This window comes from Tauraco erythrolophus, chromosome 7 (genome assembly GCF_009769465.1).
Source record: "Tauraco erythrolophus isolate bTauEry1 chromosome 7, bTauEry1.pri, whole genome shotgun sequence".
Lineage (NCBI taxonomy): Eukaryota > Metazoa > Chordata > Aves > Musophagiformes > Musophagidae > Tauraco > Tauraco erythrolophus.
The window spans coordinates 4495679-4784036 of NC_141471.1; the positions used below are offsets into that span (position 1 = coordinate 4495679).

At 43.6% G+C, this 288358-nt stretch overlaps 1 protein-coding gene and 1 pseudogene across 1 annotated transcript; both read left to right on the forward strand.

The window, feature by feature from the left end:
- The first annotated feature begins 11749 nt into the window (after positions 1 to 11749).
- LOC147528418 (U2 spliceosomal RNA) lies at positions 11750 to 11867 on the forward strand (annotated as a pseudogene).
- A 90230-nt stretch (positions 11868 to 102097) lies between these two features.
- On the forward strand, positions 102098 to 218227 carry CRHR2 (corticotropin releasing hormone receptor 2). The gene is made up of 12 exons (XM_086614597.1): positions 102098 to 102215; positions 102361 to 102480; positions 143642 to 143727; positions 150090 to 150196; positions 166194 to 166311; positions 170583 to 170736; positions 174155 to 174215; positions 181065 to 181137; positions 195904 to 195989; positions 201486 to 201621; positions 203326 to 203367; positions 218087 to 218227. Exons 1-12 carry the CDS (start codon positions 102098 to 102100, stop codon positions 218225 to 218227), a joined length of 1242 nt encoding a protein of 413 aa, XP_086470723.1.
- The last annotated feature ends 70131 nt before the right edge of the window (positions 218228 to 288358 follow it).

Genomic DNA, 288358 nt, shown 5'->3' on the forward strand with positions numbered 1-288358 from the left:
CGGTTACTTGAGAGGAGAAAGAGAAAACAAGGCCCGATCTTAAAACAACACCTCCCCACCCCCTATTTTCCTTTCGTTCCTGGCTCTGTCTTCCCCCCAGCGGCGCAGGGAGACAGGGAATGGGGGAGTACAGGTCAGTTCATCCATGTTGTTCACTGCCGCTCCTTTCTTAAAGGAGGAGGAGTCTTTACACCATTTTTCCCTTGCTTCGGTGGATCCCCTACTCACAAAGAAAAAGTCCCCAAACTTTTCCAAAGTAAGTCCTGCCCGCAGGATTGCAATCCTCCCCATGGATCGCACCAGTTCGGGCTTTACCAGTCTCGGCCTCTTAGGGAGCTGCTGCCGCTCGCGTCGGCGTGGGTCGTCCCACGGTCTCCAGATGCCTCCACGACCTCGTCGTGCATTCCATGCCCCATTATCAACAGTACCTGGTCGCGCATCCCCTGCTCCACGACCTCTCCTGGGCTCAGGCATCTCCTTCCCGACGTGGGTTTCTCCACAGGCCACGAGTGGGCCGCTGCTCCGCCGAGTACACCCTGGCTGCAGGGGGGCCGCCTGCCATCTCACACCGATTGCAAGGGAAGCCTCAGCTCCAGTACACCTCCTCCTGCTCCATCTTTGCTGACCCGGTCGTTGTGGTTGTCTTCTCTTAGATATTAATCCTCTCTGGGGGAGCTCGGCCCGGCGGGCACCCCGGGAGTGGGGCGCTTACCGAGTCCCCCATGCGGCTCCCCGGCGCCATCTTGAGCACATGGCGCCGGCCCGGGCCCGGGCCCGAGCGGCCGCTCGGCCGGGAGCCGGGAGCGAGGGGCCGCGCCCTCCTGCTCTCTCCTCGCTCCTGAGCAAAAAGCCCTTTCCCGCCCCTTTGTCCCAACTTAAATAGGGCAATTCGCAGAGGCGCCGCCTTGGCTCAACCTCCCCCGGGGGGGGATGGGACTCAGATCTGGTGGCACAGGGAGCAAATCCCCTCCCCTGCCACCAGAACACCCCCCCACACATCAAACTATCACAGAAAGCAAAGCAATAACGCCCAGGAAACAAAGTAAAATTTCTTTCTTGAAACTATATGAACAATTATTTGAGTGGTCATAAGCAGATTCAACCTCTCCTCTGTTGAAGAGCCTCAGAACCGGAGGAGGTTCCTACTGCTGTGCCTGAATGGGGAAACTGCAAATCCTGAAACTCAGCTCTTCGGATGCACGCTTCTCATGCAGGCCAGCTAAGCTTAGGTTGAAACAGTTATATAGGTTAAGCTTAGGTTGTTATCAGTTATCTGACGTTGTAGCATGGTATGTTGGTGATTTATCTGGGAAACAACTTGGGCTTTTTTCATTCAGCCAGCATTGAGCACATTGTATTGCTGTGAAAATAGCAATGGGTGAGTGAAAGTTAGTAGGTCAGTAACAGAGAAGAAGCCCATCCATGTAGGAGATGCTGCTCAAGAAGCCCCCTGGGAAGCCCTCCAGGCTCAGAGTCATCCTAGAGCCATGCCCACCTCATCTAACCAAACCAGGGATGCCAGAGCTGCCCTGACATCTCGTCTATGTCAGCAAGTTCTCTGTAACAGCAGGTGCACGGGGTCTGATACAATTCAGTAAATACCACCAAAACACCAGATAGTAACTTGTGCCTTAATTTTACCACATTGTACCTGCTTTTTGACCAAATGATGAAAGCCCTGTGACCATGAATACAAAATGGCCAGTGATGTGTCATGAATATCCCCACTCTAGCTAACTTTGTTTTTCTTCCCCCACAGCTCCGCAGCTGCACCCCTGAAGAACAGAGGTGCCTACATTTCTGTCTGACACTCAATATGAGGAACGGTAAAGGATCTAATCAGACACCTGATGCTCTCATTACAGCCTGTAAATTCTGTTTAGTATGTGCTGAATCCAAACAACTAGTGTTCTTCAGCTCCATCTACATAAGAAATAACCAGGAAGAGACTGTGCTATTCCTGTTAGGAATAACAAGAGTGGAATGTAGTCCCAACGAGAAGACCATCCTGGATGACCTTGGAGTTTTTTTTCAAGATCATCCTGGAGTTTTCAAGTTGCTATAATTTCTTTCTTCTTTCCCCCCCCCCATAATTACTGAGAAACTATTTGTACTCTGGCCTCAGAGACAGGGAGGACTGGGAAAGCTTGGCAACTTATTATTCAGTCAAAGAGATTTTCAAAGGAAGTTTGAATGTATAATGAACTGCAAACATGCACAGGGATTTCTCCTTCTCACTCTTTCTGTGAATTCCCAGCACTGTGTGGATTAAGTGCAAAATATAAGGTCAAGGCAAATGTGGCTGTTAAACTGTGCAAGTAATAACTGTGATTCCTTATAATAAGGCCATATTCCTAAACTGCATCTTCTTAGCACAAAATTATTTCTGCGGTAGGGTGTCCTTTCATGCAAGCTCTGGAATATGGTATTCTCTTAAAGCACTATTTTCTTGCTTGCATTGTCTTCTCAGGTCAATATGTGTCCTGAAACTTAAAGATAGGAGAACAAGCATGTTAAAAAAATACAGGGGCAACAGCAAGTCTAAATACAAGGGAACTTCAGGGTAGTGACCTGAATGGTAACTTCTGCACCAAGAGCGTAAGGCATATGCCTGCCTCACACCAGATCAGAGGTGGATTAGTTTGAAAAATTGAAATTCATCTTTTATAGCCCCCTGATGTCAAGTTCCCATCAATACTGAAAGAGGATTATTAACTGTTGGAGAAGAAAGCAGGGAAGATTTAGAACAAATCTGTTAATCCCCAGCAGCTCTCTACAGGAGGAAATGTACACATCCCTGAAAAAATGCTTACTCAGCCTGCTGGAGTCACAGCAAACAGCTGACCTGTGTGTAGGATCAGGCATCATATGCACTCATGTAAAGGGGAAAGGGTTTGTCTTCGGTGATCTCAGTGCCACCCCTAAAAAGCAGTCTCTGGAATAAGCATGGTCAGGTCTGCCTCACCCTGACTTGATTCAGGCATTGCCTTGTAGAGCATCCTGTATGGAGCTTGTCTGGGTGGTCCTCACGATGGACCTCTCTCCTCCTGTGTCCAGGCACACAGGACATCTTGAGTTACGGAAAATTTCCTTTGGCTGGGATGGCTTTAAACTCAAAGCCTCACCATTCTGTTCTTAACAAACACAGGAGCTTAGCTAATTAGGCAAACGAGTATTGAGGCTAAAGTCTGCTTTAAAAGCCACGTCTCCAGATATTAGTTGAGGTGATTTATAAAGTACAAGTAGCTTGGTGATTAGCCAACATTCTATGATCCGGAAGTAAATTTTAATAAAAATGTCAGACTGCAACTAATCATGCAAATTAAGGAATGAGGAATGTACATCTGATTATAATGCTTGCAAAATAATACAGCTGAAAAATACAAATCTACCAAAGTAATATATATCTGTATGCATAGACACACTCGACACGCAGTGTTCCCGTAGATCTTGGATGTGCAGTGGTGAATGTAACGTAGAAAGGTAAAGGAAATGCTAATTTGACTTTGTAGCAATGAGAGGAAGGCAAAATAGAGAAATAGAAAGTACAGGGCTTTGCTAAAGGATATGAAGTACAGAATTGATATTTTAATGCAGAAAAGCAGCTCACCTCAGGCTAGTGTCCATCTGCAGCTCAGTGAAGCTGTAGAAATGTGCATACTTGATAAGATCTGTAATTTTGTATTGCCTCATTATTTGTACATTATGATTTATCTTCGGCTTCATTGCATCTATAGTGAAAGAAGCATGGGTATTTCCTAGATCGCACTCTTTTCTGCTTCATGACTTCTCCCAGTCTCCATCCTCAGGTTTCGTGTGTCACTAATTGAAAGAGACAAACCTCATAAATTACGGAACCTAAAATCAGGTTTTAATTAAACTCAGTGGTCTAGCCAACAAAAACTAAAGACAACTAGAAGGTATGCAGTCTTGAGGGGGGGAAGTTGATGTCCTCCCTTGAGAAGAGTGTCAACTCTCACTTTCAAACCAAGGTCTTTCAAACATGATTGAGTCACTGCCCGAGCATCAAAAGGGCTAATAATACCGGAAATTCAGTAAGCGCATAACTCCTATAGGCTCTCTTGACAATCCTAATCTCAGAGCATCTATGGTCCCATGGATAATGGACAGCCCTCATATTTTACTCGGAGAAAGTGTTAGGACAAAGGTCCAACGTTCTTTCCAAATTCTCCTCTATGTCCGAGGAAATACACAATGACTTTTCACTTCCTGACCTGTGTAATGTTATCTCTGAGAAAGATAAATGACCCAAGGAAAATGGCTTGAGTAATTCTACCTGAGGAGACCATCTGCACCCTTAGGCTACCAGCCACCAGCTCTCACCGGTGTAGAAAATTTATTTTGTGCACTACTGGAGTCGGTCAAGATTCTTATCAGGGTCCATGGCCACATGTGCTGCTGAAAAGCAGTGAGAGATGGCTCCTGTCTCACAGGGCTTGTAATCGCAGCCAGCAGAGCTGATAAAGTGTCACAGGAAAGCTGAGAGATCTGCCAAGATTGCCCAGCAAGTCTGGAGTGGAGCCATGAGCTGAGCCCAGATGGGTTTCGGTGCCAGGTCAGGCTGATCTGGTACTTTTTAGTAATGCAAACCAAATTTGCATTAGCCTAGTTCAGAGTCAAGAGCAGAGAGCACAAGGAGAAATCCAGACAGGAGGGCAAAGCAAAGGCAATGGGGATCTGCAGGCTACATGATGCAAACACAGTAAATCCCGGCTGTTGGCATCCTCTGGAATCAGACATTTGGGTTTTGGTTGCATTTGATGTGGTGGTAAGTAGCTGGTTTTACTCCAGTCTTGAAAAGAGCAAAACCAGAACACTCTGTCAGCATTTCATCCTGCTGCACGTTCTGGTAGGGTGGATGACTCTGAGAAGGAGGTGGCAGCTCTGTCCATCAATTAGCCTGGTGCTGTTGGACCTCCGCTGGGCCGTTCCAGTTCAAAACAGACCCAGTTCTTGTTCACCAGCAAGCAGACTAAGAGGGGACACATTCCCTCCTCTTTCCCTGCCTCACTCTACTTTAGCTTCCCTTCAGCTACAATAAGGACTTTGGTGGCAGGTGCTGAGTCTCAATTTTTAACAAAGAATTTGTCAGGAACCAGATGAGAAAATGTTCAAAAGCTTGAGTAAAACCATTGTAACTCCTAGCAGTCAGTTTATTTTTATTTATAACTCTCCTTAACAGTCCGGCTGTTTGACACAAAGACAGCCCGGAGACTACACTGGGTTGCCCCAAGTTCATCTCTTTGGTAGGTGGTGGGACTATGGGGCTGTGAGCAGCATGAGGAAGGGTTGTATATCAAACTTTGTCAAGCCACTTCAAACCACCTGAGATGTCTCATTTCAATTTTCAATTTAAAAATAGAATTGGTTTTCATTCCCTGATCCACTGATTCCTGCTTGAGTTATTTTAGAATCGTTTTGAGGCTCAGGGACAGAAAGCATCTAATGAGGGTTGAGCTAAATGGATGCTTATCTGGCTGTGTCTCTTCTGTTCCTGAAATGCCATAAGCTGTCCTACACTGGCTGAACTTTTAAAAATGTGTCACTAGGTTGCTAGTCAATAGGTAAAGGGTTAAAAAAAAAAAAAAGCCAGAATTTATGATAGTGCTTAAAGCTTGGTCAGGAGTTACTTTACCCAAAGCTTATACTCAGTCCCAAATTCTGCAAGTTGTAGATGCTCTGTCTTTTTTTTTTTTTTTTCAAGAGCTACTTTCTTTCAGGAAGAAAGGATCAAGGATTTCCTGGGAAGTTTGGATTTGATGGTATCTGACCCGCACAGCTCAGGTACTGCTATGTCATGGTCACCCCCAGCCACTTCTGCACTTCATTTGCTTGTTCCCATAGTCCTGGACTCTACCAGAGAGGAATGTAGGAAGCAAAAACACCATCTTGGCTTTCTATGTAGGAAGTGAGATGGCTGCATTAATCATACATTTCCCAGCCTCTTCCCACTGGCAGCAGCACGTGCAAGAACAAGTGGTTACTTAGGGCCAAGGGGGACATGAATTTGGGGCTGTTGTAACCTGAGAAGGAATTGCTGCAATGATGGCCAGGAGATGACTGTTCCTCCACAGAGTGATCAGGAGGATTTCTGATGCGTGTAAAGGACAAGTCAACAAACAGGCACGTGCTGAAGAATAAAGTCATGTAAAGCCTCATCAGAAATGAAGCTTTCTGTAAACATGGTGGACAACATGAAGGAATTTAATAGCTGTGTGGTGTTTATTTGCAGGCCAAGGAGAATATGTGGGAAATAATATCATTTCTGAGAGCAGGAAGTCTGAGGTGTTTGGTAGTTGGGGTCTGGGTTTTTTTTGTTGGGTTTTTTTTTTTGTTTGTTTGTTTGTTTGAAGCAGTTTTCAGGCAATTTATTCAAAGCAGTCTGCAAGACAGATATCTCAAGAGCGTAAGTCTTCGCATGAAATTGAACTGTGTTTAATGTGTTTCTCTGGCAGCTGAAAAAATGAGAGGGAGAGACACAGAGAAATGGTGATGTTGAAAAACCTCACAAAGCTGAAGAGCCAGGACTGTCCTTTTAAGTGACTGAGGACAGGCAAAGAGACCATCGATTTGAAGGAATTTGTTAGGTTATGTGATTAATGGCTTTTTCCCTGCACACACGGAGCACAGAGACACGTTGTGGGGTGGCATACACAGAGAAACAATCTCTGGAGCCTGCTGGTCCCAGGGCTGTCCCAGGAGAGCCTCAGCCCCTTGGGCCAGAGGTGACACCCTCCCCATGAGCTGATGAGAACCAGAGGCTCCTTCCTTATGGGATGTTTAGGGGACAAATTAAGGGAGATGAAAGTGAGGGATTTGGCTGGTTTGGGGAGGAAATAGTGGGATAAAGGGGTAAGTCTCATGTTAACAGTTTGCTGGTCTGGTCATGCTTGTCTGGCCATACCCTGCTCCTCAGTGCAGACTGTTCTGTCTCTTCACTAAATCCCATTTCTAACTACTGCTCTGGGTGAGGGGCTCCCTATTCTGCATGTATATGTGTGCACGGGGGTCTGGAGTCACTGGAGTCACACCACAGGTTGGAGGACCCATGGGTCTGTGGTGGCAGCAACTAGAGAGACCAGAGCATGTGCGTGTTGTGTGAGTGTGCATGTCGGCGTGCGATCGCTTGTGAACACAAGTCAGAATAGGTGGTGAGAGGGACATGGGGCTTGGGAGACGTATTGGAGTGGCTCTAAGTCTAGGCCAGATACTGGAGAAACACAAGACTGGTGAGTTGTCTGCTGGAGGGACAAAGAGGTCCAAGCCAGCTACTGGAGGCATCCTGAGGTCTGGGGGTCTGCTGAGAGAAGCAACTGGAGATGAGAGGATCCAAAGGCCAGCTACTGGGTGGGCAGCATCTAAGGCCAGTTGCAAGAAGAATCTGTGCTGTATATATGTATTGCTATAGGAGTCATCTTGCTTTTGGAAGTCTGTTTCATGTACTGGAGGAACTGCTTTTTTCCTGAATTTCTTGTCCAATCTCACATTCTCCAATTGCCATCATCTGATGGTCTCCTTTCACACTAAAATCCACCATCTTTCAATTTCCTAGATCTGTCTTAGCAACTAATTCCTGGTCTTCTGCTGCTGGCCCTCACCATAGCAGTGAGAGTCCATTCAGAAATATCACACTGCTGACAACAGGTATCACTGGATTATTTCCTAGTTGTTGGCTCACCCTGATCTTCCAAAAACTGTTTGCCACAGCTTGTTTGATCCAAGTAAGATTATAAACAATAAACTTGAAGTAAGTCCCCAGAACTATCCATTAAAAGCAAAATTACCGTTTCTGAACTGTGAATATTCATTTGCAATTTTAAGTATCATTTTGAGATTTAGAGGCAGGAAAAGTTTAAGATGGAATTAGACAGGCAGATATTTATCTGGCTGTCTCTGTTTAATTTCATTCCTGAAAACTAATGCTCTCTGCTGCCTGAGTACGGGCCTTTTAAATGAAGAATTTAATATCGCTATGGTTTGCTCTTATTTTTTCTTTTTTTTTTTTTATTAAGTCAAACCAGTTATTATTTCGTAGTGCATTACTGAGTTTTTCTGTCATATTTTTCAGTTTCTTACCATAAATTAAGCTTAACTGACTGGTGGGTAAGTCCAAATTCCATACAATGAGGTAGGATCCATTTCTTTACTACACCAGTGTAGGCAGAATATTGTATGCATAGTTATAATTTCTGATTCAACAAAGGTTTTGAGCACTTCTTTAAGTGCTTTATTATATTGGATTTATGATGGTTATGCATCTTTTATAAGCCAAACACTGTCTGGAGCTTGGGACAGCAACCCAAGAGTCAAAACTGCCAGATGGGTCATCTAAGGTACAGGGCAACTTCTGGTAAATTGCTGCCAATGACTTCTGTCTTCCTTTCTTCTGATTCTTGCTATGGAAACAGGGAAGATAATGGAAGCGCTTTCCAAGGAAAGCTGTGGCTGGTTAGACAGCTGTCTGTAGAGTCTACATATTAGTTGAGTGCCTGGAGATCTTTGGTGAAGAGCATGTAACACAAGTTCAATGACATATTCAGGGTGTGTGGACTGTTCCTGTTCTGAGACAAAGGTTTGTCTACACCTGAGTGCTCAATGTTTCTATCTCCTATTCAAACAAGACATTGATAAATTCATAGCTTGGAAGCCAGAAGTATCAGGCATCTGCTGGGGAGAAAGAGCCGACTTGAAATGATCACTAATCAGGCCTGAAATATGAAAATCACCATCCTTGGAGATATTCAAAACTCAGCTAGATAATGTTCTGGGCATCTGGACCTAACTTTGAAATTAGCTCTGCTTTCAGCAGGAGGTCACACTTGAGACCTCCAGAGGTCCTTTCCAACCTAAATTATTGTCAGTCTCTGGTCAATTTATCTTTTATATTTTACTACGTTTTGTGACATTTCTGATATTTTTCTTAAATCTTATAATGAACTTTAGGAAATTGTATAACTTTAATAATCCATTAAACTTGAATACACCCACAATATCAATCCATGTTTGTGATGGGTAAGCTCTGTAATTTAATGCCTATAGCCCTGGGTGTAAAACGATCTAGATGAAGAAGAGCTTCTAAGACATGTCTCTTGGGCAGTAAAGTCTGCATATGATCTTGAAAATCGTGCTACCTTCTCAGGGAGGAACAAACCTGAGGAACAGGAATGCCTTCTAGGGCTGAAGAGTGAAGACACTGATATTGCTGGGTCAAACAAAATTTGGATGAATCTTATCTGCTGGTTGTAAGAGATAATGAAAGCCCAAAACTTGATACAAAAAATTCTGAGTGTTATGGTACAACAGAAGAGATGAAACAGATATCTGTTCCCATCCAGAAATCAAGAAGCAGGCTTGCAAATTGTGATAAAAGTACTTTGGTGTGGTGGGTCAGCCTTGGCTGGCTACCAGGTGACCATCAAGCTGCTCTCTCACTCCACCTCCTCAGAAGGACAGGGGGAGAAAATAAGATGAAAAACTCATGGGTCAAGATAAAACCAGTTTAATGAAAAAAAAAACCACCAAAAACAAACAGCAAAGATTGCACACAGAAGCAAAGCAAAAGGAAAGAAGATTTATTCTTTTCTTCCCAGTAGCAGGTGATGTCCAGCCACTTTCTGGGAAGCAAGTCCTCAGTATGCATAGCAGTTGCTTCAGAAGACAAACACCTTAATAACAAATGCCCTGCTCCCTTCTTTTCTCTTAGCTTTGATCACTGAGCATGACACCATATGGTATGGAATATCCTTTTGGTCAATTTGGGTCAGCTACGTCCTCTCCCAACCTGTTGCCCATCCCCAGCCTCCTGGCCTTTGGGAGGGTGCGTGGAGATACAATCTTGATGCTGTGGGAGCACTGCTTGGCAATAGTCAAAAGATTGATGTGTAACCAAAACTGATTTAGCTACAAATACAAATCGCAGAACTATGTGGGCTGTTACGGAGAAAGTTAACTCCATCCCAGCCAGACTCAATACATTTGGAAATGGGAGACATGTTTCATTTAATTTATTTTGTCTCCCCCTCCTCATTTTCTTTTCTTCCTTCATAAAGTATTATTTTATGAAGCCATATAATAAGTGCTTTAATAAACAAGTAGGTGTCAATCACTGGGCAACATCCTGGCAGCTAACATAATTTTTCCCAGGTTTCTCAATGGGAACATAGGTTGGTGCTTTAAAATGATCTCTATAAGTTGGATTTAAAAAAAAAAACAACTATATAGGTGAGAATGTAAATAAATATAAACCAAAATTAGCAAAACATTTCGTTCGAAATTGCTAGAACAGAATGTTTCCACAGTGTTAAATCACCTTTTCTTCTCTCTGTTTTATTATGGAAAAGGAAGATTTTTGGTACATCTGTCCAGCTTCTCAGGAAGTTTCAGTGTTGTTCTAACAGCATATTTTCATGGAACACGTGTCAGTTTAAAAAAGAGCTGATGTACTCAATGAGCATGACGGGCCCAGCTGCCTTCCAACAACCCAAATAAAGCAGAGTAAGTTGTTCCCATGCCACAAACTTCTGTGATCCTCACCCCAGTTCTCTGGTAAACCATGTGAAGGTGACGACTCAGATTCAAAGGCAAAGTGTGTTTTTCCTCCACATATATTTGAAACCAAGATCACCTGTCAGCAAATCCTGTGATCTTTCAGAGCTCAGAGCAGATAGGAGTTTTCCTTAAAAAATGATTGCTGTTTCATGCAGTTTCTTCCATGTCAGTGTCACGACGAGGAGAAATCTAAGTTGGCCTTGCGCTTGGGGAGAAGTTTGAGCTCAGTCCTAGACATGGGAACATCGAGCCTGTTCTAGATCCCCAGCTCCAAGCACAGAGTGTGCCGCTAAAATGCTCTCACACTGCGCTGCAAAAGTCTGTGACAAAGTATACACCTCTCCAGGAATTGTTTCTTTTTTTTTCCTCTTCCCTTCATAAATATCTGCTTCTCCTTAAAGATAAACATGAAAGCACTAGGAATGAGGAGAGGGCCACAGGTCCGTGTGAAGTAGCACTGCTGGAGGAAAACTCCTTTAGGAACTTAAGAGACTCAGGCACTCCAGCCCTATGTGCAGGAGCTGAAGAAAATCCCTTATTCACTAGGAATGTTTCCTTACCCCTTGCATGCCTACTTTGCTGTAGGCTTTGCCCATCTTTGATCAGAACTGTCAGCACATGCTGGCTCTGTCTAAAAATTCATGCTGTGTTCTTGAGAAAGGCTCCAGTCCCTCATCACAGCCCTTCAGCCCTTCTGAAGTACAAATAGCAATGAGGTAAGGAATGCCAGACTCCAGAAAGCAAGTCTTCACTATAATGCACTTTTTATCCTTGGATTTTGTTTTTAATGCTGTGGAAGAATCTGCTGTGGGTTTAAAGGTTTGAGAGGATTTTGTTCAAACACTACAAGTAGGTATTTAAGGGCTTGGGCCAGGTAATATTCAAGCAAACTCTTGCAACTGATGAGTTCTGGGCTGGTAGAGATGAATGTTGTGTATGTTGGTGATGCTTTTTTGGATATAGAAGAGTTAAAAACAGACTAGATTTCCTGGTGTCTTAACTTACCAGAAGAAAACATCCATGAAGCCCAACCAAGACGCAGATGCAAAAAAGCAACAAGAGGATTTTTTTTTTCGTTCTTTCCTATTACTCCTTTAACTGGTATTAGTGTATTTCTGTCACAAGCAAGGATCTGGGATTTTAAAGGGCTACTCTTCTTTCACTGAAGTTCAGCGTCAAGTTCTCTTCTCAGCCTTTTGGCTAAGATCAAGTGCAGCATCTGTTCTTATCAGTTTAATATCTGGTACATCCTCAATGAGAAGACTTTATATTAAATGGATTTTTGAGTCTCAGCCAATCAGTCTCACCTCTGTTCCTGGCAAGATCATGAAGCAGATCCTCCTGGCAACCATGCTAAGGCACATGGAAAAAAAAAGGAGGTGATTGGTGACAGCCAACATGGCTTCACTAAGAGCAAATCGTGCCTGACTAATTTGGTGACCTTCTATGATGGGGTTACAGCGTTGGTGGATAAGGGAAGAGCAACTGATGTCATCTACCTGGGCTTGCACAAAGCATTTGACACTGTCCCGCACAATATCCTTCTCTCTAAATTGGAGAGACATGGATTTGACAGCTGGACTACTCAGTGGATGAGGAATTGGCAGCAGTATTTATGTTACATAGATGCCAAAATCTTCCAACTGACTCCCTTGTCTTCGTCAGCCTCTCTTTATCACTCAGCTCCAGAGAACACTTTGTGCTTCTTGGTCATTCCTGGAGTATCTGTTGAGGGCAGATGATTCCTCTCCAGCCCTGCATCAAACCAGTCCGTTATGTTCTCAGGTTGCCCTGACTTCGGGGACTAAATGGAGAACTTCTCTGAAATGCTCTGTTATGCATCAAAGGTGACTGACCAGCTGGTTTTTACAAGGTGTAGAAATCTGGAGAAGAGTGATGCAATGTGTCAGGGAATAAGACTTGGCAAAGTTCTTCATTGAGAGACTGACTGGTGCTCATGGAGAGCAAAGCTGCGTGGTCTAGGTGAGACTGATGGCTTTCACTCCTACAGCAGAAAGGACAGTCTACCAGAGGATGAAAAATTTAGCAAATAGAGGTTTAGGCACAGCAACCCTGAGGAAAAATAAAATATTTCATCTTGCTTGCTTGAAGCAAGTGCTTGATTTTCTTCCCCAGGTCTCAAAGGGCATTCCTGTCCCTGAAGATGGTTAATCAGGACCGAATCTCAGCACGCTGTTCAGTCCATACCATCTCCAGGCCCTGATCTGGATACATGTCATGGTTAGAAGTGGGGGGGGGGGAGGTCCGGGTGGCAGAAGCTGCCCATCACACCGGACTCCCGTCCCCCTCGGGGCTTGAGCCAATCGGCGCCTCTGCGAATTGCCCTATTTACGTCGGACAAAGGAACCGGAAAGGTGTGCCTGTGCCCAGGGGCGAGGAGACGGCAGGGGGGCACGGCCCCCGCTCCCGGCCCCGGCCGGGCCGGTGCCCGCCCCGTCGAGGATGGCGGCGGCGGAGCAGCGTGGGGAACTCGGGGAGAGCCCCGCTGCCGGGGTGCCCACCGGGCCGAGTTCACCCAGAGAGGGCTGAGATCTGGGAGAAACGGCCACACAGATAAGAGGTCAGAGAAGATGGGACGGAACAACGTGTGCCGCGGCTGAGTCCCCCTTGCGAGCAGCCCCTTGTAACAGCCCTCGGTGGAGCAAGCAGAGACCCACTCGCAGCCCGTGGAGGATCCACGTCGAGAAGAGATGCCAGAGCCTGAGCACGGTGCGCATCTAGAGTCCGTGGGATGACCCCCGCCGATGGGGAGCTGTTTCGTTAAAGGAGATGCCTGAGCTTGAGACTATTGTGAATCATGGGCACGGGTCGAGGCGCATTTATGCATCTCAGTCTGTGCGGAGACGCATTTCAGGTCGATGTGACGCCCCACGCCGGAGCGCAGTTAAAGTCTGTGTGATGACCCAAGCCAGAGCGAGTGGCTACAGCTCCTTAAAGGTCCAGGACTGGTAAAGCCCGCACTTGGGCAAATCCGATGGGGTAAGGATTTGCCCCCCAGCGGGCAGGATTCACGCTTTCGCCGTGAGTAGGGGATCCACTGGAGCAAGGGACAATGGTGTAAGGACTCCTTCTCCTTTAAGAGAAGCGGCAGTAACAACTTGGAATGAACTGACCTGCACTCCCCCATTCCCTGCCCCCCTGCGCCGCTGGGGGGAGGAGGTAGAGCCGGGAAGAAGAGGCAAAGGGGGGGAGTGGTGTTGGTTTTAAGACCTGGCCTTGTTTTCTCGTTATCCTCTCAAGTAACCGTTTTTGTGTGCTTTTCTCTTTGTAGGTAGCTGTTAATAAATAGTTTTGCTTTAAGAAAACAGCCTCTTTTGCCCAGGACCGTGGTTGGTGGGTGCTCCTCTGTTCCTGTCTCGACCCTCAGCTCTTTTATTACATTTTTCTCCTCTCCATGTTACTGGGGTGGGAGAGCTGCGTGGGGTTTAGTTGCCGGATCGGCCTAACCCACGACAATACAGAAGTAGGAGCCAAGTAGGCTGCTGCTGGCTGCAGAGTGTAATCTGAATGGCTCCGAGGAAACCACGCCAAAGCCAGCAGCTGCCTCTGATCATTTTTTCCCACCTATAGGTCTTAGAAAAAACACACTTTGTTCCTGATCGGGGAAGTTGCCCTTCCTAGCTTTTGCTGAGACAGATGGAGCACGCTTTGCATAGAAACGTCGTTGTGAAAGTCTGCAGGCTGGAAGTAGTTTGTGTGAGTGGGTTCTGTTTCCCACTCCTGAGCTTAATGTTTGCTGTGCTGGAAAATCTGATTTGTCAGGAAAGTTTCTGTGTTTGTATTGGTATAGCGGGGAGAGGGGGAAACCCTACAAAAAATCTCTCAAGTATCCATGTGGCTTTGTGGAAATTTCAGCTACAGTATTTACTGAGTAACCTATTTTATCAGCAGAGGGCATTTTGGGAGTCTAATGGCATATCACCTCCTTGTTCCTGGCAAGTATCCCTGTCTTAAAAATAAATCAAATTATAAGAAACAGAGGACACAAATCCTGCAAAGTAGAACAGCAGGGACTTCAACTAGGGGGATGTGATCAGCACACGGAGTTCGATTATCTTCAGACCCATTGGACTTCATTTTAATAGAATAAATTCGGAGAGGAGGATGTACAAAAGCAGAAATTCCATCAGGAAACTGAAAAATATAGTAGATATCCTCTAATCTGAGACAGAAACTGAACCCAAGACATGTAGACAGAGATAATTTTTTGTTGATGGAATGTACAGTAGATATGGTGCAAGTACAGGGAAATTAAGTCTTAGCTGGGATATTCCTGCAAGAACAGGGTAGAATCTGGAGATAAAATTATATTAGCTCTCACACCTGACTTGACTTTCAGTAAAGGTTATTTACTTTATTTGCAAGAATACAGAGAGAACAGCACCAACATATTTTTTTAAAAGGTGTGGTATTTAAATTAATCCCGTGGGAATGGGTTTCATCTCATAAACTTCAATTTAGAACTTGATCGTGGTCTCTTGCTGAAGGGTTATTCCAGCTCCTGTACAGCATGTCCAAGTCACCTTCGCAATGCAAAGTTTCTCAGACAACAGGGTTTTGTCAAGCTGAATGGCAACTTAATTATTTTTCATTGTTTACATATTTATTATTCTCCAGAACCTGAAACTAAAACAAAACTGGGGCACCGAATGGGTATGCGTTGCTCAAACTTGAGGAATATCTGTTTGCACTTGTACCTGCTAAGAAGCAGATAAAACTACCTACCCAGGACCTCAAACCACTGCAGAAAGACTCTTTCTGGGTCCCAGATTATCATATTTTAAGATAACTCAGGCAACTCTGACACCATTGCAAGTATAACCTAAGGTTAACACAAGAGAGAGAAAAAAAAGTATTTAAAACTATTTCTACATGTCTTTAATTTACTAAGAAATTATTAGCAGAAAAATAGTATATGAAAACAGTGGTTTTGGCTCTGTCATCCCATTTGACCAAGTTAAGAGTATTTTTTAAAAAAAGGTTATTTTCTCTTTGATGCATTTTCATTGCATTTTTAAGTATTCCTACCCGTACTTTTTCTCTAAAGAGAGCAAAAAAAACACCATCAAAAGCACTTCGAATTCTCCTTTTTCATATTTCTATAACAAAACAGAAACTGGAAAAAGCAACCTTTTACAACTCCATTGTATGCTTTCGGTGGTATCTGTCACTCAGGCTATTTCTCTGTCAGCATTTCTGGGTTGCACCAAGAAGTCCTGACATTTCCAAGACCTGACTATGTGTCTGCTCCCAGCTCTTCCCAGTCACACTCCGGTTGCATGCAACGGACTTTCTGGGTTCTCCCTATTTCTGTCTATCGCAATTAACCCTCCAAGAATTAGCTGGGAATATTTGGTTGTTCTCAGGGACTGAGCAGTCTCCTCTCCAGGAAATTTGACCTGGCCCAGAGAGCTGCACAGAAGGAAACAATAATTGTCTAGTCCAAGTTTAGGGAATCTTGTTTTATTCAATTAATTTTTATTTTGCCTTTAGCAGTTGGCTCTTAACTGCCCATCTGTGTAAATCTCTGTAACAGTAAGGAATGGTTCCGGTCTGTTCCTTTCTTTCTTGCAGATCATTTTCCTTCAATATTCATTTATCTTCCGTTTTTATTTCTTCTATATGTAAGATGTATGGAGATTGTCCTGTCTGGTCATATCTGATGAAAGGCTGAACCTTTGAAGGACCTGCTAATATGGATTTCAGTGGCTGGAGGTGAAGTATATGTGAATTCCCTGGTCTCTATTTAGCTTTTCTGTTTTGTAAGGAAAGGAACAAGCAGGTTACAAAATCTTCCAGGCGAAACAAAGCAATGACGTACATGTACTGCAGATGCCATAAGGGCACCAGATTACGTCTGGTGTCTGGAACAGAAGTGGTTCTTGATCAAGAATAAAATTTACGGAGCACACCAGGATACTGCCATGGTTGTACGTGTGGGAATCTTGACTCCCAGAGGTCACTGGTTACACTAGGCATAGTAGAGAGACTTCCACACAAGATGCAAAGTGGAGAACAGCCACCAAAAGTCTGAAAGAGAACTAAGTAATGAGCAAAGGCTGATACAAGATATATCTGTCTAAATATATATTTCTGAAGATGTTGTGCTTTGCAAGAATTGTTGACATTTGAGTGGCAGACACATTATACATAAGGATGAACCCAGTTTTCAGGTGAGTATGACATTTCCAGTAGCAGGAAAGGGTAGCAGTGGAATAGGTTGCTCAGAAAAGTTGTTGGATCTCCATCCTTGACTTACCATCCAAGACTTGCCTAGACAAAACTACATCTGAGTTAATCTAGTGTTTGTGATAGTCCTGCTTCAAGCAGGTGGTCAGACTGGAGGCATTACAGAAGCCTCTTCTGACCAAAGGGGAGAGACTTAAGGCGACAGATTTTCACGAAATTTGATAAATTTCTTTGACCATAGTTCCATCTTCACAATCTACAATCATTACAAAGTTCTCCAAATCTCTGCTTCTCTTGTTTATTGCTTATCTTTTTGTTTGTAGATTATACATGTTAAGACACTCTTGAAAAAGCAGTGCTCAGCACATTGAGATTTGTTGCAAGGAACTCCTGCAAAGCCTTGCAAACATAGTGTCCTGACAACCTGGAGGGCCGAACAGAGACATTAACAAATTCCTCGCTGCCTGCCATGCGCTTCCTGTAGAACCAACAACTTCAGCAACGGAGCCCAGCTCTGAGCTCATGAAATCTCACATGGCACCATTACAGTCCACAGAGCTGTTGCTGTGACTACTTTTTATCTCCAGTCCACATTAACATATCTCCTTAGTCATTAATTATTGGGGAGAAAGGCTGAATATGTTCGTCAGTTGGTGTGATTTTGGACAAGAAAAATCAGCTGTAAATGTGTTGTTTCATCTGGCTGGCTGACACTGTACTTTTGTTGTTCCACACAGCTTGTAGAGAGGTGTGAGTCTTGTTGAAGAAAATATAGAACACATCATCTCTGTTTGTATTCCTTTCCTATGACTATCCTGAGGACTTACAAGTGCCATGAAGTTACCAAGGCCTAAGAGGTTATCAAGCTCAGCAGAGTTGTCCATGCACTTGTTCTTATCCCAAGGCAAATGGCAGGCAATACGTATTATTCCAGACTCCCTTCATTGACAGCTGTGCACCAAAATAAATTACTTCCTATTTCCCAAGGGCTGTAAGCATTCACCTTTGCCACACATATAAAATGGATAAGGTTGTAGATATCTACAGCTGAACATGTTACTCATGCTTCATTTGTCAAATCAGAGAAATGGGAAATTCTAGGGCACAAGTCACCTGTCATGTTTTAAAAGTCTGTTTAGGGTAAGATGAATAATACCCAGCAAACACCTAGTCCTTCCCATTATCTGCACGGAGAATCCAGGCAAAAGCTCAAATGTGCCACTATGGTTGTCTGTGTCTGGCTTCATGAATCCCACTCACTGTCACTTTTTAAGTCATCTTAATTGTGTCTGACATCTAAGCTTGGGAAGAAAGAAGAGAAAAAGAAGTAACATCTATAGTAAGCTGCCTGTGCTAAGGGTTAATACCCCAGCAAGGACCAGGTAGACAACCTCAACGATTTCATTATCAAGTTACTGTTCCAAGTTTGGTTCATAAATGCAGCTTTATGGTATAATCGACATATATCTCAAGGTGCTGAGCTGATACTACATGACATTCTGATTGAACGGAATGGCACTGTACAGTAGTCACAGGACACATCTCACAAACGAAGAACAAGTTAAATGTCAGAACTTGGAAGTGTCTGTCAGGATATTTGTAGAGTTTTTCAGGAATTTGTGTTGGTCCTGATGCTGTTGAAGATTTCCTGTCATTTTCTGGGTACAGATAAAATTATGTCTGACAATAAGGAAAGATGAAGACCAGACAACAGTGCTCAGACTTGTCCTTCCAATGCTTGTTATGGAAAGTCATCTTCCTTTCCATCCCAAGGCCTGTGCTCTACCACCAAATCTCAGGCACATTGGCCATGTACCACAGCTCTATCCATCTGAGGTGGGGACATGGAAAGGAGATTTGGCTCATTTCCTTCAGTCTTTCACAAAAGTGGATCCCATGAATGCAGTCCAAGCAAAGTAGGACCCCTTCTAGAGTGGCATGGAGTGCAGGCTGGCCTCCCTGATAGGAACAGCCAATATCTGGTCTAGCAGTGCTGGTTTCTTGACAGGGCTGTAACAGGAGACAATTTTGCATCATGGACAGAAAATATATTTGAGGCTTTTTCCTCCACTCTTCCACTCAAGGAAAGATGATGGTCAGTTCAGTGTTCCATTAAACTGTTTCCTTGGTAATAAATGTTGACAATTAAATCTTAACACCCGAAATATGTTGTGTTCTGGCATCTAGTTGAGGGACCCTCTTACCTAGTCCATCCTATTGCCTGATGTCTACAAACCTTAGATTTACATCAGTTCTTCAAACTTGCTCCTGTGCCTGCCCTAGTACACTTAGAAAATGGAAATCTTCAAAAGGATCTTGCTGATCATTCTGCCAGTGAGTAGAGAAGTCTCCTAATGCCTTCTAGAATGCTTTTTTTTTTTCCAGTCCAGTTCTAGTTATTTTTGCCAAGTGAAGCTGATTTAAAGATCTAATTGACCATAGTGACAGTGGTGTACAGAGGGAAGAAGCAGCTGTGATGAGGCCTTGTCTGAAGCATGGAGTGCCTGGGGAGCAGGAGACCTAGATTTCACTGAAGTTTGTGGCAAGTTTTCCTTGTGGGATAAATTGAAATTTGATTGACCTTGAGCTGAACAGTCTGAATTACTGACATGAAATATTTTGTTTAGTGTGTCTCTTAGGGAAGATGCCAGGTAACAAACTATTTCTTGCTTCTGTAACTAGCTCCTGCAAGAAGGTGATGAAGCAACGTAATGTAGCTGTGAAGAAGGAAGGGCTAATTGGGCAGGCCAATGTCAAAGAGGAAGGTAAAATCATCTGCTCTACTTGTGGGAACAAAACAATTTAGGTTAGTACTCAAGTGTATTTGCAGAGAGCATATTTGAAATTTGTAAACATAATTATTCCCTGAGGAAATGCAATTGTAATAGCTCTGTTCTCTACGCAAGGAACCAAAACACACAGCAGCTGCCCAACACACACCAAACTTCGAATCCCTGTGTTCAAACCTACGTAATGAATGCTTGTAAAGAAAGCACAGACCAAGGATCACTCACAGATGCGATCAGAAAAAGAAATTCCTTCTCTGGACTGTTGCGCAAAGCAAACGTGGTAGGAATATCAGGATAAACCAGCGTTTATTTAAAACCAGGAGCAAATATTTGCTGAAATCTCTTGAATATTCCTAGTTTAAATGATCAAACAGAAAAAGTATACATACTCAGTCTCCTCTGCTGTTCAAATATTCTTCCTATTAGCAGATCTACTGTATTTTTAGTATGGCTTAAAAAACCTCATTTACATTACAGTCAGTCACATCCATAGCTATATGCACCCTGAAATAAAATAGTTCTAACCTTTGGCTTATGCATCACTCCTGCAGGAGAATAAAGGTTTTCTCAGCATAGCGGGCTCAACTTTTTCACTATTCCTGTAACACTTCACAATTTAGGCTTGTCAACTGTTGACACTGAGGCAGCAAAATGCTACTGTTGTGGGTGGGTGTGGAATGTGAGCCAGCTGTCTCCCACATCCACTTTTTAAAATGATGAACAGGGAGGAAAACAACCCTGAGAGGGCTGGAGAACCTACAGATCCATACAGCTACTCCCACTCAGCATGAGATGGAGCACGTGAGGTGGACCCTTTCTGCAGCTCTGCACCTGGTGAATGAGCACACAGGATGTCGGGCTGTATTGATACAGGGGTCTGTTTCAGGCCTTGTTTCCAGATGTCAGCACTGGATTATGGAAAAGAATTATGAATATCCTCATCTTTGAGCATTGCCAGAAACGCTGTAATTCAATAAACATAAGAACCCCTAGATTTAAGTACAAGACTATATTCTTTCATGCTATAGGCCATTGGCTGTACACACAGTCAGATGACCAGGAACTTCTATTGGATTAATTATTTTCCATATAGCCTCTTGTGTATTTTTGTTATGGGTGAGAAAACGCCGTTGGGTTCTTTGGTAGTGCCCAGTGCCCTGACATCACACCATCAGCCTCATGGATACACATTGCTGTCTTCACCCTAGATTTCCTGGTGTCCCAAAAGGTTCCTTAACCTGTCAGTAGAAAGTCCAGTGAGGAGAGAGTGATGGATTGCATATGTAAATTACCTTTTCACTGCAGGAAGCAAGCAATTTCTGGTACATTTACATATCTATTTGCAGAACTCTGTGCTGCAGCTTTGCTAATGCTTACAAATGGGATCAAATCATATCAGAATCCTTCTTATTTGTTAACTAACACCACCAAATAAATTAGACCAAGAAAAAACCTGCAGAAGAGATTACTCTGATAGAGGAAGATGGGATCTTAAGAAGATCTGGTCAAGAAATTGCTGACCTTTTTTTTTTTTACTTTCCCTGCAGAAGTGCCATTTTTTTATGGAAATAAGCATAGAGAGCTGTAATGTCTGGTCAAGGAAGGGTCTGACTAACAGTTTACAGTTTATTCCAGGAGCTGTGGGACTGCAATTCAAATCTCTCTCCTGTCAGATTTAGACTAGGGACTTGCACTCAGACTCCTGTATCACTGAGGGGTGCTGGTGCTGAGTGTAAGATTTAGTCTTTAATCAGTCAGTACCATCTAAAAGCAATTTAGTATAATAATTATCTTTTCTCCCATCCATTCACTGTCCTCTAGACATTATCTGCTTTAGTTTTCTGTTTATTTTCAACCACGCAGTTTTCATGTTAGCTGAATAACAATAATAAAACAATTATCAGGAATAAAAGAACAGCTGTACCATTGCCCAGGAGAGAGCATTGTGTAGGTATATGTGTGTCTGAACAGGCTTGCAGTAATAGAGAAATGACAGCTTTTCTCCCAGTCAGTCACAGTTCTTAGAAATATAAAGACTCAATACACAGAAAACAACATCCTGGTTCCATAAACACGTACACACAATATAAGAAAGCTCTCTGGGAGGAAGCAGAACCAGACTGCCACAGGCAGTTACATAGGAACTGGCTGCTGTTGTTAGTATTATCACTGTAGGACCCTGTCGGTACCTGAAAAAGCCTGAAGGGAAATCTGTCAGGAGATACACTGCTTCAATAATGGTCAGGTTTGATTGCCAGTCACTCTGGCCTGTCCAACAAGGCCAAAAATTGCATTATTGTTTAGGGTTTCTGTCTTTCTGAATGTAAGGAAAGCCACAGCAGGAGGGCAGCTGCACCTGCTCAGGGGAATGCCATGAGTAAGCATCTGCCCTCCAGGAAAGCATGTGGGCAGATGAAGGATTAGCTATAGCAAAGCAAAATCCCATATCTGGTGCTGACAGCTTACGGTCACTGCTGTTCCAAATCCTTCACCCAGCACAGCTCAGCACTCATGGGGTCCCCCCAGGAGCTGCTGGTTACCCTCTGGATGCTACAGCAAGCGTGGAGGCCACCTTAGTCACATCACGCCCTCTCTGTGGACCTTGTAACCCAGTGCTGTAGTGAAGAGAAGAATTATATATAGGTGCCTGAACAGGTCTATTTTTTTTGTCTGCTGATGTCTATAGCAGTGTTACTAACTATACGAAGGGCTGGAACAGCTCATTTTTTAATGAATATTGCAAAACAATCCCAACTGAAAAAGAAAATAAAAATAATTCATGACTGGTATTAGCCAAGTAAACACAGCTGACAGGAGACCTTACACAAAAAGTGACATAAAACATCACACAACAATACTCCTCCCTCTTCAGCAGGCTCCAGTGGCTTGAAGGACAAAATAACTGCTTGTTCTTCAATTAAGCCTAGTTCTTAGAAGCATAAAAGCTCATTACCCAGAAGAGACTATTTACTGCTAATTGCTCCTTTCCGATATGTAAACAAGGCTCTTTGCAACACAAGGATAACTTATCTGAGGAGTTATTCTCTTCCAAGGAGGACACAGAAACCTATTGCAACCTGTCCAAACAAGCTGATGCTTCAATTTCATGTATTGCATTCTGGCAGTAAACAGCTTGTGAGCGGTCTAGAAAGCATGGGTTATGTCCTGAAGTGTTCTGACAGGAATTTCACCTGGGGAGGTGGATCAGAGAAAGGAAAGGGAAAGGAGTAATAACTGTCAGGCAAGGGCAATTTACAAACAGAAACCAGAGAATAAATCACCCATTTAAGGTTATTTGTTCGTTCTTGATGAATGTGTTACAATTCCCTTTGTGCTCTCTTTCCCTGAATTGCCCTGATTGAGTTATGGTTGACCTTCTTTGTCTTTTTAAACACGACATTGACTTTGTTTCTATTTTTATTGAACTATATAATCCCTTTATGGACTTGGTGACATTAATATCCTCAGGGGACTGTCTCGATGCCAAGTCAGTGAGCTGTTTTGCTTTCCTTTTCCCATCTATACAGAGCAATGGCATTACTAGTGACAATTAATTCAATAATCCACTGGACTGAGGAGCACTTTTCCAAGAATCTTGTGTGGAGTGTCTTGTGAAAATATCAGGCTTGATTAGACTTTTAAACTGAGCATTCAGAACTGACAGTAAGACGCGTGGTTTAGTAAGTATAAACAAATATACAGATTAAATCTGCCCTAATTTAGAGTCGAAGGATTGTTATGAAACTGTGAAAGAAACCAGAAAGTTATCACATGTTTTTTAATCCATAGGACTGGTAAGGTTATTTAATTAAAAAATTCATTCTACTGGTACACAGCATAATTTAGCGACACAGGGACAGATCCAAGGTTGGGACAAGTGTTGGGACATTGAGATTATTCAAACTTCCCATGCTGATTTGGATACTAGCTGCTGACCAGCAGGAAATGCTGAAGAGAAGAACACATCAGAAACACTTTTTCCTCTTGATTCAAGCGCTTCTGTCTGTAGTTAAGCACTGCCACAAGAACAGGGTTCAGAGACCAGAGGATCCCTCTGGATAGATGTCTGAATCTCGCATGGCAAGGGGAAGCGGAGGACTATTTCCTTGAATTGTTTCTAGGGTTCGCATTAAATATTGAGGGGAAAAAATCCCACTGACTTCAAGGTCTGTCAATGTTTCCACTCCAAGCACTGTACAGTGCTCATAAGGCAACTTAAGCAATAGCTGGGGCAGGGCTGCATGCTTGAATCATCCCGATTGTTCCCTGCTTTGCTTCAGTTTCTTGAAGAACTCATCTCTTATCTTTGGGCTTTTTCCCGATGCTCAGATGAAAACAACCTGACTTTACTCCTGGTGAAGCCAACGCGAAAGGTCTGACCTTCAGAGCTGCATCCTTAAACCCTTTAGTTTCTCCTACACTGAGAAATTAGAGCATGCCAGGAACAGTTTCTGAAATACAACGATCTCTCCTGTCAACGGAGAGTGTGCTGATGGGCACAGCCAACAAGCATCTCCTGGACAGGTCCGCAATTAACAGGCCAGTATATATTCCCAACAGGCTCTCTCTCCAGGTGTTCCAGGGCCAGGGAAGGCATTTAACTTACAGATGCCTGCTTGGAATCTGTTGTACTAATGCAATGCAGTTTAAAAACCATGACCAGAGGTATCTCAAAACAAAAGACACCAGAGGAGTGGCAGAGAGCTGCTTGCTCACCCGCCATACCACACTCAACTAGCCAACAGTCTTGTTTAGCAGTCCCTGGAGGTTATTACACACAATCATTGTCTCAGACTACGCTATCGTGTTAGACAAATTGCTTTTGAGCATCTGCACAATTACAGGAATTATGTATATCCAATCCTTCTCTTTTCCTCAAATCTCCTGTCCAAGTGACATCCATTTTCAATGGGGTGTAATTTGTCTGGTTAGTTTTATTGTGTGCTACTGTCTGTCATCACAGTGGCCAAATGTCCTCTGTATAAAATAAACAGCAATGGTAAAATCTGACTTTGACTTGAGCTGGAAAGAAATTATGATGCCTGGATCTGCTGTTGCACAGGGTAGTTTAGTATCTTCAGCTTCCTTTACTTAGCAGAATTTACCTAGAGTTACTCCTGGGAAAAGGGGGACAGACTTAGACTCTTTAAAGCAGTCTTTCTAAAAATAAATCCACTAAAGCGCTCACCACGAGGGTCGCGCAGCTGCTGGGATTTCAGTGAAGACTTTGAAAGTCTGGCTCCATCTCCAGGGTCAAAAACCTCATGCTGACACAATAGGGAAATGAAGTGGTGAGTGAGTATCCTATGGCAGGAACAGGCAGGCAGTGTTCCCAAACACACACTGCTATTTTTAAAGGAGAGTTGTCTTACGAAACATAGGAGTTTGTGCTGCAGTTTTAAACAGGAGGCGTACACATGTGTTCTGTTAACTAAGTAGGAAGATTGCATTAATTAATGTATTTGTGAATATTTGAAATGGAGAGGCAGTGGAGTGGTGGCACAGTACACCAGGCTAGAAAGGGTTGTTGAGATAGAAGAGCAGCATCAAGTCAATGTACAAATATCCTGGATGAAAAACATCCCTAGGTCTCCACAAATTTTCATGACTATGTTTCTACTACAGGCTCTGAAAACCTGATCAAATAAGCTTTCTGACTCTCCCTGACTGGTACACTGTAGAAAGCCATCAGTGACTCTCAATTTGTTACATAAATTCCTTGATAACTCTGTGCTACCCACCAACACGTAAGAGCACATTAATTTCATGTCACACCACAATTCAGTGCTTCCATCTCACACCCTTCACTGTGAGTGTCCTACTAGTTCACGCTTCACTTATTTCTCCAGGTTCTGCAGTGAATCCATTGGAATGGAACTTAGTGAAGAAAACCCATAGAGCACTTCAAATTTTTTCCACTCTGATTGCCTGTGGAGAAGGTCCTGAATGCTTGATGCAAAGAAGCCAGAGAATCCCTATAAATATAGGGAGAAGCTTGTAAATAAGCATCTTCAAACCTGCCCTTTCGGAAGACTTTTTAGGATTTCTAAAAATATAGCACTGGCAACACCAATTTTAAAAATCATATCTGATATGTGTACTTACCAGAAACTGCTCAAGAAGCAAGTCAGATGAGAATGTGCTAAAGCACAGTGCTTGCTTAGCTTGCTGTTTCTAACAATAATAATTCTTGGACAACTTTTCATCAGATCTTAGTATTACAGTCAAGATTAGATAACCCTAATAATTAAGATTTAGCAGTGGGGTGTTTGGTTTGGTTGTGGGGTGTTTTTTTTGTATTTTTGAAAAAAATAAAAAAGTCTTTCCAAGGCTCTTCAGCAATGAATGCAAACCCTGATTTATGATGCACAATGAAAGAAGGAGGAAAAAACCCAACCTATCTTTTCTTTTTTGGAGTTGATTCATTACCTGCTGGGTATCCAGTAACCTTCACTGTGAAGTGTGATAGTTATATTTAAGCAGAAATCATGGTTCCATATGGCGTTTTCTGCAGCAGCAAAGATGGTCCATGCTCCCTCACCATTCACTTCCATCTTTATGTCAGTTCGTTTGCACCCTCATGGAGCTGTTGTAACTCTTTGTGAGGCAAACTGCAAGCCACATCACTAATCAACCGGGGTGAACAAAAAGCACCAAGCACAGGTAAACCCTTTTACTGACTTATTTCTCACACTTTGCATTTCAAAAATATCACCTAAAAGCTCCTCAGGTGCACAGCCTTTCAAGAGGCTTGTATAAATGTCTTTTTTTTGACCATAAACTGTAAGTGCTTTGGGATTTATTCTGGAAAATACTATTGCCATGTTTCAGGCTGGTTTGGCAAACATTCTCCAGCTCCATCATCAGCTCAGCCTTTGAAGGAAAAACCCATGAAGTTAACTAGTTAGAGACTATAAGCTCTTCTTCCACAAAGTGTTAAGGAATCCAAGCTTCATTCATCTCGTTACAGAAATAAACAACTGCTTATTGAAAAAAAAGGAATTACAGTCTCCTGTCAAGCACACTTCTGGCATTTGCTGGATATATCATAACATCCAAACGTGATCAGCTCGAGTTCATCCTGCTAATGTCTCCTGGCTGAAGTAGGAGAGGGGAAAAAATACCTGTTAATGAATAGCTTCACATTAAACTTTCATTTTAACCCACTGGTAGAGTAATGCTTGGCTTAAACATCAAAACCTAAGTCTTCAATGTCGCTTACTGGTATAAAGGCATAAGTACTTCAGAGGGGATGTTCTAATTACTTATTTGAATATATGCTCCTTTTCAATCTTTTCCACAATTTTGTTCTCACAGCTGTCCAGTAGCACAGGAGAATTTTGTTTCCTTCATTTTTAAAGGTATCTTTCCACCCTCAGATGAGGTTTTGTCTGTGGTGGGATTGGTCATCTTAGGGTTTAGGTGCTATGAGCTGTGTTCAACATGGCTGCTGATTAAGCCACATCTCAAGTACTGAAAAATTGCTCATCACCTTGTGTGGGTTTGGCAGTCTTTGTAAAGAGTTGGTGCTGCTCCATGTTGTCGTAGATAGCTGTCATGCAACAGCACGAGCTATAAAATGCCTTTGTCAGGGAGCAGCGAATCAGGAACTAAGAGTGATAAAACAGTCAGCAGGGCTAGGGCCTCACTCGCCAAGATCCTGACCCACAATGCCCCAAACATGAGGCGGATCCAGAGATGGCACCCACGTTCAGCCAAGAGTCCAACTCATCAGGCAAGTTCATGGTAAAGAGGCAAGTCCAAGGTCAAGCTAGGAAGTCAATGTGCAGGTCAGGATGAGGTCTAGCAATAATAACCAGTCAGACACAGTCCTGTGATTGCCACACAGGTCCACGGCAACAAGGGAGGTCCAAGGTCAAGCTGAGAAGTCAGCCTGTGGGTCAGTCTTGATCAATGGTGTGCATGTCCAGACATAGCTATGACTGAGCACAAGACAAATATTCCTACAATGTAACTCAGGCCAAGGCTGAAGGACCAGGACTGAATGTAAATGAAGCCCATGAGCAGAAGATGTGCATAGAGACCTCAAGAGAGCTTAGTCAGGGCTGATAAGGCCCATTAGTGCTCTCAGGACCCTGGCAGCCTGCTTCTGTCCACTGGTTATAAAAGAGACAGAAATAACAAGCTCAAAAGCTCAGATGAATCTCACATCAGATCTAACATCAGTGTCTTCCTGAGTCTGTCTTGACTTCTGGTAGAGCATAGCCTAAAATCAGGTCCTGCTACAGAGGAAACTTTCCATCGCAGTTAGAAGCAGGGCATTTTTGAAAACTGGAATTTAAGTTATTGAGTAGCATTTAGTTTCCATAGGACGAGTATACTGGCTTCTGTATGCAGAAGAGAGTAACTGAATTAGGTAATGCCTCCTTAAGATCTTTTGAGATCACTTTGCTCCTGCCCGAAGTGCAGGAAGCAAGTTGAGGCCCAAGAAACCCAACCTGATGCTGCTGAAATGCTAGAACCAAAGAGTCAAACAAGAAATTGTCTCCCTGAAAAGCATAACAGGCCTTACTTGTGAAAGTGGTGTGAAGCCTTCCATCATAGGTTGACTCCTTAGTCTCAGATGATCCAGATTTCCTTATGGTGGTACTTCATTCTTAATGAGGACCACCATCTTTTCTTCTGACAAGCCTCTGTAATCTATGTATTTATCAGCTTCAGGTTATGCTACAGTGACTCACCCACTGTTACCTGGACACCAGCTAGTACAGAAGATGACTACTTGTATCTCCACGGGGCTGTCAATTCAGTGGTCACACAAGGTGTGTAAAAGCCTAGGACAAAGCCTAAGAGTGATATCTCTCTATGGGACAATCTGCTCAAGAAGTTCAAGCAGCTCTACTTCCCGGTTTTCCTCAGGAAAGATTTCAACATCTCAGTCTTGGAAAAGATCTCTTCCATTTTGAAATTCTCCTACACTTTCTCTCACCACCACAAAGCAAAATAACTGAGTCAAAAAACATTGTAGCCTCAAATATATTCTGAATCTAAGAAGCAGAAATGCCAGAAAATCTGTGCAGTACTGCTGTTGCTCTTCATCGTATATGGAAAGCAAGAACATATCATTGTGATAGCTGACAGCATCTGTCTCCAAAGCAGATAGATTATGGATATGTCTCCTGGGAAATGTCTACGTTCTGCAATGTGCTGCCAAGGCTGAGATATTCAGTCTAGTCCCAACTAAGCTAATTCTGGACATGGAAACAATACAGTTGTGTCAGTAGGATGTTCCACTCAGATAAATTAGCCTTGCTAATTGACCTATCATAGCTCCATTTTGAGAGCGATATGGCCTGTGACACAACGAGTTTCCATGACTGTCATCCAAAGCTTCCCACAGAAGGGAGAGCACACGTTACTTTAGAAGACAACAGTGGCAGACCATGGGTACAACAAACCAGTCTCAGAAGAAGTAAAATATGCCAAATTACACAGAGATTTGTCATGGTTTCTTGCTTCACTGCTAGAATCAATCTAAATTTATGCTGATTATTGCGCTGGAGTGAGACCTGATAGCAGTCCACACCTGCCAAGATTAAGGTGTGCATGTCCATGAAGATTTTTGTGCAGATTCCCAAGGTCAGATGGTATGTCTTTGTATTTAAAAACCCTTAAGAGCTTTTTCTTTTATGAATTTGCCCCTTTTATTTCCACACATATTCCAATACTCATTACTAATTATATATATTTCTGTGTTTTCTACCTTTTCCTTTCTCTTCCTGGAAATGTATAATTAAAGAGAAAATATATTTCTCTCTGTTCTCCCCACTTTAAGGGGGAAGGAGAATCTGATTTGTCCACCCCTTTCCTCAGCAAAGAATCCGTTGCCACAGTTACATACCGAGTCCTCAACACCTCCCTGAGTGGGAGCAGGAAAAGATCTGGAATTTTAGGCCATGGTAGTGGCATGTGGTTCCTAAGAAAAAACATGCTGCTTCTAAATGAGTCTCATTTTTGACCTTAACTGTAGCTATTGAGTTGCAGGTAAGGAGTTGTCTCGTTCAGGGAACTCAGCATGGCATAAGCAGTTCCTGCCTTCAGTAAACTACACAGCCTGGCATAGAGATGCACAGGAAATGTGAAAATCCATGACAATTACACAGTGGTGCACTTATGGATAAAACCCAAGTGGGAAAATGATATGGAGGGATGTGGACCTAATGGCACAGTTTATGGAGGGAATGCTGTCACTCTCGTTTAGGCTATATTTTTTATTATTCTTTTTTTTTTTTTTTCCTCCTCCTTTCTGGTCATATATTCCTACCACAGCTTTATAGTATCTGTTTCTACCCAATTTTTAAGAATGCTTGCAGGACTTTACCATTCTACTTCTGATTAAATCTTTGGGAAACACATGGCTTAAGTAAAACTGGAGAAGGCAAAAGATTTTCTTTTTCGCTTGAAATTCTGAGAAGTGAAAGAAAATTCAATTTTAAATGGATAATAGAAAAATTTCCCCATGAAATGAAATCAACAAGAATATTGAATGCTGTTTGTTTGGAAGCATTGGAAATGTTTCATTATGATTTCTGCTTTCTTTGTTTCATGGGAAATAAGCTAAACCAAAAAGCAGGTTTAAAATTGAAAACAAACCCCGCTGCTCCTGAAAGACTGACAGGAGAATATTTCAATGGATGTGTTCTATTCTGATTTTTCAATACAGTGTTTTATCAAACTTGATGTATTTCCATAATACATTTTTCTTTTGACAGGTTGACATTTCCCAGCAGGAAAACATTCCCTAGGAATGTTTCTGATGGGTTGTATCAGACGATCTGCAGTTCTGAAAGTAAAGGCACAACTCGTGGGAAGCTGAAAAGAGTTATAGTAATTCCATGGAGGGTTTCGGAAGCAGACAGATCACTGCATTTTGTGTTCTGCCTTAATGAATCACATAAACAAGTCCTAGGGCTTAATGAAGCAGGTGATCTGATGCCTCTTTATCATGAGAACATAGCCGCTGTAGAAAATCCGTAATGTGAGACTTAATGCCTTGACTCTTAATAAGCATTCCCTTACTAATCATCTCTTAAGTCTCCAGATTTAAATAGCTGCTCAGAAGCTCGGCAGACTGAATTTACTATTAGTGAAAAGTACACTTACCGAAAGGCATTTATTTCTTGAAAACAAATGAGCAGGATTGGGACTCAGCTTTAAGCAGAGATCCCCACTGAGACTGATGAGAATTATTGCTTTTTGCATGCGATGATGGCAAGATCTGGCTCAGTAGTTGGACCATTTTAAAACTACGGAGCCATATTCTCACTGGCATTAGTATGAAACCAGAATAATTCCAGCAAAGCTGACTTGCTCACAAATAACACGTTATTTCTTTTCTGCTTCAGATGATGTTCTCTCAACGGCCTGTATTCTTTCATTATTTTTAAAACAAAACAAAACAAACTCATGTGCATTTTTCTGTCCTCTACAAAATGACTGCTTGTTTGCGCTGTTGCTCGTACTGACAACCTGTCTTTAGACATTCAACTTTTTACTTAAATGCATGAACCAGGGAATCATTATGTCCTCAATTTTGAGACTAGTATAATTATTTATCTTAGACCTTGAACTATCACAGAAGGACAGAAGAGATTGTTAGCCAGTGGACAACAAATGTGCAAGGCAAATATATATTAAAAAAAGTGGTTATTTGCTATGTTACCCTATTTTCATTTCACAGTAGTATTCTTTGAATTTACAATGGGCTATATTGCAAACAACATGGTGTCTGAAAGATTTGGAGCCTGCAGAAGGTGGTCAGAGATGATTGTTTACTGTTTCTTTCAATTCAAGAACTAAGAGTTGAAAAGCAAAACTACCAATAATGAGTTTTAATACCAGTGGTAGAAAATGATCCTTTACACTGCACGCACTGTGAAACTCCTTGACACAGCATGTTGTGAAAAGTAGGAGTTTACATGAGTGCAAAATAATGGGTGCGTATAGAAATAAATACGGAATATGGAATGTTTGTGGAACAGACAAATTCATAGAAAAGCTATTTTTAAAAATAGTTTTTAAATGCAAAGATGGACCCCCTGACCTAGGCAATTGGTGTCCCAGAGGCTGGATAAATACTCCAGGAAAGTTCTATCTGCCTATCCCATTTTGATGGTAGTCATACAGTCCTAGCCCATGAAAGGGATCTGGACAGTCCCTTGTTTTGACTAGGCACAGCCCTCATTGTGCAGTTATATAGCCCATGGTGCTTTGAAAACATTGCCATTTCAACCAGGCTAATCCTGCTTTCACCTGGGGGCCACTGCTGTGCTTACACAGACCTGTCCAGGAGTCAGAGCCATCTGCACTTTCTCATCATTGCAGTTAATTTATTTTTTTTTAATAATCATTTATGTCTTCTCACAGTTGAGGATCCAGGTACATAATTTCAGACTTCAGTTCTGGAAAGAGAGTGTGTGTTTACTTGCAGAGGTTTGTGAAATTGAGGTGAGTGGACCAGGTGTGCTTGAAGGATGAATTTGAGATACAAATGTTTATTCGACGCATTTATCCTTTTCCATTGCTGTGTTTCCTCAAGCTCTCGGAAAGTTTATCAGCATGTTTGTCACTGAAGTTTCCACTTACTGAAAACACCACTGCCTGTTGCTACATGAAATTAATCCAAAGACTGCGGACCTACTCACCTGACTGCAGACCTATTAATAACATTCTTTGCATGCTTCAGTAATCACAGACAAGCCATACATCTAAATAAGTGCTTTTGAACTACTGTCAAGCTCCTTTTTAAATCTCATTAAGATTGGATTACTTGGTTATGTTAATCCTAGTGGTCTTATGCCAGTGGTCCTGACTTGTACTGGTTATTGTAACATATTGGCCACAAGAATACAGGAAATGGCAAATGCAAAACTGAGGCTGAAAGAAAGAAGAATGCAAGAAGGGTTGGAACTAGATGAGTGAGTCCAAAGAAGGGCGACTAAACTGGTCAAGGGGCTGGAAAATAAAACTTATGAGGAGCAGCTAAGGGAGTTGGGGCTGTTTAGCCTGGAGAAGAGGAGGCTGAGGGGAGACCTGATTACAGCCTACAAATACTTGAGAAGGGATGGTGGGGAGGTGGGGGAAGGGCTCTTTACATTAGTGATGGGTGATAGAACAAGAGGAAATGGGTATAAGCTTAGTCAGGGCAGATTCAGGTTGGATGTTAGGAAGTATTTCTTCTCTGAAAGGGTTGTCAGCCACTGGAATAGGCTGCCCAGGGAGGTGGTTGAGTCCCCATCCCTGGATGTGTTTAAGAATAGGGTGAATGATCTACTTAGCAATATGGTTTAATGGGGATTAGGGACGGTTGGACTCGATCTCTAAGGTCTTTTCCAACCTAGAAATCTATGAATCTTTGAGGTCCCTTACAACCCTAACCATTCTATGATTCAAGAAGCTGCCCCCATGACACTTCTTGGTTTGTAGTACTGTCTACAGGTCAGATGAAGTTAGGAGCCAGCATCTTATGCTCTCAGCATTAAATTATTGCTTAATTGAGACACATACAGACCTGCCTTTAGTTCACCTTCAATAAGCTCAGTAATCAGTGCACCCACCACACAGTGGAGGGGAGCTTTCTGCCTGCCACCCAAGCACAAAAATATTTCATGTTGATATAAACACCACATGCTCCACACTTTGCATATTGATGCTGCATTTTATGGTAACCACAAAAACATTCCAGGTCTTTCCAGCTTTACGAGTAGGTAAAGCAAAGAAGAGAAGATTTGAATCAAAACACAACATGTCAGCAGTGGAACATGAGATTTGAATTCCTGGCTCACACACCCTTGCCCAAGCCAGTAGACCAAGACAATCTTTCCTCCATTTTTATGCTTTGAGCTTTTTTCTAAATCCAAGAATCCAGATATCTGATACTTGGTTAGTCTCTGATTATCATTGGAACTACACAACCTGGAAAGCTTCACAGTGTAAGTCTTGCTGTAAGGAAAGAGAAAGGTTAAAGGATGCTGAAAATCATTGGGCTTACCACACAGAAAGAATGACATAGCCTGAGAATAACACAGTATTACATCCTAATGTAATATACAGTATTACATCCTTGGCAAATTTGAGATAATCTCCCATTTGCATTCTGACTGTGACTCACCAGAAGAAGGCTTCAGACTATAGCTCTAAAACAGGCCATCACCTCTCCCACAGCCAGGAGGAAATGGCCTACCTTTTGTAGGAAGAGCCTCAACTTCAAGGTAATTGATTAATTGATTACAAATTCCACAATTCCTAGCAGCTGGATCCACATTCTGACAATCACCTGTCACAGGCTTAGCACAGTGAGTCTCCTTTACTGAACAGAGGAAGGAGAAATGGGCATTCCCAAATATCGCTCCGCGTCCACTCGGATGTCACTGAGGAGACACGCTGTCAAAAACGAGCCCTTCTTGAAGGCAGCACCACAGGGGAGAGGCACAGCTGAGATGGCTTTGCTGCACTCACCACCTCAGTGGCAGATGAACAAGAGGCAGATGTCAGGTGTATTTGAGGTTGCCTTTCCTTGTTTTTAAACTATACTTCTGTAACCTAGAGTCTCATTCTGTAAAGGACTTCCCCGCTGGGCTCACTCAGCTAAAGCCTGCTGGCTTTGTTTTAATCCTGATTGCTGCTTAAAGTAGATAAATGTGATTCAGAACTCTGCTACGGAGTTATTTAGATGGCAGGTATGGTCTCATGCCAGAAAAGGAGATAAATCCTCTAAAGCAGGCAGTGCTCTGGGGAAGAGTCACTCAGTTGTGGGAAACTCCCTGTGCCATAAATGCCTTTTCCTTTTTTTTTCAGTAAAAGTATTTCTGTCTGCGTTTCGCTCTGTGGCCCTGTGAACTCTGTTTATCTTCTTCACAATTTTATTTGTGAGCCAGATGAGACTATCAACTCACTCAGCTTTCTTCTAATTCCATTTGGTTGATACCACCCTTGGAAGGGAGGTATGTGGAAAGGAAGTCCAGGCATTTGAGGCAGCAGGATGTGAAGCACGTCTATGCAACATCTGGCTCCTAGTGTAAATCACATAGGCAGAGCATAACCCAACAATGACCACGATCTACTGATGATAACTAAGCCCCAGCGTTTTCCTCCTCAGGAGTGCTGCAAAGATTTTTCCCAAATGAAAAATGTTGCCTCTATACATAAATTAAATGGCAATGAAATACAGAATCCTAGAAAAAATTTAGGTTGCAAGAAACCTCTGGAGATGTCTAGTTTAACTGCTGCTCAAAGCAGGGCTGACTTCAAAGTCAAGCTCAGGGAGTTGTCCAGTGAGGTATGGAAAATCCCCAAGCTTATTTTTTAAATAGATTAGTTCCTTGTGGCCCTGATAGAAACTCTTTGAATATTTTTTCCTTAAATAATGTAGAATATGTTGGAGTTCTTTCCAATTTGGATCAGACGAGATGTGCTAGCATGGTACTAGACAATGTTGGTTTCATTCATTGCTGCTGGTTTTGCCTTCTGCCTCCATATAGGGAAATTTCTAAATTTTTAATTTTTATGAAGTAGTTTGGCATTCGGTAGGTCACTGCAAAACTTAGAATTCTTGTGGAGCACCTGCACTCATACCTAAATTTTAATTCAAGCCTTATAAGGATGATGTGATTTTGCAGTCCAGCTGCAATTTATCATCATACCTGTCACTGATTCACAGGCTGGTATGCAAGAACCACTATTTTCAGGACATGTTCGTATCTGCACGTTTCAACGGCATCCTGAATTTTTTCATGTTGATTGAAAGAAAGGTCTGTGGGGTCTGTCTGTCATTCAGCCAATATAACTGACAGCTGCAGGTACTTGGGGAATAGTATTCTGTCCATCCTTACATGCTTCACCCAGCTGTTTCAAAGATTTCAAATGAGAATGAATAAAGCCTTTGTTAAGTCTGTCAAACACTTTCCGTATCTGCTATTGGAGTTGAAGAGAAGTTGAACCATTTTAAACATAAAATTTCAGTCTTTCACAGACTAGAAAGTGCAAGATTCAGTCAATTGCTCTCATCAGCTTATCTGCAAAAAGAGTGTCTTGCTTGCCATCTAAAAAAGAAGACAAATAAGACAGAAATTACATACCCTTAAGCATTTCAACTGCAGGTGCCTTTAGCTCAATCTCTCTGCCTCTGTTTTCATTACAGTGTAAATTGCATTAGCCCTAACAATAATATTTTCCTTTCCTTCTCATATCTCAGTGTGTAACGCAGCATTTATTGACAAACAGCCGATACCCAGGGAACTCAATTTCTGAGCAAAAAGAAATTCTTTATTACCAGTTCTCTGATAAATGAGCATGAAATGATGCATCCCTTTTCCGCTATCATAACTCATTCTTTCATATCTTCATAGTAGAATTAGCTGCTTTCACTGATACTTCAGCATGACTTTAAATGAAAACCTTCTTTTCCTGAAGGTTTTGCCAGTAAAGCTGTTTTTTCACCTTCAGGCTTTATGGTGGGAAGATGAAAAACTGAATATACATTAATTCTCCACTTAGAATAAACAAGGCCAGGGTTCTCCTTCCATTGCCAGATACTGTAGTACATTATGTTCTTCAAAAAAGGGATGGAGAAAGTAATTGATAGGAACATGTTACAACTCAGTAGTCTGCTTTGAGAAGATCACTGTCTTTCTTATAGTGTAGTCTTTGTGGTAGAGAATGACAGTTCTGGAAAAGGTGAAAGTAGAGGCAGTGCAAAGGAAAATGGACGGATCTCTAAGCAAGCAACAAGTTCTGCTGAAAGATTTCCAGTACCAACCAGCGTGGCGGTGTGCTCTGATGTATCATTTTCCTGTAATCATTGAATGCTGTACCCTTTTTCACACAGGCAACACATTTTCCAGCTGTGTTTGTAACCCCAGTTTCAGGCATCTGGTGAGACAACTGCTTTTTGTTATTATTTACCAACATGGCTGCTCCTTTAGTTCCTGTGATGGAAGTCTGCGATGTGGTGCTGAAAGCCCAACGATCCGAATCTGAGTCCATTGGCAACTTTGCAGAGGATAGGTAAGAGGATCAGAGAAGGTAAAAAGTGGTTGGAGAGGGAATGATCACTGTTTGCTTATGTCCTACAGCTTTTCAGCTCGAGATCTGCAGAGCCCAGACATGCTAGAGGAAGATAGGGCTTGGATGGCTCAGTTTCTCCCTACAAATTGCCCAGAATAAAAATGCTGTTGTGCAAGTGTCATGGTTTGATGTGGAGCAGGTGGGGGTTCTGGTGGCAGGAGAGGGGCTTTGCTCCCTGTGACCTCCCTGGTTTTGGAACCGGGTCAGACCTGGTTCTGGCCACCAGATCAGACTTCCAACCCCCTCAGGCTTGAGCCAATCAGTGCCTCTGCGAATTGCCCTATTTAAGTCGGGACAAAGGAACCGGAAAAGGTGCTTCGCCCAGGATCGAGCAGAGAAGGGAGGAGGGCACTGCCCCCCGCTCCCTGGCTCCCGGCCGGGCAGCTGCCTGTGTCGGGCCGGCACCACCCACGGAGGATGGCAGTGGTGGAGCCAGCTGGGGAACTCGGGGGCACCCCACTCCCGGGGTGCCCACTGGGCTGAGTTCACCTGGAGAGGACTGAGATCTGAGAGAAACAGCCGCATCGACAGCAGGTCAGTGAGGATGGAGCGGGAGGAGATGCCGGAGCCGAGTTTCCCCTGCGGCTGGTGGTGAGATGGCAGGCGGCCCCCCTGCAACCAGGACGGCCTCGGTGGAGCAGAGACCCACTCGCAGCCCGTGGAGAGGAGATGCCTGAGCCTGAGGATGGTCGTGTTGGGGTGCACGACAAGGCAGAGAGGCATCTGGAGTCTGCGTGACGACCCACGCTGGAGCGAGTGGCTACAGCTCCCTAAGTACCCGAGACTGTGGTAAAGCCCACACCGGAGCAATCTGTGGGGAAGGATTGTTTCCAGTGGGCTGGACTCACGCTGGAGAAGTTTGTGGATTTTTCCTCGTGGGTAGGGGATCCATTGGAGCAGGGGAAAAGGGTGTAAGGACTCCTTCTCCTTTAAGAGAGAAGCAGCAGTAACAGCACGGAATGAACTGACCTGCACTCCCCCAGTCCCTGCCCCCTGTGCCGCTGGGGGGGGGGGGTGGGGGGGAGGAAGGTGTCGTTTTTTAAGATCTGGCTTTGTTTCTTTTTATCCTCTCATGTAACCGGTTTTGTTTCCCTTTGTCCTTTTAAGTAATCGTCAATAAATTGTTTTGCTTTTAAGAAAGCCAAGTCTGTTTTGCCCGGGACCATGGTTGGTGGGTGCTCCCTCTGTTCTTGTCTCATCCCTCAGTCCCTTTATTATATTTTTCTCCTCTCCACTTTACTGGAGAAGGAGAGACTGTGTGAGTTTTAGTTGCTGGATCAGCCTAAAACCACGACAGCAAGGGGTAGTTTTCAGCTTGGATGCAGATCAGAGATTAGATTACAGAACAGGGAGACCAGATAAATGGAAAGATGGTTAAGAAATGCAGAGCGGTGAGCAACCACTATAAACATTTTTTATCTGCCTTAAAGAGCTGGAAGGAAATTTCTGTAAGTGCTTGGATAGCTTCATCTCTGCTAAGATGAATAAAGTGTTGGAATTTTACAGAATGCCTTTACTTTTTATGAGATGTTTCCCGTGTTAATCTACAGGCTGAGTTCACCCACTTTGCCATCTTTTCTGCAATGTCCATGGAAATATCAGGGTAGAGCTAGTAACAAAGTATGTGGGCCCCCAAAGCCAAATCTTTTATATTGATGATGTCCACAGCCTTATCCTTTGGAGGATCCACTGCTAACTTCACCTGACTCTTCAAGTGAAAGGTTTCAATACTGACGTATGATATCTAGCCTGGAAAAGGTTGAACCATCCTAATCTAAGGTAGCATAAGTAAGGCCATTATTTCTTTGTAAAACAAGTTGTGAGCCCCCCAAAATGACTCTTAGTGAAAATGGAGACTGTTAGATCTACAGACATCTGATGCAAAGAACTCCTGTGGAAAGGGATTATGACTGATTGTCGGAAGGGCTAAAGGAAATGAACACAAGCAATCTTGGCTGAGCCACAGTAAGCCCTCCAGCATATATTTTAATTAGATACTGACTGAGTGCATGAAACATTACTCTTGTAAAATTTCATACCCAAAGCTATCAAGTTGGAAGCTGCTGTAGCTGATTGCTGAAATATTTAGGAGCAAATTAACATGACTGACTAAAAGGTCCTACAGCTCTCCTGCCTGTAAGAGCGCTCATAAAAAATAAGGCAACACATGCAGCTTTGATTCAGATTCTGAGAGACAGATGTTCATCACAGGGAAGTATTGCCAAAGAGGGCACTAATTAATTGCTCTGAACAAGATGGGTGTCAGAAATCAAATACTCTCATGCCTAAGGATGATGCCTCTCAGTAAGGATTTAAGCAGGTTGGACCAGATCTTCAGTCACTGTAAATTGACATCATACTGTGGCAATGAAAAACAGCTAAGTATATGGCAAGTAATAAAACTTGCAGTGTAATTTCTTCTCTCGTGAATGACTGGATGGGATTCATCTCATCTAGCTCCAGTTATCTACAATGCAGCTGTTGCCATCTGAACTCAGTGCTCTCAGCTCATTTCATAGGCAAGGGAAGAAACAGACAGAACTGGGATGTGAGTAAACAAACTGACTGTAGACATAGAATTCAGGATGTTGAGAAGCAAAGCTGGACTTCTCTGACTGTGTTGATTAGATGCCCACTGGCTATAAAGGGAGGTTGGAGAGACCAGATCATCTGTAGGTATATTATAAATAACGACTTTTGTTCCGCACAGTCCTACCTATAATTGCAGTTTGTCAAGCCAGAAGATGTCCTAGGAACCAATGTCTCATTTCCTATGTCTTTTTTTTAAAAGTTCAGTGTCCTGTACTGAACATGTTATGAATGTCCTATGCAGAGACTGAAATGTTAATATGAACCTCTGCTTAGTACGCAGTCTGTCTGCGTGCATTTATTCCTATTTATCAGCACAGTTTCTAGACCTGTTATTTACCAAGTGGAGTATCGTACTGCTGCTGACTATAGTAACTAGCAAGACTGAGGTGACTGAAGGGCAAAAAATAAAACGAAAAAACCATTAGAAACAAGTTCCTTGTTTTTCTTTCCTAACAGAAAATAAGTCATGTGTTTGAATATCAGTTTCTTGGCAGTAAGATTTTTGCAAGCAATTTATAGATCAATGTAAATGCTACAAAGCAAACTCTACAGTCACATCCAGTAATTTCAGGCTAAGTTTTATAACTATGCATCCAGTCTGACAGTCCTGACTCACAGGGATACCTAATTCTAATTTATTTTGCGTGGATGCTTAGCTCACTGAAGTAAGGCTGGTACTTACACACAAATGCATACACTTCCATGCCCAATATGGCTTCAAATGGCTAACTTTAGGCACCCAGAATGGAAAAATGCAGCAAGCACAATCCAAAATAGAAGGCAGTTATTCCTGGGAAAAGACTGACGCTTTTCTGTAGGGATGACACAGCACAATTAGGCTATGGAGATGAAAAGAGATAAATTATGTTGACAGCTGAATTCTAGGCAAGTGGCTGTAGAAAATCCCCATTTTAGGCATTCTTCCACTCTCTAAGCCTGGTTCTCCCATGTGTATCTCCAGAATTACTTCAGTGAAATCCACATGGCTACAAAGTGTAAAATTGGAGTATTATTGCTGTGACTGACAAACCAATATTTGTAAAACTGCTTCTGATCCAATTACCTGCCAACTGCTGAGTCAAATTTTAGAGGCTCCTGCACTAAAGCTGACAATGTCAGGCAACTATGTGCAGAAATATCACAAACGTTTTTTGCTTGTTTGTTTGTTTGCTGTGCTACGGGCTCCCAGCGAGCTTGCAAACAGTTCTTGGGGGAAAAAGAAAAAAAAAAAAAAGTTGTTATTTTAAAAATATTTCACTACAAAAGCTAAATGAGCAGTGTTGTCAGATGATGGCAAGAAATAAAACAAATATCGCATTGGTAAAAAGTTTTTCTAAGGAAATTCCTGACATGCTGAGTGTGGTGCTGTGATAACCCCTCACAAGGAAATCCTAAAGTGACTTGGCAGTTCTGGGAACAGAAATTGCTGACAATTCAGCTACTAAAATAATTGAGACCTCAAAAGAATTCAGAGCAGCCTGCTGAAGAGAAGGATCCTCTCAAAACTTCATCTGGTGCAACTGCATTTCAGCAAGGAAGCTTTCAAAGGGAATGATGAAGCTTGTCAGAAATGACAGGCTGAAACACAGGGAAATCAGTGAAGATCTAATTGAATTACCATGTTCTGGCTGCAGTCACCTGCTGTGTGCGTACACTCAATCCACAGCAATCGGAGGCTAAGCACCATGACTTGTCTGTTTCTCGGAGACTTGTGATGGGCTGGGAATAGGCAAACTGTGAAAACATGGTTCAGCTGACATGGAGTGTGGGATTTGGTACAAATACTAGGACATATTATACTTAGATGTCTCCATGTGAGCTAGGTGCCTCACTCGAGTGAAAGGAGATCCACACCGTACAGCCAGCGGAACATCGAGAGTGAGCCTCAAAGAGATAACTCTATTAGACAGAAAAGTACTTCTTAGGTTTTATTGGGTTTGCTGGATCTCTACTGACTATGATATGAGCTCAGCGTTAAAATATGGAGACATCTTCATTTATTTCTCGCAGACCATGAGAGAAGTGCTGTCCATAGTAACTCATTTAAACTGTAGAACTTGATTGCCTAAGCCTCAGTTCAGAATGGAAACTACTATAGCATGAAAGGTGACATTGAAAGCTAGAGATGAACAAGTTATTTGAGCCAAACACATATCTTGCAGAAAACAAAAATCCAGACAGATTAATTGAATCAGAAAGATCCAAACAGAAAGGAAAAACAGAAGAGGAGAGGAATGAGTTATATGAATCTCTGCAAACCAGTAAGTCTCTCATTTGTATGCTGTATGTTCCCAAAAGAATTGTAATAAGAGTTCTTCCTACTGAGGTCTTAACAGTAACCTATAAGATTATTTCAAGTTAAAGGAAGGGTTTGGCCCTCAAGCTTTGTTATTTGTTTTTCTTTAAGACTGCTGATATAAAAAAATCACCGCTTGCAGAATGAGCATTGTTGGAAGGCATTGACTGTTAAGTGAGGAAACAAACATAAAATTTAGGAAACTGCCCTGAAAGCTACATGCTGCAGAAAGCACTATAACAGAAAAAAGATGAGCCAGATTTAAATGTAATCAATGGATTAAAGTTGGATGCAGAAAGTGTAGGTCTCAGTCTTCACTTGATTGTCTGGTGCCAGATCCCTTTCGGCCTCAGTGTGGTAAAATGCAGGTTAACACTGAAATCTAAAAGCAAAATGCAGAATATATTTCTGATAAAAGAGTGAAAGAGAGAGGCTAAATCAGGCATTCCTTTCTGCTATGTGAAAATCCAAGATTTACTTCCACAGAAGTAACTTGAAAGTTATTTGGAAATAATCAAGTCGTAGTGAGGATCCATCAAAACATCAGATCTACTTAGCGGGTATCAGACTGGCTTGATCTTCTGAAGCCAAATTAAGCAGTTGCTTTCATGACACTTTTTCCTCCTACCTCATTTGTAAAGTGAAATGTTTCCTGATAATACATTTAACTGTATTTTAAAGTTCCACTGAAGTAATTGCAACCGTGGCACAGGTTTATAGAGGTTTCAGCACTTAATCTAAGTACGGATGGGCCAAAGCAAACGCAACTACCGATTTCCTAAATTGGGATCTGTGTCATCATTTGCATGATCAGTAGTTCCTCCTTCTCCTTCATGTGATCCACGTAAAAAGAAGTAACTTATCCTTCTAGTGGGGCACAGGAATAATTTCTTGGATAGCAAAGGAAACAATGGGAGGAAGACACCTTGAGACCTTAAATACAAAGATAGCTGTATTAATAAGTATGTGCCACAGATTTCTGGATGATGGAAGCATCACTCCACGTTTGCCCTGTCCTTGTAATCATCTCTTTGCAGTAGATACTGATCCGACTATCTTTTTTTGCCTCTTCCTGACAAGTCCAGCTACCCTCCCATCACATATGATATGGATCTCCTGAAAGTGCATTGACCTAGGTACTTTTTCACCTGGAGAAAGGTGAAGGAAAAAGTGTTGTCCTGCAGTTAAAACACCTAGATTTTTGGATGAGATGTCTGCCAGGCACTGATGTCTACAGTCTCTTCCACAGGACGAGGACACAACAGCACTCAGTGATGATTTAATGACAACTGTGGTCTGTGATAAGATCTTCTCCCTTCCCTTGCCCCAGGGTGGGATATCTGATCTTAAAACCTTGCTGAGATGTATTACCTTTGTTTTTCCTCCAGGAAGGTCTTGAACTGAAAGGAGGTTCCATGCCTGCTTGTTCGGACATGAAATTTGTTTCTAAAACTGCTTTGCCAGGGAACTTCAGGATCCCCTCAGAGCAATGGCGTACAGGCTGCCAGTTGTCCTTCACAGCCTGCCTGTCGGCTGGAGCAAGGCACCTGAAAGTCTGACTGCAAGGCACCTGGATCAGCATTCCCTGACGTGGCAGCTTTGCTGTCCCCCAGCCTGCTAGGGACAGAGGAGCATCTGGCAGGGTCTGCAGCCACCAGAACAACTGGCCCATCCCATACGGGCTTGGTGCTAGCTGAGGTTTGTGGGGCTCTAGGGAAGCGATGAGCTGATTGCATTGCCTTGGCGATATGATGTGCAAAACTGTAAGCTGGGGATACTGTCGCAAGGAGAAGCCCCATGTTATTCCATGAGAATACTGTGTCCACATGAGTTCCACGGTAAAGCCAGCCAGAAAATCTATTTTATGCCTAAGGGGTGATGTTTCCACCTCATTTTCCTCCACTCTCCCCAATCCCAAGGTTTATACTACACCCCAGAGACTCACTATTACGAACCATTTCAAACAATGGAACTTTCTTTAAATATCACCCTTTTCTCCTCCATCCCACTTACATTCCTCGTTCAAGTGTAATTGCAAGTACTAGCTTGCTGAAGAGGAAGGAACTGTGTGCCTTTACTTTGTCAGAGTGAATTCTGTTATCCTGAGCCGTGCTCGTTACCAACTCTGCCCACCATTATTTCAGGAAACCATTCATTCATTATTTATAAGAGCCCTCCAGCTAACTTTCCAGCTTTGCAGACATTATTCTGGTTTCAAATGTCATCATGTGCTCTTTTCTCTATGGCATTCACTCACTCTGCAAGAAGCAGGGGGGAACTCCTCCCATTCCCTTTCCCAGCTTGACCTTTTTCATATCTGGCATACCTAGATCAATTCACCTGCCTCTTTGAAACAGAGCTGAAATTGACGTAGTGAAAAGGGGATAGGGCTGTACACTTTCAGGGATTTGTAGCGGTTCTGAGCTGTCACAATATCTCTGGAAGGAGTTAAAAGTTATTAGCTTATGGAATGAATAAAACATCCGATACATGCTTAAAATTGGATCCACTCAGATCCTGCACAAAAGACCTAAAACCTATCTGAGGTCCTGAATGGGGACGCAGTCTGTCCACCTTCGCCAAAAGCCTGCATCATTTGATTGCTGACAATAGGAGCAAAACCTGCATTTTGCACTGAGTATAGAGAGAGCCTAGGTAGAGATTGAGACCAGGATCAGAAACTGGACCCAGGCTCTTTGGGTGTTTCGATCCACTAAAGTTTCAGCAAAAAGTGTAAGCACCACTCTGCGTTCAACCATATGTCTGTGATCGCCACATACTCATCTCTTCCTGATATCAGAGCTTTTTCAGTCCAGGCTCAACTTCAAGAGGAGATGGAAAGTGTGCTCATTCAAGATACTCACAGGACAGATGCAGCAGCTGGAGCTCAGCCCCAGTAAACTGACCTATTGCTTAAGACCCATGGTGTCCCACTTCGCAGAGGAGCAGTCCTGGCATCGCTTTGCCAGTAACACATCCACAGAAGAGGGCTCTGGATCTCACCTGGAGGGACGTATTTGATATTTTCTGTTGGTTCCCTTTACTCTAACTGAAAGACATCTCATCTGTTCCACCCTTTGGGTACTTACATCTTGTGTGATGTTTGTGGTTATTAATAAAACTGTTTATCAAGTTGCTTAGCTGTATTGTAGAAACTCCACAGAGTTCCGACACAGCAAGGACCTTACTGTGTTAGATGTTACACCAAGAGCTGGCCATGCCCTTCCTCCACTGAGGAGGCTTTCTGTACAGTTTCACCACTGAGAGCAGTGGCAATACTTTCAGGCTTAGAGTTGAAGATATGTCCAAGTCCTTTCAGGAGCTTTAAAAAAAAATACAAACCAAACAAAAAAGCAAAGAGAAGTTATCCTTGTATGGGCATGGTTGCAAGGAATATCTTGCACCATGACTGAAGGAAAAGCTGCAACATGAGCTCAGCCCTTAAAGAATACAAGGGGATCTGAAGGGGAGTGACCTTACAAGCAACCCAGTCAACGAAAAGCCTTGGTTGGACTTTGCAATTGGCTGTAAGGGGAAAAGCCCTAGAAATGAGACTGAGGGAATGATTTGTTTAATCCTTAGATAGTCACAATTTGGGGTTGTTTTGTTCTGTTCCAATACAGCTTTTAACTTTATGAGGCTCCAGTTCTGGACAGTGCAATAAACACAGATAAATCATAACAGAAAGCCATGGAGCAGCATGCTGGAAAACCTTCCTGGTTTCAGGGCAGTCTATGCACATGCAGCTTCAGGCTTCCTTTACCAAGTCTCATGAGTTCACGTAATCCTGTTGCGTGTGAGTTTCCAGTCCTGGAGGTGGATGTTTAAATGCAATAAAAAATTGTGCTGGATTCATTCCTCCTTTTGCATTTTCATGAAAGCATTCACATTAATTGGAAGCATGCAACTTTGGGTTATGGTTTTGTTTTCTTTTAATAATGAAAGGAAACAAATGTTGATGTGCAACTGACAGGGGAGGAAAAACTAGGCAAGGTTAAATATTTAAATGTATTCAGACTGTTGAATAACCAGAGGAAAAGAGAAAATAATGCTGCTTTGTGAAAACTTTTGCTGGTGTGCTAGGAAGATTCCAGGTCCTCTAGTGTATGTAAGTGCTCATCTCCTTGCTGTGATATTCATATTGTATCAAGTGGGATTCCTGCATGGGATTAGGGATGTAAGCCTCCTTATAGGTGTTTTAGAGAAGGTGAGAAGCTGGTGGTTTATATTTTCCAAGCAAATGACAAAAAGCAAAATAATTCATTAAGGCCTCAAAGATGTCCAAGTACTTCTGCTTCTATGTAAGGCTTGCTAAGCTTTTCCAAACCCTGAGAATTTGTTGGAACTCTTTCCTCTGGGCCACTACGACCTTTATGCCAACCCATTTTGACTGAAAAAAAAAAAAACCAGGAGGGTGGTGGAAAGGCAGTGTCCCAGGGAGGAAAGGGCACCACCTCCCTGAAAGGAAACTGTTGGCAACAGGTGACTAGGGCAGGCTTTGCCCATCAGATGTAATGAGCAGTGTATGACACTGCTCCTTGTGGAAATCCAGCAGCTGGGCTGGGAAGGAGCACGTCATTGTCACTGCGATTTGTGTGCCTCAGGACACGGCTGGGCTTTTGGGGACAGTCCCAGCTGCAGCTGTGGGCAGGTACTGACTGTGATTCACAACACAGCTGGCTGTCCTCAGAGCAGATGGGATGGAGCAGAAGAGAAAAAAATCTTATTAAGCTCATTGCTGGCACTGGGAAGACCAGGGCTTGGCCTGATGCCCAGTCTGACAATACCATAAACGCGCCCATTGTATGGAGAGGCCTAGCTGCATGCAGAAGGCGGGGAGTAATCAGTCTTTGTTAGGCTCAGAAGCTTATGGGTCTATAGGGTCGGGCATCCAAACCTGTAAGACTCCAATTCCCTTAGCACCAACAGCCATCATAGGGCAAGTGAGCAGAAGGCCAGAAGCCCCTTGGGCAAGTGTGTCAGTGTGCACATGGCATGAAGATATGGGGTGCTCTTCTTTAGCCTTTGCTTGCATAGGGGTCTGGTCTGGCAAGTATCCATAGACAAGAAGCGCAGGACAAGCATCTCTCATTTCAGAAACCAAGTGCAAAAGAAACAGCCACACAGGCTGCTTTTGGTTTTCCTGGCTAGGAGGGTGTACGTTCCCAGCTGAGACATGTTGTTGGTGACTCTTGCAAGGCTTGGTGCTGGGGAATTGCAGCATCTCCCGTGGCAGCTGGGGAATAGTAAAGGCAGTGCCCCACAGGCTTGGAGATCTGAGGCAAGGTGTGCTGATGAATTTGATGACCAACAGGTGGAATGCTTTTGCCCCTGTGGTACCCAGGAAGCCTGAAGATTTGCTTATTATCTTAGAGGAGGAGGTCCTCATTGCACCTAGTAACACTGCATCAAGGGCTGGGTGTCCCCTTACTCCTGGAGGATTGGCAGGTGGTTCACACTGCACCTAGTGTCAGGAAGGATTCATTCTTCATTCCTGAGGCTTGTAGGGGTCCACAATGTACTTTTTGGGCCGTGAGGGAAACTCGTTGCTCTTGAAAGTTTATGGCAATGGAGTTAACATTGCACCTAATCCCTGGTGGGAAAGGGTGGCGGTGAAGGGATTCTTACTGCTCCTGGAGGACTGTGGAGGTGTCTGCATTGCACCTAGAGCCTGGGCAGGAGGAATCCTCTTGTTCCTGGAAACTCTGAGGCAAAGGAATCCCCGATATAGGGGGGGTGGAATAGAATCCCCGTTATTTCTGGAGGATGTGTGGAAGGCGTCCCCACTGCACCCAGCGCTTGGGCAAAGGAACCTCCATTGCAAGTAGTGCTTGGGAAGGGGTTACCCCATGGTTTATGGAGGATTGTGGGCAGTGAAGTTCCTGTTGCGCCCAGCGCCTGGAGGGGGGAATCCCTTTTGCCTTCAGTGCAGGGGGAAGGAAGGTCCCCCTCGATTCTCGAGGCTCGGAGGGTCCCGCTCCCCCGGGGCGCTCCCAGCCGCCTCCATCCCCGAGGCGTCCCGGGCGGAGGGCGGGCTCGGCTCCCGCGCCCGGCTCCCTCCCGCCCTCCCTCCCTCCCTTCCTCCCGGGGGTTTGCCCTGGGACGCGCCGGCGGCGCTGGGGCTGGCTCCTGGACGGCGGGCAGGGGTCAAGGGAAGCAACGCCGGGGGAGATGCCAGCGCCGGGGCGGCGTGGAGGCTCCGGCTGAGCGGGCAGCGACAGCCCTGGGGAGAACCCCCGCAGCCCCGCCGGCCCCATGGCGGGGCGGGCGCCGCGGCGCAGCCTCCCGGCGGCGGCGGCCGCCGTGCTCCTGCTCTTGCCCGTAAGTGCCGAGGCCGGGGAGAGGGGTGGCGCGGGGGCACGGAGGGAGGGCGGGCGGGGGACGCCGCAGGACCGCGGGGATCCCACTCGGTACGTGCGGGAGCGGCGGCTGCGCGCCGTCCCTCGCGGGTCCCCCCGCCCGCGGGTGCGGAGGGAGCCGTCCCGGCGGCCGTTCCCGCTCCCTCTTAGATCCCGCCCGTTCCCGCGCTCCGAGAGTCCCCGTCCCGGCGGCCGTTCCCGCTCCCTCGCAGGTCTCGCCCGTCTCCATGCGCTGAAACGCCCCGTGTCTGCGCACCTCTGGGTTGCCTCAGAGCCCCTGGGCTGAGCCGTGGCCCTTCTTGGTGGCCCCTTCTTTGTGAAGCAGCCGCTCCCCGTCCCCTTTCCTGGCCAGAAAAGGTTCTCCTCGGGGACTCCACTGGGGTGGCAGCTTCCTGCCCAGAGGAAGAGGGTTTCCCTGCCACCATGAGTTCAGTGGGGCAGCGGGTGGTTGTCTGGTGCCCGTTGTGCCCATCCCCTCGCCCTGCTCTCTCTCCTCCATGTGGTCAGCATCCATCACTCTTCCACCGCGGGGATCAGCGAACAGCGGTGGCGAAGGACAGGGGCTCCGTCCGGGCGTTTGCCCTGAGTTGCTCTTGAACGAAATGTAAGAGAGGCTTTTCCTCGTGGTCCTCCTTCATCACAGGCTTCTCCCTGGGTGATGCTGGGATGAGGTGGGATAGGACTGGCCTGTGTCAGACTGGACTTAAAACAGCTTTCCCAGCCCACGCTCCCAAGTCAGACCAGCTTCTCTGGTGACTTGTTTTAAGTGGTAGTTTTTAAGTGGGGTAAGTGATGCTTGCGAAACAAATGTGAGAGATTGAGCAGGAGGTGCACGGATCTTGCACAGAGTTTTTAAAGGCTGTTCCCACAGCATTAAAAAAGTAGCAGTGGTCCTTCTGGACTGTGGCGTAATTGGCCCATCTTTAACGTTGCCTTAGATAAAGAAAGAAAATCTGTTCCATTTCCTTAAGCTCTGTCTTTTTTTTTCTCTCTCTGCCTAATTTACAACAAAAGACAGAAGGAAGCCAGGTCTAGGTAAGCAAAAGGCTCCAAAGGCAAGCAACAATTTAGTCTTAAAAGCTTTGTGGTAGCTTTCTGAGAAGACAGAGAATATCTTCTTAGCTCTGCCAATGTCTTTTTTTCCCCAGGCAGAGATCAGTGCACATGGGGTCAGAGTGGCATGGGTCTACACACTTGCTGTTTTCAATCCCAAACCAGTTCTTCCTAATCTCTGTCTCTTGGTCCCTCTTCTCTTTCAGGCTGCGTTTTCCCTTATTGATTTCTTTTGGTCCTTAAAAATATTTCAGGCTATGTTTAGAGAGGGGGTTAGCTCTTGCCAGTGAGGTGATCAAAAGAACCCAGGTACTGAGAGCTGCCAGACTAATTCTTTTTCAATGAATCAAAAATGTCACGCGCTTCCACTGTAGATGTAACCTATGGACAGTCTTTCAGTTCCCCTGTAACTTCGCGTTTGAATTATTTCTGTAAATTTTGGTAGTCACGTTACTGCTTTAAAGACAAAACAATGGCCTTGAAAGAAATAAAAGAAAAAAAGCGCAGATTAATCAAAATATCAAGTTTCCATAAAGCGCATTTATTCTGAGAGAAATGTGTGCTTTGAGTGTATTCCGAGTGTGCTTATTATGGAGGAGCTTCTTCAGATGGAGCGTAATTGTGTCTACGTTGTAATTTAACTCCGGCCAGCAACTAAGTCCCACACAATTGCTCACTCACTCCCCCCTTGTGGAATGAGGGAGAGAATCAGAAAAGTAACAGTGAGAAAACTTGTGGGTTGAGATAAAGACAATTTAAAAGGTAAAGCAGAAGCTACACAAATAAGCAAAGCAAAACAAGGAGTTCATTCAGCACCCTCAGCACGTTTGCTGATGACACCACCAAGCTGTGTGGTGTGGTCAATACACTGGAGGGAAGGGATGCCATCCAGAGGGACCTTGACAGGCTGGAGAGGTGGGCCTGTGAGAACCTCATGAAGTTCAACAAGGCCAAGTGCAAGGTCCTGCACATGAGTCAAGGCAATCCCGAGTGCAAATACAGGCTGGGCAGAGAATGGATTGAGAGCAGCACTGAGGAAAAGGGCTTGGGGGTGCTGTTTGATGAGAAGCTCAACATGAGCCGGCAACGTGCGCTGGCAGCCCAGAAAGCCAACCGTATCTTGGGCTGCATCCAAACCAGCGTGGCCAGCAGGTCAAGGGAGGGGATTCTGCCCCTCTGCTCTTATGAGACCCCACCTGCAGGGCTGTGTTCAGCTCTGGGGATCTCAACAAAAGAAAGACATGGAGCTGCTGGAGCAAGTCCAGAGGAGGCCATGAAGATGATCCGAGGGCTGGAGCACCTCTCCTATGAAGACAGGCTGAGAGAGTTGGGGCTGTTCAGCCTGGAGAAGAGAAGGCTCCGAGGAGATCTTATTGCAGCCTTCCAGTACCTAAAGGGGCCTACAGGAAAGCTGGAGAGGGACTTTTGACAAGGGTGTGTAGTGATAGGACAAGGGGTAATGGATTTAAACTGAAAGAGGCAAGATTTAGATTAGATCTAGGGAGGAAATTCTTCCCTGTGGGTGGTGAGGCATGGGCTTAGGTTGCCCAGAGAAGTTGTGGATGCCCCATCCCTGGAGGTGTTCAAGGCTGGGCTGGATGGGGCTTTGAGCAACCTGGTGTAGTGGAAGGTGTCCCTGCCCATGACAGGGGGGTTGGAACTAGATGATCATTAAGGTCCCTTCCAACCCAAACCATTCTAGGATTCTATGGTTCCCTACTCCCCATCAGCAGGCAGGTGTTCAGCCATATTCAAAAAAGCAGGGCTCCATCACGCGTAACGGTTAGCCGGGAAGATAAATGTCATCACTCCAAACGTCTCCTGCTTCCTTCTTCTTCCCCTCTATTTATATGCTGAGCATGATATCATATGATGTGGAACATCCCTTTGGTCAGTTGGAGTCAACCGTCTCAGCTGTGTTCCTTCCCAACTTCTGGTGCATCCCAGCCCACTTGCCAGTGGAGTGGTACGAGAAGCAGAAGAGGCCTTGACTCTGTGTAATCACTGCTCAGCAGTAGCGAAAACATCCCTGTGTTATCAACACTGTTCTCATCACAAATCCAAAACACGGCCCCATAGTAGCTACTATAAAGAAAATGAACTCCATCCCAGCCAAAACCAGCACGGTCTGAAGCAGACTCGTCTATGCTGGTGCGGTATGTGGAACTAATGTATTGGAAGACTATCTTCATCCTCATGTATAGAACAGCTCTTGTTGCTCCAGTTGCAGCAAAAGCAGAGGTTTTTCTGTTCTTTTGGGATGTGTTTTCATCTGCGAGTGTTGGTGGTAAATCTGCGTCTCTGCTTTACAGCTGGACGAATCTTTGCACAGAGCAGCTGAAGAGAAGTGGTTTAAAACTTTGGTGCAAATCCAGAGCTCTTAAGTTCCCGTTTAGCTTGAAAACACCTGAAAGTTGACTCGAAGTTGATGGCTTTGGTCATGTCTGTGGGTTTAAGAAAAGGCATAGCTGCTTGTGAGAGCCGGCCCTCACGCGATTAAGGAAGCTTCAGTTTTCACAGCAGCTGAGCAGTTGGCGTTTTATGGGAATGGCGGGTTTGCAACACTTATGAAATGAGGCAACTTTCTCGTACAGAATTAGATCTGCCGCATGCAAATCCTGGTGCAAATGACCTGTCGGATTACACAGGGCGGGTCGGCAAAAGGGTGAAGATTTGCACGGCGGGCTCCGAGGTTTGCGTTCTCTTAAAGGGTTTCTGTACATGTGATACACTGGGAAGTGCGTTCACTTGAATGTGAAAAACAAACAAACAAGCCATAAAACAAAGGCAAACGAGCCTTTCGACATTTTGATGTAGAGTCCTCGCTGAGTTCACACGATTTGGAGGAGGGGGGATGATTGATCAAAACCAAAAGCAAAGCTTGGTATAATTCGTATGCTCTCCTGAAGCTGTTAAAACAGCCGGAGCAGTTTGAGTGTATCAGCCAGTGGTGATGAGTTAAATAATATTCCTGGTCCGAGCCTGCCAAAATTCCGTCCTACTGTGAATTAATGCAGCATAAACATCTCATCATGAGAAGCCTTGCCTGGTGTAGAACTGTGGTAGGGTTTAAACCTGTGGCTGTCTTGTGGTAATTACTGGGTGTTTGTAGTAGGTAGCTGTACGCAAGGAAGAACAGCTGGTGTTGGCTGACTGGTGGTTTTGTCGTGGAGCGTTTCAGTGATTTTCGTAGCTGCCCTTAACTAGAAAGAAAGCAGCCTTTAGCTTTTGTTCATGTAAGGCATCTGCTTACATGTTATACTATGGCATGTGTGGATGAGAAATAATGAGTTGCCATGGCAGGGGGGTTGTAACTAGGTGATCTTTGAGGTCTCTTCCAACCCAAACCATTCTATGATCCTGTAATTCAATGATTAAGTCCTCTAAACTCTCTGGCCTTCATGTTGCAAACCAGAGTGGAGTTGCGCCTTCCCTGCTTCTCGCGTGCCTCTGCTGAAGCTGGTGGAGGAAGACAGTGCAGGGATCTCGTTTTAGAGGGTGCACTATCAGGTGCATGCTTGTTTAGTTTCCCTCTCATGGGTTGTATCTCTACTAGTACCTTAAGATTGCTAGGACAGCTCTTCAGCCTTCAGGCCAACTGCCAGAGAGTGGCTTGTACCCACACTATTAAGCTCCTCCAGCTTCTAAAATGGGGAGACTGTGTGCAAACTGTCCGTTGAGAATGGTCCATGATGCAGCCTAAGTCCCAGATCATTCCCGGCAACTGTTTGAGATACCGCTAGATTGCTTGGGGCAAAAACGTGGCCAGGAACCATTCTAAAAATGTAACAGTCTAAATGATTAAGTACTTAAAGCAGACCTTTGCACTGTTTGATTTATTAGCTTAGATGGAGTATGCCATACTGCCACTGTCAGGGCTCCCAGTGGTGCCTGAGGGAGGCCATGAATTGAGCGATCCGCTTTCTTTGTGTTAGAGATTCCTGTGAGATCCTGCTGGTGCTCTCATCATCTGAGAGCGTCGCAAGGGGGAAAACAGGGGAGTGGGTAATATCAACTTGTGAAGGAAGTGTGTTTCTTTTTTCGTTTTCATTTTTTTTCTCCATATTAGTAAACCACATATATAAAAATACTATATTAGAAGAAGCATTTGCACATTTCTGTATTTTTTTAATACTTCTGCAGGTTCTATTCTTTGTGGAGGGGGGGAAGTGAGAAAATGTAGGTGGTAAAAATAGGCTACACACATTGCTGAATTTGATCCTTTTTAGTTTATGTCACTTTCAGGTTTGCAGCTCTGCAAACCCAAGAAGGAGGCTTTGGGGAAAAGATCGTTTACTTTACATTAAATTTTTATCCAGTAAATGACATTCCTGCAGGAATTTACTTTTCTACTCGGTGTCTATAAATCGAAACAGATAGATCAAATCTCGATCATGTACACATCCTGCTTTCTTTTAACCTACACCAGTTTTAATCCTAAATGTAGTCTGTTCTCCCTTAAAGTCCTTTCCAATCTAAATGATTCTGTGATTCTATGGAAGTGCAAACATTAATTCTTGGATGTAAAGCTGGAGCTGTCCAGCGAGCCACATGGCACCTCCTTGCCTCCTGGAGATATGCGATGACATGTATCAAAGCACTGCATAAACATTGTCTTTGCCTCCTTATCTTCTTAGTCATAACAACCAGCCTTGGAAACGAAACGCTTCCTGCTGGTTTGCTTTATCAAACTATTTCTGTATACAGAATTACTTTATTTTACTGCCTTTTTTTTTTTTTTTATCTTAATAGCTTTGAAAATAGCTGTTTTTTATTTGAGCTGGCAAGTGTTGGGTAAAGAGCTTTATATGTTTTATCTTTTTTCTCTGAAGAGTTGGATAAATTTTGCTATGGCCCTTATTATAAGAGAAGACAAATAGAAACTAGTCATTTACCATTGCAATCAAGTCAACTAACAAGTCCTATCCTTCAGATGAACAACTGCTTGAATTTCATCAATCATGTCCAAATGTATGGAAATTTCGTTTCCAGTTTCTGGTGCCAGTGTGGGGGCAGTTGTTAGATGCTTCCTGCAGTGCTCTTTGACATGTACAGACCCCTGTACTCGGCACTGGTGAGGCCACACCTCAAATCCTGTGTTCAGTTTTGGGCCCCTCACTGCAAGAAAGACACTGAGGTGCTGGAGCGTGTCCAGAGAAGGGCAGCGAAGATGGTGAAGGGTCTGGAGAACAAGTGTTATGAGGAGCAGATGGGGGAATTGGGGTTGTTTAGCCTGGAGAAAAGGAGGCTGAGGGGAGACCTTATTGCTCTACAACTACCTGAAAGGAGGTTGTAGCAAGGTGGGTGTTGGTCTGTTCTCCTGAGTAACAAGCAGCAGCACAAGAGGAAACAGCCTGAAGTTGCCCAAGGGGAAGTTTAGATTGGGTATGAGGATAAATGTCTTCACTGAAAGGATTGTCAAGCATAGGAAGAGGCTGCCCAGGGAAGTGGTTGAGTCACCATCTCTGGGGATGTTTAGAAGATGTGTAGATGTGGGACATGGTTTAGTGATGGACTTGGCAGTGCTAGGTTAACTGTTGGACTCAAGGATTTAAAAGTCTCTTCCAACCTGAATAATTCTATGATTCTATGACTTTATGATATAATATGTCATGCTTTCATAAGTCCTGATCAGTTCTTTGTGTCTGAGATGACGTGGATTGATTCTTACAAGCGGAAGTTCTGCAGGCTCTGTGTGATCTTGACAAAGGCTGTGCCGTCTGGGAAGTGCTGTGACAGCGGCAGTGGCGTTCTGAGAAAGCCAGTTCATGGAGATGGGTTTTGATGTCCTGTCCTGACCTCTGGCTCACCAGTGCCTTGTTGCTGTGCAAGTGAGCCCACGTTGAGAGGCAGGTGCTGGGAGCGTGCTGCTCCTGCCCATGCACATCTCGTTCCCCAGGTTGACAGCTTTATTGTGGAGCTAAATGGGTGGAGAACTTGGAAGCTGTCCTTCTCTGGGAATGATCAATTAAATGGCATGTGTTTGTACAGAAACGCAGCTTATTTTCGCTAAATAAGAATTAAAATCCGTTTGGTATTTCAAGAACTGAAAAGTACTTCTTCAACAGAGCTGTAAGAAAGTGAAACTAATTAAAGCTCCGTAAACTTTTGCGTAATCCTGGCTGAGTAACTATCCACTCCGGGTTGTGTGTCCCGGGAAAGTAAATAGTGAGCAATGCAGATGGAGATTAAAATACATTAGCTGTCCTCGCTGCAATGCTAAACCCCTGCCCTGGTAATAGTAGCCGAAGTGCCAGAGAGCTGGAAGGGAGCCACCGGCCTCTGAGGGCTGTGGGATTCTCTCTCTTGCTCTTACCCAGGTTCCTGGGATGCGGGAGGCTTTCCGAGTGCTGTTATCTCTGCGCTGCCTTACTTTGGGGAGTGCTGTCCTCTAGCAGGGGTGGCTTTTCCAGTGGAAAGGAAGGAGGGAAGAGGGCAAAAGTGAATAAAAGGAAGTGTGCTGATGAGCCCGAACAGGTTGCCTGCGGGTCTGCCAGCCAGGGTCTGCTAGCAGCACGGACTAAAGTATCAGTTCCCTTTGAGTGGCAGTGGCAGACTCCTACAGCCCAGACGTAGCTTGGGTTTCAGGAGGCTCATGCCAGCAGAAGCAGAGAGATGGCCTGTGAGCCAGAACCAGTGGCTGCACTTTGTTGTGTACCTTGCTTCCCTTCCAGGTTCTGAATAGAATATCCATAAATACAGGGAATGAAGAACAAAACTCTTCAAAGGCCATCACGGGCGTAACCTTTCTGCTTTCTCACTTCCGATCCCCAGGGCTACTTAGAGGAAGAGGCTTCCTTGTCTTGGAGTTGGGGACATCCAGGGACCTGTCTGCTCCTTCTGTTGTCGATTGACTCTTTCAAAGCAGAGAGGAAGGCCAGGGTTATCCCTCTGGCTGACAAGAATAATGTCTCAGAGCACATGGCAGGATTTTGACTAGGCAAGCTCCAAGTCAGACAGAGTGAGGATCTTTCCTCACCCTACTTCATGTCCTGTCTGCTGGGGGATCAGCTATTTAGATCATTTTGAACTTGAGAGACCTTCCTAGGTGTAACAAACCCCTGCTTTCTCAGAAAAAGTGTCTTTTTATGAATATTTTCAAGCCTTGTCAGACTTCCAGTATTTATTTCTTTTGGACAGAAAAAAAGGGTTAAAAGAAAATTCTCTCTTTAAATAGAAAAATAATTTTAAAATATCTTTTCATAGTATTTGGCATAATATTTTAACTATTATTATGTGAACAGAGCCAAAAATATTAGAAACATGAGTGTAGAAGACCTCAAATCCTCTAGATTGCTGATTATTATTCAAGATACAGTCTGTAAACAGTTAATTACAGCATTGGCAATAAAAAGGGTTTGGGAGTAACTGTTATATATTATTCTTTTTACTGTAGGGGCTATACGTTCTAGAATCAAGGAATGAAAAAATAGGGACTGCTAGAGGTCTCTTGTCCAGCATCCTTCTCAAACCAAGGCCAATTCCAAAACCATAATCATGTTACTCAGGGCCTCTTGAGCTCAGTTGTGAAAATCTGCAAAGATGGAGCTTTCACAACGTCTCCGAACCTCTTTTCCAATGCTCAGCCATTGTCATGGTGCATAATTTTTTCTTCATGTCCTGTGAGATTTTCCCTTGCTGCAACTTGTGAATGATGCCTGCCTCCTGTCCTTTTTCTGTCATCTTCTGGGAAGAGTCTGACTCCTCTGTAATTCCCCTTCAGATAGTGAAAGACTGTTGTTAGACCTCCTCTTGTTCCAGTTTTGGAGTTAAATTTCACTGTGATATGTGCTTTTCAAATACTAAAGGTGGGCTTTGGCCCAACAGTTAGCAGCTTAAGGAAGAAGCCATGGATGGAGAGAAAAAGAATTAAGAACAAGCCAGTGAGGTGATACTGATCATCAGCAGTGAACTATCATGAAGTCTTGGGGCAAAGGAACGTTTTATGGAGGATATAGAGGTGCTGTTGTTGACATTCCATGGACAGTGAGAGCAGATATCACTAGCTGATTAAAGGCTTGATCCAGAATGAGAGAGGGGTTTTTATCTTTTTTTAGATGGGAGCATGCTGGCAGAGACCTGAAAAAAACAAGATTAGGAGCTTACATTTGATGATCTAGAATTGGGAGAGCCTGTGAAAGGAAAGTCTTGAAGCATAGTGGCAGTGTGATAATGATGGATGGGTGAAAAATCTTTGCAGAGACTGTTCAGGGAGATGGGAGTTGGCTTGGGAGAGCTGGCTGAGATACTGGCATTCATTGGGTAAATGAGGCTTCTAAACTTGAGCTACTCTGGATGCCCTGTGTGTTTTGTCTCCAGTGCATAAGTGTTCTCATCCTAAAGTACATGTTTAAAGCCAAGTGATGGATCAATTGTTCCTTGATAGTGCTTCCTTCTTCCACTGAATATTAGGGAGCCTAAAGCAATCCCTTCTGAAACAGGTGAGTGAGGCGAGTCAGATTTGAGCTGCTGAGAGGATTCGTGGTAATGTGGATTAAGTGGAAAGAGTAAGGAAGAATTAGTCATGAGTTTGGTGTGACGACCTAGGAAAAGGACAGATATGAGGGCATGACTGCTGTGAAGGGCTTTCTTCCCTTCCAGGTTCCGAGTATGATATCCATAAATACGGGAAATGAAGAACAAAACTCTTCAAGGGTGTGAAATTGAAAAGTTTTTCCATTAAACAATTTTATTGGAAGACGGCTGTAGCCTGTGATCCAAATGCTATTTTGCTCCATGAAAGCATATCTCATGTTGCTTTCAGAGGGCATGGAGATGCGGTGGGACAGGTCCAGCTCATGAGTGGCCTTAAACAGTTTTGCTTTGTATGCTGTGACTCAGAAAGGCACGCAGCACGTGCTTGGTTTTCAGTGGATGAAGAACATCCCCTCTACATCCTTAGTCAGCAGAGCACGTAGGCAGATGCTTAACGAAGGCAGATCTCCAAGTTTCAAAGACAACAGTGAAGTTCAGTGGTGTGCTCAGTGCAGCAGATGCTTGAGTTTTTTAAATATATTTCTGAATAAAGATGAATTTAATTTCGTGCTTAGAACTGAGCATGTGTTTAGTTGCTTTATTGAACTGGGGTCCTACTTCTCATTGCATTCTGACTTATATTCTCTTTCTCCAGACTTCCTGGAAGAGCTGCAGAATACATGCTGGCCTCTAAGATCATAGAGCAATGTCTCCTGGATGATTTGGGGCTCACTAGCTAGTAGCACTGTTTTATCTAGCCGCTTGGATTAACTTAGAGACAAGGAATGACAGGGAGTTGAAAGAGCTGAAGGATGGCTCGAAAAGGAGATTGTTTTTCTTGAACTGTTCTAGCAGGCTTTCCTTTTACTGTAACCTTAGCTGGCTCAGGTTTCAGGTTGCAGGTTCCTGTGAAAACTTGTATTTAGACCTTCTCTCACAAATGGAAATTATTTTTCTGGTGAAGCAGAGCCAAACGATTGTATACTGCCAAGTGCCACTGCACTAGCGAAGTGAAGTTACTGAGTTGAGAAAGGACGAAGATATCTTGAAGCAGAGGACTGACCTTTTTTGGTTCTTCAACAAGCAAACTATTTCCACCGTGCTGGCTCTCGTAGCACTGTCCTTTAATAAACATCTCTTTTGCATACATCTTGTGTATGAAGTAACCACGTGACAGTGAATATAAATCCATCCTGGCCTCGGGAAAGACTGCCTTCCTTCCTCTCCTAGGCTGTTCTAGCATTCGTCACTCTCCTGGTTGTCCACATTCCTTCAGGTGATTAGTAGTCAGTAAATATTCTGGCTCTTCTCCCATGTGTTGCCATCTGTTGTTAGAGAAAAGGAGCTTCTCAGGTGAATATTGGCATTTGTTAGAAGTGCATTCCACTGAATACCTGGTGTTTCTCCCAGTACACAAGTACTGGTGATGGCAGGAACCTTTCACACACAAGTACTGGTGGTGGCAGGAACCCCTGTAAAACTTCCAAGGTGCCCACCCGCTCTGGAAACAGAGCTCAAACAGAGGATGGGTTTTGTCAAGAGAGTGCAGGATTTGCTTTGATTTTGTTGCATCAGGCTCTTTCACTAATTATATTTTCATGGCGAAGTTAAATGTATCTGTTTGCTCAAACCGAGCTTCTGTGGACACAAACTGACAGTTTTGGCATTTAATTGGACTGCTGCTCTGAGACAGCCCTTCCCAAACATTCAGGTGAACACTCGATCTCATGGTAGGAATGGTGCATTTGGAGAGCTTAACTTAATAAGGTTACCTTTGAGTCAGGAGTATTTCTCAAATTAATTTATTTGAATTGTCTAATTGAAGAACTAAAAATAAAATACAGGTTTTCGTTTTCTTTTTCTCTTTTTTTTTTTTTTTTTTTTTAGTTCTGGGGCAAAACTGCAAAGTAGCAGCTTTCTGTGTGCTGAAAGTGCAATTTCACTGCACTGTTGATGTTGAAGCAAGGTAGAATTTAAGGCCTCAGCACTCCCAGATGTTTTACAGAAACCCCTGGGAGGAGGTGCAGCAGGCGTCTTAGCAGTGCTGCTTCACAGGAATGAAAGGTAGGAATAAGCATCCTCCTAACACGATCCGTGCCATCACCATAGATGTCTGCTCAAGAGCAGAAAGCACATTGACTTTATAAGGAGCGCAGATGGCTAGTTTAGTCTGAGACTTCATTTTCATGTGGCAACGGAAGCATGAGATGGATCCTTCTCTTGTCAGCTGTGGGCTCAGCACGAGTTTTGTGGTTGATAACTAGAAAATTGTTTGATGTTGGAAGGTCACTTCATCTTGCTCAGTAAAAGAAAGGAAACAGTAGGGCTCCAGATAATTTTATAAGATGGGGATGTGTTCCTGTCTTCTGTAGCCATCACCTCTAAGAATGGTTTTATGTATCCTTTTGTATAGTGTCTAAAGAACATATGGAAAGGATTCATCTAAGTTACTCTGTCCTTATAGTGAGTGAGACTCAGCTAATGCAGTCAGTGGTGGTCAGGGACTGATTCATTCCAAGTTAAAGATTTAAAATACGGCAGATGAACTACACCTGAAAAATTCCTACTTCTCTTCCTGAATGCCAAGGAATCCCGGAGTGATCAGCTCAGCTCTGTTACTCTGTTTTGAAGTCGGAGCTGGTTGAGGTAAATCCCACTGCTTTTCTGCAGGTGGCTGTCTGATGAGACACTGTTGTAGTTCCATGGGATAGATTTCTCTAGGACTTCGTAAGTGCTAGATAATAGATTTTTTTTGAAAGGCAGAATTTTTGCTCTGTTACTTTGAGACTACGTCTCAGATGTCAGCGCCTTTGCTTTTGTTTGGCATGGCACCAGCAGATGTTTTAAAGGGACGCACAACAGCTATGTCTAAAAAGCTGACTTTTTTATTAGACAGCTAGAATATATTACCTGGGAATTCTTATGCGGAAATGTGAAAGCAGAGTTTATGTGTCTGTCCATGTTTGGCCTCCCGAGCTTCCCTCCCTCATCTTGGCAACGAACGTTGCACTGTCGTGTGTCATCCTGTCCCACTTCAGCTCTTTCCTTCAGTTTCCAGCCATGCTGACTTCATCTGCTCTGCTGCTTCTTACTGCTACGTGTTTAAACTCAGAAGGTGCTTCCATTTTACCTCTGTGGGAGCACCATGCCTATTTTGACAGTTTGGGATCCTATCCTTAGCTTTGGGGACTTGTTTGTGTTACTGTAGCCATTTCTGATGTGTCTGAGAGAAGAAAACAACCTCTCCAATGCAGGTGAATTAGTACCAGTGTTCATTTGTTTTATCTATCTATCTATCTATCTCTCTGTCTCACTACTTAGTGGAACAGAATAATCTTTCAAACCAGGACTCTACATTAGTTGTTTTTAAAATTAAGTTACAAGTCTTCTCTAATCTGCATGAAATAACCACAAAATCTGGTAGGAACTGAGAGGAGGCAACACTGTGATGGATCTGATATTTATCTATGCTCAGACCTCTCCATATGGATCCATTGAGACATGTTACATATCTCATATAATGTTGCATAGGTGTTTTTATGACTTCATGTTAACCATTTATGAGAGTACTTGTGTGACAAAGAACGAGTTCTGTATAAGTAAATGTGTGCAAGATTGGAGCCCTTCTATTTTCAGAGGAGCCTTACAACTTCCAAGAATGTAACGTAGCAATACGTTACTGTCTCTAAGATTACTGCCCTTTTCATCTGCTCTTATCATATCTAGAGGTGATCTAGTGATCTAGGGAGTTCCTCTGGCTGTGTCTCATAGTTGCATGCCCTCTGACAGGTGAAGACCTTTCGTGGGTTAATGAAGAGCAGTGACCGTGGCCAAGGGGAAAGGTCTAATGACATGACCATGAGAGATGGAGCCAGTGATGCCCTAGAACAATTCATCCACTCCTTTTCTGAAAGCCTCTCAGACGAGAACAGGAGGTTGACCAAAGACTCCATATGTTGTTCCAAAGAGTCAGAAGTGGCCTGCAGACTGTTAGTTGGTGCCCCTGCTTTACAAAGTAAATGACTTCTTTTCACCTTAATCTCTGGCTCAGGGCATTATTTTTATTTGGTTGTAAGTGTCCGCAGTGGCTCAGAGAAATTAAGACAGACGTTCCTGTGCATGTTTCAGGTAAATGTGCAAGACAACACTTGTGGTTTAACCCCAGCCAGCAGCTCAGCCCCACACAGCCGCTTGCTCGCTCCCCACAGTGGGATGGGGGAGAGAATCCGAAGAGTAAAAATGAAAAAACTCATGAGTTGAGATAAAGACAGTTTAACAGGTAAAGCAAAAGCTGCGCATGCAAGCAAAGCAAAACAAGGAATTAATTTCCTGCTCCCCATCAGCAGGCAGGTGTTGAGCCATCTTCAGGAAAGCAGAGCTCCATCATGTGTAACAGTGACTTGGGAAGACAAATGTCATCTCTCCAAAAGTCCCCCTTCCTCCTTCTTCTCACAGCTTTATATGCTGAGCATGATGTCTTATGGTGTGGAACATCCCTTTGGTCATTTGGGGTCAGCTGTCCCAGCTTTGTCCCCTCCCAACTTCTTGTGCCCCCCCAGCCTCCTTGCTGGTGGGGTGGGGTGAGAGGCAGAAAAAGCCTTGACTCGTTGTAAGCACTGCCCAGCAATAATGAAAACATCCCTGTGTTATCAGCACTGTTCTCATCACAAATCAAAAACGTCACCCCATACCACCTGCTGTGGAGAAAATTAACTCTATCCCAGCCAAAACCAGCACAACAATGTAGAACTGATTTGGTGGGAAGAGGTCATGGAACAGTAGCTGTCTTAAGAGAAATGTGATTTGAATGAAGTAGTGCACTAGTTACTCAAGGCAACTAATATTTCAAAGTATATGCACAGTCATGGACTCAGTTATTTTAATATTCTACATTACTTAAATGTTTCTTTTTTTTTTTTGCTGTTCTTTATTTTTTTAAGAGGGTTTGATTAGGCTTTGGGATTGTTTGCTTTAAATACAATTTTTAAAAAGTGTCACACGCAAGAAAGCTGCTCACTGCGGTTAGTGCAGAGAAAATGAAAGCAAAAGTAACATAATCTGTGGAAGGTGCTTTTCCCTCTGGCCAAACGAACCTAAGTTGACCCTAACGGAAATGTGACATTTAACCTTTCTTGTTCCTACACATGCTGTGCTAAGTTTGACCTCTGTCTGTTCTTTCCCATCATCTTAGGAAGCGGACAGCTGAACATGCAGTGTATTTACAGTACATGGAGATGTCTCAAGTTTCTTCTTTGAAGTGAGACAGTGCTTTGGCCTGTGAGGTAGCAGAGGGGTGGAGGGACAGAAGAGGAGAAATGCCCCTGCTATGTCAACTCACGTGACTGAGTCTGACATGAGGCATGACCACTACAGAGTCTGCTTTCTGGCAGGCTCAGCTGGAGTTCTTTGCCTTGTGAGATGGCATCTGCCCTGGCTGCTGAATGGAGTCATTGCCTTTCTCTGTCTCCTTGACCTGACCATGCATGGTCAGTATCCTGGAAGGCTTTGCTATGGGAGGCATGAGTTTGAGTCTCCCTAGAGGAGAAACAGCAGTTTCATGGTGTTTGTTTGAAAAGAATAAAGTCTGAGAAAGGCTTTTTGTTTGTATTTCAAGATTTCCTGTTCTGTAAAATAACTACAAAGTGAGAAATGGATAGAAATGGTATTGTACAAAGAACAGTTGTTCTTTGGAGACCAACATTGCTGATGAATTCTATTGTCATGGTCGTTTGCTCCACTTCTTATTAAGTGACACAGAATTCGGTAACATAAAAAGGGTTCTGCAATCACTTACCACATCTTAAAGCACTGAAATGTAACATCAACATTCAAGGAGTATGGTCCTTTCCCTGAGTAAAAGCTGCCTGTATTATGTTAGAGTCATTTTGCGTAAATAGAAAAACAAAAGGCATTTTGTGTGTTGCCACAGCTTTATATCCCCTCAGAAATAGTCAGGAAGATTTTGTTTCATAGTTGGAAAATGGAAGTTTCTGTCATTGATGTGACACTCCTGAATTTTCTCACCAAGATCAGTTCTGCCTTTCTTAAAGGGCTTTTCAAGGACTTCTCTTGCTCCAAGCAGCATCCCACCTCAGCTATGTGTTGGGTTGTACAGTTCTGTGGGCTTCTCTTCTCTGTCCACAGGGGGCACTTCGGTAATTTCATTTCAGAGTGTGAAAACAACAACATATTCCTTGAATTCAACTCTAAATATACATTTCCTAAAATTTTCCTGGGGATGTACTATTATGCTGTACGGAACCTGCAGCTCTCTTGAAGTGCCCATGCTGATCCTACACTTTCCTCAAGCCTTCTGAGTTGCCCTTTGCTGATTGCTGTCTCTCTTGAATGCATAAGGATCTTTAACACCTGTGTAACCATTAAAAGTGGGTTGAAAAAATTCCACACGTGATCTTTAATGGGATGTGATTCATCTTCTCTATTGTAGGCATCTACTTATAGATGAGATAAATTGTGTCCTGAGCTTTGTTAATGCTGTTGACTAGCTCCCACGAGAAGAGGTCCAGAATAGGTGGTTCATTTGTAGATGCCTGCATTTAGTCAGATGAATGCCACCTGATGTCGTGGAGCTAAGCAAGTATAACTGTACATCTTCTCTGTCATAAGAGGATGTCTGTACCTGAACCAATTATGAATGGGAACTGCTATGAAAGTGCTGGGGATTATTGTACTCATGAATGAGAAAATCTATTTTGTGCTGCTGCTTTACCCTTTGGTTTGTTTCGTTTCTGTCTGTTCATCCAGATAGTTCTCCACTGTGAATCTGCTGTGAACCTGCCCTTGTCTGTTCTGCTGGAAAAGTACTGTGAAGCTTTGTCAGCCCGCACCAATGTCACAGGTATTTATTTCTTCGCTTCTTGTTACTGTAGGATCTGTTTTCCAAGTGTCCTTGCTCCAGGAACATCTTTTCCTGCTGAGATAAACATAGTGCCTCCAGCCTTGGGTTTTCATTGGCAACAATGTGCAGTGGAGTGACATAGAAAGAAAACTGAATTTTGCACACCTGGAAAGAGCTTCAGCCCTTTTTCGTAATTTAATTTGTTAAACTGACTGTGTTGACCTACTGATATGATAGTTGAAGGTTAGTACAGTTAAAGTGTCTGTGTCCAGACTGGTCCAGACCCATTGCCAAAGGCTCTCTGCGTTTCTCAGAACGCAGCATGGGACATCCAGGCTGGGAAGGTGAAGACAGGTGGATGTGCTAGTAAAATCCAGCCCTTGTGTGGCATTAACTGTAGAAACTGGAGTGCTCTGAGCAGGCTGACAGCTCCCATAAGCTAGGGATGAACCTTGGATCGTTTCAGCCAGATCAGTGGAGTATTTACTGTGAAAAAGACCAGTTGTTCAAATCAGAACACAGTACATATGTTTAACCGCAAAACTTTACAATTTCTGTTTCCTGATCCACTTGATCCCACCATCAAGTCTCCAAAACCTGACTCTAGCTTTTTAGGTTAGAACAGAAGGATAGGGCAGGGGCAGTGAGGGGCACTGGCAGTGGAGGAAAGGGAATACCACGTGCTCTCTAGAAGGGTAAAGGCAGACAGCAGGAAGGAGTGAGAGGAACATGGTGCCTTTGCTTTCCTCATACCGGTTTTTGGAAGCAGGGCAAAGCACTGATTCTTGTGCTCGATTCTTGGCTAAAATGCACCAGCACAAAAATGATACTGTGAAAGATGTGGAACTGGATGCAGCTTTGCTTCAGAAGTGGGAGAAGCACACTCAGAGCCACTCCTCTGCAGCGTGACTGGGGGCTGTGTGCTGCAAAGAGCGATGCTACGTGGGGAAAAAGTAAGTTTATTTCTTTCCCCTTCACTTCTCTTTCCCCCTGGTAAATCTTCACGGGGGGAGGAGTTTAAAATATCTGGTAATAATGTAGATATTATCATTCAGCCAATTCTCCAGCCCTGAGAAATGAAAAAGGAAATGAGGCTCAAGGAAGAAAAAATCTTTCTGTAAAATATATCTGATCAATTGTGTTTTACTCTGACTGTATTAACTCCGTAAGGACAATAAGCTGATCTGGATAAGCTGATCTGGAGACTGAAGTCTGAAAGTCGTGTTGCCTTAACTGCCTCTTAATTTGCATATAAATGGTTGTGTTGACCTGTATTACAAATCTAGCCTGAGCTCTGTAACTTGTGCCATTGTGTTCCAGGGAGCAACTCTGCCTCCTGGCATATTTGCTTGTATAAATTTTAATGACCATCTATTTCATTCTGTAGCTGGGAACAAAGGAAAGATAGATGAAGTTCTATGAAACTTTCCATAATTTTGTAACTTTCTTTCAGGTGTTCTTTGCCTTTTGAATATTTTTGTAAATATTATTGTAAAACTTGCCACTAATTCGTAATATATTTTTCCTTGTCCAGAGCTTCTATTGCAAAAAAAACAAATTTCACACTAGGCTGTCTTAGAAGTTGGCAAACAATTTACCTCTCAATTGTTGACAAAAAATAATTTTCTGGGCTATGTGCATGATGCACGAACACAGACTGGGCTGAGTATCTTCTCGGGCTGAGTGCAACTACTATAATAGCATTTTAATATGAAAGGGAGGAGAGAAGTCACAGAACCTTCTCTTCTATTGCACTATCTTTGTAAGGTGTCACTGATCAGAGAGGTAAAGCACTGCTCTGAAATTCCTGAAACTTGACTGTTATACAGAGACAGTTCAACATGCAGCTTTTCTGGAACATACCTCCCCATGATGCTTGTGACCATAGCCCTTTCTGCAACTTGCTTCAAAATCCTGTGGACCTGAACCCTGCCTTAAGCCTGGGCTTATACATGTAGTAAAACCCTAAGCTGCTTCATGTTCAGATCAGTTGGACATAAGCCCAAGAGTCAGGCATAAGCATGAAGGTGAACTTTAGGTCATACTAGGGGCAAAAGTTCACTTCTTTGCTTAGCAGGGGCCAATGTACTTTTCTCAATGTGATGGGTCATCAACAAGGTGCTTCTAACCACTACATACTCCTTTTGTCTTCCATGACAGTTGTAGGATCTTCAAAACAGCCTGGACTATTCAGCTATGAGGCTTCTCATTAAAAATGGAGGTCTGCAATATAGTGATCTCCTCTTCATAGTCAGTAAAGTTCTAGTTGGTACAGTTAAAGTCCAAAGCATGATTTCACCCTAAACTAGGACCTAAAATGGAGCAGAAATGAAATACTTTTTCTTTAAAGGGATCCAAGGATGACAAGCTCCTGGGACTAAGTCCACTCTAATTTTTGATGTCCAAAATTAGGTGATCTCTGTGCATCCTTCCTTTTGAACCCTCACAACAATGAGGATGTACAACCTTGAAAGGTTGGTGTGCTCCATTCAGCAGCATGGATGTACAGAATCAGACCATAAAGTCTGCAACGTCTGAGTCTTTTCCCTGGCTCACATTCTTTGACAGAGTGCAGATAACATCTTTTAGAGGGGAAAAAAAATCAATAAAAAACCCCCAAGGAGAGCCATATTGAACAATCTTTATTTATAGCTGGGAGAACAGTAAACATTAAAGTTTTGTAATTGGTTATCATCTTTGTCTCTTTTCCAGAAGATGCTGTTAATTAGTCCAATATGTTAATTTCCTCCCCCTATAATTACTAACTTCACCCCTCAAATATGTTCACACTAAGTATCCCAAACAGATGGCATAAAATGCTTTTGAGAATTTTATATGTGTGTAATTTCAGTGAATTGCTGAGTAAATGACATTGTAAATTCAGTTTGAAATGATTTAAACCAAGCAATACTTTTTCAGAGGTGGAAAGCAATATAACTCACTCTCTCTTTTGGGTGTTGTTTCCTTGAAAAATCCATGGATGACACCTTCGTAATTGCTTGGGTACAGCTTTTGAGCTTGATGGGAATGTTTTTATTTGTGAACCGGAAGAAGAATTGTATTTAATTATTACTTTGCTTTCATAGGTAAGATTAATAGGTTGAAATGGCAGGATTTTTCTACAGTGACTCAGCTGAAGATGTTCCTGATGTTGCAATCTCCTGATATGATTTGGCTTGAATTACAGTAATATCCAGGGTGACTGGATGACTGTAATTCTGTATATCTGTAGGATATGTGCGCTGAGTTAGAGCTTGAATTTTATAGGGACTCAGAGGAAGTGGGTCCTCAGTTCACATTGATATTCCATGGGTTTTGTTATGCTTCCCTTTACACCCTTCGACTTTCCCATCTTATATGTTTCCATTAGATACTACTAGTCTTGACTTATGTCTAATCCTACTCACTTTTGATCTCCATGGAAACCTTTTGATCCCACTTTTTGATCCATTGCCAGGTTTGGCCACACAATCTTTAAGAGCTTGTCAAAAGATCGTTCCTCTGAAAACAGGAATTTTACCCAAAAATAAACCAGAAGGTGGATGTCCAGTTCTACTGTGCTGATTATATCAGTATAAGAATTGCATTCTCTGTTTTCCTTCTCTTTCTGACTCTTCAGTCACTTAGAAGGTTGTAATTTGTGTTTATGGTGTTTAAGGCTATTCAGAAAACCCACTGAAGGAGAGGCAGTAGATTAGATGTCATGCCTTTCATTTCATGAAGTCCTGGGATATATTGAAAGGAAAAATGATTTGTTCCCCCCGGTGACTGGATCCTCTTGAGGTAAAGGTTGGTTCTCTACCCTCATTCTGGTCACTTACTTTGTAGTATGGTGGAAGACTGTTGTCTCACAGAAATGGTGTAAACCTCCTGATTGTGAGTGGTGCAGGCCCACCTGTACAAATTCTGGCTTATACTGCTCTGATGTTGTTTTCTCAAATGTCTGAGGAAGCTCCGGTTTAAGGAACATTTTGATTGGTGTGGGAAGAATGTGTCCAGGGATGGATCCCAACATAAAACTCCTCAAAGATGCTAGTCAAGTCTCCTGTCACCTGGAGATTGCCATAATCTCCACTGTTGCTGGGACAGTGTCTTATACTAGAGGCTTCTCCAGCACTTTCAATAGCAGAAAACTAGGAAGGTATGAGAAGTGGTCTTCTTTTTTTATTCTTTGTTGAATCCCTTTGTCATGGTATAACCCTGGTAGGCAGCTAAACACCACACAGCCGCTCACCCACTCCCCCCGAGTAGGGTGGGGAAGAGAATCAGAAGGGTAAAAGTGAGAAAACTCATGGGTTGAGATGAGGACAGTTCAATATGCAAAGCAAAAGCTGGACACACAAGCAAAGGAAAATAAGGAATTAATTCCCTACTCCCCATCAGCAGGCAGGTGTTCAGCCATCTCCAGGAAAGCAGGGCTCCATCACACCACCAGTTACTTGGAAAGACAAAATGCCATCACTCCAAACATCCCCCCTTCCTCCTTCTTCCCCAGCTTTTATTGCTGAGTGTGACGTCATATAGTATGAAATATCTCTTTGGTCAGTTGGAGTCAGCTGTTCCAGCTGTGTCTCTGTCTGTGAAGATAATAAACTCTATCCCAGCCAAACCCACTACACTCTTACGGGCCTCACACTGAATCTTATCCAACACATCTGACGTAAGTTTGCACTACTTCTCCTGGACAAGCATTGATTGGTGTCAGAGTCCAATACTTTCTGACCAGGTTCTTGTAGATATTCCACGTGTGGAGGCTATGATGTTTAATGACAAATTTACTTATTTCAAGATATCCGATGTTGTCATTTGGAAGAGTGATACAAAATATACAGAAAAGACAACAGAAATGTAAGTTGCTCTTAGGAAAATACACAGTTCATTCACAATACTAATGTGATCCTTATTACTGGTCTTTATAATATGCTCCCCATCATGACACTGGGCATACCCAGTCATTGGGGAGGAATATGTAGGTTGAAGCCAGCTCAAGCTCGTTGCACTCTTCAAAATTATTTTGTTAGTTATTTATGTTTTATACTCTCTGTTGAGCTGAGAGATGTATCCACTCCCCCCATGCCGGTCTGGTTAACTCAGGGAGACATTCACACTCTTTTAAAGAACTCAGGAAGAAACATTTACATCACCAGTTGATCCACTCAAATGTTGATAGACGTCCAGTCACACCAGTTATTCCCTGAGCTTCATGGGCACATCACCCCTGCCTGTCTCCTCCAAGCTTTCTTTCTCTGTAGGGATTTATTGGTCAGTCACAACTGGCCAAAGCAAGGTTCATTTGAGAAAAGGATTTATGAAGTCTCATGACATTCTGAAACACGAACCAAACTTCCTCTGTGGTGACTGTCACACTTCAGATAACTTCTTAATATGGGCATCAGTGTTGAGCTACCAAAGACATCATCTGGCCTAGAGGTCTCGTTTAAACCAACTACAGATAGCCTTATGCTCAACTGCTGTGGAATAAGTTATTACCACTTTTCAGAGGAAACTGCTCAGAGGTGTGGTAGACAACAGTAAAAGCAACTTAGGAGAGGGAGAGAGAGCATGTGTACTCACATGGTTTTGTGGGTTAGTTTTAAGTGTATATTGAATGATAGTAGCTGATAGCTATGTGTTTGCTGCATGATCTTTGTCATTCAAGCCTAAATTAATGAGATTAAGATGCAAAAGTGACATAACTGCACTTTATCACTATTTTATATATTACATTGATCTTAACTTTAATTTGAAATACTCGTGCAAAAAAAAAAAGGAAAAGATTTTAAAGCTTCCTTTCAAATGTTAAAAGCTGTCAGGTTCATTTTTCAGAAAATTATTCCCTATCATTTTGTTAAGAAAGAGTTTGAAGGCTTAATGCTATGTTTGTGCAGTGTTTCTGCCACCTTAAAGCTGACCATCCATTACAATGCTTTTATTTCCATCATTTTTTGTTTGGATGTTGTCCCCATACAGATCTGCCTCTGTGAACATAGCACAAGTGCAAGTGTCTCAAAAACAAGGTTTTCTAATTATTGTGAGATAATGGGCCTTGCAGACCCTGTGAACAATTTCATTTTTAAATGATTCCTGTCTTCTTGGAGCTTTATTCAAACAAAATGTGAGCTTTCCGGGTTTGTTTGTGGAGGATTTATCTGTGCTACTTTACTGGAATGGGTTCTCTTGTCTGTGGCTAGAAGACTTTCTTTTTCATCCCAACTATTTGTACGGTGTTCATTGCTAATTCAGAAGCAACACGGGCCTTTTCTCAAGGCAATCACCATGCCTATTGTAAGGGGAATCATAGAATCATAGAATGGCGTAGGCTGGAAGGGACCTTAGAGATCATCTAATCCAACCTCCCTGTCATGGGCAAGGACGCCTGTCAACTAGATCAGGCTACTAATGATCCTGTGTATGGCCTCTTTGTCTGTGGGAAAGACATTCAGTGTTAAGTTGTTCCATTCAAAACTTGGTAGCAGGAGTTAACTTTACTACCTGGTTAAATCTGTCCCTTGGTTCACCCTTTGTATCTGATTGGGACTTCTACTGATCATGAATCTCTGCAGATCAGACAAGTGTGACCATCTTGGACTTGCAGATGTTTCATTATGGCTTTGTGTGCTGGTCATAATACCACCGTCCTGATTTGCTGTTAATACAGTCTTGGTTGGGTCATTTCTGCTTAATGTGTGTGTGGAGGTCACCTCTGTGAACCAGGCAGGTGGGGCTGAACCTGGAGTTTCAGAGCAAAAGCTAATAGCTGAAATAAGAAGTGCTTAGGAGCCTATACACTTGGAGATCCCAAGGATTCATAGGGTGGGACTCGAAGACCACATACCTGAATATTTGTGTGTACTTGTAAGTCTGAGCTCCTATTACTGTTAGTGGAATGGGATTTAGTTGCCATTGCATCAGTGCTCAGTGCTCTTTGTCATGCGCCGCACATAACCACTACTCTGGAGATGAGTCCACTGGAGATGAGTCCGGGTGGTAAGTGTTCCGTGACAGTTCATTACAAATTGCCAATCTTGACCACAATTTTCAGTCACACACACACACACACTACAAAGGGTGATTACAAAGGAGATTTACAACCTGTTGCTGGTATCTCAGGGGCCGTCGCTGCGAGTACGGGCATCTCGGTCTGGCTGAGAGGCAACTCCAAAAAGTTTCTCAGTCATGCGTCTTTTAATAGGATGCGTGGGTGTCTGTCTTGTTGAGGCAAGTTGGGCATTGGAATCGTATCTGCAACTACAGGCCTCGTCTTCCTTTCTGGTTTTATTTTTCCTGATAAATGGGGAAGTATAGACGTTCAGTAGCCAGTCACTGTGGTTGTTTGCCTCTTACAGCACTTTCACTTCGTTTCTTGGGTGGGTGCGAGAGGAGTGACCGAGGCATTTTATCAGGTTTGGCCTGGTGCAAGGATGGCTGCACCTGAAGAGGCGGGAGCTGTGAGGCCTCTGCCTCACCCTGTACCCTGTTCTCCCATGGCCACTGCTCCCTTGTGTCCAGCCATAAGGGGTGTCACATCCTTTAAGATGCTTTAATGTAACCAAAACCTACAGGGCTGACAGATACGACACAGGATCTACAAGAGACTTGTGCCCTTTAAAACAGCTGATGATGGCTAGAAGAATATCTCAGGGCACTAGTGGCACTAGGTGCCTATGTGTAGCCATCGAAATCATAGAATCATGGAATGGTTTGGGTTGGAAGATGACCTTAAAGATCATCTAGTTCCAACCCCCCTGCCATGGCCAAGAACATCTTCCACTAGATCAGGTTGCTTAAAGCCCCATCCAACTTGGCCTTGAACACCTCCAGGGATGGGACATCCACAACTCCTCTGGGCAACCTGTTCCAGTGTCTAATTTCCCTCAGAGTGAAGAATTTCTTCCTTCTATGTAATTGACATTGACCATCTTTCAGTTTAAATCCATTACTCCTTGTCCTGTCACTACATACGCTTTTAAAAAGTCCCTCTCCAGCTTTCTTGTAGCCCCCTTAGGTACTGGAAGGCTGCTAGAAGGTCTGCCCAGAGGGTTCTCTTCTCTAGACTGAACAGCCCCAACTCTCTCAGCCTGTCTTCATAGCAGAGGTGCTCCAGCCCTTGGATCATCTTCGTGGCCCTCCTCTGGACCCGCTCCAACAGCCCCATGTCCTTCTTATGTTGGGTGCCCCAGAGCTGAACGCAGTACTGCAGGTGAGGTCTCACGAGAGCAGAGTAGAGGAGCAGAACCACCTCCCTCAACCTGCTGGCCACACTTCTTTTGATGCAGCCCAGGACATGGTTGGCTTTCTGGGCTGTCAGCGCACGTTGCCGGCTCATGTTGAGCTTCTCATCAACCAGCATTCCCAAGTCCTTTTCCTCAGTGCTGCTCTCAATCCATTCTCCGCCCAGCCTGTATTTGTGCTTGGGATTGCCCCAACCCATGTGCAGGACCTTGCACTTGGCCGGGTTGTCCTTCCTTAGGTCTCCAATGACTGCACTAGATGAACTAGTTGAGTTGAACTAGATGTTCATCTCAATTTAGACATCCCTATATAGGTACTTCCACATAGGAGTTTCATAGAAATTGAATGCCATGTAGCATGGAGTCTGCAAGGCTGGAGTTAAATCCACATTTATAGCTCAAACGCATTTATGAAATCTTCTCTGACAAGGTGATTTAATCAGAGATACTTTGGCCACCAAAAATAAAGTTCCCGTTTTGCCTTGCTTCCCCTGCTGCTGAGCACACACAGGCTGTAGATTTCGCTTGGCTGACTGTTGTTAATTTTTAGTAGTCAATTTCAATCAATCATTCTTTTAGTAGATGAAAGGTTCATGACAGATGAGTGTGTTTGATAACTTGCTTTCTATCCAGAACTGCAAAGGTGAGGCACTCACGACTCTCGGCGTTATTTATTTCTGCACATTGCGCTATTCTGTTTCTTGGAAACAGAAGATTGGGCCTCATTACCTCTCTAAATATCCCTCCACAGTAATGGCATGGCAGCGATTCTCACTGTATCCCTTCTGCTTTTCCCAGCAGGTCACATCAGTGAGCACTTCCATTTATTAGGATACTTGGATGAGCTATTCATTTTAAAATGCGCTTTGCGCTGTCTTGGCGTCAGCCTGCTGGCTGAAGACGTACGCTGCTCCTGCAGCGGCCCGTGGGGCACTTAGGAATGTGCTTTCATCACTTCCACACAACCCAGCTACTGCTCACCAGCATAAAGTTAACCTTGACCATCAGTGTTTGCATGATCAAAGCTCGAGCTGGACACAAGCAATCTTCCCAGCGCTTCCTATTTTCAGCTGTTGCAATAACACTATTTAAATAGAGGTGATGATGTTGGTTTACTTTCCCACTGCCTCAGATGACATACCAGGCAGTCTAGCACTGCTTGCTCGTACTTCCCAAAATAAAGCTGACTGTGCTGTATGTTGTTGCCCAATTTGTATTACTGCCACTCGTCCTTATAATTGAAAAAGTTGCGTTTCTGAAGTCTGGTGCAGTTCCAAGTTGAGGATATGGAAAAACTCTCACATATTAAGAAACCGCGTAGACAGTACAACAAGTTCTGGGGTCCACTAGAGAGGATTTTTTAGAGTCATAGAATCATTTAGTTTTGAAAAGACCCTTAAGATCTTCAAGTCCAATCATTAACCTGATTACTAAGTCCACCACTGAACTGTGTCCCTAAGTACCGTGTCTACTTTGTACGTTTGCTGTACAAAGAAAACATTTGTTTGATAGTTTTGGGTTCTTTTTTGGTTTTAGGGTTGGTTTATTATTATTTTTTCTTGTAAATGGTTTATAGATGAGATATGTAAACATATCTAAAGGTTCCCATATTTACCCTAGGTGTCCAGAGGCTGACAAGTTCTTCCAAAATATACAGAAAAACATCTCTAAGCTGTGTAAATGAGGCTGTAAAGTGTTCAGCTATTATGATGAGAGCCACACAGTTTTTGGGGGTTTTTGGAGGGGGATGGTGGTGAGTTTTTTCCACATGTATAGCTATTTTTTGTGGTCTGGCTTTGTGTTGTGATTCTGCATGTGAAGTATGTTCCGGTAAGAAGTTGCTCCAGTGCCTTGATCCCATGAATGGGTGCTTTTGCAGAACATCAGGAAACTACTAAATGATGTAACCTTGGCTTAGAAGAGGGACCAACTACACCAGAAGCGGTGCTAGTGATTTAGAATGAAATATCAGCTCCCCTGATTGCAGTAATTACTTTCCTCAGACTTTACATTATACAGGAAGGTAACAATCCTCTGAACATCTTCATCAAAAAGTCTCTCAATGGCATCAGCTCTGGACTCACCGAAAAGAAAATCTGCAGCCCCTCTCCTTGGAGTCACTAAGATGTTGAGTATGTGGGTCTGAGGGAGGACCGTATAACAGGTTTGCTGATGGTATGAAGTCAGGACAGATCTCATGATCCTGTTAGATATTGGAAGCGTTTACACTGATAAACCTGAAGGCATTGCCATGGTGATCCCATGCTGCCCGCCTGGGATGCTGTGAAGAGTGAGGAAGGGCAAAAGTGAACAGTGTAAAATTTTAGAGGAATGCAAGTAAGACAGGCATAGCTCATAACCAAAAACGTGCTACAGTGGGAACATGCGATTGAGGTTTTTTTCATATTTCATAAGAGTGGCACTCCTCAGTCCTGGATCTGTCACTTTTGCATGATATGTTCTCAGCAGACTTTCAGTAATGACTATTACAATGCCACACTTCATCAAATATACTTAAATCTTTGAATTTATACAGTTGGTACAAGAAATACCATTTGCTGAATGTGCTTTCTAAATTAGATATATTGTTTTGTATACTTGGCAGATAAAAATATACTCTGTAGAACCTCTTTTTTTTCAAGTTCTACTAAACAGATGGAGTGATTTTTCTGTTCACATGGAATCCCATTAGTGAATCCAGTCTTAAATGAAAACACCTCCTGTCCTTTAAATCGACATTTCTCTCTAGGTTTGTGGGTTGATGAGCCCTTCAAGCCCTGAAATAACACTGTGGTCAGTCTGGAGAGTAAACCCACATAACAATATTGATGCTACAAACTGCGCTATTTGGAAAGATGGGTGGTTCAAGAGGATGTCTAAAATATATAGTGCTGGAGAATAACTGTTATTAGGAAATGGGAGAGATGGGCTAGAATTGGAATTTTTTTTTGCTGTTTCTGATTTCAAATGCTCCAGAACTTGTGACCTTATGACTGAGCTGGCTCTTCAGTTTAGGAGTGAGCCTCTCGATGTGCTCCTGTTGACATGCAGTAGTTGTCTTGCCTTTGTCTCCCTGCTTTTGATAAAATGGATGTTTCCGTGCTTGTTTTGGAGGAGCATCCATGAGCCACACTCAGAACCAGATTCCCCATGTGGACAGACCAAGGTGACACTAGGCTCCATCCATTTCTTTGTGAAGATACAATCATAAACTCTGTGTGTCTTAGGCCCCTGTGTATAAGCTCATACCTGCCAGCACTGCCTTAATTCACTAGTGTCTACTGAAAAAAAAAGAGGGTGACCTTCTACTGTCTGTTATTAGTAAGTTGCAAGATGTGCTCAAAGCTGTTTGAGAATCCAGTGGATGGGCTGAGGAAGAGAAAGTGGTAGGATGCTTCATACTTACAGATGCTGTCATGGCCTACTGTGGACTAGAATGTGAACATAGACAATGGATGAGAGGTTCAGCTGGCATAAGTCACCGATTGTAAAGTTGCATCTGGCAGCTCATCCCTCCTTGTTTAGCTCTCAACTGCATCACTTAGTCGACCTTTTCTGAAGAAACACTGTTATGCATGGAATTGATTTGCCTTGGCCTCCAGCCCTGAGGTGGGGGCATCTTATTGTATAGTCCCATGTATGAAAAAATAGTTAAGCACTAAAGCTAGTCAAAGTGCAAAGCTGACCTGTAAAGCTCTGGCTCTATATTGTTCAGCTTTCTTATTCCATTACAAAATAAGAACTGTGTGGGGTTTTTTTTTTCCTCCAGGCATTCATCTTACTCATTAAACTGCCAAAGTGTGGAAGCTGGCTGTGTAAGAAAAAAATAATGGAAAATGTTAACACGGTTTATATAAGCCACTAGGACCTGACCTGTTCAGCCACTTCACCCTGTGTATTTCTTTACTTGTACGAGAAGACTCATTCACTACAGTGCTGCTCTCCACTGAGTGGTGTTACTCATGTGCATAAACACGTTAGACAAAAAGTTTGTTTATGGATGCAAATATTTCAAGTGCACATACCCCTAACTAAGAGAAAGAGACGAAAGAGAAACAGATTCCTAAAGGTGTAAATGCTACGTGGTGTCTCAAGTCCATTAATGTGCTACAGGAATTGGATTTCGCAGAAACCTTGTCTTGTTCAGGAAATCCTCTGAGATGAATGGAGGCTGGGAGGGTGCTTGTGTGTCTCCTGTTTCTGCGTTCTTCCCTAAGCATCCACTTGTGGGTACTGTTGGAGACAGGGAGATGTAGTAGGTGGACCTTTAGTCAGAACCAACAGGGCTGTTTTTAAACAAACCTGTTTTTTATTGTGTATAGAGGCAGCCTAAGGCCCACTCAGCTGCAGGTGTCTACTTTGCAATATCTACAGTTACAGCAAATTAATCATACTCCTAAGAACCTTCTCTTTCTTTGAAAGCATCCCTGAGGTAACTTAGTAGCATGTGGAAGAGTATTACTTTCTGCCTTCCGTGTAAATAAAGGGGAAAGAGTTAATATCAGCAGGGAGATACAGTTGCAGTTTCATTATTAATCTCCTTAAGGAGGCTGCTTGTGGGTTCCTCACTGTGAAGGTGTGTATGAAATCTTTAGATGAATCCTCAATATGGAGCCACACTTCAGTGGGCATCAGGTCTTCAAAATTTGTATTAGTGAGCTAAACCCAAGATTTCTGGCTAAGATGATAAAACATATACATATATATGTAAAAATATATAGAAGCATTTGATTAATTTAAGAACAAAAAGTGTCATTATGCTGAAATCATCCTTCCAGTAGCCACTGGGTGAACTTTGAAAGCTTTGAGTTCTAGGATTTTGGAGTATGATGGGTACTTTTTGCTGTCATCTCTCCAGAAAAATGTATCCTGTTCTCTTGCTTGAGTTAATTTAAAACTTTGCACACATCTCCATTTTCTTCATGGATAAATAAAGTCAATGATTTATGCAGGAAGCTCACCAATTGTTTTGCCCTTGTTTCTCCTAGAGATTTTGAAAGTTTGGAGTTTCAGAGGGGGGAAATGCTATTTCAAATGCCGCAGTTGCCACCTAATGTGCTTTTCGTTCAGGAACGAAACATCGGGAACATCTGAGGAACTTGAAGGTGCACAAGTCCATGGGACCTGATGAGATCCATCCGCGGGTCCTGAAGGAACTGGCGGATGAAGTTGCCAAGCCAGTTGTATTTGAGAAGTCGTGGCGGTCTGGCGAGGTCCCCGATGACTGGAAGAGAGGGAACATAACCCCCATTTTTAAAAAGGGGAACAAGGAGGACCCGGGCAACTACAGGCCGGTCAGCCTCACCTCTGTGCCTGGCAAGGTCATGGAGCAGATTCTCCTGGGAACCATGCTAGGCACATGGAGAGCAAGGAGGTGGTGGGTGACAGCCAACATGGCTTCACCAAAGGCAGATCGTGCCTGACCAACTTGGTGACCTTTTATGATGGGGTGACAGCATCGGTGGACAAGGGTCGACCAACGGATGTCATCTACCTGGACTTGTGCAAAGCTTTTGACACTGTCCCGCACGACATTCTTCTCTCTAAACTAGAGAGGCATGGGTTTGATGGATGGACCACTCGGTGGATAAGGAATTGGCTCAATGGCTGTACTCAGAGAGTAGTGGTCAACGGCTCGATGTCCATGTGGAGACCGGTCACGAGTGGCGTCCCTCAGGGGTCCATGTTGGGCCCGGCCCTCTTCAACATCTTTGTCGGTGACGTGGACAGTGGCATGGAGTGCACCCTCAGCAAGTTCGCCGATGACACCAAGCTGTGTGGTGCCGTCGACACGCTGGAAGGGAGGGATGCCATCCAGAGGGACCTCGACAGGCTGGAGAGGTGGGCCCCTACCAACCTCATGAAGTTTAACCAGGCCAAGTGCAAGGTCCTACATCTGGGTCATGGCAATCCCAGGCACAATTACAGACTGGGTGGAGAATGGATCGTGAGCAGCCCTGAGGAGAAGGACTTGGGAGTACTGGTGGACGAGAAGCTCAATATGAGCCGGCAATGTGCTCTTGCGGCCCAGAAGGCCAACCGCGTCCTGGGCTGTATCAAGAGGAGCGTGGCCAGCAGGTCGAGGGAGGTGATTCTCCCCCTCTACTCTGCCCTCGTAAGACCTCACTTGGAGTATTGCGTCCAGTTCTGGAGCCCCCAACATAAGAAGGACATGGACCAGTTGGAGAGGGTCCAGAGGAGGGCCACGAAGATGATAAGAGGGCTGGAGCACCTTTCCTATGAGGACAGGCTGAAAGAGTTGGGGCTGTTCAGCCTGGAGAAGAGGAGGCTCCGGGGTGACCTTATAGCGGTCTTCCAGTACCTCAAGGGGGCCTACAAGAAAGATGGGGAGAGGCTGTTCAGGAGGGCCTGTTGTGATAGGACAAGGGGTAATGGTTTTAAAATAGAGGGAGGTAGATTCAGGTTGGATATTAGGAAAAAATTTTTTACCATGAGAGTTGTAGAACACTGGAACAGGTTGCCCAGAGAGGTGGTGGATGCTCCATCCCTGGAGACGTTCAAGGCCCGGTTGGATGAGGCCCTGAGCAACCTGATCTAGTTGGAGATATCCCTGTTCCTTGCAGGGGGGTTGGACTAGATGACCTTTGAAGGTCCCTTCCAGCCCTAACGATTCTATGATTCTATGATTCTATGATTTTCCTTTCTGATTGGGAGACACTGCCCAATTCATTCAGGCAAGGCTGGTGTTTGCTCATGTTGTTTTGATTGATTACTGTTCTTCTTTTACTTCATTTCTTACGAAACCTTCTGAGATCCAAATGTAAAACTCTCATGAGCTGAAAAGATGCAGTTTTCCCGTGTGCAAGCCAGCACAGGCAGGATGCAGGAGCAACCACAAAACCACAGATGAAATGCAAAGAATAAATTTATTTTCATTACCTCGCCAACCAGGGAATCCCCGAAGCAGCACGCAGGCAGCGGCACACAAGCAGGGACGCAGGCACCGCAGAGCTCGGTCCGTGCTCGAGGATCACCCAACCTGCTGTTTTCACCTGTATTTCAAGGATTCACGCAGGTGTGGTTTATATATTCCACTTGTCCAACACACAGGCTAAACAACAACTAGTATGATAGATGTGTTTTTCCACACCCCGGCTGCAAGTCGCTTGAGTGCGTTTTTACAATCCTCCTGACCAATTTTCCCTTATTTTCCCACATCGGGGTTGCTATAAAATAGTTTGTTATGCTAGTTAGGATACAAATCCGTGAGATAAGTGATGCAGAAATTCACCCAATGTATGTACTTTTAAAAAAAAAGCAATGTTTTATGAGATGACAATCAAAATTAATGTAGCTATAGATGTTATTAAACTTTCGGCTACTATTTCCCTTACCTGGAGGATAAGATTATGTGACAACAAGGAGAGACAGAGAGCTCAGGGGCGTCAGTGGAAACATACACAGTGGAAGTGATTATGCCTTCTATTTTTGTTTTATAATCATTAAGATTTCATCAACATCCACAAGAAAATGAAATAAATGTGTCCATTTTATTTGAGAAAAAACACAGTTGAGGGAAAATTTATGCAGCATTACACAGTATCTATTACCTTGTTTCTCTGCAGTCCTATAGTCCAAGGATGAAACAAGCAAAGAACACTTGAATTTTGATCTGCATTGCAGATTTCGGAGCACTTTCTAACTCTTCATTGCATTTCAGGAGGCCTGACTGTTATGGATTATTTTACTTTCAGTCCACCATTTTCAGTTTCTTCTTGTTTCCCATGTTACAACAAATAGAGTATTTTGTGCTAGTTAGCTTTCCATAGTTTAAAATTTAAAATATTAATAGCAAAAAAATTCTTGCAGAATCCATGGAAATGAAGGAGTGGATATTTTTATCTCTGTTTTATATATGGCAAAAAGTTAAATGATTTGCCAAGGCTTCCAAGGCAGTCACTGGAGGAATATTAGAACTTGAGATGTTCCTGCTCTGCAGCCTGCCTGCAGTACTTGGTTGGTACTAAAAACATAGCGATTAAAAGCAAGCAGCTGACATTTTTGCATTGCAAAAGTTTTAAATATTCCATGGTAGCCTTGCAAGCCCGCATCCAACATGAGAACTTTCTAATCCGTGGATGTAACTGCTCTTCCTTTTAGCTGGAGCTCTTATGTGTTGATATTTTCATTTTATCTTCTTCAAAAATCTCGGAGGCCCAAAGGTGAAACTCACGGTTATAACTCCGTGGAAAAAATAAGGGATTAAATTTGGATTTCAGTGGCTGATGTGAAGTTCCAGGGAACAGAAGTAATGATTTTGGGAAAGGGAGTGCTGAGGTGTTAAGTGGCCATAGGAAACACAAATAAAGGCAAGGGAGATAAGTGGCCCAAGATCCCAGCACTAGCTAGAAGTGAATTTGAAATTCCTCTCTCTCTACCTCATGCTCTAATAACTGCTCTCTTCCCTTATGAAATGTGGCACTTGCATGCTTTGCTGTATAGAAAACAGGGCAGATAGATCCATATTAGCACGACAGTGACCGTGGCTGGCATGTTATAAGCTGTGGAAACATAGAATCATAGAATCATAGAATCATAGAATCATAGAACGGTTAGGGCTGGAAGGGACCTTCAAAGGTCATCTAGTCCAACCCCCCTGCAAGGAACAGGGATATCTCCAACTAGATCAGGTTGCTCAGGGCCTTGTCCAACCTGGCCTTGAACGTCTCCAGGGATGGAGCATCCACCACCTCTCTGGGCAACCTGTTCCAGTGTTCTACCACTCTCATAGTAAAAAATTTTTTCCTAATATCCAACCTGAACCTACCTCCCTCTATTTTAAAACCATTACCCCTTGTCCTATCATAACTGGCCCTCCTGAACAGCCTCTCCCCATCTTTCTTGTAGGCCCCCTTGAGGTACTGGAAGACCGCTATAAGGTCACCCCGGAGCCTCCTCTTCTCCAGGCTGAACAGCCCCAACTCTTTCAGCCTGTCCTCATAGGAAAGGTGCTCCAGCCCTCTTATCATCTTCGTGGCCCTCCTCTGGACCCTCTCCAACTGGTCCATGTCCTTATGTTGGGGGCTCCAGAACTGGACGCAGTACTCCAAGTGAGGTCTCACAAGGGCAGAGTAGAGGGGGAGAATCACCTCCCTCGACCTGCTGGCCACACTCCTCTTGATGCAGCCCAGGACGCGGTTGGCCTTCTGGGCCGCAAGAGCACATTGCCGGCTCATATACATCTTCTTGCCGTGTGAGCTTGCAGAAGACCTGATGGCAGCTAAAAAGTTTGCATTTGTATGTAGCGAGGGTGGAGTGATCAGCATAATAAAAATGTCTGTCCTCTTTTATCTGTTACCTGTATACAGCTCTTGAGGGATATATGGATGCTGCTTAGGGATGCTCTCAATTGTCGTGGTTATGGTATGTTTATTGGATAAACACATTCGCTTCACTAAATAATGGTCAGTGTAGACAAGACTGTCACAAAGAGAATAATGATGTGGGCAACCCAGCAACTACAGAAGTCTTTCCTGACTGTGTCCAGCCTTTATCTGGTCAACAGAGTTAGCTTTGAAGCTAGAAATTCTCAAATATGTGAAAATACCTGACAGGAAAAACCTGAAACATAGGCCAAGTGACCCGAGTTAAAGCGAGCTGCTGAGTCTGGTGCTGAAGGAACCTCAGCGAACTGTTGCGGGATCTTCTGGCACAAAGCCTAGGAAAGGGTCAGCTGTGGGATTTGCCTCAGGGAGATACGTGGCCAAACATCTCAGCACAACCAATTATAGAGTTTAATATGAGACAAAAATGCTGCTACCCTTGTTACCATGACAGCCCTTGGTATGTGCAGCACTTTTCTTCCTGGAATCTCTCAGGGTGTCTGTTTATAAGCATCAGAAGTGCTACATTCTTCAGCTCTTTTTTTATTTCTCTTCATGCCAGTGCAGCGTGAATCAGTGGCTTCCTTCACCTTCTACACTCGCTTCTTGGCAGCTCATTTGTTGTTGGGCCAAGTGTGCTGTGCAAACATAGGGGCTCAATTCTGCTTCTCGTAAGCAACAGTGTGGGCCAAACACTCTTCTCATGAGTGCTTCTCGTACTTCTGGGGCTTCCAGCAGACTCCATCCTGGAGTGCCATCACCTCTGGCCTCAGGTAGCTCAATACCTCTCCACATGCTTTTTTTCTCCTATGCTTTCTTTATTATTTTCAAGGCCAAACTTAAAACATTTCTTGTTTTCAGTTGTTATCTTTTTATTTTGGCCTTTGGCCCGTGATTGTGTTACACCTTGCAAATAACAGTTCTGCTTTGTAATTACTACCCTTTGCCTTCTCCAGCTGAGTTACCGGGGAGTGGAGGAGACATGGCCCCATTAGCTAAGTTCTACCAAAGACTTTTTGTGGGGAAGCAATTTTTTCCCTTCCCAGGCTGTATTATCATGTGTAATTTCAAGTCAGTGTTGTTTCGATTCCTTCTTCCCAGTGCTTTCTTCTTCGTTTATTTTTTGAAATCAGGAGCAGTTGTGAGACAATGTCTGCTTGCAGATAGATGTCCTTGTCCCTTTCAACTCTGCAGCGGTCGCATGTATTGCGTAACCGTACTTTATTACTCTAGATTGTGTGATTATGATTGCCGGTGGTGAAATAAACTTGTGGCTTCTTGCAAATAAAGATAGTTGGCTGAGCTAGCTCCTGATAGCAGGTAAAGAGTCAGTGCGAATTTGGAAATTTCGCTGCATAGGAAGGGGCTGAGAAGTTGGGAGGTGGATGGACTATGTATCTTTTCCCTCTTCTCCAGGCTTTTCCTCTACTCTCTGCTTTCTTTCTGCTCCTTCACAGACTCCTGAGATGTAAGACATCCTATCTCTGACTCCATCCTCCTCTTTGGACCTACAGATCGTCCTTTACATCTTCCTTGTTGCAGATGTGTGGAAGTCCCCACCAGTTCTTATTCATCGTACTGAGCCTGCCAAGTTGTTAGAAAGATGGGGGCGATGGAGATGAGATAGAGCAGGATCTAGAGCTGGGCTTTGCTCTTCAGATCAGGGATGGGGTGGATATCTGGAAGATGTTACGGTTTTCTTCTCCTGCTGCCATTTCTGCACAAGCTCATTGGTTTAAGACTTAATGGAGAAGCAATTGCCATGGGATATTACAACTAAGATTTTTTTTAAAAAGTGCTTTTAAAACTTATATTTGTGGTTATTGGATCCTACGTCAAGGTCACAGTTTAAATCTGAAATCTTTTGGTACATCTAAAAAAGCAATATTTTCAGTAATTGTTAGCATGGCAGAGTATTTAGCAACAGACACTCTTTAAAAGTGTCAGGAAGCACTTAAACATGGTCTTGTTATTAAATTAATTGCTAAATATGACCTAACAACACATAGTAGCAGAAAAGAAATATAAAGCTAGTAGTGTGAGCATGCACCTAGATTCAGTGCCTTTTCTTTCAGTTCCCCTAGTGTACTGAAGGATTCCCAAACACTAAATATAATTATAGTCGGAGTGTTTGCTATTCCTGCCTGTTGAGGAATTATCAACACAAATTCTTAAGGCAATGATAATGTAAGAATTCCCATAGGCAAAAGGAAATGTTTTTTAAAAAAATAAATATTTAAATCTTATTACTTGTGATTGCTAGTAGATGGGTAGGTGAAAATAAAACAAATTCTACCTTTAGGAAGATTTTTAGTTTATAAGATTTTGAAAATATTTTTTAAACTACTTTCAAGTATGTTAAAACCTTCAGAAAAGATAAACCAGATCTCACTAAACTAACTAATTTTTTATTAAATAAAAAAGAGATCATTAGCCTGGAAGAAAAGCAGCAGGATGTTTTCCTTAGCATACAGTCAGATACGTACTAGTTATCACAGCCCATTTCGAAGAAGACATTTCTTCCCTCTCCTCCTTTCTTACATGCTGAAACTTATTTTGGCAAAGACAGCTTGCTTTTCATTCTATATGATGGTCCTTTGTTAGGTATCAGAAGAGATGGAAACTTCTCAGTCTGTGGTAATCATACCATGACTGACCACATATATTTTTCAGTAGTTGACTCATCTGTTGACAGCCAAGTCCAGAGCGAGTGTAAAATATATGAAGTGAAGACCAAATAACCCTCAGGGGGCATCAGTAATAATCTGATGGGCTCTTCATTTCCAGGCATCCATTGGGCATTGATAGTTGGTAGAATTCCCTCTGGAGCTCACCAGTTCTGTCCTAGACACATCCCAGAGGAGAAGTCTGCTGATTCCCAATACCATTATAGAACAGGGTGAATGTTTTCCTTCAGTATTCCTTTTAACTCCAAAACATACAAGTTTGGAATTTAGGAATGTGTTTAATTTTCACCAATTACTGCCAGAGGGGAAAAAAAAAAAACAAATATGGATTTACATAAATGTATATGTTTTGTTTTGACAAGGCAAAAAAATCCCACTTTGACATGTCTGGAAAGCCCATGTATTAAAAAAATTACATTAAATCCATAAATGAAACAAACCTCTTTCAAGTTAGTTTCTTTAAGTTATGCCTAATCAGAAAATGAAAGGAGAGGCTTGTCTGAGTAAATTCAGACATTTCCACACTTTAAAATAAGTAGGCTAAAACTCACCCTCCACTGTGGATGCCTGAAATTAGGTGAGATTAATTCTATCCCACTTGTTTGTACAATCAGGCCTTTTCTCTGCTTACATTGATTTCAGTGCTATTCTGGTATCATAAATGGTTTCTTTCTGTAGCATTTTTTTTGTATTTCTCTCATAAGCTGAATAGTAATTATCCAAGGAAAATGCTGTTTTGAAGAACTACGGAGTTCAGTTAGGCAAAGCAGCAAATTTAATTCTAAGAACGGTCATAGAATCACAGAATCATTCAGGTTGGAAAAGACCTTTAAGATCATCGAGTCCAACCGTGAACTCCACACTGCCAAGGCCACCACTAAATCGTGTCCCTAAGCGCCACATCTACACATCTTATAAATATTTCCAGGGATGGTGACATCTTTTAAATATTTCCAGGAGGGTGACTTCCCTGGGCAGCCTGTTCCAATGTTTGACAACCCTTTCGGTGAAGACATTTTTCCTAATAGCCAATCTAAACCTCCGTTGGCGCATCTTGAGGCTGTTTCCTCTCGTCCTGTCACTTTGTACTTGGTATGTAACATTTCTTTTCCATTGCTATGGGCTTCTGTCCTGCTTCCACAATTTGTGTACCACTGAAGATCATTTTCAATGATTTGTAATGAAGGAATCTACTTTAATGCTGAAAAGATACCATTTTTTCCATCAGCAGCACACTGTAGCGTAGATTGCATGGTTCAGAAATATTTACTTCCTCTTGGGGTCATGAAAGTAGGGGATATTCGTACTTTTGGCTTCTGAGAAGCGAAATAGTTGTTGAAGTGCAGATAGGATTCTTCGAAAACATTACAAAGTTCTTCTTATCAGTAGAGAAAAGGACAATTTGAGTCACATTATAAGCACAAGGAGGGCCAGTTATGTTGCTGCAGCTGGAAGAGGAGGATGTGTGATACCTGAAGGCAAGAGCAGGGCCCGTATGTCATTGAACAAGGAGAGGAAAGATGCAGGGTATGTTTCTGGTCTGTTGGGGCCTTGCTCAAAACACGTTGCCTTCCCGGAGAGGTAGCATTCACCGGAATGGCTGTCTACATCTGAACTAGTCACTAGTCTTCTCGGGCCAGTGGTACAGTCGGTCTACAACAGCCACCTCCAAAGGGATAGTTGCCGTTAGGAGCAAATCCCAGGATAAAATGAATTGACCTGTGGAGGCATTTGTATTCCTCTCCTGGTCAGAAATGGAGGGTTACCAGCTTGTCTTGGAAACCTGGATTTTCTGTACTTCGCTCTCTGCAAATCCATGTACACGTACGTATGTAGATTCCCAGCTGCTTTCTAGAATAATTGTTTTTCCTTTATTTTTGCTGTTTCAGCCCATTAATGAAAGCTTTTAGGAGACCAATGGGTTCTTATTTTACGAGGCACTTCTAATCTCAGAAATGAAAACTCAAAAGTCTGTCTTGTGGTTATAAATCATATTGTTGTTGTTATTATTCATTTTCTTATTATGATAGTATCTAGAAGCTAAAGCAGATCAGCATGTCTCTTGGGATAAACACCGCACAGACCTCAACATGCTCAGAAAGGAAGAGTTTTTTATCCTTTAAACAGTAAGAGTTTATAACTGCTTGTTTACCTCCTTCCTTCCATTTGTGTTTATTCTGAAAAGCATGGGCTTCAATGAGATTTTCTGCTCTTAACTAATGCTCTTAAAATTACATCCGTCCCGAACTGATGGGCTGTATTAGCAGTAGAAGTGTAAACTCTGAGAAATCAAAATCTATTTTCTATGCAAATAGCATCTATTCAACAGAAAATCCCCAAACTCAGCGCTTTGCAGTAGCTGGATATTTTCTAAGTGCTTTGTAGGAATCTCGTATTTTCTTCAGTGATGCTGAGTTCTTAGTCCTGAGCAGTTTTACTCCTACTTGGTCCAGATAATGGGGCAAAATGAGTTGTTTTGGTGCCGTTGTTTAGCTGGTTAATGTGTTACAGCCTCCCACATGCTCGATCACAGACCATGAATTTGTGAAGTCAGCAAACGCAGTTATGGCAATTTAGCTCACAGCATAGAGGCCCAGCTGCCTCAGGTTTAGCCCTATGTGTTAGGATGGCTGTTGCTTCAGCTTCCGAATCATAGAATCATAGAATCACAGAATGGTTTGGGTTGGAAGGGAGCTCAAAGATCATCCAGTTCCAAACCCCCTGCCATGGGCAGGGACACCTTCCACCACGCCAGGCTGCTCAAAGCCTCATCCACCCTGGCCTTGAACACTTCCAGGGATGGGGCATCTACAACTTTTCTGGGCAACCTGTTCCAGTGTCTCACCACCCTCAGAGTGAAAAATTTCTTCTTTATCTCTAATCTAAATCTCCCCTCTTTCAGTTTAAATCCATTGCCCCTTGTCCTGTCACTACATGCCCTTGTAAAAAGTCCCTCTCCAGCTTTCCTGTAGGCCCCCTTTAGGTACTGGAAGGCTGCAATAAGATCTCCCCGGAGCCTTCTCTTCTCCAGGCCGAATGACACAGTGTTTTACTGGGCTGGGCTGTAGCATGAGACAGCTTTTTCTTTTGCAAATTCAATTAATCTCAGGCTTAAAGCTACTCACAGAAAGGTCAGTCTCCCATGAAAGGTGTACAGCCTGCTCGAACTCATTAAACACATTAAAGGTGCATTCAAAACACCGTTCTCTCTGCCTGTGCCCAGAGTTGGATGTGAACAGATGTCAGCTGGGTTAAATCATTTTAGTATGGTCTCTGCAAATTCCTATCAAGAACACTGATTCTTCTGCAATATTGGTAATTATCTGCATGAGTACTTCCTACTTCAAAGACCCTGATAGTTATTTTGGGGAGCAGAACACAGCTACACATATCAATGAAATGAAAAACTGCACTTGATCTCTTGGAGCATTGCTCGTTCTGTTGGCTGGTTTGTCAAGGCCTAGCCATCAGGAGACCCCAAATTTAACGATGGCCAGTGTTAGAGATTAAGAAGCCAAAGTCAAGCTGTTTGAATTATGTGGAAGTAAAACTGTGGAAGTTATTTCTAATTCATTGTTCACTTTTCTCTTATGTGGTGCTATTTTTTGATGAAAAAACAATCATTCATTAAGGAAAGATGCTGTGATTAGGAACAGGATTCCTGTGTAGCCATAATAAATATAATCATGTAAAATTTTACAAAAATGAAAGCAAAAGCAAAGACCCAGTGGAAGTGTTCAGCTCTCCACAAATTGAGGCTATTTTTATAGGAAGGATTTTCTAGGCCTGATTCTTCTTTTATTTTCCCTAGAGATGGGATTCCTGTCCCTAAGTTTAGACATTTATAGTACAGACATGTCCCAGGGAGCAGGTCAGCCCAGGTTGCCTTTATAGTTAATGGTAAGAAAGAGAGACTTTTAGAAGACAATCTATCTGACCCAATTTAAGTATCTTCTTTATGATGACAGAAATCATCCTGTAGACAGCTAAACAACTGACTGCGCTGACTAGATCTCGGCTGACTTTTAAGGGAGCCTAGAGATTTTTCTGCCACTGACAGCTACTCTGTAGACTATTAAACTAAGACAAACGATCCCATCCTCATCATATACCACTCAGAGGAGAACTGACCTGAGCAATGGCCATCTATCAATTCTTTTATGGACTACTTGGTTTATATTTTCTACAGATTTTGCCTCCAGCAAAAACTTTTGGAGAACATAATCCATAAAAACCTTACAATTTTTCTGAAGAGAGGTAGTGTTTTCTTCTAAAAAATACAAATTGCTTCGTATTCTCAGAAGTTTCGCATAAGGAGGTTATTAGTTTTTATCTGAAGAGGGTAAAATGGGCTGTTCTTTCATCTCCATTAAATAATCAGTTATTTCAAATGAAATCATGGCTTTCTTGGTGTGGAGGAACACTCAACTATTGATTTCAGCGGAGGCTGGAATTTTAACGTTAAAGTGACAGGACTGTACTGGAGGAATACCCCTTGCTTATAACCAGAGGTGGAAAAATAGCTCACCTAACGTTAGATATGTGTAATGTGGACAACTCCAGTTAAGTCAGACACCTCAAGGCTCCTCTTCTAGCCAATTGCTGGTGTCGTAGCATTTATACATTCACCTGATTTAAATATGCACTTTATAACAAGCTGTGCCTATTTTTTTTTTATCAGCTGTGAAGGGAGTCCGGGTGGTTATCCTGCAGGCAGAGACTGCTGCACATCCACATGGTCAGAGCGTTCTCACTCGGAGCTTCCAGTCTGTGTTAGCAGATGACCTACTGCAGATCCAAGCACAGAAATATTCTTAACTGGAATACACCAATGATGTCATAAGCACCTTTAGGATAAGCTAATCAACATGTAAAATTCAAGGACAATAAAATCATAGAATCATAGAATCATAGAATCGTTAGGGCTGGAAGGGACCTTCAAAGGCCATCTAGTCCAACCCCCCTGCAAGGAACAGGGACATCTCCGACTAGATCAGGTTGCTCAGGGCCTCATCCAACCTGGCCTTGAACGTCTCCAGGGATGGAGCATCCACCACCTCTCTGGGCAACCTGTTCCAGTGTTCTACAACTCTCATGGTAAAAAATTTTTTCCTAATATCCAACCTGAATCTACCTCCCTCTATTTTAAAACCATTACCCCTTGTCCTATCACAACTGGCCCTCCTGAACAGCCTCTCCCCATCTTTCATGTAGGCCCCCTTGAGGTACTGGAAGACCGCTATAAGGTCACCCCGGAGCCTCCTCTTCTCCAGGCTGATCAGCCCCAACTCTTTCAGCCTGTCCTCATAGGAAAGGTGCTCCAGCCCTCTTATCATCTTCGTGGCCCTCCTCTGGACCCTCTCCAACTGGTCCATGTCCTTCTTATGTTGGGGGCTCCAGAACTGGACGCAATACTCCAAGTGAGGTCTCACGAGGGCAGAGTAGAGGGGGAGAATCACCTCCCTCGACCTGCTGGCCACGCTCCTCTTGATGCAGCCCAGGACGCGGTTGGCCTTCTGGGCCGCGAGAACACATTGCCAGCTCATATTGAGCTTCTCGTCCACCAGTACTCCCAAGTCCTTCTCCTCAGGGCTGCTCTCGATCCATTCTCCGCCCAGTCTGTATTTGTGCCTGGGATTGCCACGACCCAGATGTAGGACCTTGCACTTGGCCTGGTTAAACTTCATGAGGTTGGTACGGGCCCACCTCTCCAGCCTGTCAAGGTCCCTCTGGATGGCATCCCTCCCTTCCAGCGTGTCAACGGCACCACACAGCTTGGTGTCATCGGCGAACTTGCTGAGGGTGCACTCCATGCCACTGTCCACGTCACCGACAAAGATGTTGAAGAGGGCCGGGCCCAACACGGACCCCTGAGGGACGCCACTTGTGACCGGTCTCCACTTGGACATCGAGCCGTTGACCACTACTCTCTGAGTGCGGCCATTGAGCCAATTCCTTATCCACCGAGTGGTCCATCCATCAAACCCATGCCTCTCTAGTTTAGAGAGAAGAATGTCGTGCGGGACAGTGTCAAAAGCTTTGCACAAGTCCAGGTAGATGACACCCGTTGGTCGACCCTTGTCCACCGATGCTGTCACCCCATCGTAAAAGGCCACCAAGTTGGTCAGAGTTGGGTTGGAAGGGACCTCAAAAATCATCTAGTTCCAACCCCCCTGCCATGGGCAGGGAAACCCTCCACTACACCAGGTTGCCCAAAGCCTCATCCAGCCTGGCCTTGAACACTTCCAGGGATGGGGCAAACTATTTTAGGATCTCAACTATTTATTTAATTCAGGAAACTGCAGATTTCAAGAAAGTCTAGGAAACAGATGTAAACTCCTGCTCTGGATTTTACACCTTTGTTCTTCTCCTGTTTACATTTTCTGTCACCTGGCAAACTAAAAATCCCATGGAATTCAGACCAAATAATTAAAGCATATTTGACCCCTAGGGTATTCCAGCATAAATGACCCCTAGGGTGTTCCAGCCCAACTAGCTAACCTTATATTCAAAGACAGAAGCAGAGTCATAGAGGCCAAGAAAATCCATTTGTCCATTATCGTAGATAGTTTTTCTATCTGTGTTAGAGTATCTCAAAGGATCTGGGATAAAATGGTCACAGTCTGTTTATTTGGGCTGGTGTCCTTCTGGAGGTGGACATCTTCCTGTGAGGCCTGTGAAAACTGCTGTGCTCTCTGCACGTGAATAAAGTTCCCTTTAGTGGGGTCAGGGAAAACAGAAAAGAGATTTTGATTCAGGTTATACCTGAGGGTTTGGTTGAGCAGTGAGGGCCAAAGCTGTGGGGCAAACTGAGTGAAAGAGGGCTCTACAGCTGGGTTTTGCTCATCACAAGGGAAAGGCCATTCCCAATTGTTATTCTGGGATGATCAAAGCTACTTGTCTCTTATTTTGGCACTGGAAATACTGTCCTAAGAAAAGATTTAACAAACTGTTCTGTTTCCACAAGACAATTTAGCTTTAAGTAACTCAGTCTTTTTGATCACAAAACCCACCAAAAACAGGAAAAAAGAAACACAGTGTCAGAAATTCTCAGTTGGCAATAGTCTGTAAGTACTCATGGCAGTGTGGACGCAGTGTGCCCCTCCTCGAAGGGGAATGGAAAGCTTTACATGGTCTCCTCTTTCCACAGCAACAGCATTCAGGTGAAAAGGATAAGATGATTGATCCATCAGTGTTTCCATCAGGAGCAAATTGAACCAGCCAGGGAAATTGGTCTCGAGGTGGGGAAATAAGTTGGAAATCAGATGGCAGAGGTCTGAAAGCACACTTACTTGAAAAACAAATTGAGTTGTGCAGTGATTTCAGAGTGAAACGATGTGGTGTGGGGAGGAATGGGTGATGAGGACAGACTTCGCTGTCCATCTCAAACCCGGAATCTCTTGTGCAGTTGATAATCTTGCATGTAAAAGGAAATTTTCTGTTCAGTGAAGTTCATCTCTTACTGTAGCGACATTTTTGCTGTTAAAGAGGAAGGGGCAGTAAAACACACTTTGTCCACATGCAGACCTTTGTGTGAACTAGTGAACTCTCCTGTTTTGGTGGTTGTTAGTTTTGTATTCAGGTAACTATAAACAGGTTTCCTTTTATAATGTTTTTAAACTCAATCAAATGTTTTTTTTGCAGCAATGGAGAATGAGGAGAGCCCTCCAGTGGCCAAACGAAAGAAATCAACATTGCTCTGGCAGTGAGCCAGACAAGTGTAGAAACCAGGGGAGAAATATGTGCTGCGTATTTCAAAGGCAGTGATTTCCACTCCTGTTACAGATGACATATCCTGCTTACATTGGTCCTTTGATCCAGAAGAATTCCATAGCCACTTGACAAACTCTCTGTCTATCCCTGAATGAAACAGTATGGATTTATTCATTTGTCTTTTCTGCCTAGGAAGGGGGAAATGAAGGGGAGAAATACTATAGGGATAAACTAATAGGTTTTATATTTAATAACTTTACAGGAAATGAAAATGAAGAGAACTTGGTCCTCCCTGAAGGAATTGTTAGTATTCAGATTGCAATAACTGCAGAAAAACCTCTTCACAAAAAATAATTATTTCTTCATTAAATAGCCCCCAAAAGGCAAAGTTGTGATGACCAGGTGCTTGTTGCATGCAATATTGCTGTAAATGATGATTCGGATCATTTTATTAGCTGGGGAAGGGAAGAAGTGTTGAAAAAGAATATCTTTTCCAGGCATCAGTCTACACAGTTTGACATCTACTTATGATTAACTGTTGGTTATTAGCATCGTGGATGGCTACTCTGATTGGAGGTAGGAGATTTTGGAAGGTTAATGAGGAGATTTGAGGAGTCCATAAGAGAAGCAGCACTTGCTTAGCAATAAGGTGATACGTCGTCTTCTCCTTGCAATTGACTGTAAGAGCATATGAATGACAAAATGTTTAATCAGAATGTTACATGTTTTCCCAAAACTCTTTCTTTAATATTCATTGGGGTGATATGTGCAGTTTACCAAATACAAAACAGATTAACACATCATGGGAAAAGAAACCCAGCTGTGCTGTCAAGTAGATTGGATGTGCCACACTTCCCAGGATTAATTTTTTGCTGCACCTGTTATTAAAATATCTATCACAATATCAGCTATTTTATTTTACTCGATGACAGTTACATGCATTTTACATCTATGCTAAAATGAATCTATTTTAATGTTGGTGCTTATTTTGGTCTTCAACTGTTTTGCCTCGAATTCTTCAGGACTGATCCTTGGCTTTTGTAAAAATCCACTGTAATCAATGCTAGTGTAACCAGCTATGGGTTGAGCTCTCCCTATCTAAATACTTGATGAGAACAGAAAAACATTGATTTTGAGGCTTTAGACTGTTTTCTGAGGTTTGTTTTTCTTGTAAAAGTTCTCACTCATAAACGGACACAGTCAGTTTACAGGTGTTTCAAAAAGTATGTTTCAGAAGAACAAGCTTCTATAAGCTTTATACAACATAAATAAAATCCGAGGGAAAACATAATATTGGAACAAATATATGTGCATTTCAACCAAAGCAGCGTTTAAGTCCTAGTTCAACAAATTACCTCTACCAAGTCACTCAAACTCCTCCTTCATTCCCGAAGTCCGTGAAAGTTGAGTGTGGGTTTAAAGCAATGTTTAAGCGCCAAAGAGCCCATCAATGAACCTGACTTTGAACAAGGAAATAGCCTTTACCAAAGAGCATATGCCTTAACAGTGGATATGCTTAGGGAAAAAAAAAACAACGAAATTTATGATAAGCCTAATGCATGTTTTACGGTGTGTCACTATAATGCGAGCAGGGCATTTTTATTACACAAAATTTTAAGCTGAGGTCTGTCACACAGCTTAAAGGCACCGAAAAAGACTGTCGTGGTTTAACCTCAGCTGGCAACTAATCGCCGCACAGCCACTCCTTACTCTGTCCCAGTGGGATGGGGGAGAGAATCAGAAGAGTAAAAGTGAGAAAACTCATGGGTTGAGATAAAGACAGTTCAACAGGTAAAGCAAGAGCCGTGCATACAAGCAAAGCAGAACAAGGAATTCATTCCCTACTCCCCACTGGCAGCCATATCAGCCAGGAAAGCAGGGCTCCATCATGTGTAACGGTGACTTGGGAAGACAAACATCATCACTCCAAATGTTCACCTCTTTCTCCTTCTTCTCCTACTTTATATTTCTGAGCATGACATCATATGGTGTGGAATATCGCTTTGGTCATTTGGGATCAGTTGTTCCAGCTGTGTCCCCTCCCATCTTTTTGGCCCCTCCAGCCTCCTCGCTGGTGGGGTGGGGTGAGAAGCAGAAAAGGCCTTGACTCTGTGTAAGCACTGCCCAGCAATAATGAAAACATCCCTGTGTTATCAACACTGTTTCCATCACAAATCCAAAACGTTTCCCCGTGCCAGGTACTGTGGAGAAAATTAGTTCTATCCCAGCCTAAACCAGCACAGACCCAAATGGTCTTAAAGCACTTTTCTGTTACACAGGGTGCAGTAAGTGAGTAGGATTGCACCAGCTACTTTTTGCAGAAACTGCTGCATGGGAGCATGAGTGTGTGTGCGTACAGTAGAGTTCCCTGGCACAATTCACAGTACACAAGGCTCAATGCAATGGAGGTGTTTCTCTGCCTTCAGTGTAATTCTCCCCCATCAAACCATCTCTATGAACAGTAGTTAATATAATTTATCTTGTAAAGATAGCTTAATGTAGGCATTTTTGTTTCTACTTTGAAACACACTGTGTTCCACTGCATGATTTGTCCTCTTCAATTTATGCCTAACATATATCTACAGCGCCAATATCCATGTCAGATATGTGATATGTTGGCAGGAGAGAGCTCTATATAAAATACGATGTATCTAACCATCTCTTGGGCTGAGTTACATCCTACTAAGTAGAATATCTAAGAGTTATGGATTTGAAGAAGGTATTTGTCTCCAAATCAAATGAATCATCATTCTCTGAAAGTGGCCATTTCCCTGGAGACTGTTAGAGAGCCTAGATACCTGGCTTAGTCTAGACAGCCAAATTTTAGATGCCTGAAATTAGGTGAGATGAATCCCTCTGCTACTATGGACCTCTGAAATATCCAGCCTATACCTAGGCAAGACCTGAGTTACCCTGTGGTACAAAATCAGAAATATTGACCCTGGTAGTAGAAAGATCAAAGGGTAGAGAGTCAAGCTAGGGAAGAGATCTGAAGGGAGGAAGATGATTTGTTGTTCCTGGAGGTATCCAAAATTAGGGAGATGGCAAGGCTCGCTGATTCCAGACACAGGCACAAACTAATGCTACACAGCTAATGTCCTTCCATCCATTCTGTTCTTCTGGGACTGCAGTCTCTTATGGCAGCAGTTTGAAAGCCCTTTGCAAATCACAAATCAAGGGGTCATTATGTTCTTTTTCCTCAATTATCACGGCCCTAATAATATTACGATAACCCATTTTCATGCCTAATCATTCCAGCTCCCGTCTAGTGTGACTGGACTCTGCCTTGCTATCTGTTACAGAATAACGCTCTTGAGAACGACTGTCTCACTCCTTGAAGTTGGCATGGCTGCTAATGATTTCTTCCACTTAATTTCCAGGCATTTTCTCTGATGGTTGCTAAATGTCCTGGAGTCCTTATAATAATCAGCTGGCTAGCAGAGAGATACGAATCTATTATACAGTGTTTGTATTGTATTGTTTTCCTCTTGTAAATAATTACATTAAATTTAAGACATGGAATCTCTAAACGCAATGATATGTTACTAGCATTGTGATAGTCCTGTCATAACAGGACATTTCTATTCTCATCTTTATTCTTCTTATGTTTAGTTTAAAATGTTTTTGTTACATCCGCCACGGCATGATACGCCCAAATTCATGAGATTACGGTTGCCAGACACTCCAGGGAGACAAGGTGCTGCGGGCCAGTGAGGAAGAGCTCAGCAAACAATTTGGTCTTTGTTCTAGGCATCTGGAATGGGATTCACTTGACTAAATGCAGACATTGGCATCAGTCCGAGTTGTTATATGTTCCTCTGACAGACAGCAGAGATTTACTCAGGGTACTGGATAGAGCTGAGGGTAAAATCAATCTCATCCTAACATAGGTGATTACAATTGCGTTACCAAAGTTCCTATTTCTTTCCCTTGGCTGCAAAGGAAACCTAGGTTGAGTGGCACGTCTGGAGACATCTGCACTGGAGATACCATAAGAGATATGACATGTCCAGAATTTGTTTCTTCTCTGAGAAGATGTTCTAAGCATAACAGTTCAACCAGGAGAAAAAAATTGTCAGGAAAGCTTTATTTGCCCTACAGGGCTGCTTGTGCTACTCTTTGTTTGTATTTTAGGAGGTTTCCCACATTTGTGAAGGATTCAAGCTAGGTAATCCAAGGAATAAAAATCTATTACATAGGGTGAAGCCTAAGCAATAATAGTGAAAGACTGTCCCTGATGACATGCTGATGATGGGCTTCTTCCCTTCTGTGGAAGGTCCAATTTTTGCTCAGTCCAATATCCAGTAGCCTGAGTAGAGATGATACATACTAGAAGACCAAGTGCTTATAAGAAAATTTGCTATTGTTGCTCCTTGTCAAGTCCGACAGTGGTGAGGCACTTGTGGGAATTTAGAGGAGCAGTGTGCGCTGGTATTGTCCTGCTAGCTGGAATTCAGATGAAGTTTTCAAGATGATGTGCCCATGCTTATGTATCTTCAAGTGAGATCTGATCAGCCCTTATAATCACTGGATATCTGAGGCTCGATGTGGTTGCTTAGATATGGATGTCCCAGAACATTTGAGATGCTTGAGGACAAATTGCTGGGCCTTCAAGGGCTGCTTCAGGAGGAGTGGGTCTTCCCTAGGTCCTGTGTTTATCTGCCAGCCTCATGTGGCTATCTCAGATATGCTAGAGTATCTCAAATGGTGCTGGACATGTATTTTTGAGCAGTTGAGTCAAAATCTAGGTCCTCCTTGGCTATAATGGCACCTTAGAGACCTCATGAAAAACAGAGTCAAAGCAATCTGAATCTGAGAGCTAGTAACTCTGCAGTGTTTAAATCTGTTAGAGTCCTGGATTTTGCACCTGAGTTGGGCAGAGATGCCCAGAGGAGTATGTAAGCCACTAGCCTGAGGTCTCAAAGCCAGACTGATGATGCTTCTTAAAAAAAGCAAGCAAATATGAGTTGGGTGGTTTAAAACTATGAGTTACAACACTGTAGCTACAATGCTGTATGCTGGGCAGTGAAGGCAAGACCCATAACCAAAAGAATTAATTCTCTTACTGCATATGTTAAGGTTGCTTAGGATGCCCTAGTGATTAGACCATGGCAATTTGGAGCAGGCTGGTTTTGTTGGCGGGCTCCGTCATTTTCTGAAGCATCTGGTTTTGGTCATTGTCAGAGATGGAGTACTGGGCAACATGAACATATGTTATCTCCATCTTGTTCTCTACTTTCAGAGCTAGATGCTGTTTCACAGCCAGTTATCATGCAGAGTGTCTCTGTGTTTTCAGAGGAAATGGAGGATTGACTTCTGAGCATTTTATTACCCTCTACCTTTTCTTTCTATGCTTCGTCCTAGCTTAAGATCATATGAGATGACTACTCAGATCTTCCCAGCATGCACTGAAAGTCATCACAACAAAGCAGAGTGGGAGGCAGGGAGAGCAAAAGCTTGACCAGCATGGCCTGAATTAAGCCACAAGAAATCTTGTTGCCTGATGTGTCGTAAGGAGGAGAGCAAGGCAAGACCTCTGATTCTATACATCTTATTTGGCAATAGTCCCATTGTACTTAACAAAAAGAAAGTGAGACTAATGACACACATTGTCATTGTCATCATTTGTTCAGATGTGACCTAACCCCCCTTTTTCTTAAAATTTTGTTTGCTTATGCTGTAAACAGAGGACCAGGCCATTGCCAGGCATAAATAATTATGTAAAATGGGTCCTTTGTGTTCTTGTATGTCTGCGAAGCGTTGACCCTGAATCTGACCTTGTATAAAATCTCAGTTATTCTGGAATGACTGTTTGTGTGCTCTCATATGGTAGATAGTGTGCTGCACATCTGTCCAAAACACCTCACTTTAAAAAAAGTAACATTGGCAGTTTATGAGTGTGTCAAGGTTAGTGCTTTTGTGTGTTCTTGTAATCTCCCTGCAATGTCTCATCATTTGTCTCATGTAACATGATTCACTTGTACAGGTTTTATAGCTGTAGAGAATGACAAGTGTATTAATGTGCTGAAATAAATATATTAATGTGTAGCTTCCAGCCATTTGTTATTTATGCTGTTGAATCTTTTCACACCAACAGTAAATATTTTCTAACATCAATGAAGCTGCAAAGATTCATCATCACGAACCTTCATTTTTGAATTTTATCTTTGCTCACTACAGTCATACCTCATTTCTAGCAATAAAGGGTGTCTCCTGTTTCTAACAAATGAGTCTATCAACTGGAACAAAGATCTGTATCTATCTGTGTCTGATATTCCTCTCCACATACAACAGTTTGCAACTCTGCACGTTCTGTGTAAATCTCAAGTATGTGCAGTATGGAACAGATTTCAATTAGAAGAGTAATACTCAATTTGAGAAGTGGTTTTCTTTAACACTCTACTCGTGTAGCAGAGAATCATTCATTGTGAGAAGCCATAGGGTGGTGTGGCAGAGAAGGTGGCCATGTGTGACATTGCTGTGGTAATTCTAGAGGTGTACTGTCTGTGAAGATCTTTAAGATGTCATCAGTCTCTTGCTGCTTGAATTGTCTTGCTCCATGTAGTATGAGGTTGTCCTGTTCCCACTCTGAATAGTGCCTTTACCTTCATTGCCAGCATACCTGGAATGAGAAGGAAAGATAAATATTTTACCAGGTAATGGTCATGTTGTCACTGCATTGGACAGTGCAGTTGGATCAGTTTTGCAGTGCCTGCTGAGAAGGAGGCCCATAAGGTTTATGGTCCAGATGCCACTTTGGTAAATTACTACCTTCCTCAAGTGCATGGTCTTGCATTCCTTACCCACCCACTAACTTTAAAGTCAGATGCTGAAAGGTCATTGCAATAATAAGTCAAATTGACAGGGTCCAAATTTGACTAGATCCAGCCAGAGGGAAGCTTGCACAAAGCAGTTAATTGTACTCCCAGAAAGTTGCAAAAGTAGTTTTTCATCAAGAGGCTACAGTGGAACTGGGAAGAGATTATTAAACAATAGTGCTAATTTGTGGACTGAGGAAAAATAAATAATTTTCTTCATTCAGACTTACTCCTGGACAATTTGTTCATCACCTCTGTATTTATTTTTGAGGTGGGTTTTTTTGGTCGTTAAATACATGGAATGCAATATTCTTATCTGTGAGATATGTGCTGCTGCTGATTTTCTAAAGTTAGCTGAACCGAAAAGTTGGAGGGAAGAATCATTTTAGACTGAAGATTTTCTAACTCTTCTCTCTTAAATGAAGAAATCATTCTCGTAATCCTGAAAAAATACTTAGTTTAATTTAGGGCTGTTGTTTCGAGAGATGGCAGAACAGTTTTGAAATTAAATCCAGCTTAGCGTTCGAGACTGTAATATTTGAACCTTTTGAAAAATCTTCAAGTGTTTATGCTGGAAAATAGAGGGCAGATTTTAGGAAAGTGAAACATTTACCAGATTTAAAAGTAGTTAATTTTTTGAAACTGTCTTTCTTTTGGTGATTTATTAACAAGTGGTGCATTCCTCCAAAAATTCCAGGAACTCTAGTGCCCAAAGCCTCTCAGCCAAGTTTTTGATTCCAGTGTGGTAGGTGCTGCACAAATAGTGTGAGAATACAGGCAAGGCAGATAGTAGGTGAGAAATGAAGACCTTTGGCCAGAGTATGTGATTTTTGCTCTGGCAGAGGGGCAGCAGAAGCAGGAAAATGTATCTTATCAGGGTCCTGGACAAGTGCCCTACTCGCTGGTCAGTTCTGCCCTAACTGAAATGGCCACTGGGCTCAGTGAGGCCACTGGGCACTGACAAATGCTGTCTTCTGAGAAGATCTCATAGCCATCACTGAGAGGCTCTGCTTGAGGAACAAAAATAAATTTTCTGAACTCAACTGCACTGTCGAGAAGAAGCAAAGAACCTTTAAGTGTAGAGTTGAAGATACTTTGAGGGATAGATATCTGTGAATTGCTTAGAGGTTTAAAGCACTCTTTATCCCCCTCATTTGAAAGTTGAAGAAACAGAGTTTTCTCCTCAAAGCCTTGTTTAAAGACAAGCAATATGTTGGTGGTGGTCATGTTGTGTGAGACATGGTGGTTGTCATGCTAAAGAAATTTCCTCTCCTGCTTTTTGAGATTAGAGATGTGCGGGACAAAGAGATCTGGTGGTGTTGACAAGGGTTGGTTTGTTGAAATGCAGATTTCTCAAGAAGGGTTGCAATTTTGGGAACATTCACTTGAGAAGGAGATCATGGCTTCAGGGAGAGAAACGGTTCACTTGCCTCAGAATATCGTGCTGCCTAGAGATCTGGGACACTTGTTATTTTTGTGGGGTGTTACATATTTAAAACAAAAATGCTGATCCCAAAATCACAATGACACTCCCTCCCTCTCCCCCCATTGCAATCTGAAAATGTTAAAAATCTCCAGATTCCCAGATGGCAGATTAACTTCCTGGCTATTTCTCTCATCAGTGCATGTTGTTAATTTACTTGCTCTTTTAACCCAGTGATGTTTTTTTTCTTTTTCTTTCTTTGGATAACACAATTCTTTTGATCCTTGAAGAGTAAAAAATAAAACACTTCACTCTTATAAATATGAGCATAGGGAAAGTCCAGGCCATTGCAGGCTGGGAGATGGGTGCTATAGGAAGTCCTACGCCACTGCTTTGAACTCGATCTAAGCACCGTGTCTGATCTAAAGCTGTGAACACAGACTGTCAAGAGGAATTCATTTCTGGATCCTTTTTTTTTTCTGTCAAAGCTTCTTTGTTGCCCTTGCCTTCTGTTTCTGCGTTCATCTCTGCTACTAGCATATACACTTATCTGGCCTTTCTCCCTTGCAGGTCGGTTTTCTATTTGCTTCCTAAGATCTTTCTGAGTCTGTGATCCTAGATGATCCTCCTTTGCAAGTTTTTCCCACTTTTTTTTTGGAAAGGTTTCCTCATATCCCAATGTAGCAAGTCAGAAAGGCTGGTTAGGTCTAAGCTGCTCTCCAGCATGTCCCACAGTGACTGGCAGACACGTTGCCTCTGCCTTGCTTCCCCCGAGCTGAGTTCCCAACCCTTCTCTCCCTCTTCCCACTCTGCCTCTCCGGCGGGTCGTTACTCCAGATTCCTTTGTTCTGGTGCCTCCCTTCTATCAGACCATGTCCCTCATCTCACCCTTTATTATTTCTCTTCTCTCCCAAGGCCTGCTCAGGATCCAGTACTGCATTTACTGGCCTGGGTCCCTTCTTCCCTCTCGCTGTCCTCATCCCTCTCCTGAGGATGAGCATCTCTACTCCTCCTCAATTCCATGCAGTAAAGGCAGGAATTGCTTTGCTTCACAAAAAAACGGAGGAGTTGCATTCATCTGACGGCTTTTGCTTTTCTCCCTGGCTCTAATTTGCAGCGAGTAATTTTTGCAAAAGTGCTCATCCCCGGAGCTGACAATAAAACTGTCTCTGTGTGTGTGTGTGTATGAGAGAGGGAGGGAGAGGGAGGGAGAGGAGGGAGGGAGAGAAAGCAGTACAACAGTCTGGCAATGTGAGGCGGCATCGGAGAGCTGCTAGACCAGGGAAGCTGGCGGAGAGACGCAAGCCCCTTACTCCGGGCTCAGCGTGATCCCATTGGTTCCTCAGCTGCTGTTTTAAAGCAAAGAAGAGCTTGGAGGATTGAACTGCACAGCCAGACGCAGACTCTCAGCCAAGTTGTCAGCACGCTGGGAGGAAGAGAGGCTCACACACACACACACGAGATCGCAGGGTGCCCGCAGCTTGATGATCATTTGTTTCCAGAAAGGAAGAAAGGAGAGGGGACAAAAAAAACCCCAAAACCCACAGAAAAGCGAGAAGGAGCCTGATCCAGTCCAGCAGTCCCGAGGGGAATAATGGATGTGACCATATCTCAGTTCATCTTAGAAGAATTTGATGTCAACTGTAGCCTCCTGGATCGTTTACAAGAGACTTTTTTAGAGAGTTCCTCTATCCCTTTCCTGGGCTTTGATGGTAGGAAATATTACCTAGCACGGGGCTGGCGGAAAAGCTTTATAAGTGCTAAGATTTGGTTTGCTTTGTGATGCAAAGTGTGTTGCTTTTGTGCTTTCTCAGTTGCTTCTTTTTCCCTTTCTGTCTCCTTTTTTTAACGCGAAAGGTCCGTACTGCAATGCCACAACTGATCAGATCGGGACCTGCTGGCCCAGAACCTCCGCAGGTGAACTAGTAGAGAGACCCTGCCCAGAGTTCTTCAATGGGATCAAATACAACACCACGAGTAAGTACAAACTCCTTTCCTTCTCCCACAAATCTGATGCTGAGAAGGCACCTGAGGAGACCCAAAATATATTTTTCACTAAAAAAAATAAAAAAATAAAAAAGTATTTGCCTGGGAATCAACCTTTCCTCCACATTCCAGCCTGTATATTCAAAATTCCTGCCTGGAATGATACAGATTTCTCAAAAGCACAGAGTTTGGGACACCGATTTCTCTTTATTTAAGTGTATTTAGGTAGATCTGGGCAAAAAATACCCTCTGCAATCTAAGAACGGTGTACTGTGCTTTTTGTGTTTGTTCATGTGTAGCTGTGTATAGATGGATGTATTTGTAGCAGTGCTTCAGCCTTTTAGATAATTAAAGGTCCTTTGACTTGTGAAGTACTTAGTCCTAACACCTCAGAGTTGCATTTTGAAAGAACTCTGTCTTTGAGAGGCTGTCTGTGTGACCAGGGGGACAAACCGGGCTGGAAGTTGTATCTAACAAACAGAAGGCTGAGGTTTGGAATCCGTTTAGAAACTTCATTAGTGGTTGGCTTATGAGGCTGGGGTGGCTGCATCATTACTGCAAGGGAAACAGTAGACGATATTATGAGGCAAATCATATTCCAAGCGAGGGAGTATGGGGGCTCCTTAGAAATCTCTTGGATCTGATGCTTTAGTCTTAGAGGTAAACAATCATGATGACTCACTAAAAATTTATTATTCAGGCTGTCGGACCCAGGCACTCATTTCCTTTTCCTTATCTGTCAATACTGTTTGGACCTTTCTTTAAGAGTTTTTAGCATATTAGTTCCAAATATGTATACCCACTTGTGTATCCCTCATTTTTTCAGACTACTCAGTGTTCTTTTGACTGGGGGGGAATTTCATTCCAGGTTTCACTCTGAATTGTTGCTCAGGTGTTAGTAGTCTACTTTACAGATATTGTTAATTTGGTGGGGCTGGCGTTTCTCACCAAGTCCTGTAAAAGAATGACCCTGTCATCTTAGACCTTATTTTTCAATTTGTTGAAGGTGAATTTATTCTTCTCCCTAGCTCTAAGTGGCGAAGGTCAGATAAGTACACAAAAGTTCTGTGTATTTGCTATATTTGGGGGCAAAACAAAGCCCTCTTCCAGATTTGTTCTTAGGGACCAGCTTCTGTCATCCTTGACTTTGAGCGGAGTAAGGATGTTACCTCGGAGTGCTGCAAGATCATCCTCAACCCCTGTGTTGTCTGACCTGTGCTCTTTGCAATAAAACAGGTGGGAACATGCAGAGGGCTGGGTTATGCTGTCTTTGATTACAGCAGGTAGTCTCCTACTTTTACAGTCTCAGTTGAGATCAGAAGAAAATTTCTCAGAATTAAGGACAGCTCAGACAAGAGCGAGTGTACCAAAACGGACCCTGAAAGAACAGCCATAGAACAGGTACCTCAAAGAAATATGGCTTTTTTTTTTTTTTCCCATTTCCTTTTTTTGGTGCAGGATTTCAGTATTTCCACTGCCTTATTTTTATTTCTCCAAAAGGAAGGAGGGAAGGGAAAAAAAAATGCATTGTGGATGATTCCTTATTTATATCATAAACACAGTGGAGACAATTTAGATGCTTTTCCTGTGCATGGAAGGAAAAAAAATCTTGAATACCTAATTTTATTATGATAAACTCTGTTAATGCTTTCAGTAGTTCATCAGTGACCTGATTTAAAGTTCTTCCCTGCTCCTCTCCTCATCAATGGTGGCTAATGCTTGTATTACAGTGCTAATAAATTCTCTTAAATTCAATGCTCTTAAACCAATGACATGTTAATGAAATTAAAGACTGATGAAAATATGTTATTGAAATGCTGAAGCATTATTTTGTCATGGTTTGGGGAAATGGATATTTTTCTCTTCTAAACAAAAGATGTGAATAGTCACATTGAGAAAATGTATGTCTGCAGGGCTGATTGGTAGTGCATACTGGTACCCAGATGTGGGGTAGCTGGGGTAGCTGTACTGTTCTCGTAGTAGAGAACTAAAGTACACTGCAGCCACTATAGGAGGCTGTCAGTTGAACTTGAACTCTTCCTTGTGTGTAGCTCCTCCAGGTTGTGGCGCAGAAAAGGAAGGGAACGACTATACTGAGATTTGGGTCGACTTGTAAAACCAGTAGCATCTTGGGAGGTAGTTGGTAATTAAGGCTTGAAAAGCAGTAGGACAGCCAGTTACGATTCGAATAGAGGTGCAACCTCTCTGTGATTTGAAAGATGTGGCAATAAGTGCATGCTGAACATATCCAAAGTTCGGGAAGGCCAGATACTGACTCGGTCTGACTACTGCTACCTGCATGATTTCACCAGGTTAGTTTGTGGGCTGACCAGAGGGCCATTTGTAGTGGGACTCCATGTGCTAAATACCTGGAGTGTGCACCTCATGCAGATGATAAAATAGGCACAGACAACTGATAAAAACCAGGAAATGGATCTTGCAAATTTCAGAGGTGAATAATCCAGCTGCAAAGTGAAGATTTGATTGGAAGATGGCTTCGATCGACATAAGATATCTGTCTAGGACCCGTAGTGTAGTTTTGTCCTGTTGTGTTTTGTGTTTTGATGAGGCAAAGGGAGAAATGATGGTGTGTAATATTGTACTGAACTGTTTTTGAGTGCGAAATCAGACAAGTTTAGAAAAACCACCATGCAATGACTTTCTTTTACTAAGGGCTTATCCAGTTCTAGGTCGTAACTTAGCTATTTATTACACTGTCATAAGTGTTGTGAGCTGCTATATTTTAGGAACTATAGCGTATCTTTAGTTTAGTTTTGGAGGGCTGTGAGTGTATTTCTCATTCTAATGTACATACAACTTTTGGATCCATTTCAGTAATTATTTGTTTTTTAGAAATGAAGATCTCAAAGATTCCAAGTTCCTACCAGTTTCGTAAAAGTAGCTCATCAGTTGGAGGGAATGAACCCAATACCATTCCCCGTAAACAAAAGTTTTTGCATTGTAGATACTAGAAAATCCAGACTTGGAAGTGCCTGAACTGTATGAAACTCTTACACCAGACTCAGTCGAGCACAAGACGCTGATCCATGGCAATCCAGGCTGCCCCAAGTTTGGTACTCATTGGGGTATTTCTGCACCTTCTTGTAGTCTCCGTGCACGTAGTGTATGGAATTCAATACGACATGCGACAAGTAGGTTGCTCCACAGATCAGCTCATGGAAGGCTTTGGATGGGCCCACCCTGGCTTGGTGTCTGTCTTGTCAGCTGTCATGCTTTGATTGTCGCTCTGTCTGACTCCAAACCTCTGAGTGCTCGGATGGGGAACGCTATCAAGCACTGCAATATGCCAGCAAAATGTAACGAAAGGGTATTTGAGTCAAAATCTTAAGAATGAGAACTGGTGCATAAAAAATCCCCTCCCGTTTCCCACTATAGAATAAACTGTTTGCATAAAATATTTCCATTCTAACTGCAAAAAATTCCCGTGATGATTTTGTGCTTTTGTGTGTGTTTCTGTCTCTTGGGAAGCACTGAGTGACTCAGATAAGTTTCAGCTGGACTTGTAAAACAAAGTCTGTCAGTCTGTAAGTATTTTTCATCTCCGACACTTTGTTATTTTGGTGATTTTTTTTTTCTCCCTTTTTATCTGGGAAATAAAATCATGCCGACAAATCAAGATCTGGTTACCTTGTAGTGATTTGTGAATATAGGCAAAATATTCAAGGACCTGAAAATGGTACCATCCGGTTACAACTCTGCAATTTTTCAGCAAAGCTTACGTATTATTCTCAAAGGAAAAAAAAAAGGGGAAAAAATATATGTGCGGTTGTGCAGTGTGTGGCTGTGCACTTGTCTCTGCTCAGGACCTATATTTAGCTAAAGATGACAATATCATTGCTGGCCTCTAGATGTGTTTATGCTTTGACAGTGTGAAGCTCTTATTCTTGTTTTAGGAAACAGATTAATTCACTTATTAGGATACCCTGAAGCTTGATTAATTCAGCAAATGGACAGTAATGAGACTCTTTGTGGCTGCTTGAAAAAACGGGGTCGTACATCTAAGTACTTACAGCATGTTACAGGCTAAAGTATGTCTACTTTAGCTCTTTCCTTTCCCTACAAATTGCCTTGTGCAATGAGGAAATCCAGAATGAGATGTTCATCTGATGGACATTAAGTGTTGACTCTCGTAGCCTTAGCTGACTGGTTTGTCTACAACAGCCAAAGCAGAGGAAGGGTATTCTGTGGTGAGACCTGTCCATCAGGGCTGGTCAGCTTGGTTTGTGCTGCTTGCAGGCAGGAGGTGGAAGCATTGGAAGGCCTCTGGCTTGCAGATTAAGACACAGAAATCTACGTATTTCCATGTAGTTATCAACAGCTAATTTAAATATCTAAGCTGTAATACAAGTTAGCGGAGCTCTAATCATAGAATCATAGAATCATAGAATCATAGAATCGTTAGGGCTGGAAGGGACCTTCAAAGGCCATCTAGTCCAACCCCCCTGCAAGGAACAGGGATATCTCCAACTAGATCAGGTTGCTCAGGGCCTCATCCAACCGGGCCTTGAACGTCTCCAGGGATGGAGCATCCACCACCTCTCTGGGCAACCTGTTCCAGTGTTCTACAACTCTCATGGTAAAAAATTTTTTCCTAATATCCAACCTGAATCTACCTCCCTCTATTTTAAAACCATTACCCCTTGTCCTATCACAACAGGCCCTCCTGAACAGCCTCTCCCCATCTTTCTTGTAGGCCCCCTTGAGGTACTGGAAGACCGCTATAAGGTCACCCCGGAGCCTCCTCTTCTCCAGGCTGAACAGCCCCAACTCTTTCAGCCTGTCCTCATAGGAAAGGTGCTCCAGCCCTCTTATCATCTTCGTGGCCCTCCTCTGGACCCTCTCCAACTGGTCCATGTCCTTCTTATGTTGGGGGCTCCAGAACTGGACGCAATACTCCAAGTGAGGTCTTACGAGGGCAGAGTAGAGGGGGAGAATCACCTCCCTCGACCTGCTGGCCACGCTCCTCTTGATGCAGCCCAGGACGCGGTTGGCCTTCTGGGCCGCGAGAGCACATTGCCGGCTCATATTGAGCTTCTCGTCCACCAGTACTCCCAAGTCCTTCTCCTCAGGGCTGCTCTCGATCCATTCTCCGCCCAGTCTGTATTTGTGCCTGGGATTGCCATGACCCAGATGTAGGACCTTGCACTTGGCCTGGTTAAACTTCATGAGGTTGGTACGGGCCCACCTCTCCAGCCTGATTAGGGGATAAAGCCTAAAGAGTTACTCAGCTCAACCTAAACGTACAGATCAGTTCAGGAGCCCATGCAGAAGTGCTAGTGCCATTTGATATGTCCAGGGGTAGTTGCCTGGTATCTAGTTCCTGTTTCAGAGGGCACAGACCTTGTGTAGGTTTGTGTCTTATCTTCCGGGCTGCATAGGTGTTGAAGATACTCTAAGACAAATGATACAAAGCCCATGTTTAGGCACTGAATTTAGGAACTGAATCCACACCTGGGGATTGACATTAGGAGGCCAGGCTGCTTTTGTGATCAACAGGAACAAAAGGTCTCTGTAGCTCTAACTGCCTCTCTGCAAATCCTCCTCTCTCTCTCAGTGTAGGAAAGCTCTTTGACTGAGATAGCCACTTCAGATGAGTGTTTTGGGTATTGCAAAAAGCATCCTCGTCTTTGCCAGGGACTGTGCTGCTGGAAACAGGCACATAAGCACCGCTAACCTTGCACTGGTGGGATTTGGTCCCTCCTTGCCTACTCCTTGTTCTGAGGGTGTGTACACCACGGTGTTCTGGGGTGCATCAAGCACAGCGTAGCTAGCCAGTCAAGGGAGGTGAATGTCCCAGTCTACACTGCACTGGTGCTGCCCTACTTCCAGCACTGTGTGCACTTTTGGATGCCTCAACATAAGAAAGACATCAATCCATCAAGTCCAGAGGAGGGTGACCAAGATGGTGAAAGGCCTCAAGGGCAAGACTTACACAAAGTGGCTGAGGTGACTTGGATTGTTCAGGTTGGAGAAGAGAAGGCTGAGGGGTGACCTCATCACAGTCTACAACGTCCTCACGGAGGGCAGCGGAGGGAGAGGTGCTGATGTCCTCTCTCTGGTGACCAGTGACAGGACATGAGGAAATGGAATGAAGCTACGTCAGGGGGAGCTTACGTTGAACAGTAGGAAAAAGTTCTTCACTGAGAGGGTGGTCAGTCACTGGAACAGGCTGCCCAGGGAAGTGGTCACAGCAGCAAACCTGTCAGAATTCAAGGAGCATCTGGATGACGCTTTTAGTCATATGGTTTAATTTCAGGTAGTCCTGCAAGGAGCAGGGAGTTGGACCTGATGATCCTTGTGGTTCCCTTCCAACTTGAGATATTCTATGATTCTGTGATTCCTTGGTGGCCCTATAACGAGCTGCTTTGTTGAGAGCGATTTGGAGAGGATTAATGACTTAGCAACTGGACTGTTGTTCACACGGATGGACATAGGAGAAAGAGTCATTAGCACAAGCATCTCAGTTGTACCTATCGACATGGCTTACTCCACGCTGAAAGAAAAAATCCTGCAGTTCTTTATTGTCTCATCTTGAACAGAGGCAAATAATCTTTTGTGTGCTGAGGGAACGATGAAGTAGTAGTGAATTAATAGCTCTTCTGTTTTGCATCCTCCCTCTTCTAAAAGAGGTTAAAGAGATGATTTAATTTTTAAAAGAGCAAAAGAGCTAGTTTTCACAGGTTAAGCAGCTATTCTTTTATTAAGATCTAACCTCTGCTGCTTTTCTTTCTGCTTAATTATTGTTCAAAGTTATTCTGGAGTGGTGGCTTCAGCTTGCATATAAAACATGAGCCTTGCTTGGAAATCATTGGTCACAGAGTCTTGTTCGTACTATAGAGGTAAGACCTGTCCTGATAATTACAGAAATGTGCACTTTTATAAGTAGCTGGCCTAGAGGCTTAATTAACATTTTCACTTGTTTTACGTTGAGTATTTTAATGTCTTGAGCACTTCCATTGATCACATTAGCATGATTTACTTCTTTCTCAGAGGTTATTCTGGTTTGATTTCGAAAGGGTGTGTTTTTGAAAGCTAAGTCCCTTTGTAAAAGACAGAGACCCTTCATGCTCTGGTGGCCTTTCATCTTTATTGGAGAAAGAGAAATAAAATGCCCATCAACACAGCCTTGTGAGCATGAACGGTGACTTCTAGAGGTACAGCTGGATGCAGTGAGGAGCTGCAGCTGGGGTGTGGGCTGGGGAAAAGGACAAGGTGAGAGGAAGCTTTCCAGGCTGAGAGGCAGCAGATGCTGAGCAGTTCTGGTGCACTGCCATTTGCACTGAAGGGCTCTTTATATATTTAAAACACATTTCTGAAAGAGGAGTTTCAAAGTTCAGATACACAACTTTTCTTTTTGCTAGGCAATGCACGTGTGTTTTCAGACTCAGAATAAGTGCTACATTGCCCTAAAACTACTCCCACTCGTCCTTCTTCTGTACCCTTGTTAAAGGTCTACAAGGCTTTTATTCCACTGGACTGTTTAAAGGCAGAAGGAGATTTGGGGTGAGAAGAAATGTTTTGTTTGTAGCCAATTTTAATTATGGACTCAGTACAAAAAGACTGTCTATATAAAAAAAAAAGAGTCTACAGTCTCGCAGGAGCCATGGTTTAGCTGTACTGGGGTGGCCAACACAATATTTGTCAGCTAGAGAGTCAAGAGTACATTAAAGTTAAAAGAAGGAGACAGATAAGAAACCAAACAAACACGACAGAGGAAAAAGAAGGCTGGAATTGGAATTCTGGAGGAGGGAATAAATCATAATTTTTAAGCTTGTAAAACTTCCCTCTGAGGAGATCAAATCTGCAGTTGATTAGGTCAGCTTGACTCCAATAGCACTGTATCCCGATTAAAACTTCAACCATCTTTGTTCATTTTCTCTTGCTAGTTTGGGTTGAATTCTTCCACAAATACAGCAGTGGGAGGCTCTTGATTTTAGTGCATGCACAGATGGGAGAGGCTTTACTTTTTTTCCTCGAGTTTTTCTTTTTTTCTTTCCATTGTGAAGCATAATCTGTGGTAAGAGATCACTCTGATTTTGCAGAGTGGAAAAAGAATGTTGAAACCAGTATTTAAAAGGAGGAATGAAAATAATCCATCTTTGTTGCTCCCACTACCACCATCCTGTGAAATGTGTGATTTCTTCATTGAGCACAGAACAGAAGTTAATTGCATGTGGTACAACAAGAAGATTGTTAATGTTACTTCAGTCGTATTGAGGAATCTTTTCTTCAGCTAATGAAACGCTGATTAGTATTTTTGTTCTTCACTTATGAGGTGGCTTCGCTATGATTTTATTGTATCTGACTGGGATTCTCTTAAGTAGGCTTGACTTTTGAAGCAGACTTCACACACTTCCCAGAGCCAGGAGCTGCTGCTGCTGTTCTGCACGAATTCCATCTGATCTTCTGCCGAAGTCAATCAGACCTGACAGCAGTAGCAGAAGACCCAGTCCCTTGCTTTGCCCTTCAGGGTGGCAACCCTGAGCTTGTGGCAGCGGCATCATCACCCAGCATTGCTGGGGAAAGTGTCCTGCCACAGCCAGAGAGCAATGATGGGTCTCTGAACCTTTTGGCTCTCAGGAGGGGTTGCCCACATTATTTTTGAAGGCTTCCGTGACCCTCTCTCTAAGGAAGCTGCACCATCCACCTCTCTGTGAGCTGTTGTCTAAGGTGACAGTGACTACCAGCTGGCAAACATGGACTGAGGTTCAGTTTCTTCCCACAAGTTAGGAATTAGATGATACTTGCAAAATCGTATGCTTCTGAGGCCAGGGGAGGAGTGGAAGAGGGAATGGCTCAGGATCATATGGGAAAGGGAAAGAATCAAATACGTTGCAGAGGAAGACAAAGCAGAAAATCCTCATCTCACAATGTCAAAATGAGAGGAAAACTCCCACCCAGCTACATCTAGTGGGGTACTCTTATGGATGTGGGATTTCTTGTTTTATTGTGCCTTATGACCCATTTTCCATCCAGCCAAGCTGTGGGAGGATGAGGTCTGAAACCCTTCTGTGGAAGGTGGAATCAGGCTGTTGTCTCCAGAGTCTGGACACTGGAGATTGTCTGTGACTCACTGGGTTTCAGCCTCTGTGTTCATTGTCACAAAACCTTAGGGAGAGTGTCAGTAAGGAATGGTCACCCGTAATTCCTCCTCTCGGCCACACGGTGTCACTTAAAGTGCAGAGAAAGTTAAGTGTCCACAGGCATCTGCGCTGGGTCACTTGGGGTGGAAATGATGGATGGGGTGAGAGAGAACCGGTGTGAATAGTGGTCCTACACTTTGTCCTGCTCTAATTACCTGCAGTGCTGCTTCCGCAGCTTCCCTGTCCTGCTGGGTGGTAAAAGAGTGAACTGGGGACAAGGACACAGTGGAGGAGGAGGTGGAGGATGTGTTGGAAGGAAGCCTGCTGTCCCTGCCTTTGTGGAGCACTCCATTGACAGCAGGTCACTGGCTGAAGATAGGTGGTTGGTGGTGGTTTCACCAGGGCTAAGGCTAAAGGAAGGGAAGTGCTAAGCTTTCTCCCCAAGAAGGTGTGCGTTATGTTAGAAGATGTGGAGCTATGCAAAGCTGATGTAGCCATTCAGAGATGAAGCACCTCCATTGAAGGAGCTTAAGCAGTCAACAAGAACCTGCATTTAGATGATACAGGGATTCCCCCTTGCTGTACACACCAAGTCCATTGCTGTACTGCTTCCTATTGCGTCAAGATGAACTCTTCTGCCTGAGTGCTGACCCCTGGGAGATGCTGTTAGATTCTCCCTGTGGACCCTCGGGGACCTGACAGATGCTCTAGGTGCTCCTGCTTAACAAGAATAACAAAAATGTGTATTAAAAGTGGGACAATACCTTCCTCAGCTGTGACTGATGAACTTGCCTCTTCTGCAGATCAGTACGTCTATTGACCGAATTTAGGTTCTTTGTATTTCCCTCTGTGTTCTTCGGTGACATGGAAGTATCTTTGCTGTTCATGTAATGGTGCTTCTTTACAACTTCTGTGGCTTGGAAGAACAGCACTTCAAGTTGTGTCTTGGTCCCAGTAAAGTTCTCAGGCTCTGAAAGTCATGCATGACTTTGCTCACAGGCGGCTGTCCTGTGAAAGAGAAACTCTTACTTGGTTTTGGACCCCGACATTGTTTATGACTTGACATCCAGATTAGAATAGCCACTCTTAGTAGCTTGGGAAGGCAATGAGAAATATGATTTCCCATGGAAATTGGAGGGGAATGGATTTTTAGTAGATATTTTCCTTTTTCAGTGCAGTTTCATTCCCCTCAGATGTTATTCATGGAGTTTGTAATTGGTAGCCCTTGGGACAAATTCATAAAATCAATAAAACTCGGGTTGCTTTATGCTGACTTCTTTCTCTGCCGTGCTGGGAATAACAGAGGGCCAGATGCTGCTCCATGTGAGACTTGTGCAGTGAGATGCAATCCATTGAAGCAAATGATAAGAACGGAAACTCAGTATTTAAAAAAAATAAAAAATAAAAAAAACTTTCCAGATCTCAACAAGAGTTTTCCCTGGGAAAACGGAAAAAGAAAGAACCATTCCCAATGCGGTTGCGTTGTCCAAAACGCCTGGTGATTGGAAAGCACTGACCATACAGTGACACAAGAATTAATGCAGTTCCCCATCCTCCTGAGTCAGCCAGGGAGCAAATAGAGATTGTGAAAACAGAAAATGTGTTATGGAAATGAGACAAACAAAGAAAACAGAAAATTACATTGCTAGGACATCATCACCATTTTAACGAAACTTCTTTTTCTCACTGTTAATTTTAATTCAACTTAATTGTTGCTGAATTATGCCAGTAATACCTGAAACATCGGCATTTTTGTGTTTCAAAGTACGTGAGGAACAGTCATTACTCCTTGCAGAATCTCCAGGCTTGCCATATTGATTGCTGCTTTTCAACTAGAGCAGCTAATGCAGAGTTTGGAAGCAAAGGGTATTTTCAAGGATTTTAGTTTCTGTGCTGATCTTAATACACTTGACCAACTGAATGCTCTGAGCTCTGCTTGGAAACCAGTGAGGGCAGCAGGTGTTTAGTTGCTGGAAAGGGATTTCTAGGTGTCATAAACAGGGGATTCCCTGTTCCTTTCCGAGACAATAAAGTAACAGGCAGGGGATGATGGGGATGATGAGAAGCAGGGGAACTTCAGAAAGACCTCTCAGTGATAGGCTTCCCTAGAAAAAGAGTGCCTAGCAGGTTCCTGCCTGGTAGATGTTTCTTCTGTCCCAGGAGCTATAGGGGCGGAGAGAGAGAGCTCTGACTTGAGACAACGTTTTCTTCAAGGGCTTATGTTCCTGTTCTGAGAGCTCTTTGCCTCAGGATGTGGATGGTGACATCTGGGGTGGGAAGCTGCAGGGATTTGCACAGTCGTGCACCTGTCCTGTGAGTGGTGTGGGACTGTATGGGAGCCACGTGGCACTGCCACCAGCTCACAAGACCTCTGCAGAGTGAACTCCTTTGGTTCTTCCTCGTGAACACTTTGTACTAAAGACAGCCAGCTTCCCACAGATCCGCATTTGATTCATTTTGGCCATCGAATCTGATCTTCTGAATTTCCCACTTCACATAAACGTCATGTATAAACTCAACCACTTGTCCCACTACTGTGCCAATATTTAACAAATGTCTCCCTCTTGTTAGGCCTCTCTAAAAAGGAACATTTCCACCTGTCAGCTGGCAGCACTGTGCCAAAACTGACTGTGACTAAAGAAGCCTTCTTTGCAGCACTAAAATAAGAAGGTTTTTTGTTTGTTTTGTTTCAGAAGTGAGGGAACAAACTACTATTTGGATCTGCCTTCTGTTTCAAAGCCTAAGGTTCAAAAAAGACAGAGATGGATGCAAATGCAGCTATGGTGGTGTATTGCATTGCCCAGTCCAAGGGAGAGAGGCTGTAGCAGTATGAATGCTGAGTTTTGCTGCTGTTCTTATTCTTTCTTGGGGGTGAGCTAAAAGATCAACACCAAGGTCTAATCTTGTAACTAAGTCATCCCCATCCACCTACAAACCCATTCTCAGCCTGGCCTTGATTTTTTCATCTTAATCTGTTCTTACTTCTTTCATCTCTCTGTATTCACTGCATGTTTCTCTTTTAAAATAAATTCTGGCAACAATAATAATAGCAGTTTTATTCTCACACAAGCACTTCGTTTTATTCCTTCAGTGAATGCCAAAGGGAATACATACAAGGGTCTGTGAGCTGATCCGGAGAGGGGAGTGTGTCAGAAGAGCACAGGCATCATAGCAGTGTGTTCGAGTGCATAAAATGCTCTCCTGTAACTAGAAATGTGGTAAATAATAGTTGTTTTTTTTTCAGCAAACGGGTGTAAAGTATTTCCTAGAGACTCCTGTTTTACCCATTCCCTGTCAGATCTCAGCTGCAGATCCGTGGCTGAGTTACTGTGATTACATCAGCACACAGACGAGCAGAGGTGGAACACCTGACCACGCTCATTCCAATTACTGGGCCTCGAGAGAATTTGTGGAGTTATTTTTTCATCACTTCTTCGGCTGGTTAGATATTTGCATGGCTCCTGTCTGCCTTCAATGCATTACCTCTTCTACGTTCTCTATCTAAACCCCAGTCCCATTTTCCCATTCCCCATACTAACTGGAGTAGGCACAGAAAGTACCATGAATGGGGCAGACCCACAATGAGTCACTGATGCTCTGGGACCGTATGGAAATTGCCTGTGTGTGCACTTAGCTTCTGGTAAAACCTGAGCTAAAATTCACCTTCTGAAATCTCAGGGAAATAAATTAATTTCACTGTGGTAAGTCAGTTATGTATCCGAGTCCTTAGGTTCATGAGCAGGTTCGAAAACTTTACCCTGATTTTACCAGTTCCTTCTGGAAATGAAGTGTTTCTAGTGATTTTGAGCGCTGAGCGGAGGAAGCCTTGGCTTTGCTTCGTTAAAGTAAACATGGTGTGGCAACATGACATATTGCAAGTTGGACTGGATGAACTCTACTGCTTCTTCTAACCAGCATTTCTGTGGTTTTCTGATATCCCTACAGATTCTGTATGGATCCTTCAGTGATCTCTATCATCAATCTTGTGTTCCTCATGAACACCTGTGACATGGCACTTAGTGGTGGTGGTTTTTAGTTTCTAGGACACTTGAGCTATTAGCAGAATGTGAAGAATTTGTATTACACGATGTGCAACAGAGTGAGAGTAGTCTCTTGTTGATGTGTAGTTTTTCTGCACCGTTTTACTTGCTTTAGTTCATCCTTTGCTTGCTTTTAGGGGAATCTAGTGAGACTCACAGGGCACTGACCTTTGTCTTGTTGCCATGTTACCTTAATGAAAATCAGCTGGAAAAGGCAGGGCTAATTGCTTTGATTTAATCCTGAAATGTTGATGACTCATGGATGGCTCATTCAGAAAAGCTATCTGCTCAAGGTAGAAGGAGCAGATAAAAATAGCTTCTTTGAGATGAAGTTAAGCAGTTTAAGTGCTGGAAGTTTCAAATATTTAAGTCCTGAGTGTTGCATCCTGCTTGCTGGAAACTTGAACTCTGACTTTGGTGTCCACATCCTCTTCTACCTTGGAGTAAGAGGAATAAACCTTCTGTTCAACTCTCAGAAGAGAGCACCGGTGACTTGGTTCAGATGTCCCTCTGATAAGCCTGGAACTTGCATCCAAGCAGTGAGCTGAATGTCTGATGCAGGAGCCGCTGCCATACCTGAAAGATGACATTTTCTGAGACCATCTGGGAAGTCAAGTAGAACAGTTCTCAGAATTAAAAGATTGTTCATCTCCTTGGGACTGAATGGCTTCCACTGCTAATTTATTTCTCTTCTGCAATTACAAAATGTTGCAGGAAGAGTGGAAATATGAGGCGAAAAAAGGATAGAGAAAGAGCAGAGCATCAACCAAGCAGATTGGGAATGGAAAGGGAGGTTACTGGTTGAGGTGAAAGCAAGCAGAGAGACAGAGACTGTGTGCCTGCAGAAGAACATGAGTTAAGAGTTGCTGTGGGAATGGATAAGAGCGGAGTTCCTGCAGAAGAATTTAGTGAATGGGCTAAGTGATTTAAAATGTAGAAATGCCATTGTGCAGGAGTAAGAGCTGTCAGTACAGCATGGCAGGTTGTGCAGAGGTGAGAAGCAGCAACCAGCTCCTGGGCAATTAAGGACAAAGTGGTATGAGCTTAGATGGAAAGAGGGCATAACAGAACGCAGGTGAGGCATAGCTCAGGCATTTGTGCTCTCAAAGAATGCAGTGCATGAACCCTGACAAAGGGATGGGGCAAACGTTGGGAGACCTGCAGAAAGCACTTGTGGGGAAGAACTGGAATGCCATGCAAGCTGGCTGCCAGCTGTGAGGCAACAAGTGAAAATCTGAGTTGCCATCCTGAAGAACCGCAGGTGAGAGAAGGGAATTGTTGGTTAAATGCCAGATGTAAAGAATAAGCGTGATATGTGCTGTTCTGCATCCAAGGCAGGCAGCATAGAATAACAGACGCAATTACCAACAGCAGTGCCACCAGAGTCTCTGAGCAAATTAAAACTCAAAAGAAGAAAATGTCACAGCCAATGTATCTGTCTTGTAAATGAAAAGGTGATGTGCAGCTTGATTTTTAGCATATTTGGCCTGAGTACTTTGTCTCTTTTTATGCTCCTATGAGAAGAAATGTTTATGGACCAGTTTCCTTCATGATCTTTTCTTATTGTCTCTCCTCTGGCTTTCTTGTCCCCTAAGTTGGTGGGCAGGCATGTGACAGGACCCAAACCTCACAGTAGAACCACTTTGGTTCTGTGTGGCCTTGAAAGAGCAGCTTTCATTGTGAATGCAAAGACTTACCTGACCACAGCTTGCGTTGATCCATCCGGGACATCACTAACCTGTAGGGTTGTTCTAGTACCCGGCTGCAGTCGAGAGACTGTGTTTGTGGTTGTGCCAGTTTGAAAGGGATAGGACTAGGGTAGTTTCATACCGAATGCAGCTTGTAACTGTCGGAACAGACAGTAAATGAGACCTGTTTCATACCCTGCAACTGACCTCAGGCAAGCTGCTCCAGCCTCCTGTCGTTTGGTCTTGCCCTTTGTAAAGTAACTCCCATAAATCAGGAACTCTGAAGCCTTCCAACTCCATAAAGACTTCTCTCCTGCTTTTTTTGGTTTAGAGTGCAAGAAGTTCCCTGGTAATACATCACCTCTGTTCCTCAGTGTCATTAATTTCTTTGGGGCTGAGCGGGACAGTTTTGAGGACAGAATCTGTGTTTTGCAGTCCTTTGTAAGAGCTTTCATACAAAGGCTTCTACACGTACCAAGTGCTAAGTAGGCAGTTGGATTTCAATAAATATTTTAGTATTGTTGTCTCCAGGACTCTCTTTCAGCAATAAAAATCTTTTGTTCTCAACACGAAAACGTGAACTAAATGGAAAGCATCCCTTTGTGTGCTCTGGAAAAAACGAAATTATTGTGATTAACATCTTCAGAGTTGCAAAAATATCCGTAAGTTTGGATGTTTAATCTGTGTATGTTACCAATCTATTTCCGTGTTTAACTGTATGTTTTCACAGCTCATCTGTATCTCTTTATTTTCATGCCTTATTGCCTTGATACAGATCTGCTGGTCTGTAGCACCTGCAATTTTTCTGTGTGCCAAAGGAAATGCTTAGTTATCAAAATCACATTTATTCAGCTATTCGGTGCTCTTCTCTGCAATGCAGAGTTGTTTCCTAGGCTACATTTGCTAGTATCATACATATTCTGTTGTCAGCTATCCCATCCAGTGGATTTTGCCTCATTTCTTGATTCAGTGAAGACAAATTATTGAACTGCCCCGCTTTGTCGGTGGAGAATGTCTTCATTTTCCACAAGCTGAGCTTAGTTTTTCAAATTTTTTTTTCTCTGAAAATACACTTCAAATACATCACGCAATATTGGAGCATCAAGGAAGAAGAGGAATTCAAACTCTCAGGCGATGATGAGAAAGACAGTACGTTAGAAGGAAACAGCCTTTGATCAGGCTCTGCACTGCCTTTTCGTGCTAAAACCAAAGTAACGGGCTATTGATTCTCTGGAGGCTTATTGCCTGTTTGGTGTCTGCAACTTGTCTGTGAGCAGTGCAGGTGTCTCATAGTGTCACTGGGGCCTGGGCAGCCCACAGGCACAGGGAATGAAGTGGTGGTGAAACCAGAAGCTTAACTACTACTCTAAGTAGTAAGTTATAGAAAGTGCAGAATCAGGGCTTCTACTTAAGTAAGTAGTAGAAGGAGAAACAAAGCTGTTGTCAGGACAAAAGGGAAAAGAAGAGAAAAGTAAGGAAAACTAGAAATGAGGAAAGATTATTTTTTTACTGTGCATTGTGGGGCTTTGATGCATCGGTGGGTCTGGTGTGGCTTAATACAGAAGCTGAGGATACTGTCTCTAACTGTTCGTCCCGTGCCCCAGCTCACAGGCACTAATCTGTTTAGGAGTCACCCTCTGGTTTGCTGCATTTTCCAGAAGGTATTTGCTATAAATCAGTGTATTTGAGTGCTTCTAGTTAATGGTTATCTCAGCTTTCTGTGCTCTGGAACAAGACAGACAGACAGAGCCAGTTTTACAGTTGCCATCCTTATTTGTGAACAGATGTCATTAACTTTCCCCTCTGTTCAACCTTCACAGCTATTTCCATTGCCAGCAATGACTGAGATGAGCTAATTACACAGATTATGCAATTTTGGTGTACATAATACGTATAATTTTGTAATGAAGGAGTAGTGCTACGTAGTAACAGTTCACATAAGCCTGACTACAAGTGTCTGGCAGGAAGCTTTGCAAGAGAAACTTTGCATGAAAGAGTTAAATAAGAATCAGATCATTGATGGGCAAAAATATCTCATGACATTTCTATGTTCTTTTGGAAGTGGTAACATATCCACAAAAACGTTTTTTAATAATTAGATTTCAGCTCCGGTTTTAGCAATGTCCTGAATGCTTAGATGAATCTCATGAATGCATGCAAATGTAAATGATGCTTTGTAGTTTTAGAAGAATTGATTTCTTTTTTTTTTTGGTGAGATCAAGCAAGAGATTTTTTTTGATTTGTTGTGATATTGTGGTTTGTTGTCATGGTGTTGTTTGTTTGTTGCAGTATTTTCTTGTTTGCTTCTTCCTCAACGGACCAGATTGTTGATGGTTATTGATAGTAAAAGTTACCTTCGTTTTGTTTGCGTTGTTGTGGTGCCTAGGGACCAGGCTCTAAACAAACTCTGGAAAACGTGTGCTACTCCAGGCAATTATAAGGAGGCTCTAGAAGGCCAGAAAGTGTGAGAGAGGAAAGAGGAGGTGTGTACTGGGTTTACATGCAAGGTTTTGACAGCAGAGGGCTGCAGGAGTGGCTTCTGTGAGAAGAGGCCAGGGACCGTCCCCATGTTGGACAGAGCCAGCTTCAACTCTTTTCTTTATTAAACTGTCTTCATCTCGACCCACGAGTTTTTCATCTTACTTTATCCCCCTGTCCTGATGAGGAGAGGCAGAAAGCAAGTGGTCTGGTGGGCACCTGGCAGCCAACCACGGTCAACTCACCACAGGAGGATGTGCAATAATAACAGCAAAATTAATTCTGACTTTTTTTTTTTTTTCCCCCAAGTTCTTAAAGCTTGGAAATATGATTATGGGGACTGAATGCTAGAGAGCACAGGCTGTTGTCTCAGGCTGTTGTTCTAGGGAACAACAAGTGCTTCCAGAAAGAGAAACTGGGGCGTTTCAGTGGAATTTGCAGATTGAAATTTCTATGCAGTCTACCCAAGCTGACTTAATTTTTAGTGGCGAATCCTGCCTTGAATATGGGAGGAGATCAGTTATTCCTCTGAAGAACCATGCAAAAGGATAGGTCTACTCTGCAGTCAGAGGTGTGATTTAAGTTGTTGACAGTTACAGATGCACCCAGTGTAGCTTGACTTAGTGCTGATAACATCAAAGCTGTATCAGCATAACCATCAGTTTCTGATGGTTTCTGATGATGTTTCTGATGGTTCTAGCCCAGCTAGAACTAAGAGGCAGAGATGTCAATGTTTGGGTGTGCCACTGCAGTCTCGCTGCCCAGTTCAGCTTGGTTGTGTTCCAATTACTTCTCTGTAAATACTCCCTACAGTCATGGTTCTTGTATAGCTGTTCTGGAGATCTCTGGCTGTATTTCAAGCCAGGTGTAAATGTTTTAAATTCAACACATGGTCTATAGCTAAATACACTGACTGGTTTTGAGTTTGAGAAAACAATGAGGATTCAGTGTGCTGACTGAAAGATGTTTTTCTCTTGTAACAGCTTAGTGAAGTCATATGGAGAAGTTCTCTCTGCCTGCAGCACATATCCTTTCCTAAAATAACCACCAGACTAAATTGACTTGTTATTTTTACCTGTTGGTAAAAATAGGTTGGTTGTCGTACTTCAAAAGGTTTCAAAATTGATCTTCTTTCGTTGAAACAAACTCAGTATTCTGTATTAATTATCTTCATTCTCTACAAATATTTTTAAACTTTCCTGGAGTTTCTGATATCGTGTCCTATTTAACATGGTCCTTAAAATTCCACAGGGCTGTGGAAGCTGAAGGTAAGTTTCTACCTTCTCTAACTTAGCTCCAAAGATGAGGCTCTCAGTTTTCAGACAGTCTGGTGCCATCAGCTGATTGCCAAGGAACTGCACCATGACACCTCCAGGCTTTCGTTTGCTACCTGCTCTCCATTCAACAGATCTTGAGGGAATTCAGCTTCCACTGTTTCAGCAGCATTTGTGAATCCATTTCCCTCCCAGTTACCACAAGGGAGGTTGTCTTTTTTACACTGCTGTTTCCCAGGATATTGGAAAGGGCAGGTGGCGAAGCTCTTGCTTTTCAGCATCTTTTTTTCCCTTTAACTGAGACTCTCCTAAAGGCACTCTCAATTTCCCTAAAGGAACTAGCCCTGATGTAGAACTGCATGAGCTGCTTACTTCCAGTCGTTCCAGGTGTTTCATCTGGTTGCAGAATGGCGAAGCGTTTAGAAAGCTGCAACAGTTAAGGATGTGTTAGTGCTACTATATGGCTCACAAGATCCTTCTACAACCGTATGCATCACTCAGCGCTCGAGTTCTGAGATCAGTTATTTTGGCTGATAAGGAATAACAGCATTTCAGGACAGGAAAATGTGTAAGTGGAAAGCAAGTGGCAACAAGGGAGAAAGTAGAAAGATTTAAAGGAGGATTTGTAAACTGGCTATAGTCACATGTAATCAAGGAGCTTTCTCTGCAGTTTGAAGCATCCTGGGAATAGTTTGCATAAATGATTTTCAATACTAAGGTAACAGAGGCACTTGAAGTAGTTGGTACATATATACCGCATTGTAAATCTATTTAAACAGAGATAATGAGCTATATTCTTCTCTTAGACTAAACTAAATCCCAAGTAATTCTCCAAAGCTAAATGTTTCTTCTTATCATATTCTGGATGGACAATCATGTAACAGCTAATTATAGCAATTAACTGAATTTCACAGGTGATGACCAGAAGAAACTGTTACATGATGTATGTTGCATCTGCTTCGTGTTTCAAAAATAATGAAAACAAATTGTAATTAACATTTTACTCTCATTAGAAAGTCTGCTAACCTTCTATTGATTGATCCAAAGATAAATTCTTGTGCACAGAAAAGACATTTTATCCTAAACACTTCACGTGTAATTACAAAAAGAATGTTCTACCTATATAAAGATTTAGATTTTATTTTAAGAGGAGAAGAGTTAAAGGGTAGTGCATCGAATGATCTCATTTTATGTGCTATAATTAAGACCAGAAAGCTGAGAAGAAAAAAAAAAATTGGTAATGATTCCCCTTAAAAAATCTTTAATGGGAACTACTCCAGGATGTTGTAACTGTGTGACAGTAAAGTTGTCTTTTACTCACTGAGGTTTCCTTTGGGAAGTGTTATGCAGCAAATCTCTCTTCGTAAGTCACAGCAGGCGAAATGAAGGTTCAGCTGTGAACTCCCTAAGCTGCTTTTTTGTTATGGATGGGTTGAGCCTGGTTTTTAGGTGAGTGTCAGGAGCACTTATGTAAAAGCCGTCCTTCTTTGGTGTGCTCCAGGTGATCATCGCTTCTTTGGGAATGCAGGTTTGTTCCATGCTATGGGTTTGATGGAGGCTAATGGCAACTCTGCCCTGGAACAACTGTGTTCCTTGTTAGCTGTGATCTGTGACTGGTTTTTTCGTTGTGATATTTGCAGTCTTCTCACTCTCTGGCTTGGATCCTGCACCCTACCTCCAGTTTCTTCTTCTTATACTATTTCTTCATAACCTTAGCTCGTAGAAACTTAGGAAAGGTGCTGTTTTCAATTTCATGTGAGTACATCTTACAGCACAACCAAGGCCTGGCTCTCTGACTGAGGCTTCTGCTACTGTAATTGAAGTCAATGCAGTACAAAACCTGCAGATGTCACTTCAGAAGAAAGAATCTAATTCGGAAGACTCAAAATGTTCTTTCATGGGTATTAATTTGTCACTACTCCTGCTAAAACCATGGAGAGATCAAAGGCCAGATTTGGGAACTAGTAACTTCTCCTCTACAGCTATGGCTTGCTTCATGTTCTGTATGCACCCTATGTGACCCTCACATATCATGCCCTTCCTGAAAGAAGGTACAATTCCACTTAGATTTTATTACTCTAGAATTCTTCTAGGCTCCATGCTAAAAAACGCTGTAGCATTGTACTTGCTGAACCTCAAGATCCAAAATAAATTCTTGTTTAGACCATATGCATCAGGTGGGATTTATCTCACTGAATTTTAGCCGTCTCTGAATGGTGACTAATCTAAGCCTGTCATCTCAATTCCATTTCTGGTCAACAGAGAAGAAAGCATAGACCAAATCACCCTCCAGACATGCTCATCTTCAGTAATAACCCAAGAGGGTTCCACATCTGTAGTGCTTCTATGATTAAAAGAAAGTACATGAGGAAAGCCTGTTTTATCTTGGCTTGAAGATGGAAAGACTGCTTGAGTGGGGCTTTAGAGCCATCATTGCAATGCAAGCAAAAGAGGGAGCTGAAAGAATTCTTCAAGTGTAGTTTGTGACAGCTAATTAGACAGCCTTGCCAGACTGGCTGAGATGCTAGAACAGCTGATTAGAACGTAGCACTGTGGATCTTTGTACCACACTTTGTTACTTCAAAAAAATTTTGTTCCTTTTCTTTATTCCTCCTCTTCTATCTTGTCTAGAGATAAGGTCTGACCCACACTTGGAATTATGTGCCTTAAGGGGTTGCAGATGCATTACTGAAGGAAAAACTGGGTCTTCCAGAAGGTCTTTGCCATTTTGCATTACTCTGTTGAAGGGAGATGATAGAGCAGTTAGAGAGACTGGATCTCCCTATTGCAGTATTTTAAAATAAAATTCATAGAGTAAAAATGGAAACAAACACAATCTTAGAGCTTAATAGAACAGCACTTACTTAGTCTTTTGAGGCACTGGGCCAAAACGAACATTTCCAGTGGAAACTGTACGTGCTTATTTTTCTTACAGAAGAGGCTTCAGGATTCGGATGCTCATTTGTGCAGAGGTTTTATGTTGCACTACAGATTTTTTGCTGTGCACGTAAAATTAAAAGTATATTCAAACTATCAAGCTAACATACTTTTCAACAGTGTTATGTAGCTTTTCTGTACCCCAGTCATAACGTGCACATAGAGGTTGTATTGCTGTAAAATGTAATTCACTGTTCTGCAAAGGCAATCAAAGCTTCACCCTAACTTAAAAAAAAAAGTATAGAATCATAGAATTGTCTGGTTGGAAGAGACCTTCAAGATCATCGAGTCCAACCATTCACCCTGCACTGTCAGGGTCCCTAAACCATGTTGCTCAACACCAAATCCACACGGTTTTTAAACACCTCCAGGGATGGGGACTCCACCACCTCCCTGGGCAGCGTGTTCCAATACTTCACAAAGCTACATTTGAAGCTAAGTTTCAATTCATCTATCAAAGAAAACAAGCCTAATATCACCTTTTCCAGATTTGATATATAAGCCAGTAGCTCATTGTTATTTGGCAGATGAAGTCAAAGCTGTGTTGCTTTGAAAAATGTTATAAATTTATAACACCTTTTCATGCTCTTTGGGTTCCTTGAAGTCCAATACAGTTTGTCTGCCCATTCACTCACGGTTGTTCATGGCAAACGTGGGATTTAGGACTTTATGGTTTGGTACCAAGCAGAACATGAATTAAGCAGTCCTCTCTTGAATACCCAACCGTTATATAGTGCACACTCAATTTGCTCTCAGGGATTTAAAATGGAAATGGCACTGTGGATAAGTTTGCCTCGGTGTGAGAAATGTAATGTATGAGTTCTCAGTAATGTTTTTCTTTTCATAGGAGAAAATCTATTACCAAAGAACGTGGTGAGTATCTAAATAGGAGAGTCTCATCTAAATGGAAGTGAATGATGAGCATTAAACACTTCATGTAGGTGAATGAGCACTTTCAAACATATTTTACCTGATCCTATTGCTCTCTTTGTTGAAAGGAAATAGTAAATCTCTTTAAAGACACCTTTTTTTTTTCTTCTGTTTCTCATTGTGTTCTCTAAAATATCCTCTTCTTGCATTCTCACTGTGAACAAACAGTCTTGGTGCCCATCTTCCATGTAATCATGACAGAAAACCTGCAACTATTTAAAGAGCAAGCAAATTCAGCTCCTGAATGACAGGAGCTTTCTACAGCACCCTACCTCATGGTCCTTTGTGCAGTTACCTGTGTTGAACTGTAAATGTGACGTGTGCTGAAGCAGCACCAGTTCTTGTATCCTCTTTGAAACACCTAGAGCATTTTCTTCTACCCTGAGTTCTTGACCGATGTCCTTGCTGGATGCATTGTTGCTTTAGGGATGGTGCTGGGGTAAGAAGACTGCCTTGCTTTCCTCTCACCTCTTTCTTTCCATCTTTTGTTTCCCCAGTGCCTCACTGATGCTTGTTTTGTCCTTTGGAAACCATACTAGGCTCTGCAGGCTGATCTGGATTAAAAAAACAACAACAAACAAAAAACCACAAAAGCAAAGCCCACACATGCCCCATTTTTATTGGTTGTTTTCAGTCTGGATCCAATTGATGGTGTGTCTTCAGAATCCCTGGTGTTTTCTCCAGGAAGATGGTACATAAACCCATGGCTGATGAAACCAACAAATTTGGGTTCTGAAAGCCTCAGTTCTAGAACTGAAGAGAAGACCTTCATAGTCAGCTTCAAAAAAAAGAAAAAAAGTGGAGTATAGGGAAAGGTTTTCTTTATTGTTAACAGAGTCACCTTTGCTTTCTTGGTTAGAACAACCTCCTTCTCAGCCATTGCAGAAGTGAAAGGGGAGTTTTAGCTTTCTGGGACAAGGGTCTGGTGGCTTGGAAACCAGCACAGACAAGCCTGGGCTATAGTATTCGTTTATAGTATACACCCTCCAGTCTCTTGCAGGATGGGAGAAATTAAAGGATGATAATTATAACCAGAAATAAAAGTCTACAAAGATGACCTAAGAGTGAAGAATTAAAGATATCAGCAGTACGACTTTAAAGCAAATTAAATAATGTCATTCCAGATTGGTATAGAGTGAGAGGAACTTGCCTGGAAATGAATGAATGTTGAGGAAAAACCTGAGCTAAGTTGGAACAATGAGAAGTGTCATTTTTAATGCCCTGAGAAATATCTAGAATATTCTGGGGGCTGTTCTGTCCTTTTTTTATGCTGGGAGGAGAGTTATATCACCAGCGTGAGATGAACATCCTGTATAGAAAGTGGTGCACGTATCTGCTGAGAACTTGGTGCGCAGGATTTGCAAGGTGTGTGATGTTTTGTGCAAGCATGAAATGACTTAGTCTCTCTGTCAACTTCCTTGTTGTCATGGAACTGTGTAGCAAACTCATCAAAGGGAATAGTGTTTTCCAACTTTGGTAGCACCAAGTTTGGGCACAGAGGATCCGCAGCCTTCACTTTTCAGACACCTCAGTACCTGCAGGTGGCACGTAACTGACTCTGAGAAGTTTGCATAGTGGTACTTCTTATATAGTTCTCTTCTGCTGGCTGATGGAGCTAATTCCAATGGTGATCAAGGACCCCAGCTCCTGTCTAGAGAGCATCTTCTCTTCTACCACAGGTTTGGGAGCACAATTTCTGTTCTTGCAAATCCACGTCACTGTTTACTGCAACAGTTCCCAAAACTTCTATTCCCATGGAGTCTCTGTTGCCTTTTGACACTAAAAGGCTGCCCAGATGCTTCTGTATTGCCTTGACTCTGGTGCTGGAAGAGAAATACAAGGATGTCTTCTCTACAGAGTAGCTATAGTCCTTCTCTATGGAAAGTGCTTGAATGCACTACACCATTATGAGGATGGCTCTTGGCCTGATTTGAAATCCTGATCCTTTTCATGGTAAGGCTTTATGAAGAGTGTTACAGGCAGCAATGAGATTGCATGTATCTAGATCTTGAAAAGATACGTGAGATGATGTTGAAGCTACTACACCACATTTGCCAGGCTGCGGTGAACACGAAACCATGTGGGATGGTTCAGAGATGGCCTACTAACCATTCCTAGTTGGAATGAGCTCAGGCTCTTAGGACTCGTCAGAGAGCTTAGCCAAGAAATGAAGCTGGCAAAATGCTTTTCTTAGACTGTCACAGTATGTGCTGACAGCACCCATTATATGCTATAAAATTAGAAGAGATTTTAAAATCCCCTTTCTCCCTCCCATGCCATTTCAAACCCCCAAAGAAACAATAATTATCAGGTGATAAGAAGGCACCTTCCCACATAACAGCAGGTTTTCCAAATGAGTGATGCATTGTATTAATAAGGTTATGGCAGGGGAACAGCCTCTTTTCCTCTTTTCCACCTGCCTGAGCTTTTGCAGATTATTCATAGTCTTCCTCAACATCTTGTGCACAGGGGGGTTTCTTGTAATCATTTGTGGGCAAGCTGGGAGATGTCTTGGGAAGCTGGACCGAAACAGAGACCAAGGAGCACTGCGGACAGTCCTAGCTTGCACTCAGAGTGCCAAATGCGTATCTTTGATCTCCCTTTTCTGATTCATAAGGTGGTGTGTGCATAGAATCATAGAATGGTTTGGGTTGGAAGGGACCTCAAAGATCATCTAGTTCCAACCCCACTGCCATGGGCAGGGACACCCTCCGCTACACCAGGTTGCTCAAAGCCTCATCCAACCTGGCCTTGAACACTTCCAGGGACAAAAACGTGAAAACAACTCTTACAGAACAATATGGTCCTTCACAATTCCCTCTCAAAACTAATCTTATACTTTTTCACTTCCTTTTTGCTATCACTTGCAAACCAAATTTCCTGGTGTGTGTCCAGTACGAGCATATATTAGATGAAATATTATTTTTCTCAGGCTTCTGATCTCAAAGTTTTGCCACATGCTGTCCTAGAGGAAAGAATTGGCACAATTCATGTTTCATGCTGCATTTTGGGAAAGTGTACAAATGCAGCAGTGCTTTCAGCAATGGAAGCAGTAACGTAAAGCGTAGGAAGGGGAGCCCTGGGTGGTTTCGCAGTTGGTGGACTTTCAAATTCATGCTCTAATAAGTAGGTGCATTACCAGTGTAGCACATAGCATATCTTTAAAGTCAGCTAATGCCTGCCACCCTTCTTGCCAGATAAAACATCTTTGGACACAGTGTTCCCCTAGCAGTACTGTGCTTGGTTTATGTTATTTATTCAATAAACCTTTCGGCACTAGTTTCAAGGACAAGAAGAGAAAAACTGATGGACAAGGAGGCAAAACTGGAGCTCAAGCCCAGTACTTTTTAAGGTAATTTCTTTAACGAATGTTTCCTGTTCTTCTTTGTGGCTGTGTAAGAAAGAAGATCTGAGCTGAATGTTGCTCTTCTCCTGGAAAGTGTTTTCATACAGTTGTTTTTAAACCTTATTCTGCTCCCCAGAGGTAGAAGGGGAGGGTATTTATAGTGAGGGACAGTCAACACAAAGTGTGGCGTTATTATTAGTTGTAATAGGACTTTGAGACTTGGAATTGCTGTTGTATTTCCCTGTATCTGCAGGGACTTTAGTTTCTCATCTCAAACAAACCTAGTCTGTGGTGGCTTAAAGCAGCTATTTATAACCTGTCACATCAGCAGTCATCTTCACAATCAAAATTCAGGCTCTCGGTGTCGCTGAATATTTTGCTCATCCTGTAAAATAGTATGATTATGGGGCATTTTGTATTAAGAAGAATCAAGTTGACTTCGCAGAACCTGGGAGAACTTCCCTATTCTTATCCCCTTTTTGAAGTTACATTTTTAGAAGGAGAATTGTGGCTCAGCAAAATGGACTCATATCTGCCAAGAAGCATCTGGAATTTTTAGGCTCTTATATCAGGTTTAGTTATCAGAGCTGGCTGGCGTGACTTTGGCAAGTGGTCATCTGTCTCTTTTTTTTTTGTGTCTGGTGGAAGGTTTTTTTTTTCCTCAAATCCCCTGCTGGATATTTAGGCTTAAGGAAGATACGGTGCTTTCTGGCGATTAAACACAGCATAAAGCTGACAGAAGCACATGTTGTGTTTTTGTTAAGACATCCAAAGGCATGCAAGCGTGACAGAATCTGTCTGAATCATCTTGTAGACTATAATTTTCTAAAAAGCAACGATTCTTGTAAAATGCTGGATCCATGATCTGGACAAGAGTTTGACATGAAAAAAATGCCAGTAAATCCAAACAACCGTTCTGGTTCCTGATGGACGTTACTGCGGTAGAGACAAACACCGATGCTGACTCTGTGACAATCAGGTTTTGTAGATCCTCTTGACCTTTTAGCAAGACTCATTCTCTGTGCCATGTGTGATCTCTTTCCTTGCGTACCTCAGTTGCTTTCATTTTCTGAGGACCCTTCTCTCTCCTGTGTGCTGCTTTTCTCTCACAGCTTCTGCTATCTGTCTAGAGGTTTCATCTGAATTCCATGTCAAAAGGTGTTGAATCTTACCGGGCAAATATCACATGAATGGGCACATTTTGGAATCCAGTCCCATCCCTAGCCACCACCTTCTTCTTTTCTCAACCACCTTTCTCATTATTTTTGCAGAGCCCTTAGCTGGGACCAGGTCAGGATTCCTGGTGAACATTGACTCTGTGCTCCATCATGAACCATTCACATAGCTGCTGTGCTTTGCTTGCATGTTTGCAACTCAGATTTCATAAGGTCACCAAATTCCTGAATAAATTCCAGGCAGTGAAGGCTCTGTGAGAACATTGCTCCCCACATCCCCACTTACCTCAGCCCAAATTAAACTAGAGGGAGGCTGCACACCGGGACTCATGTACATCAACAGGCTGTACAAATTGTCTTCTCAAGTCAGCTGTCCTAGGAGAACTCCAGCCTCGGGCTCCTTTCACTCTCTCCCACTATTACGTTAATCGGATCATAGTGCTTCTCAATCCCACTGCGTGTTACTACAGGTAATAAAGTACAGTTACACCTCTCATTGTCATTGCCATCTCTCTGTGTGTTCAGTAATTATGGCAAGTGACTAATTGAATTCTGAATTTCAACTAAGAGGCAATTACTATAAAGATCAAACATCATTATCAGCCGGGGCCCTGACAGACTTCCAGAAGGGGGTTAGGCAGAGGGCTTCATAGCTCTGTGCTCTCCTAGTCTGTCAGGCTGAGAAAGAAACTGTGCTTCAGCCCTGGGTAGTGACTTTCCTCCTCCAGTCTTAGTGCTTCACAGAAGCTCACAACCACCTCAGAACAATGGGAGAATTAGTGACCTGTTGGACTAACCAGCAGTGAGAACCTTTTCGTAAATGACACCTCACTCGTGTTTTTAGGTACCTACATAGGTGGATGTTTCTGGCTTTAAACTGAAGGAGAGTAGATTTAGATTAGATATAAGGAAGAAATTTTTTACAGTGAAGGTGGTGAGGCACTGGAACAGGTTGCCCAGAGAAGTTGTGGCTGCCCCATCCCTGGAAGTGTTCAAGGCCAGGTTGGATGAGGCTTTGAGCAACCTGGAGTAGTGGAGAGTATGTCCCTGTGTGTGGAAATGTTGAGCCCAGCATGAATTTCAGATTTTGGTTTCACAACAAGTTTTTTGGGAGTCAAATAAATTCTGTTTTCTGTTCAGCTAGAATAAAGAAGTTTGGTATATTTTTGCCTTCTTTTTTTTTTCTTTTTTTTCCCCTCCATGTGCTGACAACCAGGTGAAGGGAAAAGGTGATAGCCTGAGGAGTAGTTCAATACAGATTGCTTCATAATCTCCCCTTTTTGTCTTTTCTACTTAAAGATATGTGCAAGTCTGAGTTGAAGACCACTGGGTTCTATGTGTATTCATGTTTGTGTAGGTGCTGGCTCCAGTGCAAGCAGCCTTGGGAGGCTCCAGACTCACTCTGCATCTCCATGGCAGGTTTAGCACAGTAATACAATACAGAAGCAAGTAACCTCCATTTGTTTCAAAACCACAAAGTTTGCAGGATATCACAGGGTACACTTTTTATTTTCAGGTACTGCAGCACTTTTTGACAGACACTGAAAAGGAAGGAATGTTTTCCTTTTTGCCCTTCCTTTGTGCTTTTGACACGTGCGGCTCAAACTCCGTCATGTCAATCAGAATGAGGGAAAAAGCTCTGCACTTGCATGTTTGTGCAAGCAGGGTTAACTGAGCATTTATCAAATGCCATAGTGAGCCTGCTCACTTGTCTCTGTCTCCCTGTCTTCTCCATGTTCCCTCAGTTGTTTCTGTAACAGCAAGAGTTTTCTTAATCGCAAGCCGTGAGATAATTTCTTAAGGAATCCAATAGTTTATAGGGATAATAATTGCAGACATGAATAATAATTCTGTTTTGTTGGATGATTAATAGAAGGGTTACAACAGGAGCCATAAGGACACGTGACAAAGAAAGAGTCTTCCAGGATAATTCATAGAATCATAGAATCATAGAATGGTTTGGGTTGGAAGGGACCTCAAAGATCATCTAGTTCCAACCCCCTGCCATGGGCAGAGACACCCTCCACTACACCAGGTTGCCCAAAGCCTCATCCAACCTGGCCTTAAACACCTCCAGGGATGAGGCATCTACAACATCCTCCTGAGGAGTGATTGTTTTTTGGGAAAGGGCAACCATTTGGGGATTCCCTGCTGCTGTCCACACCTTAATGCTGAAACAGTTCAAAATGAATCTGTAAAGAAACAGAATATGTAGTGTCAAAGAGATGTATTTTACGGAACAGTTTTTGTTAACCCTGGAGGAATGAAAAGAGTGAAAAATATTGTGAGGAATCGTGTTCTTATTTCCTGAGAACTGTGTGATGTTGACTTGCAAGGGATTGGAAAGTCAAAAAGATTATGTAGTTTCTTTTGTGTACAGTTTTATATTAACAGATATTTCATTGAACAAAGTTAAAAAGAGCCACTTTTCTGACAGCTATGCACAATTCAGTCTAGGGGATCTTTCTTAAGGTGCTAAAATGGCAATGCTTGCTGCCAGGCAGCCCCAGCCTAGGACAAGAGTGACCTGCTAGACACAGTAGAGGTACATCAGAATCAGAAACTACAAATTGGGACCTACTTAGGTCAGTAATGGGAGTGTGGAGAAAAGAGGTAGGGACACAGAGACCAGGCTGTGGGTTCTGGAATCAGCTGTTGTTAAGAAGGTGAAAGCATAGCCCAAGATCCAACTACAGCCCAGCAGTAAGGGGCATCTCAGAAATGAGAAGCAAGGGCTCAGCTGGCTGGCCCAGGAAGGAGATGCACATGGGATCCAGGCCTCAGTAGGGTTTGCAGTGACCAAGGCAACACACCAAGTAGGTTCCTACCCAACCTATCTAAAAGGCAGCCAAGGATTGCCTGGAGATTTAAAAAAGGTTGATTCTTGGACCTCAGCACTTAGGTGAAAAATAGGAGATGGAGAAAGAGGTACAGACAACCAGAACTGTATACCTCGTCTGTCTTTTTATACTTCTGTAGTCCAGAAAGCATTAAACCTGCTAAGGAAAGTTGTGTTCAAAAGTGGTGTATACGTGAGTGAGGGAATCTGTGTGAGTGTGGACACAAAGGTGTGGGCAAGACTGTAATCTTTATCAGTATGCCTAATGGAGTAGGCTTCGGGCTAGAAATCCAGAGAAATGTTTTTCTAAACTGAAGAACTCTAGAGAACTTCTAAACTTCTAAAATGTTCTGTTCCTGCCTTTGCTTTTGACATGTTATATGACCTAGGTGAATCACTTGAGCTTTTTAGCAGATAGGAAATCGATACAGAAAGTGAGCATAATTAGACTGCTTGAGCTTCTCATAAAGCATTTTAGGACTTCTTGGCAAAGGAAAACAATAGAAAGCCGAGCAAAGTTTCTTATGCACTTGAAAGCCTGAAGAAACATCAGATTGGTGAGCTAAACAGAGCTGAGGCCAGAAATATTTTTCTAAGGGAACACTTCTTGCCTAAAGTATTATTTATCTGCCTTCCACAACTCTCCTATAAGTGCATTATAATTCTACATGAATGTCAAAAAAAAACCCAACCTTGACATCTAAGAAAACCTCTCTTTGCACAAAGCTTGGCGTTCAGGATGATGTTGGCTGATGTACAACACAATAAGCATTGGCTGGATTTCTTTTCTCTCCTTATTTTTGTCTGAATGTGCCTCATTCACGAATAAAGTATGTGGAGAGATGTTTTTCTTTTCAGTCTCATGGACATCTGACTGTTGTTACGATTATACCACTGTCACTTAGGATTGCTAGAAATAGCAAGCAGTGTACTGGTGCTTTGTGAATCCTACCTGGCTCTAGCTTGTCACTGCAACAATCAGAAGAAATCCACCAAAGAGGAAGGATGGCACATGAATAAATAATTTATAGCCCCATGATTCACTCCCTATTTTTAGATGCTTGCTGTTTTTCTGAGACTTTGAAAAAGGGCTAAGAATAGTGTACACATGAAGTGACATATCCTTTATGCAACACAGGCTTTTTCTGTCTTATTTGATCTGAATCCTATGAAATCTGAGTAGCCAATCTAAGGAATTTATATCACACAGTTCCTGTTGGCTTTACTGGGGATCATGGCGGATAAGTATCCACGAGAAAAAATTTTGCTTAATACCAAGCAAAATGTCTCATTTTGAACATTAAATGAATAAAAATTATTTGGAGGAGACACTGGGAGAATCTTGCAATATCCCAGTGATTAGGACACTCTGAAAGGAAGGATTCCATTGAACTGGGTTCAAGTTCCTCTTGAAGTCCAACAGTGGAAGGACCAGAGTAGAAGTACTCCATATTGTGAGTAACTTACGGGCTACTATATTTGATGCTCGAATGTTTTGTTTTGTTTTACTCCTGTGTTCTTTGAAGTTTTCCAAATTTTTGCTTTTTGGGGGATAAAACCTGAATCCAATTTATGAGACTTAAGTGATTTTTGTTGCCCCAAAATGGTGTATTTCAAAAAGCATTTATTCAGCTCAGAAAATGTCATCCAGCTTTAGGCCTGGCACCGAGACAAGGCAGGATTTCTCCACCGTCTCTTCTGGTTTTAAGGGCCAGCATTTCACAGAATCTATTTTAATGTTGCATACCTAAGGAAAACCTTCACTTATTTGTGCTTGTTTTCCATTGGCAAACTTAGTATAAATACCTCCATGATGGGGGCACCATTGACTGGTTGCTATACTGCCTGCTTTGGTGTCTCCTGAAGCCAGTGTAGGAAAGGACTGGTAAGATACCTTGAACAAGGCTAGTTGCAAGTTGATATTCTAAAATGACAAGGTTGAACTCTGCCTGTGGTAAATAGGCAGGTCTAACCTGCCCTGAAATGGAAAGCAACTTACTAAACTTGATCAGAGGGCAGTACAGAGGCAAAAAGAGTTTAACAGTTGTCTTAAAAAGGAGGGAGGAAAAAAGTTATTTAGGATATCAGCCACAAAATTCCCAGTGGAGAGATTTAAGAGACTGTCTGAAATAGTTTTACAAAGCAATTACTAGAAATTCTTGGGGCTTAGGCTGAACAAATCTAGTTGGTAGGGAGTTGGACAACATGACCCACTGTGCTCTTTCAGTTGTCTGCTGTGTCCGTGTTTCTCTGAGATTGCCATAGTCACTGCTAACTCCACTTTTCTAAACGTAGCACTTTCTAGGGAGTTTGTTCAGTGGGGGTTCTGGTTTTCTGGTTGATGGACCCTTCGTTTCAGCTTGGCTGACAGCTAACATGGATCAGCAAAGCTGTCAAAGCAGTCAGATACCTTTAGCTGTGCACAGCTCAGAACTTAACAGACTGTATTTTATTTATTTGCCTATTTACTGCCTTCATTCCAGTAACAGATGAACTTGTCTTGTGATTATAGGGCCACTTTGTGTGCATGGGATCCAGGATGAAAAGCATAGTCAGAAAAGGCAGATTTCCGTTTTAATGATGACTGGAAATGTAAAACTTTTCAGAAAGTCATCTACCAGAGGCACAACAAGATAACTTTTTCAAAACCAGCTTAGTTCCAGTTGTCAAGGACAAGATCCATTACAGTAGTGCTTGCATGCAGGGTCTGGAGTTGTCTTTCACTCACTAATGACTGGAAGGATGTGGTTAAGATCCAGGGTGATCTTATTGCAGGCTTCCAGTACTTAAAGGGGGCCTACAGGAAAGCTGGAGAGGGACTTTTTACAAGGGCATGTAGTGATAGGACAAGGGGCAATGGATTTAAACTGAAAGAGGGCAGATTTAGATTGGATATAAGGAAGAAATTCTTTACTCAGAGGGTGGTGAGGCACTGGAACAGGTTGCCCAGAGAAGTTGTAGATGCCCCATCCCTGGGAGTGTTCAAGGCCAGGTTGGATGAGGCTTTGGGCAACCTGGTGTAGTGGAGGGTGTCCCTGCCCCTGGCAGGGGAGTTGAAACTAGATGATCTTTGAGATCCCTTCCAACCCAAACCGTTCTGTGATTCTATGATTCTATAACCCTTTTACATCACCTTAGAGCCTATAAGAACTGCAAACGTTGGTATTTCTACTGTCTTTGTGTATGCGTATGATTGTTGTATATGGAGCTGAAATGGTGGCTGGTGTGCAGAATCAAGGCCTGGCACTGGGATGTCAAAGCAGCAGCCACCACTACGGAGCAGGAGCAGTAGTGGAAGGCATTGCAGTATGCTGTCTGAGGGGCTCTAATTCCTGCATTTGGGTCTGGAAATACTGCCATTGCTGTCTGTATTGGGTTTGCATGGCAAGGTTTTCGTAACGGGGGCTACAGGGGTGGGTTCTGTGAGAAGCTGCTAGAAGCTTCTCCCATCTCCAATAGAGCCAATGCCGGCCATCTCCAAGACAGGCCTGCTGCTGGTCAAGGCCAAGCCCATCTGCAACAGTGGTAGTGCCTCTGTGGTAACATAGTTAAGAAGGGGGGAAAAAACCTGCACAACTGCATCCAGAGAGAGGAGTGAGAATATGTGAAAGCAACAACTCTGCAGACACCAAGGTCAGTGAAGAAGGTGGAGGAGGAGGTGCTCCAGGTGTCAGAGCAGAGATTCTCTTGCAGCCCATGGTGAAGACCATGATGAGGCAGGCTGTCCTCCTGCATCCAGTGGAGGTCCATGATGGAGCAGAGATCCACCTGCAGCCCATGGAGGACCCCACACCGGAGCAGGTGGATGTGCCCACAGGAGGCTGGGACTCCATAGGAGGCTCACACAGGAGTAGGCTCCTGGCAGGACTTGTGACCCCATGGGGGACCCACGCTGGAGCAGTCCGTTCCTGAAGGACTGAACCCTGTGGAAGGGACCCACACTGGGGCAGCTGATGAAGAACTTGTAGCCTTTGGGAAGGACTCACATTGGAGAAGTTCGTGGAGGACTGTCTCCTGTGGGAAGGACCCCAAGGTGTAGCAGGGTGTGGGAAAATGACTAAAATCGATGGGGAATGGGAGAACATTGTTCCCTAGAATTCAGCTAATATTAGGGCAGCTCTGACATGAAACACAGCTGCTGCTTCCAGGAATGAACAAGGCCTCAATATCCTTGAGATGGGGAGGAGAGTGATATGAAGGTATCATGGCTCAGCCCTGTTATCGGGGACAAGAAACAACGGACAAGGCCCATGCAATATCCTTGAAATGGGGAGCAGAGTGATACGGAGGTATCACGGCTCATCCCTGTTATCAGGTAAAGATATGGTTATCTGGTAAAGATAACCATAAAAATACCATCGAGGAAGTGAACCACAACCGCTGTCTCAGCAGTGATGGCGAAGTTGTGTCCTTCAGCTACTAAATCACACCCCCACTCGCCTCTGAGCTGCGACCACCCCTCAAACGAGCAATTTACACCAATCCCAATTAGTGAACACCCCTCACGAGAGGAATTTACACCAATCCTAATAAAAGTTATGTATGACTAGAGTCACTCGAGCTCCACCTAAAAGATACGGAAAAGGTATAAAATGGCAGCAAACAAAGGGGATGTTAGGGAGAAGCCCCCCCACCGGAACGTCTGGGATCAGTCGACGGACTGAACCTCTCTTCTCCCCCCCATAGGGACGCCTATTGGGTAAGAACTCTGGGTTATGCGCATTTACTTAATTACTTACTAACATCTTGCTAGCTATTTAATACTATCACTGATCAGTAATTGTTTTATATTATCACTGCAGTATTTCAATTAAAGTTGTTTTTGTAGTCAGTCACTATCACCGGCTATCCTCGAACCTGTATTCTGTCACAAATAAAATATATATGCATGTTTCCGGAAACTTTTGAATTATTATAAGGAGTTGGCCCATAGTATTACTAGTGACGATCCCTAATAAGTGGGCGAATCACCCTCCGACTCACTGAGCTGCCAAGAGAGGGCAGGGGGAGTCGGGCCCAAGGGTCTCGTCTAACTTGGGAGCTGGTATACTGGCCAAATTACCTCCTGTTTGTCTATTAGTGAGGGATCCCACGATAAGTCAGACGAATCACCCTCCGACCTGCTGAGCTGCCAAGAGAGGGCAGGGGGAGTCGGACCCAAGGGTCTCACCTGACTTGGGAGCTGATAGACTGGTCGTTTTGACCTCAAAACGTGACACAGGGAAAGAGTGTGAGGAGTCCTTCCCCTGAGGAGGAGGGAGTGACAGAAATAACGTGTGATGAACTGACCGCAACCCCCATTACCTGTCCTCCATTACTGCTGCGGGGGAGGAAGTAGAGAAATAGGGAGCAAAGTTGAGCCCAGGAAGACGGAGGGGTGGAGGGGGAAGGTATTTTTAAGATTTGTTTTTATTTCTCATTACCCTACTCTGATAGTAGCTTCGGTGGGCACCTGGTGTCCATCCAGGGTTAACCCACTACACTGTCATTGGGTTTATTGGTAGAATATCACTGTGATCGGCATGGCTGAATCCATTCTTAGAGGAAATATTAAATCAAATATATTATAGTGGCTGGTCTGGAGGGAATGAAATAGATTTTCTGGAAGTTAGCAACCCGGGTGACAGTCTGAGCCCTACTGGGTATTTCTTTCTGTTCAGGGAGTTCCCTTTCACCTCCTTGCCTGTCCCCTGGACTGATAGTGAAGGAGAAGCAATCAAGTGCCACAAGCGTTGCTAATAATCTCCAAAGCAAGGAAATCAACATTTTCAAAGTCAAAGAAGAGGCTGTAGACTGGAGCATAGAAATGAATATTGGATGATGTGTCAAAAGCTATGTGTATAATGGCTGTGTCGCCGTGTCATCGTGAGTCATCTACTGCTCATTATTTGCTTGCATGAAGATTAAATCTGCTTGTCCAGTTATATTATATGAGTGCAAGTGCACACAGAGCACAGCTAACGACAAGTTATAACCACCAAAAACCTCTTAATTTATTTCGTGTATCTGTTTGTCGTGGTTTAGCCCAGCCAGCAGCTAAACGCCGCACAGCTGCTCACTCACCCTCCTGCACCCCCAGGGGATGGGAAAGAGAATTAAAGGGGAAAAGGGAAGGAGACCCGTGGGTTGAGATAATTTTTAATAATAATAATAATAATAATAATAATAATAAGTATAAGTATAAGTATAAGTATAATAAGTATAATAAGTATAATAAGTATAATAAGTATAATTATCATAATATATGTATAATAATAATAATAATATATACAGACAAGTGATGGACAGTGTAACTACTCACCATCTGATGACCAAGGCCTGTCCCATCCTGGCTAATGATCCCGAAACAGATAAGTCCCGACACCACAATCCTGGACAAGCGAGAGGCCTGGAAAGAGAGCGAGATAGAGAGAGCACTCTCAGAGTCTGAGAGTGAGAGCCCCCGGAAGGGCAAAAACCCCTTCTTTCTGGTTAACCCTCGTCTTTACCCTGGGCATGACATAGCGTGATACGGAATACTTCATTGGGCAATTTTGCCCTCAATCCTAAATCTAAGTGCAAATCATAAGGGGAGTTGTGGGCCCTTTGTCCTGGCTACACTCCCCCCAGCCTGTTGTGCTCCTGCACACTGGCAAAACATGGGAAGCTGAAAAGTCCGTGAGGTCTCAGCACCAGCTATATACATCAGTGCATTATCAACATCCTTCTTGTAACAAATCCCAGACTAAAACCAAGACACAGAGCTCTTCTAGCTGCTAAAAAGAAGAACTAACTCTGTCCCGGTGGAAACCAGGACACTGTTCTTTAGAATAAAATCAGTAAGGAAAGAGAAATTATGAGAAAAGAAAGTATACTGAGTTCTTCAGTATGCCATCTGTCTATGGAAATTAAACTTGGCACAATTTTTTTTTAACTAGGAAAAAAAGAAATAACTTTAATAGCTCTCATTAGCTATCGTTGCCCTAGAAAGATCGTGTAACTATTCTTTTATTTGTGGGTGTTCATTGTTTGTTTCTACAATGGAGTTCTCCATCATGACTCTTCCATTTTCTCCTTATTTTTCGTGACAATCATTAAGAAAAACTGAACTTAATCCAGTCTCTTTCTGTACGCAGTCCGTTAAAGAAAAGGGCAAGAATGCTTGTAGCACAAAACACATTAATCCCAGTTTCTCACTGGAAAACCAGGTGAGAAGAAATATTCTTCAGCATGTTCAATCACCAGAGATCATAGAAGTCTCTTGGTAAGATCACCGGCTGTTGGTTTCCCCCTTCTCTTCCTTTACATACTCTGAAGCTGGGGGACATGTATCTTCCACTGCTGTCGTTCACAGCACCAATATATCTGTCATCTTTTTGGCATCTTTGCTGCTTTGATCGCTGCTACGACTCTGCGTGTCGCACTGACTCAGCCTGCCATTGAGTCCACAGTCTGTTCTTTCTTCATCTTCTCCGTGCCGCTTTTGACAGTAAGTGGGGATGCTGCGAAGCAGCTGTTTGCTGCTGTGAAAAAGACTCAGATGATGATTTAAAGTTGCCGTTGTTTTACCCAGGGTCTTCTGTGCAGAGATATAGAAGCACACGCAGGGAGTTCAGCACACGCCAGATGTGACTGGATGTCTGTGAACGCACTGTCCAGTGCTGGTGCGACCAGCCAGATGTCCGCAAGAAATGTGAGACTCACTCATTATATGCCACGAGATTTATCTATGCATGAACAGGAGCTGCAGCTTCCAGATGCCTGCAGTGAGGCTCTTACTCTCCAATATTACCTCACTCACTTAATCAGATATTTCTCCTTTAAAGCACTGGGTAAAGATCTGTATTATGTTAGTGAAATAAATGTATGAAAATACATTCAGTATGATCAGAAACTTGTTTCCGTGTGGCTATCAGAAATAATGCTGTGAGGCATTTGGAAGAAAGAAGGAAGACCTTTGCTTTGGGGTATAAATTGCTTACGACATGCCCAGAAGTCCTATCTACTTGCTGTATTTGTTTCCGAGAAGTGTCTAATACTGGACGAGATTCTGGACTAGAGAAATTGAGAGTTTGATTTTGTCCTTCTCTTGTCCAGATACTCACTATGTAAGAGATTTGGTATCATACAACGGTTTGGGTTGGAAGGGACCTCAAAGATCATCCAATTTCAAGCCCCCTGCCATCAGCAGGGACACCCTCCACTACACCAGGTTGCTCAAAGCCTCATCCCACCTGGCCTTGAACACTTCCAGCGGTGGGGCAGCCACAACTTCTCTGGGCAACCTGTTCCACTGCCTCACCACCCTCTGAGTGAAGAATTTCTTCCTTAGATCTAATTGAAATCTCCCCTCTTTCAGTTTAAAGCCATTGCCCCTTGTCCTATCACTACACGCCCTTGTCAAAAGTCCCTCTCCAGCTTTCCTGTAGGCCCCCTGTAAGTACTGGAAAGCTGCTATAAGATCACCCCGGAGCCTTCTCTTCTTCAGGCTGAACAACCCCAACTCTCTCAGCCTGTCTTCATAGCAGAGGTGCTCCAGCCCTCGGATCATCTCCATGGCCTCCTCTGGACCCGCTCCAACAGTTCCATGTCCTTCTTGTGTTGGGGACTCCAGAGCTGAACGCAGTATGGCAGGTCACATAAATCCAGATCACTGTTTCTCAGAGAACTGCTTTGATGTGTGTGTTGTTTAGGATTCCCAGGAGAGCTTGGAGACACATTTTATGACTTCTAATATTCTACGTGGAGGGGTTACACATCAAAACAGATGTGGAAATGAATGGCATTCATTACATTTGGTCTCGCTTTGCTGCTCATGACCTGTTCTCTAATACTCCTTTTGGGCAGTAAACACAAGGTACATATTTATCCTTCTGAAAAGAATATTACAATGAGCAGGGCAGATGTAGTACAGGAGACAGCAGCATGGTGGCCCGATAAGTTAGAATACATGGTTTGATGGTTCACAGCTCTGCCATGGTCCTGCTAGGTCATCTTCAGGAATTCATGTACATATGTTTTGCTTCAGTTTCTGTGCCTCTAAAATGGAAATAGCAATGAGAAGAGCAGAGGAAGAAGTTAGTGTGGATAGGGGGAGCGCTGTCTGCATTTGCTTTCTTTTTCAACTAAGAGAAATCTTTGAAGGGAGCTTCGGAGTCAAACAGGTCTTCTTTCCCTGGTTTTGACACTCCCCCTCTCTTTCACCCAACTTCAAGCTATTTTTGTTTTCTGTCAATTTCTCATCTAGAGAGATATCAGAAAAAGAAGAGTGGTTTTCCTTCTGTATGGATAAATAACCACTTGATTCAAATGCACCTTTCCCTCTCGAGTACTTATGCAGCCCCAGTTCTATGTTCTTAGTGTCTCAGAGTGTGGATTGTTTTTGTGGTCTCCACACCTGAGCTGGAAAGATACGGTGAGGGAAAGGAAGAGTCAGAATGAATAAAACAAGGTTTTCATATAAGCACTATCCTGGAAGTGAGATTCAACATCCGACTAAGCACCAAAGTTCCCCACTCGGTGTCTGGAGAGTCAGAAGTTTGTTACAGAGGCTCAAAACCAGCAGCCATTCTGCAGAGAGAGCTTCAGCACTGGCCAAAAGCAGGGGCCAAAGACAAGGGCTTTCAGGGATGTAACTCGGATCCAACAACCTGAATCCTGCTCAGACCTGGTCTCAAATGAAGGGAGTAAAAGAAGCTCCAAGACACATTTAGCTTGACGTATTGAATAATAATAAACAGAGCAGTGTGTAAACAAGCCTAATCACCTGCTTACCCTTCAGGGGAAAACTGCACAAAAAAAAAAAAAAAAAAGCACAGAAAATGGCAGTCTATACCTGATTTTTCAGTAAGAAAGAGAGGGAAATGTGTAAATTTGTCTTAAACTAGTGACAAAATGGAAACTGAGGTCCTTAACCTTAGCACAAGTTTCTGTGATTGATCCAAATGTTACCAGCCATTTTATTTTATTTTGTTTGGCCTTCTCATGCCAAAAAGAAACTGAAAAAGTGCAAGTAGACAATAGCAATGCAATTCAGTGATCTGTATGGAAATGATGTAACCTGGAGCATGTAGGTGAACTGTTACTTGTTGCTTTCCATGTGGACTTTCCTTCTCTGTGAGAAAAAACTCCTTCTCAAAAGTCTCTTTACCTTTTTCAAAGGCTGTTGTCAACAGCACTTTTAGAAACGTTCAATCTGATGCTTTAATTTGACATCTTCTTTTCCTGATGACTGGGTGCTGACCTAGCACTGAATGACCATGGCAAAAGCCCAAGGAGAAATGGGGTAAAAGGCAACAAGAACATCATGAAGAGTTCATTAGGAAGTTGTCTGTATGTGTCCTTTGGGGATCTTTCTGAATTTCCTGTTTTATTTTAATTCTCTTGTTTCTAAGACACAGTTCAAAATAGGCATGGAAAAAAACTGTTGCTTGGGATTGGATGTGCTTTTGATGAGTGGAGGAAGGCAGTCTGTACAGCAAAACTCCATAGTTTTCTCTCTGAGTGCCTTGGGATGAACAGGAGTGCTTGCCAGAAGTTGAACTCCCCTCCTCACCCCCAATATTACTACATAGTTCCCAGAGCTCCTCAGGGTGACATTGCAATTGCACATGAAATCTCTCTGCTTCAGTAAAGTAATTCGTGATTTTCACTTATGCTCTGGGAGAGCTGGCACCTTGGAAAAAGATCAGAAGTGGTTTCATTTTCACAGAGAATGGGTGAACACATCCTAACCAAGGTGTACCCATTTCTGAAATCTTTCCAGAGATGTTCTTGTGTTGCCTGCCCATCCTGCCTGCCCTGGGACTGGGAGATGTCGTTATCTTGCTCCTTTTTCAGGTTCTTTGCAGAAGTTTTACAAATAACGTTGGTGCATAGGAAGACTCTAGAAAATCAGTATCTCCAGGAATGTTTCTTCTAGTTTACAGTGGGATAAATGGGAGGGAAGTAGAGCAATAAGTTTACCAAACACATACCATTCTCCTAAATGGAGCATTAAAGACCTAAACTTTTCTGCCCATTTTTGAATACATCATTTAACTGCTTTTTAAAAGACTATACTAGCATTAAGCTTTCTCTTGCAACATTCTTCCGTACTTTTGCTGTCTTCTGAGCCCATGTGCTGTAAGAAAACATTATCAATAAGTATCTTGAAATATTTGTTGTCTCTAGATGTGTTTATGTCCTTTATTTCTCCTCTTCCCTCCTCAGCAGGCTGTTCTGGTCCTCGCAGAGGTGGGATAAGTTGATTTGCCTTGTGAATGATCTGTTCTGTTAACCTTTTCTTAAATCTGTGAAATTGCTAGGCTGTTTAAAGACCAGCACAGAGCGTTCATCTCTCTTTTGTTTTGGTCCATACCAGGAAATGCCTACAGAGAATGCCTGGGCAATGGGACATGGGCTTCCAAGATAAACTACTCTCAGTGCGAGCCTATTCTGGACGACAAGGTCTGTATTTTTCCCTTCATTCTTCTCAATGACATTTCTCATGATGCATAAATGCAAAGCTAAGCTTAAGGTTAGCATATTAATTTGGGACTTCTGAGACAGATTCCATTTCTGTCTCTGCAACAAATCCTCCCTGTGAATTCAGGCAAATCACTTATCCTCTCTCCATATCCCCTACTCACATGGTTTTTAAAAAAGGATGCTTTATTACGCTCTGTCCCTGATGATGTATGTTTATGCAGATCCTTTCTAGCTTTGTTCAGAGCCTACAGCTGCTACAGTAAATGTTAGTAATAAAAACAAAAAGACCAAAAGCTTCTTTGGTACTGAAAAATAAGCTTCCACCAGCTGATTCCGCCCTGTACCTATCAGTTCTGAGGTCTCATCAACAACTGGCCTTTCCAGATCTCAGTGTTATTTTTCCTTCAGCAAATATGTGAAGGGGCAGCAGCAGAAAAACACATAAAAAGCAGACTTGGGTCCCAGCTGTCTTTAAAAGATTGAGCCAGTCTTGCATTATATAGGAGTTTACAGAATGAAATTAGCATGTAGGGTTAAGCTCCTTCAGGAAGGCTGCAAGCAATTATGCAAAGTCCTTTTCTTGTCAAATGTCTCAGCTTTCCTTGGAGGCATCATAAACATTCATCCTCACACAGTTTAGACCTTCAAGCCTTTCATACCATGTTGTCTTCCTCCTATTTTGAGTGCTATGGTGGGATGTGTAAGCACACATAGGCTTTGTGCTGTCTCTCTGCCAGGAGTGACTTTCCCCCTAAGAACCAGAGTGGAACCCGGCAGCTCTGGCCTGTTTATGTTTTGGGGTTCATTCCATTCATTCTGCCACTGGAGTTGTGCCATGCCGGTTGCAAACGGAGAGGAAGAAGACAGTCTCACCTGCTGAAGGCTGCTTGCGGAGCTAATCCGGATTTAGTACTCAGGAACTATCCAAACTGGTGCTATACCCAGAACAGTCGTGATGTGCTTTGGCTGTGGCTCAGCATCCATCCTGTAGGATCCGTGTCGTTGCTGAGTGTGGGCTTTGACAAGTGAATCAGAAAACAGATAACTACACACCAGCTGCTGAGGAATGCCCACTCTTACCCACTGGCTAGGTAATTTGGTGGTAGCCCACCCCCCCACACACACCTCCATCTGCTAGAGGCTTCTAGAAAGTAAGAAAAAATGTACCAGTGCATGACTGCCATCCAGAGGGGCTGATACACATACAAGGTGGTCTGGCACAGTGGAGAGGCTCCCATGGCAATTTAAGCTGACCTAAGTTGGGACCATCCCACTGCAGCCCCTCCTTACATTTCTTTCCCACTTTATGTGAAAAACTAACTTTTTGCTGGGTACATTTTCAGATGGATCAGTTCCCTAAATCATCTTATTGCAGGAGCGCCGGTGGCCAGCACAAGCAAGGGGAGTGAAAGGGTGGCTGGAGTGGAGGGGGACAGCAGACCATGACAGCAGATCATCTCTGACTGAATTGGATTTGCACTTCTGTGAATCCACCCTCTTAAAAATGAGTAAGAGGGGATGTATGTCGCAGCCAGTGCTGAGATGGGGAATGGGGAACAGAGCTGGGTGAAGACTCAAAATCTTTGGTGTGGTTTAACTGGTATGGAGAACCTGAGCTGATAGTAGCAGTCTACTGTACCAGCTCAGGAAAGTGCTGCTGTATTTTAGTGACACTCTGTGTGTGTTTGTCTGCATGACTTTAACAGTGGTTATCTCTGCTCAAGCAGATAGAAAGGAGTTTTATTTGAAGAGGCTGGAGAAGTGTTGGGACTAGAGGACAGGATTATTTCCTTTGCTCTGTTCCTGCTATTAAAAACTTTGCAGCTATGGTGATAGCTTAAAACTTCTTAAATAGCCTGTTTCTTAAGCAGATGAAAGTGCAGATGTTCCCCCACCCTTGTTTGCAAAAGCTTAAAAACTCATTTATTAGATCTTTAAAGATTTGTGACAAGCTTTACAAATATTAATATTTGTGAATAGTTTTGAAATCTCTTCATAATGCTCAGTGTTACAGATGAATATTTGGGTTGTTTTGTGATCTCAAAAAAAAGAAGAAAAGAAAAATCCCCACGGATTTCCCTAATCCTCCCTTTTGATTAAAGGTGAGATGCAAGCACACGTGTGGGTCTGCTGTTATTTATTGACTGATCCTAGCAGATGCTATGCATCAGCCAGGAGGTACCCCGTGTTTCATGTTTATTTTTAATGCAGAAAACAACTCTACTTTCAAGCTTGGCCACTCAGCCAGAGTACTAAAGAATTACATGGTCTGACTTCAAATGCCATGATTGATACGTGGGACAGGAACAGGAGTTTTCAAGATCAGCCCGAAGTCGAGTGCTACATGCTTTATGGCAGAGGGTTGGTAGTGTAGAAATGGAGATTTTAGGTTTATTCAGTTGTGGGTCAGTCTTAGGGGGCATAAGCTCCTGTAGCAAACATTCACTGATGGGTTGCATCAATACATCATTGCTTTACTTGTGGTCAAGACATGTGGCAGTAGCTGATAGAACTGTGCTCTAAGACTGCTTTGCTCCTGGATTCCCACTTTGACTGGGATCTAGTTGCCTGTATGTAGTTATGCAGTGTAATTTAAAATGCCCTGATGTGTTTCCATGCATCTGGCAGGTGTGACAAAGGCTTTTGGGAATACCTGTGTCCTTCAGCAGCAGCAGCTGGAGGTCAGTCACCAGGACGGACTAGGAAGCACAGTCTCTCCCAAGTGCACCTGGAGGGCACTGGATGCCTGTATGTGCTTAACTTTCTAGCCCTTGCTTCAGATATTGGTTCAGATGTCAGGTAGATGCCCAAATGTAGGTGTCCTAACATCAGACTGAATCCCATCCTCTGAACGATCAGTTAACGCCTCTCCAGGCACAAGAATCAGGTACAGAAACCATTTTGATCCAACTGGCTGTTTGATGGCGTAACGTGCGACAAACAGAAAGTTTCTGCTCAGCCTACAAGCTCCTGTGTCAAAGGGACCTTGGCTGCATCTGGCACAAAGCTGTGCTCTTTCTAGGAGACAAATAAGAGTCTCAGGCAGCAAAAATTACATCTTAGCCTCCAAAAAGAGCTATAAATTAGGAACTTTGGTCATGGCTATGTGGCGTTTGGCAGCTGGATATGAATTTGGCTCTGCTAATGTTTTGAAGTGGCTTGAAGCTGTGTAGCTGAGTTAGCAGCACGCTGGGATTAAGTTAATGCATCCTGCTCAGGAGCACGGTCACATTCGCCACAGCTACCCGGCTTCCAGCTGGCTCAGAACAGCAAAGCAGTGAACTCAGAGGCATCTTGGAGGACAAAGATACTTCCCAGTTGCTTCTGAAAGTCTTTGGAGAGGAGATATGGTGTCTTTAAACTGGATTGGTGATGAGATCATTCTGGCAACAGGGAGAAATCTAAAGTGACTGAACTGGGAAGGGAGTGCAGAGCTTTGCGGGAAGACGTGTGCTGTAAACACTGGCAGGACTGCTCAGGAAGTTCTTTTACAGGGAGAAAGATCCTTGTCATCTGGAGAGCTAAGAGTGCTGTTAGGTGGTTAATAGTTCAAATCATTAGCTGATTTGGTTTGGACAGGTTAGCAGTCACGTCCTAGCTAAAGCAAAGGGAAAAAGTCCCGTGGACAGAATCCCTCATGAGCCTGCATGGAGACCAGTGTGCCTTAGATTTTTCTGCGGGTGCAGATAAAGACATAAGGCTGTGCTTCCTCAGGTTACCTGGTAGAAGCTGGCTGGAAGATAACTTTGCACAGTCTGATGTAACATGATTGTCATGCATAAGGCATGGAAGAGGACTCCAGTGATGTGACCTGCTGTGGTCCAGGGAGCAAGGCTGACAGAGTGTCCAGATCCCCCTCCTTCTCCATCTCCTTTCTACTGTAAGGACCCTCCTCCTAAGCCTGAATGGGATTTAAATCTGCATTTTAGTGGAGTGAAACAGCTTCCTGGAAGCAGAGGAATATTGAGTAACAGTAGAAGGTCGTTACCATTTTAAATGTATCAGTCTTCAAGAGGGTGAGACAGAAAAGAGTTATGCAAGTATTTTACATGAACTGAGCTTTTGCCAACACATGACTGATTCTGGGCACATGTTTTTCAGCCCTGAAGATGTTGTCTCCAGTTCTATCAGAGATGCAGATTGCGTGTAGGCTGGTGGAAAGTGATCTTGCCACCCTGTCAGCTTAGTTTTTCTGTAGGCACCGAGGCAGTTTTTGTTTCTATCATATTTGAATTTGCCTTCAGGAAACCTTGCTAGTGTCAGCAAGAGAAGAATAAAAGTCATGCCTGGTTTTCCCTCAGCATCAGTGCATCAAGGAGGAGCTTAATTAAAGTTTTTTTCCAATTAATTTTCCTGTCTTTTGAACCATGCCTTCTTAAAACTTGAGTGAAGTTGAAATAGTGCTTAGGAGCCAAGGGAGGGAGCTGAAGGGTCAGATTCAAAAAGCAGGATCCTTGGCCTGGGAGAAACATTTTAATCTTCTAGAAGATTTCTAGCACTACATGAGCAATTCTGGATGATGCTTTTAGTCATGTGGTTTACTTTTAGGTAGTCCTGCGAGAAGCAGGGAGTTAGACTTGATGATCCTTATGGGTCCCTTCCAACTCGAGATATTCTATGATTCTGTGAATTAAGTGGGAAAGTAAATAAGCAAGGCAGTTTGCCAGGATGCTATCAAACAGTATAACATTGCATTTCAGGTGGGTACATCAGTTCACACGTGTTTTCCTCCCCTTCAGGTGTCCTGGTGACTTGAGGATAAATAAAACTCAGTGTGGAATTCAGATCTTGTGGGTTTGTTTTTTTTTTTCTCCTCCAGGCTATTCAGAAAATGGGCCTGTGTATGGGGAAGTTTATTTTAGGGGATTTTATAATAGACTTAAAAATACCTTACATCGTTGAGTTCTGTCCAGAAGCAGCACATTACTCCATGTGCTGTAGATATAGGCAGATTTCATCATGAAATTGATTCCAAGAGCACTTGCTGGCTCTCTGGCAAAGTACTGGAAGATGCTATCTTCACTGAACAATGGAACAGATTAACTACAGCTGCTAGTTGTAGTTTCAGCCAAACATTCATTCACTAACAAATTCCTTTGACTGGAATAAAATGTAAAGGGAAATTGTTAGAAAAAAATGAAACAAAGGAAATTCAACCAAAATTAGAAAACTGGTGCCATTTGTAGGATTTTACTTTTATATTTTTATCACAAGGGAGGAAATTTAGGTGGTTAGTTTTCAAAGGTGTCATTCTTCTGAAGGAGGTCAACATCCCAAAGTGGGGAAAGATCTGCTTAACCTGAAAAGAAAGAAATGCCAAAACTAATAAATAAATGAATATCTTTTTTCAGGGAGATTTATTCTTTAAGAAGCAAACCTTTGTCAGTTTTATACCAGCTTCAGTATTTATCTGAATAGTATTTTTCTACTTCTTCCTATCCATCAGGCAAAGAGAGGAGATGCTTCTCTTTTCTCTGAAGCCAGCAGCAGCCCACCAATAAAGAATGTTCCAGTTACTTCAAGGTCAAATTTTGGTCACATCACTAATTTCACTGATTTAGGTGGGAGCAATTTTGTACTTAATGTTTTTACAGAGTCAAGAACCTACCAATAATCTCTTCAGCATCCTAGGAAATAGACACTAATACATTAAGTTTCACCACATCCTTGGGTCGCCGCTAAAAAGAAGATCATCTCTGGTTCTTCAGGCTCCCTCAGAACTGAAAGGTCACCACCAGATTCCAGCTTTTTCAGTCTGCATTGGTTCTGCCCTCAGTTTGAAAGACAAGGATTGTAGCTCACAAGAAATATACCTCGGACAAAAATATGCCTGTATGGAAAGGGCTTATTATTTATTCCTACTGACAACAGATTCATTTCTATATGAAAACCAAGCCATTTGAGTAGGGAAGTAGCATAACCTGGCTTATTAAGACCGTGCAGTTTCCTAACTAAATAATGTTTTATAACTTTTGAAACTGTGAGGAGATGTATCTTTGGTAGCTTTGTTACCCTAAAATGACCAAGTTTTAAAATAGTGTAATAGTAAAAACAAGAAATCCTGAGGAAATTGGAGAAAAAAAAGGGGGGAAAAAGCCCCAAAACTTTTTCACTGAGACTTGTAAGAAACTGTGGACAGATCCTAAAGTGAAACGAAACCAAGCCTATACTTCTGTGCCTGGGCAGCATGTTTGGCTTGTAGGTAGGCATCAGCTCTGGGGCTATTATATCATTTGAAAGTTGAGAAAAGTAATTACTGTTTCCTAAACTGATTAACTGTTCCTTAATGTCAGTGCTTAGAGAGTCATGCTGATTTAATCATGTTATCTCTTTACCTCCAGAGGAAGTATGCGCTCCATTACAAGATTGCTCTCATCATAAACTACCTGGGGCACTGTATATCAGTAGGGGCCCTTATAGTTGCCTTTATGCTTTTCTTGTGCTTGAGGTGAGTAGTCTGTTTGCATGCTTCTAACTTGGTTGGGTGTGTGACACTTACTGGGTTACTCAAGCCCTCTAATAACACTGTCCAGGTCATGTATGGTGTTGAAAGATGGCCATGGCTTTTACACTCTCAAACATGTACATGGTTTCATTGGCTGGTGTATTGGAGGAGCTTCTGTGCATAGGACCTAAAGCCTGTTTGTATTCAGGAGGAGTACTGCACATGATTCATGGATGCAGCAAAAAATTCAGTGAGCACAGAGTGCTTCATTAAGGGAAACAGGGATTTGAGTGTGTCATGTTGCAAGTTTTGGGGGCAAGTTTTCCTTTTTCATAAGGCAGTGGATGGTAACATAAGGCATTTTGCATTCCCTGACAGCTAATACCCAGATCTAGACCAAAGGAGACAGAATGAAATCTTTCCATTTTGCTTTGGGTTAATTTCAATTTTTCTTTCATTAAAGATCTTAGAAGTTCTCTTAGATAACAAGAAAAACATCTTTGGAGTTGCTCTATCCCCTCCAGTGTTCATTAAATGATGAATGCAAATCAATGAAACTGCATAGAAACACTTCCCTTCCCTGCTTCAGTGGTACAGCAGGGAGTTTGTCAGGTCAAATGGATATGTCAGTGAAAGAAAGTCTGTGAAGAAGAGTTGGGGCTACAGGGAGAAGAGAAAGGACAGGAGGGAAGGAAACTTAGTGAAAAGTAATAGGTAGATGTGCATCAGTCATCATGTGTATTGTACGTACACAGCGTGAGTCACAGGAATATATTTCAGCAGGAGTGGCCTGGTTGGATATTTCTGTGTCATTTGTTGGATTACCTGACTGGCACTTCTTTACTATTTGTGCTGCCTTGTCTAGGAGCATTCAGCTTCAGCTTTGAACCAACTTCCCTGAGTGCTATGCAATGATAATCCTTGAGGAAGATCTTACAGTAGTAGTAGAGGAGAAAGAGGTGGAGGACACGCCCCTCCACTGGATTACAACATGATGATAGACAGTGACTAAGTGAAAGAATTAACTGCTTTCCTAAAGTTGAGTATCCCTACAAAGTCTTGTGCTAAGTCTTCCTCTTGAGCATTCCTAACAAAAGGGTCTTTCTTATTAACAGGAATCTTCTTTCACCCCAGCAGCTATAAACAGAATAATCTATGCTAATGGAAGAAAACAAAGCTTAAAACATTCGATGGGAACGTTTATGGTGCATCGGTTAAAACTTCCATTTCAACCTTTTTACTGTGTGTATAATGCCAATTCCCATAGTGCTCAGAGACCTGAATTAATTTACACAAAATAAAGAATGAAAATTATTCATTGCAACTATATTCCCTGCTTTGATGCTGAATCTTTTAGAAATGCTTGAGTAAACACCGCAAAAACAATTAGATAATATGTTATAAATGTATCCAGCTTCTAACACAGAAGTGGCCTACCTGATCTCTTTTAAATTGTTCTTCTGGTATTTAAACTTCGACTTCAAGATTTAAATTTTGCAGTCAGCTTCAGCATTAAAAATGACTGCAACAATTAAGTACTTCCCAGTACGTGCTGTGAATTAAGATAGTCCATCTTTTCAAATTCCCACTGTATCATGCAAAAAGTATATAGTGTCCAGCCAGCATTAACCAGCGTGAGCTACCTCAGTGTCTGTAGAGTTACACCTGTTTTCAAAAGTTCTAAAGATGCTCCAGTGAAGGAAGCCCAGTTTCAAGTTGCCTTACAGATTTCCCCTACACAAATTCTGGTTTATAAACATCTTCATCACACTTACCTCTGCAAAGGGTCCCAAGAGCAAATCCATTTTGATAATTGAGTCCTATTATTTGGGACTTTTTTCCTGTTTTAGTTTGGATGGAGGAAGGCATCTACTACTTGGGTGAAGTGAGAGAATTGAGATAATTCCTGGCTAAAAATATGATGGAAGACCCTGAAGGCTGGATCTAATAGTCTCACATCTTGGCCTGAAGTAGAAATCTATCAGCTCCTTATTCCTTCCCCATTCCACCCATCTACTTCACTCCACGAGTACCTGCTGAGGGTGAAGATACAGGAGACCTCCAGGAATGCTCAAGTTCTGCAACTACTCTGTATTTTTATGCTTCTCACCCATCACCTCCTTGATGTCCCTTTATTCTGTCGGTGCAGATGGTGTCCCAAAGGCAGTCCTGTCTGAAGGAAGAGACTGGAACGCACCTGCTGTATTGGAACATAACTGCTAGGAAGGCTGTGGGATCTCGTACTGGAGGTTTTAAGAGCAGGTTAAATATCCGGTTGGCATGGCAAAGAGTATTACTTTGGTGATCAACTAATGAGATGAGTGTTCTGCTTTTGGAGATGAGCTCATTCACCATTCCTCTTGCTGCCCCAGCCCAGGTAGCTGCTGAATTGATGGGAAGCTTAGTCCTCAGTTGTGCTGAAGTAGGAAGGGGAAAGAACTTAATCTAGTCCCTATTTTTCCAAATCTATCCCAACACAACTGAGAAGGGAGGAGAACTCAGCCAGGAACTCCCTTTCACTTTGAAGAGCTATTCCAGCCTTGTTTTCTCCAGTTCTGTCACATATGAACCAATCCTTCTTTCTTGGCTGTGCGATGACAAATAAGCCAGTAAACTTGTCATTTAGCACCTAAATAATAAAAAGTGAAGACCAGCTTATGGGAGAGGACTTGATTTTTGTTGGCATGCTGACTGAATCGTGATGAGTCATTGAGATAGCTCCTAAAGATCTAAGTCAAGGATGGTTCCTCAAGGTCTAAATGTAGGTGGTCTTGAAAGCGTAAGCCATGCTGTCTTTGCAACACAAACCAAAACAAGCACACAAACAAAAAGAAATATGCTGAGAAGGGAAAATGAGGAATTTGTGCAGAAACCAAATATACTGTAGAGCTGCATGGATGTCCAATGCAGGATCTGGAGAGATTTGCTCAGGGCACTTCACAGGGCATTGTTAAATATATCTGCACTGCTGTGAATCGCACAATCTGTGTGTTGTCATTAAAAGTAAAGGTTTGATCCATCCCTCAGATGCACACAGGCCGTTCCTGCTGACACAGCTCTCGTCATCCCTCATAATCACACCAGTAAACCAGAAATTTTCCATAGGAGGAATCCTGCAATCACTAATAACAATCAAGCTGAAGGGGTAAAAAAAAAAAAAAAAAAAAAAAAGTCAAAAATATTGAAACACTTTTGTTTGTTTGAAGAACATTTTTCCTTTCTTGTTGCTGATAATGCAGAAATCCAAATTGCTTTGTCCTGGCTTTTTCCTTGTTAGAGTGCTGTTATATCAGCCTCTGAGCTGGAATAAAAGCCCTTTGTAAAACTCCTGACTTGTTATTAAACAATGTGCTGGCAATGGGCAGCAGTGATCTGGCTGGATTAAATCCAAAGATGTTTTATTTGTGCAGTAGTGACCAAAGAAGAAGTACAGGAAGATAGGTATTTGTTCTGGGAAGCATCTAAGTCCCTGCTGAGTTTTGAATCCAATAAAGAAGGATGGTGCTGAAGGGAAGATAGGCTGAAGATTAAAAATGACATGTCCTTCTGCACAGGTTGCTGGATGAACGCAGCTCTAAAAAAACCAAACCTACAAACATTGGTATAACATCTTTTGCCACTAATATGGTGGTCATGAAAGCAAATTGAGGATTTGAGGAAAATTTTGTTTTCTTCTTGCCCCTAAACTTATGTCTTTCTGTTTCCCCTTTAAAACATCTGATTATTTTTCTCTCTTAGGCCTGAGGCAGTGTCCCCTTTCTTTCTTGTGATTACAGCCAGATTTCCAAAATCTTACATATTTTTTCTCCCAAAAGACTGAAACTATTTTTATTGAAGCAACATAGTCACTTCTTTTTTTTTTTTTCTTTTTTTCCCCTAACCATCTCCCAGGATTGAGGAGAGGAATGTCTACTTTCCTTTATCTTTCCCTATTCCATGCTCCTTTGAACTACCTCTTGATCTTCAGTCTGGCATGCAGGTGGTGAGAGTGCTGCTGCAGACCTCTGTTAGTAAGAATGGAAGAGTTTGATTAAATGATTTGTAGAAAACTGTCAGAAGAAATGTAGAGCATCCATACAGAGCAGGTTTCGTAGAGCAGAGTGATCGGACACCTATCAGAGCAGTCTTTTCCGTCTGCCACTTAGAATAGCAGAGATTTAAATAGTGATTCAGGCGCGTGGCATTTTTTAAACTTCATCATGAATATCAGTAATTGCAGAGATGCATTTGATAGATGCAGTGGCCATTGGTGTGGAGACAGCACTCTGTCCCACCCTGTGATAGTCCATGCTAAAGTTCCCAAAGCAAGGCAGGAATGAAAACAATGGAGCTCTGTAGATAAGCACATATGCAATGAGGTGTGGCCTTCTTTGAATGCAAAACATCTGAAGTTCCTGTGCTGCCTGAAACCATCTGAAGTCTCACCAACTCAGATAAAGGACAGAAACACGTTTAGAATCATAGACTCATAGAATGGTTAGGATTGGAAGGGACCTCAAAGATCATCATTTCCTCTTGATTAACCTTAGGCCAATTTTGCTTCCCACTGCCCTTACTCGCCACCCCTCTCATCTCATACCTGTACCACTTGTTCTTCAGACTCTTTGTATAGAGCCTACCTAGCACAAAAACCAAAGTGCACAAAAAAAAAATTCCAAAGTACTCGGAATAATACCAGTAATTAAAAGTATGCCCAGAGAGCTGTGTTCTTAAAATGTGGAAGGTTTCATAAGCTGCATCTGAAAGAGTGGTGTTGCAGCCTAGCAATATGAAGGCTGGCAAGGAGTGTTATTGCTGCCTGTAAATGCATCTCTGTTGGATAAACATTAGAAACTGAAGAGCTACTGACAGTCAAGGACAACACCGGTGCAAGAAGAAATGGGTGTAGACACTCTATAGATAGGCTTGAGTGGATATTAGAGGATGATTCCCAACCCACGGAGCAGAGGGATACAGGAGCAATGTAATGGAGGGAAAGTTTAACTTGGCGTTAAACTAGAGTTTCAGGAATTTTGAAGGACTTTTACTCAATTACTTTCTTGACCTGCGGTTTGGAGGATCAGAAAGCCACTTCCTATCCTGTGCTTAAAATATGTTCCTAGTGGTATATTTCTGTCGTTGCCAAGATTTTAGCCGTGAGGCAGTGTTTTTGGAAATGGACACTAACTTGTTTAAATTCTTGTAATAGAACTGTTCTGTGCCAGATTAGTTCTATGTTGACTGAGTAGCTAAAACTTGTCTGTGCTCTGTTCTCCTTCTGATGATGATGGAATGGTTTTGGGAACAGTGGAGCAAGCCTTGCAACTTTTTCAAGGTTTCAGTGGAAGGAAGAAAGTAAAGTTTGGGCTTTACAGTTTAGATATGAATCATGCTCAGGGGTGCAATTTATTTCAAAAAATAACATGTCCTGAGTGATCTCTGGGAAGGAGAATCAGAGATGTTTTCAAGCCTGGATATTTAGAGTTACCCACTATAAATGCACCTGCAGTTGTTGAAGTATTAAATGGTTCCATTTCAGTTTTCATCCAAGGAACTGCACATCTGCATCCCTCGCCAACTCCACTGTAGTTGTTCATCACTCAGCCACCTTCTCTTCTGTCTAATCTAAAAGATGAATACTGCTGCTTCACATTACTCTGTCAAGTAGGTGGAAAATCCCTGATTTGTGTCATCCTGAAATGGGGCAGGTACACTCCTGCTACTCTGTGGACTGCTTCTGGGTGCCATGGAAGCAGCAGCTTCCTGGGAGAGGTGCCCAGGTTGAACCACCAGAAACATTTCCACACACAAAGTGAGCACCATGAGGCTAACGAATTTAGACCAAGCACAGGAATGAATATTTGGAAGGAACAAGCTATGAATGATCCTAAATGATCTTTCCTGAATTCCTGGCCAAATACTCAAAAATAACAAAACATTTCCTACCACATTTTGTTGGAAATGAGGCTGAATGTGAACATCAGCATCAGTGCCTCAGACTTCCCTCATTGGTTTATCCACACAGTATCTGCAAAGGTAGATAATTTAATAAACATTGCTAGTTGTATAATTGTATTAAAAGCAAAAGAACACAACCCCTGAATTCTCTAGCTGGTCATTTAAATTAATTTTCTTTCAGGTGTTTTTTGGGGGGGTTTTTTGTTTGTTTGTTTTTGTTTTTTTGGGGGTTTTTTTGGTTTTTTTTTTTTTTTATAATCCTACAAGGGCATCATGAATGAGTTCCCAAAAAGCAGCTGTAAACCAGATCAACTGCTGGCAACTCTCAGTGTCTGGCTTCTGAAGTCCTAACTGTGCAATCCAGCTACAATGGTCACTCTTCATAGAAAACATACACCCTCCCACAGTCTGGACTGGTAACTACAGCCTGTGTCAACAGGGCAATGACTTAGATAAACCCCAGAGGGCTGTAGCCACCTACTGTGCCCCTGCAACTCTAAAGCTGGTTTGTTCTGGATTGGTAGAACCTGAGCTGCATGATAGCTTCTGCTAAAAAGATACTTTACAGCCTCATTTCCTGTTTGTTTCAAAAATGACTGACATCTGACCTCCGTTTAGCAAAGCAAATTAGAGCAGGCTGCTAAATCGTTTTCAACCAGCTAAACCACAAGCATGTGCTGTGCTAGATGAAGCCATCTGTATCTGACTTTGTCATTCCTGTGAAAATAACAGAGGATTTTTTTATAGAATCATAAAATCAGAGGAATGGTTAGGGTTGGAAGCGACCTGAAAGATCATCTAGTTCCAACCCCCCTGCCATGGGCAGGGACACCCTCCACTACCCCAGGTTGCTCAAAGCCTCATCCAACCTGGCCTTGAACACTTCCAGGGATGGGGCAGCCACAGCTTCTCTGGGCAACCTGTGCCAGTGCCTCACCACCCTCTGAGTGAAGAATTTCTTCCTTAGATCTAATTGAAATGTCCCCTCTTTCAGTTTAAAGCCATTACCCCTTGTCCTATCACTGCACGCCCTTGTAAAAAGTCCCTCTCCAGCTTTCCTGTAGGCCCCCTTTAGGTACTGGAAAGCTGCTATAAGATCACCCCGGAGCCTTCTCTTCTCCAGGCTGAACAGCCCCAACTCTCTCAGCCTGTCTTCATAGGAGAGGTGTTCCAGCCTTCAGATCATCTTTGTGGCCTCCTCTGGACCCGCTCCAACAGCTCCATGTCCTTCTTGTGTTGAGGACTCCAGAGCTGAACGCAGGACTTCCACTCTTTCCAGTGGAAGGCCTGATTGCGCAGTCCTTAGAGTGGAGTATCCAGTGACTGGGCTTCCATTAGCCCATATTTAACCACGTAGTTCTCAGGTGCAACATTTCACTTTGTACGCTGACTAGGAACAAAGCACAGGCTGATGTAGCATCCTATAGTTATCCATACTGTTCACTGTCAATATGCTCATGGGTAGTTTGCAGAGGGCCATTTTTGACCCCTGTTCACCATGCTATGCAGCCAGACAGTGCTGGGCACCAACACTGACAGTGAACACAGTCTGGTCCTGCCCTGGGACTGTCCTGCCTGTGGTCCTGTTCAGCATCGTGGTGGCTGCATCCTTCCAACCCTAGGAACACCAGTGCTTTAAGCCTTTGTGTCTAAAGCAGGCTGAACGACCTGTGTCCTGTGATTAAAAATTGGCTTGAAGGCAGGAGAACGAAGCTTCGGAAAAGGCTTAGTGGAGCACAGATGGTTCCACAATGGGTTTATTTTTAGGGTCTATGCACATCCTAAACACTAGTGGAAGCTGCTGCTTCTCCTCTTCACCTGAGCATTTCACCCCCGTCCTCATAATGAAGCTTTTATTCTCTTCCAGGCTTTTCTTCTTCCCTTGCAACCGCCCCTTGCATTTCCCGTGGGAATATTTATATTCCCCCAGGCAACTGCCACCAAGAAGCTCGTTTTCCTTGCCAACCTCTCCAGCTGCTTTTCCCATCTGTAAGTGTTAGCACCAGAATATGTGCAGTGATTGAACATGAGCACGCAGAGGAAACCATGAGGACCTCAGGGGAGGGCTCCATGTGGATGAAAGCAAATAGGCCATGCCAGGCACAGAGCCTGGGAAATAACTTGCTGTTAGGTATTCTTCCCACTTCGTGCCATTTATGGCTTGTCCTTGAGCTTTGCCTGCCCTAGAAGAGGCTAAAGGGGAAAAATATTTTTTTAAGTATTGTCCATGATTCTTCTTCTTGCTTGTTCAACATTCCTGGAATGGGAAGGACTCCAGCAAAGTGCTCTCAGATTTCTCCTGCCAACTGTTTTCAGATAGACTTTGGGATAGCAGTCTTAATTGAACATCATTGTTAATGGAATACTACATGAATTAATAGAAGGCTTCCAAGCTTCTTTAATAAAGTTATCATTTGCAATTATTTCCATGCAGATGATTCAACTAATTCAGCTAGCTTTCGACCAAGCTGGCACATTATTATGATTGCTAATGTTAATTGTTTGTGTCATGCTTTGAATCAGAAAACAGCAGCTCTGCACATCCCAGAGGAAAAGTACCGCTGTATAGGTAGATGGAGGGAAAAAAAAACTAATAATCAACAGAAAGGCTACTTTGAGTTTTACCAGTGCAAATAGCACTGGTAAAATAGAAACACTTTTCTACGTCTCCATTTCTGATTCAGTGCAGCCACCTGTACAGAAAGAGTTGATCAGACTTCCTTTCGGATCTCAGCATTTCCCAAGTCAAAAGAATGGATTTTCTAATTCTTGGCTTTCTATGTCCAACCGTACAACTAAGGTCGTTTGATGGGAATAATTAGCAGAGTGTGCTTTCTCTACCAACAATCAGAAACTCTTTCTGCCCACCTCTGACACAGGCTGCAGTCAACTGCTGGAGAATTTTTGCTTTTTTTTTTTCGTTTTCTGCCATTGTTCCTATCATGGAAACCCAGTTATGATACCCTCCACACCGAGCAATTCCGGATGCCAGTGGTATGATATCGAGCCAGGGAATGACATTTGGGCTTGAAACATGGTCTATTCTCAAATCAAATAAAGAGGTCATTATGTGTAATTTCCCATCATACCCCTGGCTTTTGATTTACTAATTAGGAGGGGCAGAGAAGTATGTTTGCTTTCACCTTAATTGCCTCTTTCTGTCTAACCTCCTGCTGCTGAGCTGAAGCTGATGCTTTTATGGGGCTCTGCGTGCATGTGTGTGCACTGAATGAGATGCACGTGCTCCCAAATCACCTCACCTGGTTTTGGCCAGCACAGCCAAAGATGTACTCTGAGAATCACAACTCACATATTTTCCTGTACGATTGTCCCCACATTCCTATAAATATAAAGCAAGATGCTTCGTAACTCAAGTCTCCTGTGAAAATATGCTGGCTCTTGCTGCGCTCTTCTGTCCAAAAGCCTCACATCATTACCCTTGAGACAAGTGGCTGTGTTCTGAACAATGATTCCCAGCAAAAAGTCCTGCCTGCCGGACATGAGGACACCTCTGCCCCAAAGAGCAGCAGGGGTGGCACAGCAGCAGGACTCTCGTGTGGCAAGCCCTCAGCAGAAACTCTTGCCTTGTCAGAGTCAGTCACCTGGAGACCATTCAATAGGGGCCAAAGCACTGGTTCTTAAAATATCATGAGAAGCCAATAAACCCTTCACTCACAGAGCCAAGATCGTTTCCAGTGGTAGCATCATTTCTCCCTTCAAGTCAGAAACTGTAAGTCCTTCTTTTCTCCCTGTTTCGGGGAAATCGTTTTCCTTCTGCCCACTCCGTCACTCAGTGTAACTTACACTGCTTACTTGTGCCTGTCTGACACTACTTGCTGTATTTCAGTGAAATATTTCAGGCCCAAAATCTGCTGTCAGGCACAGCCAGAAGTAAAAGTGCTGCATGAACTGCGCTAGATCAGGAGCACGTGTTGGAGATAAACTAACAACCACTTCTCCCAGCTTGCTCCTGCAGCCCGGGGGACTAGCAGTTTCCTGCTATCTGGTTCCAGGCTCTTTCTGTCTCTCCTTCCTGCAACTCCCAGAAGACAGGAGGGAGTGTAGTTGTGAGGAAATACCTCCTCATCCAACCCTTTGTGGGGGACAGGCAAGCAGAGAAGAGGAACTAACGTAGACAGACGTATTTTGATTGATGAGAAGCTCAACATGAGCCAGCAATGTGCACTTGCACCCCATAAAGTCAATGGTATCCTTGGCTACATCCAAAGCAGTGTGGGCAGCAGGTCGAGGGAGGGGATTCTGCCCCTCTACTCTGCTCTCGTGAGACTCCACCTGGAACACTGCATTCAGCTCTGGAGCCCACAACACAAGAAGGACATGGAGCTGTTGGAGCGAGTCCAGAGGAGGGCCACGAAGATGATCCGAAGGCTGGAGCACCTCTGCTATGAAGACAGGCTGAGAGAGTTGGAGTTGCTCAGCCTGGAGAAGAGAAGGCTCCGGGGTGATCTTATAGCAGCCTTCCAGTACCTAAAGGGGGCCTACAGGAAAGCTGGAGAGGGACTTTTTACAAGGGCATGTAGTGATAGGACAAGGGGCAATGGATTTAAACTGAAAGAGGGGAGATTTCAATTAGATCTAAGGAAGAAATTCTTCACTCAGAGGGTGGTGAGGCACTGGAACAGGTTGCCCAGAGAAGTTGTGGCTGCCCCATCCCTGAAAGTGTTCAAGGCCAGGTTGGATGAGGCTTTGAGCAACCTGGGGTAGTGGAGGGTGTCCCTGCCCATGGCAGGGAGGTTGGAACTAGATGATCTTTAAGTTCCCTTCCAACCCTAACCATTCTATGATTCTATGATTTTACCATGAATAACAGCTTATGAGCTCTTCATTCCATCAGGTTAGTAGCATAAGGCATGGCCTGACCCCAGTGAGCATAAACCACAAAAGGAGTTCAGTTACTCCTGTAAGAAGCTGGGGCCACCAACAGAGTGATTTAGTGTGATTAAATGTGGTCCCTGAATCAGTGACATCTGAAAACCTCTGACTGTCAGAAGCAATGAGGTAAGAGCAAAGAACAACTAACACTCTAGCTCCCCTGTTTCCCATACTGTCTCTTATTGATCTCCGCTGGGGACTGAGTTACAGCCTACATGGCTCATTGATCTGACTGAGTAGGGAAGTTCTTATGGCTTTACGTTGTGGATCTAATCCTTAAGTCTGTTCTGACTGAATTGCTACAACTTACTTTCTTACTCCTTCCATCCTTGGACCCATACGCCAGGGAAGAGTTAGTAGAAGAGCTGAGCTAATGCCTTGACGAACACTTTTTGTCTGGAAGGGATCAGGGCAGGAAGCAAATACAGGAAAAGGTTCTATAATGGAAGTTGATAGCCTCAGTCCATGGTATCTTGTGATGTGCCAGACTCTGCCCTCCTCTCTCCTCTTTGTCCTCCCTCTCTCCTGTCTGGGCTCTCATTTTCCTGATGCTGGAAGACTGCCACAGTCTCCAAATTGTGATATCTCCCTACTGAGGTAAGAATATCTTCGAATTTCTTAGCTTCTGAGCTGTGAGGGAATGCATTCATGCCAATCACCGTGACTGTAGGAAAGCTCAATTCGCTAACTTATAATACAGCTCAAAGTCACCTCCTCCCATTTACAATGTGATGTGAATTCCTTTTCAGTGCTGCCTATAAGGGCAGTTAATTGCTGTTTCTGGAGCACAGACTTGCTTACTTTTTCACTCCACAGAGTGAAGGCAATAATTCATCAAGGAGGAAGGAACTATGGAGCTCATTGTCATAGAAGAAAGTTTAACAGGCTTTCAAAAAAGGACAGGTCATTTTTATGAGTAACAGTGGTATTTCAGTTTAAATTAAGGCTCATAAATTGAAGCTAGCTTCCATCTGCCAAGAGCCAGGAAAAGACCTGTGGAGGACAAATTACTCCTATGAGTATCATGGTTTATTCCTCAGGCTTTGAGATGAGTGAGTATGACAAGGTTGGCTTTGTTGCTTCCCCAAACATTAGCTGCGCTGCAGGTCTCCCATTACTCACTGGGACGTGCCCTTCTTTCACTGTCCACCTCAGGCTCCAGTCTGGCTACACAGGTAAACTTTATGCACAGGGTAAGATCCTGAGCCCAACAGAACCGTCTCGTGTGAATAGTGCCTGTAATGAGGGGCCCCTCCTCGCAGTCAGGATCCTCTAGATGCTTTACCCATGCTAAATAGCAATAACAGCATTCACCAGCAGTGCCTGTAAATGTGAACAGCTTTCTCAGGTGGCTGGCAGGAGATCTTTCCCTTGTTACATGAATTGACTTAGCTGCAGTCCTCCACTGCTGTGCCCTGCAGCCCCCACCCGCTGTTTCTCCCTCTCCAGTATGAACCTGACACACTTATTTCTCATGTTTTTCCTGCCCTCGGCTATGAATTACATTACTGCCACAGTGATTTCTGTGCTAGTAGTAGTTAGGAGAGAGAGACAAACAGAAACCATGTGCTCTGGGCTCTCTACAAACAAAAACAAACTTTGAGTCTCCGGTTGGGATTCCTACTAAAAGAAAAGAAAAGGGGGAAATAAAAAAAGGGAAGAGGTTTAAACCATTCTGTGCCTGGGGTCACGTCACTGCCTGAGCTGTTGAGAAACTCTGCGGCACTTTCAGACTTGTGTTTCTCAGCCTGACTATACTGGTGTTACCATTAAATCCCTAACTGCTGTTAACACCAGCAGAGCAGTGGCCCAGATGTCACAAAAGCAAATGCTGCCCCTCGCCTGCTTGTGCTGCTTTGCCAAGGCAGCAATATGGTGGGGCATGGGACTGGGGAGAGAATGCAGCTGGAAGTGCAAAATGCTTGTTCTACAGCCTCTTCTTTATTGCTCTGTTAGCCACAGAGACAGGAAGCTTTATAGAAGGTGAAGGCATCTACGTACCATCCATGGTGCACACAGTGTCTCAGAAAGGGAGTGATGCCATGGTACAAGGTTGCCGATACCTAAAGTATGGCTTTTGCTAAAGGTAGTGGGACACGGGAGACAGCTGTCCCTGATTCATGTCCAAAGCATTATTTGACAAGGCTTCAGGCCTCGTTTTGGTGAATTCTAGCTGCTGATCACATTTATACTTTACTTCATTTTACACCAGGAACACATCTTCCCTCAGCACATGTGGCTTTTTTAAAACAAGGAGAGTTTTGATCGTAATTATCCGTAGAGCCTGGGAGTTCCTAACATGAACCAGACCCTCTAGCTCTGGATCCTGAACATACCTAACTAAAAAAAATTGCCTCTGTCCAAAGCATTTTACAATCTCAACAAAAGTCAATGGTTAGATGCAGACAGATGGGCAAAGATGAAACAGTGTGAACCAAGAAGCAGTAAGAAAGGCAGAGGGCATGCAGCCAGTAGATTCTGAGGCTGTCTTTATGTTCCAAGACACAGAAGAGAATGTGATTTTGATGATTAGGATCCTACTAAGGGGTAAAGCTCTTTTTAGGAACCAAACAAAAAGTCTACAGCTATTTGTTTGATCCAATTTGTCGCTGCAGCCAGTCCAATGTCCTGCTGTAAGTCTTGTGGGAATAAGGTTTCTTCCAGCCAGATTTAGTGACGTTCCAGCATATGGGATGATTGAACTACTCCTCAATGGAGGCATGCAGCAAGGATTTTTTTTTTCCACTCCTTATCTTTGTCAAGAAATACATTCAGTTAGCAAGTGTGTAGGATCTGTTTTGTTGAGCTCTCAAAAGCAATTAATTTCATGTCAGTAACTCTACAGTTTGACCTGAATTTCTTCAGTTTCTAGTCCCCTGCCTCCCTCTCCCCCTAGAAGCAGTATTTTAAACTCCTTCTTCCATCTGCTCATCCTTAACCTGAAGGGAATGCATAAAACATCTAGATGAACAGCAGACGCAGGACATTTATGTGCAGAAAGATCGACAGAGAACAGACCTTAATAACGTGTTTCAAAGTCTGTCCAGAGCCAGATGGGTTCCTGGAGTTCAGCATGAAAGGCAGTAGGTGTTGGTTGTCTAATTCCTTTGAAATCCTCACCGTGAACCTTTGCCTCTTGTTAGAAGTAAAATTTTCAAAGTGAGGCATGTCTCTGACATTTTCCCTGATAGCACAGATTACACCGAGGGCAACACTTTTGGGTTTTGTAGCCTAAATAAAAGTGAATGGATCTGAGCAGATTCAAACAAATGTGGTGATTTGTTGTCCGAATTGATTCCAGCCATGAGTCACCGAGGCTCTCAAAACCAAATACCAATTTCATACCTGGAGCCTGAGTTGTTAAACTCAGAAGCTGTTTTGACATTGACTTAGTAGGGTTATATCTCTGAGCATCTTTCTGTAAGTTGCAGTATCTATATGTGGGAGGTCTTCTATTTGGTTTTTTGCTGGATTGCTGTGAAATCTTTGAGAGGTTTATGAGGCCGAAGGACATAATGAAATTGCTTCTGGCCCTAAAACTGACTGATCGAATCCTAGGAAAAGTGCAATAAGTGTTTTATGATAGCAAAATAGTGTTTATTTTTAAGAAAACTGGCTTGTTTGTCATGCAAAAGACCTAAGGCAACTGCAAAGTTGGTTACTGGATTGTGCCTTCTCTTTTTGCTGTCAGTGGGATGAGCTATAGTCAGCTACAGTTGAGTAGGTTAGAGAACATCACTTTGTGTTTGTCCAGTGTTATTTTACAGCTTCCTTTGCAAGCAAAGAGACTGACATGGCAAACGCAGAATCCTCACCTGATGATCCCAGGAAACACACTGGCTACTTGAATCCCTGTGGAAGTGATTTCAGTAACTGGAGTGTTTTGCATTGAGCTGAGAAAAAATCATTTGATTGCAAAACTGCAACTTGGCACTCACCTTCCTTTACCATTCACAAAGAACGAGCAGACAAATGATCTTGTCTCAGGTGACTGAACGAGTAACATTCTGTCTAGCTTTCACAGAATCACAGAATGTCAGGGATTGGAAGGAACCTCAAAGGATCATCTAGTCCAATCCCCCTGCCAGAGCAGGACCACCTAGATCAGAGTGATGCTTTGGATGCTGGCGTCAGCATAATGCCCTGGCTGCCTCCTGGAGCCATCTTCAGCTGCAAGCACTATTTAAGATGTCCCCTCTTTTGTTTTATGACACTGTGTCCCAACTCGTTGTAGCTTATACTTTACATTGTGCTCTTATTTTACAATGCATCTGAAAAGGGGCTGGGAAAGGACTAAAACCAGACACAGATATTTTCTGGTGAAGAATACGCAGCTCTACCGTAAGAAAGCTTGGTACAGTCAACTGATCTCAGGACTGGAAATCAGGCAGTCCATGCTCTCCTGTCGCATTAATGAGTCTAGAAACTTTGAACTTCACACAGGCAAGCTTGTTCAAGAGATTGACCGCATGTAAACTATTCCAGTTTTGTCACTCCGGAGCAGATATTTGTCACCAAATCTCCTTCTGTGAACAACGAAACAGACTCCAGTGCAGCCTCGTTGTTTAGGGGCTTATCAATTCTAATTGATTGGGATGGGGTAGAGGGGAGCAAACTGATAGCCAAGGATGAAATGACCGTCTGAATATTTGAGTCTTTCCAGTAGATCCCATTTCACTTGCTTGAATCAATTATTGTCAAAGGGAGCTTCTCGTGTTATCAACAAATTGTTGTACGTGGCTTTGCAAAAGCTATGCTGAGTGGTTTCTAGAAGAATGATGTATAGCAAGGAAAAGAAGCACAGATTTTGCCATCCTCCTGTTGCTGTTTTATACTTATGTCATTTATTTGTGTTGTGATTACACTGCAAAATCCAAGTTTGGCCTTTGGCACTGGCTGTGTGACTTGCCCTGAGAGGCAGAGAATGGGACCAAACCCAGATATGCTTGCTGGTAAAGATAGAAGCTGCAGACAGCCTCATAGACTCTTACTGCTGACCCACTGGACAGACAATCCTCCTGTTTCATAGTGTAAGAGAAGTAATGGACAGAGATAAACCATGAGAAGTTTTGCAAGTGAACAGAATTAGCTTGTTTATTTTACATAGTTATTAATGTGCATGTGTATATATTCACTATATATGATGATTTAAATGTATTTCCCTGTTTAGGAGTATCAGATGCCTGCGGAATATTATCCACTGGAACTTGATCACTACATTCATCCTGAGGAACGTGATGTGGTTTCTGCTTCAAATGATAGATCACAACATACACGAAAGCAATGAAGTAAGTGCGTGGAGGTAGCTTGTCTCTGCCATGTAGTTTGGGGGCAGGCAGGGATGCTGGATTTGTTCAACTGATTGAAATATTACAAAGGACACCTATCCACATGCTCAGAGTGACTTTCATGTAATTTCAAAAAGACAAAGAAAATGAGCTTAGAATCTCTAGATTCTCATTTATTTCCTCATTGCTGAATATCAAAGGATCGATATCAAAATATCAAAAATCCCACCCAAAAGTTTCTTTCTTATCTTCATTGACCATAGATACTTTCCAAAAGTATGTACTGTGAGACACAGTGTTGCACGAGACACTAAATTAGGTGGTTCTTGAACATTTTTGTCAGAGCACCTTGCAATGATATGCACCTGTGCAGGAAAAGCATTCATTCCAGAGGGCAACATCTCCATGAACAGAGGATGGAAATAATTGATTTGGCTGTTGAGGCTCTGAGACAGCTACTTTGATGACAGTGGGCACCTAGCTGCCTGGAGGCAGTGGGACTCTCAAGAAAATAAGGAATAGGGCCTGAAACAGTACAGATTTTGCTTGTTGATAGCTTTGTGGGGTTTGTTTTTACAAAATTCCATTTTTCTGCTAATCCCTTCTTCACCACACTGGCCTTAGGATGAAGTTCTGTGATATGGGCTGCATCCAGCAGCTGCTCCCTGTCACTGAAAGGGATGGCTCATTCCTCCAGGGACCCAAGCGCTTCACTCCAGCTCCTTTTGCACTAGCTCTGTTCCTTTTCTTGATCTGTTGGGGAGGACTGAACCCTTGGAGACTGTACTCCCTAAACTGGTTGAGATCTAATCCAGACAACAAAAAAGGAAGGAGGAGATTTCTGCTGGCATAGGTATCCAAGTCAGCTTTCTGATGGGTGAATGAGAGTCAGAGACGGTTTAATAGACCAGACAGATCCACACAATAAAAAATGGGAAGGCTGAAGGGGACAAGAAGTGGGATGTCTTCTTGGAATGGCATTGAGCACTCTTGAGAAATACAGCATGTTACCATGGTCCCGTTTCTCTTATTCTCCGTGTTATTTCTTGTTCACTCAAGCAACTCCCAACTGCAGATGCTTGTCTGAGTGAGTACAGTGAATCAGTCCCTATGGAAGTATTGTAATGCCTCCCCCCATTTAATCACCCAGGATCCCTAATGGTACGAGGATTTGAGAGTGGATTAAAAGCATCCACTCCAAAAGAAAAAGCATTTTTCTTTATTTTCTCGGGGAATAGTTCTACATTTCCTTAGCAAGTAGTCCTTTTCGATAGTCCCTTGGCAGGGTTTTTTACTGCTCTCTTTCCGTTTTAATATTCTTATAGTGGAGTATTCTCCTTTTAGGGCTTTCACCTGATATTTGCATCCATAATCAAGAAAAAAGTGTGCTACACACACACATGGACACATACACACACACACACCCCCCTTCATACTATCTCTCTTTGGAAAGCAGGTGGACTAAAGTGCTTATAGGTTGTGAGCTGGATCCGTAGCTGATATCAGTCAGTGTGACTCCATTCATGTGGGAGCTGGTTCTGTAGAAATTGAAAACCACCCCAGGAGCCTGGATATCCATTCATTTTAATGTGAGCTGGGCACTCATCATCTTTGATTAACTTTCCAAATGTAAGATGTGACTTCTGAACTTTAATCTCATACTTTGGGCAAAGGAATAGAAAAGTCATTAGTACCTAGATAAAGAAGAAGTCTGTGCATAACTCTATATTATTATTGAATCAGATGCTCCTTTGAGAAGATGTAGCTTCTATTAATTCACTAGTTGCTTTGTCCGTGTTTCTGATGTTTTCAGACTACAGAAGATGGAGATGTATGAGCTTTATTGTTGACAGTTTTATGCTCGTAATTTACTCCCATGACAATGCTGGAAATCTCAATATAGATTTTTAGTGTTATTTGGGAAAAATCAGTTGGAGTCAGGCACTTAAATACCTTTTAAAATATGACCACAAAGTGCCAAGAAAAGTGTAAACTTGGAAATCTAAGGTCAGATCCTCGCATGCCTCAGTTTTCATTAACTCACCTTCTCTCTGCAGAACACTGCAGTCTTTTTGGGAAGGTGCTTTATACAAGCTTGGTGATAACTTTGTTATCTTCTTATTGAGGTATAAGTCAGAGTCAAAATAACACCACCAAAATCATTTATGCTAGCTAATGATGTGATCTCTTCTATACTGATCAGTGGAGATTAAATAATGCAGTTACGGAAGCATCAAGGACTCAACGTGGAAACATTTTGCATGAAGTCGTGGTGCTTATGTTAATAAATCAAGAAGGGGAATTGCTGAAGATATCTGGAGCCAAATGGTGAATGCATGTGGGGATCAAGAATCCTCGGTCAAATAAATGAAAAGGTATAAATTAATGAGTTCTGCTAATTGGGTTTATTATTCAATGATAATAAATCCACAGCTCCAAAAGGAATTGCTCAAAATTCATTTTATTCTGGTTTCCTATGGAAACGATGCAGAGGGAGATCTCACCACCATTATGTGTATTTGTCTGTATCTGTCTGAGTATCTTCCCAGCCCACTGGCCAGTGCCACTCAGTTCTGGCACAGGAACGACAGGCTCGGATACAATTATCTTTTTACCATTTTTTTGAAAAATGGGCAGCTGTGGAGAGGACAAAAACTGTGTAAGTGCTGCAACTGAGGGAGAGAGGGGAATGAGAGTCTAGACATTGTATCAGAGAATTTACATGAGATTGAGGCCACAGGGAAAGATTTAATTCATGCTCATACCTTCAAAAAATCAAATGTGAGACTTAGAGTCTTTGGAAACCTATTCTTACTAGTTTGGGGATCAATCACGAATGGAGCCAAAATATTTGTTTGATGTTAGTCACAAATAGGGGTTTTTTTGGTTTGTGGCTTTATTTTCCTTTGCTCAGTCCAAAAGGAGAAAAAAAAAGAAAATTTTTAATTTTATTTAAACAAAAACCAAAAGATTTCATCTTCTGAGTTGTTTCAGTTTTTAATCCTGTTTTAAAGATGAAGCCAAACCAAATTTCAGTTCTTAATGAAATAATGTAGAAATGAGAGCTTTAATACGTCCAAAAGATTTCTTCTGTTTATTTCAGCTCAATATACAAAAATGATCACAACTTGTGAATGGGCTATCATTTTGTAACTCTTTTTCTTGCCCAAAAAATTCTTAGTCCACAGAATTTTGCTGGGCTTGATAGTGCATCTGCTGCTCTGTTGACTGCCTAGAGATCATCAATGCCTCGTACATACGAAGTCTGAAATAAAATTAACTGAGGGTCAAAAGTTTCAAATACTTTTGTAGAATTAGTTAAAAGTCTGGAGAATGGTGAAACCAAATTGACATCAATGGTACCAGCTAACACAGGTAATTAATGTCATGCTTCAGGGAATACACTGAATGCCTGCTTGGTCAGAAAGACATTTTCCCAGACTTCTGTGTGTAGCACTATGGAAATTACCATCAGCAGTTACTTGTGATTTATTGATGGGATGTTACCATCTGCCTCTCTGTAGCTGATTGTGTATTCCACGGCTGTGCTCTCACCGCACAGCTATTAGGAGAAGATGCTTTTACTGATACATTGAGCCTGACCAAAAATTACTGTTGAAGTTACGGCGAAATTCAAATGTGGTGTGTGCAGTGGCGTGACTTACAGATGGAAGCACTAATGGCAGGAATAGAGGGGAGGAAGTAGCTGATAAAAGCATATCTTTAAAGTAAATATCTTTTTCCTAAATGTCAGTGGTCCTCCTTCCCTTCAGTGGAAATTAAGGAAGACTGGGATGTTAACTTCTACCTTATATTTTCTTTGAATTGCTCAGTAGGTTACTTATACTGCCTAAGATATGCTTAAACTCTTATGTCATCTTTGGATACAACCCTAGGCTATGGCTGTACCTCTCTGAAAAATCACCTGTAATCAAATGACCTGCCTTCTCTTATCTTCTTTCCACATGGCTGCTTCTTAAACTGCTTGTAGACCGCTGGTGTGGATGTGCCTTATGGCCTGTTAACTTTCCAGACATGCTCAGGTACAGGAGATCCTGCATGCTGTGGTCAAAGCCAAGCCTCAGCAGAAAGTCACAGACATAGCTGTGAGTTCCTGACAGCACCTAAGATACTCTGATTCCAAGTCACAAGTATAAATTTGTATTCCATGAATGAATTCTACTATTGGTTTTTGAGGGAATAACAAGATACAGAATTTTTGAAATGTTCTCACCATGATTTTAAAATGTTCTTTTCTGTTTCCTTTCCAGCCCTGGTGTCGATGTATTACCACTGTCTACAATTACTTTGTGGTGACCAACTTCTTCTGGATGTTTGTGGAAGGCTGCTACTTACACACTGCTATAGTGATGACTTACTCAACAGATAAGCTACGGAAATGGGTCTTTCTCTTCATAGGATGGTGTAAGTGCCTTGTGTGTTTAAAATAGTGTTATGTAGTACCTGACATTAAAGTGATAAAAACAAGAACAGCAAGAATAAACTTTAAAAATACCGCTGTGGTGAAATCTGACATTCAAATCTAACTGTGTGTCAGGACAACATGAGATCAGGTTCAGTTCGTCACTGTGGTGATGACATAAACCTAACAGGTTATTGCTGGATTTATCTTCTTTGTTTAGATCCTCAGAACCTGGTATTAAGGAAAGAAAGAGAACTTCCAGGCTCAACAGTTTGGGAATGCAGCAGTTCATACCATATCCCTTTCACTTTGATCAGCAAAGCAGTGGTCACTACACCTTATACACTGGTGCTGAGCACGGCATGAAACAGAAAAGGCCCTGTCCATGACTTGTGGACCACTCAGTCTCAAGAGACAGATGAGACACTTCTAAGTGAGGAGCTAGAGAGGAAGCCTAATTATCTGCCAGTCCAACCTTACAGCTGTCTTTCAGACTGCTGAGGGATTTGTTCCTAGAAAACATCCTTCAACAAAGAGTCATATCATCTTTTTACTATCCTTGTGGCTACTTAAAGAGAGAAAAATAGCTCATTGCGTGCCCTGTTACCTCACTTCTACTGTGTCGACCTGGGCCAGAGCAAAGGCTGCTCCTTTTCCCTGGCTGCATCAACATAGGTCCATCATATCGATTGGATCTAAGGAAGAAATTTTTTACAATGAGGGTGGTGAGGAACTGAAACAGGTTGCCAAAGAAGTTGTGGCTGCCCCATCGCTGGAAGTGTTCAAGGCCAGATTGGATGAGGCTTTGGGCAACCTGGTGTAGTGGAAGATGTCCCCTGCCCATGGCAGGGGGCTTGGAACTAGATGATCTTTGAGGTCTCTTCCAACCCAAACCATTCTGTGATTCTATGATCAGTACAGGCTGAGAACTGATTGTCAGAGTAGCAGCCCTGCTGAAAATGATATAAGACTTGCAGTGGTTGCAGGCTAAGTATGAGCCATCCGTGCCTTCTCATCATGAATAAAGTAAAACACGTACTGGACTACACTAGAAATGCAGAAGATTGAGGAAAGTCACTAATATTTTCTACTCAGCTTTGGTAAGGCTTACCTGGGAATACTGTGGTCAGTTTTAAGTGTCTTAGGTCAAAAGGGATGTGGAAAACTGGAAATTATCCAGTAGAAGGCTGTCAATATGATCAGGGGTCTAGAAGACATGACCTGTAAAGTATGGCTGAAGGAGCTGAGCTTATTTTATCTGGCAAAGAGGAAGCTAAGGAAGGATCTGTTAGGTACCAAGAATGATTTGAAGGATAACTACAAAGATGATGCGGCCAAATTCTTCTTGGTAATAGCAGGTGTTATAAGAAGGGACAATGGCCACAAATTGCAGACTGGGAGGTTCCAGCTGGACATTAAGAAAACAAAATTTACCAAAAAGGTAGTGCAACACTGGAACAGATGGCTTAGAAGCTGTGATATCTCTGACCCTGGAGGTACTGAAAATTCAGGAAGGCTAAGCCCTGGCTGAGGTGAGCCAGTGTTGATAGTTCTGATTTGAGGAGGGGATTGGACTGGATACCTTCAGAGGTCCTTTCCCACTAGTATATCCGTGCTTTGAACTTGGCCAGGAGAGGTTTGGCAAGACAAGCCCCATATGAACTGCTTGTTCACTTGAATGCAAAATCTGAAGTCAAACAGAACTAGTGAATTTGGAAGTTCTTTTCTAATGAAAGAAAAAAGGTGGAAGAAAGTCACGAATACTTTCTTTTCTGCAAGCAGAATAACATTTTGTTCAGAAATGCGTTTTCCTCCCAGATTTGCGCAGAAGTAATTGAATTGCAGTTCAGAAGATTAAAACAAAATATGTCATTCAATCCAAAATCGAATGGGAGGAAAGAGGAGTTGTAGTGTAAAGAGAAGGTTTATGTGGGAAATTGTTTCAATTGTTTTTTCAATATATTTCAGTTCTGTCACCAAACTGGAAATCAGCTGCTCACACAGCTCTCACAGACCCCCTGACTGTTTTGGTCCCTAGTATTTTCCCTCCCTCCCTCTCTCAGAGCCCTCTGTGTCTCTCATTACTGCTTGTAAGAGTGCTGTGAGCTGAATATTATTTTTCCTTTCCTCTCACCCTTTTGGATGCTTTCTGGCTCTGCTTTGCCTTCCCATACACGATCTTTCACCATCATTCTCAAATCCCTGTTCTTCGCTTCACAAGGAAAAGCAAGATGTTTTCCTGTAGAAGAAAGGACATGGCACGTTTTTTCTGTTTATGCCTAGCAAGAACATAGGGGAAACAAGTGCACTGGACCCTGTGAGTCAACAGTCAACAAGAAGGAAGACAACACAATCACTTGCAGGGCACAAGAGCTACCAAGGGTGGTGGTGCAGGAGATCAGATTCTTGCTGAGGTTAAAGATGACCACTTAGCAATTCAGTCTCTTCTCTAGTGTATTGTGGTTCTTTCCTCTGTGCTTCATCTCTTTAAAGTCTCCATTTCCCACAGAAGAGGCCATAAATGGGAGGTTAAAAGTCAATGTTAGATACAAAGCTGTACTGACACCTACATGAAGGTTTAAGTCATGTTGAGTCGTGAATTCACCTTAGAGTAGCAGTGATTTCAGAGGGACGTGAACCTGGAGGTTGGCATGAGGGATGGAGCTGGAGAAACTTGTCTTGCTGTTTGGTTTTGCCTGAGTTGACATGTAAAGGGGAAATGCAGAGGGGAAACTCTCCTCCTCCAATTTTGACCCAAATCCGGTCTTTGCTTGAGGAATGCCTGGGTGAAAAAGTTCCTGCTTCCCCCAGGGGTCTGTCAAAAGGCCAGCTCCACCTGGTAGAGTGATATACAAAAAGTTAAGACTAGCTGGATCCTTTAGAAAGGGCAAACAATGAATGAATTCTGACATTGCAAGATATCAAGAGATTCTCATAATCCTGTTTCTCAGAGAAGACTCAACTAAAAAAATTGTTGAAATTTTTGAAAATGTCTTCATCCAAAAAGCCTAATATGGTTACGAGCTTCTTGCAGCCTGGGAAGTAAAAATCTAAGCACCCACCTCCAAGTGATGTCTCTAAGATTTTGCTGTGTCGACTGCAGGGAAATGAAAAGGAACCAAAATTGCCTTTAAGCCAGCTAAAATTGTTCTGATCACTTATATAGAAATGTAGGTATATATGTGTGTTTGTTAATAATTTTATTAACTTTCCTTAGTAGTACTAGTTTTCTCTTTTTGAGATGATCTTTTTTATATATAAAGAGGTCCTAGCAATTGCAATGTCTCAAGTATACTGAGATAGGACAACTTGTATTCAGGGTTCATTAACCAAGACTCTCCTCACACAAATCTGAATCTACCTCTGTATCATCCATCCATACATGGCTTGTGATTAACTCCTGGTTTTTTACTGTTGCAGGTATTCCTTGCCCAATCATCGTTGCCTGGGCCATTGGCAAACTGTATTATGAAAATGAACAGTAAGTGATGTTAACATTTGTGTTTATGTGGCACTCTAAATAAATTAAGAAGTGCCTGCGGGCTGAACTGGTAATTTAGCAATAAGGCTGATGGATAGGAAAGAGGAAAGCTCAAATCACCTCCATCCAAATTCAGACCATCTCAAATTTCAGAGCACTACTTGAGTCAGCTCCTGAAAATACCATTCCCAAATATCCTTGGCCAAGCCTTGAAGCTTTCATTTGATAGCTTTATACATGGTTTACAGTCAGGCTACTCTCCTTCAGTGGGAGCTTTGCTTGAGTAAAGACCTTGGTAAAAACTAGGGTTTAGTGCTAAAGGATTTAGCCTTCCGGGTATGCAGAGTTCAGTTGGTAGTCTGGCAGGAATAGTCTTGTGGCTGGAATTTTTTGCATTTCTGTTTCTGACTTTTCCAATTGGAAGCCGATAGTGCATGAAATAATTGAAAAAATGTGGAAGATAAAGAAGCATCAATGTTTTGGGAAGTTTTCACCCAAACATCAATACTGGTCAGATATAGCTCAGCTTGTACTTTTCAGGTAGTGTTTGGATCAATGTCTATCATCTGTTACAGCTCCGTTCCCTAACCTTAAAAAAATTCTCCATGAAAAAAAATTTTCTCCATGAATCTGTTTCTCCACACTGTTTGTTTGCAGTGCATCTGATTGAAGGTGTCTACCTACAGCATCTGCACTAATCTGTGGTCTCTTATGATCAGTGGTGATCAGTCAAAACAGTAAAAGCAGTCTGGGGTGCCTATCATCTCATCGGAAGGAGATGTCCAAAGTAGGTTGGATGAATTGGACTTATGTGCACAAGTTCTCCTGACTATAAGGGAGACAGGATGACTGGCTGAGCTTTGGGTATCCGTGCAGTAGGCATGGGAGGTGTTCTGTTATGCACTACGAAGTTCCTCTTCTCTGCTTCTCACAAACTTTTTAACCTGTGACCAATCTCTCTTCTGTAGCTTTAATGGTGACTTTGAAGGTGATAATCTAATTCCCAGGAGTTACGCATACTGGCAATCAGACAGACACCCTTTCACTGAGGGAAAAGTTCTGTGTGATTCCATCTCTGTCTACAGTGATTGTACAGGAGAATTCATACTGTAGTCTCAAAATGGCAAGAAAGACTTCAGTTGGAACCTGTTCCTTGGGTCTCCAAGTCAATCAGCCCTGTGAGATAACCTCAGATCACCACATTTCCCTAATTTCTGTGCTCACAGACCTTCTTGTTTCTGGATGGGTAAAGGATCACAACATTCTGGGTCTGCTTCATGGTCAGGTTCCTCATAGTTTTTGCCTTGCACGAGCCTGGGCAGCATGGCAGCTGTCTCATTGTGCTGTAGGATTTCCAGCTCTAGAACTAGAGCAAAACAAAACAACCAAAACTTGTGTCCTGAAACCTGGAGAGGCAAAACACCACATGCTGTAATAATGGCGATGCACATTAAACATTTCTGTCGCGAGTTCAACACCAAGGTTTGAACGCCTCATTTTGGAAGACTGCTCATGGCTCCCAAAAGAAATAATGGAAAGTAGGACCCCTAATAGAAATATACCACGACATCTGTGATCACACCACACACAAGGTGGCTAGATGGAGAAACCACTGCATCATCTGTACCACTGACTTCTTTCACCATCATTGGATACCTTCAAAGTGAATGTGAAAGAATGTCCTCTAGATGTATCATAGATATGAGGAAAGACATGATATGTTTATAAGGGTATGTGTGCTACCAGTTACCAGCAAAGGTGTAACTGGCCCAGATCCTCCACAACAAAAGAAAGAAGGATACAAAATACAGTCAGTAAGGCAAGAAAGATAAAGTGATCCTGTTTGGTATGCAGAGCATCCAGGCTGTTCCTGTTGCATCTCTAGACTCAAAGCTCTCTGCCTGGGGCGGATTATCAAATGGAGCTTGTGCTTTTAAATCCATGTCATGGACAAACCTGTATGCTCTAACTCGTGTATATCATTTGCCTCACATGATCACTGATAAGGGAGGTGCCAGGTTACTCTTGGTAGACCCAGACGATTAAACCTGATGTCTCGGGATGTTTTCACCTTCTGTCTTTAATGCTGCTGTTTGCCTTCGAGCCAGACGCTCACACGCATCCTCACTGCGCATCATAGCTACTCCAAACGCATCGAGAAAGTCCTTTTGGCTTCTGCCCACCATAGTGTGAGGTGTAGTGGCCTAGAGGCTCAGTGTTGGGCTTACTTATTGTCAGCAGTGGGGCCAAGATTCGTGTACTTTAGTCTGCTTGAGAAATTGATACTGGATGCTTCAGTAGTGCCATTCCTTTGATCTGGCACACGCACCCAGGCAGACAGGCAGAGCTCTTGTAAATGAGGAGCTGATAAGGGCATGAATCTGTGAGGCAAAGGCTGTTAAATGAAATCTGCTTCTCACATCTGCAGTAATTTTATATGCAGGGGAGACTCAGTGAAGTAAATGAACTGAAGCAAAACAAGAGATGAATACCTTGCTGAAGGCCTGTAAATTGTCATAAATAGTCAGTCACCTTCTCAAGCATTAAAGCATGTCCTACTTCAGATAGCCCCTCCTCGCTGTCCCCTGGCCTGAGGAAAGGAAGGGATTCTGCTACACCGTCAAACTGAAGCACGTGTAGGAATGCACCTACGTGTACGCGTGTGAGATGTGCACAGGTGTGTGTTTAACTTACTTATGGTCTGCTTTCCTCTCCAGTCCATCAGCCATTGGGACACTTTGGACTAAACTTTGTGGCATTTACAGAATACTTCCTCTATGCTGGGATAATAGAGAAAACATGCCTTTAATTTGAATTCCGTAAGTGTGTGGAAATGAGAGAAAACTAATCCCTGGCTTTGAGAAATAATTGCTGTCAGGACACTGGCTCATCTCTCGTGCAAGGAGAGACTGATAGAGCTGGGAGTGTTTAGACTGAAGAGGAGAAAGGCTCAGGAGGATCTTATCAATGTTTATAAATATCTTATAGGAGAAACTGAAGAAGATGAGGCCGGACACTTCTCAGTGGTGCCCAGTGACAGGACAACTGGCAGTGGCACAAACTGAAACACATGAAATTCCATCTGAACATCAAGAAACAACTTTTTACTGTGAGGGTGGTAGAACACTGGAAGAGGTTGCCCAGGGAAATTGTGGAGTCTTCATACTTGGCACTACTCAAAACCCAGTTGGGCACAGCTCTGAGCAACCTGCTTCAGCTGACTCTGCCTTAAGCAGGGAGGGTGGACTGGGCAATCTCCAGAGGTCCCTGCCAACCTCAGCTATCTGTGAAAACAGTCTGCTCTCCCCAGTCAGCCTAGCTGTTACGCTCCATTTATCTTGACCGCTGGGAAAACCATGTGTTATTCCCCCGTGAGGTCAGACCTACCAAACTGGACGCATGCAGAAAACATGTGCTCTCCTGCAGCTTCCAAGACTGACTGGATAACCCAGAAGACAGACCAAAATTCAGAACAAAATGGGAAACTTCTCTTCTTCGTCGAAGTATGCTTTTGATCTGTAAATTAAGTTGTTTGAAGGTTCAACTGGGGTTCAAATTACGTTATCTATAGTAGTTTAAGAGCTCAAAATAGCACACAGGAAGAATGTTAAGAAAATGCTTCAACCAGCTTCCTAATTTTTTTCATTTTTGTTCTTACTGGAGACCATGTTCTGCATATTGAGGAAAATATAATTGGTACTGTGGCAAATATCCTGTCTGGAGTTTAGCAGTTCTTTAGCAAAATCTGACAACTCTGAAAAAAAGTCTCAATAAAAAACCCACACAAATTATTAAGAATTATTGTAGTAATTTCATTGATGGACAGTTGGTAAGGGGAAGAACATTAGTAAGATCTAATTAACAATAATGATAAAACCAGTGGTGGTTTTTGTTATATAAAGAACTATCAGAGAACCATGAAGAATATTAATTAGTGCTATTCAATAGAAGTGTGTTTACATATCTGAGACTAATCAGAACTGTCTTCCTCAATTGTCCTCTTCAATATTCAGGGAGTATTTGTTTAGTTTTTCAGAGGTAGAAAAAAAAAAAAAAAAAAAAAAGAAAATGTCTTTTATTTCACACAGATGGAAGTAAAATTCTGATGCACCAAGTAATTTTCAGTGGTTTAGCTTTCTCTTTTTAGTTTTAAAGAAATGTGCAGTGCTGATTTTATTGCAGAAATAATGGCTTATGTTGGATTGATTTAAAGTAAGAGTTAAGGTGACAGGTAGACAAGTTTGCAATATCTCAGCTAAGGTCCAGTTTGAGGAGTTAGACTGCAAATATGAAATACAGCTAATCAAATACAGACATATGTATCATGTCCAGCAGAAAAGCTGATGGTTTCTTTTTCTCCACTAACACCTGGAACATCAGGATCCCATGGAGATGCCTATGTTGTAGAAGTCTGCCTTTGGCCACAACCGTGTTCCCTCAAATTGTGTGAAAGTGCATATATACACATGATGCTTCTCTCAATGCAACCTTGGTCTAATACCGGGCTTCAGATACTAAATGTCAGCATTTTACTCTTCAGTGTGATCTTAAAGTTGAGCAATATTTAAATTCCAAAGAGCCATGGGCAGCCTTTGCCCTGCAACCTCACTTGTGTGCTACCAGCTCTGTTCCAAATTCTGTGCTGACTTCTTCTAGCCCTCTAAGATCTGCCACATGCTTCAGCCTGTTTCTCGGTAGTCCCTCTGCTAGATTCCTCTCCTAGGACAGCCAGCTTCCCAGAAACTCCTCTTCGAATAGTTCTTAGTTCTTTGAGCTTCAGGAAATATATAATAGTTGTCCCAAAATGCCCTTCAAAAGCATCTCTCAAATGTAGGTCTTGCAAGTTCTGGAAAGTTGTGTTTCCTGCCTTGGCATATCTTGCTCTTCATTTTTCTTCGTATCTTTTCATCTCCATAACAACAACAGAAAAAAAAAAATCAGTTTCCTTCATTTAAGGCTGTCCTGGGGATTCTTCTTGGATGATAACTTGGCTGCAGGAAGTACCTTATTCCAAGTCTTGCTCTCATCACCACATTTTGGAAGATTAGTTGCAAAATTATCAATTTACACTAATTTGCAGTCAGTGTACCAGGGAATAACAGGCATGTTTTATATTTATCAAACATTCAGAGCTCTCTCATTTGTTTGGAACTTGGAAGATGTAGAAATTGAATGAAGAAAAGGCAAACGGTTGTGTGATACTGAATTGTGTTCCTAGGTATCTGCTGCATATCTCAACATTTCTGTACATTCAGTTCCGTAAGAGCATTTTGCAACAGGCAAACAGCTTCTTCTGGTTTAGCAAGCAGCATATTTTGGAGAAAGGCTTCAGGAGCATTATTCCATCTGAACCATAGCTCTCCTTATCTCAACTTACGTGCTTTGTGCTCGTGAGGTTGTGTCTTACAGACTGCAACTTCTTTGAGGCAACAAATATTACTTCTTGAATCCCTGTAAAAGTGCAAATCTGCACCTGTCTCCATGGCCTCCTTGGTTCAGGAATTACCCTTGTTTTCAAGTCTCCAGTGGCACTAAGCTTATCTTTTGTCACAAGGTGAACACAGGGAAGACATTTTTTGCTCTGTAGACCTTTTATGTGGTATCCACAAGGGGGGAAAAAACTCCCAGACCTTTGAACTCCAAAATCTACTTTCTAAGGGATCTGGAGCTCCAATGACCTAAACCTTAAGGCATTATGATAGCAAAGTTGTCTCTGCTTAGTGGAACCAGGATCCAGACCATGTAGCTGTATCTGTAATATTAAATTAGCTGGGCCTGGAATCACTTCTGGGGCTGGAGTCCAAATAGCATGGAGTAGTTCAAATCCATATTATTAAACCCTCTTGGCCTCCAAATCAGGGTAGCTGGAGTTTGTAGACTATTGGGAATGTCCTCTGGCTGATGCTAACTCCAGCTTCATTCCCCAGGAACAGTTTTGGAGTTGGCGATAGTTTGGCCTGGGCCAAAACTGCACCAAGGAAAATGTAATAGTGTGAGTGAGCCCAGGCCTAAGCCCGGCTTCTGATTCCTTTACTGACATAAATATAACTGATTTATTACTTGCAGTTAAGAGAATGAAGTGAACGTCAGTATGGGTCACCGTGAGATCACAGGCTTAGTCTGTTGTATAACACAGCAGGGAGAAAAACACTTGGAATTGCTGGAAGTGAAAGTCAAGCCAGCACTCAGCCACACATGACACATCCAAGGTCTCTGCTAGTTTGAGGGCCTCCAGTTTGCCTGTGCTTTCACCTAACCTGGGCTGATTTCCTTTTGATGATGTTGGATTGGGTATTTGCTAGCTTCAGATGATGTCTTGGTGCTGTATCCTGGATTTGCTGGTAACCAGCTTGGTTCAAAGCCAACTGGATGAACTCCTTATTCATCCAGTATCCTGCTTAGACAGTATCTCCATGCAGCATGAGACATTTGCTGTGAGCAATGGCCCTTTATGGAACTCAAGTGTCACTGGGCATTGCAATAGGTAACAGATTTTTTTTTCCCTTGCAAAGAATATTTCTTTCATCCCTTTTTCAGACCCAGCAGGACACATCTTCTGCATCCTCCTTATAGCAGTTTCTCACATTTCTTGGAAATATTTACATAGGCAATAGCCAAAAACATAGTGGGAACATGAATGGTCTAATGGGAGGGGAAAATAAGGCTCAGATCTGTGTCCAAACAAAAAGTGGCTTTGTAGCAGAAAACTCAGTCACTTACCGACTATGCACACGATTAGACAGCTCGGGGAATAAGGAAACATATCTCTAAGGTGTCCTTGATATTAAAATCTAAAAGAAGTTCATTCCCCTTTATAAATTATTTTCTCATGTATTTTGTTTCTTACAGATGCTGGTTTGGAAAAGAGCCAGGGAAATATATCGACTACATATATCAAGGGCCAGTGATTCTTGTTCTTCTGGTAAGCATGTATGTGGGTGGAAGGACACTGCCATGTCCCATTGAGGGATAATTTGATAGGCATCTGTGATGTTCCACATCTACTTTTATGTAAAATAGAGCACAAACAAGGTCAAACATCTTCAGCTGTTTTCTGAAGTTGCCACGGTAGCTAACACTGCAAGTGAGAATTGTCAGTGTTATCTGGTTCTGGCTGTTTCCTTTACCTTAGGCCATTCTTTCCTCCTCCCTCTGTAATGCTGTTTGCCTTCCTCTGTATAATGTTTTGAGATGTGGGAAGGAAAATATTCGAAAACAGGAGATACATTACAGTATCTGCTCATCCACCTGAGGGTCTTGAGAACTAGGGCAATTCCATCATGCACATTGATTGGAAAAAAGTAGTGATTGTGGTAAGGAATCGCATCTCCTTGTACAGTCATCTCCGTCTTCTTCATCTCCATCGTTGGTGTGTATTTGTTTGTTAGCTTTCCTGTTGTTAAGTTTCCTTTTCGGTGCTGCCTACAGTTAAGAGGCTGTTTATCTGTTTACCCAACACTCTTTCCCTTGTGCCAGTGAACAGTAGGCAGAGGAAGAAGGAAGCTCATTCATAAACCATTTTGAACCTTCGACTAAAATGCAGTGATGCTTTCCCAGAAAATACTGCGTGTGGATGGAAAAGATTGATGCTGTTAGAAAGGACAATGCTGAAAAACACGATTCTACTCTTCCACTCCTGTGTGGTAAAAAACACCGAGGAAGAAGGCAGATGTCCTAACAGAGAATTCACAGGGCTCAGTAGAGTCCCGTCTCTTAGGGAACCAAAATTCAGAATATCTGTCCCTTATGCCACTCCAACACACATGAAGAAGGTGCAAATGCTCCAGAACAGGCAGCAACTGCCAGCTTTTTCAAGGATAAGGAGCCTTGTGCTCTCACCTTGTCAGTGCTGTGCCTTTCATGTGATTCAGCACGAAAAAAGCTTCCTTGTTGCCTAGGAAGCCAGCTACTAATCTGAATGGTTCCTATCCTGAAATCAGGAGAGTTAATTTCTGTGTTAATTGTTAAGACACAGCAAATAGATCATATTGTGCATAGCTGAAAGGAGAAAAAAAGGTAGGAGGAGTCTGGTTTTAAGTAAAAATTATTTTCTTTATGTTCTAAGGAGAGAAATACAGTCAGTGTGATACACAAAATATAATTGTGTGTCACCAAGGGAGCCATCCCAAAACCACAAACAACCTCACAGAAAATTGACTCACTGATACAGAGACTAACTCACAACCAAATCCTAGTTAGACAACACAAGGTAGTGAGTTTGCAATACTCAGAGCATTTACTTTCCACATCACTGCCTAGAGGTCTGTGAATCTGTGAATCTACCACAACCCCTTTAGTGAACAAGATCTGTAAAATCCTTGGATAGCATCTCTGGCAGATACCATAGGTCGCTTAGAGTCATGAAAATAGCTCTGTTCTCAGCAAAACTTTAAATAAAGACCCCAAAGAGGCACAGAAAATAGATGTACAGTTGGAGGCTGCCTTTTTATATACAGGTCGTTATAGCTGCCTCTAATTTAGAGCAGCCTTGAGACCTGTCTAAACTGAGCCAATAACTGTACTGCCCTGAACTGACGTTGTGTATTGAACCTTTCTGTGTCAGCCTGCACTTGAGCTCTAATTAAAACACTAATGAGATAACAACAGTAATTGCACTGTGGGATGGAAAGCAGCTGATACAATTTAGAGAAGTAAGATAAGGGCAAGCCCACCCTTCCCTCTCCTTATGGTTCCTTCCATCAGAAAGCACTGTTTGCTGAGGAAAAGAGCTCTCTGGAAATATAGTCTAAAAGGCAAAGCTGAAAAAATCCTGTTAAAATACATTCCTGATTGCTAAAATGTGCCCGCTCCCCTTTTTTATTTTTTATAACTGACAGTTGAATCTCGTGTTTATAATTAAAATGCACAACTCTACAGTGTGTTAAAGCAACTTGACAGGCTCATTTTTTGATCCTTACATGGATAAAATCAAACCGTATATAATGACTCCAGCATCACTTCTTATTATTGGAGTTGCTGACCCTTTCAAGGGTACTGTGGGAAACGCAGGATTAAGACCACTGAAGTTTGATGTCTGCCAGGTACTCAGGCCAACACGGTCAAACATCACCCTCCCAGTATGTCCCTATGCCTCTGCCTTAACACAGATGGGGACAAAGTGCTGCTTTGAGCAACCTGATGTAGTGGAAAGTGTTCCTGCCCATGGCAGGGGGTTGGAACTAGATGATCTTTAAGGTCCCTTCCAGCCCAAACCATTCTATGATTCTATGATTCCTCTTCCCTCCAGTGAGCAATGGTCACGAGAAATGGAAGACACAAAGATTTCAAAAATGATATAGTTCTGTGACCCCTTTCAGTCACGGCCAATGGGTTGGATCTGAACTAATGAAGAATTGAAATGTTCAACTGAAGTTCATGTTTTATGAAAGAACATACAGGACAGTTCTGTGTACTGCTGGAAAGATAGACACACATGAATTTTGCAGAACAAATTCAAATTAGTTCCAAAAGAGGGCTCACACTAAAAGCTAAAATTCTAAAAACTGGATCAAATTACAGTTCCTGTCCACATATGAGCACTCAGCCTGTGGCAGTTAAAATTGGTTTCACCCACCTTAGTTAGTTAAAAGCCAAATGCCCAGAGTACAGCTCAGCTGAGTTTTGGTTACTGGTTAGACAGAAGTAGCATCATTAAGTGTTCCAGAGACATCATTATACCAACCAGTAGCAATATGATAAGGGTGCTCTAGTTGGTAAATATTCTTAGTTCCAGAGGGATAAAATCTGTTTCTAAAGATGCCAAGTCTCTTTAAAAGGTAAGAGGATTTTGTCTGTCAAAAATTATTTCCACTGGTTTTGATTTCTCATTTCCTTGCCTCTATGCCTTGAACTGCTGCAGCACAAGGTAGCACAACACCAAGAAACAGGACATGCAGGAGTTCTGAGCCTCACTGGGAAATGCAGATTGGCCAAAAATAAAGCCCTTTGATCGTGGTAGCAGTCCTCAAGTCCATCTTTAAATCATATTATTCTCTGTTATAGCTCAGGGTAAAAAAAAACTTTGAGCAATGCAGTAGAGACATTTGTTTGATTGCTTTCCTACTTGTCTTTAGAAGAAATTTGAACGTTGACTTGGGCTGAAAACAGGGAAACAATTTCAGAGACAATTTCAGAGGCAAAGGAAACTGGTATAAATGCTGATCCTGAATATTGGGTTAGAAACATGTATTTTTCTGAGAAAAACTGTGAGGGAGAAAATGTAGGTAATCATCCTTCTTTGTTTCGTTCCTGAATGGATTTTGGCTTTAACTTATCTCAGGAGAGATCTAACTAATCAGTACATTGGATGCTTTGAAATTCAATTTCTTATAGCACCAGGAAAATACACTGTTAGGTATTTTCTCTTCAAATTAGTGGGTTTTTTTTAATTCTAATGTCTTTCCACAGAGTGACATAACCAAGTTTTAATCGTACATCCCTCTCCGAAGGTAAAGAAGGGGCAAAAGTTTGGAAATACATGCCAAGGAACTGAATTTCAGCCTGATTTTATTAAGAAAAACGCATTTCTTATGTGCAATTTTAAATGTAATCCCTGTCAAAGAACAGGTGAACCATGAAAACACAGCAAGAACAGAGGACAAACCTCAGAAAACAGGCACTGGAAGCAGTTCACTGAGCTGCCTTTTTTCTCAGTAACAGCTGTTGCGAACTGATCCCGTATATGAACTGCTCTGCAATACTTCTCAGAGCTAAAATTGTCTTAAATTTTCATTTTTTTCAAACAGGCAGATCAAATTTTAGGGTGTTTTTTTTAAACTTTACATTCAGCTTGAATAGACTTTTTTCCCTTGTGCTTTTCTAACCTCTGTTTTTAGGGTCTCGTTGAAAATAATTCACCACAATTAATTAACTGCCGACATAAGTGGGCACATGACCTGATAGGAAGACCTGAAGTTCACTTCTGTCCCTGCCTTCATCAGCTCTTTGCTTCTGAACAAGTTAGGGTGCTGCTCTAGGTCTCAGCTCCCCCAGCTAAAAAGCAAGCTTAATGACACTTATCTTCCTCCGTAAAGTGCTTTGAGATCCCTGAATGACAAGTGCTAGAGGGAGTTAAGTGTCCTTAAGAAGATGGGCTCATCCTTATTGCAGTGTGGAATTTTGCTCAGGAGACAGCTGACACCTGTACCAAAGTGGTCTTTATGATGTGCTAATCACATCATAATCAGTAATGATGTAGCATTTTTGTAGTGGCAAAATCAAAGCCTTCCCGAATACTCAAGGTGTGACCACAAAAATGGATTTTTATAGCAGCATCCTGTTCTCTGTTTTTTTTTTTTTCTTTCTCTTTCTCAGAAATTCCAATTTTTTTGTTTCCTTTCTTGAGTACCACTGGGAACTGAGATGAAATTTTCAGGGAGCTAGCTAGTGTAATTCCAACATTTCTTTTGTGAATGAAAATACCCAGAGCTCCTGACTCTTCAGGTAAAGTTAAGGTGGCTTTACTTCCCCATCGTGTTACCTTTATACCGTCTGTTTTCGTGTGCCATCTTATTGCCTGGTCACTCGGTAGTGTGAGTCCCTATACAGCTGTTTGCAATCAGCTTTTATTTTTGCTGTCCTGAGTGACTTAATGTCACTAAAACTCTGTCAGCCTTCTCTTCGTTCCCTTTTATAGATCACTAAGGTCTGTGTAAAACAGCACAAATCTGCCAGTAGCCCCTCTCTATAGAGAGAACAGGCTATATACATATCCGTACCCATTTTTTCTTGTATTCCTATACATGATGCTCTTCCCTCCAAACCTCTAACAGCCAAATTTCTATAGGAGCCTTTGTAGAAGCAAATTCAAATTCCTTTCAGAAACCCTAAGTGCAAGGTCCTGCATGTGGGTCGGGGCAATCCCAAGCACAAGTACAGGCTGGGTGGAGAATGGATTGAGAGCAGCCCTGAGGAAAAGGACTTGGGAGTGCTGGTGGGTGAGAAGCTCAACATGAGCCGGCAATGTGTGCTGGCAGCCCAGAAAGCAAATCGTATCCTGGGCTGCATCCAAAGGAGCGTGGCCAGCAGGTCGAGGGAAGTGATTCTGCCCCTCTGCTCTGCTCTTGTGAGACACCACCTGGAATACTGTGTTCAGCTCTGGAGTCCCCAAAACAAGAAGAACATGGAGCTGCTGGAGCGGGTCCAGAGGAGGGCCATGAAGATGATCCGAGGGCTGGAGCACCTCTCCTATGAAGACAGGCTGAGAGAGTTGGGGCTGTTCAGCCTGGAGAAGAGAAGGTATTGCAGCCTTCCAGTACTTAAAGGGGGCCTACAGGAAAGCTGGAGAGGGGTTTTTTCCAAGGGTTTGTAGTGATAGGACAAGGGGCAACCGATTTAAACTGAAAGAGGGGAGATTTAGATTGGATATAAGGAAGAAATTTTTCACTCAGAGGGTGGCGAGGCACTGGAACAGGTTGCCCAGAGAAGTTGTAGATGCCCCATCCCTGGAAGTGTTCAAGGCCAGGTTGGATGAGGCTTTGAGCAACCTGGTGTAGTGGAGGGTGTCCCTGCCCGTGGCAGGAGGGTTGGAACTAGATGATCTTTGAGGTCCCTTCCAACCCAAACCATTCTATGATTCTATGATTCTAACCCGAGTAGACTGTCAGCTGGATCTCCCTTGTCCCCATGCTGACTCTTTCAGAAGACTTCACAAATGATGTCATTCTTCCCCTTCACACTTTATTTCTACAAAGGCTTTTCTTTACAGTGTTTGCAAAGAATTTGTCCTGCTCCAGCTTAGCTTCAGGTTATTAGACATGGCATCATCCCATATACAGCAATCACTGGCCAATGTTCCGGAAGACCATCTCATGGAGCAAGTTTTAGTAAATATTTGAGTTTGTTTAGGTTTCCAAAACCAAGACTGTGGAAAGATACGGTGTTTTTTGTAAGTACGTCACAGAGGAGAGTGGAGTTCCTGAAGATTGAAAGTATTATTGACAAAAAGGAAATTATCATAAATGAACATTAACATTTAAGCTAAAATAACCAGACTGCTAGCATTCATAGAAGTAGGCTGCATTAACTCCCTTCCAAGAGAATTAAAGGAATAGTAACACTTTATTTAACATTGCCCACTTGCACAAAGGATGTTTCAATACAGCTGTTTATAGCTGTAGGGCTTGACTCAGTAATTCCTCCCGTCCTGTGCCCTAGTTTATCAGTGTAATGATACTGTACTGTTCATGCATAATTTTTTTTTTCTTGAAATATGCTGCTCTGTGCTTTTACGGGATTATCCTAGCACCACATAGGTACTTACACTTCTGAAGAGCACAGCTGTCTTTCTGCCATCCTGTTGCATAAATTTTTTCCCAACATGTCTTTAACAGTATTGCAGGTAGAGGAAATAGGTTTATTAAGCAACTTAACCAATATTTATGGAATCCATTCCTTTCTGATATTGTCCAATGAGATAAAATCTCTAGTGTATCTTAATTTTGATCTTCACTTCCTTTTGCTTCACTGTAATGCTCCACTCACAATGCTGCAGTCCATATTGCTAAAGTTCCTTTCTTTTGATCTTCCAAAAAAGTCATAAAGGTTTGTTCACTTGTTGTTTTATATGTAGAAGCATTGCAACTATTTATGTATCTATATGCATTTCATCTTTTTCTCTCTGAAAAGCATCCCCTAGTTCTGTGCAAACATCTTCCTTGCTGATGTAATTGCACCTCTGAATATTTTCTTAGTTTCTGCTGTCTTCACACTTCTGCTTCCACTTCTGCGTTGTTCTGCTCAGAGACTGAGAATGACTTTTTATTAGTATTGACAGATTTTTTCATTTTCCCTTCTACTTCCTATCTAACTGGCTTATGTTTGATTTTTTTTTCAACCACTGGATTGCTGATTAATTTAGTTTTCCAATTGATTTTTTAAATTTCCTTCTCTCTGCAGATTCCCAGTTTTTCCACTGCTAGCAAGGTTGTAGTTCATGACCTGCAAACTGTTGACATCCCTGAGTTTTTCTTACGAGACGTTTATCATAATTTCACTGATTTGCAAGCATGCCGTCATAGCTACACATAGGATAAAGATAATAGTCTAATATGATCACAGTCCCTCCAGAGTTTATCTCCAATTCTGCCATCGTTGCTATTACTGTTTTCCTGTTTACATTTTGTAGCAGTGGAGTCCATAATGTCAAACAAGGTGTCCAATACCATGTACACTTCTACATGTCTCTTTCGTTCTAGATTTTCCAGTTCTGTTTGTGAGTTGTTCCATCATATGACCAGCAGCAGTTGCCCAGAAATCTTTCTCTGTATTCATCCTGTCACGTCTTACTCAGAATACTTTCCAGATAGGAGATCACATTTCATCAGCAAGTTGCTAGATGATTCCTTTTTGGAGGAAGGCTCTCTTGAGTCTTCTCTTGTGGTTCTTACTGTCAACACAGGGCAACTTGAATGTGCTCAGCCTGGGGAACTGCCAGGTGGACTGTGCACAGCAGTATGCCCACGTTTTAGGCTGTCGTGTCATCTTGGTCATTTTCAATGTGCTGGCGTGACCAGTTGGTTGTTGAGGGGCTATTACTCCCTCCAGGCAGGAACTCTCTGTGTGCCATTGTTATTTTTGCAAGGATGTGTGTTTACTAGTGTTGAAACATTCGGTATGTGCCTGACTTGTCAGGTGAAAGAGTTGAAGAGAAGCCCTGTTGAGTCACATGTGACTCAACCACCACTCGTGGTGGTTGACTTGACTGGGGAGTGACCTGCAGTGTGTTTCTTTAACAAAGCTTTTTTAATGCAAGATGTTTCAGGAGAGACAGAAGACCAGCACAGTAGTAAGAGGATCAAAATTGGGGTTATAAGATTGGAAAAAAGTCTGTGGACATGATCATGTGTGATGCAAGGCTCTCGTGAGGAAACTCTGATCCCAGCCAGGTCTGGAGTTGTTTTTGGACTTGGGTTTAGGTGACAGTGTGGGCAAAGGCAAGGGTCTGTGTGCTGATGTGTAACACAGACATTAGGTAAAGAGGGCGTCTGTTCATTCACTGCTCTCTCCCTTCCCCACCAAAACACAACTTCATCCCATACAATCTTCAGGATGTGTATGGTCCTGCTCTGCTTGCCTGAAGAGTTGGTCTTTCACTGCTACAGACTATGGAGTCTTTTCCACAGTCTCCCTGATCATAGCCATCCACCACATTATGCCTTGCTCTTCTTAATTGTGTCTCATTATTCCTGATCAGATAGCATTTTCCAGCACTTTACTGTATGCCAAAAGGAGTCCTTGTTGTGCCTGTGACCTTCGAAAGGGAAACTTGTGTGATAAAAGGCCTTGTCTGAGCATCATGTCAGGACAGTATGATAGAACAATTAAAATGACGCCTTAATAAACTGGCAGACTATTCATTTGAGGTCAAGATGACCACATATAATGCCCCAGCTAAAGTGACTACTCTGATGCCCATTTAGGTTACTTAATCCTGGGATGGCTTTTACTACATTGCATAAAAATGCAAAGTCTAAATAGAATAATATTTACGTTTCGTGGGAGTGAAGAGGAGCAAACATTCTAGGAAGCACAGGAGCACAAGCTTTCTGTGAAGCATAAAATAGGAAGCCCAGTAGAAATGAGCAAAATAAGTGCTAGTTGCCCATTAAACTCTCAAGAGAAGGAGAAGAGCTTAATGACTTCCCATTTAAACTCCTGAGCTTAAGAAAAACTGCAAAGAAGCCTTCACAGTCAGAGTTCCCTCTTTTCTGCATCTTGGAGTATTTTGGCTATTTCATCTCACTACAGGAGATAAATTTCCTCTCAAATGGAGTTTGGTTTTTGTGCCAGAAAATCTTTATGATCGAAATCTTTCACTGAAAAGTTTCTTTTGGTTCAAAAGAGCTTCTGGGTCTGTATGTTCAGATTATAATTGATCAGTGCCAAAACAGGTGGTGCAAATGCTTTTTGGATCACAGACTTATAACTCCATTTTGGGGTTATAATTTTCATCTCAATTTAGAAATGGAAATGCTAAACTTCCAAAGCCCTGGCAAGATATGAAAACTACTTGTTTCCCATCTGTAGTTGGAAAGGGTCTTATTCCAGCGATAAGGATATTTTTAGCACATCATAAACAAAAGTAAGAGAATAAGAAATAAGCTGGTTTACTCTGTCTTCAAGACCTCACCTTTGGATTAATTTTATCTATCAATAAATATCAAGGGAAAAATCCCTAGTTCTATTTTCAATAAGGAAGCAGAAAACATGTTTAAACAGAAATGAATAAAAATATCAAGTGAGATTAAGGATAAATAAAAAGGATGCACTGCCTGTCATCATTATTTCTCTTAAATATCCATTTGTGAGTCTCCATTTGTGGAATTGATGTGTGGGTTTTGTTTGACCTGTCCAGTTCTGAGAGAAATTAATTTGTTGACACAGAGCTGCAATAATAACAAGGAAGTCCTTGACAAATAATTGTGTACTTTGCTAGATACAGTATGGAGGCTCTTTTCTAGGAAAACTCACTTTGCAGTAGTAAGATCTTTCTTCCTTCAAAACGCTACTATATATATTTAAGGAATAAACACCAGAGGCTTCATCGAATTTGCCTGTAAATCAGAATCATTCTGGTAGTCACTAGAACTGTATGGGTTCTCTCCAGCTGAGAAAATAGCTCCATTTTCCTTTCAAAAACTTCAGCTTTTGCAGGCTGTGTGCAGCAGCCTGTTCCTCTTTGATTCCCAGGTTGTGTCTTCTGTCCCAAATGAACTCGAGCTATCATCCCTATGAGCTGTGGTACCAGGGCCAGTGTGGACAAATGGACAATAAAAATCCATCTTGAGTATGTGATGAAAACTGATCTTCAGATTAGACCTCTTTGAGTGCTACTAAAAGGTCCAACTGAGCCAAATGTCTCTCTGAAATGAAGGAGTGTTCTTTTAAAAGAAATCATTAAAATTGAACACACTGAAATGTGTTTCTAATAGGCAAAACCAGAAACAAGTATTTTGATGTTACCACATTTGCTTCTTTTGCCTTGGAATTTTTTGTTTGCTAAGCTCTGCCTTTGAGAGGTTGTCTTATTCAAGTCTTAAAGATCTCCGAGAGGAACCTTAGTAGAGACAAAAGGGAACCCTTGACATTGGTGCCTCAAAACATTTTTTTAAGCTTTCATAAATATAATGTCGCAGTAGATACAGCCACATTCATTCAGTTCAAGCTCAGGTAGGATGCCTGGGTTAGACCCATTCAGGGAGGAAAGGCTCATTGAGACACAGAGATGAGACTCTAATTCCTGTCTTTAAAAGTCCTTGGAGTTGCCTGTTGCTAAAAGTAGGACTCTCTACTTGGGCAGCGTCATTGAATGTTTGTCCTCACACTTACTCTTTACACATCAAGGTATGCAGGGTGATCAGATGACTGGATGTCAGGTCTGATACTTGTCCTTAGGTGACTACCAGGGCTTTGACAGGCATTTTGAATTCCTATGTTGAATGTTAGCAAAGTATAATTGTGTGAGTAAATGTTAGGTCTGGAGTTCAGATCAGTTTAAACTTGGGACCCTCCCTAAGAATCCAGAGGAGTTTGGATCTAGGATTTTACAGAGCAGCCATTTATGAAGATCAAAACAGGAGACAAAACTCCCAGGTCTGAGTTTGTTTCTGCAGTTGGGTAAGGTGGAATTCCAATGGTTTGGGAGCCTTCAGTGATCAGTGGGACAGATTTTCTGTAAATGACAATTACTATTGTAGCACCAAAGTGCCAGACGAGTTAAGGCAGTCAACCATTAACCAAAGAATTCTTGTTCTGTTCCTTCATCCTTTTCCAAAAATCGGTGTGACTTTGTATTCACAGCTATTCCATTGGGAAATGTTAAGACTGTCAAGATAGAATTTATTTAATCTAACTCAGAAGAGAGATATTTTTGCCTAAATGTAGGTGCATAGTACCTTTTCAGATGCTCTATCCGCCCCACATGGGTTTGGCAGAGAGAATACAGATCCCCTAGAAAGCCCATATCATCTGAAAAATTAGTTTGAGGTCAGGCAAGATATACCATGGCACCAAAAATGTCTCTCAGTGACTGTGTTTAGGGAAATAAATTCAGCCCTGTAATACAGCCCTATAATATAATGCCCTTCCAACAGGTCTGTCTAAGCAAGTCACTTAAAGAGGCACTTCAAAGTGGAGTCATCTCATGCTGAAGTAAACATCTCAAACAGACAGGAGGAACTATAATGTAAAAGTAGCTGGTTTTCTCCATCGGTTATTAAAGGAGCTGGTGGTAACTAGCTCAGGGGTGGGTGTCTACCTTAGGGTTCTCCACAAGACAACTCAGTTTTATTGCAGGCATGAGACCCAAAGCAGCCCATCCAGTGTTTGAAGGATTGCACAGCAAAAGAGAACTTTGGGAGGAAGATAGAAGGAAAACAATATAAAAATAAGATGTTTCCAAGACCATCTACCTTGTTGACAAATACATGACTACAAGCATTAATGGAAGAGGCAGGATTATAGTCGCTCTGAAATGAAGACTTGAGATTACTGAGTATGTCCTCAGGTGGATTTTAGTGGCTGTCTTCAGACCCACAAGCTTGAACACGGCTCATGTGACTAAGGATGTGCAGCATATTCAATGCAAGATCTTGGAAGAGGACTTGGGGTGAGTGGCCAATGCCCCAGATCTGGTTTCAGTGCTCCTCTCACCTCGAAAATGTTACAGAAATAATGTCACTAGCAGGCTTTCCTCTGACACCTGAGCAGCTTGTTAAAAGTAAGCACCAGTATATGTGCCTTCTGCTGCTGTAGACAGTTGGGGTCTCTTATCAGCCCTGTGTCACATGTACCAGTGCCACTCGTAGGCCTCAGCTATGCAGGAGTGCCTCAGATGCTGCTGTGGTCTGTGCTTGTGTAGCTGAATTGTCTCCCTGAATGTGGCCTCCACTGGGATGCTCAGCTTTAGGTTGTACCCAGCACACAGTGAGCATCAATCGAGATAGTCAGCCCAGAGAAGTTGTGGATGCCCCATCCCTGGAAGTGTTCAAGGCCAGGCTGGATGAGGCTTTGGGCAACCTGGTGTAGTGGAGGGTGTCCCTGCCCATGGCAGGGGGGTTGGAACTAGATGGTCTTTAAGGTCCCTCCCAACCCAAACCATTCCACGGTTCTATGATTCTGTTACTGCTGCCAACGAGATGAGCAAGCCAGCTGTCACCTGGCATCAGTGCAAACACACGTGAACATCTAGGTGAAATGTATTAATACATCTTTTCTATATGTCATCATTGTTTTCTTTCTGCACCTCTTGGATAGGGGGAGCTTAGGGGAAAGAGGAGGAGAATGAAAAATTGATTTATGTAGATAAGAGTATTTCTAGTGAAGTAACTCCCAAACTTTTCAGCTAGCAATTCTCCTCCTGAACTGATGAATCACACTTCTGCAATTTAATCTGAGAGAGGATCAAAATCCCTAATTTATCTGATGCAGCCTGTGGCAATTTCAATTTCCAGTTCCCTGCTGTCACATCAGACTAGAACTCATGAAACTTGAAATGCTTTCTCCAGCCCAGTTCATCATGTTAATCCCATGTGATTAGTCTTCGTTATACTTGGAGCTTGCCCTTGCCTAAGAGTCTAATTCCTTCTGGCACCTTCCATTATGATTGCAAAAGTGGCAAGTTTTGGATTGGTGCCTTTTTTGCATTCTCGATAGAAGTAACCCAAACCTGGCTCTGAGCTGATGAAGAACTTTGAGATTTGATGGGAGAATTTCAGAGGCAGCAGTGTTCTTTTTGTGAAGGACACCCGCATCCACCGCCCCTGCAGTAGACACTGCCTGAACATTTCTCTTTCTGTTATCGAGGAATGGTGCAGTCACCAATGTGAGGAGTTTAAGATTCGAGTCAAACCAGTGATATGAAGCTGGTTTTGTCTCTGATAAATAAAGGGAGAACCAGTTGACTTCAAGCTCTTGAATATGACAAAGACAATTCTACCAAGAACAAGTATAGAAACTGCAGTTTTATTTGTTTCTTATACTCCCTAAGGCTCTGCTCTGTTAAGAAAATCATTTCAAGAAGTGTCACACGTTAACTCCTACAGCAGCATTTTTGTGTCTCACATAATAAGCGTTTAATGTACCTGATTCCCAGTGCTGCCAGTCTCCCAGTGTCTGCTCGGGTGCTTATTGCACCATTTGTTGTAAACAATGTTACAGTGACTGCAGGGAGTGATATGACGGATGCCAAGATATTGTAATAACTGAAATATGCCACGTTACACTGAAAAAAAGGACCTTATTTTGAGAACACCTTCAAATTGTCAACTCTGCTACAGCGTTCATAAATAGTTGGAAGTCAATCACAGAATTGTTCCATTCCTAGACTGCAAAATGCCAGGAGCCCTGGGACTCTGGAAATGCATGTGAGATACCTATCTTCTCACAAGCTTAGGTTGTGACCTCAGCAGTCCTGAGGTAAGAGTTCTGTAGTTCTGACAGTGTACATAGAATCATAGAATGGTTTGGGTTGGAAGGAACCTCAAAGATCATCTAATTCCAATCCCCCTGCCATGGGCAGGGACACCCTCCACTACACCAGGTTGCTCAAAGCCTCATCCAACCTGGCTTTGAACACTTCCAGGAATGGGGCAGCCACAACTTCTCTGGGCAACCTGTTCCAGTGCCTCACCACCCTCTGAGTAAAGAATTTCTTCCTTAGATCTAACCAAAATCTCCTCTCCTTCAGTTTAAATCCATTGCCCCTTGTCCTATCACTACACACCCTTGTCAAAAGTCCCTCTCCAGCTTTCTTGCAGGCCCCCTTTAGGTACATCATTGACAATTTTGAGACAGATCAGTATGTTGCAAGCTACCCTACTTTATGTGTTGAAAGCAACCCAAAACTCTCTCCTAGGTGCCGAATTCTTCTGCTGATGACAGTCTACAAATCAGAATCTTCTTTTGGTTTTTTTTTTTTCTTTCCTGTTTACACTGAGAGGAAACTTATGTAAGAAAATGGTTAGCAGTGCTACAACAACAGTAATTAGGGCAAATCTCAGTTCTCAGCGGTGAGAGAAATAATAATTACCCAGCTCAGCAGATTAAAAAGAGAAGTGGTAAATCCATCATCTCACCTTTAAAGACAGTGCAAAAAAATAGGCATTTTTCAAGTATGATTCATCTGCTCTATTTTAAATGTCTCTTGTGGAGTGCAATGTATAGCCTCCACCAGATATGATAGGAGTCCAGTGTGACTAGCTCACATTCAGATCTCGGCAATGCAGTCTTGTACTTTGGGTCTGGGGAGCCCTACGTAACCATCACAGCCTGCAGTGAAGTGGGAGAGTGGTTTCAAACACAGCCCAGTGCTGCCAAATATCCTGCACAGGGAGCCTTGGATGAGCTGAGCCAGACATGGATGCAAACAGCCAAACAAATCCCACCCTTAGTTCTTTGTAGCACCCAGGAATGAAGTAAAAGGGGGTAAAAGTAAGTTCCTTGCTGGGACCATTCCTTTTGTACTCCATTTTCTTTGCTGTTCTGAAAACATTAATAGCTGTTGGATTTTTGCTGCATAATCTGATATTTCTAGTAAAATTCTGAGTCTGTTGCAATCAATGCTAAAACCAAGAGGCTGTTTTCAATCAGATTGGAACTGCAAAATGTGCCTTTTAAGGTCTGTCACATCCTTTAAGCCACTGTTTGACTCACTGGAGTTATTTTTTCCTCTCTTTTCCTTCTTTTGCAGATAAATTTTGTATTTCTATTTAACATAGTTAGGATTTTAATGACAAAGCTGAGAGCTTCTACCACTTCAGAAACAATACAGTACAGGTAAGTCAGCTGGTGCTTCTTGCTGTTTGTGGTGTTAACAACGAGCTGCCTTGCCTGCCCTGTCCTTGTCCCATCTTTGTCTTTCCAGATGCCACTGTTGATCTCAGAGGGTGCCTTTCTCACCCCTCGAGCTCATACTGTTAGGTACACAGTATTTATTTTTGCAGGCTACCTGTAAAAATGTGCCTACATTGTTTCTATCCACTCCATTTCAGTGTCCAAACAATGCAAACAGGCTGGGTGTACAGGCGTGGAGATACTTGCCACAACCACCAGTGTCTTTACCTCCTTCAGGCTTGCACATGCCCCAGCACATATCTGAAGTTTCCCCCTTCCAATGAAATCTGAGGGATTCGATTTCAAGTGAGGACAAGGAACTTTATCAATCTCTATATGTATTATATTATAAAAATATATCCTAACTCCTTTCACCGATGACTAGACCATTCATTCAGCTAATCTGGGGAATCAGTGGCAAACTGTTGAGTCCCTGCTAGGTTGCTTCTCTGTCCCAGTCTCTAGTTTTATAGATGCAGAGCAACACAATATCAAGACTTTGGAATAAATCATGTCCACATGCATATTAAGATCCTTGTTCATGCTAATAACCTAACAGAGACAGAAGTAAAAGAGCAGAGCCTTGGCCGAAACTCTTACATCTGTAATCAATAACAGTATCGTTGCTAATGATTACTGTGTGTGTACAGGTATTTACAGTAGAGTTTAATGGTTTTTTTGAAGTGTAGGGTGTGGGAATGAAGGGCGATTGTGCCCTCTACCATCAGCCGGTCCCAGCATTAGTGTAACCACTCAGCGGGTTGCATCACGGACTGATCCTTAACTAATCATTACCTTTCTTTATATGGGATGGCTTCCCAGGTGGATCAGTTTCCTGAGCTGGCTGTGTAACCTCACAAGCACTAGTATGGCAGAAAGGACAAGACAGGAATGTTTAGCCCGTGGCAGCAGAAGGAAGGTGGCCTGGCCCCTTCCAGCCACAGTGTGGACTGAGATCAGTCTAAACAGTCTAAAAGCCTTTCTTGTCTTACCATTTTCAGTATCTTGCAAGATGGGCCAGAGTTTTGGAGTATTTATGGACAGGTCCTCACAGTGGGAAACAGCATAGATTTTGTAGAGTAAAATGGGTCACAAGCCTCTAAATTGTTTTTAGATAAAATCTTACTGTATCAAGCTGAGACTTGAATCCCGATATCCTCAAACCACCCTGCTCTTGACTTTGGAGGCAGTTTTGCTGCAGTAATGAGGTTTTGTTGTTTTGCCTGATTCCGTCCTTTGACTTCTGTCTGGGGTTTGGGGACAAATGTGAAGTTAATGCAGTGGTCTGATTTTCTTGTTCAGACTCTTCTCTGCACGTTTCCTGAGAACCAAAGGAGGAAAATACCCCTTTTTCATACTCAAACCTCATGCTGTAAAACTAAAACGAAAAAACACTGATTCAAATCTCAGTACATTTTCTGCCTGCTGCAGTTTGCAGAGGGCATTAGAGATGTTAGATTCTGAAGCAACCTAAAGTAACTGCCTTCATCGTTGAACAGATGACGGTGATCTTATCCTCACTACAAGCTCTGTGAGGGAATCTTCTTTCTCACAGCCTGAATAGAAATCCTTATCATTCCAAGAAGACCTGGGGCAAGCCTTGCTGCTCTAAAGCTACGTAGTCCAAACCGTTGTTAAGCAAATATTAAATGATGTGGCAGTATGTCAGGTTTGTATAACAAGGTTTTGGTAGCAGGGGGGCCACAGGGGTGGTGTCTGGTGTCGTGGTTTAGCCCAGCCAGCAGCTAAGCCACCAGGCAGCCGCTCACTCACTCCTTCCCCTCGGTGGGATGGAGAGGAGAAAAATGTAGCAAAAGGCCTGAGGGTCGAGATAAGAACAGAGAGAGATCATCCACCAACCATGGCCTCGGGCGAAACAGGCTCAGTTTGAGGATAAAATCAATTTAATTCCTTAACTGTTCATTCAGAAACAAAACCAAATCTTAAAAACACCTTCCCCCCACCCCTCCCTTCTTCCCAGATCTACCTCCTCCTCCCAGCAGCACAGGGGGACCAGGCATGGGGGGGTTGCAGGTCAGTCCGTCACACGTTGTTTCTGCTGCTTCTTCCTTAGAAGGGGGAGGACTCTTCACACTCTTCCCCTGGTCCAACGTGGGATCCCTCCTCATGGGAAATAGTCCGCAAAGCTCTACAATGTGAGCCCTTCCTGCAGGATGCAATCCTTACCCTTCAGATTGCTCCAGCATGGGCTTTTCCCACTGAGTCACAGCTTCATAGGGTGCAGCCACCTGCTCTGGTGTGGAGTCCCTTCCCACGGACTGCAGATGCATCTCTGCTTCACCATCAGTCTCCAGCAGTGTGGAGGGTCCTTCCCATGGAGACAGTCCTCTGCAAACTCCCTCAGGCACAGGCGTCTCTGCTCCAGCATGAGGTTCTCCACGGACTGTGGGTGGGTCTCTGCACCACCGTTGGGCTGCAGGGGAATCTCAGCTCCGGCACCTCCTCCCGCTCCACCTTCGCTGACCTGATGTCTGCGTGGCCATTTCTCTCAGGTTTCAGTCGTCTCTCCGCTGCAGCCATGCTGGGCGCGACGAACCTTGGTGGTCCCAGCAGGACGAACTCCAACCAGTTGGCACCTTGGGAGCGGGGCACTTTGGAGCTTTCCAAATCGCACTGCCACAGCCATCTCCAGTCGAGTGGCAGTGGCCCAACGTGGGCAGCTGCCTGCCCGGGAGGCTGGGGGGAGGCCCCCCGCCTCACCCCTCTCCTCACTGTGCATCCAGCCTGATTCGGGCTCCTTTGTCCCCTTCTTAAACATGGCATTTGCAGAGGCGCTGATGGCTCATCCTTGACCTGAGGGGAGGGGGAGTCCGACTTGGCCAGAGGCAGGTCCAAGCAGTTTTGGAGCTGAGGAGGCTTCTCACATCTCCTCACAGGGGCTGTCGCTGCATCTCCTCCCCTGCTACCAAAACCCCACCACATAAACCAACAGAGGTGGCTTCTGTGAGAAGCTACTAGAAGTTTCCCCCATGTCCGACAGAGCCAATGCCAGCTGACTCCAAAATGAACCCACCACTGGCCAAGGCCGAGCCCATCAGAGACAGTGGTAGAGCCTCTGTGATAACATACTTAAGAAGGGGGAAAAAAATGGCGCAACTCCAGCCAAAGATTGGAGTGAGAATCTGTGAGAGCAACAACTCTGCAGACACTGAGGTCAGTGAAGGAGGGGCAGGAGGTACTCCAAGCACTGGAGCAGAGATCTCCCTGTAGCCCATGGTGAAGACCCATGGTGAGGCAGGCTGTGCTCCTGCATCCAATGGAGGTCCATGATGGAGCAGAGATCCACCTGCAGCCTATGGAGCACCCCACACCGGAGCATGTGGATATGCCCGAAGGAGGCTGTGACCCCATGGGAAGTCCACACTGGAGCAGTCTCCTGGCAGGACATGTCAACCCGTGGAGAGAGGAGCCCATGCTGGAGCAGATTTGCTGACAGGACCTGTGACCCTGTGGGGGACCCACACTGGAGCAGTGTGTTCCTGAAGGACTGCACCTGGTGGAAGGGACCCCTGCTGGAGCAGTTTGTGAAGAACTGCAGCCCCTGTGAAGGACTCGCATTGAAGAAGTTCATGGAGGACTGTCTCTCATGAGAGGGACCCCACAATGGAGCCGGGGAAGAGTGTGAAGAGTCCTCCCCTTGAAGAGGAAGGAGCAGCAGAGACAACATGTGATGAGCTGACTGCAACCCGCATTCCCCTGCACCACTGTGAGGGGAGAAGGTAGAGAAAATCGGGAGTGAAGTTAAGCCCAGGAAGAAGGGAGGGGTGAGAGGAAGGTATTTTTAAAGTTTATTTTCATTCCTCATTTTCCTACTCCGATTTGATTGGCAATAAATCAAATTAATTTTTCCCTATGTTGAGTCTGTTTTGCCTGTGATGGTAACTGGTGAGTGATCCCTCCCTGTCCTTATCTCAACCCACGAGCTTTTCGTTATGTTTTTTCTCCCCGGTCCAGCTGAGGAGGGGGAGTGATAGAGCAGCTTTGGTGGGCACCTGGCATCCAGCCAGGGTCTGCCCACCACGGGCAGCTACTTTGTTAAGACTGTCACTCTCCCCTGACACTGGCAATGTTTTTGTGCTCCCCTGCCTGCCTAATTGCCTGTCTTTATCTGCCTGTTATGGCATTATGCAGGGATTTATCCAGACTTGGCAAAATTGAAGTCTTCTGTGTTTGTACAGTATCTAGCACAATGAGGTGCTGTTCCGCAGCTGACATCCCAGACACTATTATAGCACCAATAATAAAAATTAGTCTCTAATAATTCTGTTAATAATCACTTACACGGCATTGTGCACCATCTGCTTGTGTATTATTTATAAGACAGTCCTAAGCAATTGTGTTGGGTGTGCAGGTGTTGCAGAGAGAGCGCGTTTATACTCCAGACAGAATCAAAAGATGGAGCAGAGCAGGTCTCACAGGCACAGCAGCTGAATTGTGCACTTTCTGCGTCACCCTGAGGTGTAAGAAATCACTCACTGGGGCTGCAGGGAATCTCAAGGCTTCAGCCTAATGCAAGCCTCATTCATAGGACCGAAACTGTCTGGAAGAAGAAAAGAGAAAAAGGGAGGGCTTTAAAAAAGGTTTCCATTTGTCCCCTGGAGTTCAGGGGACAGCAGGATTCAAAGTCAAATGCTTTTCCAGAACGTTTCTCCAGGTGGTCAGACACTGGTCAGAAAGTGTTAACTGGCAAACTCACCTGTGGCTTCACAACCCAAAGTGGAGGCTGTCACTCTTTCCACACTACCCTGCTAAACTCTATCCAGCCTTTCGGACATGGGATCCCATAGGTTCCCCCTTAAATATTCTCTCCCAAGCCCTAAGAAACTTGTGTTCTTCATTGCCTGAGGACCCTAGGAGCTTCCATCTCGGGTTGCACAATAATCTGTTCACAAACCTCGGGACTGTTCCTCTGCAGGCAGGCTGAGAAGTGTCTAAAACTTGGATGTCCTTCTGGGAAAAAGCTCAAATTGGTTTTGTCCATTGTGCAAATATAGTCTTCCACTGCTACCCTCAGCACGTGCTCTAGCAGCATACCTCGAGAGGTGGAGGTACCCACAGGGAGTACTTGTGTTCCTTAACTCCATTCACTCGTGTTAGACACTGGATGGAAGTTGATATGTGGATTTCCCTCTTAAAATGCTTCTTTCTTCCAGTGCCTGCACATATGGGACAGTCTTAGGCTGTCCTTTTGCTTTCTTACCATATTTTGACATGTGCAGGTGATGAACTGTCCTAAGGAGGCACCTAAGTTTCCTCTCCAGCTGGTGTAGGTACTTCACTTTGCTCTGAATTGCTCTGAGACTCGTCCCCCTCTCCACTAAAGGAGTGGTTTGTTTGGATTTAGTCAATCCAGAGCAGTTCAGTTAACACCGTTGTTCTTTCTTGTGCTCACTCGTGATTTCTGTTTCCTCCCCACAGGAAGGCAGTCAAGGCAACGTTAGTTCTTCTGCCTCTGCTAGGCATCACCTATATGCTTTTCTTTGTCAACCCTGGTGAAGATGACATCTCCCAGATTGTCTTCATCTATTTCAATTCCTTCCTGCAGTCTTTTCAGGTAAGAGGGCTGATACCAGCTACTGCTGAAAGGATCCTCAGTACTTTTCAGCCATGAAACTTATGGCAATTAAGTAAATGATAGAAATAATAGTTGATTGTTCATGCTGATGTAATAGCTGTATAAGCATGTCATATGGAGTGGAGATCTCTCCATGTGTACCAAAGGGATTCATCTCCCTTAACATCAGCACTGTGTTCAGCCTATAGCTACAGCTCCTCACCTGGGCTCCATCTACAGGATGAAGAAAGAGATGATGTTTCATCCTATCCTAAACTGCCTGAGAGGGAATGATGAATCACTCTCCCAAGACATCGTTCTTTTCACAGGCTGCACAATGAGCTGAGACTTAGACTAGATTCTACTAAAACAAGGAGAAACAACTCCTACCTGTTGGGCTGGCTTGATTAAGACGTTAGTTATATTACCCAGCCTCTCACTCCAGCTCTCCTGCAATGCTGCGTGCACTTAGCCATCAGACCGTACCAGCTGAGAACTCATACCCTGTCTCCTCCCTCCCTGAGTTTAACAGGAGTTCTGCCAGGATGTAAAAGGCAGTGGAATGTGAGTAATTGCCTCAGCCTTCTGGATTTGACACAAAACCAAAAGTGCCTGAAGACCGTGAACGGTGTTTAGCCACACATTTCTACTTAGGTGTGTCCTACAGCTTTACCTCTGCTTAAAGAGCTTCCTGAACTAGGGTAGAACTTGACATTAATGTGTTATCTGCCGGAACGAGCACTGTGATACCCAGGATATCAATACAAATACACAGCACACATGCTGTCAAGCCAAATCTAGGGTTAAGGACTACAAAAGTTTTGAGCTTTGGATTACTGGTTTTACTGATTGCATGTTTAGCTTTGAAACGCAGAGCATCCCAGCTGAAATTGAAACTAAATATTCAAAATGAAAAATGTCCTTTTTAATCTACGAAGAAAGGAACTTTAGCCTTTACCAGTGAACCAATCCACATTTTTCGTTCCCTAAAAATAATGATATTTTTTATCTGCTGGTGCTCAATGTCTCAAAAAATGCTACACTGCTTATTTTATTGCTGGAGTTATGAAGACATGTGTAAGAAAGAAAGCACAGGGAATCTCTCCTTTTTGGTAACACAAGTCCATTGCTGAAAGTAAAATGTGTAGGATTCCGCTCCCAGGTTTAGAGATGAAAGTGTCATCATGTTGTCATCTGAGCTTCCATCATGGTCATTACAATCTTAGCAGTCATTACAGGGGTCTGGTCACCACTGTCAATAGATTCCACAGAGCAGTTCGGCTCAGATGAACGTAAGCAACCTGATGATACATTTGCCCACACAAGACCATCTAAGGCCATTTGACCACCACCCTATTATGTCTGAGACATCCACCTAGAGCTGGCAGGCGTGACATAGCACCTGTGAGGGGTCTGTGCCGTTTTGGGGAGACAGCTGGAAGCTGTAGATAATGCTTCAGCACAGGTGAAGTGGCAATGTCCTCTATCAGTGGAAGAGCTGTCGAGATTCTAGCTCTTATGCCACCTGTGAGCTGTAAGACAGTATTTTCTCATGAAGTTGTTGGGTAAAGATTTCAACTGTCTAGAAGTAGATGATCTCAACAAGATTATGATTTGCTCAGGATAATCCCAGGATAAAGCTCAGTCCTGATTCTGCGTGTTAAAATACTTAAACAATAACTGACTGCTTTCTATTCTTTTCAGGGTTTCTTTGTGTCAGTATTTTACTGCTTCTTGAATGGTGAGGTAAGTAGCGTCTCCTGCTGTTGATGTAATTAATTCTCAGGAGGTGGAACCTACCTGAATGCCTGATTATAGGGACATTAAATGTTTTTACATGGAGTCATAGTCCCTTCAGTTGGTTGCTCTTGCAGAAGTTTCTGTTAATGTGTATCTGAATTTCCCAGCCCTCTTTGTAGGTCTCCTTTGTTCGCCAAGCTTTATCAAATTCAGGTTTTTACCTGGAAAGTCAGGGAAGAGGAAAAGAAGTCTTCTCAGATTATAAAGTTATTGTTCTCCATTTTAAGACTTCTTTGAAGTTTCTCTTTAATTAAAAATGTTATTTCTGAGCATGCGTGAGCATTACTTCTGAGCTGGGCTCTTGTTAGGTATATGCTGCAGGTGACCCATTTTTATAAGGAGATTTTCATGCTGAGTTTAGAGCATTATTTTTTGTATGTGGATATCTATCTCCGAGTGTTCAATGCCTGTTGCATTCAGAAAAGAGGGTTGGGGACAGGCTCGGTGGTGTTCCTCAGTGTTAATTTTAGGTACTGCTACTCAAGTAAGAAATATTTCACTAATATCCCTCAGTGTTTGATTTGCATCCCAAAATGTGAGAGATTTATATCTTTTCCCCTAATTACGCTGCTAGTGCCTCATTTACCTGCGTTTGAGCATGTCATCTTTGTCCAGTTAAAATTAGGATCTCTGCAGAAATTAATGCCATGTCTTAATTATTCCTGCTGTATTGGCATGTATTTCGTACGTGCTGCTGCTTAATTTCATTGTGGGCACTGTGTGGGCTCCTGTGTGGCACTAGGATAAAGAATGGGCATGTCTTCTCACCCAGCTTGCTCTGCAACATTTTCTATACTTCAGCCAATGAAGTACCACTATTTTTATTTTTTTTTGCTTTTCTTCATTTCCCCTCTTCCTCCTTAATTCTGAGGTGATGTTAACACGAAGCGACACCTCTTTCTCAGATTAGACACATGCCACTTTTATATACAGGCAGCAGCGTGTTCTCAGCTCTCTTTCCAACTTTCCTTCAATAAATTCTGACCTCTCAATAAATAGGGAGGTGAGATCTTCCCCAAAAAGTACAGGCACTTGATCTGTGGGACTACAGTTATGTCAAAACCTTGCCACATGCCTGAATTGCTCGTGACCATACTTTGTTTCTGTGAGCTGCTGTGCTGCTCAATCTGATGAGGTTAAAGGCACCAGAAGTCTGGCAGGTCCCTTCAGTACTGCTTGTCATATTCATCGGGTTTGCATTGTTAATGTGGAAGGAGAATCTTCCATGTAGACAGCAGGCTTTTTTCTGTCTTTTTTTTTCTTGCCACCAGTGCCACAGTGAACATCAGGGGTGGAACCTGGGACACGTGATTTCATAGTCAGTCAGGACTTCGAATTACCCTAGTGCACTTCTATTTTGTGGACTTGGCCTAGGACCAGTTGGCTGTTCATACCAGGCTTTCGCTTTTTTGTCTGTTCTGGGATTCTTTCAGCTGTCTTGTAGTGGGAGAAATATCTCCTTTAGTACAGCAGTCTGAAATTCTCTGTCCAAGGCCACGAGCCAACTTCCCTTCTGTAACTTAAATGAGTTCAGACATAGTCAAGCTTGTTGAAAGGCGAGATGGTTCACCTCATGTACTTCTATGCCTTGATAACAATCTACTAGCAGTTCTGGAATAATTTCCATAACAGTGATTTTCCCAGCTATATCACACTACTATTACAGTTTGAATGGGCATTTCTAGGAGTCAGTTCAAGTTAAGATACCCAACTTGAGTGACGTAGGTGATCTTCATTCATTTCCCTAAATATAGCTATCTGGTGCCACTTCAGAGGCTATAGAGTATCAGAGGCATCCACATGGCTCTACCAGATATGATACAAGATGTATAGAAGATCCACACCTTCTGACCAGGAAGCGGGAAGTCAAGAGGGATACAATGGGGCTTCTCAAATGGCACAAGCTCTCTATGTCACAAACTCAAGACAATCAAAATAATCTTTTTCTCATCAGCTTAGCCTACAATAGACACTTCAATTTGCTCACCTGAACAACTCTTGTTTTCACTGACAGTATGGACTAGCTCTCCAGTGACTGCATGCTTAGACATTCCACTCACCTGTAGACACCTACAAATAGCTGAATTTGTGAGGGAAATCTTCCCTGTAGCCGTCTGTTTACATCTAATGTGTAACTTCCACTAGCTAAACCATGCCAACTCCCTGACTACTTCTTTGAGATATAACATAAGTCTAAACCCCCCAAATATTGGAGCATTGTCTATTTCAAAAACTGTGAAAGGACTTTGGACTCATCTTAATGTACTGAGGGAATGTTTTTGAGGTATCATAAAAGTTTTAAAGGGTGAAATTTCCTGCCCTGTTCTAGCTTCAGCTCTGCGCAGCTTAGAAACAAGTAGCAAATTCAGTGAATTTTCAGAGCTTTCTGGGTTTGTAATCATGTTGTCCAAGAAAAAAATTGCATCTTGTAGTACACTATTATAAAAGTTCTCCCTTACGATTGTGCCTGTCCTCCCTAGATCTCCACATGAGTATGTGGAGATCTAAAAGCATTCTAAAAAAGAGTGTATGCTTCCGAGATCACATCCTGAAGGCCACATCACATCCCATCCCATTGCAAAAGCTTGTTGTATCTCCATGCTGTATCTTGCCTCCTTGCGAAGTGAGCGGCCTGTGCAGGCTACATTGCCAACTGAGGCGTATGTGAAGGCCTTGGTTGGCAGCACAGCAGAAGTGTAAACTTCCGTGTCTAAGCAGCGAAAGCCATACTGATTTACCACTTGATTGGATTTGCAGTACATTCCTTTCCTTAATTATTTGCTATGAAAAAGCCTGTATTCCTTACGCGAACAGCATCGCATCAGAGGTATGGAAGTATCGAAATATCATTTTGCATTCTCCTGACATCAGTTGCTCCCAGAGAGGCGTCCCTACTAGAAGAGGGGGTGAAGGAAAGGCCACTGAATCCACATGAGGTACTACCACTCTTAATGAGATCCACAAGAGATTTTGCTCTAAAAGCAAAATATCCTGTAAGTAGTAGCCTTTCAGTAGCCCGAAATCTTTATAAATATCACTGAAGCCTTGGTAAATTATTATCTCTTCAGTGAGTCCAATATTCCTGTCTCTGTGATAGATGGGCTGATGACTTGCTGTCTCAGAAGGTTTTAAATGCTTCAGGTTTTCCAGTTATGACAGAGTTGGGTTCTTTAAATGCATGTAATAGTCTTTATTCATCCCACACAGAGCCAGACCAGCTCTTAATGATGACACAAGCAAGAAGGCTAGAAAATCCATTAATTTAAAGCTTTAATAATGCTGGGATCTCAGCTGCATTACCGTCTTTGATACAGATGCCACTAGGTACATACAAACTTCCAATAACTGTCTGTAGTAGAGCTCAAACAATATCAATCACAGATGAAAGTTATCAAAGTTTCTGTCTTTTTGTCTTTTTCTTCTTTTTTGTCTTTTATCCATGAAGTTTGGCAAATGAAACAGAAGAGTTTTTTCCCTGAATCATCTTGTAGCCTCCCTTGATTTAAACAACACGTCCTTATGACTTAGAGTCTTTCTCTTCCTATGAGCTCTTTTGCCTCTGATCAGAGGAGTTACACAGCTGTGCTGCTTGAGTAGATCTGGTGATGTTCTAGTGGAGAAGGCAGCACCTCTAGCACTCTAACTGAAGATGGCACCTTGGTAATACAAGATATCAACCTAAAAGACCTTGGTACTGATTTTGCAGTGATTTGGTCTGACAGTTCAGCAGTGGGATCACTGAAGGGAAAAAGTGAAGCTATTAAATTTTAATCCATGCGAAGAATTTCAAGTGGGACAAGTTTACTTTCAAGCAGATGTTTGACCTGGGAAGTCAAACATCTCCCTTTCCCTCATTTCCACAACATGCAATGATTTACGCAGATCTTGAATTAAGTTGATGGGCCAGGTCTTGAGAGAGTATGTATCATTTGGGTTCCTCTGCTGGAGGTATGATCCTTCAGATTTGGAATACGATTGTCTTTCAAACCAAGACACATTAAACACAAGGTATTCCAGTGAACCTAAGGAGAAGCAGTTCAGATACAAAGTTGACAATTTTTTATGGTTTATTGCTTCTGAAAAGTTCTGAGGCTCTTTTGAACAAACTGTGTGTACCATGGATGGGCATGAGAGGCTGTTGGCACTTAACTCATTAATTTGTCTAGAGACTTTGTGGAAAAAAAGTCAGGGTTTTTTGACACATAGAAAATCAACTAGCACTAGAGGGCAAAATTATGCAAATTTAATTTAATCTGAATGGTAAAGAGCATCTCTGGACTTCCAAGTAAATTGAGAATGAGAGGTTTCTGAGAATTTAAGAGGTGATTAAAAATGGCATAATTAAAATATGTATGCATTCGCATTAAATGTCACTTTAAAAAAGGGAATGTAGGTTGTGAACTTTTTTTTCAATGACTGCAAAAATCAAGATGCTCCTCAAAAATTTTTCTATCAACTCACAGATCACAAGACCAAATCTAATTTCACATAATGCTGGATTTAAAAAAAAATATATTTAAGATGGAGGTTTTTTGGAACAAGGATAGATACGACATGAAACTGTGCAGAAGAGAATGTGTTTCCACAAAACTGTTGGACAATTTTTATTACACTTCACTAAAAAATCTTTAGTTTTTTTTTAGTTGATGAAATTTATTCTACCTAGATCAATTCGCTGTAACAAGATAGTAATTTATAATCTGGGATATGCTTTCATGGTATCTCATCTTTATGTAAATTCGGATGAGAATATAGATCCACAGAAACCACTAAATCATCTCTTCAGCCTCTGTAGTACAAGGTGATGAATTCAGCCCGGTAACTAAGCTTGATAGTATGTGTTTAATTAAAGCTTGTCTTTCGAAAGGGTTCCTGATGTGGGATTCGTCTCACATGGTACCTCTGATTTTTCTGACAATGATCCTTAGAACTGAATGTTGGATAAAGACATTACTGTCCTATCCAGGTCATAGCCAGACCTGAGACTGAAAAAAGGCTCAGCGAAGGTTATTACAGTCTTTAGGCATGTGTAGACTATCCTTATAATTGCTTGCATGATATGAAACCCAGGAAAAATATTCATTATAGTTTCCATACCAAAAGAGGCTCATTGTTATTAGGCCAGTGAAGACAGTTGTCAACTTTGGCTTTTCTTACCAGAGCATAAAAGGAAGACAAAAGAAGGCAGTAGGGACACTCATTAGCACTATAATCACTCTCTAGGCTCACAGCTCACTTAGGGGTTCCTCCTACTTTTTGTCTCCAGGGTCTTCTTTCAGTTCTTTAGTATACGCCTTCTGCTCACAGGCAGATGGATACAGCATTCCCAACATTTCTATTCTCTTTGACTCCAGATAAAGCATCTTTAAAGGAAGATGAATCTTCCCTCCAGTTCCCTTTCTAGTGTGGTGTCTACCTTCTCAGCCAGACCTCCTTAGTAGTGATGGTTTTCTCCTGAGAGAAAATAAAATATTTCAGAGAGGGAAAGCATGCATTTATAGTGTTTCATATTCCAAACATATCTTCCTGTACAGTTGCGTTAGCTTTGGACTTATGGCTGCTGTTTGTTGGAGTCTGGAGGAAAGGAGGTCAGATCTCGGATGCTTCAGCATCCCACAGAAAAGGATATAAAATATTTATGGCCAGCCATTGGTAAACCTCCAGAGGAAGGAGAATTTCACTGATAGGCCTGGCTCCACTCCTGCTACCTCAACAAATACCTGATGGAAACGAGGATAATGGAGGAAGGATCCCTGCCTCCAGAGAACACCTATCCTTGTTATTAGGTGCTTCATGTCATTTCTGATAACCAGCAGCACCGGTGCTGATTCCTCAGAGTTCTATGATCCTTGGAAACCTTGCCAGCCATAATGGGAGATGATAACATAGCTGTACCTTAACAAGGCGCTTGTGAATGAACATGACTCTGTGAGAATGACCCAAACTTACAAAGGGATAGTGCTTGATGAAGGGCTAGACAGAGAAGAGCAGTCCTGCTACCAGACTGAATGAAGGAAACAGGGGAAATCCTGATTGATCATGGTGGAATAAATCATAATGAGGGTGTTTAAGCACTAGAAGTGAGGCCCAGAAGTGTTTTGAGATCTCTATCCTTGAATGTACTCAAAATGACCGGATAAGGCCCTGACGTAATTTCAAAATTAGATATAATTTCTACACTGGACTTTCTTTGATCATGATCTTGGGCCAGAGGCCTTCTGTGGCCCCTTCCAACCTCAATCATTCTATAATTCATGAAAGCTATGTCTATAATCAGGTAGCTGTCCTTCCTTTCTAACCATATCCCGAAGGGGTAACTAGCAAGGCCTATGTCTGAAATAATCCTGCAAAGCATGAATTCTCAACTCAAGCAGGTCTCAGATGCTGGTATTATCTGGTCAATATCGATAACCAGCTATGAATTAACATTTTAAATGGAAACCAATTAGCTGACTTAGAGAGAAACCATAACCAGAGAGGAACAGAACAGGTTACTTCGTTAGCTGACACCGTAAATTATTCTCACAACAAGGTGCAAGGCAAAGATAAATATATTTGATTTTTTTTTTGTTGACCCTTTACCCAGGCACCATCTGCCTCTCAAAATCTGTTAAGCTCAAAGTGGCTTACTTGGGTCTGATCATCTTGGGAGGCTATTCATTATAGTTGCCAGCTGTGAATCACCACCTGAATGGTTAGTCATCCATCTGCCCACCAATCTAAGCAGGCTTCACATTAATCATCTGAACCCAAAGGACCTGCATTCCTTCAAATCACTGAATAAACATGAATATGGAGGTGCCCTAGAGGGCTAAAGTTTGATTCCATCTCCCACAATGATTGCTTTCTGAGCAAAGGCGTCCAACAATATGGGTATGAATGCTATTCCTAAATGCCCCTGAGGATGTCTGGTCAATATAAAGTCAACTGAAGGGATCAAACCTTCCCTTTGGGACCACCAGGCAGCAGTTCATTTCAGGACTGCAGTCTCAACTTAGTACCCGTCTCCCACACCCACATGTGTTCTGGTAGAAAATCACTTTCATTGCTGTGACTCCAGTAGGTCTCTTGAGACTGGGGTCCTGCCAGAGAGAGAAAAATTAGGAGATGTCCAGGCATGGTGAAAGGTAGCAACTGGTCTGAGGGTCCTTCCCCACCTCATCTTCCTTTTCACTACACTACTGCTGTTGTGAGCATGCCTCCAGAGCGCTCCACAAAAAAATCATGGATGCTTAGAGTGGGCTGATTGCATTCATGGCCTCCCTCTCCAGTGGTTAGTTCTGGTCCTTTGCAGCCCAGAAGAAGGGAGCAGCATTTGCTTCCACCCTAAATGTGTGGCAAATCTTTATAACTAGTCAGAACTGTTCTAGCCTCTCCAACGGTTATATATGAAAACAAAATTGCACTGTTGTGATCTTAGAAATGAAACGTCAACATCCCAGTCTGGCAGGTGCTGCAAAACTACCCTCATGTTACCAGGTCGTATGGAATTGCTGCCAAGACTCTGGGAAAAACAAACAAACAAACAAACAAACAAACAAAAATTACAGACCAATTAAGCAGGCTAATATTTTTTAGGGAGAAAAAGAAACTTAACAATGTTACATAAAGTAGTAGTGTGATGTAGGCTATTTGGGAAGAAAAAAAGTTCCACCTGAGCTTCGTTTTTGTCTCCTTTGAGCCTTGCAGATTGTTTTGACTACATCCCTTCCCTGCCTTAGGAGAACTGAACACTGATAATGACATCTTTAGAGAGATGTTTGGTTCAAGTTTTTGTCTAATGGTAACATGAATGGTAATGGAAAGACGTAAAAATGGTAACCATCTTTAGCCTGAGAGGTTGGCTCTACTGGGAGCCTTGTAAAGTGGTACCAGCAGGGTGAGAGGTGGCTGTAGGACGTGAGTATATTTGCTCAGTGATGTACTTCATTTACAAAAAATAGATGAAGTCTCACTCCTATCTCTCTGAGAGTGTTAGCATTCCTTATCTGCAGATCCCCAGGTCTGTCAGTCCAGTGTCTTTGTGCTTAGGCTCTTCTGTTTCTTTGCTTCTGTTCAGGACTGCACTTCATCCTTCCAAGGATCTGGAGAGACTTGATCCGTAGGCTTCTTCACAGCATTTACTATTAAATCCAGCATTTACTGTCCCTTCTCCCTTGAGGGACACCCTAATCCTTTGGAAGACTTTTAAGATATCATGTAAGGCATCATAGAATCGTCTGGTTGGAAGAGACCTTCAAGATCATCGAGTCCAGCCATTCACCCTGCACTGTCAGGGTCCCTAAACCATGTTCCTCAACACCAAATCTACACGGTTTTTAAACACCTCCAGGGATGGGGACTCCACCACCTCCCTGGGCAGCCTGTTCCAATACTTCACAACCTTCTCTGTAAAGAAATTTTTCCTGATATCTAACCTAAATTTCCCCTGGCACAACTTGAGGCCATTCCCTCTCGTCCTGTTATTCATAACGTGGGAGAAGAGACCAACCCCCATCTCCCTACAACTTCCTTTCAGGTAATTGTAGAGAGCAATAAGGTCCCCCCTGAGCCTCCTCTTCTCCAGACTGAGCAGTCCCAGCTCCCTCAGCCACTCCTCATCGGACAAGTTCTCTAAACCCTTCACTAGTTTTGTTGCCCTTCTCTGAACCTGCTCCAGCACCTCAACGTCCTTCTTGAAGTGAGGGGCCCAAAACTGGACACAGTACTCAAGGTGTGGCCTCACCAGTGCTGAGTATAGGGGGACACCTTGCATTAGTTTAAGTTGTATTGTGTAATGGATGGGATTTATCCCGCTAACATTAGACATCTAATACATACAGTTGAGCTGATCACCCTCAGCTTCATTTATAGGCAATGATTCACCAAAATGAGGGTAGATTTCAACTGATCTATTTTAGTTGTCTCATTCTGATGAACTGTCGCCAGTACCTTATGGCCTTTCCTATGTCTCTGCTGAATACAGAGAGAGACCAGGGCTTCAAAAACTTCATGGAAGTGGATTACACTGCAGAGTCAGACACAGTGAGAATAATATCTTGAAATTTAAAGTATGCACAGCCAATTCCCTTTTACTGATCTGGACATTGCTTGAAAGTTCCTCTTGCTCATCTGTAGCTTTCGGTAAGATTGAATAAATCTTCATCAACTTTTCCACAATTCTCACTGCTGTTCATAACCAAGGATGTTTAAAGTCCAGATTTATTCTCCACTTACCTCTAACTGCAGCACAAGTTTCTGAAGCATGTCACAAAGATGCTTAAGTGTAGGTGGAACTTGATGAATTCATTACTGAGACCTGTTTTCATAGAGTAAAAATCAGTCTGTTTCAAAGCCCATTGAGATCTATATAAACCTTTTTCATTTACTTCGTTTACCTTTGGATCTGGTTTTCTGGGAATTAAAAGTTGCATATGAGCAAAGCAAGAACTTCATAAGGTTTATGTAGTCATAGACTACTGAACACCATGATTATTCTACAGTCAGAGAGTACCCGTTGTCCCTCTGCCCCGCACTTGTTAACATTCAGGTGAGAGATGCCCTCTGGGAACAGAGTATGGTGGCATCCCAATGGTCTTACTTTCAACTTCCATTACCATGACAGCTCATTTAGTCCTGCTGTCCTTATCAGACTCTTCCTTTTTACCTACATTACTAATATTGTATTTTAGTATTACGTCAAGAAGCCCCAAGTGAATAGGCCCTTTTGTTCTAAGCACTGTGTGAATTTATCAAGCTGTCTTCCTCTCTGCTGATAAGACATGACATTTCCTCCAAAACCTGATTTTTAATGTCGCTAAAGGTTCTAGCTGATGGCAGCAAAAAATCAGCCAGCAGCCAGTGTTTTCCATAAGTAATAGCAATACAAAGTTGATATCTATTTTATCAAAAGCAAATCTTCTCTTCATGTTTTTATCATTCTCTCCATCTCTTTCATTCTTTTTGTTTTTCTTCTTTTGAGGAGAGGTTTTGAACAATTTTTATCATCGGATGTGGGTTTTAGTGATTTTCAGATGTGATCTGAAAGTTGAAGAACTCCTCAGTCAGATGATCCAAATAGGGAAGAAAAACTATCGCCCACTGACTTCTCTCCACCCCATCACCTGAATCTTTCTCTTGACCACTCTAAAGCCATCCTGCTGAGAGCAGTGCCCACACTCTGTAGGCACAAATGTGTTGGTAAATCTGATTTGACCACGTGTTCAGAAACTGTAATTCTTCACAGTACACACAGTGCAAAGAGCTGAAAAGGGTAATTCTGAGAGAGTAACTGTTTGCAAGAACAAGACAGACCAAGGGTCAACAAAGAGAACTGAGCTCTCTGCTCAGCAGCATGGATAAACTTCCTCATCTCAGGCAACTGAAGTTATGTGGAGGAGAAGCTGATAATTTGTATTCCCAAGCTCGCTTTAACTGCTGATGATAGCCTGTACAGGTCTTTGGGCTATTATGGGCAAGTGCTGTTAATTTGAGGTTGTAGATGTGCTAATGCTGACTCTCCCATGGTACTACTGACTCTACAAATGCTTAACCCATAGGTGCAGTTGCTCTTATGGAGATTAACAACCAGGTTCAAAGCTACTATTTTGCTTTATCCTTTTCCATTACTCTTTCTCTATGTAATAGCTTTTTTAGTGTCTTTTTAACATGCTATTATAGCAGTCACAGCCACTTTTATTTTTTCTTTCCTGACCTAAAGTTAAGCCAGCATTTGTTTCTGAGTCCAGTTGTGAAAGATAAATTTGAGCTTATAACCTTTTCTGCTTGTGCTCTGGTCACATCCTAATTGCAATTACTCTGTCATTAAGAAACGCTTTGCACTCCCCCGCTGTAAGTGCAGAGTCTATTTCCATGTGCCAAATCCGTTAGGAATGTACAGCTGTACAAGCAGACAGCACTTTTGTTACTACTTTTTATCCCCTCTCAAAGCTTGTAAGCAAACCGTATCATAAAAGCTGTTCGGACAACTGCTTGTTTAGACTCACGTCTTTATCTCCAGGTGTCTCTTTTTGACTTGATTGGTTTGAAGCACAAATGATAAATCTAATCTGGCTTCACTGGCTGAGTAAGTATCTGTTCGCACAAGTTGCTCAGAAACACAAAAAGCTTCCCCTTTTCACGACCCGGTGAAATGCTGCTGCAGGAGTGTCAGATACGTGAGCTCGCAGGACTGCCAGACTGCTGTTAACATCTTTAGCAAGACTGTGCTGGACACAAGAGATTTATTCTCTGCTTTTGCACCAGAGATGAAGAAATTCACCCCTTTGAAGCACTTAAATGAATCACAGGCTCCCTGTACAAGGGTGAATTTCACTCCAGCAGAAAGGGGGAAAAACCTTTTCTAACAATATCTCAGCATTTGGTACACCTGGGGAGAAATGAGCATTCAAGAGGCAAACATCCCTCTGCAGAGCAAGTCCTGTGTTCTTCATGGGACACTTTCAGGACACTAGTTACCCCTCTGACACTTTACATGGTACTTAACACCATTTGCCTTAGATATCCAACATTTAGCTAAGCTAGTTTTGTACTCAGAGGTGCAAGATGGAGCAAGGACCTATTCATTCTACATATCTAAGTCACCTGTTTAGGGGGATCATCTCTCTTTCTCCACTGTCTACATTGAAAGCCTAAATAATTAGCTAAGACTAGGTATCAAGCTTTCAGATGAGAAGCATCCCCCCTTGTATGTACTCTGGCACATCTGTTTGCCTTTGGGTGTGTGTTATATGCACCCTTAAATCCAGAATCAGGAATAAGTATCCCTTGGCCCCTCCAGGTAGAACCATGATAGGTTTGCAAACATTGGGCATTCAGGAAGGTGCAGCACTATGACACATCTTCTTTCCACTGTTTCTCGTGTTTTAACAGGAGGGTTCAGTGAGGCCGTGAGGTCATTTTGATGATGCGGTGGAAGTCAGCAGTCCAGGCTGGCTTTTACTGTAGTGGCATACGTCTGAGCCAGCCCATCCTGACTGCGGCTCTCTGATATAACTATCATCTCATTTAACTCACTTTGTACGCTGACCAAACCCCATCTTGAAACTAGTGGAGGCATATTGTACCTAGTACTTTGTAATGAGAGGCTCTTCCAGAAATCCCCTGTGCTCTTGTTTAACCACATTCTTCTCAGTTTCATTGCAAATTCATTCATGATGATTATTGTCCTCCTGGCAGTGCTGTCTTTTAACTTAAATCCTTCTTTCACTTGGATGTTCACTCTTCCTCTTCTCCATGCAAGCAGTCTTATCCCCTCATAGCCTTTATTTTTCTAGGGTCCCACCTATCAAGAGTAAACTCCATTATTTTATATCAAAACAAATCATTGATTCAAAATCAAAAGAAAGAAACCTATTGTGGCACTCTTCTCACTTTACTATAACTTTACTATCAACATCTGCATCTACTTGTCTTACGTGTCAGATCAAGCAGCACAGATCACACACAGTTGAGAAAGCAACCAAAGAAAGAGATCCTCAGGTCTGTTTTGCCCAATCTGCATCTTCTAGAAGGGCTCTGATAGAAAAGACGCATTTCCAGCTTCGGGAGTACCCTGACAAGGCATCAAAGAGGAACAATTGCCGAACTGTTTTCCAAGTTGATACTCACAAACCTGAAATGGGTGTGTTTCATGAACAAAGCTGGTGATGAGAAGGAATCATTAGGTGCCAGACCACCACACTGCAGTTTCTAAATAGTACAGATACAGACTATGGATCTGTCTAAGCCTCTGAAGGCCCACCCAGAAATGGGAGGGTTGAAACCATCCCAGAGAAGGAGTGCAGATCCCTCCTTCCCATGTCCTCCTTATGAACTCTTGTATGTTTTAACTATCAGACCATGATTCCTGTTCATCTAGGACACCTATTACTGACAGTGTGTGGTTTAGGTGGGAAATATCTCTGCTACTAGAGCTCATCAGTTCATTTGAGCACCTATTAGACAGCACGTTGCAGCTGGTCTGAAGTGGGGTTGAGGAGTGTGTGTTCCTCATGTTTTGAGGAAGACTTCACACTGCACCTGAAGACAGGCCCTGAGTTTTGAAAGAAATGGAGAAAAGTGGTGGCTGTGCACCTTTGGACAATTTTTTTCAATACCGTCTTCCCTTCAATCCCAGTGGTGATTATAGACAGATCCAGGATGGCTTTGATCTACCTTAGGTGCTGATAGCTGAGAAGATCTGTCAGCATGGGTTTCCCACAGGCTGTGCAAGCTCATTCCAGGCCTTACACAGTTGCCATGGTAGCTGATCCATGTTGAGGTCTACTCTAGAACAGCATCACTGCTATTAATACCCAAGCTTTGACCTGCCGGTGGTAAAATGGGGATAAGAGCACTCCTTTACTTTTAAGGGATGTACTGAAGTACATTAAAGATTGGAAAACATTCAGAGTAAGATATCGATATTGTCTAAATTTATAATCCAGACGTCTAAAGCAGAGCTAATTGTCTAGACTCACTTTATAACTAACAAAAGGAAATAGGTATTTTTCATCTGAATGCAGTTTCTGGCCTACTTTGGACGTCTGCTTTAGGAGGAGATGAATCATACCCTTTGACCATGCTGACTGGTTCTCTCTTAGTCAGGAACAGAATTATGGGTCAGTAGCTGAGGTATAATGTCTACATTATGTTATTTATAACCCTACCTTCTAAACAAATGTGGTTTAGGCCAAGGAGGCCCTGGCTTGATACAGAGGTTGTGTGTAAAAATGCTCTTTTTTCGAAGTTGACTGGATTTCAGGTTGGCAGCAGAATATAAACATCCTTTCCAAATGTCATGAGTACAATTTCTCATTGACTGTCCAAGAAGCTGGGCCCAGATTCATTTCGCCTGATTTTGTAGGCTTGCCTAGCTGCCTGGGTTAGGGGTCTGAGCTGCTCTCATCTCTGCAGTAAGCAGAGACCAACAAGAATATCCAGAAATTGGTCAAAATGTTTCATTTCTGCTTCTGATTTTGAGTCTTCTATGCCAATGGTTTGACAGGAATTGATTATAGTCTATATTAGGAGTATCTCAAGCTTTCCTTTCCATTGTTTTTGAGGCTAGGGTTCCTGTCATCTGTCTTCCTTTTGCTTATTTATAGACCTTATTTTTCAGGGTCTCTCTTTGTTTCATGCAACAAAATATACACTTAAAGTTCAAGATTCACCTGGCCTATTTGTAAGCATCTGCTTGAAGATGACCTTCTGTTGACTGTAGAGTAGCCCTCCACTGCATATACAAGATGGTCACAGGGGTTAGGTCAGGTGTGTCTGTTGTAGGCACCAATGTTTAGTTTGATGATCTGTGATTCCCCTTCATATACAAGGGAAGCAGGGGCAATTACAGGTCCTGTGATAGGTCTCTTGAAGACCTCCATCATGTGCATCCATCTTGAGAGCTTGATTCAATTGCATAAGCTTAGGCATTTATTGCCATTTGAAATGCTCTGGGGAATTTAAGACATACATGAGATGTGTGGAACCCATGCTTTTCCCAGAATGCAGTACCCAGGATAATATTAAGTGAACTGGATGCCCATGTTTAGGCAGCTGAATCAAGCCCTTCGTGTTTCACTGGCCTGACACGTATCATCATTTGTCTCAGAGCTGTCTAGAGTCCCTTTACAGAGGACACCTGGGTATTCTAAGTGTTCCTGACCTTTCATTTTTTTTTCACCAGGTCCGTTCTGCTGCCAGGAAAAGATGGCACCGCTGGCAAGACCATCACTCGCTCCGAGTGCGTGTGGCACGTGCTATGTCTATCCCCACCTCTCCGACACGAATCAGCTTCCATAGCATCAAACAGACCGCAGCCGTGTGATATGCCCCACACATACACACGCTACCTGGTGGCCTTCAGGGTTCTTCTCTCTTCACTCTTCCCAAGCCCCTTTCTTCAAACTTTCTTCCTTTGTTCTGCACTGCTCTCTTTTGCAATGAGGTGCCCATCGTATTTTCGTGGACTCTCATCTCCCATATTCATGATGCTGCTTTAAGGCAACCAGGCAAAAGCATCTTGGAGTAGGTGGTGGCGAAACAGATTCAAAGAAGAAAGAGATTTGACACTGACTGCACCTTGTGGAAGTTCACAACACAACGTCTGAAACAGCACACTGGCAGGAACAATCAATTTTTTTCTCCTTCCTTTTTTTTTGTGTTTCCCTTCTGTATTGTGGTGAACAAAGACTGTTTTTAATATACTGTCCATCTCACCCTGTACATTGATTCCCAATGATTTCAACAGTTTGGTGTGTAGATAGCCCGTCTCTTTCTTGTTTATTTGTAAAAATCTCTTCTCTGCAGAACTGTCATTTGAGAATGTGTGGCAGCAAGAAAAAGAGAGTCTGAAGGTGTGAAAAATCCGAATTTATTTACCTTCCTCGTTTCTCCCTTTGATAAACTGGGAGTTGGCCAGGGCATCACTGGACTGTTTAACACAGGGCACTTTGCCTTGCAAGAACTGTGCCCTGTTCATACAGAAGATGTTGAAAAGGACAGCAGTATCTCTAGATAGCTCTATAAAACACCCTTATTCCTCTTAGCCCCACGCTTCCAACACAATGTAAGTAGCCTTTGGAAAGTCTTTGGGGTTTTTTTCAGCTAAGAGGATTGGGGTGGGGAAGGACAACAGAACATGTTTTCTGAGTTTAAAAATATAAAAAGGAAGCACTGTAAAAATAATAATGAGAAGAGGATGTTTGCATTATGAGGATAGTGCTACATGCTGCACAAAGATTATCTATTGAGCATTTTGAACTAGAGCAGATGTATCTGCTAGGCTTTTTATGTGATGTTCAAAAATACTGTATATTTTCAGTAATAAACACTACTCTGGGTTGGTTTCAATAAAACCAGGCATCATTTTCTTTACTTTAGAAAGGAAGTGAGCACCTATCTTGAGAGTGGTTTTGTATCTAAGATCAGGGAAAGAAACTCTGTTTGATAATGAGCCAACAGAAGAACACTCTCATGATAAAATCTGAGCAAGAGGGCATTAAATGCAAGATTAATTGTCTCCCTTCTCAGCCCATGGTGCTACACTGGATCCCTGTTCCTCTGCAGTCCCCTTCCCTCCTTTGGGCTTTGCAACAACAGAAAGAAAAGAGCAAGGTGTGTTAATATACTCTCCATCACCTATGTCTCACCAGTGCTGGAGTAATTTTCTCTTTCCACTTTAGCATGCATATTCTAAATTTTCTTCACATGTTTTAGGGGACTTTCCAGCACAAGCTGGATTTAAATCTCCAGATTTAAATTGGTCTCTCTCTAGTTTTCAGGATGACACAGGCTTGGAAAATGTCTTGGAAGACGCGGATGTTAATCCCCCTGCTTTTGGAGGCATCCTGTCCTAACAGGTCGATCACATTGACAATGCACAGCAAATTTAAACTAACAAATTAAAATTTTCTAACTTTTCTGCCTCCTAACTCTGATTTGGATTCCTGTGCCTCAATGAGATAACTGAGGAAGGAGGGAGATTTGAGACTCTGTCTAGTTAGACCTACCATCTCTGCCAAAGAGGAGGAGCAGGGAAGTCTTCACATAGCCTTCCATGTGGTGTGCCAACTAGTGGGATAGATCCCAGCGCAGCACGTACAAGTAAGACTGGAAGTGTGCCTGCCTATGCCACTCACTGCTGTCAATGCCCTGATTTCTGCAAAGGGATGCAAACCATCTTCATGGTTAGCTGCAAAACAAAAGCATCTGATGAGAGAGGGCTGTGTCAATGTTTTTATTCGTTGCGTGCATCACAATAGCAATGCAGAGCCTCCTGGCATTTTGCATTTGAAGGGACAGATACAGCTGCAGGTTAGAAATATGTGGATTGAGCACCTCTCTCTTTGTTCTGTCTCCAGGCCAGTCTGGGATGAAAAAGGGATTTGCAATGCAGCAGATACTGTCAGAAATTGCAGGTTGTTGTTGCTACCAGGAGTGTGTTTTCACAAAAAAGAAAGAAAAGCCTTTTTCCAGTTAGTATTTGTCCAAAGCAGAGATTTTCAGTCCTTCCCGCATCGGACTGTGTTTCAGGGCATCATGGTGGACATACAGCGTTAATGGGATACTTTATGTTAATTTTGAAGTGATTGCCATGCTAACACATGCACTACCTCTGCTTGTTTTGCCATGGAAGCTTTCCGAAGTCTGTCATGCCTGAGGTACTGACAGCCACGGCCTTTTCTCTGGAGCACTGTGATGAAAATCAAGCTGGAATTTCTACTGACAGCCTTGTAAGAGCAAGATTTCAGACCATCCCCAGAAAAGCAATAAAAAATTATTTTGAGGGTGGCTTTTTTTTGGTCTTCTCAGAGAGCGCAGAGGAGAGGAGAACAATGGAGATAGATAGGTGTGTAACCCTGAACACAGCGTCTCTGGGGGGTCATAAAGGCCAGGATTTGAGAAGAAAAGGCAGGGTCTAAGTTTGATCAGGCAAAGTCCTAGGAGATGACTGCTCAGTGGCAGCTAGTGGAAAGAATATCATTGACACCAGCTGAGGGTTGAGTTTGGATACACGGGGCTCGATCCAAAGCTCTTCACTTTATATACAGTGACCTCTAGCTTTTCTGCACGTGGCTGCCCTGTAGACAACCTTTGACTAGTTTGTAGGCTGCCTAACCTTTCAGTGGTTACCAAACCCTCCTGGTAGGCAACAAGAAGTGGAGTCTCTGTGTGCTGGAGCTCAAGTTCTAGTTCCTCTGGAGCCATAACCTGAGGCACATGATCTATGAGCTCTCTGCATTTGCAAGGTCATCACCATCAGTCTGTTTTCTAGGCGTACGTTTCAAGTTTCTGGAAGGACTCTAACTGGTGTCAGGCCCTCTCAGTATCCCTTTCTGATTCCCAGTAAAGTGGCAATTTCTATTTTTCCCTGTCTTCCACATCAAGGACCAGGCAGATCATGGGGCTATCAAGATCTCCTGATGAAAGCTGTCATAGAAACAGAGAATGGAAAGTAGTTTCCATGGAAATAGTGCTTTGAAGGCTGTTTCTTTTTCCCCCAATCTGTCAACTGATCAATATCATCCTATTGCTTCCTGAAGTTCACCTGTCTGCTTGTATCCTTCATATGGTTTTATTAGGTGCAGTAAGATCCTACTCAATACCATAACTATGAGTCAGCATAGCCCATGTTAGCTGTGAAACCAACTTGCCTTTCATATTTTGGTCTTGAAGACCTGGGATTCATCCTGAGTTTTCCTCACTGCTGTGGACATGCAGCCAGCTCCAAAGTACTAGCTCAATAAAGCAGCACAGCAACACTTTCACTGGTCTGTTTTCTTTCCCCCTATAGTGGGGTATTTTCTTTTTCTTCACAGAGACAAAACACAACTTTGTGGGCACAGCTGCATCTGCCCTTGGAGTGCTTAGCCAGAGTGACTCACTATTATCCTGGTGCTGTGAAGCTCTTCCTTTGTCCGAGGAGGCTTCCTTAGAACTGTAGGGAAAGAAACACCTTAGTCATGTGTGTCTCCATGACACCTGGCACCATATAGTTCTCATCCACAACTGGAGTCTCAGGGGCAGTATGAAGAATGAGGGTGATTGTCACTGGAAGGAAGGACTTGTCCTTTTCAACTCTCCAAGTTCTGACCCATAGGAGTTTGGAAGATGTTCCCAGTTCACTTGACTGATAGCAGTGATGATACTCTAGTCTCTGCTGTTCTGCATAGTCCTACTGGTGGAGAACTGACTTCTGCCATCAACAACACTTGGCACATCCAAGCTGGGATGACAAAAGGTTCAGCAGCCAAAGTAGCTTCTGATGCCATCCCAAGGCATGGTGTGGAATCAAGTCATGGGGCTTCTCAGAACTGACTTTGTTTGAATTAAACTGTTTGGAAGTCGTCAGGAGAAAAATAAGCAAGAGCTTCCCTTTTCCCTGGGTAGCCTTTGATAAATATGCTGTCTGAGCTGGGGGTGAGACAAGCATTTCTAAACTTGCATTGGCACATGCATGTAAGCCTATGGCTGCCTGGGAACCTAAGTCACCCTTCAGGGATCATTCAAGCTCAGAAACCAAAACCCTGGCTGGACCAGAGAGCTGGAACAGGAGCATACAGGGAAGCACTGGCCTAGGTTCACTTCTGGGCCGAGGTTCTTGGGTTTCTACAGGAAGAAGCTCCCATCTCTAATGGAAAATTTGCCAGTCAAACCTGGCTTCTTATCTCGCTACACCTTCACGGAACTGGAGTCAAGTCTCTGAGACAATTGTCCCCTCCCTGCCTTCCTCATCAGCCCTGTCTCCCAGCAGTGTTTGTCCTCCAATGGCTCTGTCCATTTCCAAGGACCAGGGGGGCTGTGAGTGATTTTCATACTGTCTTTTAAAAGTGACTTTATGATTTGATGATTATTCGGGATACCTGTGAGCAGAGCTACTGAGATGATCCACAGATGTCCTGGACAGCAAAGGGGAGTCCCTTGGCCACACATGCCCTCTCAGGAAGGTGAAACCAACCGGTGTTGCTCACCAGCCTGGGCTGCAGCTCCAAGGATGCCGTTGCATCTTCCCCAGCCAGGAGGAAATGGCCAGCCTTTTGTAGGCAGGGCCTAAACCTTAGTTAATTACTCAATTCAAGCCAGCTGGGTAATAACAGGATACCATAATTCCCCCTTTTTGTTTTACTTTTTTTGGTTTTAGAGGAAAGTGAAGGCTTTACGGTGAGCAGAGACCCAGTCCATTCATTCCAACTCCAGCACGCTTCCCTCCCACAAATATCACATCAGGGCTTGCAGCTTCACCTTCTTCACCAAAGGATTCTCGCTCCAGCTCTTTTGGCTCTGGCTCTCAGCTCAGGCTCAGGCAAGGGAGTCGGGGTCACAGTCTTCAGGGTCTCTCATGTTCATATCATGTCAAGGTCACCAATTGTTGCTCACCAGCCTAGGCTGCAGCTCCAAGTTTGCCATTGCATCTTCCACAGCCAGGAGGAAATGGCCCGCCTTTTGTAGGCAGGGTCTAAACCTTAGTTAATTAGTTAATTATATTCAATTCAAGCCAGCTGGGTAATAATAATTGGATGCCATAAACCAGCTGAGGAGCAACCCTGTAGAAAAGCACCCAGGGACCTTGGTGGATGCTGAAAAGGACCTAAGCCAGCCATGTGACCTGGCAGCAAAGGTGGCTAACAGCACTCTGGGCTGTTTTGAGGGAAGTGATTATTCCCCTCTACTTTGCACTCATTAGACCGCATCCAGATGCTGCGCTCAGTTTGGGGTCCTCCAGTACAAGAAGATACAGATAAACTAGAGCAAGGTCAGCCACAGGCCACCAAGTTGCTCAGATCTGGAGCACCTGACATGGGCAGAGAGGCTGGAGGAGCTGGTTCAGCATGGGGAAGAGGAGACTTTGGGTGGACCTAATAATAGCCTACTGGTTCCTACAAGGAGATTACTGAAATGACAGGCCCAAGCCTTTCAAAATGGAGCGTGGCAGGAGGACAAGACACAACAGACATAAGCTGAAACAAGAAAGGGCCAGATCAGATACAAGGAGAAAGTTTTTCCTCAGGAAGACAAGCAATGGGATAGGTTGCCCAGTGAGGGTATGCCAGCCTCATTTCCAGAGATTTCTCAAGTCCCGATTGGATAAAGCCCTGAGCAACCTGGTCTATGATCATAGCTGATCCTGCTCTGAATAGGGGTTTTGGACCAGAGATCTCCTGAGGTCCCTTACAGCCTAAATTATCCTATTGTCCCGGCAGTAATATTGTCAGTCATTCTACTAACACTAGGAAACAATGAACATCAGCAAGTTTTGGCTGATGCATTTTTTCAGGTGCACCTCAGGGGTCTTGGAAATATGCTCATATCCCCTGTCTTCAAAAGAAGCTTCTCCTTTTGCTTTCTCCTGGCAGGAGTGCAAAGATGAATAAAGTCACATCTCTCGAGCGAAAACGATCACCTTTACATTATGATGCCTTTTAAAGCCCTATGTCCCTTTCAACAAAATAATCATTCGCAGCACAGATCTGGAATGATTCAGATGTAGCTTTTGAATCAGCAGGAAGAGTCTCAGCTATGCCAGGAAAACGGTTGTGGATATGACAGACTGACAATCTCTGTGTGAGTGTGTTTATGTACCAGTGTATGCACACGTACGTACACGTTTGATTCCAAGTGTGTCTGGGTGAGTGTGTGTCCACGTGTGTGAAGAAAACTGGTCAAGTTACTTTTGAGTTTTAGCACATTATGTATGAAGAAAACAAGGCTTCTTGCATTCAGTGAATTGTTATGGAAATGAACATCCATGAATACTTAAGTGCTTGAAACAGAAATCGTAAGGGCTCTTCCAGGAAAATGTTTGCAATGCTGAGCGTTGCAGATAATGCGTGTGCCAACTGGCATGTGAAAGCAAGTGTAAGCTTACTTTGGATCTGGACTAATTGCTTCCTTCTGACACTATTTAAATCTTTTCATCCTCCTCCTTTGCGATAAATCCCCAGTCCCAACTTGTAGTAAAGACAACACGTTGCCTCATCCTGACTATTCCTAATGGGAGTCAGCAATTCTGCACTGCAGTTCCTTGGATGTAAGGATATAGGATACTAGATGATCTTTAAGGTCCCTTCCAACCCTAACCATTCTATGATTCTATGATTCTATATCAGTTTAGGGACTGGGTTTAGTACTGAGGAATCGCTATGGAGACTTGTATCGATATGGAAAATAACACTCAGTCAGGCCTTGAAACGCAGCAAATAGTTTAGCAAAACACCAAGATAGATAAGAGGCTCCTGAATGATGACATTAGGGCGACTTGGATGACAAGGAGCAGATTAAGTAGCCATCTAGAGCCATAAAGACAAGGAGAACTGTTAACCGGAACCCTATGGTCCGTGAGGAATGACCTTAGAAGGAGCAGATAAGATAACGGGAACTGTTAACGACCATCTGGTAACGAGTCCCCAGAACTAATTGTAATAACTCAGCCTATACTGTTCCTTTGTGTCATAAAGAGGTGCTTGTTTTGCCATAGGCGTGCAAGTTTCTGGAGGAGAGATCTCCCTTGCACCCAGCGCTGCAATACGCGTACCTGCTTTATGGAGTTTGTTTCCGCGCGTCAGTATCAGATGACAAATTCCATTTAAAATGCATGGTTTCATATCCTTCTCTGTCATCTTTTGCTCACAAGCAGCGCTCCAACCCCCAGGAGATCCCAATAAAAAATCCCCTACATTTGGCACCGTAAGTATCAGCATCAACCATTCCAGTGCAGCACCCGTGGACAGTGCTGACCACCAGACAACAGTAGCACAATTTTCAAGGCTAAAAAATGGCACAAGGAAAGACCACAATAGAGATTTGCCATTCTTAGCAGTCACTTGATAGCAATCTGTTCAAGGATGAGGAAAAGAGAGAAACACAAGAACCAGAGCGCCTGTATGCTGGAAGAAAGGAGGATGGGCCTCTAAGGCGTAGAAGTCAGTGTGGCTTAAGGACCAGAGAGAGAAAAAGGGAACCTGAATCTGTGGTCAGGTGGAAGTCCAATTTTAGATGAGAGTCACAAGAATGAACACAACAAATATGCAGTGTCCGCTGGAGAACTCTTCCCAGAGTAGGGAAAAGCTCATGGACTCCAAGGAGAGGCCATGCCAAGGCTTCTCCTCCGAGTAAGGTCATTTCTTGCTAATTCTCTTCAATGCAGAATCGCAAGATGAGCAAGTATGAGAAAAAAAATATTTCGGACATACTTTTAAAGCCTCTCATCTGAACAGAAACGCAACTCATTGAAACTCCCACATCTCTCCAGAAGATCTTCTCCTTTCCTGCCAGACCCGGAGGGGCTGGAAGTCCCTCTTAAGCCCTTTTCCACTATGAATGCCTTAGCACTGACGAACAGGGCAATCAATGCCTTGGATAGTTTTCAAAGTGTCGCCCGTTTAAGAGATAAGCAGGCTGCTTTGGGGACAGATCATCAGTTGGTTTGGGATGAGGTGAATGGTGCTATTTTCCTGGGTGTCCCTTAACTTGGAAAAAGCTTTCCTTACAGAGTGTTAAGACAACTTTGCTGTCCCCAGCACTGAGTGTTTGGCTGCATCGTGCACAGAGAGGGATATGTGCATGACACCTTGGAGGAAAGAGTTTGTACCGCATGAGGTCCGAGCTGGCTGGAGGGCAGAAATAGCACAGCCTTGAACCCATGGTATGTAGTGCATAGCTACGACTTCCACCAGAGCTCGTCACTTTGGCTACGTATCATACCGTTGGTATGCAATGCAAGAAGATGATGTGCTCAAGAGAATGGGTCTTGGGTCAAAAAACGTGTTTTGATGCTGGGGCTGAGTCACCCAGGACAGTGTGGAGCAGGAGACTGGGCAGAGAGGGGATGTAACCAGCTTCTGACCGCCCTGGTCTTTGGTCAGCCTCGCTGTCTCTGCAGTGTTGATATCTGCTTCTGCAGACAGCCACCACAAGGCTTTCCTCTTAGTCCATGGAGAGAAACAAAGCACTTTTTGGGATTACAGTCCTCTGAGTTCCCCACCCAGAAAATGGTATTTCCCTATGTGGAAAAGATATTGTAGGTTCACGAGTGTGAAGGTTTCACATAAATCCTACAAATTTTCATAGACTGGTCCACTTTATTGTCTTTCTCATTTAATGCCGTAGAGCTGGAAGATAAGAAGCATCTCAGGGGAAACTTGTGAATTAGAAGCAAAGCGTATCTATAAATTGTGGACTGATGGCAAAATATGTAGTTAAAACAAAAACATACATCATCTGGATAGTCCTGTTGGATTCTACATTTGTTCCTTAAGTTTCTCCACTTGCTAATTGATGTAGTAGAAAGAAAATATTTCTGAGTGGTATAATTACCATAGAGCAGTGTTATAGTGACCTTAAGCTATGAGAAGCCAAAGCTTTAAAAAAGAACTCATAAAGCTTTAATGAGTTTCCCAGATGCTAACGAGCAAGCCAGGGTCCGTGAAGGGTATCTGTGCTCAGCAGTCTCCAAAGGCTGTGAAATGAACCACCCGACCCTTTTGACACATCTTTCCCCTGCGCTCCCAGGCTGCGAGGGGTCATGTCAAAGGCTGAACCAATTAATTGCACTGTGGATATTGGCATATGTCAAATGAGTGATTCAGTCTTCTGAGGTGGAAAATGACAAATTATAAAGCTGCTGGCAAGGTCTTAAGGAACAGCACCAGCACCCTGCAGGGTTGCTTTCCTCAGGGTCCAGCAGTATTGTGTTGATTATTGGCACATTGGCTAATGAGCTGCCCCATCCAGGCTGAAGAGGGAATAGTGGTTAACCTGGGTCATCCCAATCCTGGCCAGCCTCATCCAGCCTGAGAGCACATTTAGACAGTAGAAATTCTGAATGTCTTTCAACTGGCTTGCCTGTGATTTAGTAGTTGATTCCTTTTGACCTTGGGGATGCTCACTGATTGCTGTCTTACAGCTCAGCAGTTCAGCCAGAGGCTAACTGATCAGCTGCCGTGTGGACTGGTGGGTCCTGACACATTAACTGATCACCTCTGATGTCTGAAAGAGAAAATGCTTCTTCCTAGTACAAGGGTGAGGCAACATCTAAGCTGCCTCAGGAGCAGTATGCAACCGAAGTAATGCAGGCAGAAGGTCAGCCCAATTGCTTGTTTGTGAGGTCTGGTGATTGCTATGGTTTTATATTTCCCAGAGATCCCTGCAAGCCTCCTTGCCCAACAACCAGACAGGGATTGGCCTCAATTTTGTAAATTTGTACAGGTTATTTCAGATAAGTCATCAAGTCTAGAGCAGCCTTTCTTTAACCAAAGGACTGCAGAACATTTTTTGGGAAAAAAAATCCTAAACACAAATCTAGTCACCCTACTGGATTTCCATGGCAACATTTTGGTAGCGAGGAGGCTACAGGGGTGGCTTCTGTGAGAAGCTGCTAGAACCTTTCCCCACGTCCAATAGAGCCAATGCCAGATAGCTGCAAGATGGATCCACTGCTGGCCAAGGCTGAGCCTGTCAGTGACCATGGTAGCACCTCTGTGATAACATAGTTAAGAAGACAGAAAAAAAAAAACCACAGCTGGGCAGCAGCAATTGCAGCCAGAGGAGAGGAGTGACAATATGTGAGAGCAACAACTCTGCAGACAGTAAGGTTAGTGAAGAAAGAGGGGAAGGAGGTGCTCCAGGCACTGGAACAGAGATTTCCCTGCAGCCCATGCTGAAGACCATGGTGAGACAGACTGTGCCTCTGCAGACAATGAAGGTCCATGGTGGAGCAAAGATCCATCTGCAGCCCGTGGAGGAACCCACAACAGAGCAGGTGGATGTGCCCACAGAAGGCTGTGACCTGGTGGGAAGCCCACGCTGGAGTAGGCTCCTGGCAGGACCTGTGACCCCATCAAGAGAAGAGCCCATGCTGGAGCAGGTTTGCTGGCAGGACTTGTGACCCCGTGGGGGACTCACGCTGGAGCAGTCTTTTCCTGAAAGACTGCCACCCGTGGGAAGGACCCACACTGGAGCAGTTCATGGTGGACTGTGGCTCGTGAGAAGGACATTGGAGAAGTTCATGAAGGACTGTCTTCCATGCAAAGGACCGCATGGTGAAGCAGGGGCAGAATGTGTGGAGTCCTTACCCTGAGGAGGAAGGAGCAATAGAAACATGTGATGAACTGATCGTAACCCACATTCCCTGTCCCCTTGTACCGCTGCGAGGAAGGAGATAGAGAAAATTGGGAGTGAAGTTAAGCCCGAGAAGAAGGGAGGGGTGGGAAGAAGGCATTTTTAAGATTTGTTTATATTTCTCATTATCCTACTCTGATTTGATTGGTAATAAATTAAATTAATTTTTCCCCAAGTTGAGTCTGTTTTGCCCATGATGGTAACTGGTGAGTGATCTCTCCCTGTCCTTATCTTGACCCATAAGCCTTTTGTCGTATTTTCTCTCCCCTGTCCAGGTGAGGAGTGGGAGTGATAGAGCAGCTTTGGTGGGCATCTGACATCCTGTCAGGATCAATCCATCACAGCTACTTTGCCACAATAAAAACACCCAAGTGAAAGTTGGAGTTCACTTTGAATATCTAGTGATGACTTTTATTAGCCTTCAACTTGTTTGCATGTATGTGTATGAGCATACATAATTTTTTAATCCTTTTATTTACTTAAGATGACTTATGGCTAAAGACTGACTCACAGACCAAGACACTCAGCAACCAAATCAAGTGCTGGATTGGGAATAGGACCCCTACGCACACTTCCCATCTCTCCTGTTGACTTCTCATGTCACTTCAAGGCAGTTTCTTTCTATATCTGCTTGTATCCCTGTGTCTGTCTAGCTTGAGCACTTAGAGTGGAAGCCCTTTGGGGTACAGACTTCTCTCAGTGGCTGTCCATCTGGTGACTAACACAGTGTGGGCTCCTTTTTCAATGTGCAATACCAAAATACAAAAAAAAAACCAAAACATGATGATCTGAGAGGTGTACAGCTCAATCCACATCTGAAACCCAGTGTACAATACTGAGTCTTTTATAGGTCGTATTTTACGGCCTATAAATACTTGAGAAAAGATGGTGGGGAGGTAGGGGAAGGGCTCTTTACATTAGTGATGGGTGATAGAACAAGAGGAAATGGGCATAAGCTTAGTCAGGGGAGATTCAGGTTGGATGTTAGGAAGTATTTCTTCTCTGAAAGGGTTGTCAGCCACTGGAATAAGCTGCCCAGGGAAGTGGTTGAGTCCCCATCCCTGGATGTGTTTAAGAATAGGGTGGATGAGCTACTTGAGGATATGGTTTAATGGAGATTAGGGATGGTTGGACTCGATGATCTCTAAGGTCTTTTCCAACCTAGAAATCTATGAATCTATGAATCTATGAATCTATGAGTCAATATTATCCAGCTGTGATGTAGCACAGATGTCAGAGGTGTGAGTTGTATACACTGTGCTAACAACAAGCCCTTGTTAGAGGTGGCTGGGGACAAAACACGCTCTCATCCAAAAATAATGTATATTTTTCCATGCTATTGGTCAAACTTATGTTGAGTTCTAAGCATGCAGATAGGCATGGGATGTTCAAACATTCCCATATAGGCTGAGTACTTAATTCCCATTGATTTCTGGTGGAGTTGAGTCCATATCAGAGTTAATTGACTTTGTGAATGCCCTTACAGGTGCTCATCTATTTTTCAGTGTATACATGCTTTTTCATTAACACGTCTGACAGGTCTTCTGTGAATGTCCCTTGAACTGGACAGGAAGGCTCTCCTGGACTTCAGCAGGCTTTGGCTGGACACATCTGTGTCCCAGTGAACCAAATCAGCCATGACAGCTGGCAGCACCCAGCTCCTGAGTACAACAACCGGTGCCGAGTCCCCCATGCACTGCAGAAAGCTCCATGTCTTCATCGATGCAAAATAATTAATCACAGCCATCATTTGGTTCCTTTTTCCTTAAATCTGACACACTGAGAGCTTTGAAGACACAGATCAAGCTTTTGAACCCAATAACACCTACCTAGGGAAAAGAGCAAGTGGGAGGAAACAACATTGCTCTTTTTCCTGAAGCTGTTTTGGATTTCTTTGATGGTGACGTATATGAACATACAAAGAGGAAAAATCTCTTTTATTTTTCACTTGCTCTTTTTAATTTAGGTGAGTGGGCTTATTTTTTCATTTTTCAGATTTTTTTGTAGGCAGTGTTTCCATTTCGCAGGCGTAAGTACGTGCAAGTGGTACCATTTATATATCCAGCTCCATCACCAAATCAGTTTAGGTCGCTGAACCAGAACAACATGACATTTTTCCAATAGACAGCAAATTCATGCTTCTTTCCCAAAAGGGAATTTCACAGGAACCGAAGCTATTTGCAAAACTGGGTTAAATGAGGCACTAATTTTGACTGAAGGAAAACAGGTTGTTCAAAATGCTGTTACTGATGACTAAGAACTACATTTAGCATTTAAAAAAATGAACTTTTTATTTTAAAATTGACCAAATTCTTTAAAAAAACCTACCGTATTTTGAAAATAACTTCTATGTTAAATCACAGGAAGCTTTTTACCTGGTGCTTCCTTCTGTTTTTCCCAACTTCTCCAGCATTTGTGGGTCAGCAGAGGAGGCTGAGACCACTTCTGCAAACCTAATTTTGCTGATTTGCATTTTACCACTTTATTAGAGCTACTCACTTTCCATGTTTTACACGCTCAGTGATACAAATCTGACACTAGCAGTATGTCTCCACGTTTGTGCTGTTCTCCGGGCTAACCTTCCCCTTATTAACAACAGCTGGCTTGCTCATCCTCATTCTTTTCCCCCACTTGGTGTACACAGGCTTGCAAAGCATTTTTGCTTTGGTCAGCATTGACAAGCGTTGAGAAGTTGCTTGCAAAGCAACAAAGAGAAAAAGTTGCGTAAAAATATTTTATTGAAGTTGCCAACATAGTCAGTATTCTAGGAAGCGTGTAGTTCCCTCTCCTGCTGAACTCACAAAGGCAGACATGTAGAATGAAACAGATCAAATCTGCCACCCTTTCCAACTCGCTGTGTGCCTAAGGATTGAAAGGAAAGCCTCGAGCAGACCCGAAACTCATCATGTGACTCCTTCAATAAATCAGCCCTTCCCACACGTTCTGAAATGATATTAGCTTCTAGCCACGAGACATTTATGATTCATCTGGGACAGGCTCCTTGCGAAATGATTACAAGCAGTCCCAGCTGCAGCATAAAACCCAAAGACTCTGCAGTCAATGTCAATTAAAAACCAAATGCATCAGACCTCCCGGTCCCTGTTTCAGGGAGGAAGGATCACATGCTTTTCCCTATCAATTACTCACCAGCATCGTTTTGAACGGTGTCATTTATCAGTTGTTCCTAACCGAATCAACAACCCAAGCAACCAAACTGCCTCAGCTCAGTTATTTTATTGTTCACAGACAGTTTTGTTGGCATGAGAGTGTCTGCATACCCCTCGAATATGCTATATATGTCCCACCTGTGCTCATGCTGAAAAGAATCTTTTGTTTGCCAGGCCCAGATTAACATCTACGTCCAGAATCACGCAAAAGACTCACCTTGAACTCTGCTGAGATCAGACCGAACACCAAACGTGTTACCACACAGAGGGCATTCGCTGCGTGGGATTCAAATTGGGAGTTTGAAAGGGTGTGGTGGCAGTTTCCAAAGTGTCTTGCTGTGTGACAACAGAGCAGGCTTCCTGGCTTACCTGTGTCCCAGCCTAAGGAGACATCTCAAATCCACTGCAGGAGCGGCGTACCGAGCACCCTGGTGTCTGCTTCTCTCCTAGGGCAGGTCAAAGTCAGACCTCTCCACTGGGATTCACCTCGCTGACAGGACACTTAAGTTGAGGTGTCAGTGTGCAGGTGTGTCTGAGGAGCTGGCGTCTTCATCCTCGTGGTAGGCAGTGGAGGTCTCATCCATGCCGTGAGCACATCCCAGAGAGTTGTTTATACTCTCCATGTGCAAGTGTTTGCCTTTGGGTGACCCAACAGCTCCCTGCACCCTGTGGACTGTATTGACAATATTCCCACTGGCTATGGGAGGAGCTTGGAGGCTGGCTCAGACACCCATGGGTTAAAAAGAGATGTCTCCTGAGCTAAACCTCAGAACCTGGTTGACTGACTTGTCTAAGCATACTTGCCAAGTGCCACCAGAGATGGCTCACAGTGTCAGAGACACCCCATGGGGTGGCAGGGTGAGAAACCGGGGGCCAGGCAGGGCTGCAAAGGTGCAAGACACCAGTAGGTGAATCACTTGTCTGGGGCTTTTCTGCATCACAAGTACCACATCATATTATCATTTTATATCAAGCCAGAGAAACTGCTTTGTATTTATTTAACCTCTCCTGTGCCTCCTGCTCTTCATCTGCAGTTGAAATGCTCTGATTATCCTGCATTAGTGACCCAATTTTCATCTCTCTGTCATTTCCTAAATGAAGACTTCTATTTATTTTGTTCTTTCATTACAGCATCGGACAGCTCCAGGAAAAAGCGAGAGAAAGCCCACGAGGTTATGTCTCTTTCTGCCGTGGTGGCTGAAGCGATGAACAGAAACCATCACACTTGCAAAATGAGACAGATGTAGGCTGGGTGCTGTAACGAGACAAGCTGGCTTGAGCTTCATTCACGGGCTGGGGGTGTAAGGGGAGGAGACAACAGCAAAGAGCAAAGACTGTGAGGTAAAGAAGGGATGGACAAAGAGGAGCTCACTGATATGTTTTCTGTAGTACAAGCAGGTGTCACACACTGGGATCTGAGCCCTAAGGAGTGATTGCAAGGATCATAGAAAGTGACACTGTCTGGAGTCCACCATCACCAAGTTACTTCAGGAATGGAAAATAATCATAGAATCATAGAATCATAGAACCATAGAATGGTTTGGGTTGGAAGGGACCTCAAAGATCATCTAGTTCCAAGCCCCCTCCCATGGGCAGGGACACTCTCCACCACACCAGATTGCTCAAAGCCTCATCCAACCTGGCCTCGAACACTTCCAGGGATGGGGAATCTACAACTTATCTGGGCAACTTCTTCCAGTGCCTCACCACCCTCAATGTAAAAGATTTCTTCCTTATATCCAATCTAAATCTCCCCTCTTTCAGTTTAAAGCCATTGCCCCTTGTCCTATCACTAAGGACAAGGCTTGTCAAAAGTCCCTCTCCAGCTTTCCTGTAGGCCCCCTTTAAGCTCTGGAAGGCTGCTATAAGATCACCCCGGAGCCTTCTCTTCTCCAGGCTGAACAGCCCCAACTCTCTCAGTCTGTCTCCATAGCAGAGGTGCTCCAGTCGTCGGATCATCTTCGTGGCCTCCTCTGGACCCGCTCCAGCAGCTCCATGTCCTTCTTGTGTTGGGGACTCCAGAGCTGAACGCAGTATTCCAGGTATATGTATTTCTTTAGAGAGAGGCAGACGGTGGTGAGGACTTGAGTGTGGGGTTTTTTTGCAGTTTGATTTCTGTGTCCTCTGCTTTTCTAATATGATTAAGCTGGGGGAGGGAGCAGAATAAAAGCTATAAAGTGGTTATAACTCATACACAATGCCAAGGAGAACATTCCAAAGTTACAATGTGGTTTTCCATTGTAAAACCACTGGCTTTGGCTGGAGAGCTGAAGGAAGAAAACTTCATCAAAAGCAACTCTGAGCCTTTTCTGATTGAACTTTTGGGCTGGGATGTGTCATAACCTCTGGAAGAGATACACGCCTGGTCAGCAAGTTAGAAGATAGTGTCTTATGTGAAGATCAAGATGGAGACAAGTGAAGCCAGTGGTCTTGTCTCCAGCAATCCTAGGGCGTGTTACTCTTGTGGGTTCAAGCAGTGTGCAAGTGGGACATGGCTCCCATCTGCCCAGTCTGGGAAACTGGCAGAGCTTGCACAAAGCTTCCTTTGGAGATATCAGCAAGGGCATCATGGACATTTCTTCTTGGGTGGCCCTTTGTACTAAATGCCGCCATTCCTATGTGGGGAAAGGAATTTGATGCGTCTCACTGCTCAATTTATAATTTATATTCTATGATTCTATTCTATGGTTCTATGAATCCCACTCTCCTATGTGCAGGGCAGTCTCTGCTTTGCTGCCCTTATCCCTCACGAGCCAGGAAGGAATATTTCATTAGTAGCATCATTACTGTCCCTCATCCACTGTTCAGAGTGAAGAACAAAGTGAAGAGCAGGACACTGCCACTGGGAATCAGCAATCTCATCAGACCTCTTGTCCTGTTCATTATCTACCATTCGCTAAATTAAAATTCCAAATCATGCCGGAAGCACTTTGAATATAACAATATAATATTTTATTTACTTGCAAAGAGGCTGCATGCATGTAATACCTTTTACACATGAGATCCCCTGGGTTACTGGTGAATACTTGCCGTTTTATCACGTGTTGCAGAAAACATGTTTTGCATATTTGCTGCCTCTCCACCCAGCTATGTTTCTGGGTGCTGCTAGAACCTTCCTTGTGCTCAGGTGATATATTTCAATGCTTAGCCCCATTGGTGAAAAAATAAAATTGCTAATGTCTCAGCTAAGTGATGGGAACCTCTACCACAGCAAGCTTTCTCCCTAAATAGACTGGAGGATTCAGCTGAATGGAAATGTTCACAGCCCAGCTGCTGCATCTGCACATGGCGCCCAGGTTCTGGGCTGTACAGTCCATGGCGTCCAGGCTGCAAAAGTAAGTGACTAACAGGCTCTGCTCATGTAGAAAGCTCAAAAGTCAGGTCTCATCTGAGAACAGGGAGCTGCCCTTTGTCCATCCCTTCATTACTTTGCAATTATTCCGCTTTGCCACTGCCGCCGCTCCTTGCGCTGGCAGCCTGGGAGGTGATGCTCAAGGCAGCTTGTCTCGTTACAGCACGGAGCACACATCTGTCTCCGGACACTGGCCATGACAATCTCCATCTGATTTCAATTTTTGGTGAATTTCTCTGCTTCTTTCAGGTACAGGAAGGTAAACAAAGCAGGGTTTCACATTCTGCCTATCATAGGATTTATCTGCAGTCTTCTCTCATGGGTTTATTATCTAATTGAAACACAGCCTGGATCAAGAGTCATTATGGGCGATGTTATTCCAGCATAAACTCACTGTAAGTAAAGAAAAATTAGTTGATCACATTAGTGCTCAGCAGAAAATTGAAAAGGAATTATTCAATGTTTGATATGAATTAATAAAAGCACAGACAGTGGAATTTTAATGTCAGACACAGCAATGTTTAAAAATCTCTTCTGTCTTTTTCACACATGCATAGTTTTTTGTCCCTATGGCTGCCAGATATCTGTAGCTCTTTGGAGAAATCAGTGAGTTTAACTGACTCTTGGCCATACCATCTTGCTGGAAACTATGTAATTTCGTCATAATGCAGTCAGAAGCCTTCAGCAAGTGCCCAGCTATCAGTTGGAAAAGATCCAGGATCCTCATGTCTCAGTACTACAGCTTTTTCCAGATTTTTTCCCTTCTCTCTTGATCAGGAATGTATTATTTTATACATATGTATAGATCCATCACCAGGTTTTGCAGGTAGTGACAGGTGGCAGTAAGTTCACTTTTCAGCCTCTTTAATAATTTTTCTTTCTATTCATTACTCTAGCAACTCTGTGAGAGCTAAAACGTGTTTACCTGCTTTGGTGGAGTGGATCAGAACAAGAGATTGATACAGAGACTCCACGCCTCAGCTGTCCATAATCTGAAAGGATAGATGTCACCATGACATGGAAAGATTTGAATCTCCAAAGCGAAAAAAAAAAAAAAAAAAGGAAAGATTCATGAGATTAGACTAGTAAAGTGCAAGTTCTAGCTTATTGGTATGGTAAATGACCACCAATGTCCAAGGACACAGTGATGTTTGCTTTGAATTCACTATTTCTTTTCAACTTCATTCATGACCATGACTATAATAACTAGTGATGAAACAGGCATTAATCAGACTAATGTTTTTCATGTTTGTTCTCTTTTTGTTGTTGCTGGCAGAGGGTGTGTTTATGTGTGCAAGTAACAGTGAATTATTTTTAAGTAACCTGTAAGAGCTTCCATATTTTTGAGATTGAAGGCAGCCTGGGCAGAAGGTGGTGAGGTTTGTGGAGGCCGTTAGATCTTGCAGAAAGTTCAAACCAGGATCTTTAAACTACTTCCAGAAATGTTTGCTCTTTCAGAATACTTTACTCTTATTGTAGAAAGTTCTCCTTTGCCAAAAGTTAACCACTGGATGAGGTCTCAGATATTTTCCTCCAGTCTTTGTTCTTATTACATGTGAGAGATGAGAAACGTGGACAATTTGAGGCCCAGATAAAGACTGTTAATCTTCTAAGACAGCTTTTTGCAGACGTTTTCTCTGTCAGGCACCACTTTGTGGTTGAACTAGACCAAACCCCAGCAATTTAGAATCAAAATGAAATGGCATTTGCCGCATTGTTTCCAGTTACTGCAAATAATGGTATTGTGACTTATAATAATGACCTCGCTGTTATGTTAATTTTCCAGTTTGAACTGATTTAGCTTCAGTTCCCAGGCTGTAGATATGCCTTTGCTTGTGTCTGCTTCACTGAAGAACCCTATGCTATCAGAACTCTTTTTTTTTTTTAACAATTTTTTCTCTACATCACGACCAGCTCTTCCTTTATCCTCTTCCTCTAAGATAAGCGACTCAACATCCAGGCTGGCTTTCCTCTGAGCAGTTGTGGTTGTGTGTTTTACATTGACAGAGTTAATTGAATTTATCATATTGACTTATTCTCCATTTCCCCTGATGGTCACATCAACCTCTTGTGTGTGGACATCTACAGTGTAGGCACCTGGGGTACTCGTACTGCTGGCCAAGGACAGTCCAAGCCTTTTAGCTTCCTTAGGATACCCAACACATATGCTATTCCAAATCCATGTGCCCAGCGGAATAGAGCTTCTCAAATGTTTAAGCATCTGAAACAAGCATTTGGATTTGGTTTGAGTCAATATGACACTGTCGCGGATGGAACGTTTTAACACGGTTATGATTTAGCAGCAATTCAAGATTTATTAATGGTGAATCAAAGGTTAAATTTTAGCAACAATTGATGATTAATGAATTTAAAGATTAACAAGACAGTAGGATATGTTATAAATAAAATAGCGACTTAATTATAGATTTGAAATTACAAGATTCACACTAACTTACTGCAAAGTATCCTAAATCAAAAAATATATATGTACATATGCATAAAACATAAACTGTGCAAACAGAAATATTTGGATCCAGTGAAATATAGACATCCATACTCATGAACACAAATGTGTATATTCAGACACACAGATAGGTGGAGAGTTGGATGGAAGAAATGCTCACAATGCATCAGCATTCCTCAGCGGGCGATTATTGAGACTGGAGGGTATTTCACCTTGGCCTTCCGTCAGCTTTCTCAGCAGATGGTCTGTGGAGTTGGTACCTGAGAGGCGTCCCAGCTCGGGGGCAATGCTGGTCACAGCCCACTGCCATCCAGGAGAGCTCAAAGGGTCTCGCTTGGAATCACTATTTATAGGGTCCAAGATAATTTACTTTTGTCAAGTACTTTTCCATTTCAGCCCAGCTCGGACCATGAAATATTCTGGTATTTTCCACCAGTTGCGCAGACCTCGAAATTGATGATTTTGCAGTCTCTGGCATCACCCTTTCTGGGCCACAATTCAGGTACAGATGTACCAGGTCAAGTGATAGAGAAAGTGGGGACCTGGTACATTAAGGGATTGCCTCAACGCTCTGGTTTGCTGCCTTTTGCAATCCACACTTGACTCATCCTAGGTTGGCGTGTGGTCCAGAAAAACAAGGGGAATCACACCGAGCACGAAGCGGTCCAGGAGGCGAGAGGGATGACATTGCACCACCACAGACACACACCCTCTTTGGTATTATTTGGATGGACTCTCATGCATTCCTTTAGTCCTTCTTCACCTCTTCCTAAGTCTGCCTCAGTTGCAGCTGGTAGGTCTTTACACTGACGTCATTTTCTGTGGCTTCCTCTGTTCATTTTGCAGAAGAAGACAGCACCCAGATGTATCCCAGCTAACAATTTACCTGTAGTTTTTCTGAAGATTTTCCTCTCTGATCTGAAAGGCTGATACAAGCTTCATCTAGGTCCAAAGGATCTTTGGCTCTGTGCAGTCCAACCCAGGTTTCTCCATGAGGGTGAGAATAAAACTGTCTGGAGGCCAGGATAAGAAAATAATTAAGGCACTATCAGCAGACGTACAGGTGAGCCATAACATTTAGAGATGGAGCAGGCGCTGCTCTGAGCCCTTTCAGATGTAAGAAATATCCTGATCCAGCCCTTGAAAATGCATCTCTTCCCTCTGCCCACCCGCCTTCGGAGAAGAAGATGAGGCTGGTGTGAAAAAGAGGAGGAAAAGGTTTTAACTGAGAAACATCGGAAATACGCACAGAGCCTGAAGAGGTTATCTGGACTGCGGGTTTTGAGAGCTTAGGTTTTTTATAGCTTCTCTTTTCTGCCTTTTGCTCTTAGTACATGAAAAACTTACATCTGAGCTGTCAAGTTTCAGTATTGGATATCAAACAGAAGATTTGGTGTAAGCTGCGTCTTGGACAAATAACAACTAGGAAATGACTCTTAGGATCATAATCCTGTTCCACTATTTTCCTAACTGTAGGCTTTAGTAGCAGCAAGGCAAACCAAGCTAGAACAAATTTTATGTTTGGTTTTAAGTGAAAGCTGACAGGGATCTTACCCTCTGTAGACACACAGTCTGACCCTCTCTGAGACTGAAGACCCACAGGGATATAAATTCCCTTCATGATTCTCTGACCTCTACAACAAAATCCATGAAAACCTGGCCTAAGGGAAATACTTATTTAACATGAAGGTGGCATTGACTGTTTTCTGTTATGGCTCTAGGGAAGCCATAAGCCTTCACCAGGTTGATGGCAGAATCATTCATGCTAGCACAGACGGTGGATTTTTCACTCTCAACCACTTCAGTAGGGAGAAAGGAAAAACTATTATCCTTTCACTCCCTGTGGTTATAACAGATCTATCAAGATTTCACAGGAAGTCTGCCATTACTTCATAATGCAAATGAACTTGATGAGGACTATCTGGAAGGGAGAAAATAATGGAACAAAACATAGATTTTCCAAAATGTTCATGAACTTATTGGAAAAAGTAATTTCATTTTGATGTTAGCCTTCTAAAACTGTTGTTTTTCATGAATATCAATTCAAACTTCTGAACTAAGAATGATTTTCAAGAAGAAAAAAAATCATGTAAAAATGAGCAATACCAGGAACGTCATAACAGATTATATCTTATTATTAACAGCTTTTATCCCGTAAGAGTCTTCAAAACTAATGATTTCCAACAATCAGCTCTTCTTTCAATGACTTGATGCTTTCTAGAGACCAATAGTTTGAGCAGAAAATTCAAGGTCTCCTTTTTGTTCCATGGTTATTGTATGATTTAGCACTTTCTTAATTTAAGCTTTTGCCAGAAGAATCTAGTTAACATTGAAATAAAATTCTAAATAATAATATTACTCACTCAACTCGAGACATATGGATATTTGTTATGATCATTAAGTATCAAAGATGGCTATTTCAGAGGACAATGTGCAGCACAAGCCCATCTTCGGTGCTCTGAAATGCTTTTGTGTGAGAAACCAGGCAACAGGAGGAGCCTGGGAAACCAGAGATCAGGATGTGTTTATACATGCACACACTAAGATAATTTTCCGGTGCCGCAAGACCCCAAGGCTGTAAGTAAAGAGAGGACAAAAAAATATGGTTGAACAAAGGTCCATCTGACCCAGGATGGTTTATTTCCAGCTATAGACATTAGCGGATGCTTGAGAAAACTGCTCTGTCTCTACACAGAGCCATGGCAGTACCTCTGAAGTCTCTCAGAGCCACATAGAGGTGGGCATTTGGCTCCTACAAATGCTCTCATCTGTGGTCCTAACCCTATCAAGAGAAATATGTGCACCCACAGCACTCCCCTCAATGCACCTTTCCTGAGCCCATTCTTCTTGTCACCTTCCTTCTTTTTCCACGGACAACAATAAGGAAGCAAGGAAGGAGTGAAAGATGGCAATAAGTGCTTTCCTGAGGCTGTACCACACACTCTTTGGTCCTGCGTGAATATCTTCCTCATTGCATATCAGGCGCCTTAAAGATTCAGCTCTTACTACTGTTCTGGGGTAAGAAATGGCAATTCATGCACAGAAATAACAAGGCTGAAACAAGGGAAAAAACAGAACCCCTCTAACCTCCAACTCAGTTCAGTCTCTATATTCTGCTGCCACCAAGTTGCTGGGCTCCTTAAGATTTAATCAGTCAACAATCCCTCTACAGCTTGGATTTTCTTGATGTGGCCTTTTAGTGGATTTAGTTTGTTCATTGGTTGGTTTTCAGAGGAAAGACCTGGTTTGGGTTATGTGGGTAACTAAGCAAGGAGGAGTGCATCCTTATTTGTGTCTCAGCTAAAGCTAAGCCTGCACAGCAAGTTCACCTTCATTAAATCTCCCTTAAATATTCCTCCAGAAATGGCTGCTGTCTCACAAAAAACATTTCCTAAGGATTTGGCAGGTGGAAAATATCTTGTGCTTTCTGAGGATGAGGAGCGTGTTTCAAGGTAAATGCAAAACAATTGAACAAAGCATGGTGGCATCTTCCCAGAGCCCAGGAAGGCAGGGAGAAGCCTTGAACTAATGCTGCAGATATTGCAGTCTTCATGCAAAAAGTCCTAGTGCCCCCCAAGGTACTTGATTTCCTCTTTCTTTTTGACTCTTAAGGATAGGATAAACTAAAATCAGTAACTTTAAACTAGTTTTGTGTTGTCTTAGCATGTGGCCATCCCTTACGGAAGACAAACTCCAATAGTTACTGTAGGGGTAATGAGGACATATATCCTACAGATATTGGAGGCAAAGGTGTTGGATAGAAGGATTCATCTCAGCTCATGTGGGATGTCCATGATGTAGAAATCTATCTTTGAGTTGCTCACTCAACACAGTGGAGAGGAATGGGCACTCTTGGGGCCACGACTCATCTGTCCTCTTACAGATACCTTCCCTAGGCACAATGGGCTCCATTTACTATATCATTGACTTCTGTGTTTACTATAAAGGGAGCCTCAGTGACAAGTGAGATGAATTCAGCCTTTGTGCCTCAGCACAGAAATTACTCATATTCTGAATCTGTTTAAGCCCACTGGGATCATTTCATTGGTGTATCACTTCACTTTCATATTAATATAATGTAATGATGAATCACCTCTATTGTTTCCTTTGGAGCTCCTTTTGATCCAGAGTGGCATAAGTGGGAGGAGAAAACTACTGATGATATCATTATCCTTCTAGATGAAAACATCCTCTGAATCAGACTGTCACTACAAATTTGTTTTGTAAAGTTGAACATTGAAATATTTATTTTATGCTACCAACAGTATTACTGAAAATTTACACAGGAAAATTTTAAAAACTAAATCTATTTTCAAAGTAAAGAGTAGGAGGAAAGCAACCTTTAACTAGAATAAATAATAATAAATCCCAGATACTCAAACCCCCGCTATTTATGATCTTTTTTTCATTACATTTTTACAAAACCTGACAGCAGGAGTGCTGTTTTTTTCTGTAAATATCCAGTTCCCTCTATCTCTTCTTGCCAAAATACAATCATCTACTGCCATATGAGATACTCCAGAGCATCAGAGACGTAATCTTGGCTGACCCATAGGACATGGGACTTTCAGGGGAAGCAGGCAGAGGCTATGAGGAACACCTTTAGGAGGTCTTAAATGTCAGTGGATGCCTACATTTTGGCAAGTGAATGAAGATCTTCCATTTGAACAGGTCTCGGTACCATTCACAGTGTGAAATAGATCTTCATGGACTGTAATGGAAGCTGGAAACCCCCATTAGAGACAAATATCACTCTCATATTCTACTCTTCTCTTACACAATTTTACCCCATTATAATCCCAATGAATCATCCTGCTCTGACTTATACCAGTATACACCCAAAACATTACCTGAACACCTACAGGATTCTTTCCAATTCATACTGATGTGGATCACAGGTGAATTTGGTTGTGGTATCAGCTCTAACTTAAAGACTATATAGGACTAGAATAAGATCTAGCACAAATAATGCGCACTGTAGGAATAACAGTTCCCTTTTTGTTTACTTCAACCCCATGCTTCAGCAATAAAAAGCAATATTAGTACTCTTTTGATGAGGTGCCTCCTCCCTACCTACATATCTGCATATCTACGTATCCATATACCTGAGGCACCAAAGAAACATAGTGTACATAGACATCCTCTATAAGGGGATGGACAGAGAGACAGTCTGCCATAAGAAAATGCAAAGTTACCTGGTGGCCTGACGAGTTGGAAACCTGTGCATTCATACACCATGTATGGATATAGGGAACCTATGGAGATGGTGGTACTAACTTCACCCGCGTAAAGGCTGATCAAGGTAAACAAGTCACACCATACAACACTCATGTAAGCCTGCTCCGAACATTGCAGCAATACTGTGGAAACGAAACACTAAATGGTCCCACTGCAGAAATTCCTCTCTGCACAATACCTTCTTCTGGACTTGAAAAGACAAAGCACAGCGCAGTGAGCACCATAGTAACTCAAGTAGATTTTTTTTTTGTTGTTTTCCAAGAAAGCAGCAACAGTGCATGGAGTGAAGCCAAATAAAAGGGGAAAAGTGAATCAGAACAAAGAGCTCACCTTGTATTTCATCTCTGATTAATTCAGGCTATTTATTATTGAATAACACCTCTAAAGACTGTACTTTGTGTTTAAAGTACTATTCTGTCTATAAATAGACAGTGCTCAAGGCTGGTGTTTGTTTTTTTTTTTAATACAGAAATAAAATTTCCCAATAGTTCATGTTTTGGACAGATTAATCTCAGAGTGATGTCCACTAGAACAGAGGTCATGGAAGAGAAAGCATGCTGAGATTTTAGAGGTATGTCCTACCTCATCCCAGGATACTGAGATCACAGCTGTTTGGCTGCAGGGAAGCAATAACTGAGGACAGGACTGAGATGACATCCTTTTTCATTAATAGTCCAGATTTTGTTAATGGCTTGAGGTCTCACAGCCTCCTCAGCTACTTGGTAAAATACCCAGATCCAAGAAATCGGAGTATAGACGTGGTACCTGGATCCTAGCAGGACTAACGTGCTTATATGAATAACCTCTTTGTGAAAGAGTCTTCTGCAGCAAGGGCTCACGGCAGACTTTGTCCCGTGCACAGCAGAAGGAGTTACCTGGGAGTGCTCTGAACAGAGATAGATGCTGGTAGACACATGTGATCTGCCCTGTTTTAGACACCTGCTTTAGGATGAGTTGGAGCCTAGATCCTATCTTATGCATTCTCTCCATCTCCGCTGACGGTAAAAGAGGTACAGAGACATCTATACTGTAGATGGCTGTCTTATCCTGAACGTAATTCATGCACCTGGAACTGGGGATCCATTGCCATTTGAAATATCCCAGGGTACTGGAGACCTCCGCATGGAGCTAGGGTGTATGACAGATAACAGCCAGATAGGATAACCCAGGTGGCATACACTAGGACATCTCCAATAGCAGGAGATGCTGTGTGTGGGCAACTGAATCAAGACTCTTGTGTCTGTGTACTATTACGTCTTCTTAGTCTCCTCCACATGGCATTTTTCTTTTTCTGCTAGCTCCACAGAGCTAAGGTCTGTCAGGATCATGAATGAGCAATGTCCCCAAACACCTCACCATCTTAAAGATGTTCCTCCTAGGAAACAGTTGTGCTATTTTCAGAGAGGCTGGTCAATGTGCACACAGCATGTAGGCACCCTGTGTCCTAGGACACATCGTGCTGGTCTGGCCCTGCAGAAATGTGTGGGACAGAGACCTCGCTCAAGACATTGTGCACAGCTGCTGCTATACCCTTTGAAACCCTTTGGCTCTGGGAGATGGCAGCAATCCAACCCAGGGTGTTAGAACTACTCTTACTATGATTGGATTCACCTCATTCTAGCTGAAAGGATCCTTCTCCAGCACCAGAGATGCTGCATACATCATGAAGACCATGACCACACCCATTAGAAAATAATTGCATTCCCTGAGGGTGGAGGGCATTTGGTCTGGAAACAGTGAAATACAGATTTGAGCAATGCTGATCTTCTGCAGAGTCACTTTTCCCCACTTACCCCACTGTATTTTTGCCCATGCAATTTAAAACCGTGGTTTAGCAACTTAGGAGTGTCTGCTACACTGCAACCACTTCACTTACCAGTCCCTGCTCTCCCAGAGATAAATTATTTGCCTGTGTGAGAAGGACACAGGAGAAGTGAGGTGACGCTAAAGTGCTCATTATCTGGAGAAAACATGACAGTACTAATAGGGAGCAAAAAAAAAAAAAAGGGGGGGGGGAAGAAAACAACGAAAATCCACTGAGATAAGACAGTCCTGAAGACAGGACAGGGCAAACCATGGTGAGCAGAGAATGGGATCACAGCCTTCTTACATTCTGGTCACTCACACATCAGCAGAGCTGTCACCGCTGTCCTCACCTCTCTCCCATCCTTTCCCAAGAAGCGTTAGCCTGGTCAAACAGAGGTTTTCACTTGCAGGTCAAGTGGATTAAGAGTAACAGCACAAGGTTACCATCCATCAGTTGAACCTTGCCGCCGGATCGCCACGTTCAGCCCCATAATCGCAGCCAACAGACAGCTGTGCTCTGCAGCAGCACGTGTAACAGCTGCAGCTGCCTGAATCGCTGCAACGGGTTTTTTTTTATAATCAAATGTTACTTGAGTGGTTTAACTGGAAACCTGCTTTTGTCAAAGGTCAGTCATTTCTGCCACTCCGGACAAAAGTTACCTTTGGCAATGAAATACTGCATGAGCATCCACAGCATCCAGCTCATGGCACTTATCTTGGGAAGAAAAGTCTTTTTCAGTTAATTGCCCTATGCTTCTTCTGTGGTCAACGGAGAGCTAGTTAACATCATCAACAGTCCAGAGCAGGACTTATCTCATCTTAAAAGAGGCATCTGAAAGAGACTTCTACGTCTCTGTAAGTGTCTGTTTCTCTCTGTCGGCAATAAAGGGAGCTGAGGGCGACTGGTCCAGCCTTAGACGTCCAGCTGAGGTTGCCAGATAAATCATGCCTGATCTGTCGTTTTTATGTGGTTGTACACAGCCCACATGAGACCTGCTCCGCACGCAGTTGAGGAGCCAAGACACTTACTGAGAGCAAATCTGTGACAACAGCAGCAACCACCACCACAACACGGCGTAACCTAAAGCTGCAAGGCTGTGACACATAAGTAGCACATGCCAGAGGAATGTAAGGAGCAGTAATTTGCTTCTATTGAAATGCTTTGCTGACTTCGGGCTACAGTAAAGGGGGAAAAAAATCCTGAAGGCTTCTTTTTGTCAGTTCAAGGTCTTGTTAAATATTTTCAGTTCAACAGGGTTGCAAGGCAGCCAGGAAACTTGTCCTGAAAACCCATTTTCCCTGGAGCATCAACATACTGAGCTCTAAAGAAAGAGAGCAAGAGTTCTCAGGAAAAATCCCAACCTCTTTAGGTGTGACAGCATGTCCAATTTTAAATCCATTATCCACCAATATATAAACTGTGCTTCTCCTGCCATTTTTTGCAATGAAAAGTTTGTATCGAAGGCTGGCAGCTGTCATAATGCTTTGATCCATGTTCAAATTGCCATTCTGAATTTAATATGAAATTGCTAGTTGAGTTGAAGTGAGAGAAATTTCTCTAACTCCAGCGTTTAAGAACCCTTCTGTCTCCTAGCCATCTATGGACAGAGGAACAAGGGTCACACTGGACTCTGTTCTTGGATCTATGCTCCTGTGCTGGCCTAATCTTTGTGTTTCATAGAGAAAGGTCAACCCACAATATAAGAGCCCCCACATCCTCTGAGACTATTCCCCGACCCTTTATTTTAAATAAGAGATAAACAACTTTGACAATATAATCCTATTCAACACAACTGAAGGAGCTGTTTCTCCAGTAGCTAGTCAGAGCCGACATGTCTGAAATAAGCGATTTGCCACCAACATCCAGCACAGGGGGATCTATGGAATAGTGGTAGCGTTACGACTGCTGACACCAGTAGCATTGCGATGCTTGATGTTTGCATTTTCCATGACATTTTCCATGTCAAGGAGGAATCAGGAGCCCAGAGTTAGCTTTGTGGAAGTATTGCCTAACTCACGTGCACACCAGTTCTGAGGTCAAATAGCCCTAGAGTTTGCAGGACAAGCCCTTGCCAGTCCCAGAAGAAACATTTTGGTTGCAACAAGTGACTTTAAAAGGAGCTTGACAAAATCAGCAAACTCACTCCCCACTCATAGAATCATAGAATCATAGAATCATAGAATCATAGAATCATAGAATCATAGAATCATAGAATCATAGAATCATAGAATCATAGAATGGTTTGGGTTGGAAGGGACCTCAAAGATCATCTAGTTCCAACCCCCCTGCCATGGGCAAGGAAATCCTCCACTGGCAGTGGTCCATCACTGCCCAAACTGTAAGTGCATTTTTGGAGTAAAGTAACTTACCTTTCCTCAAAGGCAAGCCTTGCCTGACCAACCGAGCAACCTTCTATGACAGAGTGACTAGTTCAGTCAACAAGGGAAGAGCCATGGATGTCGTCTATCTGAACTTCTGTGAGGCCTTTGACATGGTCCCCCACAACATCCTTCTCTCTAAATTGGAGAGATATGGATTTGATAGGTGGACTATTCAATGAATGAGGAATTGGTTGGATGATAGCATCCAGAGGGTAGTGGTCAACGGCTCAATGTCCAGATGAAGATCGATGACAAGTAGCCTATATTGGGACCAGGACTGTGACTGTTTAGTATCTTCATCAATGACATAGACAGTGGGATAAAGTGCACCCTCAGCAAGTTTGCAGATGACACCAAGCTGAGTGGTGCTGTTGACATGCCTGAGAGACAGGATGCCACCCAGAGGGACCTGGACAAGCTCGAGAAGTCCAGTTGTGGAACTTCATGAAGTTCAACAAGACCCAGTGCAAGATCCTGCATGTGGGTCAGGGCAACCCCCAGTACCAATATGGGCTGGGGGATGAAGGGATAGAGAACAGCTCTGTGGAGAAGGACTTGGGGGCATTGGTGGATGAAAAGTTTGACATGAGTTGGCAATGTGCACTTGCAGCCCAGAAAGCCAACAGCATCCTGGGCTGCATTCAAAGTGTGGCCAGCAGGTCAAGGGCAGGGATTCTGCTGCTCTACTCTGCTTTCATGAGACCCCACCTTCATTCAACTCTGAGGCCCCCAACACAAGAAGGACATGTTGGAGTGAGTCCAGAGGAGGGCTACAAAGATGATCCAGGGGTTGGAGCACCTCTCCTATGAAGACAGGCTGAGAGAGTTGGGGCTGTTCAGCCTGGAGAAGAGAAGGCTCTGGGGAGATCTTATTGCAGCCTTTCAGCACTTAAAGGGAGCTTATAAGGAAAATAAAGATCAACTTTTTAGCAGGGTCTGCTGCAATAAGACAAGGGATAATGTTTTTAAACTGAAAGAGGGTAGATTTAAACCAGATAGAAGGAAGAAATTTTTTACAATGAGGATGGTAAAACACTGGAACAGGTTGCCCAGAGAGTCTGCAGATGCACCATTCCTGGAAACATTCAAGGCCAAGTTGGATGGTGCTCTGAGCAACCTGATCTAGTAGAAGATGTCCCTGCCCATTGCAGGGGCGTTGGTACTAGATGACTAGATGCGAACCTTCCAACCCAAACTATTCTTTGATTCTTTGATTCTAACATTTGATAGCTTGCAACTAGTTCCAACACAGCATGGAGAAACATGCTTGTTCTAACACCTGCCTCAAAAATTCATCATGTAACAAACTATTCATTATTTTCCATGTGGATGTGAACATTATAGGAAACGGAGACCATGCAAGCAGATTATGGAGGAATTGTGCTGTCGTTTAGCCCTTTTAACAGTCCAGCTGGGGTACCAGGTAGCCTGACTGCGAAGCCACAGCAAGAACATGGATGTTTCCTGGAAACTTCAAAGGAAGGATAGGTCAAGGTTCCTCTTGCAAGAATATTCACACATATTTACACTCAGCTTTCTCACAGATATCCAGGAGCCAATCCCCCAAAAAAGCACATACAAATCAGGGAAAAGAGGAAGCAGCCCATTAAGGTTAAGGATTGAGATTTTCTTGATGCTTAGTTACTAAGAGACAACAGGAGTTCATGAGAGAAAGGCTTACTGGCTGGTTTATACAGCCAACAAATTTACACATCACCCATTTAGCTGTCTGGGGCAAGTACTAAAACATCAGAATGGAACATAAATTAGTCTGGCGAGTCTCTAAAAGGAACCAAGGTGAAAGGACAAAAATGAATGCATTAAACTGCTAAGCACCAAGTGAAAACTGTAAAATGTTCAATACAAATTACAGATATGTACAGAAACAAGCCATTCCTCTGCACTCCTCTGTCCCATCAGAAATGCCTTAGTGACAGTAGGACGATCTCTATAAATGTCCTTTTCTCAAGCTTGACATGTCACACTCATGACTCCTTGTCATCCAGGAGCTGTTTATTTCTCCTGTGAAGACCCCAGAGCAAAGCAGGACAGTCAGAGATTCCAGGATCAGCCTGGTTTCATCCCAGAATGCTATAGCTTTGTGCCCTCCTGATCCTCCAGTTATATCTTCTGGGAGACAGTAGCCCACTATAAGTTAGGAAATGCAAAGCTGAGAGAAGACCCATACTACCTAGGAAAAGTGTACACCCTGAAAGCTTTGCAATGCCACTCCCATTCTACCACTGAATGTGAAATCCTTGCAGGATTTGCAGAATTTAATGTACTGCAGGATCTGTGCTTGAGGAGCCATCAGCTTCATTGGACTGGCGAGAATTGGAGTCTTCTGTTCCCTCCCCATGAGCTTGCGAACATGGAAGATGAAGTTTTGCAATCTAGTTCAAGCAGGAACTGGTCTTCCTATTCCTGATGCGTTCCACATCTCTCCTTTAACCTGCCTGAAAAGACAGCTGCAAGGCCTCCTTAAGGATAATCCTAGTTGGCATCTTCTCAAGCCATCGTAAAAAAGCTCTTGAAAGAACCTAAGGGTCCAGATCACTAAGAAAGTACCAAAGAGAAAATTCCACAGCTCCCAGGACAGTCCTCCTCTCTGCAGATCAAATAGCTTCACAAGCTATCTGCTGTCCTCCTGAGCGGGTGTTGTTACCCGTGCACCAGTGTTGGGAAATTTGCTGCGAGGTTTAGAAACTGCTACTGCTGGTTATGAGGAGAGACAGCCTGTCTCTCCCGTAGTTCAATGTGCTATCCCTGATCTAATTCCAGCGTGTTTGCAATGTCTCTGCTGACTGCCCCTGCTCCAGGACCCCTGAACCCTGGCATCTCCCACTGCGTTTGCAAGCCCTCCTCTTAACCTAAGACCCTCTGTAGGTCAAGCTGGCTCCAGTTTTTCCCCTTTCTAGTGAACTATTTCCTTCTTCATGTCCTCTACAGCCTCCTGAGGAGCTCTCCAAGGAGTTTGCAATGTCAAAACACACTCGTAAATCAGTTATGTGCAGCTTTCCCAAGAATGAGCAGACAGGCGCCGCCGTGTCCCTCTGAGTAATTTCCCACCGTTCTGTTTGAGACATGAAGCTGCTCAGTGGATTCTCAGCTCCCAAAAATTCCTTCAACCCTTTCTCATTGCATTACAGAGTGCACAAGTAGGTGTTTGCAAACAAGCCCAGCCAAACACTAAGCCCCATCCTCCCCCCATCCTGACTTGAATCAATCATCAACAGGGAATTTGACAAGCTGTGCAATATATTATCTCATCCCTACAGTGGCTTGCACCCACGTCTTGTCCGATCAGAAGCCAGTTACCCCACTAAAAATGTCAAAACATCTCAGAAAAGGATGTTCAAAAATATCTCATTGCTTTGCAGAATCTTATGCTCTTCATAACTCTTTTCAGCAAGTTTTTCTAGATTGTTTCAGCATACCGACAGCTCAGTTTGCCCTATAAAACTGAACAATCAGTTGAGTAGTCAGCAGCAACAAAGCAACATTTCTAAACTTATCTTCCCATTCTCCAGGGCCTGGTAGCTGTTGGTAGCAAAGTGATACCTCACACCTACACAGTTGAAATCAGCTAATAATCTCCTGCCAGGCTATTGCTTTCTCACCCGTTGCACTGTTCTATTAGCAGCAGTCCTACTGGGTAACTCCATGCCAAAATAAATGCTGCTGGGAATTATATATCTGTCCTTCCCTGGATTTTTCAGAACAGAGTGCCTTGAACAAAAAAAGTGGCATCAAGAGAGGAAGGAAGGCTGATTGATAAGATATCCATATCTGACCTTGCAATTGCAAGGAGTCTTTTGTAATATGCAAGGAAGCCAGCCGACACTGGAGAAGACAGGGAGGAAAGGGAGACCATATGTCTCACCTCCATGGCTGCCAGCACATATCTGACTCGTTAGCAAGTTGGTTCTTATCCAAGATACTCTCTGTTGTCACATTTCTGAGCAAGACCTAGAGGCACATCCTTGCACTGGCAGTCCTTGGTTGAGCATGAGATCCATGCTGACTACACAGACAGCACTAAAAACTCTTTGACAAGTGCAATCTTTGAGAAGTGCAATGATAACGGAGTAACTCCTGAAAAAACAAAATCCCACAGCATGGAGGCAGTACTCTCAAAAATAATTCTTGGAAATCTCAGCAATGTCTTTGTATTCATCCCTCTATCCTCTAAACACATCTCAAATTTTAGCACATCGCCAGCGCAATGGGATGCCTAATGCAGAACATGTGTCCATCTGTATTTTCATCCTGGAAAAATGTAGACTCAGGCTTAAGATGGGATACAGGAAAATGGCTGCTCTATCACCTCAGTCTCTGGTTTCTTCCAAATGCCAAGTTGCCTGGGGAAAGGTGATAACCCACTCACTTGTAATGATAAAAACTGTCTCCAGAATTCCTTTCCTGATGTCTAGAGGAAACTCATGTCATTCAGTTGCACTGGAGAGACTCTTAAGGATTTCAGTGAGATAATCCCATCCCAGAACTCTTATGGTGAGACAGAAGTTGATGCATCTGCCATGACTTCACCCGAGAATTCCACCACCATCAACTCTGCAGCCCACACCCCAATCACTTAGAACGGAAGCTTTGATTTCCCTCACTTGAGCTCCACAGCTTGACAGCAACATCTTCTCTATTGTCCCTCTGCCTCCCTTGTTCATGTGCAGAGTTCATGCTTCTGAGCAGCTTCTAAGCATATTGGAGTCTATAAGAAACCCCAAGGATTTTCCCTTTACCAAACCACAGATAAGTGCCTTCCTGAAGCCATTTCCATTTCCAAAGCAGTTGTGTCTTTTGCTGCAGTGAGACATACCCTAAGGGATGCATCTGCACAAGGGTAAGTAGTTCTCCCATCTCCTCCTCCAGAAATCCTGACCTCATTTCCTGGGCACGTCTGCTGGATTATGTTGACAAAATTAAGGTGATGGCTCCTTTTATCAAGGAAGGGATGGTGAACAACTTCTGGGACCTGCTCATGGTAGTATCTTGACCTGATCTGTCCTAGCAAGCCTTGATCTGCTGTGCTAGTGCTGAGTGGAGACCTTTTAATTCAAATGATCTCAAGAGGAACCAGGGCACCAGTGAGACCCTCCCTCCTCTCCCTTTGAAGGGAACTGGGAAGGAGGCCCTGTCTCTTATGCTTCAGACATACCCAAAGCAAGGTGCAACTTCCTCTTATCCCTGCCCATCCTTACAGCTCCAAACCACGTCCTATGTTGGGGTTACCTCCTGTAAGGTGGCTCCCACAGAGAGGGAAGCTCTTTCTTCCCTGCCCAGATGAAGTCCTCCCTTGAGTGAGACACATCCAGACATCTTTTCCTTTAAAAAGGGATAATGTACATGGCAAACCTGCTCCTACCTTCACCCCAGGTCATTCCAAGGCACAAGCTCATTTTCCAGGTCTCCCTCACAGACCACATCCCTTCAGCAGCAAATAAACCCTGTCTGCACAAATGGGGCAATGCTCATCATACCAGGTAATAAACCAAGTAAAAGTCCTCCCTCTTCTGCTCCCACCTGCTTCTGCTTTTTCTTCCCCATTACACTACACAAACCTGCTCCAGCAACGGGTTCAGAGCTGGTTCTTGGGATCACTGCACGAAGACGCTCCTAAACAAAATCCATATGAGGCAAAGCCAAGTGGCTGTGCATCCCAGTCTTTTTTTCATTCCCAGTGCAAAGCCAGGAGTCATAGGTGCTCTTTAGCCGGTGAGAATATAAAGGAACAAATCTCCTTGGCCAAAAAATCTTTTAAACGTCCTAAGTCATATGTGTGACTAATGTATGTAGATCACAAAGCCTGGACTGTAAGCTGTGACTTTGAATGCCCTGGTAGTACAGGTGATGAGGTTCCCACAAACCCTAGCTTGGCCTTAAGACACTGAAAAGGGGTCCCTGAACTAGGCTGAACCTCTCTTAGGACAACTAGTACTTCGTAGACAAACATTGCCTAATATTAGCACTGGGAACCACAGAAAGACTGTCACAAATAAAGTTCATAGGGCAGGGAAGAGTTGTAAGCAGAAACATTACCTTTTATTAAACTAACTGGTTCATCTAGAGAAAGTAGACAAGCTGTTGGGTACACAGGCTGCTTCTTCCAGAAGCAGATGCCTTCAACTTGCTATTCAACCTTCAAAACTGAACATGATTTTGAGCAATCGCACAGATTGTAACCAGTCGCTAAATCTGGCAGAAAACCAGTGCTTCCTTGTTTTCCCAAGTTCATATGAAATTCAGGATGCTTGCCAGGGAAGGGAGTAGATACATCTGTGAGTGTGATCTGTTGGAGTGACAGGGAGAAAGCAAAATGTTTCATGTTTATTTTTATCTGAGGTCAGTGTTGACTCAGAAGGAAGTCAATACAAACTTAGGCAAACAAACAGAAAAAAAAAAATAATCAGGGTTTCTCGTAGCCTGGAATTGCTTGTGTCTGTAGGTGTTGAGGGAAGCTGGCACACTTGTCAGTCTCATTAGTCTTTCAGAGGTTGTTAGGGTCCAATGCCTTTGGCCCCTTATACGCAAAGTAGCATAGGTATGGGACGCTTACAGCTTCCAGCACCTAAGGCTTGAAGTTAAGACTCTAGGGAAAGTTCATTGAAATCTAGGTGAAATACTTCAGTCTTAGACAGAAGGCATTTTGAGATTGAACATTGTTTCACTGTAAAGTCTCCCACAAGCTCTTAACTTGAACGGCTGCCTTAAGGGATCTTCCATCAGCTTTGGAGCCACCAAAGGAGAAAAGACAAAGAAAGAGCTCCCTACAGGGTCTTTATAGCAGGATCCATACAGTTCTGCACGAGGCTGAACTGCTTAGACATACCCAGACCAGCGATGAAAAAAAAAAAAGCCCACAGCTAGGCAGCTTGTCCCAGCCTACGTGTTTGTAGAGCCCTGAGAAGACCTTGATTCCTTACGTTGAGATCCTTGCAAAGGGACACAGTCCTTTGCTCCAAAACATCTGTGTACACCAGCTCCAGGCTCAGAAAGACAGAGCCAGGAAGGAAGATAAATCAGCCTGGAAGTGCTGAGTCCACATTGCTCCTGGGAACCTAGTGTGCTCATATGGACCTAGCTGGTCTCTCTCTTTTCTTCCTTGGAGACACAAAGTTTTCAGGGCTGTTCTGCCACCTTCCAGACTTCAACAGTTTTCTCCTCCCAGGAGGCCCTAGGGAAAAAGAAATCTATGCTCATCTGCCTGTACAAGGCCTGGAGACATCTCCTTGGCAGGGAAGTAAAAGTCTAAGAGTAAAATTTAATCCCTAATGTAATTCTTCAATTAATCACTTCATCTGCAATTAGGCTGAAGCAGGCTTATCAGCTATCTGGGTCAGACCTCCCAGTCCCACTTCCATCTAGCAGGCTTCATCTTAATCAGATACAGAGCATGATAAGGGTTAGTCTCCAGTGAAGGGAATTCATTTCTATATAGTAATTAGAGATATCTGCATTAAAAATGCAGCTGTGCTTCCTCTCACAAGCTTATTGCTTCAAGTGACTCAATTCCAGCGAACCCGATACAACCGAATGCGTTCATTAGTTTCCGTGATGATTTCTCAGAGCTGTGACCATGCATGAAGCTCTTCTATCTGCCCGTTTACCTCGTGCTTATCTCTGCTGTGAAAGCATGTGAGAAGAACGCGCACGGCCACAGCATCGCAGGGTTAGGGAGGGCTCCGAGTGATGCCACATCTTTTATTCCTAACGCACAATCAGAGGGCGCTGGGACCAGAGCTGTGCTGTGCCAAGCATCGTGCAGGAAAGCACAACAAGGAGAGCCCGGAGGCAGAGAGCTCACAAGGCAGGATCTGATACGGTGAAATAGGTGGATAAATGAGGTGGGATGGGAAAATTGTAAAGACACAGCAATTCGGTACCTAAAACTCCATGGAAAAAAATAATGTTGCAGGAGGTCAGCAATGTAACCGCTGCCTCTCAGATCATCACACCATGAGGGCTTCGGGTATGGGATCAGTGTCTTTTAGGAAAATTTCTGGTAGACTCCCTGCAGAACTGATCTTTCTATGTTTCCAGAACTGCTTTAAAGAACTGGAGAGAATTTCACGCTGTTACAGAGGGCAACTGTAAGGCTCCTGTGGAAGGGAGTTTGCCTGGTATCCACCTCTCTGTATTGCGAAGACATGCTGAAAAGGAAAACAGAGCAGGTGAGGGATGCACCTAGCACAAACTCTCCTCTCTGGGGAACACAGAGGTCAGGGGACTGGAGCTGCTGGGGAGCCAGCTGGTTCAAACTCTGATAGAATCATAGAATCATAGAATGGTTTGGGTTGGAAAGGACCTCAAAGATCATCTAGTTCCAACCCCCCTGCCATGGGCAGGGAAATCCTCCACTACACCAGGTTGCCCAAAGCCTCATCCAACCTGGCCTTGAACACTTCCAGGGATGGGGCATCCACAACTTCTCTGGGCAACCTGTTCCAGTACCTCACCACCCTCAACGTAAAGAATTTCTTTCTTATATCTAACCTAAATCTGCCCTCTTTCAGTTTAAATCCATTGCCCCTTGTCCTATCACTACACGCCCTTGTAAAAAGTCCCTCTCCAGCTTTCCTGTAGGCCCCCTTTAGGTACTGGAAAGCTGATACCTAAGGACAGGTGATTCCAAGGGGAAGACAGCAGATCCAGTTCGCACCTGTATCATATCTCATCCAAGAGGAGGGATATGATGAAATGTTCATCATTACTGGTTGTTTTATGGGTTGGTCAGTGACAACTTGGCTCTGTAGTTCTTATAAATGTAGTCTATTACATACATTCAGAACATATAACATTACATATTTCGTGTGTTTTCACATTATATACACTCAGAACACCTAAACATGAGCACATTCCAAATAAATCCTAATCCAAGGATCCATGGGTACCACTACTGGCACTGGCAGAGGTGGCAGACACTTTGCTTGGCGATAGCAGTTTCCAGCTCTGTGCCAAGTCATGTGCTTCCCTGAGTCATCTCATAGAATATTAATAGCACACAACTTACTCTTTGAAACTCTTTTCATAGTCTGTCCATGCTGAAAGCAGAGATGATTCTAACAATGCCACTATTTATGATAAAGTTGCCTGGTTTAATGGGAAGAGAAGACATGCCAGCTCTGGGATTCCCCTCCTACTGCCACAACTAAATCTACGTGGAAAGACAACTTTAAGAAAACAACCTACTGAAGGAAATTGCTGAGTGTGATAGTAGAGACAGAAATATTTCAATAGAAATAGTCTCTGTAAAAATAGCCAACCACATCTAGATAAATCCCAGTCGGCTCTACCAAACCACACACACCGCATGTGAGTCTTTGCTGAGAAGCAGCACCAACTGGAAATGTATCAGAGGAACGAAATCTGGGTAAAACACCCTGGAAAACTTTACGCTTCACCTCCCTGAACTTTGCAGCAAGCATTGGTCAGGTCAGCTTGCTCTTTCCCATACAACTCCCAGACATTGTTTGGAGGTTAGCATGAGGTGGGACACATCCCCACTAGGTAGTCTGGACACAGTCATCCTCTTCAGGAGAGGAAAACTGAAGGGTTTCAAAGCTAGAGAGCAGCTTCTAGCACATTTAATTTTCTATCCTAGCTTTGAGGACACTAACCCAGCAACGTTATTGTCCAGCTGCGTTAGAAGGGAGTAGTTCACCTCTCCCAGGAGAACCAGGCACTCTGCATTTCCCAGATCAGGCTAAAATAGTGTCTTCCCTCAGAGTGTGATGTTAAGAAACTGGTGAGCAGGTTTAGGGAATGAATATAAGGAAAGAGTACACCTTGAATCACTGGTTAGTTAAGTAACCAGAAGGTGACATAGCTAATGGAATAAATTTCTCAGCACTTAAAGAAGTGGACTTTATTCTTTGATAATCCAACTCCTGTAGACGTTATCTTCCAAACAGGAACCTTAACCAAGAATAAAGGTTTACTGCAAGCATATGTGAGTGTCACAGAGGACAGCATCAGATGAAAAGCAATCCCTGTGTATTTCAAGTAATGCTGAATCATGAGAAGTAATTCAAACATTACATTTTCTTGCAAATTCCCTGATATTTCAGCAGTCTGAATTACTGTATAAGAAAGCAAACCCCTGGCTGGGCAGAGTCAAACCTGGCTGGTCATCAGCAGAAACAAAAAAAAAAATCCATCCACACCTTGCCTGGGGACAGGCTGCATCAAGAAGATGATGTTCATCCCTGTTATAAGAGACATGGAATATCTTTGTCTCATAAAAGAGTTAAGTTAGGAGCTTGGGGTTTTATCAATTAAGCTCTGCCTTTTAAAAACAAAGAAATTTAATCATAAAATAATACCTGCAGTGACATAGAACAGTAGGTGTTTTCTACTAGTTAGGATTTTGCACAATAAGATTTTTTGTTTGAGAAGGAAAATAATGATTCTCTGCTATGCCAACCTTAAAAAAATAAATAAATATCCATTTAAGCTTTCGTTGAGAGACATTATTTAAAAAAACAACCCACCTTTTCAAATGTAATCATATTATTCAGTTCATTTTAACTATTACTAATTGATATTAACAACTGAAAAGCATGGCTCCTTTTTGCCCCCCTTTCTTCCTATGCGTTTATACTTTTGTCAATGTCCACACAATTAAGCTTCACACTTCCTGCATGACCAGCTGCTTGGAAGCCCAGAAGAGGAGCAGGCAAACAAGACAGAGTGTGATTTCAAAGGCAGGATGCTGAAGAGAGAGGAAAGAAGAAACACTCAGGTGCCATTTCTTCAGATGAAACGGTATGCTGGGTGACGGTCAGCCCTTGCTGACTGCAGAGGCGTGTATGAAACCTGGTTAATTTTGCCTTTATTGCTTACTTTTAGTCACCACTATTTCAGTCAATGCAGCAATGACTGAACTGAAGACCTCCAGCACGCTGGAGCACTTATGGAACCTTCTCTGGAAGATTTAAGTTCAAGACAGTGACTGTCTACAAAGTAGGGCTACAGAGTGGCTCATAACTGACATTGCCTTAGAAGTAGATTCATCTCACCTGAGTGCAGTGGACTGAGTGTCCACATCTCACCTTCCTAGCCTGTGGAGGCCCAGGGACCATCTCCCTGAACATAGTTTTTGGGTGCCATTTGATATGACTTTGAGCGTCCTGCCTGGATGCTGATCCAGGAGGTCAGAGGGCTCCCAGGGGCAGATGTCATCTCTACCAGCCTCATATGAATATTTCAGACACCCTTAGTGATCTCCAGCAGCACCAGATTGCTTCAGTAAAGTGACTGAATCAAGCCCTGACTGGAGCTCCTCTGCTGGTTCTTGCTGGTCTTCAGCGTTATATTGGTAGGTCCTTCTCCTCTGTTAATTCGCTTCTCTCCCTTCCCAGGTGAGCTGGGTTTCCTGGGAGGAGAGCCATTGTCTCTCGCTGAGGTCTGCATCCCTTACTGTGGTGTTCCCAACTCTCAGCTGGAGCCTGTCAATGTTTCATAGATTTCATAGATTTCTAGGTTGGAAAAGACCTTAGAGATCATCGAGTCCAACCATCCCTAATCCCCATTAAACCATATCCTCAAGTAGCTCATCCACCCTATTCTTAAACACATCCAGGGATGGGGACTCAACCACTTCCCTGGGCAGCTTATTCCAATGGCTGACAACCCTTTCAGAGAAGAAATACTTCCTAACATCCAACCTGAATCTCCCCTGACTAAGCTTATGCCCATTTCCTCTTGTTCTATCTCCCATCACTAATGTAAAGAGCCCTTCCCCTACCTCCCCACCATCTTTTCTCAAGTATTTATAGGCCGTAATCAGGTCTCCCCTCAGCCTCCTCTTCTCCAGGCTAAACAGCCCCAACTCCCTTAGCCGCTCCTCATAAGTTTTATTTTCCAGCCCCTTGACCAGTTTAGTTGCCCTTCTTTGGACTCGCTCCAGGAGCTCAATATCTCTCTTAAAGCGAGGGGCCCAAAACTGGACACAATATTCCAGGTGCGGCCTCACCAGTGCCGAGTACAGGGGCAGGATCACTTCCCTGCTCCTGCTGGTCACACTATTCTTGATACATGCCAGTATCCCATTGGCCTTTTTGGCCACCTGGGCACACTGCTGGCTCATATCAAGCCGGTAGTCAACCAACACCGTATGTATGTTGTTGCACTATAAATAATAAAAACATCCTGGAAAGGTGCAGAAGTCTAACACGTTATCTGAGCACACAGACTCCCCAAAGGATAATTCAGAAACCTTCCCCAAATTGTTCCACCCCTGTCTTCATCTGTATCACTTCTTAATTTGTCCATTTTACATCAAAACCTTCCATTTGTCTAAAACCACAGATCTCACCTCCGGGTCAATTCTGTAACGGTAGATCTTATTTGTATGTGAAAATATATCAGACCACACACCACTGTTTTTAAAGAAGCTTACTCTGTTTTCATCCTAACAATTTTTTCCTCCTACTGACAGGTAGCTATTATTGTAACAGTTGTTTAATGCAAAAATAAGTACTGATAAATGGAAGAAAGCCTGTGAAGCGGCATCCTGCCAAAACAAAAAACTTGTTTTCCCTGCCTCCAAAAGCATTGCAAATGACATGGTTTTTCACATCGTGCTAAGCCACTGCTTTAAAGGGTTGGATGAAATATCATTGATGATTCTCCTGGTGTAGGAGAGCAGCTGGCCAGCTCAGGAACAGGCTTTTTCGGAGTCAGACACTGAAAGAAAGTCATCTCATCTAACATTGGACATCTGTGGTATGTGTCTGAATATTGAGTGACTTGTCTAGACTCTCCTTCGCAGTACCATGGAAATGAGTGGACATTTGTACAGCATGTGTTCTTTTTTTGGGATCTACCTTCAGGTGAGATGAAGTACGCCTTAGAAATGTTTGAGGGAAGTCACTACATGGGGATTCACATGCATGCTCTGTAAATATCTCATTCCCACCCTGACGTCTCATTTAGGTACCTACCTTAAGCATCGCCATCCTCACATACCAGATGTTGGCCCAGCCAAGTGAGCTGGACACACACCATGAAGCACTCAAGGTCCTTCTTCATTCTGTGGAGAGGTCACTGCCAACAGACAGTGTTTCAAAGACACAAATAAGGTTTCCACTGGCTGTACAGAAAGCTCGAGCATTTCAGTGCTGGCTAAAGCTGAGGGAGGAAGAAGGATGTGGAGCTGTTGAAGCAGGTCCAGAGGAGGGCCACAAAGATGATCGAAGGGCTGGAGCACCTCTCCTATGAAGACAGGCTGAGAGAGTTGGGGCTGTTCAGCCTGCAGAAGAGAAGGCTCCAGGGTGATCTTATAGCAGCTTTCCAGTACCTAAAGGGGGCCTGCAGGAAAGCTGGAGAGGGACTTTTGACAAGGGCGTGTAGTGATAGGACAAGGAGCAATGGCTTTAAGCTGAAAGAGGGGAGATTTTGATTAGATCTAAGGAAGAAATTTTTTACAATGAGGGTGGTGAGGCAGTGGAACAGGTTGCCCAGAGAAGCTGTGGCTGCCCCCTCCCTGGAAGTGTTCAAGGCCAGGTTGGATGAGGATTTGGGGCAATCTGGTCTAGTGGAGGGTGTCCCTGCCCATGGCAGGGGGGTTGGAACTAGATGATCTTTGAGATCCCTTCCAACCCAAACCATTCTGTGATTCTATGAATAGAGGCCACAGATAAGGAGGCACCAGAGACAAACGTGAGATGTAAAAGGGCCCCTCAAGACCTAGTGTGCTAGTCTGGGAGTCACTGCTCACCAAGGATCACAGGTAAAGAGTGTCTGAAATCCTGCTCCTTTCCTCTAAATTCAGCACCTCAGTCCTGCCAAAATTTCCTCGGTGATCCATCCCTTGAAATGCAAATGATCCTGTAAGGCAAAATAAGAGAATTGTCTCTGGAAGCAGCTGGTTAATGTTTCATCATCCTCCTACATGTTCTCTTAACTTTCCCTTTAAGCAGTTACTTCTAAAATTATACTCCTTGCACCTTTTTTTCTGAATCAAAGAAAATTGTTTCCCAAAAAACCAGATCCCTAACAAATCACCACATTAAATAGTGTCTTCTAATATCCGTTATAAATAGGGCTGTTTGCTGAGGGGAACGGCACGTTCATTTTCAAATGGAGCCTCTTACAACTTATGTACAACAGTAAATATCCCCATAATTCAGGTGCATTCACTCTTTCAACTCTTCCTGTATGTTTGTGAGCTGGAATGGTTGACCCTTTCTGCAGACATCACTGCCAGGATAGACACAACCCTACAACCTACTGACATTGTCAACTGGCTCCTGCTGTATTCGCTGTCTGGGGAACTTGCAGATAAAATCTGCCAAGGTGAACAGTTTTCTGTCCTATCATAATGCCACAATCCTACAAGATTTTTATGAAAGCAAAGGTATGCATTCCATGCTTTCCCTCTCCTGTATTACACGGTATAACTACTCCATGTTTTGGGAACTCAACTCCTCCTCTAGAGATTTTTGAACTTTGGTGGTGGTAAAAATCTAGTAAATGGTGTACCTGCTGTCATGGGCCACACGTCTCATCTGATGTTAAGGCCATGATGCTACAACTGCTTTTACCAGAGGACAGCCGGGATGTGGAAGTTTTCAGGTGTTTCTATGGAAATTGTACTGTGATTTGCTGATGCTAATTATAAATGCATCTGTTAAATTTGCAGATTGAATCCTTAATTTTGAGCATCACCGTTAGGCATTCGAAGGGGACAGTTCTAAGCAGGATTTTGTGGAGTCCTTATGTGAAATCTTGAGTCCAATGGATGGCTAGGAACAAAAAGGACAGCTAATAATGTGGTTGTGATTGTTTGGGTAGAGGGGTTGAAGGTTTTGTCTTTCTCTGGTTTATGCAACTGCCAGGGGTGATTGCAAGGCAGACTGGATGAGTGTGATTTCTAGAATGGATGGGTGCAAAATTTGATAAAAAGCTGACTGATTAGAGGCATTTCTCAGCTAATGACTGTCAATTAATGCTAATCTCTGATGAGTGGCAAAGAAAATAATGAATTCCTGCTGGCTACACTGTGCTGCCTATACTGATCAAATGACTTTCCTCTCTGCATTGCTGAATAAAGCAAAGAGTGAAGAATATCAGCATAAATCAGAGACAAGGCTGCTGAATCTGAAAAATCCTGTTTGTGTTTACCATGAGACACTTTGCTTGTATTTTGTCCCACTGCTAGCTCACCCTCCGGCAATTAAGACCCAAAACTTCAGTCTTCCCAGATCAGTGGTTACCACGGAAAAAATATCCTAGTGATACTTTCTTCCCTGGAGAACGTAACATTGGCTATGACGTTGTCATCTCCTGGGATGGTGAACTTCATATTTGCCCTTGGCCAAAGCTACCTACTACTTTTCTTAGTAAGTCTCAGACTCCTGTCAAACACTCACAGGACAACCACATCTAAACACCTTCTGGGGGATGACTCTGGAACAGTAGAACAACTGTCTGCTAGACCGAGGAACAGGTATTTAGCTGTTTCATGGCTCTTCCTCATCCCCTCTGAAAGACAGGCAAACCTTCAAGTAAGCAATACCACCTGCCACTGGGACAGGCAATGGCAGGACCCTTCTGAGAAAGGGACCACAACACCATTACCTACTTGACATTAGTCATGCAAGGTTGGTACCGCTGGAATGCTTCAGAGGCGGTTCCAGAGGTTCCCAACAGACTCTAAAGCTGGGCACTGGCAATCCAGTCTCCAATATCCACTGCAGGGGCACAGAGTCCTCCAGAAGCTGTCCTCCTCAACTGCACTTACTATGAGCAAACCTTGCCATGAAAGGGCCTCAGCTCTCACACTATCTGGGCTTTAAGAAGGGAGGAGACAAGTTTGGCATGTTTTCCCTAAAAAGCTCCCCTCTCTGCAGAAATAGTGTCACCAGTCCTGAGAAATTTCCTTGCAGGTTTCAGGGGGAACCTCTGAAGATTTGTTGGCTGTGAGCTCAGGGAGCCCATAAACAACAATGCCTGCACCATCAGCTCAGACTGCCCAGGCTTGACTCACCAGGACAGAGCACCATGTGGCATCACCTCGCTCTGGCTGGTGGCTCTGTGTGGGCCAGCTGTGCTACCTGCCCAGCTGTGCCACCTTTCCAGGAGCCAGCTTGCTCTGGGATCAGTTATCAGATGTCTTATCAGCTTCTGGGGCAAAAAACAATGTGCTGTTGCCAACTGGGGTCAGAGGAAACATCAGTGTATGTGCTTAGCAAGTAATTGTTCCTAATGGGTTAGGTTATGTTGATCATGTCAGCTATGGTCATCTTTTTGCAGCATTGATCATGAACCCACAAAGTTTAACAAAGAGGCTTTTCTCATACAAACTGGCTGACAATTGCCATTTGAAATGAGAAGGACAGAGCTGAATAGGGATCTTCTTCCAAGAGCACCTTAGGTACAGAAAGGAGGCCAGATGGAACAAAAGGATGCAGAAGAGCTGAGAAGTCACATGCTTGGGAACTTCTGAATTGAACTTTTTTTACTACGATGGAAATGTGTTTTGCAAGGCCCTTTGCTACTAATGTCTCCTTGTTGATCACACATCCTCCAGCAGACAGCAAAAAGAATGGGGAAAAGCTCTACGCTTCTTGGTCATCACTAAACGGGCACAGATAACCAGAATAGCTCCTCTGAAAAGATTAGCACTGCACACACCTCTCTGTATTCTCAGCCTACTAATTATCACCATTTTTCTCCCTGTCAGCTTGCAAAAATATTCATTACCACGAGATATGGCTTTTGTTTCACTGTGTTAGTACATGAATGCAGTCCAAGATAACGCAGGACGATTGCAGTTGGCAAGATCATGATCTCCTCCCACGCTCCCGCAATTACTGTGGGTCAAATAAAGAGATAGGAAGCAGTTGTTGCAAACATGGTTAAATGTGACCTGCAAATGCAGAACCAGACATGCGGGTCTTCTGTGCAAAATGTCCAACGCACAAAGGCTGGGACAGCTGGAGGGAGGAATATTCAGTTGAAACTAAGTGCCTGGCAAGTAACTGTCACCATCTGAGTTAGCCACCTTCAGACCTTCTGAAGCAGCAGAGATCTAGTCAATTTGGTCAAGGGATCCTGAAACACAGTTCAGACATGAGCCAAAATAGGCCAGATGAATCATGATGTGAAAGTGACTATTTTATCTTTTAACAACGAAGTCTACAGTGAATAGCTCAGCTGTACACTTTTTTAGGATGGACAGTTGCTTCCTATATATTGGATTTATTTTACTAGAATCTTCATTTTTCTCACTATCTTGACCACTTGATTCCTCTATGAAGTGTGACTAAATATTTCTGATGTTCCGAGAACCTCAGTTATTCTGTTTCACTCACTGCTATACCTCTTGAAATCAGGTTATTATGGGGAATCTCAAGTTTTTTTGAAAGAAAAAAATAAATCATGGAAAATATTTTTTCTTTATCTTTTTTAACAGATTTCATTATTTTAGGAAGAGGTTTAACTTAAGCTTTTAAGCTTCAGCATGTTCAACCAGTTTCTCTAAGGAGCAGCTGACATGAGCTCAAGTCTGACTGATTTCACAGGTCCTGTTATCTTTGCTTTGGACAAAAAAAAAGGTTCTCCATCTACTGAAAAAAATATAATGAGAGATTCTAAATCCTGACAAGTATCTTCATGCCTGACTGACGTTTTTCTCAAAAAGAGGTCAAAGTCTGCAAGTTTCCAAAAGAGCTCATCAGACTCTTACCAGAACCAATGTCCTCGTTTGGGTCATCAGATATTGAGCTCCTGGAGCGAGTCCAAAGAAGGGCGACTAAACTGGTCAAGGGGCTGGAAAATAAAACTTATGAGGAGCGGCTGAGGGAGTTGGGGCTGTTTAGCCTGGAGAAGAGGAGGCTGAGGGGAGACCTGATTACAGCCTACAAATACTTGACAAGGGATGGTGGGGAGGTAGGGGAAGGGCTCTTTACATTAGTGTTGGGTGATAGAACAAGAGGAAATGGGTATAAGCTTAGTCAGGGGAGATTCAGGTTGGATGTTAGGAAGTATTTCTTCTCTGAAAGGGTTGTCAGCCACTGGCATAGGCTGCCCAGGGAGGTGGTTGAGTCCCCATCCCTGGATGTGTTTAAGAATAGGGTGGATGATCTACTTAGTGATATGGTTTAATGGGGATTAGGGATGGTTGGACTCGATGATCTCTAAGGTCTTTTCCAACCTAGAAATCTATGAAATCTATGAAATCCAGTGATTTCCCAGAAAAATGCTCTGTTCTGCATCTCTATCAGTGAGCAGAGAGGCCTCCTGAGTGCCCCTGTGAAAATACCATCTGTGAGGACATCCGGATCACACAGAAGTAACACAGTGGCTTCTATTTTGTATATGCACATCATATCAACACATACACTTTACTCATGTCAAAGAAGATTCAATTTGGATATCTAAATGTTCATTGCCTTCCTTACAGCCTTGAGGTATTCAAGGTATTCACAGAGGGAAAAGAGATATAAGACAGAGCCTTTAGAGACTCGTGCTTCCCTGGAGCAAAACTTGTAAGCTGTTGGGGCAGAGCATCTCAAAAGTCATCATTTAAGCTTAATCCACTGAGCCAAAGCCATGCTATCTTTCCACACCAGCCTCACGGACTTCAATGAGATCTTTTGCAGACCAAGGTTAGGACTTCATCTCACCTCCCTTTGGTGGCCTAGGTGTCTAAACTAAGCCAGATTTGCAGAGTCCCTGTACAGTTGATGGAGAGAAAAAGGATGCTCTAGAGGACACATCAGCCCACTTGTCTTCAGCATATTATCTTGGCATGGGCGGCGTCTTTATATCTTTTATTGACAACAGAGAGACCCTAATGACTGCTTAGAGCAAGAATGTCTCAGAAGTCTGAAGTTAGCTCAAGTGATCTATATCCTAATGCGCTGCTCAGCGTGAGCGAAGTTATCAGGATCTGCTCTGTAGCAAGATGCAGCAGACCTGAAAGGAAGAGCCAAGGCAGCAAGAAAGGGAAATATGGAGGCGAAACTTGGAAATAGTCTACAAGCACATGGCTGGGATTGTGCCACCTCTTCGGATCGTTGTTGGATAAACAGCCCCATTTGTTTCGGAAACACCATGTTTCCTCTTTGCAAAAGCAGCCTGAAATACGCTCTCCTAAATAGAAAACAACCCAGCATCCCTCACAATGAGAGACTTTAGGAGATCATTACCGAGCAGTCTCTGGCACCTAATTGCCAGCCTGTTTGATTTGTAATTAACTTTCATCACCCAGCCCGGGATACACCAGCGACCAATTGCTTGGTAGGAAGAGCACTGCTCAGTGCGATTACACCAGCCATTAGCGCAAATAAAATCACGCGCTGTGAGATGTCGTAGAGGCTGGTGAGGTTGTGTTCATCAGGAGCTTCTCCTTCACTGGAGGTTTTTAAGCGGGTTTTAGACAACCCAGAATAATGTGAGCAATTCATTTAATGCAACGAAGATTTAAAGATACGCTCATTTGTATAAAGACATCTTCATGCAAAAACCTGGAGGCAAAAGATATGTAGTGGCACTCTTTCCAGTGCAGGAATATGCCAAGGTAATACAAAAAAAGAGGGATGCTCCTAGCCAGGATGAGTCGCCGATTTCTATTTAGGCTTTCAGAAAGAACTGTTCACTAGTAAAAACATAAAACTCTTTTTAAATCATTCTTAGCCTGAATTAAAGCACTGTAGGTGTAGGAGCTCTCTCCCGTACCACATCTAGGAAAGTGAAAGGAAACTTGGGTTTAATTTCCAGCACTCTATTAGTGCTTTATAACTTGGAGAAAAATTTTGTCCCTGCTCCGAGCCTTAATTTCCTCGTTGGTGAAACCGGAGATACTGGCACTGACCTTCACATCCCAATCCTCTGTCAGGGAGCAGCAAGTGTGGGGCATCCCTGCAAGGGCTTCAAAGAGGACTCAAAGCTGACTGAGGACTGCAGCGGTTTGTAGTAGCACCACTTTATATCTCCCTGTAAAGCTCCCTACGAAAGACTGAGATGAAGGCAAGCACATAGGGATGTTTTCCCAGGCTCCAGTGTTCTGCAGTGCTGGGATGCTGGAGGGCTCCTCCATATGCAGCAGCTCTGGTTCATACGACAGCAGGATCTCACCCTCCCAAACCACTGTCCAGTACAAGCAGATGGCACATGGGTGCTGAACCAACTCCCAGGGCAAGGATGGCACAACCACGAGCAGGTTCAGCTCGTGCTGTGCTGACTCCAGGGGTTGGTCCCTGGGTCAGGAAGGAAGACAACCACCTGTATTTCTGGGTTTGGAGACTGAGCAGACTCCTGCCCAACGAGGATGCCCCATGACCCTCTAGCAGCACGCTGAGTGTAGGACTCAGTGTGGGCTGTGAGTTGACACTTTGCAGGGCAGACACTTGTGCAAACGGAGGCTACCTGAAGCACAGCACAGACACCCGCACAAATTTCCATGACAGAAGAGCTCTGACCCAAGCAGATTTGGGAGACTGGAAGATCAGAGACTATCTTCTGCCTGAGTATATGTTTCAAGATCAATGGAGAGAGCCTAGTTCCACTCCAGTAGAAGCCAGTATTAAAGTTCTCATTGGCTTCAATAGCAGAACAACAAAGCTCTGGCACTTCAAAGGTTTCTTTTATGGTGCTTATCCTGTTAATAAGCACCATCCATCCGTTCCTTTCAACAGGGGAACCATCCACTGATTTGCTCCCAGCACTTTGCTCTCCAGGGATGTAGCCGTGTTTATATAATCATGGCAGTTCACCGAACAGGCGGGAAGGGGACTGACAACTTCCCACTGCACAGAAGAAGCCCTGGAGAAGTAGCAGGAGATTTAGCTTCCATCAAAGGTGTTTTTCTCATGTTGAAAGTCCTCCCGTTCTGCAGCACAAACTGCTAACTCAGCCCAGCCCATGATGCAGGAGATGAGTGCTTGGGTTCACACTAAATGGGACTTGCTATCGTGCAACCAGTGTTTGTATCAGTTAGGGAGTTGGAGAAGTCCTCTGCAGAGCCCAGAATAGAGTGGCTGAAGAGCATCTATTCTCACTATTTTTAAAGCTTGGACAACTCTTGGAGCAATAGAATATTTTTTTTGGACTTAAAACTGTAGAAATTGGAGATATTCAAAAGACATCTGGACATGGTTCCAGGGAACCAACTCCAGGTGGTCCTGCTTGACAGCTGGTTGGACCAGCTGACCTCCAGAGGTCCCTTCCAACCTCAACCAGTCTGTGATTCTGTGAAATCCCTTTAAGTACAGGAATAAACCATCTGTTGAACTTCAATCTGTTTTACTGGAGAACAAATGTGATATCACCGTGGACACCCCAGGGTTTTATATATAAATGAATAACATACGACCTATAAAAGAAATGAAAGAATAAGTAGAAAAACAAGTCTTGATCTGAATTCCCATCTCAGCCCAGAACAATACCAGATTCCCAGGGAAGCGAGACAGACCCAGGTACCAACAATATGCTCAGACGCACCATTGCTTTACAGGGCTTCTCTTCAATGAGGGGGAAGAAATATCCTTGTACTTGCTATCATGGACAGGTGACCACTCAGCACTGCAGAATCGTACCACCATGTTCTGGCCTATCCAAAGGAGCAGATCCAGGTGTGGGGAAACAGGTCTTGTGCATCACCTCTCTAAGGGAAGAAGTTTCCCTAATGCCTTACCTACATTTTACAAGCTGCAATTTTTGGTCATTGCCGCTGCCATTGCTGAGAAGAGTGTGACTCCAACATCTTTATGACTCCCCTGCAACAAGTAGCTGTTAGATCACTCTTCAGCCTCACTTCACATAGCTATGTAAGCTCAGATCCCTCAAATTCTCTGCAGGCTTCCCAAGGTCACTCTAAACAGCAGTTCTACCGGTCCCTTAATTTTGTGTCATCTGCTGATTTTCTGAGAGCAGCTCTGACATTACCTAGGTCATAGAATCTTAGGATAGGATAGTTCAGGCTGGAAGGGATCTCAGAAGGCCTATAGCTCAACCTCCTGCTCACAGCAGGCTTAGCCACAAGGGCAGAGCAGGTTGATCAGGGCTTTATCCAGCTGAGTCTCGAAAATCTGCAGGGATGGACACTGCACTACCTCACTGGACAGCCTGTGCCTCCTCTGAACTGAAGATCAGGAACATGCCGGACAGGATGGGACTTAGTGGTGACCCTTGGTGTGCTCTGCTTATCACCAGCTGTTAGCTGGACACTAAGTGATTGATCCGTACCCTTGGCTTATGATATATGGCCTCCCACTACAGATGAGTACTAAAACCCCATCTATTCCTCTTGCTGTTGCTAGATAACGAGTCTTTTGCCCTACTCCGATAATCGATACTCGCAAACAGGCTGATTCCAAGAGCTTCAAATTCATTGCATAGAGAATGAACTCACACATTCACAGAACAACGCTGTTCGGGTTGTTTCACGTCCACTCTGCCCTTGCGAAGAATTGGTGTTGAACGTCAGAATGTTGTTAATTTTGAAAGCCAGCGCTTGCTCAAGGTTTTGCATCGAATAAAGGATTTGTCTTGCTCCACAGAAAATAGGGAGAGCAGGAGAGAGGTTTCTTAGGGGTGCCTGACAGCATGTCATGGTCCACGCTGGCTGAGCGGCTAACAAGGAAACAGGGCTTTTTTCATTCCCAACCCTGTTTTCTGACCTTTAAAGCATCCTCTCCTTTGAAGCTGCATATAAAATACAAGAACCAGGACGCCACTCATTTTCTCCACCTCTAAAAGAAGTGTGAGAAAACAAGACAACAAACCCTTAAATGTCAAAAATCTCTTCTCCCCTGAGCAGCCACCCAACAAATCCTCGTGACCAGTGTAAGCTCATGCTGCAAAATCCTGTAGTCGGGAAACGTGGGCACTTTACCATGACTCCTCACCTGGGTAAGATGCTAAATGTTTATAAACAGCTGTCAAGAGCCCTCCTTGCTGGGTGTCTCACAATGGCTAACTAGCAGCAATGTGAAGCCTTGGGGACACAGAAGTACAAATAACGCTCTGGGTATCTCCTTTCAGGGCAGTGGCTAAATCACTAGGAACAGGAGAGTTACTGGTCCTAAATGCCCTTCAGCAGGAGGGCTCCCAGACATTTTTCTTGAAGCATTGGCTTCCATGTCCTGCAATAACTCCACAAGACCCTGTTTGTTCGTCTGCAAGTTTGGTTTTTAAGACTGCTTGGCTTGAATCCAAAGGGTTTTCTGGCTGCGTTGGCTAAAAACACACCCCAAACACAAGAGCAGCTCCGCTTTGAAGGACGAAGACAGAGAGTTTAATTCTGCTGGTCTTTCACGTCATTTAAAAGAGATAAATTTTTGAACTACTCTCCAGGCCTTTGAAGAAGTCACAAAAGCTGATGAAAGGTCTTGCTTGGATTGCTCTTTTTGCTAGCTATTTGGTCCTCTGTAGATAAAACCACTTTGTACTTGTGAATATTTCTACCCTCTAAAAATGACTTCATTATCCTTACTAAGTCTAGTAGACTTCATACGTGGAAATCTTGACTATCCTTTCCCAAGTGAAGGGAGTCTGAGGAGGGTGATAGAGGGGATCAGAGAGATGAAATCAAAGCACAGCTGAAAGAAGAAGAAATAACTGCCCCATGCCAAAGAAGCCCATTCTCTAAGCGTGGACTGAGCATTTCAGTATGGAGTTACTATTTTGCTTGATTCAGAGGACTGAGGATGCTTCTCTCTTAGGATGTGTTCTAACTACATGGAGGATGTATCTAGGAAGCAATGCAAGGAGGAAGGAAATACCCTCTACAGTAGAAGGCAAAGAAAGGGAAGATCAGTGCAGCAGGAGATTTAGTTACACATTTATTAGTGACTCTCCCACAGCTGTTGGCAGCTCTCAGGGCTGTGTTGTGCAAGGTACGCTGAGGTTACCCCGAGCCCTGCACCTTGTGACACCAGCAGCATCAGAGGAGGTTTAACACCTCCTTGGTCTCCTGGTGGGTAAATTCACGCCTGCCTCTTTCCTTTAGTCTCCATTGACAAATCCCAGAGAGGAGCGAGGTGGGCAAGAGTCAGGAGGAGAGGGGAACCAGCGCATCGAGGTTCAGTCCTTTGGGCAGGCAGCTGATGGCAGGATTTACACCATGCTATGTGCACATCTGTGCCTGAGTCGGGCTTCCTAGGTAGTACACAGAAACCAAGTCGGGGCCGGGTTGGGGTGTGATTCATCTCAGCTTAAGGCAGACGTCTAAATTAGAGCAGATGAATCATGCCCTTGAAATTCCTCCACTGAATATAAACTCCACTCACTACCAGGGAGCTTAGCTCTGCTGCAGGTATTTGGAAGCAAAGGCTTCATCATCCCAACAATGCCTACAGCTGAGTTTGCCCACATTGCCCTCCAGGCAGGGAAACTGAGGCACCAGCACAGGCCAGGCTCGTGCCCGGGCTCTGCTTTTATCATCTGGACTTGGAGGACACCTACCAGTCCTAGGGATAATTACTTGGTTCCCTCTCAGTGGAATGTGTGGAATGGAAGACATCAGAGGGCAAGTAGCACTCACTACTGAAGTAGCTACAACTTTATAGCAGGTGATTATGGGCAGGGAGAATCTAAGGGTTTTGTCTGTGGAAGAAGGATGAAGTCAGAAGAGTAAGAGCACTGGATAGCAGCTGGTGTGTTAGAAAAGCACTGGGAAGGCTGCTCTGTTAAGCAGCAGGGCTGCACTGATTTACACCAGCTTCTAAGAAGTTTCTCTGCTCTGCTACTGATGTGACGTTCAACCTTGAGCATGTCATTTAGCCCTTATTAATTTTTTCCAGTTATCTTATGATGGGGTTTTCGTTGCAACCAGGGTGACAAGAGTGGGACTCAGGGGATGAAAGGGACGCTGGTGCAGGGCTAGGTCCCAAGATCCTTGCAGCATCGAGTTCCCTGCTCACCACGTAGGAGTAGGAGACCTGGAGAAGATTGATCGCTCCTACAATGCTGACAGCGCCTGGGGCAGAGTGAGCAGGGCAAGGAGGGGTTTCTGAGTTGAGGGCATTACAGTCATAATCACCCTCCCAACAGAAGCCCTGCAGTCACCAGCCCTGATTAGGTCTAGGCAGGAAAACAAAACCAAACAGCAACTGAGTCATGAGGTATGAGAAGCTCATTGTTTGTAGGACGGACGAGCGGATGGGTCACTGTGATCCAGCCAGGCTTGAAATCAGTGCCAAGCCCATTTGTGCTTAAACCGGTTTTTAATTTCAAGCTCTTATCAGATGAGTATGGTGGGTATGGAAGCAGCCACAGACACGGCAATTATTTTCATGGCAGCAGGACGGGAAACTGTGGACTTGGGCTGCAAAATGAAGCTGTAGGAGATGTGGGCCAAAAGAAGAAAACCTTTCCTTCCTAATCAGATGCTCAAAAGCAATTAAAGAAAAGCAGAGAGGTTGGAATAGCATGGAAAATTACTTGTCATTTAAACACTTTATTCTCCTTTATCGTATTTGCCTTACTGTGAGAGTTGTTTCCTAAATTAATAAAAACAATCTATAGTGTAGCTGGCACCTATTATGTTTGCAAATCACGGGAACAATCACAGACTCACCTGAACAAATAACTCTTCAGGGTCCCTGCTCCCTTATCTCTCCATGTCGTGTTGTCCAGCTCTCCTGCGCCGTGTGTACCCAGCACAACAAGCCACCTCGCGCCCTCGAGCCTCCTGACGTGATTAACTGTGGCATCTTTAATAAAACCTGCAGCAATATTTCCTTCTAAAGCAGAGTGAAGATTTCATTTCCCCCTCTTCCTTTATTTTACCAAATTCCATTTTTATTTCATTGTGTAATTAATCAGGCACTGGAGCATATGACAGCTCAGTTTAAATTTAGTTCTCACTTCTCCTACGCAGCCTTGTTGAATACAGTTGGCTGGTCAAACACAGAGTTGGTTTTGTCTAAAGAAACAATACAGAAATTACCAAACTGGATCAGACCTTTACTCCATCAAGGCTAATATCTTGTCTCCAATGGCAACGAGCATCAGGCACTTCAGAGAGCGAGAGGTGTGCTGGGCGCTGAAGGAGAACACAACACTGAAACACAACTTTCCCAAAGGGGAAGACATTCCCAACGCAGGTGATCTTGGGCCATGAGAGGGTGGTTGTGCCCAGCACATGAAGGGGTGTCACACACAGACACACACATGCACACACACACACACACACACCCCCCTACATCCCTCCTGCAGCCTGGATAGCTGCTGAGCTTTGGGTTCACACTGAGAGCCTGTGGGATAGTCCAGTCTACTTGGACCTTGACCAACCAGGTGAAAAAAAATGGTGCGTGCAAAGCCTGGAGGCTGCTTGAAGGCTCAGATGTTACACAACCACCAGTGCGTAACATGGGACAGATCCTGTTCTGCAAAGTGCAGAACTCTAGGCACTAAAAACTAAAATGTGAGATTATTTCTGCCCAATACTGATCTCTATGCCAGGGAAGTGCAGCATAGAACTCGCTGGCGTACAGAGCTGTGAGTTTTATTTATTTTTTACCCTTTCCCCAGGTAGAGTTACTTCCTAGTACCACAATGCCTACAAGTTTCATTCATTTCACCTTCTCACTAACCACCAAACACACAAAAGCCGGTTATAGGTGCTACTGCAATAACTCGCTTCTGCTCCATGATGTCCTCCCCAGCTCTGTGCAGGTCTTTTCCTCCAGGTTATTACTCCCACAGCTGGATAAGCTGGACCTATATCTTGATTCTTGGTGGCCTGATACAAGGGAACATCTCACAGAGCAGGACAGGGCTTGGGCATGCCCTGCCAGCACCTGTATGTTTCTTGGACCAGCTGTCCATGTCAGGACATCAGGTCATGACACGGTGACTAGAGGATTTGACAGGTGAAGGGTTTGGGGAGTTGGAGTGTTTGATAGGAAGGGGGATGAGGAAAGGAGCCGGAGGGTGAGAGCCTGGTCTGGGGACACACTGCAAAGAAGTTCTCATCTAAATAATAGAAACCAAAGGCAAATACATGTATACATTTGAGAAATAGAGGGAAAGGAGAGACACAAAACACATTCACACATATATTTATACATACTACCCAAATCCCCAGATGCAAGGAGGCCTTATTAGATCAAAAGTGAAGGATTACCTTCTAAAAAATACAATAAAATAAATCAAATTGCCAAAAGTGTGGGATTTTCTAAGCAGGAGAAGGCTGGAAAGAGCTTCCACTGGCATCTAGTGGCATGTCGCAGAGGCAGAGTCGCTGCAGCTGATGGCACAGCTTCGCTTCCAAAACGGGTCTCCCTGGGTTAGTGAGGTCTCTGTTCAGACTAGAAAGTCATCGCTTCTAAACCAGGCTTTGGAAGGGACATTTTTGGACAGTTAGTCCAACCCTGCCCTGTTGGGCACTTTTTCTGTGAAGCCCTTTTGGGGATGAGCATGAGGCTGAGTCTATTTTTGACAGTGTGAGCAAAACCCTGGGGCATATTCGATCTCTTTTTTTCTTGGGCTTTGGGGCTTTCTATGAGCCTCAGGGGACAGGCAGATCTGGTCTGGCTGGAGGAGAGGGTGAGCTGTGGGGGGACTCATCTGGGAAAATGCAGATCTCAATGGAGAGAAACAGCTTTGAGGCACAAGACATTGTCCTACTAGAGGGGTCCACTTTAGAATAAGGTAAATTGTGCCCCAGTGGACAAACGGACACCAACACAGCTGAAAAGGTGGGATCCTGGCCTCTTCCTCCAGATCTCTCTGGCAGCAAAGGAGTCACATAAATATTCCTCCCAGATGTTTCAGGTGAATCCCTCATCCATGTCCCGTCTCAACCTCTCTCCTTCCATGGTACCACACACCAAGATGGGGCTGGCTGATGGAGCTGCTGACTGGCACCATCCAAAGAGCTGGGTCCCAGGGAAAGGCAGGATTTGTGGGAAGATATAGAAATGGGGAAGATGGAAAAGGGGGACATGTTGCCGAAGCAGTCCTGCACATGATGAATCTCATTTCAGATACCTGATGTCTACTGTGGCCTACCATCATGGTCTGGGACCTGCCGTGGCATTTTCATCATTGACATTCAGTAGGACAAACTGAAGGAGGCTTGTACATCTTCTGCTGTGCATGTACTGGTATAAAGATGGTTAGATTTGTGTGACTTCTTCCTTCACTGGACTGGGAAACAAGCTGGCATGGAGGAGCACTTCCATAGTGGTGCTGCTGCCTCATACTACTGGTTTATGTGGGGGTAGGAAATACATTAGCAGACTTTAACCAAAGCACATGCAGTGAGTAGATCAGATCTGAACTCCAGGGACCCTGTAACCTTGAAATTCGTTATGTAATCTGAGCCAGGCACGTTATCATCTCCTGCCTCAGTTTCCCTGAATCAAAGAGGAGGAGAATAGCTTGTTTGCAGCCTTGTGTCATATTTAGGACAGGCTTGGAGGTGCTGGCTTATGCAGGACTGAGTATTATTGTCCAACCCCAGAGACATGGGACAGCCCCTAAAACCTGCCCCATGGAGAAGTCACGCTGAAGCACCTTTTCATCACGCACGTGCTCCTGAACCCCTCCCAGAGAAGCATCCTGGGCTAGGGACTCCTACTGAACCTTTAAGCCTCATTGCACAAGGCAGATCCAGATCTGGGTGCTGAGGTCCTACTGAGGCTCAGCCTCTCCCAGCTGCTGGTCGTCACTCTGCTAAATCCAGTCCATATGTCCCAGCGTCTCCCCCCTTATCAAATCTGCACACAAGGGATCCTTTGGTGTTATTGAGACACCGGTTTCGGTTCCTCCCCCGATACCCCGCCCAGGGGATCGCAGGCTGCTAGGGACACAGAAACACTCCCCGAAATGCATCTTTCCTCCCCTGGTGCTTCCTGGAGCGAGTCCCAGGCAAACAGCCGGGGAGGGAAGAAGGATGCTCGCAGCACCGCAGCGTGTTTTCCTTCCCGCAACTGCAAAAAGCAAACGCTCTGGGCTGGGGCAGGAGAGATACAGCCTGATCCTGACCCTCTGGCTGCCGGGGCGGAGAGGGCAGGACGGGGGAACCAGAGCTGCTGGGCAGAACTACAATTCCCAGAAGGCAGAGCGAGCTGGGGACCCTTCCAGCTTCCCATCAACATAGTGGTGCATAAGAAAGGCACATTAGGGAGAAATTCTTTTCCTCTGCCTCCCGGGGCTTCCGCTAACACCTAAGTGGTGGCGTGAAGATCCCTCCCGGCAGTCCGAGCCGCGAGCATCTCCCCCGCCCTCCCTCCGCTCTTTGTCTCCGTTTCGCTTCACCCTTCCTCCGGTAGCGCTCAGCGCACCGGGCACCGACTTCCTTTAGGTCAGCCCGGCGGCGGCTGCAGCGCAACTTGCAGCCAGGTCCGAGCGCCGGTGTGCCGCGGGGGCGGCTCCGCAGGAACGGCAATGCCCGCCCGAGGTTGATGGCCCGCTCAGGTAAGGTGCTCTGGAAGAAAGGAAGAAATTTTCCAGGAAGAAATTTTTCACTCAGAGGGTGGTGAGGCACTGGAACAGGTTGCCCAGAGAAGTTGTGGATGCCCCATCCCTGGAAGTGTTCAAGGCCAGGTTGGATGAGGCTTTGGGCAACCTGGTGTAGTGGAGGATGTCCCTGGCCATGGCAGGGGGGTTGGAACTAGATGATCTTTGAGGTCCCTTCCAACCCAAACCATTCTATGGTTCTATAACATAGCTTCCATCTTACCATTATACCTCATTTCACGGAACTTTGGGCCACCAGCCCTCCGTTTGGCCGCGCAGCCCAAGGAAAAGGCGAAGCGACTCTCCGGGGTCTGGTCCTGCCCTTGATTCAAACGCTGAGCCCGGGGAATTACGGAGCTGGAAGTAAAGGCAGGATTTGGATCTGTAGGATCTGGATACCGGGGGCGGGGGGGCGGGAAGAGGAAGAAAGTAGGCAGGAATTTCTTTTACCTTGATTTTAATTCAGGGATTTGTTGCTTTTTTGCTCAAAATCCGGAGGAGATTGAAACGCTGCTGCCGGGGAGATGTGTGCTGTAAGGGACCGGCGGGAGCATCCGCGGCGCGGAGGGGCCGTGGGGAGCGCAGCGAGCCCCGAGCCCGCTGCACCTCTGCCGAGGGTCCTTGGTGGTGGGAGGCTGGACCCGCCACCCGCTCAGGGGGTTAAAAAAATACACTAACGAACTTTTTCCTGAGTCCTCTTTCCATCCTGGCTGCTGCTGCGGCTTTTTCTGCGGAATTAAAACCCGGTGTAGGTGCCTCGTAGCTGTGCCTGCACCTAGGGAGGGGGTCTGACCCCCCTCGGAGTCTCCTCCCCACTAACAAACACTAAACCCCGTTCCTGCTCCAAGTGAGTGTGTTTTGTCTCTCCTGGGTCAGTATAACTTTGCAGGTAGTTGGTTTTGGGATTTTTTTTTTTTTAATTGTGGTTTATGTTTTCCTGTGGTTCCTCTGGAGAGTTCAGCTTGGACAGGCGCACAGTTGTGCTTCAGTGGTAGCTTTTGCTAGCACCGGTGGGGATCCAGGCAGGTCATAGAATCATAGAATGGTTCGGGTTGGAAGGGATCTCAAAGATCTGGTTCCAACGCCCCTGCCATGGGCAGGGAAACCCTCCACTACACCAGGTTGCCCAAAGCCTCATCCAACCTGGCCTTGAACACTGCCAGGGATGGGGCAGCCACAACTTCTCTGGGCAACCTGTTCCAGTGCCTCACCAGCCTCAGAGTGATTTTTTTTTTTTCTTATATCCAATCTAAATCTCCCCTCTTTCGGTTTAAAGCCATTGCCCCTTGTCCTGTCACTACACGCCCTTGTAAAAAGTCCCTCTCCAGCTTTCCTGTAGGCCCCCTTTAGGTACTGGCAGGCTGCTATAAGATCACCCCGGAACCTTCTCTTCTCCAGGCTGAACAGCCCCAGCTCTCTCAGCCTGTCATAGGAGAGGTGCTCCAGCCCTTGGATCATCTTCATGGCCCTCCTCTGGACTCACTCCTGCAGCTCCATGTCCTTCTTGTGTTGGGAACTCCAGAACTGAACACAGTGTTCCAGGTGGGGTCTTAAGAGAGCAGAGCAGAGGGGCAGAATCACCTCCCTTGATCTGCTGCCCACGCTGCTTTGGATGCAGCCCAGGACACGGTTGGCTTTCTGGGCTGCCAGCGCACATTGCCGGCTCATGTTGAGCTTCTCATCCACCAGCACTCCCAAGTCCTTTTCCTCAGGGCTGCTCTCAATCCATTAGGGTCAGCTGAAGGGATAAACACAAGTGGCATGACTAAATCTGAAGTAACTTTCTCCATTATAACTGTCCGCCGAAATGGCTGCCCAGCTCATTTATCATAGAATCATAGAATCACAGAATGGTTTGGGTTGGAAGGGACCTTAAAGATCATCTAGTTCCAACCCCCCTGCCATGGGCAGAGAAATCCTCCACTACACCAGCTTGCCCAAAGCCTTATCTAACCTGGCCTTCAACACTTCCAGGGATGGGGCAGCCACAACTATTTACTACTGACCTTTCTCCTCTGAGGAGCGTGGAGTTGCCATCTCTGTGTTGCAGTTGTGTTTGTGTGTTTATACTCCAAATCTCCCAATCCTTGTCCCCTGATCCATGGCATTGCCCCTCCCCAGCCCCCTACACCTTGGTAACAGGCTCCCCAGGTACTCATCTTCTCAACCACAGCCTTACCAGTGACCCAGACCTCCAGGGACAGATTTCACTGACAGCTCGTGTCCTTGCTGGTAGCCTATCCCATAACTGATGATTTTGGCAGCGGCACCTTCAGCCATCAGTACCATCAGTAAAAGCCCACCCAGCCACCTATACTCTTGTTGACAGTCATTTCCAGCACCACTGTCTTCCTCCCCTTGGACTTTCTGGCTCTTTTCCCTGCTGCAGTTCACAGTCTTGAGAGGAGATGTTGCTCACATCTCTGTTGGCTTCAATTTATTCTTTTTTTCTAATGGAAATACATAAAAGCCAGACCCTGCTGTCAGTTGAACCCTCTTGAAAAGGATAAAGTCACTTAAGGCTTCCATGTCTCACTTCTCCAGCTGCCCGCTGAGGACCCTACTGCTACGTCTTCTCCTGTGCGTGGAGGTCTGCCAGTACAAAGCTGCACATCCCAGTTTGCAAACGGTGCCCGGTTTGATTTTCTTCTAGGTTTTGGGGATTTTGGTTGCTGCACAGTCACTCCTCAAAAATTAGTTCCAAAAATGGGACTAATTACAAGAAGTATTGCAAAGTGCATTAATGAGTTAACTTATTTACTTATAAATCTTCTTGGTCAAAGGACAGAGGACCGTTCTGAGAGTACATCACTAGTGCAGAAATAGTGTTTCTATTGAAACCTCAGTGTCAGTGTGGCAGCAGTGCATCACAGATCCCCCCATCCCCAGGGGAAATCAGCCTGTTCCTGCTCTCTGTTGGAGTCTGCAGGAGCCGGTGGCTTCAGAGGTCTCAGGTTCAGACTCTCATGGAGCAGCCAAGGTGCCACCCGTTGTGTTTACATAGCAAACACAGTAGGTGGAGAAGAAGTCATGCCTCAGTAATTTTCCCTTTATTTTTTCAGTCCGGCAATCTGACTCTCCAGGAATGCCAGAGAAGCATCTCCAGGATATCAGAGGAGGCAGGGGATGGAGTCACAAACATCATGTCTGCAAGCTGAGGTGGAAGGAGGCTGAGAAGTGAAGAAGACCACCCACTCCTTGTCGGCCCAGAGCTCGCGTACAGCAGCAGCACCCTTTCCCCCATGGGGAATAAAGTTCCTCCGTTAAAGTGCACTTTGGTGCACGTGTCCTGATAGTTTGTGTACCCTCCCAGACAGTTCATCCCCATAACGTACCTGCCAGCTGCTTGGCAGCCTCATCACGCACTGCTGGGTGCAGGGTGCTGCTGCCACGAAGGACTTGGTTAAGCACACGGTGCTGAAGATGCACCTGTGTCAGGAGTGTGGCAAATCCTTCAGCACGAAGGGAAGCCTGACGAGGCACCAGCGGATCCACACGGCAGAGAAGCTCTTCGCTTGCGAGGAGTGTGGGAAGCGGTTCACCACCCGGGGCCACCTCACGACCCACCAGAGCATCCACACGGGAGAGAGGCCCTTCTGCTGCAGGGAGTGCGGGCGCTGCTTCCGCCTGGAGCTATGCCTGGCCGCCCACCAGAAGACACACGCCAAGGGTGGTCCCTACCTCTGCAACCACTGCGGCAAGAGCCTGAGCACAAAGATCTACTTCAACATCCACATGCGGACGCACACGGAGAAGAGGCCGTTCGCCTGCACCGAGTGTGGGAAGAGCTTCGTGAAGAAGGGGACCCTCACCATCCACAGCGAGATCCACAAGCAGGAGAAGCCCTTCAAATGCCCCGACTGCAGCAGATGCTTTGGGCAAAGTGCCACACTGCTGGCCCATCAGAAGATACATCTCCGGGGGGGGCCTTTCATTTGTACTGAGTGTGGGAAGAGCTTGAGCACCAAGTGCTATTTCAATATCCACCAGAGGAACCATGCTAAGCAAAAACTACTCGAGGAACACATCAATAGTTTGTCTCTCCAGGTCATCCAAATTAAAGATCCCCATTTTGCCTTCAGGTCAGAGGATAATATATTGGAGAATATGTCCTATGAAGGAGATGTAGCCCAGGAGTGTAGCATACCTAGAAACTCATCTAATCAAAAATGTCCTCCTTGCAAAATCCAGATGAAGGAGGAACCAGAATCACCCACTGATGCCACAATAGCCTGCCAGAAACTTGACATCAAGAAAGAGCCACCAGAAAACCCAGACTGTGGAAAGCTCTTTGATCCAAAGATCCCACCGACAGCTTTACAGGGGAGACAGCTTAAAAAGGAAGAAGATGCTAATGGGCAGCACGAGCGGGAAGTCCCCGTAGCCAGTAACCTGTTGCTCCATGTGAAGGAAGAACCACAGGAAGCATTACGTTTGGGATGCATCGTGGGCAGAAGCCAAACCTCAGTGCTATCCAGAGGATGCAAGTTAAAGAGGAACCTGGTGTGGAGGCCAATCACCAGGAGAGCCAGAGCCCAAAGACAAAGCAGAAGAAATGCCATCAGCCCACCAAAGGGGGATTCTGGAGAACCAGGAGAAATCCATGTCCAAGAATGATCCTTCAGCAAAAGGCTCTCCCAGGAGTGAACAGATATTCCCCTGTCCTGAGTGTGGGAAGAGTTTCAATCAGAAGTCGAACCTGACCAGACACAGGAAGATCCACATGAGTGAGGGGCCGTACAAGTGCAGTGAGTGTGGGGAGAGCTTCCGCATGAACCGCAAGCTGATCCGCCACCAGCGAGTCCACGTGAGCGAGCCCTTCAAATGCACCGAGTGCGGGAAGAGCTTCACCCAGCGGTTCAACCTGGTTCGGCATCAGAAGATCCACACCAAGGAGGAGCCCTACCAGTGCCCGGAGTGCGAGAAGACCTTCAACCAAAAGACCAACCTCTTCCGTCACCAAGCAATCCACGTCCGCATTGGGCCTTGCAAGTGCACCAAGTGTGGGAAGTGCTTCCCCCAGAAGCGCCACCTTGTCAAACACCAGCGGCTCCACTCCCGAGGTGGCGCCTACAAGTGTGGGGTCTGTGGGAAGCGCTACCGGCTGAAGAAGTACCTGAGGAGGCACCAGAAAATCCACATGCGGGAAGGAACCGCTCCCCGCGTGAAACAGGGGGAGGCCACAAGGACTGACGGTGGACCCCACCATGCTGAAGAGAGAGCACTGGCCCCCACGAAAAACGAAGAGGAGAGCTGAGTGGGTGTGGTGCCACTTTCTCCTGGGAGAAAGTCCTTTGGGAAAGGGGAGGGATGGAGACAAACTCTGCTTGCCTTACGTGTGCAGTATCTGGGGGTGGGGAGGTCAGCCTGAGGGGATGGTGAAGTCAAGGGGGCAAAGTTTTCTGCAGCTTTTCTGAGGACAACCCTTGGGATATTGTTTGCTCACAGCTGTGAGTTGGGGTTGGAGAGCCAAACCTCCTCAGAACACTTGGAGATGGAGGGGATAAGAGCTTGGCATCCTTCGTAATGATATGCTTGTGCCTCTAAAGGCTGCCAAAGTGGTGGATGCCAAAATTGTCTTTTGTGAGCAATATAGAGCCAGGAGGACCATGTAGGATTAATTTTTATTCCATTGCTGTGTTTCTGAGAAAGTTGAAAGGAACTTTTCCCATCTAGGCAAAAGTTCAAAGCAAGGGCTAACTCTCTTCTTTCTCCACATGTAGCTCTGATCCACACCTTGATCCTACCGGTCTGATGGACCCTAGTCAACTGGATAGTACAGAACTGGGAGAAATTACTTCCAGCCAGACCAGGGTTTTAAACCTCAAATGCCCCAAACTGGTGTCCCAGATTGGCTTACGCCAGGTCCCTAAAAGTAAGTTATGCAAAATCAGTGACTGTTTTTCCAAAGCTAGCCCAGAGGCCCGCAGATGGTGTTCTGGTTTGAGAATGGCTTTTCTTAGCATCAAGTTTTGCATCTCTGATGAGCAGGTGGCTTTGCCACCACAGTGACATCAGTGACTTCACCAGCTTGAGTAACACCAGTGCTGGTTCTTAGCCACCTGCTTCTCCCACCTGTTACTGTGAAGCTTGTGGTAGGATGTTGACTTTATTTGGCATGGTTTAGGGAATTCAAACCAAGCATCAGGAATAGTTGAAAAAAGTCTTCATACTTTATAGAATAGAGAACTGGAAGATATTTCCCTGTTGGAATGTTTTCCCTTCCTCTCCCTCATGTAAAGGGTTCTGTGCAGCTGCTCAAAAGCATGGACAGTTCAGCGGTCTTTGTTATTCACTGCTGGTGATTTTGTTTGAGCTTTCCCTGGTCAGATGATCTTTGTGTCTTGAAAGTCTCTGGTGAATAGAAATGTGGAGGGAATCCACAATCCGCTGAGCCACTCCCCAGGATATCTCTGCAGCACTGCTACATGGCCACCTGGACACTGCCAAGCAAAGATGGGGTCGTTGTTGGGGTTCGTTGTATTGCTGTAATATGTAGAGTCCAAAAGGCAAGTGGAAAAGTGTTCCATGGTGAGATAGTAGCTCTACCTCTCTGGTTTTGTGGAAGGAAAGAAGTCCCCTCCCCATTCCTAAGGCACACATCACCGTCTTCTCCCAGGGTGTTTTGCAGATGGCATCCTCTTAGAGGTAGCTGGAAGTCATGCAGCATGACTTTGGGCAGCTACCTGCTGTGACACTTCAGACCCAGGCTGCTTGTTGTCTGCACTGCCTACTCTGGAGCAGCTGCCTCTCTAGGCAGGGTTGTGTCCTGCACAGAGACAGGATGGTGAGTCAATGCTGGTAGCTTTCCTGGACGTCACGGGATCTTCCACCATTGACCATGGGCAGTGTGAGTGTCCTAGCTTCTGGGGAAAATCAGGGCTGATAGTTTGTAATATCTTCTCAATAAAGTAAGAATTTAAAGAGAAAAGGAAACAAAGTGAGCCTCCTTTCTGTTTGTTTGGGTTTTTTTTTAATTATTTTCCAACACTGGAAGAACCACACTACACTCTACCCACAATGCAACAGGTGAACAATGCCAGAGCAAGATGCCTACCAGTGGATGTAGTTGATAAAGAGCCCTCTGGGCTCTGCTAACTATGTTGACCAGCTCTCCATTGATTGTGCTAAGAGCTCAAACCACCACATACTGACCTCAGGGCTCCCATCAGTGACCCACACATAAGTACCCTGTGAAGTGCCCCAAAGTGTCTGCATAGAGCTAAAAGGACACAGGCCTTATGGGAGGCCTTGACCTTTCTGGATGAGCAACTAGAGGCCAGGAAGAATATCTTAAGGCATCTGAAATGACACCAGACACTATAGCGTGAGAAGCTGAAACAGTGTCCTTAGTATGGGTGTTTTAATCCATGAGCTAAACTCCACCCTCGATGTGTTGCTCACCAGCCTGGGCTGTGGCACCAAGGACACTGTTGCATCTTCCACAGCCAGGAGGAAATGGCCTGCCTCTTGTAGGCAGGATCAGTACCTTGAGTTAATTAGTTTCATTAGTTCATTATCTTCTACTCAATCCAGCTGGCTAATAATGATTGGATGCCATAATTCCCCCTTTTTGTTTTACCAAAGTTTTTTTTCACAAAGGCTTTAAGGTGAGCAGAGACCCGGCCCATTCATCCAACTCCAGCACGCTTCCCTCCCGCGAATACCACATCGGGGCTTGCGGCTTTACCTTCTTCACCGAAGGACTCTCGCTCGGGCTCCCGCCTCCGGCTCTTTTGGCTCAGGATCCTTTGGCTCGGGCTCCGGCGAGGGAGTCGGGGCTTCTCAGGGTCTCGCAGACGTATCACGTCGGGGTCACCAGTTGTTGCTCACCAGCCTGGGCTGCAGCACCAAGGACGCTGTTGCATCTTCCACAGCCAGGAGGAAATGGCCTGCCTCTTGTAGGCAGGATCGGTACCTTGAGTTAATTAGTTTCATTAGTACATTATCTTCTACTCAATCCAGCTGGCTAATAATGATTGGATGCCATATCGGTGTCCCGCTTGCAAGGGCACAATGCAAAGGGAGTCTTCCTTGGGTACCACCAGGATCTGCCTGGGACATCACACTGTGACTGCTTCAAGGACACCTCCAAGAAGATGACTTGCAGATAGTTTGGGCTGCCAGCTGTGGTGCCTGCTGCTGATGGTTGTGTTGGGTTTGGATCAGGATCATGGACTAATCCCAGCTCCATGAGAAAAAAATGGATTTATCTGGGGATCGAACAAAGCCAAATCCTCACAGTAGCAAAGTAGCCTTCATCCTTTTCTCCCTAAACCCATTAAAAGGGCTCCTAGATAATAATAAAATGCCTAAAATCCAAATTATTGCCCAGAAAACCACATCTATAAGCATTCACTGAGCAGTCTCAGTCACCAAGTGAAAAAGGTGCCCACAAGGTCTGATTTTGCCTTCAGGCAAAAATAAAAAACCAGTAAATTCAGCCTGGTCAAGCTGAAACCAATGGAGTTAAATCAAAGTCTAAGTTATGCTAACAAAGAGAGACCAAAGCTCTGATGGCTTTTTAAAAGGAGTCGTCTTGCCCAGTGGGTCAGGTAAGGTTTGTCTCGAGACTATTGCTGTCCTACTTCTAGCCATGCACATTGTTTCTGTGGATTTCAGGAGAAATTTGGCTGTGGGACTTTTTTGATCACCTCGTTGACTCATTGACTATCTGTGTGTATCATCCCAGCATCAGCTCTGTCTCCAGCATTCAGCATGGCCTGTCTGGAGGAGAGATGGAGACAGGCTGCGTTGGGGAGCACTTGCGCAAGAGCGCGTATTTCGTGCTTCGATGGGACACATGAAGTTGATTGGTGCTCAGTATGTTCTGGTATGGTGGGAACGAGAGGGTCTTTGGGGCCAGAGCAAACATCTACTCCAACATAAGTGCCCTGGGATGTTTACTTGCCCTTTGAGAATGTGATAGTTCCCATGAGAACTTCTTAATTCCAGGCTGGAGGGCGCCTGGTGTCCCCACAGATGGGGAGTGAGGAGAGGAAAAAGACCAGGGTGAAAACTGAGTGAAAAACAGGACGCTCAGTATCACATACTTCTACACACGCTTTATCTGTTGACTAGCAGCTTCCATCACGAATGAGTATTTGCTTACCACCACCACCATAGCTACCCATTATCCCATCCAAGGCCAAAGTGATGCAACCAGGTAGCACCACATGAGACCTGGTTATCAAGCTGATCTGCCTGTAGCCAAGGCACACTTGGAGCCACTGTCTCCATCTCCTGACTCAAAGCACAGTCCCTCCCTTGAAAGTGACTTCTGGTGCTGGAACAAAGCAAAGGTGAGAGGTCTGCATCAAAGGACTGAAGCTTCTGACTAGTTCCCATCTGCAGATTTGCTGAACAAGGTCATTGGAAAACCTGTGATCTCCTTTTCTAGGGTCAGTGTCAGCCTGAAAACAAGAGCAGTCCCTGCAATGGGGTGGGTGAGGTGGGCAGTGCTGGCCTGTGCCTCTCACTCTTGTGCCATTGCACAAGAGGTGATTACAGCCCATTGCCATCCTGTGCTGCTGCCCCACGGGGGACCTTGCTGCTGTTCACTCTTTTTTTTTGCACCCCAAGCTGACTTCCGTCTCTTCTACTTCTGTCTGGCCTCTTCCCTGGGGAGCAGCTCTTTCAAAGACACTGACATCCTCCAAGTCTCCACAAACTGAAGGCAGAAGTAGGCAGCAGAGATCTGGAGATCCTTCCCTAGCAAGTCATAAGACTTTCTCCTTTTTCATCACCTGGAAGATAGGGTAAGATGCTTTGCAAGTGGAATAAGATACAGACTGTTCTCGTTTCTACATGTGTGTTGGCCTCCGAGGAGCAAACCAGACTGAATGGTGAGGGTCTGAACATGGAGGACAACTTCTGCTAGGAGAGTAATGCGAGAACAAGCCATCATTGTCCCTGTGCTGAAGTTCACTCGCACTTAGATGTGTCTGCAGTGCAGAAAACCAGTTCCTGGAGGAGAGCTGAGGACAGCACTGATGTGAGCTCACTTTGGGGAGAAAAGGCTTAAGAGAGGATACCAAGCATTGCTCTTGCGAGCATCAAGCTGAGCAGCCCTAACAAAGAGTTATTCCATCACTGCTCAAAGTGTTGGCCTCGGGGGTGCATACAGGGATTGCTGAGAGCCTTTTAGCTGCACAGATGAGCTGCAGAGTGCTGTGCGCAGTCAAGGGCACAAGCTTATTCCACCAGTATCGTGAGGCCCAAAACTTTCCCATCAGAGTGGACAGGTGAAGAAACCTCGTGACAAAGAATGTGGTACCTAGATTGAGATAACTTGTGATGACTTTACATAGCTTGGGGTGAGCTGAAGAGCAGAGAGAGGAAGTGAAGTACAGGGAAGGTGACTATAAAATCTCTGATCAGGTGGCAAAAATGAGTTGTGCATCAGATGAACAACGTGAAGGTGACACACAGAGCCTGGGAAACACCACAAGAACCTGGGCCTCCTTGCAAGAGAGTGTTAGATCCAGATCAAATCTTACAGCTTTGCCTGTTTGTATTAAGTTTATTATCAACAGCTTCAGGCTACGACAAAGCCCCATGTTGGGTGATGCAGCTGATGACTCCACTTGCTGCTCACGGCGGGGTGAGGGAGGAACAAGCTTGTAGGTGCTCCTGCGCCTTCCTGGGTTCTTGCTCCTCTCTTCAAAACATCGCCTGCTGTTGTTTTCCTAGGCTGAGCATCAGGGTCCTGAGGGCACCAATAAGCCTCAATGGCCTCAACGAACCCCAAATAGAGCTTCTGCCTGCTGTGCCCAGCCCCTGAGAGACTGCACGCCATGGGTGCCACCTGCACAAGGTTCCCCATGGCTTCCCACCCTTCGGGGAGCAGCCAGCCCTCGCTGCTCCCAGACACAGAGACAGAGTGGGGGGGGCTGCTGGGGGGGGGGGCAGCAGGGGAAAGAGGGGCTGCTTGGGCACCACGGTGTTCCCAAAAGCACCCATAAGCCTCTTGCCTACGTCTGTGTGCAAGAGCTGAAGTTCAGGAAGAGAAGATAACTCAGGAGAGCTCATTTCTCGAGCGCGAGCCCATGTGTGGCCATTGCTACAAGCTGATTTTTAATCACAAAACACACCAACCAGCCCCCTGCGTGCCTGTCTCTGTCCCCAGCTAAGGGTTCAGCTGCGATCAGAATCTAAGGAGCTCCTGATGAATTTCCTTGGATGGACCACTCAAAATCAGGTAGCTCACACACCCCCAACACCCCAGCCCTATGGATGTAACGGGAAAGATAAGAAAATGAATCACAGATCAGCATCCCTTTGCTCACTGCAGGCAGCAGCACCTTAGAGGCACAGGTGGAGCATGACTGGTCTCTTTCCTCCAGTCTATGAAGTGGTGTATGGTAGAAATCACCCCAGACCCTATAGATGTTCCTTATTGCTTGTTTCTAATAAAGCCCAGAGGACCAGAGCATGGGGAGCTCCTGTTCCAAGTAGGATCTGTAGAGGTTCATCCTTTGCTTTCCCAGCCCTTTTCCT

Coding starts and splice junctions, on each gene's coding strand:
- CRHR2 (XM_086614597.1), top strand. CDS start 102,098: ATGGATGTGACCATATCTCAGTTCATCTTAGAAGAATTTGATGTCAAC. Junction 150,197..166,193: donor ATGCTTTTCTTGTGCTTGAG/GTGAGTAGTCTG, acceptor TTCCCTGTTTAG/GAGTATCAGATGCCTGCGGA. Junction 174,216..181,064: donor CTGTATTATGAAAATGAACA/GTAAGTGATGTT, acceptor TGTTTCTTACAG/ATGCTGGTTTGGAAAAGAGC.